This window comes from Vulpes vulpes, chromosome 12, assembly GCF_048418805.1.
Source record: "Vulpes vulpes isolate BD-2025 chromosome 12, VulVul3, whole genome shotgun sequence".
Classification (NCBI taxonomy): domain Eukaryota; kingdom Metazoa; phylum Chordata; class Mammalia; order Carnivora; family Canidae; genus Vulpes; species Vulpes vulpes.
The window spans coordinates 73,479,453-73,757,500 of NC_132791.1; the positions used below are offsets into that span (position 1 = coordinate 73,479,453).

General features: G+C 43.0%; 5 protein-coding genes across 29 annotated transcripts; 3 read left to right on the plus strand and 2 right to left on the minus strand.

Annotated features, from left to right (window-relative positions):
- Positions 1-7,660: 7,660 nt before the first annotated feature.
- BTNL9 (butyrophilin like 9) lies at positions 7,661-87,558 on the minus strand. Of its 14 annotated transcripts, XM_072728869.1 has the most exons (14): positions 87,417-87,558; positions 67,315-67,401; positions 48,599-48,656; positions 48,291-48,379; positions 44,066-44,200; positions 42,168-42,515; positions 40,595-40,876; positions 33,477-33,605; positions 33,245-33,277; positions 32,924-32,944; positions 15,322-15,342; positions 15,063-15,089; positions 12,342-12,368; positions 7,661-11,322 (listed from the first exon to the last, which is right to left on the minus strand). In XM_072728869.1, exons 5-14 carry the CDS (start codon positions 44,175-44,177, stop codon positions 10,697-10,699), a joined length of 1,626 nt encoding a protein of 541 aa, XP_072584970.1. In that variant the 5' UTR covers positions 44,178-44,200; positions 48,291-48,379; positions 48,599-48,656; positions 67,315-67,401; positions 87,417-87,558; the 3' UTR covers positions 7,661-10,696. The 14 variants fall into 14 exon arrangements, with proteins under 14 accessions (XP_072584970.1, XP_072584967.1, XP_072584971.1 ...); XM_072728866.1 differs by lacking the exons at positions 67,315-67,401; positions 87,417-87,558 and adding an exon at positions 25,167-25,331 and having other exon boundaries at positions 48,599-48,791; XM_072728870.1 differs by lacking the exons at positions 48,291-48,379; positions 67,315-67,401; positions 87,417-87,558 and adding an exon at positions 48,777-48,812.
- On the minus strand, positions 59,278-75,876 carry LOC112912213 (uncharacterized). Its single transcript, XM_072731924.1, has 2 exons — positions 75,733-75,876; positions 59,278-59,993 (listed from the first exon to the last, which is right to left on the minus strand). Exons 1-2 carry the CDS (start codon positions 75,874-75,876, stop codon positions 59,397-59,399), a joined length of 741 nt encoding a protein of 246 aa, XP_072588025.1. The 3' UTR covers positions 59,278-59,396.
- On the plus strand, positions 87,441-108,504 carry ZFP62 (ZFP62 zinc finger protein). Of its 6 annotated transcripts, XM_072728864.1 has the most exons (4): positions 87,441-87,576; positions 98,011-98,168; positions 100,677-100,748; positions 104,661-108,504. In XM_072728864.1, exon 4 carries the CDS (start codon positions 104,855-104,857, stop codon positions 107,438-107,440), a length of 2,586 nt encoding a protein of 861 aa, XP_072584965.1. In that variant the 5' UTR covers positions 87,441-87,576; positions 98,011-98,168; positions 100,677-100,748; positions 104,661-104,854; the 3' UTR covers positions 107,441-108,504. The 6 variants fall into 6 exon arrangements, with proteins under 6 accessions (XP_072584965.1, XP_025844745.1, XP_025844743.1 ...); XM_025988960.2 differs by lacking the exon at positions 100,677-100,748; XM_025988958.2 differs by lacking the exons at positions 98,011-98,168; positions 100,677-100,748 and having other exon boundaries at positions 87,478-87,576.
- A 35,474-nt stretch (positions 108,505-143,978) lies between these two features.
- Positions 143,979-147,923, plus strand: LOC112912225 (small nuclear ribonucleoprotein G). The gene is made up of 2 exons (XM_025988974.2): positions 143,979-144,119; positions 147,526-147,923. The coding sequence occupies exon 2, from the start codon at positions 147,561-147,563 to the stop codon at positions 147,789-147,791; it is 231 nt and encodes a 76-aa protein (XP_025844759.1). The 5' UTR covers positions 143,979-144,119; positions 147,526-147,560; the 3' UTR covers positions 147,792-147,923.
- Positions 147,924-149,972: 2,049 nt separating this feature from the next.
- On the plus strand, positions 149,973-164,474 carry MGAT1 (alpha-1,3-mannosyl-glycoprotein 2-beta-N-acetylglucosaminyltransferase). Of its 7 annotated transcripts, none has more exons than XM_025988955.2 (3): positions 149,973-150,291; positions 151,257-151,684; positions 161,875-164,474. In XM_025988955.2, exon 3 carries the CDS (start codon positions 161,998-162,000, stop codon positions 163,339-163,341), a length of 1,344 nt encoding a protein of 447 aa, XP_025844740.1. In that variant the 5' UTR covers positions 149,973-150,291; positions 151,257-151,684; positions 161,875-161,997; the 3' UTR covers positions 163,342-164,474. The 7 variants fall into 7 exon arrangements, with proteins under 7 accessions (XP_025844740.1, XP_025844739.1, XP_072584980.1 ...); XM_025988954.2 differs by having other exon boundaries at positions 149,990-150,237; XM_072728879.1 differs by having other exon boundaries at positions 150,007-150,189.
- The last annotated feature ends 113,574 nt before the right edge of the window (positions 164,475-278,048 follow it).

Consider the following 278,048-nt stretch of genomic DNA (forward strand, 5'->3'; position numbering starts at 1 on the left):
TGTTTATCAATTGATATCCTTGGCAGCTCCCACATTTAGTGCATAAATATTCATGATTGTTAGATCCTTTAAGTATGGTATAGTGTCCCTCTTCATCTCTTACCACAGTCTTTGGGATAAACATAAATTTATCAGATATGAAGATTGCTACCCCTCCTTTCTTTTGAGGAGCAGTTGAATGGTAAATGGTTCTCCAACCTTTCATTTTCAGCCTTGAGGTGTCCGTAGGTCTAAAATGGGTCTCGAAAGATGGAGGAAGAGTAGGGTCGCCAAGTCACCTGTCCCCACCAAATTACGTAGATAACCTTCAAATCATCCTGAAAATCTATGAATTCGGCCTGAGATTTAAAGAGAGAACAGCTGGAATGCTACAGTGAGAAGAGTTCGCGCTTCTACCAGGTAGGAAGACGGGGAAAACGAAATAAAGAAACAAAAGGCATCCAAGGGGAGGGGCCCCGCGAGGAGCCAGGCTAAGGCCGGGGCGAGTGCCCCCAGGACAGGAAAGCCCCGGCCCGGAGAAGCAGGAGCTCACCAATCTTCCGGGGCAAAAAGGCACTTGCAGGGAGTTAGAGCAGGACCCAGGAGGGCGGGGATGCCCTCAGGCTCCCAGGGTCACTAACAGAGCACCTGTGCCACAGGGAGAGTGCGCCACACCCCGTGGCTGAGCTCCCTAAAGGGCTGCAGTGCGCTAACAGCTGGACTGGGAACAACTCGGAGGGGCTTGGGCGAAGGCTCAGTGCGGAGGGGGCTGCGCAGCCGGGAACTCGAATCCAACAGCGCCGCCGGGGAGCACAGGGCGCTGGGGACACAGGCCAGGATCCAGCCTCCCCCCGGGACAGGCAGAAGCCAAGAGGACCCAGGACAGCAAGGACGCTCCTGCCCTGAGCTGAGCAGATCAGCGGCCCCGCCCCTGGAGCATCCAGGCCCCTGAAGATGGAGAGCTCTGGAGCTACTGCAGGAGCTGAATCCAAGGCTCCAAAGCCGGCAGCCGCCACTGTGGTTGTTCCTCCTGGGGCCTCACAGTGTAAACAACCCCCACTGAGCCTCATAGTGGCCTCACCGGATAAACAGGATAAACTTCACTCACTGAGCCATGGCAGGCAGGGGGCAGAGCAGCTCCCCCAAGTGCTAACACCTGAAAATCAGCACAACAGGCCCCTCCCCCAGAAGACCAGCTGGACTGAAGTTCCAGGGGAAGTCAAGGGACTTACAGTATAATCAGTATAATCAGAGGATACATCACCTTGGTTTTTTTTGTTTTTGTTTTGTTGTTTTTTGTTTTGTTTTGTTTTTTGTTTTTTGCTTTTTGATTTCTGTTTGCGTCCCCCACCCCTTGTTCCTTTCTTTCCTTCTTTTTCCTCTTTTTTCTCTTTTTTTCTTTTCTTTCCTTCTCTCTCTTCTCTCTTTTTCTGCTTTTCCCAATACAACTTGTTTTTGGCCACTCGGCACTGAGCAAAATGACTAGAAGGAAAACCTCACCTCAGAAGAAAGAATCAGAAACAGCCCTCTCTCCCACAGAGTTACAAAATTTGGATTACAATTCAATGTCAGAAAGCCAATTCAGAAGCACTATTATAAAGCTACTGGTGGCTCTAAATAAGCATAAAGGACTCAAGAGACTTCATGACTGCAGAATTTAGATCTAATCAGGCAGAAATTAAAAGTCAATTGAATGAGGTGCAATCCAAACTAGAAGTCCTAATGATGAGGGTTAAAGAGGTGGAAGAACGAGTGAGTGACATAGAAGACAAGTTGATGGCAAAGACGGAAACTGAGGAAAAAAGAGACAAACAATTAAAAGATCATGAGGATAGATTAAGGGAAATAAACGACAGCCTGAGGAAGAAAAACCTATGTTTAATTGGGGTTCCCGAGGGCGCCGAAAGGGACAGAGGTCCAGAATATGTATTTGAACAAATCCTAGCTGAAAACTTTCCTAATCTGGGAAGGGAAACAGGTATTCAGATCCAGGAAATAGAGAGATCCCCCCCTAAAATCAACAAAAACCATTCATCACCTCGACATTTAATAGTGAAGCTTGCAAATTCCAAAGATAAGGAGAAGATCCTTAAAGCAGCAAGAGACAAGGAATCCCTGACTTTAGGGGGAGGAGTATTAGGGTAACAGCAGAACTCTCCACAGAGACCTGGCAGGCCAGAAAGGGCTGGCAAGATATATCCAGCGTCCTAAATGAGAAAAACATGCAACCAAGAATACTTTATCCAGCAAGGCTCTCATTCAGAATGGAAGGATAGATAAAGAGCTTCCAAGACAGGCAGGAACTGAAAGAATATGTGACCTCCAAACCAGCTCTGCAAGAAATTTTACGGGAGACTCTCAAAATTCCCCTTTAAGAAGAAGTCCAGTGGAATAATCCACAAAGACAAGGACTGAATAGATATCATGATGACACTAAACTCATATATTTCAATAGTAACTCTGAACGTGAACGGGCTTAATGACCGTATCGAAAGGCACAGGGTGTCAGACTGGATAAAAAAGCAGGACCCATCTATTTGCTGTCTACAAGAGACTCATTTTATTTTATTTTATTTATTTATTTATTTTTTTATGAGAGTATCTGGTTTTCTTTTCTTTTTTTTTTTTTATTCATGATAGTCATACAGAGAGAGAGAGAGAGAGGCAGAGACACAGGCAGAGGGAGAAGCAGGCTCCATACACCGGGAGCCTGACGTGGGATTCGATCCCAGGTCTCCAGGATCACGCCCTGGGCCAAAGGCAGGCGCCAAACCGCTGCGCCACCCAGGGATCCCAAGAGACTCATTTTAGACAGAAGGACACCTACAGCCTGAAAATAAAATGTTGGAGAACCATTTACCATTCAAATGTCCTAAAAAGAAAGCAGGGGTAGCCATCCTTATATCAGATAAACTAAAATTTACCCCGAAGACTGTAGTGAGAGATGAAGAGGGACACTATATCATACTCAAAGGATCTATCCAACAAGCGGACTTAACAATCCTCAATATATATGCCTCGAATGTGGGAGCTGCCAAACATATCAATCAATTATCAATCAATATCAATATCGACATATCAATCAGTTATCAATCAATAACCAAAGTTAAGACATACTTAGATAATAATACACTTTTACTTGGTGACTTCAATCTAGCGCTTCCTACCCTCGATAGGTCTTCAAAGCACAACATCTCCAAAGAGACGAGAACTTTAAATGATACACTGGACCACATGGATTTCACAGATATCTACAGAACTTTACATCCAAACTCAACTGAATACACATTCTTCTCAAGTGCACATGAGAATATACAGGGGACGATCCCGATCTTTTGGTATCAGTTCAGAACCGATTTGTGACCCAGTATGTGGCCTATTCTGGAGAAAGTTCCATGTGCACTTGAGAAGAATGTGTATTCAGTTGAGTTTGGATGTAAAGTTCTGGAGATATCTGTGAAATCCATCTGGTCCAGTGTATCATTTAAAGCTCTCGTTTCTTTGGATATGTTGTGCTTAGAAGACCTATCTAGTATAGAGAGAGCTAGATTGAAGTCACCAAGTATAAGTGTATTATTATCAAAGTATTTCTTCAGTTTGGTTATTAATTGGTTTAAATATTTGGCAGCTCCCACAATCGGGGCATATATATTGAGGATTGTTAAGTCCTCTTGTTGGATAGATCCTTTGAGTATGAGATAGTGTCCCTCTTCATCTCTCACTATAGTCTTCGGGGTAAATTTTAATTTATCTGATATAAGGATGGCTACCCCTGCTTTCTTTTGAGGACCATTTGAATGGTAAATGGTTCTCCAACCTTTTATTTTCAGGTTGTAGGTGTCCTTCTGTCTAAAATGAGTCTCTTGTAGACAGCAAATAGATGGGTCCTGCTTTTTTATCCAGTCTGAAACCCTGCGCCTTTTGATGGGGTCATTAAGCCCGTTCACGTTCAGAGTTACTATTGACAGATATGAGTTTAGTGTCATCATATCTATTCAGTCCTTGTCTTTGTGGATTGTTCCACTGAACTTCTTCTTAAAGGGGAATTTTAAGAGTCCCCCTTAAAATTTCTTGCAGAGGTGGTTTGGAGGTCACATATTCTTTCAGTTCCTGCCTGTCTTGGAAGCTCTTTATCTCTCCTTCCATTTTGAATGAGAGCCTTGCTGGATACAGTATTCTTGGTTGCATGTTGTTTTCATTTAGGACCCTGAATATATCCTGCCAGCCCTTTCTGGCCTGCCAGGTCTCTGTGAAGAGGTCTGCTGTTACCCTAATATGCCTCCCCATAAAAGTCAGGGACTTTTTTTCTCTTGCTGCTTTAAGGATCTTCTCCTTATCTTTGGAATTTGCAAGCTTCCCTATTAAATGTCGAGCTGTTGAACGGTTTTTGTTGATTTAAGGGGGGGATCTCTCTATTTCCTGGATCTGAATGCCTGTTTCCCTTCCCAGATTAGGAAAGTTTTCAGCTAGGATTTGTTCAAATACATATTCTGGACCTCTGTCCCTTTCGGCGCCCTCGGGAACCCCAATTAAAAGTAGGTTTTTCTTCCTCAGGCTGTCGTTTATTTCCCTTAATCTATCCTCATGGTCTTTTAATTGCCTGTCTCTTTTTTCCTCAGTTTCCCTCTTTGCCATCAACTTGTCTTCTACGTCACTCACTCGTTCTTCCACCTCGTTAAGCCTTGTCGTTAGGACTTCCAGCTTGGATTGCATCTCATTTAATTGATTTTTAATTTCTGCCTGATTGGATCTAAATTCTGCAGTCATGAAGTCTCTTGAGTCCTTTATGGTTTTTTCTAGAGCCACCAGTAGCTGTATAATAGTGCTTCTGCATTGGCTTCCTGACATTGAATTGTAATCCAGATTTTGTAACTCTGTGGGAGAGAGGGCTGTTTCTGATTCTTTTTTTTGAGGTGAGGTTTTCCTTCTAGTCATTTTGCTCAGTGCAGAGTGGCCAAAAACAAGTTGTATTGGGAAAAGGAGAAAAAGAGAGAAGGAAAGAAAAGAGAAAAAGAAAAAAGAGAAAGGAGAAAAAAAAGGGGGGGGGAAGAGAAGAAAAAGAGAAAGAAAAAGAAAGGAGAAAAAAGAAAAAAAGAGGGTGGGGTGGGGTGGGGGAAGCAATCAGAAATCAAGAAGAAAGAAAGAAAAAAAAGCACAAAACAAAACAAAAACAAAAACAAAAAAACTACGGGGGAGTATCTTCCGATTCTGTATACTTTAAGCCCCTTGACCTCCCCTGGAACTGGTCCGTCTCGCTGGTCTTCTGGGGGAGGGGCCTGCTGTGCTGATTCTCAGGTGTGAGCACTTGGGGGAGCTGCTCTGCCCCTGCCTGGTGCAGGGCTCAGTGGGGGGTGTTTACCCCGTGAGGCCCCGGGAGGAAGCCACAGTGGCGGGGGCAGCTCTGGGACCCTGGAGTCAGCTCCCGCAGTAGCTCCGGGGCTCTCCGTCTGCAGGGCCTGGAGGCTCCGGGGCGGGGCCGCTGATCTGCTCAGCTCAGGGCAGGAGCGTCCTTGCTGTCCTGGGTCCTCCTGGCCTCTGCCTGTCCCGGGGGAGGCCGGATCCTGGGCTGTGTCCCGGCGCCCTGTGCTCCGGGGCCTGCGCTGTTGGATTCGCGCTCCCGCCCCGCAGCCCCCTCCACGGAGCCGCCGCCCGAGCCCCTCCGAGCTGTTCCCGGAGCCGCGCCGCCCCCTCCGCGTGGAGCTTCTTCCTCCGCCCGAGCCCCCCCTCCCGAGCTGCTCCCGCCCCGCAGCCCCGTCCGCGGAGCCGCCGCCCGAGCCCCTCCGAGCTGCTCCGGGTCCCGCCGAGCGCTGCAGCCCTTACAGAGCTCGGCACATCTCCCGGGGCGCAGTTCCTCTGTTACTGTCCCAGGGAGCCCGAGGGCATCCCCGCCTTTCTGGGGATCCTGCTCCAATTCCCCGGGAGGCCTTTCCGCGGGGAAGGTTGGTGCAGCTCCTGCTCCTCCGGGACGGGGCTCTCCTGTCCTGGGGACACTCGCCCCGGCCTCAGCCCGGCTCCTCACGGGGCCCCTCCCCCTTGGAGGCCTTTTGTGTCTTTATTTCTTTTCCCCGTCTTCCTACCTTGATGGAAGCGCGAACTCTTCTCACTGGAGCGTTCCAGCTGGTCTCTCTTTAAATCTCAGGCCGAATTCATAGATTTTCAGGATGATTGGATGGTTTTCTAGGTAATTTGTTGAGGACAGGTGACTTGGGGACCCTACTCTTCCGTCATCTTCTGCTGTTGAGTTTAAAAAGTTCTTTATAGATCTTGGAAACTAGCCCTTTATCTGATACGTCATTTGCAAATATCTTCTCCCATTCTGTAGGTTGTCTCTTAGTTTTGTTGACTGTTTCTTTTGCTTTGCAGAAGCTTCTTATCTTGATGAAGTCCCAATAATTCATTTTGCTTTTGTTTCTCTTACCTTCGTCGATGTATCTTGCAAGAAGTTGCTGTGGCCAAGTTCAAAAAGGGTGTTGCCTGTGTTCTTCTCTAGGATTTTGATGGAATCTTGTCTCACATTTAGATCTTTCATCCATTTTGAGTTTGTCTTTGTGTATGGTATAAGAGAATGGTCTAGTTTCATTCTTCTGCATGTGGCTGTCCAATTTTCCAGAACAATTTATTAAAGAGACTGTCCTTTTGGCTTCCTTTTTTTGCTTCCTTTTTAAATTACAAAAGCAATAACACACATTCTGTGTAAAAATTTTTGGTGCCACAGTAGCCATAGTATAAATGGACTATATTTTATTTATTCTCCTAATAGCAAGTGGATGGTATTCCACCCTTGCTTTCACTGCTTAATGAATATCTTCTTATATCTTCAGGTGTTGGTATGAATATTTCTATATATCAGATTCCTGAATTTGGAACTACTGGGTCAGAGGATGCTCACATTTAGAAATTGGCAGACATTAGCAAAACTGACCTCAAAATGTGCCAATTTATAAGCTCACCAAAGATGTATGGAAGTACTCAATCCATGGAAACATTTGTCTCCCCATGTAAGATTCCCATGGGGCCCATAATAACTTGATTCCCACCCACTGTTGTAGTTAAGGTCCTCTCTCAGCTCTGCCTATCCCTGTGAGTAAGCCACCCTAAGCTGCCTCAAGCAAGCGCATCCTCACTTCACCTTGTATTTTGTACACTGGATTGGGATACACACATATGTGCCATGTTCACCGTTTCCAAGTTTTGAAGAATAGCTCTATGGAAAATGTAAACAGTGGGGAGAAATGAACATATGGTGTCCTATTTTTAGAAACTTTCAAGAGAGTAATGAGGTTTGGATTGAGGCTTGGGTTTCTACTCTGAATATTCTGGCCCTTTGAGTGGCCTCCAGCATGGCCATTATGGTTCACAAAACATGTAACTGAAAGTCTAAGATCCTTCCAGCATTAAAGCTGGGCTTCCCCATTATTTAAAATGCACAAGTAGAGCTATCAGCTATTTAAAAAGAATTTAACTTGCTTTTTGTATCAGCTATATGTTTGTTTTTCTTATTTAATGCATAAAACAATATTAAAGGAATATATAATCATTGTATACAGTCAAGGAATGTATTTTTAATGTTATCATATCATATTTGGGAGTAGGACCCCAAAATGTTTGCACATCAATGCAAATGATTATAGAAAACTAGCTTTCTCTGAATACCATGCATAGTATGTTAACAAGGCTATAATTTTTTTTTTTAGTTTTTGTTTTAATTCCAGTTGTAACATAGTGTTGAGTTAGTTTAAGGTGTACAATACAGTGATTCAACAATTTATACATCAACAGGTACTCATTATGACATGTTTCCTCCATAATCCCCATCACCTTTTTCACCCATCCCACCAACCCTTTCCACTCTGGTAACCATCAGTTTTTTCCTCTATAATTAAGGTCTCTCTTTTTGCTTGTATCTCTTTATTCCCCTTTTGCTCATCTGTTTCTTAAATTCCACATATGAGTGAAATCATATATGTTTTTCTCTGATGTATTTCACTTAGCATTTGTAAAGTTATTTTATTATTTTTAAAAATTTTTTAAAGTTTTTATTTACATTCTAGTTAACATAAAGGATAATATTAGTTTCAGGTGTACAACATAGTGATTCAATACTTCCATACAATAGCAGTACTCATTACAGCAAATGCCCTTCTTAATCCCCATCACCTGTTTAACACATTTTCCCATCGTCTGGTAACCATCAGTTTGTTCTCTATAATTAAGAGTCTCTTCCTTGGTTTGTCTCTCTTTTTTCCCTTTGCTCATTAAAACAAATGAAATTCCTCATAAGGATGGAATTGTATGGTATTTTTCTTTCTCTGACTGACTTATTTCCCTTAGCATTATACTCTCTAGCTCTATCCATGTCATTGCAAATGGCAAGATTTCATTTTTTCATGGCTTAGTAATATTCCTTGTACATATATACACCCTCTGATTTATCCATTCATCAATTGGTGGACATTTGGGCTGCTTCCATATCTTGGCTATTGTAAATAATGCTGCAATAAACATGAAGATGCATGTAACCCTTTGAATTAGTGTTCTTGTATTATTTGGGTAAATACCCAGTAGTGCCATTGCTGGATCATAAGATAGTTCTATTTTTAACTTTTTGAGGAAACTTCATACTGTTTTTCAGGGTGGCTGCATCAGTTTGCATTCCCCCCAAGAGTGTAAAAGGATTCCTTTTTCTCAACATCCTCACCAACACCTGTTGTTTCCTGTGCAGTTCATTTTAGTCATTCTGTTAGGTGTGAAGTGATATCTCACTGTAGTTTTGACTTGCATTTCCCTGATGATGATTGATGTTGAGCATCTTTTCATTTGTCTGTTGGCCATCTGTATGTCTCCTTTGGAAAAATGTCTCTTCCTGTCTTCTGCCCATTTCCTAACTAGATTATTCGTTTCTTGGGTGTTGAGTTTGATAAGTTCTTTCTAGATTTTTGTATACTAACCCCTTTATCAGGTATGTCGTCTGCGAATATCTTCTCCCATTCCATAGGTTTCCTTTTTAGTTTAGTTCACTGTATTCCTTGCTATGCAGAAGCTTTTTATCTTGAAGTCCCAGTAGTTTCTTTTTGCTTGTTTCCCTTGCCTCCAGACAAATGTCTAGTAAGAAGTTGCCATGGCCAATGTCAAAGAGGTTACTGCCTGTGTTCTTCTCTAGGATTTTGATGGTTTCCTGTCTCAAATTTAGGTCTCTCATTCATTTTGAGTTTATTTTTGTGTATGGTTTAAGAAAATCATTCAGTTTCATTTTTTAGTGTTGTCCAGTTTTCTCAACCCCATATGTTGAAGGGACTGTCTTTTTTCCATTAGATATTCTTTATTGCTTTATGGAAGAATAACTGACCACATATGTGTGGGTCCAGCCTCTCTTCTCTCCCTGAGTTTAGGGATGGATGAGAGGTAGGGGAAGACTAAATTTCAACCTTTTTAATCATGTACTTGGTTCTCCTGAAAACCAGCTCCACCCTTAGAGGGCTTTCCAGAAGTCATCTTATTAACACAAACGAGATGTGGTTGAAAAGTCCTTGTTATGACTATCAAGAGACATCTTGATAGCTCTTATCACTTAGGAAATTCTAAGAGTTTTAGGAGTTTTGTGCCAGAATCTAGGTGGAAGACTATATATTTCTTATTAATCATAATATCACACCTATCTTGTATTCTCCCTGCCTTAGCCCTGAAGTTTACCCCTTATCTAAGGAGCCTTGGTTCTTTTTATTGGAACATAGTACTAAAAACTAAGTTCTGGATGCTAGGTGTGTTCACTGGTACTGGAATGTTATTGTTCCAAAGCTGTCAAAACTGACAGAGCTAGGAACCATATGCATGCACACACAAATCTATTTACCTATTTATTGTGTGGGTATGTGTGCTCCATCTATCTGTACATTATAAAAACCATGAGTTCACAGATCTACTCTTCCATTTTCTTCTTTCCTCTTTCATATCTCTGTATTTCATCTCTGACTGAAAAACATCTCAGCACACATAGGGCATTTTCTTATTTGTGCAATACTTTGTTGAGCAATTCTTGTCATTATTCATCCTTGTCATGATTCATTTGAAAGTTCAAATCATCCCATAACTGATCAGTGGAGCCTCTTCACCCTGGTTCTTATGGCTTCATCACTTTCTGAGCACATTTGAATACAAGATATTCCAGATTCACCTGTACCTTCTCTGTTCCAACCCTGGAATCAGCCGTTTCTCCAAGTTCATTTCAGTGGGAAATGTCATTTAAAACTGGGATCTAAGCCCCAGGTAAGATCACTGTTTATGAGGTATCATTGCTTCTAGACATTTTAGAGCTAGAAAACTCATAAAAAAAGTATTTTTAAAAAATATGTTAATTGATACCTCTTATCCAATCCAGTAAAGTTTCCCTCTACCTTTCCCCCAGTCTTGTTTCTTTCTGATCTTCAGTGCACACCGTGGCTCCCAACAACGTAAATTTATTATTCCTCCTTTGCTTAGTCCTACCATATACACAAAGGAGCTTTGGAATTCACTCTTTTCATTAAAGAAAATCACATACATATATGCATACATCTATGGACAAAGGTTCCTCTTTTTGTTCCCCTTCTCCGTGGTGAGTCGTTAGCCTTTGGCAACATTTTGGTGATGTTTCCTCCACTCTAGAGGAAGTGGGAGAGCAAATCCCAGCCAGGTATCTAGGAAGCTGCCAAGGACTCAAACCTGTAGGCAACAGAGTGCCTCACCACAGGCCCAAGGTGGGATCCGAGGGCCCATAGGGCTGTAACCAGGCATCTCTCTCATCCTCTTCAAGGATGAATGTTCTTCTAACAGGCAATGGGCAGATGGTGAGGGGATCTGGGTGTTCACCACCGTCATGAGCTCTGGGCCTGAAATACGCAGAGAGTGTCCCTGAGAAGGTGTCGGTGAAGGTGAAGATATGGGAGCCATCTGACACATTGAAGAAGGACAGTTTTCCTGCCTCCCAGTCCAGGAAGATACCCACACGCCGTGGTGGCACACGCAGGGTGAGCGCGATGCGGTGTGGGTCCAGGACAAAATACTCACAGTGGTTCCACAGCCCCATCACCCAGTAGCCACTGGCTGGGCTTAGTTGTGCTGGACCCATGCGTGGCACTGTGGCCAAACACACACCCAGGAACCAGCGGCTGCGCCTGCCAACATGCACTTCCCAGTAGTGGCGGCCACCAGAAAAATGCTGACAGCTCAGCACACATGTCTGCTCAGAGAACCGCTGGGGGTCTCCCATCACAGGGCCAGGCACTGCTGTGCAGGAGGACACACTCTTGCCATCCTCGGAGACTTCCAGGCTGTGGTGGGCGGAGGCTGGATCAAGGGTTACATCCACTGTGCAAAGGCACATGGTTAGTACCTGTGAAGGGTGGTTCTGGGCCTTGCCTGTCCCCTTTCCTGACAGGTAAACCTCCTAGTGCTCCTGGTGGTCACTCCCACCCCTGAAACCACTCCTGTGTACTGAAGCAGCTTGCAAGGCACTTCTGAGCACCTGAAAGCCATAATAAGAATCATATTTCTTTCCTAAACTGGAAGTTTCCTGAATGCCATACCAGGTGCCATGGAGATCGGGAGATAGAAAACTTTCTAGTTTCTCCAAATTCCTCAAGGGAAAGGGACTCTGGGCTGGTTCAATTCCTCACTGACACACCATTCTGTGTGACCTTGAGATCATCACGTGAGCTCTGAGCCTCAGTTTTTAAAGAAGACTTTATGTATTTATTCATAAGAGACACACAGAGAGAGAGGCAGGCAGAGATATAGGCAGAGGGAGAAGTAGGCTCCGTGTAGGGAGCCTGATGTGGGACTCGATCCCAGAACCATGGGATCATGCCCTGAGCCAAAGGCAGATGCTCAACTGCTGAGCCACCCAGGCATCCCTGAGCCTCAGTTTTATAGCAATGTTAGGATTTTAAAACTGAAAGGGGCCTTTGAGATCATCCAGTCCAGTGCCTTCCACTCAAATACTCCATCCCTCAAAGCACACCCATTTGATAGACGGGAGCCCTAAGGATCTCTTCTATCTAATGAGGGGTTCCTACAAACTGGCACTAGCAGCCTTCCTGCCAGATGGAAACAAATCTAGTAAAACCCAGAAAGTAATGTGCTTTTAGGACAATATATGTGCACATAAAAAAGTGCATGTGTGAATGTAATCAGATGTATGCATGCAAGCATGCAGGCACATGTGTCATGTTGTGTATGTGCAAAAGTAGGCTTAGGTGTTTGTGTGTGTAGGCTCCATACTTGGCTCCTGGACACAGCCTTCCTCCAATCTCAGTTGTCTCCTCTTCCCTTCTGTTTAAGATCCAACCAACCCAAGTCACAAGTCACAGTCCCTTGGCTTCAGTTACCTGCATATTGTTGGGCTGCTCTCCACTCTGAAAGCAAACAGAAAGGGAAAAGACTCAAAGATCTGATTCAGCAACTCTGGAACCTTGAGGGAGGCTCAAAATGCATGAGGGGGTGCCACAAACCTAATGATCTCATTCCCACCATGACAGCTAATTGGAGTCCAGACTGGTCTGGGTTCACAATAGCATTTCTCTAGGAATTTAGGATTAAGTAGGTGGCAGATGTCAGTGCTGGGTTATGCCAGATCTGCAGGCAGTCTAATCTTGTACTGAAAAAAGGCAAGAAAACAAAGCATGTGGACAAAGAGAACCAATACAGGTGGCTAGGATGCCCTGAAGGTTACACAAGATGTTTTAATCTCTGATCAGAAGAATAAGTCCAAGGAAGTCTGGCTGAACATGGCTTCTGTCCTGAAATGTCCTTTAGATATCCTGATTTTCCTCCTTTCATAACATGAACCATCCTGAGTGGATTTCTGTTTTATTTTATCTTCTTCTTTACAACAGAGAGATCAACAAGTCACAAAATAGCAAAAGTTTATTGCTTCTATTAAGTTTTCAGAGCTCCATAAATTTACAGCAGGGGCTTTAAATCCTGGTTTTACATCAGAATCATTAGTAGACTTTTCAAAACATATAGCTCTTGCATAGTATAACTCAATTCTATAAAGATGTTTATTCTTTCTAAATTTATCTAAAAAGGGGGTGAATGGGTGACAGGCACTGAGGGGGGCACTTGACGGAATGAGCACTGAGTGTTATTCTGTATGTTGGCAAATTGAACACCAATAAAAATAAGTTTATTATTAAAAAATAAAATAAAAGTTAAAGCAATCCCATATAAAACTGCTTTGGGATTTTTAAAGGAATTTTGTAAATTAATCCTAAAATTTGAAATGGACCTAAAAAGGTCCATTCATTTTCAAAAGGAAGCATAAAGGAGGAAAACTTGTACTTTTGGGTATTATAACAGTAAAAACAATGAAGTAATAGGTGGTAAAGAGATAGACTCATCTACACATGGGAACCAAATATGAACTAAAGGCAGTACCTACATCAATAGGAAAATCATGGATGGTGTGGTAGATGTCACTAGGAAAACTCACTCACCATGTAAAGAAAAATAGCTATATCAGCTATATCCTCACATAGCACCAAATAAAATGGCAAATTTCAGGTGGATTAAAGACATACATATAACACATGTAAAGTGAATAGAAGAAAGTGGAAGAGAGTATCTTTATGACCTAAGTGTGAGGAAGGCTTTCTTCCACAAAACTTCAAAAAAGACATGCCATAAGGTACAAATTTGATGAATATATATCTGTATAAAGATATATGTGTGTACACACACACGCATATATGTCTTATTGATTCAATAAAAGAAAAATAGCAACCTCATACACATACATATATACACATCAACAAAGTTCCAAAACCAAAAGTCATTAGGTAAAAATTTGATGACTTAGATTTTATCAAAATTAATGGTTTCTTTTCAATGGAAAACCATGGACATACCTAATAGAACATACACACACACACACATAAACATATACATATATGTATGTGTGTGTGCTAGTGTATGTGTGATATATGTGATATACATAAGTATCAGGTTCCCTTGAATCAATAAAAGATAGCAAACTCATACTAAAAACAGCCAAAGGGGACACTGAGTGGCTCAGTTAAACTTCTGATCCTTGATTTCAGCTCAGGTCTTCATTTCAGAGTCATGAGTTTGAGCCCCACGTTGGGGTCCACATTGGGCATAGAGTGTACTTTTAAAAAAATGGCCAAAGGACAGGAACTGTCAACATTCAAAAGAGGAAGCCCCAAAAGTCAAATAGCATATGAAGGGATGCCCAAACTTCTTAGAATTCAGAAGAGTGCAGACTGAAAGAACAATGAGCAATCACTCATCCCCATTGACTGGCTAACTAAGAAATCTGGCTTATATGGGATGTGGACACATGGAGCCTCCATGCACTACCAATGGCAATTCAGGGGATCCCTCTATTCCACTTAGTGACATATTTCCCATGGGCCAGCAATTGCCTTCCTGGGTATACATCCCAGAGAAATCGCCACATAAGGCCAGAAGGTGACAAATTTGAGCATTGTGTGCAGTGATGTGGAGTTGGAGGCAGGTTGGATATCTATTCCAAGAAGGTAGCTGACTAAAATGGAGTATACTGCAGCAAGAAGACACAGACCAGATATGGTAACAGGGGTGTATATTAAAACAGGGATGAGTGAGAAAAGCAAGGACTAGCACAAGACGGTAAACATCATTTAAAAAACTGAAATGCTTGTGCATGAAGCAGAAATTCATCCTTTGCAAGCATACAAAATAAAGATGTGCATGAGACTATTTGCTTTATGTGGGGAATGGAGGAAAGGACAGGGGAAAATATTTACAGATAGAATAACATGCCCACTCTAGCCCCACAGGTCAGAGTCTTTGAGGGTGGGCACCAAGATCTAGGTGATTCTGATGTGCAACCAGAATTGGCAACAATGGTTTTAATATGCTTACATCTCAGGACGAATGTAAAGTAAATAGAAAAGTAAAACTTGAATATAGCCTCTACTAAGTGACATATTTTGATACATGCCATGTGCCTGTGGAAGAAACTAGAATGAAGTTGGTTAGTCAGAGTGAGTGACTGGGATGCTGGATGTAAAGTGGACAGTGGGAAGGAGATGGACTTCACTCACCAGCCTGGCCTTCAGCCCTTCTCCAGTCTGAAGCAGCCATGGAAAAACAGAATTAAAAACACCAGGTCAATGCTGCTTCCCTGCTCACACATTGCATTTTGCACTCCCCCCACCCTTCTCCCCTTTCTCCTGCCACCCATATGGCTAGCAGTGTTCCAACCTGGCTATCATACCTGGTTAGGAAATGAGATGGATATATATGGAAAATCAGATGCTAAAAGGTAGACAGGAAGAAATAATCTGAAGAGGGGTCACTTACCAAGCTCTGTCTGAAGCCTCTCTGTAAGCAAAATACACAGAGAAAATGTCAGTCTTTGGGTGAGGGAAACCACCTTCCCAGGGCAGTTAGGCCACTAGGAGGAGATTTCTTATTCTTAAACCACTGCTCATCTCAATCCCATCTTAGTCTCTGTACCACCCATCTGCATGATTCTTATGACTCATCCTATTCTTTGTTCTAAGGCAGAAATCTGCCTGGGGCTAGAAAAGGAAAACAGATCCTGGTACTGAGGGGTCTCTTCCCAGGGGTAATGTCTAGTTTGAGAGGCTACAGTTCATTTACCCTGGATTCAGAAACTTTTCCTGGGGAGGAGGTCCTTCATTAATTCAGGCACTGAGCACAGCCTCTGTGATCCTCAGGGTCACTTACTCTGTCCATTACTTAAAGGACTGGGAAAATTAGAAAGGGAAACAAACCATGAGGCTCCTAACCCTGGGAAACAAACAAAGCGTTGTGGAAGGGGAGGTGGGAGGGTGGGGTAACTGGGTGACAAGCACTGAGGAGGGCCTTGATGGGATGAGCACTGAGTGTGATAATATATGTCGGAAAATTGAATTTAAATAAAAACAGTAAAGGACTGAGAAGATATCATAGTCAATTATCTCCCCTGGCCAGATATTAAGACTTGGATATTTTGTCACTAGGAATGCATTGCTTTGACTTCTCCACTCAATGCCTTGTTTTAAAAGTAAATCATTCTGTCTAGGAGCTTGGGAAGTTAGTGAAATAGGAGGATCCTGAGCTCACTCCTTCCCATGTTTTCAACTAGATATCATCCATATACAAAGACTGGCAAAGAGATCTGAAGACTGGTAGAAAAAAAATTCACAACTAAATATAGAGACAAAGCTTTATCTGAAAGATTAGGATGGTCAGAAAGATGGAGGGATGCTCCCTGCACACGTGGAGAAAGCAGGTAAATGGGTCCTCACACAAGGAGGACTGATCCTCATAACATTTGGTTTTAAAAACCAGAGGGGCTGAATTCTGTGAGTTTAGAACCTGGAGCATTTTTTTGTTATTGTTTGTTTGGGTTTTGTTTTTGCTTATCACAAGTGAAAAAACAGGACAAGGACAAGGCAGAGAACTAAGCAAAACAGATAGAAGTAACATGTCTGATAGACAATTTAAAGCAATGATCCTAAGGAACTCACTGGACTTGAGAAAAGACTGGAAGACATGACTGAGTTCCTTAGCACAGAAATAAGAAAAAACAGCAGAGGGCACAATAAATGAAATGAAAACATGCTTGATGGAGCAAACAGCAGGCTGGAAAAAGCAAAGGAATGAATTAGTGACCAGAAGACAGAGTAACAGAGAACCAACAAGCTGAACAAAAGAGAGAGAGAATTATGCAAAACAAGAATAGACCTAGGGAACTCAGTAACTGCATCAAACATAATAACGTTTGTATTATAGGAGTCCCAGAACAAGAGAGAGAGAGAGAGAGAAGGGGGGACAGAAAATTTATCTGAAGAAATAATAGCTCAAAACCTCCCTAAACTGGAGGAGGGAACAAATATCCAGTCTAGGAAGCACAGAGAATTCCCATCAAAACCAGCAAGAGCAGATCGAACTAAGACTTACAATAATTAAATTCACAAAATATAGTCATAGAGGAGGTAAGATGGGGGAAGAGTAGGGGAACTCATGTCATCTGGTCCCCTGAATTTAGCTAGATAACTATCAAGTCAGTATGAATACCCATGAATTCAACCTGAGATGTAAGAAATGAATTGCTGGAACTTGACAAGTAGAAAAGCGACCACTTTCTGCACGATAGGAGGTGCAGAGAAATGAATCCAAAGCAATATATTGGAAGATTAATGGTGGGGGGAGGGAGCCTCCATAAGCCAACTACTGGAAAGTAATACAGCCCCAGAGCACAAAATCAGAACCCTTAGAAGTCTGCTCTAGTGAGAGACTTCCCTGCCTGAAAGGTGCTCTGGTGGTGAAATAGGGCAGAATCTTGGTTGAGACAGTGTGGTCTCAGGACCCTTGGAGTCACAGAAAGAACAGGGGTTCCTGAGCTGGTGAGTTCCCAAGCATTGGACTGGGGAAACTGGTTATCATCAGCGAGCCAGGGAAGGGGCTCTCAGCTCAGTTTACCATAAACCACAAGCCATGGGCTGACTGGGTGACCACTCTCCATGTGAGGATTCTGCAAAGGACAGGAATACAGGAACCCTCCACCTTCCCCTGGGAAGGGTGGACTGGGTGGGCACATGACTAGGCAATAGCTCTCAGTGTGGGGACCCTGTAAAGGACAGTAATGGGGCAAACCCCCCACCTTCCCCTAGGTGGGGTGAAGTGGGTATGCAAATGATCAGGCAACTGTTCTCAGGACCAAGTCACTACAAAGTGCAGAAACAGGGGACCTTCTGCCTTCCCCAGGAGGATCAGTGTGGGTGCGCACCACAGGAGTCTGCAGGATTTGGCATGCACAAAAGTGAAAGCAAATGATTTACTGAAGAGAGGGGACTGTGATCTTTCTGCTCTGGGGCTAGAGATCAGGGCACAGCCATTTTTGTTTTGGTCCTCTAAAGGGGTGTATAAAGCCTTCAGGGAACAAAAAGCCACACAGATCAACCAAAAAGAGCTTACACTGAGCCCAGTCATCCAACAAAAGGGAGTGTGCAACTCTGCCCAGAAAAATCACCATAGCAGGCACATATCAGGAGGTTAGCTGGAACAACAGGCCTGAATAGCAGGTTTATGGACCTCGAAGGAGTGCAAAACTCCAGCACTAGGGGAAAACAGTATAAGGAATTTGTGGTATTTTCTCATAATTCATTTATCTTTCAGTTTAAAATTTTCCTTTTTTATCCTTTTTCAACTAGTTTCTTGTTTTATCAACTCTTATTTTAAGTCTTTTTAAAACTTCTATGTTTTACATTTACATTTTCTAGATATATTCTTCACTTTTGGCTTCCTTTCACTCTAGTCAATTGAATTTTGTATATATGTGTGACTTTTGCTTTCTTTAAAATTTTGGGACTTAGAGTCTTCTAACACATAGACCAAACTATATTCAGGACCAAGTGAATCACTGTTTTGTCCACCTGTGAGATTACATTCACTCTCCCTCCCCCAATGTTTTCTCTTTTTTTTTTAACCCCTTTTCCCTTTTCTTTGTCTTTTTTCTTTCTTTCTTTTTTGTTTGTTTCTGATCTCTTTGGATTTGTCTAGTGTGTATTTCACTTGGGTCATGATTGATATTTTTGACTTTGTTCACTCATTCATCTATTCTTCTTTGGGCAAAATGACTAGAAGGAGGAATTCAAAACAAAGAAAGAACCATCACATCATGTGATGTTATGAGCACTGGGCATTATACACAACTAATGAGTTATTGTAAACTACATTTGAAACTAATGATGTATGATGTTAGCTAATTGAATTTAAATTTGAAAAAGGATGCTAAAAAAAGAAACAGAGCCAATACTCTCTATCACAGACCTAATAGATATGGATATAAGTAAAATGTCAGAGCTGGAATTCAGGATAACGGTTATAAAGTTACTGGCTGAACTTAAAGAAAGCATAAAAGACTCTAGAGAATCTTAGTACAGAAATGAACAAATCAGGCCCAAATTTAAAATGCTCCAAATGAGATACAGTCTAATTTGGATGCTCTACCAGCTAGGGTAAATGAGGCAGAAGAGAGAGTCAGTGACATAGTAGATAAATTGATGGAAAGGAAGGAAGTTGAGGAAAAGAGATAAAAACAACTAATGGATCATGAGGGGGAATTTTCAGAAATCAACGATTTCAAAATATGAAAAAATATTAGAATTACTGGTGTCCCTGAAGAGGTATAAATACCCACCATTTGCTTCAATGTGGATGGAAATGGAGGGTATTATGCTGAGTGAAGTGAGTCAATCGGAGAAGGACAAACATATGTTCTCATTCATTTGGGGAATATAAATAATAGTGAAAGGGAATATAAGGGAAGGGAGAAGAAATGTGTGGGAAAAATCAGAAAGGGAGACAGAACATAAAGACTCCTGACTCTGGGAAGAGAACTGGGGGTGGTGGAAGGGGAGGAGGGGTGGGGGGTGGGGGTGAATGAGTGGTGGGCACTGAGGGGGGCAGTTGACGGGATGAGCACTGGGTGTTATTCTGTATGATGGTAAATTGAACACCAATAAAAAATAAACTTATTTAAAAAGTCCACAATAACCAAACTGTGGAAGGAGCCTCGGTGTCCATCGAAAGATGAATGGATAAAGAAGATGTGGTTTATGTATACAATGGAATATTACTCAGCCATTAGAAATGACAAATACCCACCATTCACTTCCACGTGGATGGAACTGGAGGGTATTATGCTGAGTGAAGTAAGTCAATCGGAGAAGGACAAACATTATATGGTCTCATTCATTTGAGGAATATAAAAAATAGTGAGAGGGAATAAAGGGGAAAGGAGAAAAAATAAGTGGGAAATATCAGAAAGGGAGACAGAACATAGAGACTCCTAACTCTGGGAAACAAACTAGGGGTGGTGGAAGTGGAGGAGGGCGGGGGGTGGGGGTGACTGGGTGATGGGCACTGAGGGGGGCACTTGAGGGGATGAGCACTGGGTGTTATTCTGTATGTTGGCAAAGTGAACTCCAATAAAAAATAAATTTATTATAAAAAAAATAAAAAAATAAATTTATTTAAAAAAAAAAAAACGACCCAGGGGGAGAGGAGGGCAGAGTATATTTGAGCAAATCAGAGCTGAGAACTTCCCTAATCTGGGGAAAGAAACAGGCATTCAAGTCCAAGTGGTAGAGAGGACCCCCTCCCAAACTCAATAAAAATAGATCGACACTCTGGCATATCTCTGAAGCTTGAAAATTTCAGAGATAAAGAGAAATCAGATAAGAGAAAATATGAAAGCAGGTTGAGACAAGAGGTTCTTAACCTATAAGGGCAGGAACAGTAGACTGGCATTAGACCTATTCACAGAGACCTGGCAGGCCAGAAAGGGCTGGCATAACATATTCAAGGTACTACATGAGGAAAAATGACATCAAAAATACTTTATCCAACAAGGCCATCATTCAGAATGGAAGGCGAGATAAAGAGCTTCCAGGACAGACAGAAGCTGAAAGAATATGTGACCACCAAGCCATCCCTCCAAGAAATACTAAAGAGGATCCTGTAAGCAAAGAGGGATCCCAAGAGCAACATAGGCCAGAAATAAACAGAGACAACTTGCAGAAACAGAGACTGTACAATGACACTAAATTCATATCTTGCATTATTTACTCTGAATGTGAGTGGGCTAAATACTCCACTCAAAAGACACAGGGTATCATATTGAATAAAAGAGCAAGACCCATCCATATGCTGTCTATAAGAGACTCTTTAAACCTAAAGATACCTTAAAACTGAAAATGAGGGTGTGGAGAATGATTTACCATGCAAATAGACCTCAGAAGAAAGCTGGAATAGCAATTCTCATATCAGATAAATTAGATTTTAAACCAAAGACTGTAGTAGGAGATGAAGAGAGACACTATACCATACTTAAAGGGTCTATCCAACAGTAAGATATTAAAAATATAAATAATATAAGTATTAAAAATATTTATAATTGTTAGATCTCCCAATCTAGGAGCAGCCAATTATATAAACCAATTAATAACCAAATAAAAAAAAACACATAGATGATAAGACATTGGTAGTAAGCGACTTCAACATCCCACTCAGAGCAATGGACATATAATCTACTAAACAGAAGATCACCAAAGAAACAAGGACTTTGAATTACATACTGGACCAGATGGACTTCACAGATACATAGAGAACATTCCATCCTAAAGCAACAGAATAGACATTCTTCTCAACTGCACATGGAATATTCTCCAGAATAGACAACATACTGGGTCATAAATCAAGTCTCAACCAATACCAAAAGACTGGGATTATTCCCTGCATATTTTCAACCACAGTGCTTTGAAACTTGCACTCATTTATTAATTTTTTTTAATTAATTTTTATTTATTTATGATAGTCATCACAGAGAGTCATCACAGAGAGAGAGGCAGAGACACAGGCAGAGGGAGAAGCAGGCTCCATGCCCTGGGAGCCCGACGTGGGATTCGATCCCGGGTCTCCAGGATCGCGCCCTGGGCCAAAGGCAGGTGCTAAACCGCTGCGCCACCCAGGGATCCCCTTGCACTCATTTAGAAGAGGAAAACTGGAAGGAATTCAAACACTTGAAGGTTAAAGAGAATCCTACTAAAAAATGAATGAGTCAATCAGGAAATTAAATAACTAAAAAGATTTATGCAAGTATTGAAAATTAAAGTACAACTGTTCAAAACCTGTAGGATATAATAAAGGTGGTCTTAAGAGAGAAGTACATTTCAATAGAAGTCTCTCTCAAAAAAAACTAGAAAAATCTCAAAAACACAAGCTAAACTTCCAACTAAAGGAATTAGAGAAGAATAGCAAATAAAGCCTAAATCAAGCAGGAGAATAGAAATATTGAAGATTAGAGCAGAAATCAATGAAATAGAAACCAAAATAACAGTAGAACAGATCAACTAAAGTAGGAGGTGGTTCTTTGAAAAAATTAATAAGATCAATAAACCCTTGGCCAGACTTATTAAAAATGAAAGAGAAAGGACTCAAATTAGGAAATCGTGAATGAAAAGGGAAAGATCACAAACACCACCAAGTAAATGTAAATGATTTTAAGAACATATTATGAGCAACTATATGCCAATGAATTAGGCAATCTGGGAGAAATGGATGCATTCCTAGAAACTTATAAACTACTAAAACAGAAACAAGAAAAAATAGAAAACCTGAACAAACCCATAACCAGCAAGGAAATTGGAGCAGTCATCAAAAACCTCCCAAGAAACAAGAGTTCAAGACCAGATGACTTCCCAGGGGAATTTTGCCAAACATTTAAAGAAATAATACCTATTCTACTGAAGCTGTTTCAAAAGATAGAAATAGAAAATATCTACAGTCATTCTATGAAGCCAGCATTATCTTGTCCCCAAACCAAAGACCCCATCAAAAAGGAGAGTTACAGACAAATATTCCTGATGAACTTACCAAGATATGAGCTAATAGGATCCAAAAGTACATTAAAAGGTTTATTAACCACAACCAAGTGTGATATATTCCTGGGACGGAGGGTGGTTCAACATCCCCAAATCAATTGTGACAGATCACATTAATAAAAGAAAAGATAAGAAACATAAGACCCTCTCAATTGATGTAGAAAAAGCACTTGAGGGATGCCTGGGTGGCTCAGTGGTTTAGGGCCTGCCTTCAGCCCAGGGTGTGATCCTGGAGTCCTTGCCTGAGTCCCACATTGCCTTCCTGCATGGAGCCTGCTTCTCTCTCTGCCTATGTCTCTGTCTCTCTTTCCCCCTGTGTCTCTCATGAATAAATGAATAAAATCTTAAAAAAATAAAAAGCAGTTGACAAAATACAGTATCTTTTCTTGCCAAAAACTCTCCACAGTGTAGGGAAAGAGGGAACATACCTCAATATCATAAAATCCATCTACAAAAAGCCCACAGTGAATATCATTCTCAAAGGGGAAAAACTGAGAACTTTCAGCCCTATAGTCAGAAACACAGCAGGGATGCCCACTCTCACTCTCACTGCTGTTGTTCAACATAGTACTGGAATTCCTAGCCTCAGCAATAAGAGAGCAAAAAGAAACAAAAGGCATTTAAATTGGCAAAGAAAAACTCTCTTCACAGATGATATGATACTATATATGTAGAACCCAAAAGACTCTGCCCCCAAATTGCGAGAACTCATAAAGCAATTCAGCAACATGGCAAGATTTAAAATAAATGCACAGAAATCAGTTGCATTTCTATACACCAAAAAATGAGACAGAAGAAAGAGAATTAAGGAATTTATCCTATTTACTATGTGGGATCAAATCCCACATCAAGATCCTCATTGGGAGCCTGCCTCTCCCTCTGCCTATGTCTCTGCCTTTCTCTGTGTGTCATAAACAAACAAACAAACAAACAAACAAACAAACAAACCTGGAGGGTATTATGCTGAATGAAATAAGTCAATCGGAAAAGGACAAACATTATATGGTCTCATTCATTTGGGGAACATAAAAATTAGTGAAAAGGAATAAAGGGAAAGGAGAGAAAATGAGTGAAAATATCAGTGAGGGTGACAAAACATGAGAGACACCTAACTCTGGGAAATGAACAAGAGATAGTGGAAGGGGAGGTGGGCGGGGGCTGGGGTGACTGGGTGATGGGCACTGGGAGTGCACGTGGCAGGAGAGCACTGGGTGTTATGCTATATGTTGGCAAATTGAACTCCAATAAAAATTTTTTAAAAAAAGAAAATAGAATTTCAACATCAAAAAAAAAAAAAAAGTCCCACACCAGGCTCCTCATGGGGAGCCTACCTCTCCCTCTGCCTATTTCTCTGCCTCTCTCTGTGTGTTTTAAACAAACAAACAAACAAACAAACAAACAAACAAATAAAATCTTTTTTAAAAACCTAACAGGAAAAAAGAAAAAAAATTCCAAAAATATATGGAGGAAAAATTTTAAAAGGAGCAAAACAAAAGAAATCAATAACTTATAAGTGAAAATAAATACGAGTCTCAGAACACTTTCAACAGAAGCTTTGCAAGCCAAAAGAAAGTAGCCTTTTTTTTTTTTTTGAAGTGCTGAGTGGGTAAGATATATAACCAAGATACTCTATCCAGAACTATGAACTCTGACTATTGTTCAGACTAGAAGGAGAGACAAAGACTTACCCAACAACAATTAAAGGACCTCATGACCACTAAACAGATGCTTCAAGAATTGTTAAAATAGAGGAGGGGCAAGATGGTGGAAGAGCAGGGTCCCCAAATCACCTGTCCCCACCAAATTACCTAGATAACCTTCAAATCATCCTGAAAATCTAAGAAATCGGCCTGAGATTTAAAGAGAGACCAGCTGGAATGCTACAGTGAGAAGAGTTCGTGCTTCTATCAAGGTAGGAGGATGGGAAAAAGAAATAAAGAAACAAAAGGCCTCCAAGGGGGAGGGGCCCCGCGAGGAGCCGGGCTGAGGCCGGGGCGAGTGTCCCCAGGACAGGAGAGCCCCGTCCCGGAGAAGCAGGAGCTGCACCAACCTTCCCGGGCGGAAAGGGGCCCGCAGGGAAGTAGAGCAGGACCCAGGAGGCGGGGATGCCCTCGGGCTCCCGGGGACACTAACAGGCACCTGCGCCCCGGGAGAGTGCGCCGAGCTCCCTAAGGGCTGCAGCGCTCGGCGGGACCCGGAGCAGCTCGGAGGGGACCGGGCGGCGGCTCCGCGGAGGGGGCTGCGGGGCGGGAGCGCGAATCCAACAGCGCAGGCTCCGGAGCACAGGGCGCCGGGACACAGCCCAGGATCCGGCCTCCCCCCGGGACAGGCAGAGGCTGGGAGGGCCCAGGACAGCGAGGATGCTCCTGCCCCGAGCTGAGCAGAGCAGCGGCCCCGCCCGGGAGCCCCCAGGCCCGGCAGACGGAGAGCCCTGGAGCTACTGCGGCGGCTGACTCCAGGGCTGCAGAGCTGGCCCCGCCACTGGGGCTGTTCTTCCTGGGGTCTCACGGGGTAAACAACCCCCACTGAGCCCTGCACCAGGCAGGGGCAGAGCAGCTCCCCCAAGTGCTAACACCTGAAAATCAGCACAACAGGCCCCTCCCCCAGAAGACCAGCTGGACGGTCGAGTTCCAGGGGAAGTCAAGGGACTTAAAGTATACAGAATCAGAAGATACTCCCCCGTGTTTTTTTGTTTTTTGTTTTTTTCTTTCTTTTTGATTTCTGATTGCTTCCCCCAGCCCCTTTTTTCACCTTTCTTTCTTCTTCTTTCTCTTTTTCCTCTCTTTTTCCCTTTTTTCTTCTTTTTTTCTTTTTCTCTTTTCATTCCTTTTTTTCTCTCTCTTCTTCTCCTTTTCCCAACACAACTTGTTTTTGGCCACTCTGCACTGAGCAAAATGACTAGAAGGAAAACCTCATCTCAAGAGAAAAAATCAGAAAGTCTTCTCTCCCACAAAATTCCAAAATATGAATTACAATTCAATGTCAGAAAGCCAATTCAGAAGTACTATTATACAGCTACTGGTAGCTCTATAAAAAAGCATAAAGGACTCAAGAGACTTCATGACTGCAGAATTTAGATCCAATCAGGCAGAAATTAAAAATCGATGGGATGAGATGCAATCCAAACTAGAAGTCCTAATGATGAGGGTTAACGAGGTGGAAGAACAAGTGAGTGACATAGAAGACAAGTTGATGGCAAAGGGGGAAACTGAGGAAAAAAGACACAAACAATCAAAAGACCATGAGGATAGATTAAGGGAAATAAACGACAACCTGAGGAAGAAAAACCTCCGTTTAATTCGGGTTCCCGAGGGCGCCTAAAGGGAAGGCCAGAGGGCCAGAAATGTATTTGAGGGCCAGAATATGTATTTGAACAAATCAAAGCTGAAAACTTTCCTAATCTGGGAAGGGAAACAGGCATTCAGATCCAGGAAATAGAGAGATCCCCCCAAATTCCAAAGATAAAGAGAAGATCCTTAAAGCAGCAAGAGACAAGAAATCCCTGACTTTTATGGGGAGGAATATTAGGGTAACAGAAGACCTCTCCACAGAGACCTGGAGGGCCAGAAAGGGCTGGCAGGATATATTCAGGGTCCTAAATGAGAAGAACATGCAACCAAGAATACTTTATCCAGCAAGGCTCTCATTCAAAATAGAAGGAGAGATAAAGAGCTTCCAAGACAGGCAGGAACTGAAAGAATATGTGACCTCCAAACCAGCTCTGCAAGAAATTTTAAGGGAGACTCTTAAAATTCCCCTTTAAGAAGAAGTTCAGTGGAACAATCCACAAAAACAAGGACTGAATAGATATCATGATGACATTAAGCTCATATCTGTCAATAGTAACTCTGAACGTGAATGGGCTTAATGACCCCATCAAAAGGCACAGGGTTTCAGACTGGATAAAAAAGCAGGATCCATCTATTTGCTGTCTACGAGAGACTCATTTTAGACAGAAGGACACCTACAGCCTGAAAATGAAAGGTTGGAGAACCATTTACCATTCAAATGGTCCTCAAAAGAAAGCAGGGGTTGCCATCCTCATATCAGATAAACTAAAATTTACCCCGAAGACTGTAGTAAGAGACAAAGAGGGACACTATCTCATACTCAAAGGATCTATCCAAAAAGAGGACTTAACAATCCTCAATATATATGCCCCGAACGTGGGAGCTGCCAAATATTTAAACCAATTAATAACCAAACTGAAGAAATACTTAGATAATAATACACTTATACTTGGTGACTTCAATCTAGCTCTTTCTATACTCGATAGGTCTTCTAAGCACAACATCTCCAAAGAAACAAGAGCTTTAAGTGATACACTGGACCAGATGGATTTCACAGATATCTACAGAACTTTACATCCCAACTCAACTGAATACACATTCTTCTCAAGTGCACATGGAACTTTCTCCAGAATGGACCACATACTGGGTCACAAATTGGGTCTGAACCGATACCAAAAGATAGGGATCGTCCCCTGTATATTCTCAGACCATAATGCCTTGAAATTAGAACTAAATCACTACTAGAAGTTTGGAAGGACCTCAAACACGTGGAGGTTAAGGACCATCCTGCTAAAAGATGAAAGGGTCAACCAGGAAATTAAGGAAGAATTCCAAAGATTCATGGAAACTAATGAGAATGAAGATACAACCGTTCAAAATCTTTGGGATGCAGCAGAAGCAGTCCTGAGGGGGAAATACATCGCAATACAAGAATCCATTCAAAAAGTGGAAAGAACTCAAATACAAAAGCTAACCTTACACATAAAGGAGCTAGAGAAAAACAGCACATAGATCCTACACCCAGGAGAAGAAGAGAGTTAATTAAGATTCGAGCAGAACTCAATGAAATCGAGACCAGAAGGACTGTGAAACAGATCAACAAAGCCAGGAGTTGGTTCTTTGAAAGAATAATAAGATACATAAACCATTAGCCAACCTTATTAAAAAGAAGAGAGAGAAGACTGAAATTAATAAAATCATGAATGAGAAAGGAGAGATCACTACCAACACCAAGGAAATACAAACGATTTTAAAAACCTATTATGAACAGCTCTACACCAATAAATTAGGCAATCTAGAAAAAATGGACGCATTCCTGGAAAGCCACAAACTACCAAAACTGGAACAGGAAGAAATAGAAAACCTGAACAGGCCAATAACCAGGGAGGATAGTGAAGCAGTCATCAAAAACCTCCCAAGACACAAGAGTCCAGGGCCAGATGGCTTCCCAGGGGAATTCTATCAAACGTTTAAAGAAGAAATCATACCTATTCTACTAAAGCTGTTTGGAAAGATAGAAAGAGATGGAGTACTTCCAAACTCGTTCTATGAGGCCAGCATCACCTTAATTCCAAAACCAGACAAAGACCCCACCAAAAAGGAGAATTACAGACCAATATCCCTGATGAACATGGATGCAAAAAATTCTCAACAAGATACCAGCCAATTGGATCCAACAGTACATTAAGAAAATTATTCACCATGACCAAGTAGGATTTATCCCCGGGACACAAGGCTGGTTCAACACTCGTAAAACCATCAATATGATTCATCATATCAGCAAGGGAAAAACCAAGAACCATATGATACTCTCATTAGATGCAGAGAAAGCATTTGACAAAATACAGCATCCATTCCTGATCAAAACCCTTCAGAGTGTTGGGATAGAGGGAACTTTCCTCGACATCTTAAAAGCCATTTACGAAAAGCCCACAGCAAATATCATTCTCAATGGGGAAGCACTGGGAGCCTTTCCCGTAAGATAGGGAACAAGACAGGGATGTCCACTCTCACCACTGCTGTTCAACATAGTTCTGGAAGTCCTCGCCTCAGCAATCAGACAACAAAAAGACATTAAAGGCATTCAAATTGGCAAAGAAGAAGTCAAACTCTCCCTCTTCGCCAATGACATGATACTCTACATAGAAAACCCAAAAGCCTCCACCCCAAGATTGCTAGAACTCATACAGCAATTTGGTAGCGTGGCAGGATACAAAATCAATGCCCAGAAATCAATGGCATTTCTATACACTGACAATGAGACTGAAGAAAGGGAAATTAAGGAGTCAATCCCATTTACAATTGCACCCAAAAGCAGAAGATACCTAGGAATAAACCTAACCAAAGAGGTAAAGGACCTATACCCTAAAAACTACAGAACACTTCTGAAAGAAATTGAGGAAGACACAAAGAGATGGAAAAATATTCCATGCTCATGGATTGGCAGAATTAATATTATGAAAATGTCAATGTTACCCAGGGCAATTTACACGTTTAATGCAATCCCTATCAAAATACCATGGACTTTCTTCAGAGAGTTAGAACAAATTATTTTAAGATTTGTGTGGAATCAGAAAAGACCCCGAATAGCCAGGGGAATTTTAAAAAAAGAAAACCATATCTGGGGGCATCACAATGCCAGATTTCAGGTTGTACTACAAAGCTGTGGTCATCAAGACAGTGTGGTACTGGCACAAAAACAGACACATAGATCAATGGAACAGAATAGAGAACCCAGAAGTGGACCCTCAACTTTATGGCCAACTAATATTCGATAAAGGAGGAAAGACTATCCACTGGAAGAAAGTCTCTTCAATAGATGGTGCTGGGAAAATTGGACATCCACATGCAGAAGAATGAAACTAGACCACTCTCTTTCACCAGACACAAAGATAAACTCAAAATGGATGAAAGACCTAAATGTGAGACAAGATTCCATCAAAATCCTAGAGAAGAACACAAGCAACACCCTTTTTGATCTTGGCCACAGTAATTTCTTGCAAGATACATCCAAGAAGGCAAAAGAAACAAAAGCAAAAATGAACTATTGGGACTTCATCAAGATAAGAAGCTTTTGCACAGCAAAGGATACAGTCAACAAAACCAAAAGACAACCTACAGAATGGGAGAAGATATTTGCAAATGACGTATCAGATAAAGGGCTAGTTTCCAAGATCTATAAAGAACTTCTTAAACTCAACACCAAAGAAACAATCCAATCATGAAATGGGCAAAAGACATGAAGAGAAATCTCACAGAGGAATACATAGACATGGCCAACATGCACATGAGAAAATGCTCTGCATCACTTGCCATCAGGGAAATACAAATCAAAACCACAATGAGATACCACCTGACACCAGTGAGAATGGGGAAAATTAACAAGGCAGGAAACCACAAATGTTGGAGAGTATGTGGAGAAAGGAGAAACCTATTACACTGTTGGTACTAATGTGAACTGGTAAAGCCACTCTGGCAAACTGTGTGGAGGTTCCTCAAAGAGTTAAAAATAGACCTGCCCTATGACCCAGCAATTGCACTGTTGGGGATTTACCCCAAAGATTCAGATGCAATGAAATGCCGGGACACCTGCACCCCGATGTTTCTAGCGGCAATGTCCACAATAGCCAAACAGTGGAAGGAGCCTCGGTGTCCATTGAAAGATGAATGGATAAAGAAGATGTCGTTTGTGTATACAATGGAATATTGCTCAGCCATTAGAAACGACAAATACCCACCATTTGCTTCAACGTGGATGGAACTGGAGGGTATTATGCTGAGTGAAGTAAGTCAATTGGAGAGGGACAGTGTATGTTCTCATTCATTTGGGGAATATAAATAACAGTGAAAGGGAATATCAGGGAAGGGAGAAGAAATGTGTGGGGAATATCAGAAAGGGAGACAGAACATAAAGACTCCTAACTCTGGGATACAAACTAGGGGTGTGGGAAGGGGAGGAGGGCGGGTGGTAGGGGTGAGTCGGTGATGGGCACTGAGGGGGGCACTTGACGGGATGAGCACTGGGTGTTATTCTGTATATTGGTAAATTGAACACCAATAAAAAATTAATTTATTAAATAAAAATAAAAATAAAAATAAAAATAAAACACAACCTCATACATTTGAATTAAAAAAACCTATTAGAAAATGTATGATTCCCAGTTTATAGATAAAGAAATTCAGATATTGAAAGTTAAAAAAAAAAAAACACAAAAGACCGTGAATAGCCAATGCTATGTTGGAACTGAAAAGCAAACCTGGAGTAATCAAGACAGTTTGGTTCTGGCACAGAAATCAATAGAGAGCCTAGAAATGAACCCACAGCTAATGGTCTATTAATTTTTGACAAAGCCGGAAAAAATATCCAATGGGAAAAAAGATAATATTTTCAACAAATAGTGTTGCAAAAACTGGACAGTAACATGCAAAAGAATGAAACTGGACCACTTTATTAAGTCATACACAAAAGTAAATTCAAAATGGATGAGAGACTAAAAGTGAGTCAGGAAACCATAGAAACATTTGAGGAGAACACACCAATAACTTCTTTGACATTGGCCGTAGCAACTTCTTCTAGATACGTCTCCTGAGTCTAAGTAAACAAAAGCAAAAACAAACTATTGGGACTTCATCAAATTAAAAGCATCTGCACAGCAAAGGAGACAATAAAAAAAACTAAAAGATGACAGAATGGGAGAAGATATTTGCAAGTGACATATCTGATAAAGGGTTAGTATCCAAAATCCAGAAAGTACTTAAAAAAATTCAACACCCAGGGGATCCCTGGGTGGCTCAGCTGTTTAGCGCCGCCTTCGGTCCAGGGTGTGGTCCTGGAGACCCGGGATCAAGTCCCACATCGGGCTCCCTGCATGGAGCCTGCTTCTCCCTCTGCCTGTGTCTCTGTCTCTCTCTCTCTCAGTCTGTGTCTCTCATGAATAAATAAATAAAATATTTTTAAAAAATTCAACACCCAAAAAACGAATAATTCAATTTAAAAATGGGCAGAAGAAAAAAAATCCCCCATTTTTCCAAAGAAGACATACAAATGGCCAACAGACACATGAAAATATGCTCATCATCACTTATCATCCAGGAAGTGCAAATCTACAATGAGATATCTCAAATCTACAATGAGATACCTCATACCTCATAATGGCTAAAATCGACAACACAAGAAGCAACATCAGTCAGAGAAAGACAAATATCATATGATTTCACTCATATGTGGAATTTAAGAAACAAAACAAGCGAAGGGAAATAGAAAGACAAACCAAGGTTATTATGCTGAGTGAAATAAGGACAAGGAGAAGGACAAACATTATATGGTCTTATTCATTTGGGGAATATAAAAAATAGTGAAAGGGAATAAAGGGGAAAGGAGAGAAAATGAGTGAAAATATCAGTGAGGATGACAAAACATGAGAGACTCCTAACTCTGGGAAATGAACAAGGGGTAGTGGAAGGGGAGGTGGGCCGGGGGTTGGGGAGGCTGGGTGGCGGGCACTGAGTGGGGCGCTTGACAGGATGAGCACTGGGTGATATGCTATATGTTGGCAAATTGAATTCCAATAAAAATTTTAATTAAAAATAAATAAATAAAAATAAAATCTAGGTTTGCACAGAAAAAAAAAAAAAAAACGACAAACCAAGAAAAATGCTTAATTATCAAGAACAAAGTGATGGTTACCAGTGGGTGTGTGGGTTAAAGATGTGATGGGGATTAAGGAGAGCACTTGTCTGTATGAGCATAGGGTGATATATGGAAGTGTTGAATCACTGTATTGTACACCTGAAACTAAAATAACACTGTATGTCAACTAACTGGAATTAAACACTTTTTAAAAAGGTACTGTCTCCTGGGAAAGGCAACGCTGTACAATAATTCAGACTATGGTGTTAATTACTTATTATAGTTGACCTTCCACAAGATTAAGTGGACTACAAGCCAAGCTTCTCTAATCTCATAATTTCTTCTGGACGTTTACTGGGACATACGAAGTGGTTCTTGAGGTCTTCCCCACCCCACCTGCCCCCTTGGTAGCCTTTTCCTCCATGCTACTCTTCCTTTGGATTTACTGTCCCCTCCTCTGTACAGACACACACAGCCCATGGTTTCAAGGTCTTGAGTCCCCCTGGGAGAAAAGTGAACCTGAAAAATTAGTCATACTTTGGTGCAAGTTAAAGGTACCTTCCTTCGCAGTGGCATTTGAATTAAAAAGGGAAAGACGGGGGCTCTTGGGTGGCTCAGTGGGTTAAGTGCCTGCCTTAGGCTCAAGTCATGCTCCCAGGGTCCTGGGATGGAGCCCTGGGACAGTGGGCTTCCTGCTCAGTGGGGAGCCTGCTTCTCCCTCTCCCTCTGCCACTATCCCCGCTTGTGCTCTCTCTCTCTCAAATAAAATCGTTTTAGAAAGAGAGAAAGATACCTAGGAAGACGAACCAGTGGGAGTAAAACGTATAATGGTGGAACCGTAAACAAATTGTATAATTTGCAGGAAAGGGGCAGGCAGGGTTTGTCTGAGGGTCTGAAGTCAGTCCTCAGCTGCAGATGAGTCATGTGGGAGTGGAGAGATGGGAAGTGCACACGGATGGATCTAGAATTAGATTGTTGCCATCCTCTCCACTGGGAGCCTAAACCTACTGAACACCTTCCACAGCTCACTCATTGGGTTACCCCGCTAGTCCGCAGCCAGAACTGTGGGCGTGGCACCCAGAACTTACCCAAGTTCGCTGTGAGTATCTCTGGAAAAGAAACGAAGAAAAAAGGAAAAATCTCATTTGATGAACGCTGAGGCCTCACTTCCTCCAAAGTGCACAGACTGGGCCCTCGTGCGCTCTGGAGAACCTGGACAGACCGCGTGCGCTGGTGCTTACCGAGAGCGCTCGGTGGCAGGGGAAGCTGCAAAGCAAATCTCCAGCACACGGAGTTTCTGTCCCCCTTCCAAGCGCCCGGGTCTGAAGTACCCAGCAAAGTTCTCCTCCCCGCACCACTTTCTGCTACTTGGGGAAGCGGGCAAAGAGTGGGCCTTTTCCCCTGCTTACCTTTGTCCTTGTCAGCCTGCTCCTTCAGTTTTTCTGGAAGAACCAAGGGAGGAGAGCGTGCGTGACGGTAAGCGATCGCCTCTCCTCCCGGTGTCCCACCCAGCTCCGCGTTCCCGCAGGAGGTCGCCTCGGAGCTACCCCCGCGCCCGCCTCCAGCGCCTTCCTCCAAGCAAAGCCGGCGCCAGGCGGGAGACCACCTGCCCCCCCCCCCCCCCACCAGCTGGCCCTGTACCTTGGGACCTCCGTTGCTTCTGAAAGAAGTACAGCGCCAGAGTCACGAGGAGAGCCAGGAGGAGCGACAGGCCCACCAGAATCCCGAGGAAAGCCCTCTTCCAAGGGGAGTTTCCGGGTAAAAATACGTCTGGAAAATACCTCACAGGGAGTTGCTTCACTTTAGGCGCCACTAAACACTAAGTGATAAGCCTATTCTGGACCCAGCGTCCCGGAAATCATTCCAAGGTGGCAGGCGTTAAGCCTCCTGGGCAGCACCATAGCAATCCGTAAAATGGGCATGAGAGCGGCCGCACTGCGCGCCCTTCCCAGGTAGGAGCCTGAGGAATGGTAGCGGACTTGAACTCGCTTAGCAGAAATGGAAAATGCAAACTGAAGGACGTGGAAGGAACCCCCACCCTCTCCCCCAGCTTTTGACCATGGCCCTGCCCGCCCTAAACTTCTCTCTATAATTGCCCTATTTCTGAAGAACAGGAGGTCCAAGGTGTTGGTATCCAAAAGCCGGTGAATTATTGCTATCTCCACGGTCAAACCCACAAGTCATTGTTCTTGCAGACATTTGCTTATACTTCTCATCACCCTTTGGAAGAATTGTTAGCAGAAACCACCCATACCCTAACTGCCAGTTCCCTCTTGTCCTCTCCAGACTCACTGGGGAGACTTTGCCCTCAGGCAGGCAGTGGCCCAGGCCACCTCTGCCAGGGGTAGTAGGCAAAGAGATACATGCAAGATGGAAAGTAACCCTGTAGAAATACAAATCAAAACCACTTTACACCGGTGAGAATGGCTAAAATTAACAAGACAGGGATCCCTGGGTAGCGCAGCGGTTTGGCGCCTGCCTTTGGCCCAGGGCACGATCCTGGAAACCCGGGATCGAATCCCACGTCGGGCTCCTGGTGCATGGAGCCTGCTTCTCCCTCTGCCTGTGTCTCTGCCTCTCTCTCTCTCTCTGTGTGACTATCATAAATAATAAATAAAAATTAAAAAAAAAATAAAATTAAATTAACAAGACAGGAAGTAACAAATGTGGTGAGGATGTGGAGAAAGGGGAACACTTTTACCCTGGTGGAAATGCAAGCTGGTGTAGCCACTCTGGAAAATAGTATGGCAGCTCCTCAAGAAGTTAAAAATAGAGCTACCCTATGACCCAGCAATTGCACTACTGGGTATTTACCTCAAAGATACAGATGCAGTGAAACCCCAGGACACCTGCACCCCAATGTTTATAGCAGCAATGTCCACAATAGCCAAACTGTGGAAGGAGCCTCGATGTCCTTCAACAGATGGATGGATAAAGAAGATATGATCTATATGTACAATGGATATATACAATGGAATATTATTCAGCCATCGGAAAGGACGAATACCCACCATTTGCTTCGATGTAGATAGAACTGGAGAGTATTATGCTAAGTTTTGAAATAAGTCCATCAGAGAAAGACAATTATCATATGGTTTCACTCATATGTGGAATATAAGAAATAGTGAAAGGGACCATAAAGGAAAGGAGGGAAACTGAGTAGGGGAAAAATTAGAGAGGAAAACCGTGAGAGACCTGGGACTCTGGGAAACAAACACAGGGTTGTGGAAGGGTGGAGAATGAGTAGCTGGGTGCCAGTCATTAAGGAGGGTACATGATGTGAGGAGCACTGGATGTTATACTATATGTTGGCAAATTGAACTTAAATAAAAAAAATAAAATAAGTTATAAAAAAAGAGACAGTAACCCTTTATAAAATCTTGTGGAAATTTAACAATAATTTGGTGTCTGTTGGAGATAATTATTTTAAAAATAATTTTTATCTCAGCTTTATCTCACTGGTCTTTTTAGAAATACATTTTTCTTCTTTAACTGCAGTAAAATATTTGACAAAATTCACCATCTTAACCATTTTTAAAGGTACAATTCAGTGGCATTAAGTTACTTTCACATTGTTGTGGATTATCATCACCATCCATATCCAGAACTCTTTTGGTCTTCCCAAACTGAAATTAACACTAACTCCTCATTTCCTGCCCACCCCCTCCACTCTCTGGCAACTGGCAACTTCCATTCTACTTTCCATCTTCATGAATTTGAATACTCTAGGTACCTCCCTGTAAGTGAATCAAACAATATTTGCCCTTTGGTGTATGGCTAATTTCAGTTAGCTTTATATGTTTTTGTGGTTTGCAAATTAGTTTTTCTAGTAGTGCATTTTTATTGTCTTGTACAAAAGTATTGGGCCACAGAGATTGGTCCCTCACTACACATGATTTGCAGAGCTCAGACCTATAAGTCAAGCACATGAGAAAATGCTCTGCATCACTTGCCATCAGGGAAATACAAGTCAAAACCACAATGAGATACCACCTCACACCAGTGAGAATGGTGAAAATTAACAAGACAAGAAACAACAAATGTTGGAGAGGATGCGGAGAAAGGGGAACCTTCTTGCACTGTTGGTGGGAATGAAAACTGATGCAGCCACTTTGGAAAACTGCGTGGAGATTCCTCAAGAAGTTATAGCTTCCCTATAAACCAGTAATTGCACTGCTGGGGATTTACCCCAAAGATACAGATGTAGTGAAATGCCGGGACACCTGCACCCCAATGTTTATAGCAGCAATGTCCACAATAGCCAAGCTGTGGAAGGAGCCTCGGAATCCATCGAAAAATGAATAGATAAAGAAGATGTGGTTTATATATACAATGGAATATTATTCAGCCATCAGAAAGGATGAATACCCACCATTTGCTTCAACGTGGATGGAACTGGAGGGTATTACGCTGAGTGAAATAAGTCAATTGGGGAAGGACAATAATCATATAGCTTCACTCATAGGAGGGATATAAAAAATAGTGAAAGGGATTATAGGGGAAAAGAGGGAAAATGAGTGGGAAAAATCAGAGAGGGTGACAAAGCATGAGGGACTGCTAACTCTGGGAAATGAACAAAGGGTAGTGGAAAGGGAGGTAGGCGGGCAGATGGGGTGACTGGGTGACTGGCACTGAGGAGGGCACTTGACGGGATGAGCACTGGGTGTTATACTATATGGTGGCAAATCAAACTGCAATAAAAATAAATGAATAAATAAAAGTAAGGAAAAGAAAAAATTTCACATTTTTTTGTAAGTTTCCTTATAGATTATTTTTGCTGCATTTCCCCCCATCTTTGTACTGTGACTTTTGGTCTCTTCTTTCCATGTAAAGACCCTTTTAATATTTCTTGCAAAGCCAGTTTAATGGTCCTGAACTCCTCTAGTTTTTGTTTGCCTGGGAAACTCCTTATCTCTCCTATTCTGAATGTAGCTTTGCTAGATAGTGTATTCTTTCCTGAAGATTTTTCCCGTTCAGCACTTTGAATATATCATGTCATTCCATTCTGGCTTATAAAGTTTCTGTTGAAAAATCTCTTGCTAACCTAATGGCTCCTTTGTAAGTTACTGACTTCTTTTATCTTGTTGCCTTAAAGATTTTTTTCTTTATCAGTATATTTGGGAATTTAATTACAGTATTTTGGGGATCCCTGGGTGGCTCAGCGGTTTAGCGCCTGCCTTTGGCCCAGGGCGCGATCCTGGAGTCCTGGGATTGGGTCCCATGTCGGGCTCCCAGCATGGAGCCTGCTTCTACCTCCTCCTGTGTCTCTGCCTCTCTCTCTCTCTCTCTCTCTCTCTCTCTCTCTTTCTCTGTCTATCATGAATAAATAAATTTAAAAAAATAATTACAATATTTCTTAATGTGGGTCTCCTTTTGTTGATTTTGATGGAGTCCTCTGTACCTCCTGGGTCTGGATATCTGTTTATTTTCCCAGCTTAGGGACGTTTTTAGGAATTATTTCTTCAAATAAATTTTGTGCCACCTTTTTTCTCTCTCTTCTTCTGAGACTCATATAATATGAAGTTACTAAGTTTGATGGAGTCATTGAGTTCCGTAAGTCTATTCTCATTTTTTTTCTTTTTTTTTCTCATTCATTTTTCTTCTCTCGTGTTCACCTTGTTGCTTTCCATTACTCTTATCTTCTAGGTCACTACTTCATTCCTCTGCTTCTTCATGCTTGCTGTTCTCATCAAGCATGTTTTGGTTTCATTTATTGTGCCCTCTGCTATGTTTTTCCTTATCTCTGTGTTAAGTGCTTCATTCATGTCCTCCAGTCTTTTCTGAAGTCCAGTAAGTCTCCTTATGATCATTGCTTTAAATTCTGCATCATGCATGTTACTTTTATCTGTTTCACTTAGATCTCTTCCCTGGCCTTATCTCATTCTTTCATTGTGATAAATTTCTGTCTCTTCGTTTTATCTCCCTCTCTGTGTCTATTTCTGTCTGTTAAGAAATTTTTCTGCTATTGAAAGTACTGCTTTTTTGTGCAATGTTTCTTCTTTCTTACACAAAAGTTTACATATTATACAACCTCTTTTGCATCTTGCTTTTATCTCTTACTTCCAGAAAGTTTTCTGCTATTGAAAGTAGTGCTTTATGAAGAGTAGGTCCTAGAGTGCCCTGCAATAGAGTGTCCCCCATTTCCCAGGAACTGGCACTTCAGGGAAACATACTACGTGTTTCACTTATGCCTTGCTGTTGTGTTTGAATCACTATCTTTTCAATGTAGTTCTCTACCCTCACTCTCTTCCTGTTGTGGTTGTGCTTGCTCTCTGTGATGTTAGTGGAACCCAGGCATGCTAGTTCTGAGCGGATGTACCCACTGGGGAACATGGGAGTGGTGGTGGTATTAGCAATATTTGCATTGGGCCACTAGTCCAATGCCAGATCCCCTAAAGCACTATGGTGGCTGGGGGCTCTTGCCAGACTGGTTGGGGGTACAAGGCTGGTGACAATGCTCAATGATGGCTGGGTGCAGCTGGGCCTGGCATGTGATGATGGCTGGTGATGCATGGCTGGGCACTGCACTGCAGCCTGGCATGGTGTCTTGTGGCAGTTATGCATCTGTTGGCTGGGCAGGGTGCATGTTAAGCTTTAACAAAATTTGCCTTGAGCTCTGGGTTGAGACTGTGTGTCTGTGCAGTCCTACTCCAGCACCTGGCTCTGTGTTCATGCTGGGATTGGGGGTGGGAAATAGTGCCTGCCAGCTCCCTTATTTTTAGAGAAGTCCCCCAACACTCTCTGAAATCAGTATAAATAGATATGACTCCCATTTACCCCAGCTTTGTTAAACTGCCTTTTCTTTCTTTTTTTAAATAATAAATGTATTTTTTATTGGTGTTCAATTTGGAAACATACAGAATAACACCCAGTGCTCATCCCGTCAAGTGCCCCCCTCAGTGCCTTTTCTATGTTGCCTCTCTGTGCAGGCTGCCGTCTCTTTAAAGGCAGTGACCCACCTGTCACTTGCACTGCCAACTTACCCAGTGCTGAGTCAGCTGACTTTTAAAGCTCTAGGCTCCAGGGGCATCTACCTTTGGCTCAGGACATGATCCTGGAGTCCTGGGATCGAGTCCCTCACTGGGCTTCCTGTGAGGACCTTGCTTCTCTCTCTGCCTGTGTCTCTGCCTCTTTCTCTGTGTCTCTCATGAATAAATAAATAAAATCTTTTTAAAAATAAAAGATAAAAAAATAAAGCTCCAGGCTCCAAATCCTATTATTTTTACAAACTCACAGAATGCACTCTATTTAGTTTTTAATGACAAACATTATGGGAAATAGTCTTCCCGGTGGAAACTCCTTGGTGTGAGGGCCCATTTTTCTGCCTTCTCCATGCATGCATCGTCCCTCTGCCTTTCTGGATGTGGATGATATCTAGCTGTGAACATGGGACAAAGTGAGCTTAGGATCTTCCTACTTCACCATTTCCTCAAGCTCCTTATGTTTTTTCTTTTTTAAAGATTTTTATTTACTTATTCATGAGAGAGAGAGAGAGAGAGAGAGAGAGAGAGAGAGAGAGAGAGGCAGAGACACAGGCAGAGAGAGAAGCAGGCTCCATGCAGGGAGCCTGATGTGGGACTCAATCCTGGGACTCCAGGATCATGCCCTGGGCAGATGGGCAGAAGGAAGGCGCTTAACCGCTGAGCCACCCAGGCATCCCTGTTTTTTTCTTTTTAATAACATTCTCTTATCTCTAGTTTACCTGATTGTAAGAATACAGCATGTAATACATATAACATACAAAAATCTGTGTTAAGCTTCTACTTATATTAACAGTCAACATATATTATTTATTAGTAGTTAAATTTTGGGGAGTCAAAAGTTATATGTGGATTTTCAAACATGCAGGGCTGAGGTTGGTCAGCACCCTTAACCCCCTGAATTGTTCAAAGGTCAACTGTAATAAAGTTATAGATTTTTACCAATATGAAGTATGGCCCATAGGTTGGGTTTTTCCTCAAGACTTAAAACAACTGGTTTTATTTTTTATTTATTCATTTATGATAGTCACAGAGAGAGAGAGAGAGAGGCAGAGACACAGGCAGAGGGAGAAGCAGGCTCCATGCACCAGGAGCCCGACGTGGGACTCAATCCCGGGTCTCCAGGATCACGCCCTGGGCCAAAGGCAGGCGCCAAACCGCTGCGCCACCCAGGGATCCCAAAACAACTGGTTTTAAATCATTAAACCCTCATAATAAGACTTTGGTCCTAGATAATGGCTTCACCCTTCAATTCACTGCCTATCTTCTTCCCTAACCTACTACTTTTAAAGCTACATGTGCACCGCACAACACCTTAGCACCCTTCCCTGCTTTATTTTTCTGTACAGCACCTAATGTCTTCTAACCTTATAATTCACTCTTTTGTTTGTATTTTCACCACAGGAATGTGAACCTTAAGGCAAGAGTTTGGGGCACATTGTAGATATTTACACCTATCATTTGAGGGATGAAATTAGGAGCATATGAGCTCTCATTATGATCTCTAATGAGTAGTTTCTGGGTTTTTAGGGCAAAAACTTTGGTGCATAATGATGATTCCCTGGGGCTTCCCCAGCATACTGTTTGGGTGAGAGGTAAGCTGTTGTACTCTTAGTAGTTTCCTGATATCCAAAGCGCTGACTTTTCAAGTATCAAGGTCAGTCCACCCCAGAGACAACCGGGCCCCAGTACCATTGTGCTCCTTTAGATGGCCTTTGGAACAATGCACATGGAGCACATGGTGAGCAGGAAAATTAGAGTTAGTCAGCATCCACTAACCTGCTATCTGGATGGTGAACTCTTTCTTCTGGATCAGGAAGGAGTTCTGGATGGAGCAAGACACATTGTTGTGGGCATCCCCTTGGACAACCACGGATGTTTCCAGATTGAACAGGCTCTGGGTATCCTGGACAATGGCTTCCATCTCTGGAGACAGGCACTGTCCTTTATGATCTTTCCACTGTGCCTGGGGTTTTGGGTACCAGCCACTGGAGCTGCACCTCAGCTGAATGCCTCCCTCCTTGAAGCCCTCAAGGGAGATGTGAGGGTCTGAGCCAAGTCCTGAGAGAGGCAGGAAGAGTGGGAAAGATCAGGCTCCCTCCCAGAAGTTGTACATGAAGTTCATGCCACTGTGCAATGTCTGCAGTCATTATAAGGTATCATAAACTGTGACTGCTTTTAACACCCATGTGGGTTCACAGCCCTCAACTGTGGACAATAAATGGCAGTCTAAATTGGTGGTGGCATGTGGGACATGTGGACAGCAGTACCCCAAGGGACATTTGGAAATACTGTGGGGGGCCATTTGGCCAGAAGGGCTACTGGCATTTAGTCATATTATGCAAGAGACAGTCCCCTGAAGTAAAGAAAAATCCCACTCCAAATTTCCATAGATTGTCCTCTGTCTCTCTTGAATCCCACCATAGTTTAGGTGCCTGTATCATACACACTCCTGCATCTTCCCATCCTGTGGAGCTAACTTCACATTTTGAATATGCAAAACATTGATATGTTTAAACAGCCATAATGAAACCTTTGTCCATCCAATGCTCCCTCCTCTCCCTTAAGTAACCAATTTAATTAGTTCCTAGTGTATCCCTTCCTGTGTTCTTTTTGTGCAATGTTTCTTCTTTCTTACACAAAAGTTTACATACTATACAACCTATTTTGCATCTTGCTTTTATCTCTTACCAATATCCTAGAAATCACTCTACATCACTTCCTAGAGCTCCTCTTCATTTTTTTCAGGTTCATAGAGTGGATCAGTCCATTGTGTGATGGACCATACTCAACACTTTTGCTTAGATAAAGCACTGTTGTATAATTACAAATGATGCTGTGATGATTAAACTTATATGTACACTTTTTTCATATTGGAGCTATAGGAGGCTTATCTTCAGGTAAACTCCTAGAAGTGGGGTTGCAGTTCAAAGAGCAGATGTACAGGCAGTGCTGTTAGCTGCTGCCAAATTCCCATGCACTGGAGTTTTGCTTTGAGTTCCAGGGTACAGATTTCTTCTTCCCCACGGCTCTACCAAGTGTGTATGCTCAACCTGTTGAATTTTTGCCAGTCTCAGAGGTAAAAGAAAATCCATCCCAGTGTAGCTTTAATTTGCTTTTCTTTCATGATGGGTAAGGATAATCATCTTTTTATATGTTTAAAAAGGTAGTATGTGTCATTTGTGTATCTTTTTTGGAACATTTATTTTATTCATTTTGTAACAAATTTTCCTAAAAAGGAAAATAGTTTTTTTTTTAATTATATGTGTTTTCCCTTTCTCTGTCTACTATTGAGCAAAGCAGCTGTGTCCAAATGGGCACTTTTCTCTATCACTTTCGCCAAGTCACTTACCTGCTACCTCTAGCTCCCAGATCGCTTCCCTGGAGAAGTTGGTGGAGAGGAAACGGCACCCATACAGGCCCTCATCAGCAGGAATGATACCATGGAGCTTTAGGTTTACCATACCATCCATGATAAAATCCTTGATGAGTTTGGTCCTGTTATGGAACTGCACCATTTGCTGGCTGTGGAGCTCCTGCCTACCACGGTACAGGTGCACCACATCAGAGGTCTGACTCCGGAACCAGCGGATCTCCATATCCTCGGCATCCAAGTATGGTGACAGGTAGCATGAGAACTCCACCTCTTCCCCTACAAGTGCCAGGATGGGTTCCCCAGGGCCTATGACCTTGACCTCCTCTAGGATGAGAAACCAGAATGACAGCCAACATCAGCTCTCTTCAAAAGTACATTTTTATCACATACCTTTACTGCTCAGGAATCTACAGTAAACCATTCAAATGATGAAAGACACTTTACAGGACAACTGTCTCAAGTAGTTGTCATGAATATGCCAGATTTAAATATACACAAAGGATATTACAACCAGATACAATGTGTGGTGCTGGACTAGTAATTAGTTTGAACCAACCAGCTGCAAATGTCCTTTTGGAGACAGTTATGTAAATATAGCCAGGACATTAAGTGAAAAGGAGTCTTTGACCAAAAAACCAAGTTAAAAAATATGTATACTATTATTCTCTTATTTGATTAAAAAATGACATATTTGCATAAAAACATATGTAGGAAAAAAGATCCAAAATGAGATGTACTGAATGGTTGATGGAGGTAATTTCTGCATGATGGGAATAAATATTTTCTTGTTTTTTCCTTGTCTGATTTTCTAATTTTTTATAATGCACATGTATAGCTTCTGTAATAACAAAGGGTATTAATATAATCTGTGGGGGCTCCTTGCTTCATGTGTTTTCCTATCTGAAGGCTAAATCTTTTCTTCAAGATTTTGATTAAGATTTTCTATTTGATAATCCTCTTAAATGGTGCCTCTTAAAACATGGCTCCATGGCTCCTCTACTCCCTGTTTTCTTCAATTCCCATGAGTTACTATTCCTGTTGCAGTCCCTTTGCATGTGTTGTTTATTCATGCCATTCAAGTTGCCCTCACTTTAATTTATGGCTTCGTCTTTTCTTGTACCTCCTTTTCTTCCTTTGAAGCTCAACTAAAACTTACTCCCAAAGCTCCCTCTTCATGGATCCCTCCTATACTTCACTTTGCTTATAGAACATAGTGGTTCTTTTGCTTTTGTTCACTCCATTTGAAATACCTTATTGCCCACTGGGTATAGCCCCAATACCCTCCTTACTAGCTTCTGTTTTCAGGTTGTCTCAAGCTGCTTCTTCCCTTATACTTGATGCCTGGCCCTCTTCCTGGGGTATGGCCTGCCTCAGTTTACCCTCCATCTGTCATCTTCTTGGAAATTAAATATCCTTCAGGGGCCTACTCAAGCAGTACTTCCTCTCTAGGGTTCTTGGCTTTTTGGAAAAAAAATAAATTTCTCTCTTAGTTGCAATCACACATCTCTGATTAATGTTTATCTTGCAGTCATATAGCTGAAAAGCTTTTATGTCATTACATAAAAGCTCTCTTGACCTTTTTGAGGACCTGGGATGTACCTGGTCATTTTGGTTTCCCTAGTTTCCAGCACAGGGAATCAGAGAATTGCATCTGCCTAATTAGTTTATACTCTCTGTTGGTTGCTTCTTTCATGAGAGAAGTTAAGCCTGAGATCCTTCCTGCACTTCAGAAGCTGAAGCTTATATGTGGGAGTGGAGCATCTGATATAGCCTGGTAGACTGTGGATCTCAGCTTGGGAGCACCTGAGAGGCAGGCGGGCAGAAGCTGAGGTGCTCATGGACTGGCTGGCTGGGCCACAGGTTTGACATACTACCTGAGTTCAGCTCTACAGGCTGGAGGAGAAGAATCAGATGGGTGAGGAAAAAGACACCACTTAGCACAGGAACTTGCTGGGAGAGGTCCAGGAAGACTGGGAAATACATCATTTCTTCTCAGTGGTGGAGGCCACCTAGAAAGGAACAGAGAGATGCTGGAATGGATGCAGGAGAGCTGGAACACAGCCCAGCAGGCCCAATGTCTGTGCTGCTTCAATTTTTTAAAATAATAGTTCTTGCCAATCCCAGGGCTTGGCTTCTTTTAAACTATAGCCAGATGTGAGAGCTGCATCTAATTTTATCAGGTGTCACTGCTAGCGGTGTGTCTGACCTTGCTTGGACTCATGGAGCTCCAAGGGTACAAGGCCAAAGGGTCCCAGAGGAAGCAGCTTCTTAACTTTGCATTGTTTAGAGCCAGGAATAGATCCACACATTGTGTGTGAGCTCAGCTGAGATTAAGTGACTTTTCCCAAACAAAAGGAAATCTATAAGGACTCTCAGAGGCATTTTTGTTCTCCCTGCTCCACTTCCCTTTGGCCTAGAACATGAAGTTCACAAACAGAGGAATGCACACAGAGATCTGATCTTTCAGAAGGAGGATGCTTGCCTGGCAGCAAGCAGCTTGCCAGCTCCAACCACAGCTGAAACACCTTCCTCTAGGCCTGAAACCTCAGGTGGAGCCTCCAAGAGGTCATCTAGGGTCTGTCCCTCTCCCTGCAAGACTGTTTCTTCTAGGCCACATTAACAGAGTTGTCCCATCTAGCTATATCCCCATTCGTGGTCCATTTGACCCAGCCCTGGCATAGGCAAGGACCGTCCCCTTTCAATCCTGAAACCCCCTTGGGACCTGTGGTAACATCTCACAGACTGATAGCCGGTGAGCATGGGCAGTGCATATGTCTTGAGGTACATTCAAGCCTCTCCACATTTCTCCTCTGTTTGGTACTGGGACTTTAGACAGATTCTATAACTGACTGAACCTCGATTTCTTTGCCCAAGCAATGGAAGAAACTGGTGCCAATTCAGGAGGTCATTAAGCCTTCCATAGGTTGGCTAGGTGCTCTTTAATCAATAAAAAACAGTACCTTCTGCCTCTGCCTCCACCTTCCAAACATGCTTTCCATCTTCTTTTAGAGACTGCACACTTCCCCTTTCTCTCCATCATAGCACCCACAGGGGGGAAGGCAGATTTCTTCAACCCCCAGTCTCCTCTTCTCCCTTCTTCTGCCACCTCACCCTTTTCCTTCATTCTCCTCTTCCTAAAAACATGTTCTTGGTGTCCTGTGGCTGCAAAGTCCTATCCACACAGCAACAGCATCGCCAGGGTGTAGACGAAAGACTTTTTTTTTCAGGTTAATCTATTTTATTCAGTGAAGATGAGCAAGCTCTCTATTACCTCAAAAATGTATATAATTCTATTTTTTTAATTTATTTTTTATTGGTGTTCAATTTGCCAACATATAGAATAACACCCAGTGTTCATCCCGTCAGTGCCCACCTCAGTGCCATCACCCAGTCACCCCAACCGCCCGCCCTCCTCCCCTTCCACCACCCCTAGTTCGTTTCCCAGAGTTAGGAGTCTTTCATGTTCTGTCTCCCTTTCTGATATTTCTCATGATGAAAGACTTTAAAAGTTGCTGGGATGCCCCCAGCTATGGTTTTCTTTTTTAATATTACCCTGGCTATTCGGGGTCTTTTCTGATTCCAGACAAATCTTAAAAACAGACGTGGATGGAACTGGAGGGTATTATGCTGAGTGAAATAAGTCAATTGGAGAAGGACAAACATTATATGGTCTCATTCATTTGGGAAATATAAAAAATAGTGAAAGGGAATAAAGTGAAAAGGAGAAAAACTGAGTGGGATGCAGGGGTAGCGCCCTGACGGGATGAGCACTGGGTGTTATTCTATATGTTGGCAAATTGAACACCAATAAAAAATAAATTTATAAATAAAAAAAACAGACACATAGATCAATGGAACAGAATAGACAACCCAGAAGTGGGCCCTCAACCCTATGGTCAACGAATCTTTGACAAAGCAGGAAAGACTATCCACTGGGAAAAGGACAGTCTCTTCAATAAATTGTTCTGGGAAAATTGGACAGCCATGTGCAGAAGAATGAAACTAGACCATTCTCTTATACCATACACAAAGATCAACTCAAAATGGATGAAGGATCTAAATGTGAGACAAGAATCCATCAAAATCCTAGAGGAGAGCACAGGCAACACCCTTTTTGAACTTGGCCACAGCAACTTCTTGCAAAATACATCTATGAAGGCAAGGGAAACAAAAGCAAAAATGAATTATTGGGACTTCATCAAGAGCAAAAGCTTCTGCAAAAGAAACAGTCAACAAAACTAAAAGACAACCAACAGAATCGGAGAAGATATTTGCAAATGACATATCATCAAGTTCCAGGCTCTGAGAAGACAGTCCAGCCTCTCTTGCCTGATGACAAGAAACTGGCAGCAAAGGACTCCAGAGCAGGAAGACCACCTGGCTCTGCATTTTCTCTCCTTCTCCCTGTTTCCTTCTCTTCTCTTTTATGTCTCGGCATTTTCTTCTGGACTTTCAAGATAGAGCCCCATGAAGGCAAAAGCCGTGATGGTATATCAGCACCAGTTAGTACTTTTCAACACAAGAGGGGCTCAGAGGGCATTTATGAATCTATTTAGATAAGTCAGATTTTGAAGATTTAGTCAAGACTTGTGTTAGATGGTAAGTTGGGTTCTCCTACCACACAGTGACAGAACATTAGACAGGCTCACAGGTGGTGGCAGGTGTGTCTCACAGGAGGAGCACACACCACACTTCCCTGGGCTAAGAGGCTCCTGGGGGACAATCCGTGTATTTCAGACCCTGGAATTACTAGTGGGACCTCAGTTTTCTATTGTGATACAGCTATGTGAATTCTATCACTGAGGAGGTTGCAGGGGAAGGAGGTCATAAATACATATACACACAGGCCTACATGTGCTTATGCCCAGAGTAATAAAGACTAATATGTATTGAGCACTTACTATATGCCAAGCACTTACTTATACTAGAAGTATTTATTATTATTATTATCATGAACAGGTCCAAATTACAGACAAGGAAACTGAGGCACAGGAGGCTAGGCAATTTGCCCACACATACAGCTAGGAGGTGGTGGAGAGGGGTTTCTCCTAAGCTCTGCACTGTGCGGATACAGATTCCTCACCAGCTGTGCTGTGTGTCAGAGCTGGATTCACCTCCTGTTTTCCTATCATCCAGAACAAGACTCGAGTTAGGGAACACCTGACCACAGATGACAGCACTCACCCCGACAGCATCTCACATGCACTGAAGAAGCAGACTGAGTGCTTGGGTCTCAGCCACAAGAACAAACAAGCAAGCATGAGCAACCAGCCTGCAAAAGAATAAAAATTCCAAACTCCTACTGCTGATAAAACAACTTAAAACTGAAGTCTCCCTAAGACCTTACCAACAGCATCTTCTTGGATAGGAGGTACATGTGCTATGGTCCCCTTGCTTCCAATGCAGAGGTATTGAAAAGCTTTTAACTTGGAAGGAGACTGATGATTTCCTGAAGTGATTTCAGAGGGGTTGAGTGCTCCTTTGTACCCTAAAGGGACCCCTCCTGCCCACCTGCTGCGGAGGTTTTGCTGGGGACAGAGTCTGGACCCACTGGATACTGGGGGAAGATGGAGACCCAGGGAGGAGAAGGACAGCCAGAAAGAGGTCTCAGGCTGGAGCTAGCCTTTCCAGGGCGGCGGGGGGGGGGGGGGGGGGGGACACATATTCTCTATACTCTTCTGGGAGCCTCTGGAATGTCCCTTGAAGACACAGAGCAATAAAGGTCATACACACTGATGAAGAAAAGCCGCCACCCTCCACTCAGGGGAATCCCGTTCCTTTACATTTTCTCCTTGGCATCTCTCTAACCCCATTCCACTCTTCTCTTTTCGCAACTCCAATTCTTGAACTACACTCTCTTAATTTGCAGTCCCTGAGCTCTTGGGTATCTCTTTAAAGCCTTTTTGTTTTTTTTTGTTTTTTTTTTTGCTTTTGCCACTTCTGTGACCTTGAGCTGTGTAACAGCAGATCTTTTGTGCTTCTCCCATTCCTGCTTCCTAAGCTGTACACCTGCAGAGGACTCTCCCACTCTCTCCCCCTCCAGTATCCACTGCAATGTTTTGCCCTCCACAAGCTTTCAGTTAATGCTCACTGGCTTACTCTGGTTTGATTTCTATTGGTCCAGAAGAGGATTTCCACTGTTAGTCTCCAAGGTAGATGAACTGCCCCAAGAAGGAACCTCAGGGAGGCTGGAAGGAAAATGGGGTATGTCAGAATCCTACCTTCTCGGGTGAACCGGCCTGAATGAATATCTCCCCTTAGCCACACTTGAAACAACCCATCCTGCAGCCAGGTTCAGCCTATGAGGTGATGCCAACCCATCTTGTCCTCTCTCCATAGCCATCACTTTCTGCTTCCCATTCCTGAAAGGTGGAGGTTTAGACAGGTGTTGAGAGTGAGCCACATACCTGGCAGGTAGCAGCAAGGGGTCTGAAATGGCAGATGGTTCCTGGTGAGCTCAACTCCCTGCAAAGGCAAGGCTGTAGTAAAACGTCTTGGTCCCAGGTATTAAGGTCCCCTGGACATGAGCTGGCAACTGAATTCAGGGAGCCAACTCATCTGTGGCAGAATTATTCACCCCCCTACCTTAAGACACACACTGCTTGCTCTGCCTTTTGCTATAAAAACCAAAGTGGTCAGAACAAAACAAGGAAGTCTCTGTCACATCCTGTCTCTGTGAGAGAAATCATGAATTAAATTTCCATGGACAATATATCCCTAAGGTATTAGAAGGAGAGGAAAGGTAGCTGGAAGCTTTGCAGACACTGAATTGCAGAGACTCTGAGCAGGGAGAAAATGCTCCAATTGGCTTCCTAGGATCTTTGGGACCCCAGGGAGACAGAATGGCCATCCCCAGCTAGCCCCTCTCTCCTCAGTGTCACAGTGAAAGATGTGGAGACTAGACTGGACTATGCATGAAGGATTGGTGCCCAACTCCTAACCAGCTATGCCCTTCTCAGCATGGTAAGGGAAGTAAGGAAGATCGCCTTGGAGTATTGCCATAAGTAAAACCTGCAAGAGCTAGTCACATACAACTTGGAAATAGGGTGGGGGCACTGTAGTGGGATTTCTCTAATGGAATGGAGCTCAGCAAAGAAGCAAGCACTACCTCACACCACCACAGTGCCACAGGCCACAGTGCAGCCACCTGGCTGAACCCCAGACTTATATCTCTCCTAGGGGACAGGTCGGAGCTGCGGCACAGTGTAGTTCATTCACATGCAGGACACCCTCAAAGACTCCCAGAATTGCCTGATTTTTCCAAAAAGAGAATGACGTCTGAATTCCCGGGGGGCTATCATTGGGAAGGGAAGGATTTCTGTCTGCCCTTGGACAGTAGAGAACCTACTTTTTCCAACCCTCTCCATCGTGTCATTTACAGCAACTCTCCTTGGCTTACACTAGCCCTCTCAAGGGGGTTGTCTAAAGGAGCTTGGGAGTGGGGCAGTGAGAGAACCCCCTCTGCAGCATGAGGATCATCCTCAAACACAGCATGGGGCCCAGAGGAGAGGGAGCAAAAAGTCATGCTTAACTAATAAGTGGATGAGTTGCTGTGGTCATCAAGACAGTGTGGTACTGGCACAAAAACAGACACATAGATCAATGGAACAGAATAGAGAACCCAGAAGTGGACCCTCAACTTTATGGTCAACTAATATTCGATAAAGGAGGAAAGACTATCCATTGGAAGAAAGACAGTCTCTTCAATAAATGGTGCTGGGAAAATTGGACATCCACATGCAGAAGAATGAAACTAGACCACTCTCTTGCACCATACACAAAGATAAACTCAAAATGGATGAAAGATCTAAATGTGAGACAAGATTCCATCAAAATCCTAGAGGAGAACACAGGCAACACCCTTTTTGAATTTGGCCACAGTAACTTCTTGCAAGATACATCCACAAAGGCAAAAGAAACAAAAGCAAAAATGAACTATTGGGACTTCATCAAGATAAGAAGCTTTTGCACAGCAAAGGATACAGTCAACAAAACTCAAAGACACCCTACAGAATGGGAGAAGATATTTGCAAATGACATATCAGATAAAGGGCTAGTTTCCAAGATCTATAAAGAACTTATTAAACTCAACACCAAAGAAACAAAGAATCCAATCATGAAATGGGCAAAAGACATGAACAGAAATCTCACAGGGGAAGACATAGACATGGCCAACACGCACATGAGAAAATGTTCTGCATCACTTGCCATCAGGGAAATACAAATCAAAACCACAATGAGATACCAACTCACACCAGTGAGGATGGGGAAAATTAACAAGGCAGGAAACCACAAATGTTGGAGAGGATGTGGAGAAAAGGGAACCCTCCTGCACTGTTGGTGGGAATGTGAACTGGTGCAGCCACTCTGGAAAACTGTGTGGAGGTTCCTCAAAGAGTTAAAAATAGACCTGGCCTACGACCCAGCAATTGCACTGCTGGGGATTTACCCCAAAGATTCAGATGCAATGAAACGTCGGGACACCTGCACCCCGATGTTTCTATCAGCAATGGCCACAATAGCCAAACTGTGGAAGGAGCCTCGGTGTCCATCGAAAGATGAATGGATAAAGAAGATGTGGTTTATGTATACAATGGAATATTACTCAGCCATTAGAAACGACAAATACCCACCATTTACTTCAACGTGGATGGAACTGGAGGGTATTATGCTGAGTGAAGTAAGTCATCGGAGAAGGACAAACAGTGTGTGTTCTCATTCATTTGGGGAATATAAATAATAGTGAAAGGGAATATAAGGGAAGGGAGAAGAAATGTGTGGGAAATATCAGAAAGGGAGACAGAACATAAAGACTCCTGACTCTGGGAAATGAACTAGGGGTGGTGGAAGGGGAGGAGGGTGGGGGGTGGGGGTGAATGGGTGACGGGCACTGAGGGGGACACTTGACGGGATGAGCACTGGGTATTATTCTGTATGTTGGTAAATTGAACACCAATAAAAATTAACTTATTAAAAAAATAAGTGGACGAGTTAATCCTTCCCTGCCCAGGAAAGATGGCAGAAGAAATGTTAGTAAGAGGGGCTTAGCATGAACTTGTGAGTACAGAGGCAGGCTTGGGAAGGCTGAGGAGTCATCTCCTCTCCTGAGTTTGAAAAAACCTGTTTTCCCTAATTTTCATGGAGAAATGTGTGTCATCCCTATCTCCACCTCTCTTCTCAGTGCTTCTCTCTCTATTCCCACTCCTGATCTTCACCAGGCAGCACCTGCAGCCATCATGCTCTTTCATATGGCATTCTACCCATCTCTTCTTTCTGCTAATCCATACTCTTTTCCCAAGATCCTTCTCTAAACTGCTTCTTCCAGTGTCTGCATGGGTGAACTCCACCTTTCTTTGTGTACACATCTCTTCTTTCTCATTCTTCAAGTTGGCCCTAGAGTTTGAACTTGTGTACCTAATAGGGGCATAGTTGGCAAATGTCTTTGTGTGGTGGTATTTTCATCTACAATTTTGGAATTTAGGGATCAAGTTTCCTTAGCCTTTAGCATTTCTCATACACCAGCAAATTACTGCTTACAAAGGAGACTAGTTAGTTACATGGATTGACATACAAAAGAGGAGACAGTTATCACAGAGATGCACTTTGCTCTGTAGTGTTCACGGTCAGAAAGAACAGATTTTCTAATTTCTCATCACCCACTCTCCCCATCCCTCTCAGCCCAAAGCATGAGCTTTGAGGAGCTCTGAGCTTCCTCATTACATAACTTCCTTTGTTGTTCTCCAACAAGCTCAGACTGAAACTCCTGTGCCTGTTAACTGGCACACACCCACCATTGTACTTTTGTCCCACTAACAGTAAATATTGCATACACACGCATTGAGAAAGTGAAGGAAGTACACTGTCTGCCCACGGAGCTGCAGGTGCACATCTTTAGCTGGGTTCTGGGGTGAGGTGTGGGGCAACAAGGGCTGCACACACTGCCCAACCAGCAAAGTGTCCAAGGTTAATGGGAATTTCTGGGATGATTTGGAGTGTGCTGCCCAAAGGCATCAGCATTGAACACTCCCACCTCAGAAGACTTCCTTTGTGGTAGAGCTAGCCAGCACCCTATCATAATATGCAGAATGGTGTAGAACGAGACTTGATTGTAAAGAAGCCCCCAGCTGAATGTAGGCCCTGTGAGAACAGTGTTCACATGAGTTCTTTCTATTTGGAGGAGGGAAGTGGATGAACTCTGGTTAGTATACCTTGATTATGCTTTTTGAGAGGGCCAGCTCAAGCTTACAGTTGGACAGAGATTGAATTATATAAAGAGATTGTAATGAAAAAAAAAAAAGATTAGGCTGTTCTTAAAGATGGTGCTTCACACCATGGGCACCAAACCTGTGCTTCCTACCCCAGCTCCAAATGGGCTTCATTATGTCATCTACACCATTGCTGAGCCATTCTCGTATTCCTAGAATAAATTCTACTTAGTCATAGTGCAGTACTTTTACAATATTCTCTATTTGCATACTAATATTTAAGATCATCTTTTCTTTTATATTCATCAATGAGGTAGGATATAATTTCCTTTCATTTGTCTTTCTCACCACTCCCCACCCCCAGCGTTTTTCTCATTCAGTTTGGAATAAAGATTGTGTGACTGGGGCACCTGGCTGGCTCAAATGATGGAGGATCCAACTCTTGACTTCAGTGCCATGTGTTTGAGCCCTATGTCAGGTGTGGACGTTACTTAAAAATAAAATCCTAAAAAAAGTAAAAGGAATGTGTAGCTGTCTTAGAACAAGTAAGGAAACTTTCCATCTTCTCTGCTAAGAATTTTTTTTTATGTGCCACAGAACTGTTGTTTAGAATTAACTCAGAGCCATCTGGACATGGGCTTTGGGGACAATAGATGTGTAACTATTGTAAAACTATATACTGATAGTGTCTATTCAGATACAGAATACAAAAACAAATCATATTGGATCTTTTATATTCTCCTGGAAAATTATTCATTTTGCCAGTGTTTTCACATTTATTGGTTTAAACTATGTGTGGTAATCTCATGATGAGTAAACCTCTATACCTATTGTTTCTGATGTTAATGTGTTCCTTTTTAAATTCCTTCTTTCTTTTGAAGTTCTGCTTAAAAGTTTGCTTTATTCACTTTTTGAATAAAAAGCTATTGTTTTCATTGAGCCTATTTCATTATTTCTCTGATAGCTATTTTCATCTTAGATTTTTTCTTTTCTTTCTTTTGGAGGAAGTAATTTTATTATCCTTATTCTGACATTTTGGTTGATATGACCATGATCTCATTTATTTTGTATCAGAGCTTTCTAATAAGCACACATAAGACAAGTCATTATTCTCTGTGTATCTCTTAGACCACATCCCATATATAGTTTACTCATTGTTGTTTATTATCAAGTAGCCTGTAATTTTAGTTTTGTTTTCCTCTTTTTAAAAAAGAGGAAAATAAAAAAAGGATTTTATTTATTTATTTGAGAGAGAGCAGGAGGAGGGAGAGAAACAAGCAGACTCCTTTCTGAGTGAGGAGCCTGACATAGGGCTTGACCTCAGGACCCTATGATCATGACCTGAGCTGAAACTAAGAGTCGGAGGCTTAATTGACTGAGCCACCCAGGCACCCCTCTTTTCCTCTTTAATGCAAGAATTACTTAGAAGAATACTTTTTGAATGTCCACTACTTTTTTTTTTAAATAAACTTTCTCTGTGATCTTGTTTTAGATATTACTCTAAATAAGTTACATACATTTATGTAGAATAATGTCTGGCACATAATAAGTGTTTACTCTTTTTTTTTTTTTTAAGATTTTACTTATTTATTCATGAGAGACACACAGAGAGAGGCAGAGACACAGGCAGAGGGAGAAACAGACTCCCTGTGGGAAGCCTGATATGGGATTTGATCCCAGGACCCTGAGACCAGGGCCTGAGCTGAAGGCAGACACTCAACCACTAAGCCACCCAGGCATCCCAGTGTTTGTTCTTTTCATCATTATTATGATCTATTATAAGAAACATGGGATTTTTTTCTTCCAGAAAATAAAGCCTATCTTTTAGTAGGGTGCCTTAATTTGTCACATTTGTTGTGGTTACTGATTTTCTTGGACTTATTCTACCTTATTTTATGTTCCTATGAAACATGTTTTTTTTTGTGTACTCTTTCCTGACTAGATGGGTCATGGAGTTCTTTCTTCCTGCCCCTTCTAGTGGTTTGAAAGTTCTATAATCTATTTTTATCTATACTTATCCTTAATAATTTATACATTTATATATTTTTTCTCAATGTCTAGAAGTATGGTAACTTCTGAATGAGACAAAATATTGAGCTTGCCTTTCTTTCTCTTCTTTTATTTTCTGCTTTTCTTCCTCCAAACTTCTAGGTTTGTGGAAACCATCTGAAAATTTCATTTCAGGTGCTCTTACGTATAATTTACCTTCTACTTTAGGAACTACTTTCTAAAAATTCCATTAAAAATCACAGCCACATTAACAGCAGTTATGGTAACAATCACCACTTTGGGAAATGTTGTTGTTCGTCTTGGTTTCCTGTTACATGACTTGTCCATCTTTCCTTGGGTTTATTTTGTTTCAAAAAATCTGCCATTATTTTATTTCTTTTTTTTAAATTTTATTTATTTATGTATGTATGTATTTATTTATTTATTTATTTATTTATGATAGTCACAGAGAGAGAGAGAGAGGCAGAGACACAGGCAGAGGGAGAAGCCGGCTCCATGCACCGGGAGCCCGATGTGGGATTTGATCCCGGGTCTCCAGGATCGCGCCCAGGGATCCCCCATTATTTTATTTCTATAAATTTCTTTTGGAAATATAATTTCTCCGATTCTCTTCATTTCTGAAGATTTTCTTTCACTCTCTTAATTGGAAGATGATTGTTTAAAAATGTAGATGTGACCATGGGAGGAAAGAGATCATAACAGAGTCAAGTGGGAAGAGGAGTGGGAAGGTACAGGGTAGGATAAAGGAGATGATCCTCATCCCTCAGAGCAGAGAGTCAACAGACAGGGAGTGGTTATGTAAACACATACTTGAGACATGTGAGAGAGGTAAGTGAAATGGAGTCACTTAGGTTAAGGAGTTTTTTAAAAGACCTGAGAGGCCACTAGAGGTCACCAAGGAGCTGGGCTTTATGCACATTCTTACCAGATGAAACCATAAACTTTGAAATGAGCTAAACTGTAAATATTCCAAGGACTCTGCCCAAACACCTGCAACTTGCTACAGTAAGAGACTTTGCTTAGTGATAGCCTTACCAACCAATTATATACAACCAAAATGAGTTTTCTGCTGCCAACAGAAACCAAGAGTCTTTGGAAACAACCCATACAAACATTTCACTTTGTCTTTTGAAAATCGCTGACTTTTGTTCATTAGGGGGGCACAATTTGTATTGCTTCCCAAATCTGTGCTTCCCAAAATGTAATTCTGAGACCTCAAATAAATGCTTTTGTTTTATTTCAGCTCTTCCTTTTTTCTCATTCAACACACATAAGGAAGTAACTACAGAAAAATCAAAATTAAAAGCCACAAAGTTCTCCCTCTGGGCGAAAAGAATGAGATGGGTAGAAGAGAGAAGGAGAGAAAGAGGTTAGGGGACTGTTGCTTTTTATCACAGTGCTTTTTCCCAGTTTCATTCTTCAGAAATGAGCCTGCCTTACTTTCATTAGAATAAGTTTTTTAAAATACAAAGAAAAATACAAAAGAGCTTCCTGCTTCCAACCAGATCTGGGATGTGAAGTTAGATTTTGTGTGTAAGTGACTTAGCTAGTGACCCCAGCTGCATAACTTTGAAGGCTTTGTCTTCATTCCTGATTTACTGATTGGGAATATATTGGTGAGTCTGACTTCTGATCCAGTGCTCTGAAAAATAGGTCTATTGAAGTCAGTAAGAGAACATTTTTTTTATGCATAAGATTCTGAGTGTATTCTAGAAGCTGAATTAGAATCTGGGTTAGAGTCCCAGACTTCTCTGTTCAGAAGACATAAAGCCTGTGTTAAAGGCAAGCTTCTTTGTTTGCTAGATACCATTAAGAATATGGCAGCTTTTCAGTCAACTGAAATTCCTCCTTCCCAAACCCTCACTAACTATATGCTTCATCAGTATGGCAATTCATTCTATTTACTTCCTTTTCTGTTGGCAGTACTTTACTAAGGGTAATTTGCCATTTCAATGGCTCCTTTGGGAAACTTAGTATCTCCCCAAACTGTCTCATCTAAGATGTATCCTCTCTCTCTCTCTCTCTCTCTCTCTCTCTCTCTCTCTAAAAGATTTATTTATTTATTCATGAGGGACACACAGAGAGAGAGAGAGAGAGAGTGGCAGAGGGAGAAGCAGGCTCCTCGAAGGGAGCCTGATGTGGGACCTGATCCCGGATCTCGGGATCACCACCCGAGCAGAGGGCAGGCGCCCAACCGCTGAGCCAGCCAGGCGTCTCAAGATGTATCCTCTCTCATCCCTTCATGCCTTCATCCTTTTATCACCTCCAATCTTCTCTTCAGCTCCCTTAGATCTTTTGATATGTCACCCTTCATACCGCTAACTCCTGCATCCCTCTGCTCACAGACCTTCCCTTCCCATTCTAGCCCCTCAACTCCTTGTAATCACTCAAACTCTATGCTCCCCCATCAGGGGTCTCAAAGACCCAGGGATCCCAAAAGTAATCACTTATTGCTGAAAAGGAAAAAAACTAATTGAAGGTAGACTGGCTATTTTACCCACTCATATGGGATTTGGATACACCCAAATGTCTAGTGTCTCCTCAGTCCCTTAGTCCAGATTAGCTCCACAGCTTCTGTAAGATTACATATTGGGGCAATGACAATCTTAAAAATCTCCTCCCACAAATACAGTGAAGAGTTTTAGCCCCCATATTGAGCCTGTAACTGTCACTTCCTCCATCTATCAGAAACACAATTTAGATAAAAATATAAAGAAGGGAAGGGGCAAGGACAAACACTTATACACAGTAGGGAGTTTTGTATTCTGTATTTATGCCTGACTCCTGGTTAAAATTTTAGAATGAAAACCACAGAATCTCTACTTATGTCTATCTGTATGTATATGTGATATTTTCCCACCTCCAGATGGTGTTACCAAATTAATTTATAAAATTCCTTAAAGAAACTCTATCTTCATTGGTTTAGATAAAAGTAAGTGCTTATATAAATTAAATATTCCTAAAATTCCTGGGAATATAGAACTATTTTTCAAATTCACTTGATTTGAGTAAATCTTTGATAAAGATTATTTTGATATTGTAGGTTTCATTAGAAAACAACCATGTCTTCCTAATTGTTAGCATTACATAAAATACAGGCATACATTCTTATTTTACTTGTACTTACTAAGCAGATAAGCAAATATTGTATCTGTTAAGTGTATAAGACTATAAAATTATAAATTTGACTTTAATTAAATAAAGTCATTCTATCAAACCTTATTTCAACAAAAACTTATGTCTACTTAAAAGTAGTTTCCAAAATCATTTTGTATCATTATTGAGATATAATTGACATACGGTGTTATATTAGTTTCAGGTCTACAATATAGTGACTTGACAATTTTATACGCTGAATTTAGTGTAATAACTTCTAGGTCTATCCATGTTGTCACAAGTGGCAAGACTGCATTTTTTATGGCTGAGTAATATTCCTGTATGTGTGTATATGCCCACGTGTGTGTGTTACACCTTCTTTATTCATCTATTGATGGACATTTAGGTTGCCTCCATATCTTGGCTACTGTAAATAATGCTGTGATGAACATAGGGGTGCATAAATATTTTTGATTTAGTGTTTTCATTTTCTTTAGGTAAATACCCAGTAGTAAAAGTATTGGATCATATGTAGTTCTATTTTTAATTTGGGGGGGGGAATTTCTATACTCTTCTCCACAGTGACTGTGCCAATTTACATTCCCATCAATGCATGAGTGTTTCCTTTTCTCCACATCCTCACCAACACTTGCTATTTCTTGGCTTTTTGATACTAATCATTCTGACTTGTGTAAGGTAATATTTCATTGTGATTATGATTTGTGTTTCCCCAGTGATGAGTGATATCGAGTGTTTTCATGTGTCTGTTGACCATCTGTACTTCCTCTTTGGAAAGATATCTACTCAGGTCCTCTGCCCATTTTAAAATCAGGTTATTTATGTATTTATTTTTTGGTGTGGAGTTGTATAATTCTTTATATATTTGGGGTATTACCCCTCATCAGATATATGATTTGCAAATATTTTCTCCCATTCAAGAGGTTACTTTTTTGTTTTGCCAATGGTTTCCTTCACTGTACAAAAGCTTTTTATTTTGGTGTAGTCCAATAGTCTGTTTTTGCTTTTGTTTTGTTGCTTGAAGAAACATATCTAGAAAAGTATTGCTAAGGTTTATGTCCAAGAAATTATGTCTTGTTTTAGGAGTTTTTATGGCTGCAGGTCTCATATTTAGGTCTTTAATCCATTTTTTAGTTTATTTTTGTGTATCATGTAAGAAAGTAACCCAGTTTTTAAAAAAAGAAAAGTGGCCTAGTTTTATCCTTTTCTATGTAGTTGTCCAGTTTTAGCAACACCATTTATTGAAGAGACTGTTGTATATTCTTGCGTCCTTTCTTATAGATTAACAAAGGAACAAAGGAACAAAAATTCTTGCCTCCTTGGCTATAGATTAGTTGGCCATATAAGCATGGGTTTACTTTTGGGATCTCAATTCTGTTCTATGATCTATGTTCTATTTTATGCCAGTACCATAATGTTTTGACTACTATAGCTTTGTAGTATATCTTGAAATCTGGGATTGTAGTAATCTATAGTCTTGTTCTTCTTTCTCAAGATTTCTTAGGCTATGTCTCAATAAGCATGTAGGCACTGAAATTTAAAATACAGTACCACTTACAACTGCTCAAGAAAAGAGAAATACCGTGATATAAATCTCCCAAAATATGTACAGGACTTATCTTCTATATACAATGGACATAACTGAATTGTTTTTGTATTCTTGGAATATCAATACTATAGTGATGCATAACATTTTGGTGTTTGCAAGTTGTCAGGAATGTGAGGGTCAGGGAGGGAGGTGGTCACTTTTTTTATCATTAGTTTGGATACCATTAGTTTATTATAAAAGAGAGACATGAAAATTATTTACATGATGCAAGATTTCACAACTTCACTGGAATGGGCAGCTTCACTTCATGCCGTTTTAAGAATGATTTTAGTCCACATACTTTCCGAGAATGTCACCATCTCTAAATAAGAAATAATCTTTGTCATCTAGGACTACTTTGGTGCCTCCATATTCTGGGAGAAGAACTTTATTTCCAACTTTCACACTAACTGGTTGAATCTCTCCACCCTTTCCTTTGGAACCCGATCCAACAGCCACTACTGTTGCTTGCAACACTTTCCCTTGAGATTTTTCTGGTAGCATGATACCTCCTTTGGTTACAGTTTCAGCTGCACTCCTTTCGACTAAAACCCAGTCAAAGAGGGGAAGAAACTTCCTAAATGCCTGCCCTGCCGTGCCTCCGGCCGCGGCTGTCCCAGCCGCTCTGGAGCCGCCGCTGCCGCCAGGAGACCCGCAGTCCCTTTTTTTGGTTTTCAGTTCAGACACCTCACAGCCCCAGGCAGGGATAGAATAGGGTAGCCTGCATTTTCCTTCCAGCCTCTGATGCTCAGGTGTCAGCCAAGTATAGCAGAACCGGAAGGGAAGGGGAAAGGGGATTGGGCCTGTGACAGCAGGAGCAGCGAGGCTTAGCTCTTCAGCTTCAAGTGCAGGGGAGAGATGACCCAGAAATGCCCAGCATGGATGCTAGCAGAAGGTCATTGGCCATCCTGCACGATGGAGACCCCTCTGCTTCTCTCATCGTTGTCAGAGCGCTGAACCAGGGGATTCAGGACAGCTTAAACCTGTGAACTTTGAACACAATAAGTTTATTTAAACCTAGCTGTAGAATCTGAGACCATAACCATTAGCCTCATCTAGAAGTTGGCAATTATAATAGTCCCTGCCTCAGAGTTAATGTGAGGATTAAGTAACAAATATAGCTGATCTTGAATATTTCCACATATTATAATCCTTTGTCTGCTACCCTGGGGAACTACCGATGTTTGTATGCACATAATGGCATCATCTGTACCCTGAGAAAATGACTTATTCCCAGAAACTAGCCCACAGCTTATCATGCCATAGCTCTCAGGATATTCCTAAAAGTTCCTTAATGCCTACAGTTTCAGCTGTACTACACAGCCTCTCAGACTTTGCTGTTCATGCAAATCATGTGGGTATTTTGTTAAAATGTCCTCACTATTCAAAGTATGGTCCATGGACCAGGAGTACTGGCATCACATGGGAATTTGTTAGAAATGTAGAATCTCAGGATCCAGCTTGACCTGTTGAAGCAGAATCCGTCTCTACCTAGCTCCACAGGTGATTTGTATGCATGTTAAAGCCTGAGAAGCCCTGGCTCAGAGAGGACTGCTAGGAAACATGCTCTGGTCAGGGTTTTAGAGGCTACAGCTATGAAAGGGCAACAAGAGGAATCCTTATTAATGATAGAACTGTTCTGTGTTTTGTCTGTATCAATATTAACAATCCAGTTATGATATTGTACTATAGATTTGCAAGATGTTACCATTGGGTTAAGCACATAAAGTGTATATGAGATATTGCTGTATTATTTTTATAACTATACATGAATACACAATTACCTCAAAATAAAGATTGTTTAATACAAATTTTAAAAATACATACATGTGTAAACCTCATGTTCCCACCTTTAGTTCTAGCATGACCTTGAATGTCTTCAGAATGCCTGGGGATTACAGAAACATGCTGTTTCAGAAACTGGTATCAGTGCACTTCACAGAAATGGAATGGGAGCTTTGACCTAGGCTGCAAGTTTATTCTCACACTTTTTACAGGATGTTTTGATGGATTGTGCTTGGGGTATGAGAGAAAGAAAGCAGTTCATGTTTGGTACCTGAGCAACTGGTTCAACAGTAGGGCTGTTTCCTGAAGACTAGGGAAAAGCAAAAAGACAAATATCTAATGTGATGTCAGGTGTTGATATGTGTTAAGGAGAAACTAAAGGAGAGTCCCAAGCTGGATTGTGGCAAAGTGGGATTGGGGAGGTGAATTCAGATAAGATGCCCGTAGGGGTAAAGAGGTATTAATGGATGCTCTATGTAAAAGAGGTTTCTATGAGAAAAAAATTGGAAAACAGTCAAATATCCATTCATCTTTTGATGGACACAATTTTTTAATAAATTTATTTTTTATTGGTGTTCAATTTGCCAACATATGGAATAACACCCAGTGCTCATCCCATCAAGTGCCCCCCTCAGTGCCCGTCACCCAGTCACCCCCACCCCCGCCCTCCTCCCCTTCCACCACCCCTAGTTAGTTTCCCAGAGTTAGGAGTCTCTCATGTTCTATCTCCCTTTCTGATATTTCCCACTCATTTTTTCTCCTTTCCCCTTTATTCCCTTTCTCTATTTTTTATATTCCCCAAATGAATGAGACCATAAAATGTTTGTCCTTCTCTGATTGACTTATTTCACTCAGCATAATACCCTCCAGTTCCATCCACGTTGAAGCAAATGGTGGGTATTTGTCACTTCTAATGGCTGAGTAATATTCCATTGTATACATAAACCACATCTTCTTTATCCATTCATCTTTCGATGGACACCGAGGCTCCTTCCACAGTTTGGCTGTTGTGGACATTGCTGCTATATACATTGGGGTACAGGTGTCCTGCCATTTCACTGCATTTGTATCTTTGGGGTAAATCCCCAGCAGTGCAATTGCTGGGTCATAGGGCAGATCTATTTTTAACTCTTTGAGGAACCTCCACACAGTTTCCAGAGTGGCTGCACCAGTTCACAGTCCCACCATCAGTGCAAGAGAGTTCCCCTTTCTCCACATCCTCTCCAACATTTGTTGTTTCCTGTCTTATTTTTCACCATTCTCGCTAGTGTGAGGTTGTATCTCATTGTGGTTTTGATTTGTATTTCCCTGATGGCAAGTGATGCAGAACATTTTCTCATGTGCTTGTTAGCAATAGCCAAACTTTGGAAGGGGCCTCAGTGTCCATCAAAAGATAAATGTATAAAGAAGATGTGGTATATATATACAATAGAATATTACTCAGCCATTAGAAATGACGAATACCCACCATTTGCTTCAATGTGGATGGAACTGGAGGGTATTATGCTGAGTGAAGTAAGTCAATTGGAGAAGGACAAACATTATATGGTTTCATTCATATGGAGAATATAAAAAATAGAAGAGATTAAAGGGGAAAGGAGAGAAAATGAGTGGGAAATACCAGAGAGGGTGATGGAACATGAGAGACTCCTAACTCTGAGAACAAAGGGTAATGGAGGGGGAGGTAGGCAGGGGGATGGGGTGACTGGGTGACAGGCACTGAGGAGGGCACTTGAAGGGATGAACACTGGGTATTATACTATATGTTGGCAAACTGAACTCCAACAAAAAAATATATACAAAAAAAAAAAAAAGAGGAAACTAATAAAATTAGTTACTGCAGGATTTTCAGATCCATGACTAGACTAATGGCACCATGAATCCAAGAGGGGGCACATAATCTGAATGAAAAGGCCATGCTCCTGTGGTTGTGTGTCCCTTCTGGGAACAGGAAGGCTGCCATAGATTGAAGAATGCTGTTGCTGTGCGGTAGGGAAACTGAAGGAACTCCATTTTTAGAAAGGCTCTCTCTCTGTCGTTTCTACGCTAGGCCCCACTCGTGTTCTATATTTCACCTTGCATCTGAATAAACCAAAGAAACTATGTTCCTACTTCAAAAGCAAAGCAAGAAAGCTAAATCATTTTCTAAGTTTCTTGGAGGACCCCAAACACCTGGTAACATCTAAAAACTAGATCCCAAACATGTTCCAGGACATTCAAAGAAATTTCAGCTGGAAATGTCATCAATACCCACTTCCTTCAATGATTTATAAAATAACACCTGTTGTTTACCTGTCACTTGCCCTTGATCAGAACCTACCCTGGATTCCTGAATGAACATGTATCCTGGACCCCTTTCCAATATAAATTCCTAGCCCTAAGCAACAAAGAGACTTACACTCTCTTCCTTTCCAAGTCTCCCAATCACCTGCTATACTGTATCACTTACACGATTTAATAAACCCTACTTTCACTTCTTCCTGGCTCAAGTTTGATTTCTATCCTGAGTGAAGTCAAGGACCCTCTTTGCTGGTCCTGTGTGTCCCCTTTGGGTCCTTGGATCAGATCTGCCTATGTCACTTGTTCTAAGGTCTCTGAACCAGGGCACGGGAACCCCTGTATGATCCTTCATGGCCTTCATCGTCTCTTTGGTCTTTTCCTTTCCTGCACAGATGTGGCACCATCTGCCAGCTGGAATCCTGAAAGTAATAAAGGAAATTTTCAAGTTTTAATGTTTGTGGGCCCTGCCCCTGGGCTCCCAGGGAAGCTAAACTTTTACTAAGGTCAGGATGTCTTCACCAAACTTCAAAGTATGAGCTCTTTTCCGCTCTGAGCACACATCCTACATCTCATACATCTCTTCATTAGCCAATAACCTAAAAGAAATGTTCCAAGCTAAAGATAAGAGTAAAAATCTCCCTAAATTCTGTTCCCACACTTCCAAAGCTTGCAACCTTGCACATACTAAAAACAAAAGATAAAGTTTGTAATTGTCTGAAAGGTCCTTCATCATGATGATTTGTAACTCTTGATGTAACAAAAAAAAAAAAACACAAAAAAACCCAACCCCATATATAAACGGGATTAAACATCCCTTCTCTGGAGCATTCTCTGTGAAATTTGTGTATTTCTGGCCACTGTCCTCACTTGAGCTTGTGATCTTATAAAACTATCTTCCTTTATTTTTAGAAATCTAAATGGAGTGTTCATTTTGCATGGACAAGAGCACTCCTTGCTGTGGATTTGAAAGGGGCTGTGAGAGCAGAGGCCCAGAGGCCCACCCTGGAGGGTGAAGCTGCAGAGCCTAGGTATCCACCAAATACGTTCATTTCTGTTTTCCTCTTTCCAAAATGTGATTGAGAACATTCTCATTTAACACACCCTCTGATGCTCTTGAACTTAGGAAAAGCCTTCACTTTCATCATCCCCTGCTGAGAATGACCTGAACTGTGTGCTTCCCTTGGCTGCTGAGCAGTGAGGGCAAAGGCTAGTGCCTTCCCCTAACTACACCTTCCCTCTGCTGCTTTTTAACTTTTAATTTTGAAATGTTTGAACATACAAAGTAAAATACAATGAACCCTAGTATTCCTATCCACCACTGGCTTCAAAAATCACCAATTCCTGGTCATCTACTGTCACCTAAATTCCCATCTATTCCTCTCAACTTCCCACATAATTTTGAAGCCAATTGCAGACATAATTTCACCCACAAATATTTAAGTTTTTTTTCTTTTAATTTTTATTTATGATAGTCACAGAGAGAGAGAGAGAGAGAGAGAGGGAGGCAGAGACACAGGCAGAGGGAGAAGCAGGCTCCATGCACCGGGAGCCTGACGTGGGATTCGATCCCGGGTCTCCAGGATTGCGCCCTGGGCCAAAGGCAGGCGCTAAACCGCTGCGCCACCCAGGGATCCCCTATTTAAGTTTTTATCTCTAAAAGTATTATCTCTAAAGATATGATATAATGTGATAGTAACCATAAATGTCTCTTTAAAAAAATTAGTAATACCTACTTTCTAGCTTCAGATATCCAGTTATTATTCTGATTTCTACAACTGTCTTTGGTCTGTGTGCATAATCAGCATGCAAATAATTTCCAAATTTATAATAAATTGTAATTAGTTGATTTATCTCTTAAGTATCTCTTACTCTGTTAGTTTTCTCTCCTTTTATTTTTCCTTGCAATTTTTTTGTGAAAGAAAATGACATTTTTTCTGGTAGTTTCTCAGGCTGTATGTTGCTGGCTAAATCACTTTCAACATGTTTCTCTGTCCCTATACTTCCTGAAAATTGGTAACTTGGTCTAGAGCCTTGATAAGACTCAGGGTTTTTGTTGTTGTTGTTGTTGTTTGGTTGTTTTTTGTTGGTTTATTTTGTGTTTTGTTTTTGTTGGGCCTACATCCGTCCATTTATTAGCAATGGCAAAGACATCCTATTAGCTAGGAAGCAATGGAAGGTTATTCAGATCAGAAGGCTATCTGCAGAAGGGAGGAGGGAGAAGGGACAAAAGCAGGGAAAGAATGTATCTGTTTTGCAGAATAAGAAGCTCCCATCAAGGAGACATATAACCAGGTGTTCCAACTGATACACCCTTACTTGAGCCAGTTTGGAGCTGAGAACCTGGGCAGAAGGCTCCTTTAGGAACCTATCATACTAAGATCTTCTATGGGTAGGGTTTTCTGCTATTTTTTGAACATACAGTGTATATATTAGCATGCTGACATGCTAAGTTTGCACAGTGAATCAAAGTGCCTAAGTAACAAAATACTTAAAATAATGTATCAAAAGGCAGGAAACAACAAATGTTGGAGAGGATGCGGAGAAAAGGGAACCCTCTTACACTGTTGGTGGGAATGTGAACTGGTGCAGCCACTCTGGAAAACTGTGTGGAGGTTCCTCAAAGAGTTAAAAATAGACCTGCCCTACGACCCAGCAATTGCACTGTTGGGGATTTACCCCAAAGATTCAGATGCAATGAAACGTCGGGACACCTGCACCCCGATGTTTCTATCAGCAATGGCCACAATAGCCAAACTGTGGAAGGAGCCTCGGTGTCCATCGAAAGATGAATGGATAAAGAAGATGTGGTTTATGTATACAATGGAATATTACTCAGCAATTAGAAACGACAAATACCCACCATTTGCTTCAACGTGGATGGAACTGGAGGGTATTATGCTGAGTGAAATAAGTCAGTCGGAGAAGGACAAACAGTGTATGTTCTCATTCATCTGGGGAATATGAATAATAGTGAAAGGGAATATAAAGGAAGGGAGAAGAAATGTTGGGAAATATCAGGAAGGGAGACAGAACATAAAGACTCCTAACTCGGGGAAACGAACTAGGGGTGGTGGAGGGGGAGGAGGGTGGGTGTTGGAGGGGAATGGGTGACGGGCACTGAGGTGGACACTTGACGGGATGAGCACTGGGTGTTTTTCTGTATGTTGGTAAATTGAACACCAATAAAAATTAATTAAAAAAAAAATAATGTATCAAGCACCATGCTCCCCCCCCCCCCCCGCCCCAGCACATTGAATAAAAGCTCCCTGCCCTAACCCCAAAGGGAAACAGTGCTTTCAGAACCATCTCCCTGTTTCCTTACTTGTGGCAAGCAATAAAAGTTTTTGCTCAAACTAAGAACTGTGGGCTGGTCTACTGGCTGAAGCACCCCAAGCAGCAGACACTGTTTAGTGACAATCCTAACCTCATCCTGACCCCACTGATCATTAGGAAAACATTTCTAAAAGAAACTTCTGGTTAAGTATCTGGTTATACTAATGTACAGGATAAATGCTTGATTTTTTTCTCCCTTTACTTACTGGTTTTCTAAAGAATGACATGGCACCAAAATGAGGTGTCAGGTATTTTTTTTAGTGCCATTATAAATTGGTGAATTTAAACATATTAGATGTGTTTTAGTCCACTGCACTTATAATTCTTGCTAAAGCACAAATCAGTTGGCCCAAAGGGAGCCGCTTCCGGCAGATCCTCATTCCTCTCGCCTGTACCAGGCACTCATGTTTCTGGGAGACCCCTGGTTTCTTTGTGCACAGAATGGAATTTATATAGTCATTCTCATGTACAACCCTTTCACTTCTCCATTCCTGTTTATGATTTCCTTTTTTTACTTTTTAAAAGATTTAATTTATTTATTCATGAGAGACAGAGAGAGAGAGAGAGAGAGAGAGAGAGAAGCAGAGACACAGGCAGAGGGAGAAGCAGGCTCCATGCAGGGAGCCTGACATGGGACTCGATCCTGGGTCTCCAGGATCAGGCCCTGGGCTAAAGGTGGCATCAGTAAACCGCTGAGCCACCCAGGCTGCCCCTCTTTTTTTATTTTTTAAAGATTTTATTTATTTGAGGGAGAGAGAGAACATGAGTGGGGTTGGGTGGGGTGGGGGAGAAGGAAAAGCAGACTTACCACTGATCAGGGAGCCCAACTTGCCGCTGGGATCATGACCAAGCAGAAGGCAGCTGCTTTTTAACCAAATGAGCCATCCAGGTGCCCCTAAAGAACATTTTAAACATTACTGGAATAAGTACAGGACCTTACAAGTTATTTACTTTGAAAGGAAATGTACATTTGGATAGAGGAGTTGGGTAACTTTTTTTAAAGACGATAAAAACATAACTACTATAAACCAACCATAATCAAAAGCCACAGTAAAAAGCAAAAATGACTTACAGGTATTTCATTACCCTCACACCTTGCATTAGTTGCCTATGTTAAGGGACATCTAACATTATTTTAACGTCACGATCTAACATCTTAATCTCTTGGCTTAATTTCACTTTTCTAGCCGACATAGAAAAATGTACAACTCATATCAATGCCAGAAGGCATCCTATTTTCCTGGTAGCCTAAATTATTAATAAATAGGTCAAGGAAATAAAACTAGCATCAACCCTTTCCTGTAGCTTGACTACTTCTTACGTCAATGCATGCATACTATTGACCCTAAAGTCAGTTTCCTACAGGGTGTAGTGTTTTGAAAGCTAATTTGCCCCTATCTGTAGGGAAGCAGATGGTGCAGTGACTATAAACATTGTCTGGGAGACAAGGGACAGGGTTTTCAGTCCTAATACTGCCACAAGGCACCTTTCCTTATCTCTCCCTGACTTTGCAAGCAAAGGAAGGGCTAGAATTAGGACTTGCAATATCCCTTCCATTTCAGGATTCAGTGCTAAAGTGCTCCTTTCAATGTGAGAGGCAGGGGTCTGTAATTAGAAATCTAGACAAACATTTTCCACCAGGGTTTGTAGGACTCTTGAGCAATCTCCTTTTCATCTGTCTTGATGGCTACACTGGACAAGTTGCTAGGAGAAGACCCAGTATAAGTATGAGGCCAGAGCTTCCACTGTCTCTTCAGATTCATTGTTAAACCCTCCCTGGGTCATTCTTTGAGAAAGATGAAAAGAAGATACTGAGTACTGAGAGAGTCCTTGCTCAATTCAGGTGTAAGAGAACCAATCCAAAGATCAAACAGAATTTCCTTGGCATGTCCTCTGCGATGATAAAATCCCATTTAAGGTAAGCATTGTCACTCCCCTTGCAACGGATGAGGTAAACCAGGCTTTCAAATGTTAGGGAACTTGAGTAGGGCCCTGGCGTCTCTTCAAGCATGGTGCCCTTTCTGATGTTGTGCAACTGTCTCCCATAGGTGGGGTCTTTCTTGTGGAATCATACCTCCTGCAGTCAGTTTCTTCGCAAGGTCAAGATTCTCAGAGCCTTCAGTGTCACCACAGATAGGGAGCTACTCCAATATACCAAAGAGTCAATGTCTCTTGAGTGTGTTCAAGTGTGTCTAGGTCCTTGTCCACATGACAGATTCCTATCCCACAGGTGTGCCCCAGCCTGCAGGACATAATCTGGTCACCCTCTTCTTCATTCCAAACACTGTTCTCTGAGAATGAAGCCTGAAATCTTATGCAGCTCTCTTTGTGGTCAATTCATATCTTCAATTTATTAAATGATAAGATACTTGATGCTTTTTTTTTTATCCTGTGCTGCAGATCCACAGCCTGTTTTCTTTGAAAGTTCTATCTGAGCCACCTGAAGGAAGGCTGGGCTATTCACACCATCAGCATTCATCTCTGAAAAGTAGACTCAGTTCTGGTCTGTTGGTATCTTTTGCAGGAGTTGGTATCTTTCTGATGAGTTGATGGTAGACGAGTTCGGAAATGTTCAAGCACAGCTTTTATCAGACAGCTACGAGTAAACATGAAATTCTCGGCAGGAAGGGAGTCCACTAAGAGGTCACAGACTGATGGGTCTCCTGATGGGTCTTCCTGCAGGTGTTCAAGTGTTGGTCATCCACTGAGTCATCCAAAAAAGGCTCCACAGCTCCCAGGTACTTAGTGCTGTTCTAGATACTTGCTCTGTGCTTCTGACCAAAGGGTCCCACGCCAGCTTCCAGGGTTTCCATTAATCGGCTTGAGCGCTCACCGACTTCAGAGACACACGTTCTTTGCTAGATCTCCGCCTTACTCCTAAAGGATACAACTCAGGAACAGCCAGCTGGACAAGACCCGCAGGACCAAGTGTGGGGGAAAGGGCAGGGGCTTCCACGGTCTCTCCAGGTGCTCCTCTCTCCCCACGTGGTCACCATCTACGTTACCATTCCTGACAGTATTACAGCCGTCCTCCGTTTTAGGTTTAGCTGTAAGACATCTTAAGCTAGAGCTCGCCGCAGGAACCTAGGCTCTCTGGGTCAAAGGGCAGCGGGGCGGCCAGAACCAGTGAGACAGGGTCCGCCTGGCCTCCTAGAGCGGAATCGGAACCGCACTGGGGGGCCTCACGAGCGCTGCTCCGCCGCAGCCCCCCTGCCTCAGTTCCGCGTGCGCCAAACCCGGGCCAAGGACCACCGCGCAGGGGCGGGAACATGCCTCCAGGTTGGGCGAGCCAGACGCAGGGCGGTGGAGGGCCGCGGGGGCGTGGCCGGAAGGCGTGCTCTGCCCGGGGGGCGGGGCGGTGGAGGGCCGCGGGGCGTGGCCGGAAGGCGTGCTCTGCCCCGCCCTCTCCGCGCCTCTGCTCAGCGTCCTGAAGGTCACAGCTGTGGTCTCCTCGGCGCCCAAGTCGGAGGAAACTTCACACGTGGCGCGATGAAATGTTGGTTTATTTTACCATCTGGAAAGTGGAAGAGTCGTTTGAAGGGGGCCGGGGAGGGGGCTCCTGGGTGGCTTGGTGGTTGAGCGTCTGCCTTCCCTCAGGTCCCGATCCAGGGATCCCGGGATCCTGGGATCAAGTCCCCCATCGGGCTCCCCACAAGGAGCCTGCTTCCCCCTCTGCCTCTCCTGTGTGTCTATCATGAATAAATAAAACCTTTAAAAATAAATAAGGGAAGGGGATCCCTGGGTGGCGCAGCGGTTTGGCACCTGCCTTTGGCCCAGGGCGCGATCCTGGAGACCCGGGATCGAATCCCACGTCGGGCTCCCGGTGCATGGAGCCTGCTTCTCCCTCTGCCATGTCTCTGCCTCTCTCTCTGTGACTATCATAAATGAATAAAAATTAAAAAAATAAAAAATAAAAATAAATAAATAAGGGAGGGAGGTACAAGGCAGAAGAGATGATTGAACTCTCCCTTGGGTGGCGCTTGCAGCCCCCGACCGCCCCTGCATTCGCGGGACAGAGCGTTCAAGCCGCTGTCTGCCGAGGTCACTCCGCCGCGCACCTCCGCCTAGGGCCTGAGTCTCCCCCCCTGAAGGTGTGCTTCTACGCGACGGAAGCCGACTGAGTCCCCTCGTATAGAAGTTCCGGAGGCTCAGTTGACGCGATTAAGCTTTTCTGTGTATTCCACTGTGTAAGATTTGAATAAAATTTCATGCCGTTTTCTCCTAGGAGTCTGTCCTTTGTGAGTTAACTTCACATGCTCCCAGGCGCTAAATCTTAAGAGCACAAAGGGAAAGGTTTTTCCTCCTTCACACGTGTGGTTCATAGTTACCAACTCAAAGTGAGTCCTAAATTCCTTTTAAGCTCACAGGCCAAATCCATATCCCATTAGAATGCTAGAGCGCTCCCTACTCTCTGCAAAGTCTGTGGTTGTGTTTCCATGGAAAACGGGTCTGTTCTCCCAAACTTATTTCTTTGGCTTTCACATTTCCACCTACATTTTTATCTTTGCGTCAATGAGGAATCAGGCTTACCTGATGTATTAGAGTTCTCCAGAGAACCAGAACCAATAGGGGGAGAAAGAGTTAAGAAACTGGTTCATGCCTTCCCCTAAGATCAGGAACAAGACAGGGATGTCCACTCTCACCACTGCTATTCAACATAGTACTGGAAGTCCTAGCCTCAGCAATCAGACAACAAAAAGACATTAAAGGCATCCAGATTGGCAAAGAAGAAGTCACACTCTCCCCCTTCGCTGATGACATGATACTCTACATAGAAAACCCAAAAGCCTCCACCCCAAGATTGCTAGAACTCATACAGCAATTTGGTAGTGTGGCAGGATACAAAATCAATGCCCAGAAATCAATGGCATTTCTATACACTAACAATGAGACTGAAGAAAGAGAAATTAAGGAGTCAATCCCATTTACAATTGCACCCAAAAGCATTAGACACCTAGGAATAAACCTAACCAAAGAGGTAAAGGACCTATACCCTAAAAACTATAGAACACTTCTGAAAGAAATTGAGGAAGACACAAAGAGATGGAAAAATATTCCATGCTCATGGATTGACAGAATTAATATTATGAAAATGTCAATGTTACCCAGGGCAATTTACACGTTTAATGCAATCCCTATCAAAATACCATGGACTTTCTTCAGAGAGTGAGAACAAATTATTTTAAGATTTGTGTGGAATCAGAAAAGACCCCGAATAGCCAGGGGAATTTTAAAAAAGAAAACCATAGCTGGGGGCATCACAATGCCAGATTTCAGGTTGTACTACAAAGCTGTGGTCATCAAGACACTGTGGTACTGGCACAAAAACAGACACATAGATCAATGGAACAGAATAGAGAACCCAGAAGTGGACCCTCAACTTTATGGTCAACTAATATTCGATAAAGGAGGAAAGACTATCCATTGGAAGAAAGACAGTCTCTTCAATAAATGGTGCTGGGAAAATTGGACATCCACATGCAGAAGAATGAAACTGGACCACTCTCTTGCACCATACACAAAGATAAACTCAAAATGGATGAGACATCTAAATGTGAGACAAGATTCCATCAAAATCCTAGAGGAGAACACAGGCAACACCCTTTTTGAACTCAGCCACAGTAACTTCTTGCAAGATACATCCACAAAGGCAAAAGAAACAAAAGCAAAAATGAACTATTGGGACTTCATCAAGATAAGAAGCTTTTGCACAGCAAAGGACACAGTCAACAAAACTCAAAGACAACCTACAGAATGGGAGAAGATATTTGCAAATGACGTATCAGATAAAGGGCTAGTTTCCAAGATCTATAAAGAACTTATTAAACTCAACACCAAAGAAACAAACAATCCCATCATGAAATGGGCAAAAGACATGAACAGAAATCTCACAGAGGAAGACATGGACATGGACAACATGCACATGAGAAAATGCTCTGCATCACTTGCCATCAGGGAAATACAAATCAAAACCACAATGAGATACCACCTGACACCAGTGAGAATGGGGAAAATTAACAAGGCAGGAAACCACAAATGTTGGAGAGGATGCGGAGAAAAGGGAACCCTCTTACACTGTTGGTGGGAATGTGAACTGGTGCAGCCACTCTGGCAAACTGTGTGGAGGTTCCTCAAAGAGTTAAAAATAGACCTGCCCTATGACCCAGCAATTGCACTGTTGGGGATTTACCCCAAAGATTCAGATGCAATGAAATGCCGGGACACCTGCACCCCGATGTTTCTAGCAGCAATGGCCACAATAGCCAAACTGTGGAAGGAGCCTCGGTGTCCATCGAAAGATGAATGGATAAAGAAGATGTGGTTTATGTATACAATGGAATATTACTCAGCCATTAGAAACGACAAATACCCACCATTTGTTTCAATGTGGATGGAACTGGAGGGTATTATGCTGATTGAAATGAGTCAATCGGAGAAGGACAAACATTGTATGTTCTCATTCATTTGGGGAATATAAATAATAGTAAAAGGGAATATAAGGGAAGGGAGAAGAAATGTGTGGGAAATATCAGAAAGAGAGACAGAACATAGAGACTCCTAACTCTGGGAAACGAACTAGGGGTGATGGAAGGGGAGGAGGGAGGGGGTGGGGGTGAATGGGTGACGGGCACTGAGGGGGGCACTTGACGGGATGAGCAGTGGGTGTTATTCTGTATGTTGGCAAATTGAACACCAATAAAAAATAAATTTATTATTATTAAAAAAAGAAAGAAAGAAACTGGCTCATGCAATTATGGAAGCCAGGAAGTTCCAAGACCTATAGCACAAATCACCCTTGAGACCCAGAAAAACTACACTTTCAGTTCAATCCAAAATAGGGGAAAAGGCTAATGTCTTAATTTGAAGGCCATCAGGCATGAAGATTCTCTTTTTTATAGAGGGGTCCACCTTTTTGTTCGATTCAGACCTCAACTAATTGGATGAGTCCCACCCAAATCAGGAAGGATAATCTGCTTTACTCAGTCTACTAATTCAAATGTGAATCTCATCAATAAACACACGTTCATGTGATTAATGTTTGACCAAATATCTGGGCACACTGTGGCCTAGACAAATTTGATACAAAATTAACCATTACACCACACCCATCACCAGCAAGTTGTCTTTAGATCCTCCTGTTCACTGCTTTATGGTACAGGAAGACAGGAGGAGCTTTAGGCATCAAATGGATCTTGAGGCAGGAAAAAGAGAGAACAGGCAATATTAGCCAGCTCTCTAATGTGCTGGTTTTCTTTTTTTCTTTTTCTTTTTCTTTTTTTTTTTTTTTTTAATTTAAGAAAAACCATCCCTCACTACATCTGAAACGAATGATGGACTATAGGTTCAATCAATTCAATCAATTCAATCACATTTTATAGATAATTTCTTGGCCTATTTCTAAAACTTGATTCTCTTTATAATGCTTGAACTTTAATATTTTAATTCCCAGATAGCAGCCTTCTTTCTCCTGTTTCTGTGTCTCTTGGGGTTGGGTGAGGGTGTCTTGCTGTGGACCCTTTGCATGGTTGAATCAAAACTTCTCAAAGTGGAAGATGGGGGTCCTGGCACTGACCATCTGTCTTGGTGGCTCTGCGGATCCTCCCAGATCCCAGGGCAAATCACTCATTTCCAGAGCAGGTCCCTGCTTTGTTGCAGTCAGAAGACTCTCACCTCACCTACCATCTGGTTCTGGCAAATGGCCTGGATGTGCTTGCAGGTGATGCCTTTGCCACCTCTCTCCCCCTACCAGCCCATCTTTTGACCCAGTGCCCTGTCTTAGACTGGACCAGGGGCCATTTCTGTGGGATACAGATGAGACATTGCTGCTTTCATGATTCGGATATTTTATGGTGCTCCACACCTGCAGAATGAAATCCCAGGACCTGAAGTTTAGGACTTCCAACGAAAGATGGAGTCCAGCTGCAGTTCTTCCCGCCACCTTCTGCACAGTCTGTCTGATCTATCACCAAGGCCTGTATGTGGAGCTCTTCCTTCAAAACACAGACACACACAAACACACACATACACACGTCTAGTTCACCCCACCCTAGGTATGATCACTGCCTGGGCTGCTTTAGTTGTTGCTCCATCAAGGATAGTTGGTGTTAACTTTCTCCCTTGGGGAGGCTTTACTATTCACTTCTCTCAATTCCCCATGCTACCACTTCATTGTTGCACTTAGTAGTGTATATTGCAATCACTTATATGTCTAAAGCCTAGAATACTAGGAATTTTTGGTCTGTGTTAGTTTTAGGACTGCTGCAATAATTAATACTACTTAAACATGAAAATGGCAGACAGGTAAATGTCCATAACAGACTCTTCTCTAAATAATAATTTTTTTAAAGGGGAGGGGCAGAGGAAGAGACAGAATCTCTAGCAGACTCTTCACTGAGTATGAGGCCTAATACAGGGCTCAATCTCATGACCCTGAGATCATGACTGAGCTGAAACCAAGAGTCAGATGCTTAACCAACTAGACCACCCAGGTGCCCCTCTCAATAATAATTTATATGATAAAAAAAGTATTTCAAATCAATAGGGGATATAAACAATATGGCAATCAGCTCTTTGAAAGGGAGAGAAATTCATATTATAAAATGAATTCTATGAAGACCATTGTGGTTTTGAAATATGCTCATTAATTCTTTTATATTCTTCCTTTCAAGAGATTGAGCTTAAATCCCCTTTTCTTCAGGGTGGGCTGGACTTAGTGATTTGCTTATAACAAATAACATAGTGCAACTTCCAAGACTAGAACATAAAAAGCACCATGGCATCTGCCTGTTCTCTCTCTGATCACTTGCTGCCATGCCAGGAGGACACTCAAGAAGGTCCATAGAGAAATCCATGGTGAGGAACTGAGGCTGCCTGCAAACAGCCATGTGAGGAGCCATCTTGGTAGCAGATTCTCCATCCACAGCAGATCTCCATCCACACCTTCAAATGGATGCAGCCCCAGCCAACATCTTGACTGCAGTCTCATGAGAGAACTTGAGTCAGAACCACTCAGTTAAGACGCTTTCAAATCCTGACTCAAAGAAACTGTGAGATAATAAATGTTTGTGGTTTTAAGCCATCAAGTTTTGAGAAGTAGTATGTTAGACACCAACACAACTAATACAAAGATTAAACAGCAAAGTATTAAAAAAAATAAAATACAACATAAGTGGGCCTTGTGGGGGGGAAAGAACCCTCTAAAGACTAATGAAAGATTCCTGAGTACCTGAATGTAAGTGTCACCAGCCTGTGTAATAGATGGGGCCTCACTGACCACCGTGTTGGATGATGCCAGCTCAGGGTGCAAGAGTTCAGTATGGCGATAGGGCCTCTCTCTTTCTTCCTTGTTGATATTTCCTGACTGTGGCATGATTACTAGTGTCCACCAAATATCCACAAGCTCCTCCACTTCCCAAACACCTTTGTAGTTAGAATGGAGCTTTGTGACTTGGTTCTGGACCAAGAGACATGGGCCTTAGTGATATAAGGCAATTCTAGGCCTTCCCCTTGAAAATATCCCATAGGATCTTCTAGCTTTCTGTCCCCCTACAGTAACAACATTGAAGTCCACATGTTCCAGATGTTATAGCTGCAAGGTGGAGGAGGACAGTCTGGTTTGTGTAGAACTTTATGTGAGCAACAAAAATAGACCTTGCATTCAGCCCCTGAGATAAAGGGTTTGTTTGTTACTGCCACCTAGTCTAGCCCATCCTGATGAAACCATTGCCTCTTTCTAGTATCTGTAGTAGTACTTAGAGTACCTCTAGTTCTGTGCCTTTTTAGTATCTGTTTCTGGGTCATGGGGATATATTCCATATACTCCCCAGGGCCAGTCCAGGTTGTGTGTGTCTACACTGCTGTCCCCTCCAGCTTAGTTACAGTTCTTTGTATATATAGATTATCACCAGAGTTGTAGGGACTGTAGTGCTCACCACACAGGTACAGATATGGACCTGAGGCTTGCCCATGATTTTCTATAGCCAAGACCAGGCTACCATGTTTCATAAGACTTCAGTATTGGGAGAACAACCTGGCTATACTCAACACCCACAGACTCTGGGCAGTCCTAAGGGGTCCCAACAGGGTACCCCCTGATAGCTCCGGGCCTCCTCTGGACTCCAAGAAAACCAGATCCAGGGAGAAGAAGTCAACCTATGTCCCAGTATTAAGTCTCTCTTCCAAGTCTTTGGGTCTTGTCTCTTCCCCAGTGGATATAGGGGGATGATCCACTCTCCTCAGGACCCAATGTCTGCAGGAGTGTGACCACAGTAACAATGGTAGTTAATACTGAGATAGTGTTTATTGTATGACAGGCCTTGTCCTTTATATATAATACTTTATAGTATATATATATATATTATATATATATAGTGCTTTATATATACTACTCTAATTTTCACAATAACCCTATAAAGTAGGTACTGTTATTACCTGTTTTCCTCAAAAGGAAGCTGACATCCAGGGAAGTTAAGTACCAATTTTAAGGTTTACACAGCTACCTAGCCACATGAGAAACCCAGAGACCTACATTGATTTAAGAGAAATATCTTAGAGCAGATACCATTTTCCAAGAATTCACTCTCCAAATTAGGGAAATGAAGTACAGTTCCCTTGATTTTCAGCTTCCCCAAGGTCTTATATAACTGTGAATTAGTCCATGTATACTACAGGGAGTTCCTCTTTTTAAAAAACACTTCCCTCCCCCTGGAAAGTTGTCAGAGGCCTGCATGGCATCTCAGTGGCCTCCTCCTTGGTCTTGGTGCCCTGTGGACTGTGAATGAAAACCAGAGGAGAATGGCATCTCCAAGAGACCAGGCAGCTGGGCTTGGACCAGCAGTTGCCAAAAATGTTAAAGATTTATTTATTTACTTATTTTTTTTTAATTTTTATTTATTTATGATAGTCACATAGAGAGAGAGAGAGAGGCAGAGACATAGGCAGAGGGAGAACCAGGCTCCATGCACCAGGAGCCCGATGTGGGATTCGATCCTGGGTCTCCAGGATCGCGCCCTGGGCCAAAGACAAGCGCTAAACCGCTGCGCCACCCGGGGATCCCTATTTATTTACTTATTTACTTGCTTGTTTATTTGTCTGTTTGTTTTAGAGAGACAGAGGAGGGGTGTTGGAGGGGCAGAGGGAGAAGGAGAGAATCTCAAGCAGACTCTGAGCTGAGACTCCATCTTTCCACACTGAGATCATTACTGAACTGATAGCAAGAGTCAGCCACTTAACTGACTGAGCCACCCAGGCACCTTGAAAGATGTTTAAGATTCCAACTTAAGAACTTCCCGACTGTGTGTCCTTGGGCAATTGCCTACCTTCTCTGTTTCCTCAGTTTAGAATGGGGTTATATATACAGTGCCTTCATCATAGGGTTGTTAAGAAGCAATGTATCAATATATGGCAACCACTTCAAATAGAATCTGGCAGAAAGTAAGCACCATAACAATGCTCAGTATTGGGGCACCTGGGTGGTTCAGTTGGTTAAGCATCTGTCTTCAGCTCAGGTCATGATTCCAGGGTCCTGGGATCAAGCCCCATGTTGGGCTTCCTGCTGAGTGGAGAGCCTGTTTCTCCCTCTCCCTTTACTGCTCTCCCTGCTTGTGTGCTGTCAAATAAATAAATATTTTTTTTAAATTGCTCACTATTGTTAAGTATCATCATAGATGCCAGTTTCAGTCAGGACTTCAGGGAAAAAGATACATCCCCTTTTGCACAGGACCCAAAAATTAGAATGGTAGTTGGGCTGCTATTCCCTCTAGATCTTTTTCCAGGGATTGTGAGTGATCCTTATGAACCACTGATAATTCAAATATCTCCCAGTGCATTCCTGTCTTCTGGCAGCTCAACAGTGTACCGGTCACACACAGATTTTACATATCCCTTTAAATCTTCATGTGTGGGGGCACCTGGGTGGCTCAAGGGTTGAACATCTGCCTTCGGCTCAGGGTGTGACCCCGGGGTCCTGGGATTGAGTCCTGCTTCCGGCTCCCTACAGGGACCCCGCTTCTCCCTCTGCCTGTGTTCCTGCCTCTGTGTCTCTCATGAATAAATAAATAACACCTTAAAAAAATCTTCCATGTGTGAAAGGAACTCACTGACATTAAAAACATGAGCAACATTTAATGCAAATTCAAAAGATGAATTTCTTTGATACAGAATGTGTTCCTATGACAGACAAAAATTCCACAGAAGATGTTAAGACTGTGCTTGATCTAAGAAGGGAAGGTGGCTCCTGGGGATATCACTGTAATGGTAAGCAAATTAAACAATCAAATATGATTTTTTTCATTTGTATGCAAATTCAGGAAAAAATAAACCTGCTAAAACCCAATCCTGGGGACATGAGCGGGTAAAGCACTGTGTACTCATGGTTGGGGGCCTCATAAATTGGTATAATTCTTGTTGAGAGTAGTTAGCAGTCTGATTCGATTTGTTTTATTATGCTTAAATATATTTTTTTGAATAAATAGTACATTCTCATGGTTCAAAATGCAAGGAGTATAAAAAAAGGTAAGCACTAAAAATTCTCCTTCCCAACCTCCTCCAGCAACTCAGGTACCTCCCCACAGACATCCATGTTAGTGATTTCTGGTGTAAACTTGCAGGGATATTTTTATGAATGTATACAAATTGTATATGTCCTTTTCATCCTTTCTTACACAAAGTATAGCATATTATAATTTGGAATATTGATTTCTTTGCATCTTAGAGATTTTCCCACACCATTTCATAGAGACTCCTCCTTCTTTTTATGGCCAAATATTAGTCTATTGCATGGTGTTACAGGTTGCATCATTCCCCTCAAAATTTCATATTTGACCTTAGTGGGAAATAGTGTCACTGCAGTCACCATTATTTAAGATGAGGTCATTTTGGAGTGGGTTGGAATCCTAATCCAATATGACTGGTTTCCTTATAAAGGGGGAAAATTTGGACACAGACATGCAAACAGGGAGAATGCTCCATGGAGACGAAGGTGGAGATGGGACATTACATACCCAAGCCAAGGAACACCAAAGATTGCCAGCAAACCACTGTGAGCTGGGTGAGAAGCATGGAAGAGATTCTTCCTTGCAGCCCTGGGAGAAACCAGACCTCTTGACTCTGGTATTAGTCTTCTAGCCTCCAAAACTTTGAGACAATACATTTCCATTGGTTAAGCCACCAGTCAGTGGTGCTTTGTTTTGGCAGCCCTGGAAAACTGATACACATGGAATTATAATCATTTCTTTTTATCACTTCTTTAGTTCAGACTTTTAGAGATTTTTTCAATTGTTACTTCAAAAAATGTTGCAGTAAATAACATTTTCATACACCATATCATGGGTGTGTAAATACACCAGTGTGGTGAATTTCTAGAAAAGAATTAATGCAGCAAAGGCTGTGTGTGTGGTGATCCATATGGCCAAGTACCTCCTTGGAGGTTGAGAAAGTCTGCAGTCCCACCAGGGGCAAGGAGAGAGTCTTCCCCCTGCTCTTATGATGCAATTTGTTATCAAACTTTTGGATATTTGCCATCCTGATAAGAGAAAAATGGTATCTCTGTGCTTTGAGGTTTGCATTTTTTTATTATAAGTCATTTGAATATCTTTCTGTGAGCCTATTTTTCTATTGTGTTGTGGGTCTTCCTCATCAGTTTTGGAAGAGTTTTTTTGTGTATCAGGGGCATTCACTCTTTTTAAAAAGTTTATATTTTAATTCCAATTAGTTAACATATAGTGTTATATTATTTTCAGGTGTATAATTTAGTGACAACAATTCCATACACAGCTGGTGCTCATCATGAGACATGCACTCTTTAATCCCCATCATCCTCCCACCTCCATCCCTCTCCCCTCTGGTAACGATCAGTTTGTTTTCTTTAATTAATAGTCTGTTTCTTGATTTCTCTCTCTCTCTCTTTAATGTTTCCCACTTTGCTTGTTTGCTTTGTGCCTTAAATTCCACATATGAGTGAAATTATATGGTATTTGTCTTTCTCTGACTGACTTATTTTGCTTAGTATAATACTCTAGCTCCATCTGTGTCATTGCAAATGGCAAGCTTTCATTCTTTTTTTTATGGCTGAATTGCATTCCATATAAATGTATACACACACACACACACACACACACACACCATATCTTCTTTATGTACTCCTCAATTGATGGACACTTGAGCTGCTTCCATACCATGGCTATCATAAATAATGCTGCTATAAACTCAGGAGTGCATGTATCCCTTTGAATTAGTGTTCTCATATTCTTTGGGTAGTCAGTAGTACAATTGTTGGATCATAAGGTAGTTCTTTTTTTTTTTAAGATAGGGAGGGAGAGAATGAAAAGGGGAAGGGGAGAAGGAGAGGGAGAATCCCAAGCAGGCTCCATGCTTGCATCAGCAAGGAGCCCAATGCGGGATTTGATCTCATGACCCTAAGACCATGACCTAGGCTGAAAATAAGAGTCAGACACCCAACTGACTGAGCCACCCAAGTGCCCCAAGATCACTCTATTTTTAACTTTTTGAGGAACCTCCATCCTGTTTTCCACAATGGCTGCACCAGTTTCCATTCCCACCAACAGTGCAAGAGTGTTCCTTTTTCTTGACATGCTCACCAACACCTGTTGTTTCTTGTGTTGTTAATTTTTGCTATTTTGACAAGTGTAAGATGATATCTCATTGTAGTTTTTTGAATTTAAATTCAATTAGCCAACATATAGTACATAATTAGTTTCCAATATAGTGTTCAATAATTTATCAGTTGTGTATAATACCTAGTGCTCACCACATCACCTGCCCTACTTACTCATAATTTTGATTTACATTTACCTGATAAGGAGTGATGTTGAGCATCTTTTCATGTGGGTGTTGGTCATTTGTAGGTCTTCTCTGGAAAAATACATATTTATGTTTTCTGCTCATTTAAAAAATATATTTACTTAGAGAGAGAGAGAGAGAGAGAGAGCAGGGAGGGGCAGAGGAAGAGAGAGAATCCCCGCTGAGCATAAAGCCTGATGTAGGGCTCAATCTCATGACCCTAAGATCATGACTGGATGCTTAACAGACTTAGCCACGCAGGACCTCTCTTTCTTCTTTTTCTGGGACTCCCATAATATATGTTATAGCACTGATGCAGTCACTGAGGTCCCTAAGTCTATTCTCATATTGCATAATTCTTTTTTCTCACTTTTGTTCAACTTCATTTCTTTTCATTACTCTTTTCTACATCATTAATTCATTCCTCTGCTTCTTCCTGCCTGCTGTTCCTTCCAACAAGTGTGTTTTCACTTTGTTTATTGTGCCCTTTTATCTCTGCTTTGTTATTACTTATCTCTCTGTCTTGCACTTTCTTCTCAAGTCCAGTGAGTTCCTTATAATCATTGTTTTAAATTCTCCATCAGGCATGTTACTTATATTTGTTTCATTTAGATTTCTAGCTGTGGCCTTGTTCTGTTCTTTCATTTGGAAAAAATTTCTGTCTCCTCATTTTTGTTTCCTTGTCTGTCTGTTTATGTAGGCTAAGAAAGTCAGTTTGTCTTCTGCTCTTGAAAGTAATAACATTATGAAGAAGAGGTCCTGGAATGCAATGTCCTCTGTTCACCAGAACTTGGCACTTCATCAGAGTATCCTATGTGTGTTACTTACACCCTGTTGTTATGTGTGAATCACTTTTTCTTTCAGTACTATTGTCTGTGCTGTCTTCCTCTTGTGGGATGCGCTTACTTTCTATGGTATTAGTAGGACCAGGGTCTAACACACTGATTGAGACTAGCTCTGAGGAGGCCAGAGTTTTAGGGAGTATTTGGAGTGGGGCCAGAGTTTTAGCAAAATTTGAGTTGGGCTACTAGTTCTATGCCAGATCCCCCAAAGCACTACAGTGGGTGGGAACTGTGTGCCAAGGCAGCCATGTGCATGAAACTGGTTGTGGTGCACATCAATAGCTGGGCACAGTGCATGATGGTGGCTGGGGAGGCTCTGCTGGGTGTGGCACGGAGGCTGGGCAGAGTGTGCTGTGGCAGCTGGGCACTAGGTGACTGTTTGGATGCTGGCACAGCTTTTAAAACAATGTATCCCAAGCCTAGGGCTGAGGCTAGTGGGCTTGGAGTGGGTGAATCTTTAGAACTGGTGGGCTTGGTGCACTGATAGCAAGTCATGTAGCAAGTGTCTGGGCAGCCCCACCTCCCTTAGATGGCTCTGTTTATGCTGGGGACTGAGGGAGGAGAATGGCACCTGCCAGCTCCCCCCTTTTTTTGGAGAAGTCTCCCAACACTTTCTGAAATTTGTATAAACAGATCTGTCTCCTGCTTGCCCCTACCATTCTGCAAACTCCACTTTTATGTTGCTCCTCCACACAGTCTGCTGTCTCTGTAAGGGCGGTGACCCAGCTGTCACTCACCCTCCCAGCTGACCAGTCCTGAGTGAGCTTTTAAAAATCCACACTCAGCTCCAAGTTCCACTGTTTTTACAAACTCATGGAATTCAGCCCCTCTGGTTTTTGCAGCCAGACATCATAGGGATTAGTTTAACCCATGTGAGCTCCCTGGTGCCAGCCATTTCTCTGTCTCCTCCACGCACACAGTTCCATCTCTCATGTTGGCAGCCTCCCTCTACGTTACTGAACTTCCTAACCTTGCAGCTTCTCCTTTATATTTAGTTGTGGAGTTTGTTCTACTAGTCAGATTGCTTTCTGGTTTATTGACTTGGATGTGGATAATATCTAGTTGTAAATGTGGGATGGGGTGAGCTCAGGGTCCTCCTAATCTGACATCTTCCCAAGCCCCTTCAATTTACCCTTTTTGATACAAGATCTAAATATTTTTTCCCAGTTTTTTTTTTTTGCTTATGGTGATTTTGCCATACAAAAAATTTTATTTTTATGTTTATGAATTACTTTTATGATTTCTGTATTTTGTGTTATAGCGGAGAAGACAAAACAGAAACCTCCCCACTCCAAAATGATCAAAGATACCTCCTGTGTATGTGTGTGGGGTTTTTTTTTTCCCCTAATACTTTTATGGAGGTAGTAGAAACAGCAGTATTTTTTTTATGTTTATGGATCATTAATGTGGATACATTTTATGTCTTTGATACATCTGGAATTTATCCTGATAAAGACTCAGGTTTAAATTCAACCTTATTTTTCCTTAATACTTCATAGTTGCTCTTACACCATCTATTCTCCCCAACTTGTATGCTACCTTTATCAAATACAAAATATCTGACTAGGTTTATTTTTAGACTTTGTGTCTCAGAATTACACTAGCTGGTTAATATGCTATAATAGTGCCCCCTCATCACTTGTATTTCTTTATTTTTAGACATTTTCTAGCTAGAAACAAATGATCTTTATTTTTCCATGAGAACTTTGGAATCAATTGTGTGTTGTTGAAGATTTTGTTGCTATTGTTTATTGGGATCATTACAGTTATAGATTAATTTTGAAAGATATAACATTGTTCTTCATACCAAGTCTTTCATTGATGCAAATAGTGCATCCAAGAATCTTTCCATAAGTTTAGTCCATCTTTTGTGACGCCTAGAGCATTAACTGTTCTTCACATAGGTCTTGGATGTGTCATCTTCATTCCTGGCATTTGGTCTTTTGCTTCTATTCTAAGTGTATTCTTTCCTCTCATTATTTTAGTTATAGTTTGTACAAAAGGAAAATATTGATTTATGATAATTTTGAAACCAACACCTCTTACAGAATTTTTTTATTGTTTATTCCAGAGTTTTTTTTGTTTGTTTGTTTTTGTTTTTTTTGTGAGTGTCACGGGCTTTCCATAAATAAAATCCTTTTACCTACAAATAGGTTATATTCTTGCTTTTCATTATTTATAGTCTGCTTTTTTTTTCCTTTATCCAGCTGCAGTAGGAAATAATGATAGTGATGGGTTACATCCTTGTCTGATTCTCTATTCTTCTTGCCAACTGTTCCAAGGAAAGCATGGAAAAAGCCTTTATACCCTATTTATTATAGTATTTATTTATACAGCATATAAAAATTGCAGATATAGTGCTATAACAACCATCTGAAAAGCATCTGCAAATTGGTAATAGAAAAGGAAGTTTATTTAGATGTTAACAGTAGCTGTCACTAGGTAACAGGATTAAAAGTGGTTAGTTTTCTTAATTTTTCTTTCTTTTCCAAATTTTACATATTGAGCTTGATATATATGCTATAGTGGGAGGGAGACTTTTATTTTAATAATTCATGACCAAATTCAATGACTAAAAGTGGAATTGGAGTTAAGCCCTTTTGGGGCTTTACATTAATCTGTATTTGAACTAATTTAGAGGAAGTAGATGAACTCCAAAACAAGAGCAAATTCAGGACAATGTTATTGCTGTACCTGTGGACTCTTACAGCTGCACTAATAGAATGTAATGTGAACCTTATAAATGATTTCTGATTTTTTGGTAAATGAAATAAAAAGAAACAGGTGAAATTCATTTTAATGATATTTTATTTCGGGATCCCTGGGTGGCTCAGCTGTTTGGCGCCTGCCTTTGGCCCAGGGCATGATCCTGGAGACTCAGGATCGAGTCCCACATCAGGCTCCCAGCATGGAGCCTGCTTCTCCCTCTGCCTGTGTCCCTGCGCCCCCCCCTCTATGTCTCATGAATAAATAAATAAAATCTTTTTAAAATTATATTTAACCCTATAAAACCAAAATATTATTCAACATGTAATCAACATTTTAAAATATTATTTTACATTCTCTTTTCCTACCAAGTCTTAGATATCAGATGTAGATTTTATATTCACAGCACATCTCAATTTAGACCAGGCACATTTCACGTGCTTAACACCCATATATAAATAATGGCTTTCATACTGATCAGTGTGGCAGGCTAGCTGCTCTGCGCTTATTTGTAGATATCCAGTAAAGACAGGTATTGGAAAACCTAGCATGTGTATGTAGACACAGGCCAAACAAAAGGTGCCTGAAGTATGACCAACCTCATGGAGGAAAAACTACCACCTAAAATAAAAATCACTTTAGTTATTTTATGTGGCTTCCCAATGATTTCTCCTACATGCATACAACCTTTCATTGAGTGAAAAACCATCTTCTCTGCCCCCCATGGCCAACACCACAACTTTTAATCACGTGAATTTTTCTGGCAGCATGGCGAGGACTACCTGAAGCAACATGTGCTATCCAATATGGAGGGCAGTAGCTATATGTGCTTATTTATTTAAGATTTATTTATTGAGAGAGAGAGAGGATGCACCAGTGTCAGGGAGGAACACAGGTGAGAGGGGGAGTGGAAGCATCACTCAGGGCTCCAGCTCAGAACCCTGAGATCATGACCCCAGCAAAAACCAAGAGTCCCATGCTTAAGGGACTGAGACACTCAAGCGCTCTTACATGTGCCTCTTTAAATAAAATGTAATTAAAAACTTAGATCCTCAGCTGCACTAGTCACATCTCAAGTGCTCCATACAACTACATGTTGGCCAAGGTACCTGTTGGGGTAGCTCTACAGGGATCCACTCCCAGCCTCCCTACATGTGCTTTTGCCTAAAACAGCAGGGCTTGAGAAGGGCTTGGGTCTCTGCTCCTTTCTGGTGTCTCCTAATTGTCCCGGGTCTCCTCCAACACAGAACACATACACTTCACAAGGGCTCAGACTCACACTGAGACGCACGCAGTTCTGACATGGAGCTGAATGTAATCAATAATCCATTGCTGCAAGGAAAGCCCTTCTATTCCCTGTATTTACCTTGCATCTACACATATAAAATATAAAAATTAGACATAGAGTTGACGAACATGGGTCCACTCCAGTCAGAAGTGAAATTCATCCAAACACTTTGATAACTTGAACTGTTTTTAAAAAATTCATCTTATTAAGAGTTTACTTCCAAACATTTCACCTCTTAAAAACTGATATGAAAATTTAGCAATATACATAATTCTATTAATAATTGAGAAAAGAACATTTGAGTGAGGAAAAACTGTAAACTTTGAATTCCACTAGAGATGTATGCTACAGTAAACAACAAAACTTACAGAATTAAACTATTTTCCGTTGGGTAAACATTCAGTGAGAATGAAAATATTTCAGGTTAAGATACAAATCTTGTGAGAGACATAAAATAAAAAGATTCAAGGAAAAAACCGAAATGATGTAAAATTAGTTAAAAGTTAACGATAATATTAAATTATCGTGGGTTTGGAGTCCGTTGTAGACATCTGAAATAAGCGATTTTGTTTTTTAAGTGCCAGCACTCACAATGTGCCAAATTATGTTCTTTGCAATTACTTAAACTTAAGAGGAAAAACATTTAGATGTTACTTCAAAAAGAGGGGTCACTTTTTCAAGTCCTTTCAGGCCGGGCTCGGGGCCAGGTCCGGGGGGTGCGGCCCGGCCCCGCCCCGCGCCCCGCCCCGCGCCCCGCCGCGTCCCAGCCCCGCGCCCCGCCCCGCCGCGCCCCCGCCCCGCCCCCCCGCCCCGCGCCCCCGCCCCGCGCCCCGCCCCGCCGCGTCCCGGCCCCGCGTCCCGGCCCCGCGCCCCGCCCCGCGCCCCCGCAGCCCTGCGCTCCGCCCCCGCCCCGCGCCCCCGCAGCCCTGCGCTCCGCCCCCGCCCCCCGGGCTGGGGCTCCCCGGCCGCCGCGCTCGCCCAGGGCGGGGGCGGGCCAGGCCTGCAGGCCCAAGCTCCGCTTCGCCTCCGCCCGCCGGCTTCCCCGCAGGCTCAGGCCGAAAAGTGCTTCGTGTTTAGGTACAGAGGTCGTCCGGGGTTCATCCTTCCTCGCGACCCACTTGCCTCACTGTATGCCCCACTCAGGAGAACAACGTCCAGGGAAACTGGAAGCTTCGTCCGCACCCTCCCGCCCGTAGTCCCAAGCGCGCTCGCCGCCCGGCGCTCGGTAACCGGCCCGCACGCCAGCCGCCCCCCTCCCAAGGCCTCCGAGCGCACCTCGGGTCACGTGCCTGGACGGGAGACTATCATCGAGTCCGTCCTCCCGCCTCCCAGAGAGGACTCGGAAGTGCCCGGGAGTTGGCGCGGGCCCTTCCGGCCGGGCCGTCCGCGCTTTTGTCCCGCCGGCGGCCGCGCTTCCGCGCCAGCGCCACAGCCAGTACGTGAGTCCGCGGCTGCCCGCGCTCCCGCCCCCGGCCCCGGCCCTCGCCTGCCACGCCCTTCCCTGAGCGGCCAGGCCTCGGCTGCCCCCCGGGTCTCGGGCGGGATCTGGGGGGAAGCGTCCCCCTCTCCCCTCCGCCCTTCGGGAGGCAGGTTCCGGGGGAGCGGAGCGGGTGCGGGGCGTGCCCTGGAACCGGCTGGTGTGTGTGGGCCCCGGCTCTGGAGGCGGAGCGGCTGCGCCGGGTAGGAGCTGCACGGCGTCCAGACGAGGCCGAGGCCTGGCTCGTGGCGCTCTGGACTGTTGGCTGGTCCTCGGGCCGACGGGGAGCCGAGCCTCGAGGGCTTTCGCGTCCTCGCCCGAGCGTGCCCCAGGACCTCGGGGTGACGTGAGAGGCTCCTGCCCGGTGCCAGTGGAGCCCTGCGGAGCCCTCCCGGGCCGCGTGCGCACCTGCGGTGGGGGCGCTGACGAGGGCAGGTGGCCTCGGGAGGCGGAAGGTGGGCGCCAGGGCCCGAGACGTGCGGACTGGGGGCCGCGGGCCGCTTCCTTTTTGAGAACACGAAGGTTTGGTTTTGTTAATTTTAAGAATATGGTTAATATTCATGTGGTTCAGGTGTTTAAAATATAAGCAGGCATCAGTGACAGTTTGCTGCCGCTCAGTCCCTTCCCATGCCCAAGCCCCTAGATAATCACCTTCGTGAGAAGGTAGCCATCCAGTTTTTTTTTTTTGTTTTTTTAAGATTTTATTTATTCATTCATGAGAGAGAGGGATAGACGTAGAGGGAGAGGCCGGCTCCCCGAGGAGCAGAGAGCCTTATGTGCAGCTTGATCCTAGGACCCTGGACCCCAGGACCCCGGATCATGACCTGAGCCAAAGGCTGACTTAACTCTCAACACCCTGAATCATCCAGGCTCCCCGTCTAGTTTTTTATGCAAATACTGGTCTATTGAATACAGTCAGTTCCCCTATTTTCACACAGGTGGCAGAATACTCTCCAGAAGTCCATCTCCTCTGGTCCTTCTTCCCCTGTATTGTAAAGGATCATCACCACACAAAGAGCTTAAAAAACAAGAAGCAGGGATCCCTGGGTGGCGCAGCGGTTTAGCGCCTGCCTTTGGCCCGGGGCGCGATCCTGGAGACCGGGGATCGAGTCCCACGTCGGGCTCCCGGTGCATGGAGCCTGCTTCTCCCTCTGCCTGTGTCTCTGCCTCTCTCTCTCTCTCTCTCTCTCTCTCTCTGTGTGACTATCATAAATAAATAAAAATTAAAAAAAAAAAAAAAAAACAAGAAGCAGCACTGTGGTAGTGCACTGCATATAGTTTGGATGTTTTTAATGTTCCTTAATTTTTTCGATCTATTCAGAGCCATTCAGGTTGTTTCCAGTTTGTTGTTACTTCAGTAGTGGTGCACTCAATGATGTTCTCCTAGGACATATTTTAGCGAGAGTTTTTTTTTTTTTTTTTTGGTTTTGTTTTGTTTTAAAGATTTTATTTATTCATTCATGAGAGACACACAGAGGCAGAGACACAGGCAGAGGGAAAAGCAGGCTCCATGCAGGAAGCCTGATGTGGGACTCAGTCCCAAGATCCCAGGATCACACCCTGGGCCACCCAAGCGTCCCATCAAGACTTTTTAAAGAAGGCATCAGCCAAAATAATTTTTGTCTTACCTTAGCCACTTAATTGGCAAATTGTTAAATATGCCAATCATTATTGTAACAGCTCCTATAGAGTGTTTAAAGAACAAATAAAACTAAATAGATTTTCTCTTCTGGATCTTGTGTTTATGATGCTTGGCCAGACTAGTCTAATAAACTAATTCTATTAATGACTACCTTCCAGCCATTGTCTGCCCCTTTAGCTTCAGAAAATCTCTCAGCCTCCCTTTCAGAATGTCCTTTACTACCTATTCCCCAAGATGACTCTTCACTGCTACCAGGTATGAGAATATTCTGTTTCATTTTTTACTTTAAGGGGAAAAAAATCACCTTTAATCCTTACTTCTACTTTTAAGCAATAGAACCAACTCATGTTAATCATTTATACTTCTGGGTATAAAGAAACCAAATGCCAGTAATCACTAACGCACACACCATATTCTCTCCTTTCATCTGTATATCATTCTCACTTCCCCTTGGTTCTATATTTCATCAATCCCATCTGCAACTTCCTATGTATGCTTTATTCTGAATTGGTAAGCATTTTGTGGTCAAATGTGTTGTTTTCTTTTTCTTTCTTTGGTCTTTTAAGTTTTTGTTTGTTTGTTTGGTTTTGTTTTTTCCATTTGTTTCTATAGGTTCGACTTACCAACACATAGTATAACACCCAGTGCTAAGCCCATCAAGTGCCCCCCTCAGTGCTCCTCACCCAGTCATCCCATCCACCTGCCCGCCTGCCCTTCCACTACCTCTTGTTCGTTTCCCAGAGATAGGAGTCTCATGTTGTGTCACTTTTCTAAATTTTCCCACTCATTTTCCCACCTTTCCCTTATAATCCCTTTCACTAATTCATGTATTCCCCGCATGACTGAAACCATATAATGATTGTCCTTCTCCAATTGACTTACTTCACTTAGGATAATACCCTCCAGTTCCATCCACGTTGAAGCAGATGGTGGGTATTTGTCTTTTCTGATGGCTGAATAATATTCCATTCTGTATGTAGACCACATCTTCTGTATCCATCTTTCAATGGACATCAAGGCTCCTTCCAGAGTTTTGCTATTGTGGGAAGTGCTGCTGTGAACATTGGGGTGCAGGAGTCCCAGCGATTCACTGCATCTGTATCTTTGGGGTAAATACCCAGTAGTGCAATTGCTGGGTCATAGAGTAACTTCTTTTTTAACTTTTTGAGGAACCTCCACACGGTTTTCCAGAGTGGTGACAACACTTCACAACCCACCAACAAGGCAAGAGGGTTCCCCTTTCTCCGCATCCTCTCCAACATTTGTTGTTTCCGGTCTTGTTAATTTTCCCCATTCTCACTGGTGTGAGGGTTGTTACCTCATTGTGGTTTTGATGTGTATTTCCCTGATGGCAAGGGATGTGGAGCATTTTCTCATGTGCTTGTTGGTCATGTCTATGTCTTTAGTGAAATTTCTGTTCATGTCTTCTGCCCATTTTGTGATTGGATTGTTTGTTTCATGGGTGTTGAGTTTAATAAGTTCTTTATAGATCTTGATACTAGCCCTTTATCTGATACGTCATTTGCAAATATCTTCTCCCATTCTGTAGGTTGTCTTTGAGTTTTGTTGACTGTTTCTTTTGCTGTGCAGAAGCTTTTTATCTTGATCAAGTCCCAGTAATTCACTTTTGCTTTTGTTTCCTTTGCCTTCATAAATGTGTCTTAAAAGAAGTTGCTGTAGCCAAGTTTAAAAAGGATGTTGCCTTTGTTCTCCCCTAGGATTTTGATGGATTCTTATCTCATATTAGAGCTTTCATCCTTTTCAGTTTATCTTTCTGTATGGTGCAAGAGAGTGGTCCAGTTTCATTCTTCTGCATGTGGATGTCCAGTTTTCACAGCACCATTTATTGAAGAGACTGTCCTTTTTCCAGTGGATAGTCTTTCCTGCTTTGTCAAATATTAGTTGACCATAGATTTGAGGATCTACTTCTGGATTCTCTATTCTGTTCCATTGATCTATGTGTCTGTTTTTGTGCCAGTACCAGACTGTCTTGATGACCACAGCTTTGTAGTACAACCTAAAATCTGTCATTGTGATGCCCCCAGGTCTGGTTTTCTTTTTTAATATTCCCCTGGCTATTCGGGTTCTTTTTCTGATTCCACACAAATCTTAAGATTATTTGTTCTAACTCTCTGAAGAAAGTCCAAGGTATTTTGATAGGGATTGCATTAAACGTGTAAATTGCCCCGGGTAGCATTGACATTTTCACAATATTATTTCTTCCAATCCATGAGCATGGAATTTTTTTCCATCTCTTTGTGTCTTCCTCAATTTCTTTCAGAAGTGTTCTGTAGTTTCTGGGGTATAGATCCTTTACCTCTTTGGTTAGGTTTATTCCTAGGTATCTTATGCTTTTGGGTGCAATTGTAAATGGGATTGACTCCTTGATTTCTCTTTCTTCAGTCTCATTGTTAGTATATAGAAATGCCACTGATTTCTGGGCATTGATTTTGTATCCTGCCACATTGATGAATTGCTGTATGAGTTCTAGCAGTCTTGGGGTGGTATCTTTTGGGTTTTCTATATAGAGTAACATATCTAAGAAGAGGGAGAATTTGACTTCCCCTTTGCCAATTTGAATGCCTTTTATTTCTTTTTATTGCCTGATTGCTGAGGCTAGGACTTCCCAGTCATATGTTGAATAGCAGTGGTGAGAGTGGACATCCCTGTCTTGTTCCTGATCTTAGGGGAAAGGCTCCCAATGTTTCCCCATTGAGAGTATATTTGCTGTGGGCTTTTCGTAGATGGCTTTTAAGATGCTAAGGAATGTTAGCATCTTCTATCCCTACACCCTGAAGAGTTTTGATCAGGAACGGATGCCGTATTTTGTCAGATGCTTTCTCTGTATCTATTGAGAGGATCATATGGTTCTTGTTTTTTTCTCTTGTTGATGTGATCTATCATGTTGATTGTTTTAGGAGTGTTGAACCACTTTTGTATCCCAGGGATAAATCCCACTTGGTCGTGGTGAATAATCTTCTTAATGTATTGTTGGATCCTATTGGCTAGTACCTTGCTGAGAATTTTTGCATCCGTGTTCATCAGGGATATTGGTCTATAATTCTCCTTTTTGGTGGGGTCTTTGGTTTTGGAGATGCTGGCCTCATAAAATGAGTTTGGAAGTATCGTGTCCCTTTGTATCCTTCAGAACATCGTCAGTAGAATAGGTATTATTTCTTCTTTAAAAGTTTGATAGAGGGGATCCCTGGGTGGCACAGCGGTTTGGCGCCTGCCTTTGGCCCGGGGCGTGATCCTGGAGACCCGCGATCGAATCCCACGTCGGGCTCCCGGTGCATGGAGCCTGCTTCTCCCTCTGCCTGTGTCTGCCTCTCTCTCTCTGTGACTATCATAAAAAAAAAAAAAAAAAATTAAAAAGTTTGATAGAATTCCCTGGGAGACTTTCTGGCTCTGGACCTTTGTATCTTGTGAGATTTTTGATGACTGCTTCAATTCCTCCCTGGTTATTGTTCTGTTCAGGTTTTCTATTTCATCCTGTGCCAATTTTGGTAATTTCTGGTTTTCCATAAATGGATCCATTTTTTCTAGATTGCTCAATTTGTTGGCATGTACCTGCTAATAATGTTTTTAAAATCGTTTTTATTTCCTTGGTATTGGTTGTGATCTCTCCTCTTTTGTTTGTGATTTTATTAATTTGAATTTTTCTGTGTTCTTTTTAATAAGGCTGGCTAATGGTTTATCTATCTTATTAATTCTTTCAAAGAACCAACTCCTGGTTTTGTTGTTGTTTTTTTTTGTTTGTTTGTTTTGTAAGATTTTACTTATTTATTCATGAGAGACACTGAGAGGCAGAGACACAGAGGGAGAAGCAGGCTCCATGCAAGGAGACCTATGTGGGACTCAATCCCAGGACCCCAGGATCTCGACCTGAGCCAAAGGCAGATGCCCAACCACTGAGCCACCCAGGCCTCCCTGTTGATGTATTCTACAGTTCTTCTGGTCTCTATTTCATTGAACTCTGCTCGAATCTTTATTATATCTCTTTTGCGTGGTGTATGCTTTACTTGCCATTCTTTCTACAATTCATTTAGGTCCAAGGTTAGCTTGTGTATAAATTAATTTTTTATTGGTGTTCAATTTACCAACATACAGAATAACACCCAGTGCTCATCCCGTCAAGTGTTCCCCTCAGTGCCCGTCACCCACTCACCCCCACCACCCGCCCTCCTCCCCTTCCACCACCCCTAGTTTGTATCCCAGAGTTAGGAGTCTTTATGTTCTGTCTCCCTTTCTGATATTTCCCACACATTTCTTCTCCCTTTCCTTATATTCCCTTTCACTATTATTAAATCCAAATTCTGTTGCTCTGTGGCAGAGAGTATTGCTTCTGGTTCTTTCTTTTTGGTGAGTTTTCCTTCTAGTCATTTTGTTCTGCAGAGTGGCTATATGAAGGGGCTGAGTCAAAAATATTAACCATAACGTAAATAAAATGCACCCTAGATTATTCCAAAGAGGTCAGAGACCAGAAAATAAGAGAAAAAGAAGAACAGAACAAAGTAAAACAAAGGGACCACTAAAGTGATAAACAAATTTTAAAACAAAGTAGTAAAAATAACAAGCCAAGAACCAAAAAGAAAGAAGACGGGGAAAAAAAAAAGGTAAAGAAAAGAGAAAAAGGAAAAGAGGAGGATGGTGGTGGTGAGGAAGTGGTAGTGAAAAGAGAATGTAGTCTACCTGAGGGGTCCTAGAGGGTGATCCTCTTGGTTCTGAGTGCATTTTCTTATATATGTTAGAAGATGCTCAATTCCAAATTTATATAAACCAGTAATACTTATGTAAAGCCCCAACATTGACCACAAAAACATAAACAAGATGAAGGGGACAGAATGGGAAGGAAGAGACTATAATCTCACAGAATGAAGCAGCACTGTATTCCACTTGGTTCTAGGTGTATTTGGTCGTGTATTAGAAGGCACTAACTTCTACCATTGTAGAACAAAACAAGGCAGAAAAAACAAATCTCCATTCTCGTGTATCTATCAAAATTAAATTGAATACATTGAAGGGAATCTAGAAGTGAAACATATATCTAAAACGTATTTGTAGAAATATGAAAGTCAAAAAGGAAAAAACTTAAAAATGAAGAGCTAGTAAAATACTGTAGTTAATAAGGTAGGAAAAGAAAAAATATTGGAAATTTTTAGTCTGATATAAAAACGAGTCTTAATGGAATAAGAAAAAAAAGGACCCTCTAGTTCTATATACTATTTTCCCTCAGTCCTGGAGCTTGTCAGTGCTGCTTGTTAGGAAACTTGCTTTTCCCTTGTACTTCCAGCAATTCTTCTGGGAGTGGGGTGTGCTGTGCTGATTCTCAGGTGTCTGTCCCTGGGCAGAGATGCCCTACACCCCTGGCCAGGTTCCTGGCCCAGTATGACTTGTTTATCCTGTGAGGCCTTTGTTCCCTTGAGGCTCCGCCTCTCCCAGGCACAAGGTGAAACAAAGAGAAAAAAAAATGGTGGCAGCCAGATTTCCAGCTCTGGAGTGGAGCTCCCTAGGAGTAACTAACTGCAGTCTCCCAGTCCACACTGGCTTAGATGCTCCTGGGGTCAGGGGCAGGTGCACTGATCTGTACAGCTGTGGGGTGCACGTGGCAGGAGAGTTCTCACTTTCTTGTGCCCTCTCTGCTTCTGTCTGTCCTAGGGGGAACAGAGGATTGCTGCTTTGTCTGTTTTGGCACCCTGAGATCTTGTGGCACTGGACCCACACTCCCAGGGACCGCCTCTCCCGAAGGGAACAGAGTACAGCCACCTCTGTCTGTTGCCGGTCTCTACTGTAAAGGCCACTCTGGAGCTGTCCCACCTAACCTTGTCCCAAATGCCCTAGAAGGTTGTGGCACTCCAGCCCTTTACTGAGATTGGACCGCGGTTTGTTGTGAGCTTTCCCCCAGGTGTCCCCTGCTCTAATAGTGACTCCAGAAATCTTAAGGCTTCACTGCCCTTCTTGCGATTTTTCCCAATTTCCCTGCACACTTTTCAGTCAGGGAAAACTCTGGTGTGGATTTTTAAAGTTCCCGCTTCTCCTGGCCTTGGCTTTCCTGCCCCAGAGGCTTTTGCCCCTCCACTTTAGCCCTGCTAGTTGCAGTTCTCCTCCCCCACTTTATTCTTTTTTTATTTTTATTTTTCGCCTTCCTACCTTGTTAGAAGCAAGAACTTTTCTCTTTTGTAGCATTCCAGCTGTTCTTTCTTTAAATCTCAGGTCGAATTCATAGGTGTTCAGGATGTTTTGAAGGTTATCTAAGTAAGTTTGTAGAACCACATGAGTTGAGGACCCCACTCTTCTGCCATTTTGCCCCTCCCTCTGTAGTCATTTCCAATTCAAATATAATATCCAGGAACTTAAGGTACCAAATCCAGGTATCGTATTTGTTGATTATGTTTGGTAATCTGGACATCCAGAGTAGCTGCTGATGTGTTGCTTGTTGCAGCCTGTTCATAGGCAGAACTTTTTTGCTGGAGTGAGCCATAATTCTTTTGTGAGTTATCCAGGCTCTTGAGAAGCGGCCCCTGACTCCTGGGGCAGGGACAGTGAGAACTAGGGGCAGGGTCTTACTATGTACCCAGGCTTTTTTGGGCATTGACAGTAAAACATGAGCAGCAAGTACAGAGATGTCCAGATGTGGGACATGTGTAATTTGAAAGGAGTGGATGGCATTCTAAAGTTGGCACTTTTGACTGATGTAACCAGGCTGTTGGATCATGCTTCCTGCTGACAACTAGAGAGTTAGAGATCAGTTTCCCATCTAGCTTATAGAACTTTTAAGAAATTAAACCTTTCTAGACTGCTCTGTGCAGGAGTTGTGCTTTTGGAATGATTATTTTCTTGTGTCGTAGAGGATATATGACTTAGCTAACATCAGTCATCAGTCTTTTTTTGGTAAGTTATTTAAATTCCAGTTAGTTAACACAGAGTGTAATACTAGTTTCAGGAGCACAGTATAGTGATTCACCACATCATACAACACCCAGTGTTCATCACAACCAGTGCCCTCCTTAATCCCCATCACCTGTTTCCTCCATTCCCCCAACCACCTCTCCTCTGGTGACCATCAGTTTGTTCTCTATAGTTAAGAGGTTAGGAATCTGTTTCTTGGTTTGCCTCTCTCTCATTTCCCCCTTTGCTCATTTGTTTTGTTTCTTAAATACCACTTATGAGTGAAATCACATGGCAGTTTGTCTTTCTCTGACTTATTTCACTTTGCATAATACTCTAGCTCCATATATGTCATTGCAAATGGCAAGGTTTCATTCTTTTTTGTGGCTGAGTAATATTCTGTTTGTGTGTGTGTGTACACCACCTCTTGTTCATCAGTTGATGGACACTTAGGCTGTTTCTATATCTTAGCTATTGTAAATGATGCTACTGTAAACATCAGAGTGTATGTGCCCCTTCGAATCACTATTTTTATATTCTTTGGTTAAATACCTAGTAATGCAGTTGCTGGGTCATAGGGAAGCTCTATTTTTAACATTTTCAGGACTCTCCACACTGTTTTCCAGAGTGGCTACACCAGTTTTCATTCCCACCAACAGTGTAGGAGGGTTCCCCTTTTGCCACATCCTCACCAACACCTATTGTTTCTTGTATGGCTAATTTTAGCCATTCTGACAGGTGTGAGGTGGTGTCTCATTGTACTGTTGATTTGTATTTCCCTGATGATGAGTGATGTTGAGCCTTTTTTATGTGTCTGTTGGCCATGTGTATGTCTTCTTTGGGAAAATGTTCATGCCTTCTGCCCATTTTTCAATTGGACTATTTGTCTTTTGGGTGTTGAGTTTCATAAATTCTTTGTAGATTTTGGAAACTTACCCTTTATCAGGTATGTCATTTGCAAATATCTTCTCTCATTCTGTAGTTTGCCTGTTAGTTTTGTTGATTATTTCTGTCCCTGTGCAGAAGCTCTTTATTTTGATGAAGTCCCAATGGTTTCTTTTTGCTTTTGTTTCCTTTACCTCAGGAGACATACCTAGAAAGAAGTTGCTCTGGCGGATGTCAAAAGAAATTACTACATGTGTTCTCCTAGGATTTTTATGGTCTCAAGTCTCATATTTAGGTCTTTCATCCATTTCTTAAAAATATTTATTTATTGATTTTAGAGAGAGCATGCGCAAGTGCGGGGAGGGGCAGAGGGAGAGAAAATCTCATGCAGATTGTCCACTGAGCAGACTTAAAGGTATATTAAAAAGCTCCGGTGAACAAAACAGTATGGTACTGGAACAAAAAGACACATAGGTCAGGGGAACAGAATACATAACCCAGAATTGAACCCATAGTTATATGCTCAATTAATCTTTGACAAAGCTGGAAGGAATATTCAATGGGAAAAAGACAGTCTAGTCTCTTCAACAATGGTATTGGGAAAGCTGGCCAGCATCATGCAAAAGAATGAAACTGGACCGCTTTCTTACACCATACACAAAACTAAATTCAAAATGGATGGAGAGCCTGGGTGGCTCAGGTGGTTAAGCCTCAGACTCTTGATTTTTGTCTCAAGTCATGCTCTCAGGGTAATGAGATGGAGCCCCATGTGAGACTCTGCTCAGTGGGGAGGGCAGGGAACTAGTTCCTTTGCACCTCTTCTTCCCTCTGCTGGAAGCATTCTGTTTCTGAAGTTTTTCTAACCCTTCAAAGCAGAGTCAGTCCTCTCCCTCTCCTCTCTCATCTGTGTCCTGTGTCTGTTATTTTTATCATGTGTTGTTTTTTTTTTGTTTTGTTTTGTTTTGTTTTTTTGCCAGATTTTTATTTCCTGCAGATCTACTAGCTGCAGTCTGCCAGCTCCTTGATGACAAGATCTTACCTATCTCTCGATCCCCAGGACCAGCCCAATGCCTGGGGAAAAAAAGCAGGATATGGATCATAATCTAAATTCTTTGGGCAACATTAAACCTCAGAGGTAATAGATACTAGAATACATTTTGTTTCTTGCAAAGATAACTTAATATTTTGTTAGAAACTCTTTTATTATTATTATTTTTTTTATTTATTTATGTTAGTCACACACAGAGAGAGAGAGAGAGAGAGAGGCAGAGACATAGGCAGAGGAAGAAGCAGGCTTCATGCACCGGGAGCCCGACAGGATTGCGCCCTGGGCCAAAGGCAGGCGCTAAACTGGTGTGCCACCCAGGGATCCCCTTGTTAGAAACTTTTGATTGTCTTTATATTTTAGCAGATGTCTTGGTCTATCTGGGCTTCTATAACAAAATATACACTGGATGATGTATAAACAGCAGAAATGTATTTCTTATAGTTCCAAAGGCAATGAAGTCCAATATTAAGGCACTGAAGAGATCAAGACACCAAAGAAGGTCATCACAGAGGTGATGACTTTTTTTTTTTTTAATAAGAACACTAATTCCATTCGTGAAGATTCTGCTCTCCTGACCTAAGCATGTCTGATAGCCCCACCTCCCTCACCTCTGCCCCAGTACTGTAATCTTTGAGGATTAGGATTATAACATGAATTTGGGAGGAGGGGACACAAACATTCAGACCATAGCAGCAGCATTTATCCTATTGCTGGCTTTTTATGTCTTGGTACTTTTCTGCCTGTGTTTTGACTGATCTTTTCTTAGACTGGTGTTGATTCATATGAATCTCATTGCAAACCATCAATTTTTAGTAAAGAGGCACATTTATATTAATCTGCTTTGATTTCAGTCATTTCACCCAAGAGGTTGGGTGAACTACGTGGGGTGATAATACACTGTGCCTCCATCCAAACAAGAGGTTAATTTAAGTAAGGCTGAAATAGGGATACTCCTACACCAGGAGTTAGACATGAAATATTTGTGATTTCATGCAGACCAGACCAGTCAGCAGCCACACAGGGAATCCCAGAGAGTATGAAGTAGATGAATAATTGGCTTATCAGAGAAAGTCAGGAAAAAGGGTCCAGCTGGGCCAAGGATCAGTGAATATAGTAGCAGTGACGGGTAGGTTAGCATGGTGCATTGGTGTCCAGCAAGTCACTTGAGGTGGCCAGATGCAGAAGGCTTCAAGTGTCATACTAAAAGCCTGAGAAGACTTAATATTGGGAAATGACCAGGTGTACATCTTTCAAAACTTAAGGTAAGGAGACCATGGCAGAAGTTCAAAGTATAATTTAGGAAGGCTTAAACTAAGGCCTTTAGCAGTAGGAATAAAATTAGGAGTAGGGACTTGAGAACTATTGAGGTAGTAGAATCAGCTAGTCTTAGGGGCTCTTTTGGATGTGGAAGGATGAGAAGACAAGTGCTCACTTCTGATTTAGGTAAAGGGGAGGACAGGGATGGGCATGAGAGCCTACAATTGAAGAGAGCAGTCTGGGCCAGAGATGATCCGAGAGGTGGCTTGTAAGAGTGGTAGGAGCCACATATATAGAAATGACTGCCCAGGGAGAATATGTAGAGTCAGAAGAAGAAAGGTTTAACATGGAACAGGATGGCCAGGAACATCTAAGAGACAGCAGGTGGGGAATTTGTGCCTGGACCCAAAGAAGCTAATGCAGGGTGGTGTGGGTGAAAGAAATAAGATTTAGTAGAGGAGGTATGAGGGAAAATGAGATGTGAAGATGACTTTTTCAAGAGATAACTGAGCAGGAGGCAGGATGACAAAAGCAGTATCTGGAGGGGAAGGTATAGTTGAGGGATTTTTCTTTTTTTTAAGATTTTATTTATTTATGAGAGACGGAGAGAGAGGCAGAGACAAAGACAGAGGGAGAAGCGGGCACAGGCAGGGAGCCAGATGCAGGACTTGATCCTGGAACCCCAGGATCACACCATGAGCCAAAGACACACTGAACTACTGAGCCACCCAAGCATCCCAGTTGAGGGAATTTTTAATTTACATTTTGACCTTTTTAAAACTTTTTATTTGAAAATCATTTTAAATATATAGGAAAATGTCAAGAATAAGAATGGTAAAAGGATAGCCTTTAGCCATATTTACCTATAGTTAACATTTTACTTCATTTTGTCTTCTCTTTTGCTCTTTCATAATACATACTTTTTTTTTTTCTGAACCATTTGAAAATAATGCATGCGTCATGGCCTCCTACCCCTAAATACTGTAGTATGTATTTACTAAGGATAGGGATGTTCTCTTGCATGAGTAGAGTACAACTGTCAACTTCAGTACATTTAAAGTTGATACTATGTGATCTATATACCAATTTTGTCAGTTGACACAATTACTTTTTTTATAATTTTCCTTCCAGTACGACCCACTACAGGTCAGGTATTAAGTATAGTGTTCACGTCTCTTTAGCCCTTTTTAATCTGGAACATTTCTATAGCCTCTCTTGTCTTTCATGAAAATGCTATTTTTGAAGAATACAAATAGTACTTGGAGTAGAACAGTCTTCATTTTGGATTTACCTGATATTTGCTTGTGATTCTGAAGCTCAGGTGATGAATTTTCACAGGATGTCACTTCTGGAAGCATATGATGTCCCACTGCCACCATTGATGATATTAATTTAGAACACTAATATGAGGTACTAATTTCTCCACTGTGTAGTTATTGTTTTTTCCCTTTCATTCTGGGGGGAATATTTTAAGATCATGCATATATACTGCCCCTTCTCAAAATTTTCCCCACATTTAGAATTCAGTGATAATTCTCCCCTAATCCAGTCTGCTCAGATAGTAACAAAATGCTGATTTTTTTTTTTCAACTCTACTACTTCCCCCACATTTACCAACCGGCCCTGGCATTCTGCTGTAAGTAAGCAGCCTCTCTTTCTCCCATTTATATATGTATGGACTCACGAAATCCTATTTGCAATGCTTTATAATTCATATTATAAATAATTATTATGGAACCTAAATTGAGTGGTCAAGCTGGCTCATGGTCTTGTGGTCTTGTGACATGCCCCTGTTGTTTTTACTTGTTGGTGTAACAAGATGCCCCAGCTCATCTTGTGTGTATTCTGCCCCTGCCTAGAGTCTGCCATTTCTCTGAGGAGCTCTGGTTCCTTTTAGTAGGCATGGAGGTAGAGACCAAGACCAGGGTGCTGGATGTGCTTATTACCACTAAGTTTTTTTTCCTTCTTAGCTTTTCAGGAAAGAGGTTGGAAATATTTATACATTCACAAACACAAATATGTGCACACACATAATTTAGAAACCATGAATTCACACCAATGCTTCTGATTCCTCACAGGGTTTTTCTTGCCTTCCTCACAGGGTTTTTTTTGCCTTCCCCTTATTCCATATTTTTGTTTCTTCCTTCAGGAGAGCCCTGGCTTGCAACTAATTGAACACATTTACCTAGTCCCCTAATACATATAAAATTGTTTCAAAATCACCTTGCCCATACCTCTGCAAAAAACAAACCTGCTTAAAAAGAGTACAGTTGTTTTTAGGACTTCACCATCCTCTTCCAGCCTCCCCAAGACTGAGAGTATATAGTATATGACTACGTATTCTGTGATACATGCCTAAATTATGGGTTGTACTTTTTTTAAATTTTTGTTTCTTTCTGTGGTTATAGAATCCATGTGAAACACAAATGAACTCTTTTTTGCCATTTTTTTTCTGGCTTAGCTGCTTTTCCTTTTTCCAATTCCCATTTATCTTTGAATATGTAGAAAATTATCATGCTTCCATAAGTAAAAAAACTGTGCAAAAAGCTGTACTTAGAGTGTCTCTCTTCCCTATCCCTTTGCTCTGTTCTCCCCACTTCACCACTTAGAGATAATGGGACTTTACTGATTTCTGATTTCTCTCATTACTGTAAAGATAAGTAGTTACATGCTTGTTTTCTTATATGTGCCTTTTTTATATAAAGATATATATATGTATATTTACCTATATCTATATATACTCTATATAAAGAGTATATACATACTTTTTTAATATAAGATATATCTTACATATATGTACTCTGTATAAGGCATATCATGTATCTTATGATATGTGTGTATGTATAGTGTCTGTGTATATATATACATACATATATACACACATATATACATATATATATATATATACACACACACACACACACAATTTTTTCTTTTCATGTATCCTGGAAATTGTTTCTTCTCAATCAATAGAGTTGTTCCTCATTCTTGCTTAGTACTCCATTGTATATATGTGTCATTGTTTATTTAACCAGTCTTCTATGCTTAGACACTCAGTTTTCCAGATTCTCTACTTACAAATAATGCCCCTGTGAATAGCTTTGTGTACATAACTTTTTTTGTATTGTTGGAATTTCTATAGAAATTTTAGTCTTTTTATTCTCAACTCCTGAAAAATTTTTATATGAGGGATTATTAGCCCTTATACATGATGCACGTTGCAAATATTTTCTTTCATTTTGTCATTTCTCAATTTTGCTTATAGCATTTTTGCCATGTAATTTATACAGTCAAATTTATCCATCTGCTCTTACTGCGTGTGAGTCATAGTTTGAAAACTTTTTCTTTTCTTTTTTTTTTTAAGAATTTATTTTTTCATGAGAGAGGCAGGCAGAGGGAAAAGCAGGCTTCCTGCAAGGAGCCTGTTGTGGGACTCGATCTCAGACCCCAGTGTCATGTGCTGAGCCAAAGGCAGACGCTCAACTGCTGAGCCACCCAAGCATCCCTGAAAACTTTTTCTATACTTAGGTTATGGAAGTATTCACTTGTATTTTCTTCTAATATTTGTATAGTGTCACATTTTTTATATTTAAAACTCTGCACCATTTGGAGTTTATTCTTGAATATGGTATAAAGACTGATCTATTTTTATATTTTTCCAAATGGCTTTATAGTTGTTCCAACACTATTCTCAAGACCATCTTTGCACCAATAATTTGATATGTCATCTTTATCATATGCTTGATTTCTGTGTGTAATCAGGACTATTTCTGGGCTTCCTATTCTATTCCATTTGTCTGTCTGTACATTGGTGCCATCCTGCTGTAGTTATCAGAGGCTTTGTGGTATATTTTAATACCTAATGTGACTAGTCTCCACATTCCTTTTCTGTTTCTCTCTAGCAATTTTTGTGTGTTTATTTTTTAAATTTTAATTAGGCTCCATGCCCAGCATGGGGCTTGAACTCATGACCCCAAGACCGAGAGTTGCATGCTGTACTGGCTAAACCAGCCAGGTCGTATGTTTACTTTAGAAGATTTGCTGTTATGGCTGTAGGAATATGAACATCTTTCTCTCCTGAGGGCTGAGGATGAATAGATGTGGAGGGACCGAGGTGAAAGAGAATGAATAGAGCATGGTCCCTGATGTGTATGGGAGCAGGATTCAGAGCACAGATAAAAGCCATGTTACTCTTGATGGTTATGGAATTCCACTGCCTGTCCAGTAGCCCTCACATTTAAGCAACATGGACTGCTCCACCCAAAGTAGTAGAGACCAGAGGAGTGCTTTCAGAGGAAACGAAGAATCCCTGCCTGAGCCCTAAAATCTGTTTTAGGAAGAAGTTTACCTTTCCTGAGTCCTGTGCTTTATACCCAGGTTCCAACTTTGATCAAATAACCAGACCTCAAATAATAAATAGTAATAATTATGCATATAGCACTCACCAAGTAGTAGGCAACACTTATATTATCTCATTTTATATTCATGTCAACCCTACTGACCTCATTTCAGATGAGAAAACTGGCACAAAGAAGTTAAATAATTTTCTCAAGATCATGCAGCTAGGTATTTGAACCCAAATAGTATTTCCTTTGCTTGTGGTTTCTAATCTTTGATATGCTCTGATTGCAGTTAGCCTGTTTATAAAGTGGGAATAGAAAGTCTTTTTGCCTGGCATGCTGGAGCATGTTCTTCCATATAGAATTCCTCCCTCACTACTCACTTTCCAGGATCCGGTTTTCTTTGGAGGGGACGTCCAGGAAGCCAAACCAACTCCAGGAAGCAGCAGTTTGCTTTATTTCTCATGTCTGTCGTGACTGTCTTTATGCTTTCATTACCATCACCCCAATAGTACAACTTGGGTATTGACTTCTTCCCTTTTTTAGTTTTGCCTATTTAGTTCTGCTGACTCTCTCTTAATTTTTGCCTTACTTATTAATTTTTCTGTTTCTTTTATTCAGAGATTTCTTCTACTCTTTTTTCATGACTAAATGATTGTTTCTAAAAACTGATCAGTGTTGTCCTTGATTCTGTGCATCTTTTCAACCCATTTCAACTTGCCCTCATGCTAAATTGTTATGTAAGAATAGAAAAACTCTTTGTTCTATTGGAAATCCAGGGCTCTAACATTTTAACTTTAGCTCCACAGGGGCAGAAATTTTGGCATGCCCCCTGTTGTGTCCCCTTCAGTTAAAAATGGTACTTAATCACACACCATGCAGTCAATAAACACTTGTCAAGTGTATGAGTAAATTTGGATGTAATTCTTGCAGTTTCCTCTAAATAAAGTGAACAGGTATCATTTTCATTTTCTTGGTTTAGTGTCACATTTGAAGACGAGGGGCACTGAGGATGAGAAATCAACTGAAAAGTATGAAAATGTTGGAAATGCAGAATCTGTGTGGCCAAAAGTGGAAGGTCTTCACAAGGATAATATATTGGAATCTAAGGTTGGTGAAACTTGTGATTGGAATAGCGAGGTAGAGAATCAACTGGAAAATCCTGAGGGAAAAAGAATGAAGGAAGACCAAAGTGGCATGAGGGAAAAGATTGGCAAAGCCAAGAACACAGCAAATATAAAGACAGAACAGGAAGACGAGGCATCTGAGGAAAGCCTACATCCAAGCTCAAAACATGTTATACACCAAACTGTCTCTGTAGAACAGATAAGTAGTGAACAAGACAAATGTATGGAGAACATTAATGGAACCTCTCACCCTGGTCTACAGCAGAAAACCAGTATTGTTAAGAAGTCACACAAATGTGATGAGTGTGGGAAATCATTTAAATATAATTCCCGGCTTGTTCAACATAAAATTATGCACACTGGGGAAAAACGCTACGAGTGTGAGGACTGTGGAGGGACTTTCCGGAGCAGCTCGAGCCTTCGAGTCCACAAACGGATCCATACTGGGGAGAAGCCGTATAAGTGTGAAGAATGTGGGAAAGCCTACATGTCCTACTCCAGCCTTATAAACCACAAAAGCACCCATTCTGGGGAGAAGAACTGTAAATGTGATGAGTGTGGGAAATCCTTCAATTATAGCTCTGTTTTGGACCAGCATAAGAGGATCCACACAGGAGAGAAGCCCTATGAATGTGGTGAGTGTGGGAAGGCCTTCAGGAACAGCTCTGGTCTCAGAGTCCACAAAAGGATTCACACAGGGGAGAAGCCCTACGAATGTGACATCTGTGGGAAAACTTTCAGTAATAGCTCTGGCCTTAGGGTGCACAAGAGGATCCATACAGGCGAGAAACCTTATGAATGCGATGAATGTGGGAAAGCCTTCATTACTTGCAGAACACTTCTAAACCATAAAAGCATCCACTTTGGAGATAAACCTTATAAGTGTGATGAGTGTGAGAAATCGTTTAATTATAGCTCTCTCCTCACTCAACATAAAGTGATCCACACTGGAGAGAAACCTTATGAATGTGATGAATGTGGGAAGGCCTTCAGGAACAGCTCAGGCCTTATAGTACACAAAAGGATCCACACAGGAGAGAAACCTTACAAGTGTGATGTATGTGGCAAAGCATTCAGCTATAGCTCAGGCCTCGCAGTTCATAAAAGTATTCACCCTGGGAAGAAAGCTCATGAATGTAAGGAGTGTGGAAAATCCTTCAGCTATAACTCCCTTCTTCTTCAACATAAAACCATTCATACTGGAGAGAGACCTTATGTATGTGATTTGTGTGGGAAAACTTTCAGGAACAATTCAGGCCTCAAAGTCCACAGGAGGCTCCATACTGGGGAAAAACCATATAAGTGTGATGTGTGTGGGAAAGCCTATATCTCACGCTCTAGCCTTAAAAACCACAAAGGGATCCATCTCGGGGAGAAGCCCTATAAATGTACCTATTGTGAGAAATCTTTCAATTACAGCTCTGCCCTTGAACAACATAAAAGGATTCATACAAGGGAGAAACCTTTTGGGTGTGATGAGTGTGGAAAAGCCTTCAGAAATAATTCAGGCCTTAAAGTACATAAACGGATCCACACTGGGGAGAGACCTTACAAATGTGAAGAATGTGGGAAAGCCTACATCTCACTCTCAAGCCTTATAAATCATAAAAGTGTACACCCTGGGGAAAAGCCCTATAAGTGTGATGAGTGTGAAAAAGCCTTCATCACATATCGAACCCTTATAAACCACAAAAAAATTCATCTTGGGGAGAAGCCCTATAAATGTGATGTATGTGAGAAATCTTTTAATTACACCTCACTCCTTTCTCAACACAAAAGGGTCCACACTAGAGAGAAACCTTATGAATGCGACAGGTGTGAGAAGGTCTTCAGAAACAACTCAAGCCTTAAAGTGCATAAAAGAATCCATACTGGGGAGAAGCCCTATGAATGTGATGTGTGTGGAAAAGCCTACATCTCACACTCAAGCCTTATTAACCATAAAAGTACCCATCCTGGCAAGACACCCTACACCTGTGATGAATGTGGAAAAGCTTTTTTCTCAAGCAGAACTCTTATAAGCCATAAAAGAGTCCATCTTGGGGAGAAACCCTTCAAATGTGTTGAGTGTGGGAAATCTTTCAATTACAGTTCACTTCTTTCTCAACACAAGAGGATCCACACAGGGGAAAAACCTTACATATGTGATAGATGTGGAAAGGCATTCAGGAACAGTTCAGGTCTCACAGTACATAAAAGGATTCACACAGGCGAGAAACCCTATGAATGTGATGAGTGTGGGAAGGCATACATCTCACACTCAAGTCTTATTAACCATAAAAGCATCCACCGTGGACAGCAGCCCTATAATTGTGAGTGTGGGAAATCCTTCAATTATAGATCAGTTCTTGACCAACACAAAAGGATCCACACTGGAAAGAAGCCATACCGGTGTAATGAGTGTGGGAAGGCTTTTAATATCAGATCAAATCTCACCAAGCATAAAAGAACCCATACTGGAGAGGAATCTTTAAATGTGGCAAGTGTGGGAAGTCACAGTGACACATCACAGAAGAGAACTCATGAGGGAGGCAATGCTCTGGATGGGACCAAAATGAGCATATCTGTACAAGGCAGAGCTTACGAAGTCTCGACTCAAATGGAAGAAAAACCTTATGAGTGTATGAATATCTGAGCTCTTTGTTCATGGCTTGTAATTTACATATGTAACTATGAGTACTCTTTGGTGTGAACTTCATCATAGCCAGCAAGGAAGCCTCCAGTGTCAAGGTAGTTGAACCTTTATGAAACACAAAATAGTTTATACTGGGGTTAAAACCTATGAAAGTGACAGAGTGGTTTAAAAACCTTCAAAATAAGCAGACATTTCTGGACATAAAACACATGGATGAGGAAAGGACTTAGAAGTCATATAGTTACCATCAGAAAGTTCATATTTGAGTAAATTCTATGAATAGAAATGGGGGAAATTCAGGCATAGCTTTGAATCCTAATTATACATTGGTTAGTGGAGAAAATACAAGAAGGGCTTCCCAACAGGCAAATTCAGGGAGAGATAGGCTTCAGGGAATATAAATTTAATAGTAGTGCTCATGGAGTATAAATTTGATATAATTGAATTATTTGTGAGGGGTGATGATAAAATTTGAAACAATTGGATTTTGTTGTAGGAAGACTAAAGAGTATAGACATGAATCTAGCAGGAAATAGTCATTTAAAAAACGTAAGTTGATTGGACTATGGTTGTAATGTGATACACTGGTAGAATGGGCAAAACTTTTAAAAAATTTCAAGTGAACCCCTTCAGTGAATGATGAAGTGTGATGAGTGAAAACCCTACCTATGCTACAATTATGAGGTTCTACAGAAATTCAGCACATTAAATAACTAATGGAACATGTCTTCAATGTGAATTTGCACTTATACAAAAATAATTGATTCAGGGATTCCTATGAATAGGAATGCTGAGAAGGTCATTTTACTAGAAGAGCTAGAAAGCTAAGTAGCTATTGACAATTGAGGGATTGGAAGAAATTCATGCTCCTTAATAATCCTGTTAAATGTTTGATTGTTTTGGAATGTGTTACTGTAAAGATTTCATGTACTACATGTGTGTATTGTCTGTTATAAAATGTTATGAATACTTTGTTCAGGGCTCACTCTGTCTTGGCCATGAAAAGGAAGATAGTTGTGGTGAGGTAAGGTGCAACTCCAATAAAAAAATTACTTAAAAGTAAACAGGCTCTGACTGACTTTAGATGGAGCAGTATGCATACAAAACAGTTTGTGTGTCCCATCTTTTGTAGAGTAAGTGAGACCAGATGCAAAACAGTAAGGGGGCTTATCCCACAGGGCTAGTAGCTCAGGTTTCACAAGAAATTAGGTGATGTCTCCACCAGAAGAAGTGAAGAATGGATTGATCCTCATACTGGACCTACATCATAGTTCCTGGGAGTGGGCATGCTGTGGGACTGATCTGTCACCTCACAGAAATAGTTCTCTTGGGAACAGAATTTAACAAATGTTTATGTGTAAAGCTGTTAACTAGGTGGCTCAAAGGGTAAAAGGAGAGTCTTCTGAGAGTTAAGTAAGCTGTCCAAGAATACTCCAGGTGGGGCTTGTTTTTAGAGGCTGAATTCTAGTCCTGTCTTTTGGCTCCAAAATCCACTCTCTTTACCAGAGAGAGCTAGATAGCTTCCTGGCCTCCTAGGGTTTGTCTCTTGCCTTGCTGTGGCCCTACATAGTTTCCATGCCTCCTCTTTAGGTGTATAATTCTTTTTTTAAAAAATAAATTTATTTTGTATTGGTGTTCAATTTTCCAACATATAGAATAACACCCAGTGCTCATCCTATCAAGTGCCCCCCTCAGTGCCTGTCACCCAGTCACCCCTGCCCACCTCCTTTTCCCCACCCCTAGATTGTTTCCCAGAGTTAGGAGTCTCATGTTCTGTCTCCCTTTCTGATATTTCCCACTCATCTTTTCTCCTTTCTAGGGGTATAATTCTTTCACTTTGTCTTCCACCAGTAAGTTTTGATGGAAGGAGAGGGACAGAAATAGGAAAGGGAGAGGGAAAGAGTACTTTTGCCATTCAGCTCCACTTAAGAACACCACAACAGCACTTCCTTCTCTACATAGAACACTGACTCTCTCCACAGACTTGGATTAATGGATTCAGCAAATACTCTGTTGATGATCTGCCAGGCACAATCCCCTGTCCTAGCAACTAGGCAGCAGGAGTAAATAAAGAATAGGTAATGGAGAAAGTCCACAAGCAAAACCACACTAATGGAGGCTGAAGTGAGTGTAGAGAGGAAAGTGACCACCATCAATGGGGAAGGAGGAGGCAGTGATGGTACAGTTGCTTTTTAAAAAGGGAGGAGTGGGAAGTAGGATGGCCTGATTAAAGGCATTCGAAAAGCTCACATATCCTCAAAAGGGGCTGGTTGTTTCAGGGTTGGTGCATCACAAGCAGAAAGGAAGGCTGTAGAATACCAATTTCAAGGAGTAGCCAGGTATCCATCTTTCATTTACTTGAGGGCACCATTGGCTTGAACACCCCTCCATGCACACACCCCCATGTACTTGAGCTCCACCTGAACCTAATGTACCACCTGCAATTGGGAGAGAAATGGGAAATAACAAGGGAGAAAATGGCAACCACTCAAATGGGGATTCTGAGTGCCCCAGTCTGCTGAGTACTGGGACATGCTCCCACTGAGACCTCCACTGACTCTGACCCACAGGAAATGGGCCTCCAGCCCACCTAGGGCTAAATAGCATATGGCTCAAGCAGATCTCAGATAAATTTCCAGTTGTGCCAGGTGGACTTTGTGGTACAGATCCAATGAGCTGATGCAGCTGCACCTGTTCAGGTTCACTTGTGCTTGTTTAGTGAACACCATCCCCCACCACTATAGAGAAAATGCCTGATGTGCAAGAAGAGAATTAAACTTGCAACATATAGGTAAATCAAAACACTATTATTTTATTTTATTTTATTTTATTTTTAAACACTTTTTTTAAAGCAGTGTCTAATACAGAGGACTTAAAGATAGAATTGAAATATTAGATAATAGTAGGTAAATTGGAAGCTGGAAGATCTGCATGAAAGTGGCCTAAAGTGCTTGTATTATTTCTGAGGAGGTCAGGATGCTCTTAGCTCTTTATTTTGTTAACTATATATGTTAAGTGGCATGAGCAAACCAGAAGGATGGAAGTCAAGTATCTAAAGATCTGGACTGGAAAACCTCAAAGTCTGGAAAAGAGAAAAACCAATATTGAAAAGACAGGACAGTATCTTCTGGTAAAGGCTCAATTTCATACCAAAAACAATGAAAAGCTGCATTTAAAAAAATCTAGATGGCATGCTGCCCCTTCCCCTCAAGAAAGCATTGAGGATTAAAAAAATCGCTTAAACAAGACAGTTTAAAAATGAGATCCTGGGGATCCCTGGGTGGTGCAGCGGTTTGGCGCCTGCCTTTGGCCCAGGGCGCGATCCTGGAGACCAGGGATCGAATCCCATGTCGGGCTCCCGGTGCATGGAGCCTGCTTCTCCCTCTGCCTGTGTCTCTGCCTCTCTCTCTGTGTGTGTGTGACTATCATAAATAAATAAAAATTTAAAAAAAAATGAGATCCTGTCATCAGAGAAGGGAACACCAAAGCAACTTATGTCCTACACTGTTAGCTGATTTTGCACAGCTGGGTCCCACTTAACCAGCCATAGGTAATGAGGACTACAAGGTCAGGGCCAGCCCCACCTGAGGTGAATCTTACATGAGAACTTTCCGAAGTTAAGCTGGCTTCCCAAAGTGCTACATCCTCAAGATAAACCATCCTTCAGACCCAAGGGAATGTAGAGACAGTGGCCTTGTAACCGAGCAGAGCAATAGAAAGGGAAAAGAGGGATGCCTGGGTAGCTCAGCAGATAATTGGCTGCCTTTGGCTCAGGGTGTGATCCTGGGGTCCTAGGGATTGGTCTGCATCAGACCCTGCGGGGAGCCTGCTTCTCCCTCTGCCTGTGTCTGCCTCTGTGTGTGTGTCTCTCAAGAATAAATAAAATCTTTTTAAAAAGGGGGGAAAGAAAATACCCCTAACACCTTGTAGGTTACTGACCAACCCTTATGATCCAGGTAAACACAACCTGAGCCATGGCTAAAGCAAACACAAGGCATCTTTGGAAGAGGACTTCTTCAATCTAGACCTCAGGAAAACTTTAAAGGTAATTTTTCAGGAGCAGTTAATAAGCAAGCAAAGATAATCAGGCACGAGGGGAAAAGGCAATATGACACAATCAGCAGAAAAGAACAGATTCACATAGGCTTTGCATGTTATCAGATACATGTTTTTGTATTGGGTTTTTGTAAAAATATCTTGGTAAAATATTTAAAGATGTATTTGGCTACAGATTGTGACAAAGTTAGAAGTAGAATTGGTGAGCTGAAAGATGAAGGTGAAGAAATTATCCAGAACACAGACAACATGGGGTTAGAAAAATGACTGGGTGATGGACACTGAGGGGGGCACTTGATGGGATGAGCACTGGGTGTTATATGTTGGCAAATCGAACTTCAATAAAATATATTTTAAAATATGGTAAAATAGAGAAGGTAGGATTTCACTGGGAAGTTTTACATATATGTAAAGTCACAGTCTCAGAAGGCAAGGACAGAGAAAAGGGCCAAAGGAACTGGGGCTGTGAATTTTCCAGAGCTGATGAAAAACAAGTCTACAGATTAAAAAGCCTAAAGAGTGCATTTACAGAAATCACATCTAGACACATCATAGTGTAACTGTAGAAAAAGGGGAAAAAATTTAACAGCTAAGGACAAATTACTTCAAAGAACAACAGACTTCCCAGCAACAATAGAAGATGAAAGAGTGGAATGAAAACCTGAGTATAAAGACAGAAAATAAACTGTCAGCCTAGATGTTTACACCCAGTGGAAATATACATCAAGAGTGAGGACAAAGGGAACCCTGGGTGGCGTGGTGGTTTGGTGCCTGCCTTTGGCCCAGGGCGCGATCCTAGAGACCCAGGGTCGAATCCCACGTCGGGCTCCCGGTGCATGGAGCCTGCTTCTCCCTCTGCCTATGTCTCTGCCTCTCTCTCTCTCTCTGTGTGACTATCATAAATAAATTTTAAAAAATTAAAAAAAAAGAGTGAGGACAAAATAAACACATTTTAGGACAGAACTTGTTTCTTTTTCCCCTGCTGACCCTAACTAAAGGCAATTCTAAGGAATGCATTTTAATACCGAAAGAAAGTGATCCTAGATGATGTTCTGTGATGCAAAAAGGAAGAGCAAAGAGTAAGAGATATGTAGGCAAATGTAAATGAACATTTTTATACAAAACAATAAAGATTTAGAGTTGTTAAGATAGACTCAATATACCAGACAACAATAATATCTGTCAGGAGAGAGTCAAAAGAATTTATTATATAAAGTGAGATTTTGGTTAATCTCCTACATATTGTAAAATCTAGGGTAATCATAAAATACAATGTATATTTTTAATACTAGTAGAGGAAAAAATGAATTTTTAAAAAAGTAAAAGAAGGAGTGGCAGAAGGAAAAAAGTGTTAGATCTTAATCCAAAAATAATATTTCCATTTAATTTAAATGACAAAGATTGTCAAACAATGACTTTGTTTATTCAAGCCACTATAACAAATACCGCAGACTGGGTGGCTTATTAACAGCTGAACTATTTCTCATAGTTCTGGAGGCTGGAAGTTTAAGATCAGAGTGGTTGGAGATCAGCATGGTTGGGTGAAGGCTCTCTTTTCTAGATTGCAGATTTCTAATTGTACCCTAATGTGGTGGAAAGGGCTGGGGAGTTCTTTGGGGTCTCATTTTTTTTAAGATTTTATTTATTTATTCATAATAGACATAGAGAGGCAGAGACACAGGAGGAGGGAGAAGCAGGCTCCATGCCGGAGCCGGACAGGGACTCGATCCCGGGTCTCCAGGATCATGCCCTGGGCCAAAGGCAGACGCTGAACCACTGAGCCACCCAGGGATCCCCTGGGGTCTCATTTAATAGCATTGATTTCATTCATCAGAGCTCCACTCTCATGACTTCACTTCCCAAAGCCCAACCCCCTAATACTACCACACTGGGCATTCAGATTCCAACATGTGAATTTAGGGGAAATATAAACATTGACACTGTAGGAGACGGGACAGAAGTATAAAACTCCACTGTATACTGTATACAGGAGACTCACCTCAAATATGAGGATACTCAACATTTGAAAGTGAAAGAATGTGAAAGTTATTTGAAGCAAACAGTAACCAATAGAAACTATTGTAGTTCTAATATTAGATGAAATAGATACTTTAAGTCATAAAGAGATGTACTCCTACAGATAAAGGGAATCATTCATTACATTAAGACAAAAGGTCAGGAAAGAAAATACGAGGAAGACATAACAGTTTTAAGTTAGTATGTACCTAATAACATAGCTCGAGTTGGCAAATATATGCAGAACTCAAAGGAGAAATATAAAATCCACAATCATGATGGGAGATTTTTGGTACATCCCTCAGTAATTAAAAGGACAAAAATATTAAAAAGTAGTACAGTTACAAATTTGAGCATTATGACTTAACAAGTAACCTAATACATGGAACCCTGCACCAGTGTATTAAGTATACATTTTTTTTCCTCAACACACATGAAACATTTTCAAATATTGATCTACACAATGTTACATGTCAGTTATATCTCAGTGAAGTTGGGAGGACAAAACTGACCAAATGCTGGATCATAAAGCAACCTTCAACAAATTTTAAAGAATTGAAATGATACAGAGTATGTCCTCTTGACTATGCAGTTAAATTAGAAATTAATAATAAGATATTAAGCCATCCTCATTATATTCAGAAATTTACAAATTTTTTTCTTAGTCATGGTTCAAGGAAGAAAATATTTTGAACTGAATACTGTAATCAAGACTAGTGGGAGGGGATCCCTGGGTGGCGCAGCGGTTTGGCGCCTGCCTTTGGCCCGGGGCTCGATCCTGGAGACCCGGGATCGAATCCCGCGTTGGGCTCCCAGTGCATGGAGCCTGCTTCTCCCTCTGCCTGTGTCTCTGCCTCTCTCTCTCTCTGTGTGACTATCATGAATAAATAAAAATTAAAAAAAAAAAGACCAGTGGGATATTGATTAAGCAGTGCTTAGACATTTATGGCCTAAAAAGATATTTTTAAAGATCAGAAAACCTAGTAATTTATCACATAAGAACCATGTCAGAGTTAGAACAATCAAATAAATCCCCAAAAAGCTAAAATAAGAAAGTAATAAGAGGTAGACATTTATGAAATAGGAAAACAGAGGATCAACAAAACCAAATGTGTGTATGTGTGTGTGTGTGTGTGTGTGTGTGTGTGTGTGTTTTGGAAAAGACTAATAAAACTGACAAACCTCTGGTGAGATCAAAGAAAAAAATAACCAACGTCAGGAATAAAAAGGGGGAATAAGAACTGTGAAATCTTCTATTCTCTGAGAGTAGAAACCTCTTCACTCCCTGATACTCAGAGAATAACCTATTCCCTCTAAATTCCTTGAGTCAACAATTCTGAGAACAGGACGTAACATAAGATGAGCCAAATGACAAAGAAACACAACCCATATTAAAAAAAAAAAAAAAGGAAACACAACCCATTTATGAGAGATTGTGATACCTACATGATCAAAGCCCACCCAAACTGCAATGAACTCTGTTGATTTGTTTATTTCCCTATAAAACTCATCTCCTACCTCCTTTTGCAGAAACAGTTCTTTGAGAACTTTTCCTGTTGCAACCATTTGAACAAAGCACCCAGTACCTTGAAGTCTCAGTGAATTTCTGAAGTTTGGTATTACAAACGCTACAAGTATTAAAAGAATATTATTATATTCCAATTTTATTATAATAAATTAGAAATGTTACATGAAAAAAAAACATCCTAGAAAACTGTAACTTACCAAAACTTTCTAAAGGTCTCACATCTTATGATATGGACTGGTAAAGACTATGAGGGGAGTTCAATCCCTAGGGGATGGAGGAGGACAGGGGAGGGAGGGAAAAGAGCAGAAAGGGGAAACAACAGTGAATATGGAAAAGCCTTCCCTAGGCATACACTCTATTTTGGTGAAAGCCTGAAAATTTTCATCAGTGTTTATGTATGGAGACTCTAGGGGTGAAGTGGTACTGAATACCAGTCATGCAACGCAAGGGAAGTTTTCCATCATGGGATTCAAAAATGAGAGAGGATCACAAAGATACAGATGCAATGAAACGCCAGGACACCTGCACCCCGATGTTTCTAGCAGCAATTTCCACAATAGCCAAACTGTGGAAGGAGCCTCGGTGTCCATCGAAAGATGAATGGATAAAGAAGATGTGGTCTATGTATACAATGGAATATTCCTCAGCCATTAGAAATGACAAATACCCACCATTTGCTTCAACGTGGATGGAACTGGAGGGTATTATGCTGAGTGAAGTAAGTCAATGGGAAAAGGACAAACATTATATGGTCTCATTCATTTGGCGAATATAAAAAACAGTGACAGGGAATAAAGGAGAAAGGAGAAAAAAATGTGTGGGAAATATCAGAAAGGGAGACAGAACATGAGAGACTCCTAACTCTGGGAAACGAACTAGGGGTGGTGGAAGGGAAGGTGGGCGGGGGGTGGGGGCGACTGGGTGACGGGCACTGAGGGGGGCACTTGATGGGATGAGCACTGGGTGTTATTCTGTATGTTGGCAAATTGAACACCAATAAAAAATAAATTTACAAAAAAAAAAATGAGAGAGGATCAGCTGAGGACCAGTTTGCTGAAGATGACAGTGGGGACCTGAAGTCTGTCTTCATCAAGACCTTGAAAAATTGGTAACAACCACTTCCAGGGTATTACTTGGGCCGGGAGGTTTCTCCATACCTCTTCTCCAGCCTCAGCTGCATGCCTCAGCCTGGAGACATGAAGAAAGACGTTTTAATGCAATTATTTCTATAGAATGTTCCCATTTAGGGATCCCTGGGTGGCGCAGCGGTTTGGCGCCTGCCTTTGGCCCAGGGCGCGATCCTGGAGACCCGGGATCGAATCCCACATCAGGCTCCCAGTGCATGGAGCCTGCTTCTCCCTCTGCCTGTGTCTCTGCCTCTCTCTCTCTCTCTCTCTCTCTCTCTCTCTCTGTGACTATCATAAATAAATAAAAATTAAAAAAAAAAAAAAAGAATGTTCCCATTTAGACCTGGCTGTTCTTCTCAGGCTATGGAGGGTATCAGTTATGCTCAGGAGGGAGTTTTTGTGAATCTTATGTAGAGAAACTACAAAGTAGAGCAGCCAAACATGTTTTTTCCACCAGGAACCCGAGATGCAAATTAGGGCTCTTTCACTTAATGTCCCGATGACTTTAGGCAAGTAATTAAGTCTTGTTTTATGCTGTGTGTCCTCAGCTGTCCCTTATTGGAATAATAATAGTAGGGACCTCATATGTTGTAATGAGGGTTGGAGAAGTTAGTGTTATTAGAGTCCTCAGAAGTGTGCCTAGAATGAGAAATTTTAGCATAAAAGTGCATGAAGGAAGTCTCGCCATGTGATGGCCTCTGTCCCAGGACTCTAGCAACAGGATAGTCAGGTAGTGGAAGGCAGGCCCATCTGAAAGCCAAGAAAATATCTCAAAGACCACCCCATACACAGGTACAACCTAAGATGAGATTTGAGAAAAATGATTGGATCTGGTTACCCAGCAGTATCTTGCAAGCAATCCATTATTTCTAAGCAAACATGCTTTGCTTTTTCAGGCTGGAAAAGGAGTCAGCAGAAGTCTCCAGCTCTACTCCAGTGACCAAGAGTGTTGGGTGCAACAGGATTACTTCACACTTGCTTCTCCAGCTTAGGCAGCCTGCCCACTCATACTATATACATTTTGCTTCTCCCCACTCTTCCCTTTGTTTTCTTGGCAATAGATGGGCTGGAGATTAATACAGAAAGGATTGGTGGGAACCAAACCTCTACCATCTTAACTAGGGCTGTTTGGAGGTGAGTGTCCCTTAAGATCTCAAAGGATAAGAGGAGGTCCTGGGGTTGGCAGGGCAAAGCCCTGGAGGACAGAAGTTCCTTTGGTCTTGGATGCAAACGTTAGGGCCAGCATCCCAGTGAATGCAATAACCATGAATTTATTTGTTTTCCCATCTATAATTTCACGGGGAATGGTCCAACTCACAAGGTTGCTCTAAGGATTCATGAAAAAGCATTTTATCTTTTGCAAGTCTTTTTTTTTTTAATATTTTTATTTATTTATGATAGTCACAGAGAGAGAGAGAGAGAGACAGAGAGAGAGAGAGAGGCAGAGACATGGGCAGAGGGAGAAGCAGGCTCCATGCACTGGGAACCCGACGTGGGATTCGATCCCAGGTCTCCAGGATCGCGCCCTGGGCCAAAGGCAGGCACCAAACCGCTGCACCACCCAGGGATCCCCCATCTTTTGCAAGTCTTAATACGAAGATCATTGTTAAATTGACTAGTGATCTGTCTTGTTTTTTAAAGTTAAAGAAGGAGATAAAAGTAAGAGCAAAACATAATGAAAGAAAATGACAATAGAAAGGATCAAAAGTCAAGGTTAATATTAATACTCTTTAGAAAGGGGCAGTCTGGGTGGCTCAGCAGTTTAGCACCGTCTGCAACCCAGGGCGTGACCCCGGGTTCCTGGGATCGAGTACCGCATTGGGCTCCTTACCTGGAGCCTGCTGCTCCCTCTGCCTGTGTCTCTGCCTCTCTTTCTCTGTGTCTCTCATGAATAAATAAATCTTAAAAAAAAAGTTAAATACTCTGGAAAGAGTATTAAAATTGATAAACCTTTGGTGTAATAAAGAAAGAACAAAAGTCACAAATAATCACAATAGACCCCATAAATTATTTAGAAGTGTACTTTTAAATATTTAAATGTACAGGGATTTCCTAGTTATATTTTATTATCACATTGTGGTCAGAAAACATGCTCTTCTTGATTGCAACCCTTTGACATTTGTTTGGATCTGCTTATGGCCCAGCATGTGTTTGATCTCAGTGAAGTTTCCATGGGCACTAGAAAAGAATGTATTGGGTTGTTTTTTTTTTTTTTTTAAGATTTTACTTATTTATTTGAGAGAGAGCACAAGTGAAGGTGGGGGGAGAGGCAGAGGAAGAGGGAAAAGCAGGCTCCCCACTGAGCAGGGAGCCTGATTTGGGGCTCAATCCCAGGACTCTGGGATCATGATCTGACCCTTAGGCAGATGCTTAACTGATTGAGCCATTCAGCCACCCCAAGATTATGTGTTTTGCAGATGCGGGTGCACTCATCTAGTTGAAGCTTTACATCAAGGTTGTAGTGTATTGTTCAGATCTTCTCTGCTCTTAATGGAGTTTTGTCTGCTTGTTCTGTCGGTTAATGAGATAATTGTAGTTACCCATTTCTACTTACAGATCTATAAAGTGTGCTTTATATATCTGATGCCATTTTAATAAAATGCATGCAAATGTAGAATTATTATATCTTCCTGGTGAATTGAAATTGTAAGAAGGAAGCCTCTATCTGTAGGAATGCTTTTTGCTTATTTTTTTTCTGAAACTAATAACATCAGCTTCCTTTTTTTTTAGATTTATTTATTTATTCACGAAAGACACAGAGAGAGAGAGACAGACAGAGGCAGAGACATAGGCAGAGGGAGAAGCAGGCTCCAGGCAGGAAGCCCAATGTGGGACTTGATCCTGGGGACTCCAGGATCATGCCTTGGGCCAAAGGCAGATGCTCAACCACTGAGCCACCCAGGCATCCCCATCAGCTTCTTTTTAATTACTGTTATGTGGCATATCTATTTCCATTCTTTGGCTCAATTTAAAGACCCAAAGATGTGCTTAGTATGTGTTTCTTGGAGGTGTCTTTTGGAAATAGCATGTCGTGGTTTTAATATATATATATTTTATTGGAGTTTGATTAGCCAACATTTAGTATAACACCCAGCATTCATCCTGTCAAGTGCCCCCCTCAGTGCCCGTCACCCAGTCACCCCATCCCCCCCTCCCACCTCCCCTTCCACTACCCCTTGTTCATTTCCCAGAGTTAGGAGTCTCTCATTTGTCATCCTCTCTGATTTTTCCCACTCATTTTCTCTCCTTTCCCCTATAATCCCTTTCACTATTTTTTCTATTCCCCATATGAGTGAAACCATATAATGATTGTCCTTCTCGGATTGACTTACTTCACTCAGCATAATACCCTCCAGTTCCATCCACGTTAAGGCAAATGGTGGGTATTCATCGTTTCAATGGCTGAGTAATGTTGTAGTTTTAATCTAATCTGATAACTTCTTTTGATGGGAACATTAGGCCTTCCATATATACTTTTCAGTACATGTGAGCTTAAATCTTCTTCACTGCTTTCTATTTACCCACCTCACCTAGAGTTATGTAATCTTTTCTTGACTTCTTTCATATTGGGTTAGAATTCTTCTGTTAGGATTCTATTACAATTAGTCTATTATTCTACTTTTCCCTATATTGGTTTGGAAGTTATACACTTTTTCTCTTCTTTTACTGGCCAAGGACTTAAAAGATCCATTCTTGATTCATCAAAGCCTAATGTTAATTGGCACTTTTATCTTCATACTAGACAATGAAAGGATCTCAGAATACTTTAACTTCATTTACCTGTCATTTTATATGCCGTTGTTTTTGTGAAATTTAATTATGTATATATAAAGGTATTTGGATATGTATTGTAATATAGTATTATTGTTTTCTATGCCAAATGTTTATTGAGATTTATCTTCATATTAACTATTTACTTCTCTACCTCCTCAACTTTCCATGTGAGGTCATTTTCCTTCTGTATGAAAAACATCCAGTAGGACATTCTATCCTGTTAGAGGTAACTCCTTCCAATTTTTGTTTACCTAAAAGTAGCTCTGTTCCCACCTAATTCTTAAAAGATATTTTCCCTAGGAATAGAATTCTAGGTTTAGCATCTTTTGTTACAGTGGAAGCATCAAGCTAACAAGTTCTGACTTCCATACTGGCTGGTGAGCTGTTCATCTTCTTGTTTAATACATTCTTTGAAGTTTTTTTCTGTGTCATTGGGTTATTCCAGTTTTACTATGATATGTATAGGTGTGGATTTTTTTAAATAGTAATGCTGCTTCAGATTCTTTGTGCTTTTAAGTTTGTGGATTCATATCTTCAGTTTTGGTAAATTCTCAGCTGTTAGGTACCCTCATTCTGTGACTCCAGTAAAGGTATATTAGACCTTATCGCCATAACCCCTATACCTCTTAATATCTCATTTTCATCCCTTTGTCCCCGCTACTCCCTCCTCAGGCTTCATTCTGGATATACCTTATATTTCAGTTCACTGAGTCAGTTCATTAGCTGTGTAATCTGCCATTAAATTGATATTCTGTTTTTCAGTTAGAGACTTTCCATTTGTTCCTTTTTTTATAGTATGTCAAATATTCAAATTTGACTTTATCTTGCTTAAACATTATTTGATAAGCTGTATGTGTTGACATCTGGCAGGGGCTTTCTCTGATGCTGATCTCTGAGTCTGTCACAGATTTCCTGCATTAGATTCCCTCTGCCCAAATACTTAGAGTATTTTCTGTTTTCCTAGTTGGAACCTGATACACTGCAATCTGCCAAGTTCTCAACCGTGGGCCTTAAAACTTTCCACACATTTTTTTTTTCACTGCTCTCCTTTATATTTTGTTAACTTTCAGCGAAAGGGAACTTGGTTCAGGAGCCATATAATTTGTGGTTTAAAGCCAGGAGTCTAATACACACTAGAAGAAAGAATCCCTTCTCAAAGAGTCCTAACCTTTGTAAATAATTTTTGGATAATATTTTTTTGGGGGGGGCACACTGCCATCCTTTCAATTTGTTTCAGTTGGCCTGTCATCAAGCAAATTCATCCTCTCCTTCCACAAAACAATATCTGAGATACAGATGTTAGTTATTAACTAAAAGTTAAATCATCTTGAAGCTATTTCAATTACATATTTAAAATTTATCATTCAGAAGTTACTTATTCCAAAAAAAAAGTTATTTCTTAGACCTTGTCCTCTGAAGATACAATTAAAACAAAACAACACACTTCAATTAGCACAAACCTTGAACTCCTAGGTCCCAGCTTCTTTATCAGAAGGCTTTTTTTCCCTCTAAAAATAAAGATAAAAGCATGTTACAAATAATACTAGAATAGCAATACTCTATAATTTTTTTCTTCCTGTGATCTTACTACCCTCTTTCTCATCAAAAAAAATTTTTTTTTTTGCTACTTTTATAGGAAGTTACATCATTTCCCAGTTCTGCTCTCACTTCCCCCCACATCTAGAATCTTTGATGTTACCTAGTTCATCTGCAGATATTCTGACTAGTGGGGCTTGGAGCAACCTCAGAACCTTCCTCCTCCCTTGGCTCCTTAGTTCTCTCTGAAGTTGACTGACCCTGTCATGGCCTGTGTGGGGATCTGCCCTTCTGCAAAGTAGTCCTTGACTTAGACTACTCTCTAAGTAGTGTGCCTAATCAGTCAGGGGGGAAAACAGCAGACAAACACCATAGTAGAACTTCTGCACAAACATAGTCTTGATGACTCAGTGACCCCATGCTAATTGCTGTGGGGCTTACACCTGCGGATCCCCACTTACTTCTTCCACCATCCTGACACCCTTTTTTAGCCAGTCCCAAACTGCAGTATTTCTGGTGGGCTGCCAACTAGTGTAAAGGTACCACAGACATACACCCCTTGTAGGGTTAGAATAAGCTCCTCATTTAAAATTAACAAACTTCAAAATCTTATGAGAAGCAAGATGGCATCTGGGCAGAGAAGAAGCAGATTAAGCACATCACAGTCATGTTCACCTCAGTGCCCAGGGTCCCTAAGTAGCTAGGATCTGACCAGATCTGGAACATATTTTTCTTGTCAGGACACAACCATTTTAAACTTAAAGATAACATAACTGTTTTTGGAATCTAAGCCAATAATCTGTGCATTTACACTTTTAAGAATTTATACAGATAAGAGGTTCTCACTGATCCTGAACCAGATCCAGCAACACCAGGGAGCAGATGAAGGGAAGTATATTTGAGGTAGCACCATGCCCTGTTCAAAGAGACACTTTTGCTTCCAAACATTTGCTTTCGATTTTTCACAGAAACGAACCTTACTAAACTTGCATTTATGTGGTTGTTCTCCTTTCTTTGTAAGGACATAGCCATCTTTTGCGTTCTCTCGAAGCATTTCCTAATAACTTATGGCATAGTTATACCATAACTTAACCAGTCCTCAGTGATAAACATTTGGGTTGTTTCCAGTTTTTTTTTTTTTTTTGCTAGTATAAGCAGTTTTGCAATAAAATATATTTTCTCACCCTTACAGATATTTATCTGAAAGATACATTTCTTTTGTTTCTTTTTTTAGAATCATAAAAATTAATCTCTTTTTTTGGTTTAAGAAATTCTTTTATCTGAGTATAGCTGACAATGTTATATTAGTTTGAGGAGTACAACATAATGATTTGATAAGCTTATACCTTATGATATGCAAGTACAACACTATATAATATCATTGGCTATATTTGAAGGTTACATTTCTTTTTTTTTTCTTTTGAAGATTTTTATTTATTTATTCATGAGAGAGAGAGAGATGCAGAGACATAGGGAGAGAGAGAAGCTGGCTCCCTGCAGGGAGCCCAATGCAGGACTCCATCCCCATACCTGGGATCACGTCCTGAGCCAAAGGCAGACGCTCAATGGCTCAGCCACCCAGGCATCCCTGAAGGTTACATTTCTAAAGGCAGAATTGTTGAGTCAAAATTTGCCTTATATTTTTGATTGTGTGAACTTGCTATCCAAAAATACTGTAACAACTTACACTTCCAACAATAGTGTATAGAACTTCCATGGGATCCCTGGGTGGCGCAGCGGTTTGGTGCCTGCCTTTAGCCTGGGGCGCGATCCTGGAGACCCAGGATCGAATCCCACGTCGGGCTCCCGGTGCATGGAGCCTGCTTCTCCCTCTGCCTGTGTCTCTGCCTCTCTCTCTCTCTGTGACTATCATAAATAAAAAAAAATAAAAATTAAAAAAAATTTAAAAAAAAAGAACTTCCAATTTCCCCATATCTTCACCAACACTAGGTATTATCAACATTTTTTATCTTTGACAAGCTAATATTTGAAAAATGGAATCTACTGGGTTTTTTTAAATCTTGAAACTAGGGCAGCCCCGGTGGCTCAGTGGTTTAGTGCCGCCTTCAGCCCAGGGTGTGATCCTGGAGACCCTGGATTGAGTCCCATGTCGGGCTCCCTGAATGGAACCTGCTTCTCCCTTTGCCTGTGTCTCTGCCTCTCTTTCTCTGTGTCTCTCATGAATAAATAAATAAAGTCTTTAAAAAAAAAAAAGTAAATCTTGAAACTGTCTCAAAGAAAAATGGGAAGTACAATATAAAACTTCATTTCTTCCTGAACCATTTGAAAACTAAATTGCTGACAAGACATCCTATAACCTTTGAATACTTTTGGTATATATTTTCTACAAGCAAGTATCTTCTACATAACAACCATAAAATCATAAAATCGTCAAAATCAGATTAACATTGACTCAGTACTACCACCCAATGTTCTGAACCCTTCCAAGTTTCTTTAATTGTCCCAGTAATGTCCTTTGTAATAAAAATATTCAGTTCATAATCATGCATTGCTAATTTAGTTTCTGCATCTTTTTGGTCTTCTTCAATCTAGAATAACGCTCCCATCTTAGAACAAGGGGCTCTCAAGCCTGTACAAGTATCAGAATCATGTGGTGAGCTTATTAAAACACAGACTACTGGGCCCCAGGGCTCTTGACTTAGGGATTGATTGGCTAAGAATTTGCAGAAATTCTCAGGTGATGTAGATTCTGTTGGTCCAGGGACAGAGCCTCTCCACATTAAGTCCACCAGCATGACTGGTCCCTGATTACTCATTACTCATGAGGCTTGTGCACAAAATGGAAGGTGAAGATGTAGTTGTATCTTCTTAGAATTTAAAATAATGCTTCATACTACCAATAAGTAATGTTTTTAAAAAAGAATTATTAAATGTGGTTATATTAGTTTTCCATTGCCACAATTTGGTGGCTTAAAACAACATAAACTTGTTATGTTAGAGTTCTGGAGACCAGAAGTCCCAAATAGATGTCTTTGGCCTAAAAATCAGGGTGTCAGCTGAAGTTGCATTCTTTCAGGAGGTTATAGAGGAGAATCCATTCCTTGTCTTTTCCAGATTCTACAGGCTCTCTGTATCCTGCTCCTATGGCCTACTTCCATCTTTTTTTTTTTTTTTTTTTAAGATTTTATTTATTTATTCATTCCTGAGAGAGAGAGAGAGAGAGAAAGAGAGAGAGAGAGGCAGAGACACAGAGGGAGAAGCAGGCTCCATATAGGGAACCTGATGTGGAACTTGATCCCGGGTCTCCAGGATTACACCCTGGGCCGAAGGCAGGCGCTAAACTGCTGAGCCACCTAGGGATCCCCTCTACTTCCATCTTCTAAGCCAACAATGGCCAGATGAGAATTTCCCATGCTGTATTAATTCTGACTCCCTCTTACAAGTATAAGAACTTCTCCCTCTGCCTATGTCTCTGCCTTTTCTCTGTGTCTAAATAAATATTTATTTATTTATTCATGAGAGACACAGACTGAGAGAGAGAGGCAGAGACAGGCAGAGGGAGAAGCAGGCTCCTCGCAGGGAGCCCAATGTGGGACTCGATCCCGGATCCTTGGATCATGCCCTGAGCCAAAGACAGGTGCACCCAACCGCTGAGCCACACAGGGATCCCTAAATAGATAAAATCTTTTTTTTAAAAAAAGAACATTGAGCCACCGGGATAATATAGAATAACATCTTTATTTCAAGATCCTAAACATCTGCAAAGTCTGTTTCGCCGTGTGAGGCAATGTATTCACAGATTTTGAGGATTAGGACATTTTTGGGGTCCATTACTCTACCTATCAGAGAAGACCACTGGCTGTTTACCAAACTGTTATTCCCTTCTATGGGCACACAGCTAGACTACATTTTCCATACTTATTTGCAGATGGGTGAGGTCTCTCAAAAGGAATGTGAGAGGCACCTGGGGGGCTCAGTGGTTAAGCATCTGCCTTTGCCTTTGGCTCAGGTCGCCATCCCGGGGTCCTGGACAGAATCCCTCATCAAGCTCCCCAGTAGGGGGCCTGCTTCTCCCTCTGCCTGTCTCTGCCTCTCTCTGCGTCTCTCATGAATAGCTAAATAAAATCTAAAAAAAAAAAAAGGAATGTGAGTGGAACTGTGTGTTCTTTCCACATCAGGCCTACAAGAACCTCTTTTGCAGGTTCTTCCTGTTCTTTCTGCTTTCTCAGGACCTTAGAGGATGTGCCATCAAAGTACTTCCCTACTTCTCTGCCTCTTTCCACTATCAGATTTCATGAGCTGGGGCCTCACTTTGGTAGAAATCTGGAGATGGGAAGGAGTGGGGACTGACCTGGCCTGGGAGGTCAGGGAAAGACACAATGAAGAGGTAGTATTCTAGCTGAGGGCTGAGCACTGAGGCTGAGGAGGCATTAGCCAAGAAAAGAAGGAAGAAGAAAGTCAACAGGCAGACACACTGCTAGAAAGAGGCTGAACTTAAAAGGCACCAGCAAATACATGTAGTAACTGGATAGGATGTATGTGAAAGAGAGAGGGAAAGTACTCTGGGGACAGGGCAGGGGTTGAAGGTGGGGTGTGAAGAAGAGCTGGCGAATAAGGTGCACTAGAGATGGGGCTAGAGCTCCAAAGTCAGCCTGGATTGTTGACTCTGCAGAGCTGCAGTTGGAGCTCAAACCCTCAACCCAGCCAAAGCTGTCAGGCACCACCAGAAATGTGACCTGGTGCCTGGTGCCCTGCTCAGGTGCTCTAGGAAGCTTAGGTATCTGGGCTGTGACTATGGGCCCATTCTAATATGTAAAAACATGAGGACAACCAAGAAGATGGGTGGAAGCAACTAAGGCTCCTTTTCTCCTGGCTTGTGTCCAGAAAGATTTCCATCCCAGCAGAGGTGCTTAGAAGGCAGGTATGTGTGGACCTCTGAGCAGGGAAACCTTGGGTCTGTTTCACTGTCCCTATTCTTAGAGCCATGCTGTTCTAAGGCTGATTCAAAAAGATCCCAGATATGGAAGGGTAGGCTGTGAGCACTGCGGAAGAACTCTTTGCACATAACCACTTAGTCCAAACCCTGCATTAAGAGACCAGAAAAAATAGTAGCATAGTTTCTAACAGGTCAAATCCATGTCCCTGGGATGTCTACCACAGCCCCCTGAAGTTCCTGCATGAGAAAGCTTACAGCTGCCAGAAGAATTCAGTTTATTCCAGCCAACACATAAGGATAAGGTCCTTGTCTCCCAGTCTCTGCAAGAGAGTGGGAGCCTAACTTTCATAAGCACTAGTTAGCAAATCCAGATGGCCCTCATCCTGCACCTATATATTTCTACTTTCCTGATTCTGCTCACCACCCCCACTGCATTTCCCCCAGTGACCACACTCAAAGCAAGATGGGATTTTTCAATGTTGAGATTATTATTTTCTCCTGAGATTGAGAACTGTTTGAGTGTGGAAGAGGGATTGGGTGGGAAAGCAAATGAGCTTCCGTGTGAGGAGGTGCAGCCAGGCTCTGGACAGTTACCTCAGGTTCTGCTTGTCAGGATGGTGGTGACCAGGGAGTAGAGGTCCAGCTCCACGGTATAACAAAGTGCCTCTAGCTAAGTCATTTCATTGATTTGAGATTCTCTTTCCACCTTGGCACACTGATCTGTAAAATGGTCTTCAAACTTTTTTATGTGTAGCAACTTTTCAGATGGAAATTTAGATAATTCTCTCAAATAGATGACAATAGAGCTTCTTTAGTAGAGTGGAGAATTGAGGGGTTGCCCACTGGGTCTAACAGACTCTCCTAAGGGAACTGAATTACCTCCAAAGAACCTGCTACCACATAAACTACTGTTCCAAGGCACCCAATCTCACCTTCTTCCACTTAGCAGTCAGACCCCACCCAGCAGAGTTTTGTCAGGGCACATGTCCAGCTTCCCTCAAGCTTCTAACCAAGTAAAAGGGCAGCTCTCAGGTAATTCCCTGAAAAGAAAGCTTAGTCCTCTGCTTCCTCTGCCTTTTTCTACCTGGCTGGGAGAGGGGATAATGGAGTGGCATCTTGAACCCACAGGTAGATACCATGTATTGATCGTATAAAGTCAGTGTGTCAGCATCATTGCACAGTGACCTTGTGGAGCACAGCAACATTGTTCTGAACCACCCCCCTACCTACCACTATACTATTACTGGCTTGTCTTGTTAAAGGCAGTGTGTTTGGGTCTTTCTGGAAAGTGGATCAGCCAGTTGCTTAACCAGGAGAGCAAGGCTCAAAGGAGGAGTTTGATAACTTCTACATTACCTACTCTCAGCCTTCAGCCATGCTCAACTTATGGAAGGCCATTTCACTTATTATGACACATGTTCCCATGTGGCTTTGGCTCACTTTTAAAACTTCCTCAACTCTACCCCAATAAAGAAATCTGCAAGTTTGTTGAATGAGAGGATCAGAAGAGGGTTGGTTCATCCAATCAGTCATAAATGTAGACGCTAATTTCTAAAATGGTGTGAGAACACAAAGGAAATTAGTAGAAGAGCTGATTTTTTTAAAGATTTTATTCATTTATTCATGAGAGACAGAGAGAGAGGCAGAGACACAGGCAGAGGGAGAAGCAGGCACCATGCAAGGAGCCCAATGCAGGACTCGATCCCGGGACTCCAGGATCACACCCTGGGCTGAAGGTAGGTGCCAAACCACTGAGCCACCCAGGGATCCCTGAAGATCTGATTTCTATTTCCTGCTCTTCTTGCATCAGTTCCTGCCAACTCCCACCTTTTATTTATGCTTACAATTCTTCCTCCCTCCTCTTTCCCCTTGGATTTTTTCTGGAGTGCCTACATATGTTGTTCAAACATGTGACATCACATGGGTCCTGGCAGTAGGACACAGCTGACTCCTGGTAACTTGAGTACCAGGAAATGGTGATACCAAAGGAGAGCAGAGGCCGGGAGGGGCGGGGGGGCGGTGCGCTTCCTGCTGAGACACTGCCAAACCTCAGAGGGAAAACAAAAAAGGTCACGGGTCACCTACAAGAAAAAAAAGACAGCTGTAAAAAGAAATGTGACTTTAGCGGACTTTATTTTCAGTTTGAAATCTTAGTAATTGCCATGATTTATGAGTCAGCCTAGGGTCTAGGTGTCTCACTACACTATTTCTTTTTTTTTTTTTTTAACTTTTTTAAATTTATTTTTTATTTATTCATGAGAGACACACACACAGAGAGAGGCAGAGACACAGGCAGAGGGAGAAGCAGGCTCCATGCAGGGAACTTGATGTGGGACTCCATCCGGGTCTTCAGGATCACACCCTGGGCTGAAGGCGGCACTAAACCGCCGAGCCCCTCGGGCTGCCCACATACACTATTTCTAATTTTTACAGAATTACTCAAGGTAAACATTCTTACTCTCATTTTATAAATGAAACAAGTTCAGAGGAAGATAAGGGATCTAAACCCAGCCTTGACCCTTTCCCCCCTCATGCCACCCTGCCTTCCACTTTAGACAAGAAATATAAAGTATTAAAAACTGACCTTGGAGAATGTGATTAATATTATGTGCCAATTTAGCTGACCATGGTGCCCAGTTATGTGATCAACTACCATTCTGGATGTTTCTGTGAGAGTGTTTCTGGTTGAGAGATTAACATTTAAATTGATATACCAAAGCAGATTGCCCTCCATCATATGGGTGGGGCTCATCTAATTGAAGACATGCATAGACCAGACAGACTGACCTCCCCTGAGCCAGGAGATATTCCACCAGGATTGGGCATTCAGACTTCAACTGCAGCGTCAGAGCTACTCCTTGGGTCTTCTTTCTGCAGGCCCACGCTGCAGATTTTGGAGAAAACTGTTCTCAGAGATGAATGCTGGTAGATTACAAACCAAAGGAACCAGAGAGAAAGTTGATACACCGCTATAGGCTGTTCTGAACTGCTTTCCTGCAGCTTCTGGGGTTTCTCTGTGAATGGCACAGGGGTAAGTGAGCCATGCAAAGATGCCGAGGTCAGACTAGTGGACTCTCTTCTTCCCAGTTTGTAATTATGCACCTGTGTCAGAGTTCCTCTTCCTGGGCTTACAAGAGGACTACATTTCCCAGTTTCCCTTGTAATTAGGGGTGATGATGGGACTGGGTTCTGTTCAATGAAATATGGGTGGTGTGATGTAACTACATCCTGGCTTGGCCCACAAAAATTGTAATCCTCCAGCTCTCTCTTCCACTATTCCAGCAACCTGGGAGTTCATATTCAAAATGAGTTGACTAGAAGATGGAGAAGGGCCACCAGCACTATATTAGGCTTTGTATGAGCAAGAAATAAACCTTAAACACATTAATTCACTGAGATTTGGGTTTCCTGGTTTCCTCCCCCTAGGCTATTCTGTGCTGACAAAAGCAGCATCCAGTTAGTCTCTGTATTGTTCAGAAGGAGCTAGGCTGCTGTAACAAAGAGAGTCAATGATACAATGTTTTTAAAATACAACAAGCAACTGATCTGTTTTTTTTATATGTATATTTTCAATTGAAGTTCAGTTTGCCAACATATAACACCCAGTGCTCATCCCGTCAAGTGCCCTCCTCAGTGCCCATCACCCAATCACTCCATCCCCCTGCCCACCTCCCCTTCCACTACCCCTTGTTCTTTTCCCAGAGTTAGGAGTCTCTCATGTTTTGTCACCCTCTCTAATTTTTCCCACTCAGTTTCCCTCCTTTCCCCTATAATCCCTTTCACTATTTCTTATATTCCCTGTATGAGTGAAACCATATAATGATTTTCCTCCAATTGACTTACTTCACTCAGCATAATACCCTCCAGTTCCATCCACATCAAAGCAAATGGTGGGTATTCATCCTTTCTGATGGCTGAGTAATATTTCATTGTATATAGAGACCACATATTTATCCATTCATCTGTTGATGGACATCGAGGCTCCTTCCACAATTTGGCTATTGTGGACATTGCTGCTATAAACATTGGGGTGCAGTTGTCCCGGTGAAGCAACTGATCTGTTTACACAAGTTGTGCCATGTGATTATTTTCACAGGTATCTCAGTTTGGATGATAAATTATATGGATATCCTACTTAAGGAAAAAAGAACTGTATATTTCTCTCATTTCACAGTCCAAAGTAAGCACTCCTGCCTGACAGCTCTGTCCTGAGTTCCTTTTATGTAATTGCTCTGCAAATTTCAGGGAATTGTTGTCATCTGGATGGTTAGAGCTGGGCTACTGCCATGTGAGGTTGTCATCAGTGACTTTTTGAATTTTTTTTTTTTTTTTTTTTTTTTTTTTTGAGAAAGAGAAAGAACATGCACACAAGTCAGTGTGCTCGAGCGAGGGGGAGGGGCAGAGGGAGAGGGAGACAATCTCAAGGAAACCTTATGTTCAGTGCAAAGCCTGAGTGGGGCTCAATCTCATCACCCTGAGGTCATGACCTGAGCTGAAATCAAGAGTCAGATGCTTAACCAAGTGAGCCAACCAGTGCCCTGACTATCTGATGTTTTAATCTTCTGATTCCCATGGTTAATGAAAGACCAAAGTGGAGGCTACAGTTTGAATATACACCTAAGCCCAAACATTCTTAGTCACATAATCAAAACATAAAACTGTTCTGATTTTTCCAAAATGGTGATTCTGACCTTAACCAAAGTTAAGCTTTCTTCATGTTAGCATAACCTATAGCTTTCCTACTCACCTACACACAAATAAGCTTATGTTGTGCTTCTACTCTAAAAAGAATATAAGTTTCTTCTAACCAATCACAATAGTAAACAATGTATTTCCTCATGCTCTATAAATTGAGCTGTAATAGCTGAGAGCCAGCTATAACCACTTTTGGTTTGAAGTCTTCCTGTTCATGAATAGTTTGTTTCTATCTCAAAATATTCATATCAAATAAGTTTCTCTGGATTTTCTCTTTACATCATTCTAAACTATAAGCACAAAGAGACCAGAGTCCAATCTTTTTGTTTCTAACTTATTTTGAGATCATTAGATTCACAAGCAGCTGTAAGAACACAGAGATCTTTTACCTAGTTCCTCTAAAATAGTAACATCTTACAAAAGTATTATATAATATCACAACTAGGATGTCTATATTGGTACAAGCAAAAGATCTTGTACAGATTTCCTCAGTTTTACTTGTACTTGTATGTGCATGTGCATGTGTTATTTGGTTCTATGCAATTTTATCACATTTGTTTTTTTTTTTTTTCCAGCATCTAGGAAGTAGGGAGCTTGCCCCCCCCCCCTTTTTTTTCTTATTTATTTATGATAGTCACAGAGAGAGAGAGAGAGGCAGAGATACAGGCAGAGGGAGAAGCAGGCTCCATGCACCGGGAGCCTGACGTGGGATTCGATCCTGGGTCTCCAGGATCGCGCCCTGGGCCAAAGGCAGGCGCCAAACCGCTGCGCCACCCAGGGATCCCAATTTTATCACATTTGTGACCACCACCACAGACAAGAGGCAGAAAGGCCAAATCACTTCCTCCCAGGCCTGGAGCAATGCCTGTCGCCAAGAAGTTGAATTAATTAATTAATTAATTAATTAATACTGTCCTAGCTAGGGTTCTCAGAAGTGGTAACAGAGATGCAAAAATCCTCCAATGTAAATAACATACATACAACAGTGCAGAGGTAGGACTGGTAGGGACAGTGGTGCCATATGCCTCTGGGCCAGGTGACTGCTGCAGCCCACCATGTCCTCCGCTGGTGGGCAGGGCAAAGTTAGGGCATGCCCAGTCCTTACAAGTGCAAGGCCTAGAGGTTGCACACATTGCTTCCCTCCCATCCCTTTGGCCAGAATGCAGTTGAAAGGACACAGCAAGCTACAAGGGAGGCTGAGGTTGATGGTGCTATATGCTTGCTACTCCTCCTTCCTTCCTGCCCTTGGTAAGGTTCCCCAAGATGAAGAGTACTTTCCTACCCCACTGATGTTCGGCTTTGGCCAGGGGAATGTGGGCAAAAGTGACAATGTATTGGTTCTAAGCCAAGGCCTGAAGGGGCCTGTCACATTTCTCCTCATCCCACTGGCACAATTGCCACCCTCTGTGAGAAGAGTCTGCTCAAATTAATATTGTGAAAATGTCAATGTTACCCAGGGCAATTTACACGTTTAATGCAATCCCTATCAAAATACCATGGACTTTCTTCAGAGAGTGAGAAAAATTATTTTAAGATTTGTGTGGAATCAGAAAAGACCCCGAATAGCCAGGGGAATTTTAAAAAAGAAAACCATAGCTGGGGGCATCACAATGCCAGATTTCAGGTTGTACTACAAAGCTGTGGTCATCAAGACAGTGTGGTACTGGCACAAAAACAGACACATAGATCAATGGAACAGAATAGAGAACCCAGAAGTGGACCCTCAACTTTATGGGCAACTAATATTCGATAAAGGAGGAAAGACTATCCATTGGAAGAAAGACAGTCTCTTCAATAAATGGTGCTGGGAAACTTGGACATCCACATGCAGAAGAATGAAACTGGACCACTCTCTTGCACCAGACACAAAGATAAACTCAAAATGGATGAAAGATCTAAATGTGAGACAAGATTCCATCAAAATCCTAGAGGAGAACACAAGCAACATCCTTTTTGAACTCGGTCACAGTAACTTCTTGCAAGATACATCCACGAAAGCAAAAGAAACAAAAGCAAAAATGAACTATTGGGACTTCATCAAGATAAGAAGCTTTTGCACAGCAAAGGATACAGTCAACAAAACTCAAAGACAACCTACAGAATGGGAGAAGATATTTGCAAAGGACGTATCAGATAAAGGGCTAGTTTCCAAGATCTATAAAGAACTTCTTAAACTCAACACCAAAGAAACAGACAATCCAATCATGAAATGGGCAAAAGACATGAAGAAAAATCTCACAGAGGAAGACATAGACACGGCCAACAAGCACATGAGAAAATGCTCTGCATCACTTGCCATCAGGGAAATACAAATCAAAACCACAATGAGATACCACCTCACACAGTGAGAATGGGGAAAATTAACAAGGCAGGAAACCACAAATGTTGGAGAGGATGCGGAGAAAAGGGAACCCTCTTGCACTGTTGGTGGGAATGTGAACTGGTGCAGCCACTCTGGAAAACCGTGTGGAGGTTCCTCAAAGAGTTAAAAATAGACCTGCCTGTTGGACCCTGGCTCACGGGTGCCATCGTGTCCCGGTGGACGCCCCAGAGACTCAGACCCCAGACAGGCAGATGCAACAAGCAAGAGGGTTTATTGGACGTTTGCGCAAACGGGCTCTCCGCCTCAGAGGTGGCAGAGCCCCCTGATTAGCAATTACAGGCATCTTTTAAAGGCAAAAAAAGCACTTAAAGGCAAAGAAACCGGGGGAGTAGCATAGCATCCAGGTTATTGATTTCTCAGAAGGTCAACATGAACCTGTTCAGGGACATTTCAGTCAGGGTGTGGGGGGGAATGGTTTTCTTATCTGGGACAAACAGAATGTTTTTTGTTGCTTAAATTCCAGGAAGGGGCAGGGATGGGCTGCCTCTGGATTAGGGCTGGTCCTACTCACGGGGGGGGGGGGGGGGGGGGGGGGGTGTTCTTCATGCCCTACGAACCAGCAATTGCACTGCTGGGGGATTTACCCCAAAGATCAGATGCAATGAAACGCCAGGACACCTGCACCCCGATGTTTCTAGCAGCAATTTCCACAATAGCCAAACTGTGGAAGGAGCCTCGGTGTCCATCGAAAGATGAATGGATAAAGAAGATGTGGTCTATGTATACAATGGAATATTACTCAGCCATTAGAAATGACAAATACTTGAGAAGTAAGCAGGGCCAAAAGCCAAGAATTTGGGTGTATAGAATTGGCATCCAATTTTTTCCACCTGGGATACTGCTAGAAATATGCAAGAGGTAAAAAGCTTTTGAAAGCACAGCAATTTAGGAGTGAATATCCATTTTGAGGTAGATTAATTAGTCCCTGATAAAGTACTGGCTGCTTATTTGAAACTGAGGAAAACGAAACATAGCTTAAAACATTTCTTCAAATACAAATGCTTCGACGTGGATGGAACTGGAGGGTATTATGCTGAGTGAAATGAGTCAATCGGAGAAGGACAAACATTATATGGTCTCATTCATTTGGGGAATATAAATAATAGTGAAAGGGAATAGAGGGGAAGGGAGAAGAAATGGGTAGGAAATATCAGAAAGGGAGACAGAACATGAGAGACTCCTAACTCTGGGAAAGGAACTAGGGGTGGTGGAAGGGGAGGTGGGAGGGGTATGGGGGTGACTGGGTGGTGGGCACTGAGGGGGGCACTTGACGGAATGAGCGCTGGGTGTTATTCTGTTGAAGAAACCACACACACACACACACACACACACACACACACACACACACACACCCGTGAGTGGGACCAGGCCTAACCCTGAGGCAGCCCATCCAGGTGCCTCCCATAAATTCAAGCAACAAAAACATTCTGTTTTTCGGAGATAGGAAAACTATCCCCCCCTCGTCCTGACTGGAAAAGTCCCTGAACATGGTCGTGTTGACCTTCAAAGAAATCAATCATGTCATAACCCGAATGCTATGCTACTCCCGCGGTTTTTTGCCTTTAACAAATGCCTGTAATTGCTAATCAGGGGGCTCTGCCACCTCTGAGGCGGAGAGCCCGTTTGCGCAAATGTCCAAAAAACCCTCTTGCTTGTTGCATCTGCCTGTCTGGGGTCTGAGTCTCTGGGGCGTCCACCGGGACACGTTGGCACCCGTGAGCCAGGGTCCAACACTGTATGTTGGCAAATTGAATACCAATAAAAAATAAATTTATTATTAAAAAAAAGAGAGAGAGAGAGAGAGAGAAGGGCTTGACCAGGAAGCTAGGAGGATAAGACAAATGGAGATACCCTAAATCTGTTCATGGCCTGAGCAGAGCAGCCTCTGCTGAACTGCAAGAAAAACAAATGGCTTTTTTTTTTTTTTTCCAGCGGAGGAGCGGGGAGCCACTGAGATTTGGGTTGTTCATTTGCAGCATTAATGCAGCAGAAACTTCACATATTAGCCATGAGTTCAGCCTTCACTGAGGAGCTCTGTGAGAAGAGAAGAACACATATTAGTGTACCATAAGAATTTAGTGGGTATGAGAGGGGTCCTTCCTGGACAGAATGAAGGCAACCCAACCTGGGGGAGTGGTACTTTAGGAGTCCAAGGCATTGCCTAGTTGGCTTTTAGTTCCCATGAATATAACGTGAGGGGACCAAATTGTGAATGGAAGCCCTGGATATGGGCAGACCTGGGCCACTGAAATGGAGAGAGCAGCCTGGAAGCTCCTCTGTATGGAGGCATCTTAAAAATGAAGTGCAGGTTCTTTGTGGGAGAATGATGATAATGGAAAATTGTGTCTGTCTTAAGACACAAATAAAACTGTCACATTCACTAAAATGTTTGAAAGAGTTTTCTCTTTGAGTCAGGAGGTAGTGCTAATTAAAAAAAAGCCTGAATTAAATGTATTTCACCATATTAAATAGTTAATTAGTGTCTGTCTGTTGCTAGTATAGCTGTAGAGAAAGCTGCCATTCCAGTCGGCCTCCTATACAAGATTTGGAATGCATGGAAAGGCAACTGATGCATCTACCAGATCAATCAAACTTTGCATCTAAAGGATCATTTCTCCATGGTGCCTGGGCACCTCAGCACTTAAAATCTGCATGATAAAAGCAGCCTTTCAAAGGAAGCTTAGCTGTCTGTACTACTTGCTGACTATCCTGCCAAGAATTTGGGTGTATAGAATTGGCATCCAATTTTTTCTACCTGGGATACTGCTAGAAATATGCAAGAGGTAAAAAGCTTTTGAAAAAAAAAAAAAAAAAAAAGCTTTTGAAAGCACAGCAATTTAGGAGTGAATATCCATTTTGAGGTAGATGAATTAGTCCCTGATAAAGTACTGGCTGCTTATTTGAAACTGAGGAAAACGAAACATAGCTTAAAACATTTCTTCAAATACAAATACATCCTAAATTTTACCTAGGTTGTTTTTGTTTGTTGTTTTTGTTTTTTGGTATTTATCATCAAACTTTTTGTTGTGAAATAAAAATGCTGAAAGACTAGAACCACAAAGTCCTTCTATCTAGATTCATTGGTTGTCAACGTTTTAGCATATTTGCTTTTCCTCCTTCTCTCCCCTCTCCTCACACACCAAAATACACTAGTTTTGAAAATAAGAAGATTCATGATCTCTAATACTTCAGCATGATTCTCCTAAAAACAAGGGCAATCTCCTATATAACACAATGCCAGTATTACACTTAAGAAAATTAACAATCATTCTACAATCACAACTAATATCCCAGCCATATTTAAATTTTCCCACTTGTCTCCTAAAGATTTCTATTCATTTCCCCAATGATCTAATTAAAGGTTTACAGATTCCATCTGGAGGTTAATCTGGAAACTCTCCTCCATCTTCGGTTTGGTTTTGACTTATGCTGATTTTTCAAGAATCCAGACCAAGTAACTAATAGAAAGTCACACATTCGTCTGATTGTATTTGGATGGTGTTCTCTTTTACTTTTAAACCTGTATTATCCTTAAAATGAAGTTAAGTCTGGAGACTTGATTAGGTTTAGGTTAAACTTTTCTTTTCTTTTTTTCTTTTTTTGGAATACCTCAGAGGCATCTCATAAGAATGTTCATACATTGGGTTTTTTCCACTAGTGGTTATGCTGAAAGTGATGGCTTGGGTAAGACGGTGACTGCCAAACCTCCACAAGGAAGTGTCTGCCTGGAAATGGAGACTGAGGCAAAGTTCACAGGCTAAAGTTTTATGACAAGTGCAATCCTATGAATGCAAAAAAGGTGAAAAAACAGAATTGAAGCAGAAAAAGAGAGAAAATGAATACCATGTGGCTTGTTGCCAAGCTGGCTCTGGTTTCATAAGCAGCTCCACTCGGTCATGTGGGACATCTTTGGAGGTGCTCTGTGGCACCACTGCTTTTTTTTTTTTTTTTTTTTGGCACCACTGCTTCTGGGTGGAGTCCTTCTCTGGCACAAAGTGTGCAGTGTGTTAATGCCCCTGTACTTCTGGGTGTTACCAGTGCTTGTGGGCAGCTGCTGGGAAAGCCAGGGCTTCTGTAGGTCCCGTGTTGGACTTGGGCATGGGAGCTTCTGTATGTAATGACATACATTTCTGGTGTAATGACAGCCTTGCCAAAGACAGAGATGTCTTGTAGGAGGTGAGATGACAAGATGGAGGCTGGAACTTTACAACCATCACTGGGGCCAGGAATCTGGACAAGTGGGTCTTGAGAAGTAAGCAGGGCCAAAAGCATCTGTGTGAATGGGCACATATTGGATCCAATACCAAAAGAAACATCTTTCTCTTTGAAATTAGTAATGATCTGTGGAGTGCTATTTTGCCCCTGTAGGAATATTCTATGGCCCAACTACTTTTTATGTAATGGTTTTAGTACCCATTGATTATTCTTGTCTGAACCAGTTATGACATCAGGAGTTGCATGGTATGGGGGCTAGTTGTGCTCACTGCTATACTAAGGTGTCATTTCTTCTAGACTCTTCAGGGACACAAGTAGGAATATATTTGTGTGTGTGTGTGTGTGTGTGTGTGTAACGTAGCATGAGTTCATATTTTTGTTGTTGTTGTTGTTGTTGTTTTTATTCATGAGAGAAACAGAGAGAGAGAGAGAGAGAGGCAGAGAGACACAGGCAGAGGGAGAAGCAGGCTCCATGCAGGTAGCCCAACGTGGGACTCAATCCTGGGACTCCAGGATCATACCCTGGGCTGAAGGCAGCGCTAAACCTCTGAGCCACCCAGGCTGCCGGAGTTCATATTGTTATTGGCATTATTAAACAGTATTTTTCTTAAAATTCTTTTTAGGGATCCCTGGGTGGCGCTGCGGTTTGGCGCCTGCCTTTGGCCCGGGGCGCGATCCTGGAGACCCGGGATCGAATCCCGCGTCGGGCTCCCAGTGCATGGAGCCTGCTTCTCCCTCTGCCTGTGTCTCTGCCTCTCTCTCTCTCTGTGTGACTATCATGAATAAATAAATAAAATCTTTAAAAAAAAAATTCTTTTTATATTTTCTTTTTCCTTTGATGTTGGAAATTCTTGGTTACCAATAATATTAATGTAGGGTATAGTCAGAATAGTATGTTAAGTTACCCAAAATAACTTTCTCTTTCCTTGTTGGTTCAGTAACTAGTTTTATATAGAGTTAGGTTATTTGTTTCTTGTAAGCTCCAGGTTTAATGGATTTTCTTTATGATTAACTTTTGTTTTTGAGGTTGTTTTTTTAAGATTTTATTAATTTATTCATTACACACACACACACACACACACACATACACACAGACACACACACAGAGGTAGAGACACAGGCAGAGGGAGAAGAAGGCTCCATGCAGGGAACCTGATGTGGAACTTGATCCTGGGTCTCCAGGATCACACCCTGGGCCAAAGGCAGGTGCTAAACTGCTGAGCCACCCAGGGATCCCCTGTTTTTGAGTTAAAAAAAATATATGGTTCAAAAATCAATCAACACATTTAGAGAAGCCTCACTCCCATGCGCATCCTCTTCACTCTGTTTTATTTTCATTCATTTCTGATTTCTCCTTTCCTGCATTTCTTTTTGCAAAAATCAGCAAATATGGAGTTACAGTTGACCCTGGAACAACACAAGGATTAAGGATATGGTCTCCCTCAAAACTTAACTACTACTATCTCACTATAGTATTATATACTGTATCCTTGTGATAAAATAAGCTCGAGAAAAGGTTATTAAGGAAATCTAAGGAAGAGAAAATACATTTACACTATTGTATTGTACTATACTGTACTTATTTAAGTGAACCCATTCAATGCAAATTGTATTATTTAAGGGTTAATACACATTTTAATTTCCCCTTTTTTCTTAGCAAAATGGAGAACACTATATACTCTGTTCTTTGTCTAGACTTTTTTTCTTTTAATAACATATATGCAAGGAATTGTTCCATATTGGTTCATAGATACCTTAAATGCTAAAATTCACTGTTTACTATATACATATGTCAAGTGTATTAGGGTAGGCCAGGCAATGTTGCAATAACAGAGAAATCCCCAATTCTTCACAAATAAAGGTTGGTTTCTTGCTCACATAAAGTCCTATATGGGGGAGCACTGGGTGGCTCAGTGGTTGAGCTTCTGCCTTTGGCTCAGGGTGTGATCCTGGAGTTCTGGGATAGAGTCCTGCATGGGGGGCTCCCCACAGGAAGCCTGCTTCTCTCTCTGCCTATGTCTGTGTCTGTCTCTCTCTCTGTGCCTCTCATGAATAAATAAAATCTTTAAAAGAAAGTCCTATGTGGGGTAGGACACCCTCCTATGCCTTACAGCCACATGACTTGGAGCATATGTCCCCCATGATAGCCAGGCTGGGAAACTAAGCCTGGAAACAGCCCATGCCAGAGCCCCATCACATGGCCCCAAAGCAATACAAGGGAGGTTGAAAATGTGTCTCATTCGTCATGAAGGGGAAACAGAAACAGGATTTTGTGAATTATATAGCATCATCTCTGCCACAACAGACTCACATTCATCCTCTTATATAAACCCCACAACAGTTCTACAAGTTAGGTACTTTTATTATGCCCATCTTACAGCAGAGGACATTGAAGCTTCAAGCTTTTTTTAAATTTTATTTATTAATTCATGAGAGGCACACAGAGAGAGGCAGAGACACAGGCAGGGAGAAAAACAGGCTTTCTGTGGGGAGCCTGATGTGGGATTCAATCCCAGGATCCTGGGATCATGACCTGAGCCAAAGGCAGATGCTCAACCACTGAGCCACCCAGGTGTCCCGAGGCATCAAGCTTCTATATTCCTTTCAAAATTAGAGTGTTCCTGTGTGTCAAGATTAATTTCAGATCCAGGTGTATCTGGTATGGCCCACTAAGAAACCACAGCAAACCCATTTCATCCATGCATAAAAGCAAAATTTGCAGAAACGGAGATCAGAGCAATTGGTGTAGGAAACAAATATTTAGACTTAGGATTCATAAGCTATTTCTTACAAAAAAGTGCAAAATAAAAATTAAACCCCTGGAACCATAAAGACTAAAGCATCACAGGACTCGGTGTTTCAGTAACATTGGATGATAAAACAGCTTTATTTATCATTTCTGAATCACGAGCTAAATGTTATAGATTTTTTTGAAGTACAAAGTGACATTGTAAACACTTTTTCTTCCTCTTCCTAAGTAAAAGCATCATATGTTTACTGCATGTTAGAAATAATGACACTTTCAAACCATTTGGGATAGTTCTGAGGAATTAAACCAGGTAATCTCCATAGAATTTTAAGTTGAAAAACCTTGTTTTAGAGGAGGAAATAAACAAAATTTAAAGGCCATTTGGACAGTGCTTTTAGTATCACATTTATTATATTTATATTTTTAAGAATTTTATTTATTTATTCATGAGAGACACAGAGACAGAGGCTGAGACATAAGCAGAGGGAGAAGAAGGCTCCCTGCAGGGAGCCCGATGTGGGGCTCAACTGCTGAGCCACCCAGGCATCCCCTTCCTTAACGTTTTTAATGGGGAAACAATGTATTATTCTTGGAATGCCTATGCTATTTTCCATTACCCTACAAACTTGGTCCTCTGGGCTCAAATTTGTACAATTTACAACTTCGTTTCTAACATTTTACTATATATCTATGAGACTATGGCCGGATCTGTTTTTAGGGATTTGGCTTACTGGAATCTGTAAATTTCACTCAGGTTTTAGCCCAAAGTCCTTCCTCATTCACTGTGTCATGTCTCTGTTCTCATTTTCTCAAAATGATTAGGTTAAGTCTTCAGCATTCTGTATCTCTCTCCCACTCCTCTTAGTTTTGATTCCACACCTTCCCAGGCAGGATTTTCATATAGTGCTTCATTAAAACTTTGGTTTCCTCTGTGGCTGCTCCCATCTAGTGACACCTTACAGCTGTTCACTCTCCACTCCAGTCCCCCAAGATATTGCTGGGGGTTGGATGGTACTAAAGAAGACGGAAAGGAGTAAGACTAGGGACAGCTGCACCACAATAAATTCCAAATCAAGGCAAAGAAGAATCAGTGCTGACAATTATGGTGGTCTCAAAGAGGGAGTAGCATTTGAGATGGTAATAAAAGACTTCCAAAGATTTTGTGGGAGAAGAGAAGAATGAAGTAGAACCCAGCCTAAGGGAGGGGAGATGAATTCGGAGTCTCCATGTCTCTCAGACCAAAGATCCCTGGTCTCTTCCCTGGAATGAAGTGCCTGTGGTATTCTAGGTATTGTCAAAGTCCAGAAAAAAGTAAGTTTTTTTTTTTTATACACAAACACACACATATACACACAAACATACACATCCCATTCTCTACTGAAATTCTATTGTTTTTTGCCCACTCAAGAAAGTATGTTAGAATTAAAGCATGTGGAATGCCTGGATGGCTTAGTAGGTCAAGCATCCAACTCCTGGTTTCAGCTCAGGTCATCTCATGGTCATGGGATCCAGCCCCTTGTTGAGCCCTGCATTGGGCTTTCTGCTCAGTAGAGAGTCTGCTTGAGATTCTTCTTCTTTTTTAATATTTTATTTAAATTCAATTTGCCAACACATAGTGTAACACCCAGTGCTCATCTCATCAAGTGCTCTCCTTAGTGCCCCTCTGCTTGGGATTCTTTCTCCCCTTTCCCTCTGCCCCTCCTCCTTGCGCACATGCTCTCTTTCAAATACATAAATAAATCTCTTTTTTAAAGATTTTATTTATTTATTCATGAGAGACGAGAGAGAGAGAGAGAGAGAGAGAGAGAGAGGCAGAGACACAGGCAGAGGGAGAAGCAGGCTTCATGCAGGGAGCCTGACATGGGACTCGATCCCAGATCCCCAGGATCAGGCCCTGGACTGAAGGCGACGCTAAACCGCTGAGCCACCAGGGCTGCCCCTACATAAATAAATCTTAAAAAAACAAACAAAAAAACAAAAACCTGCAAGCATGCAAGCTTGATATTTCCATAGACAAGATCTCAAACGGGTCTGATTATTTAGCTGGGCCAGCCTGCTAACAGGTACTAGGACTGAATCAGTGCGTGACACAGCACACAGGTGACTGCCGCACTGCAGTGAGACAGCTGGGAGTTGCTAGGCACAGGAAAGGATTATTAACTCCCAGAATCCTGTGGCTTCTTTTTTTCTTTTCCCCCTTAAACAGTTTCCAGATGATTCCTAATGAGTGTTTGCTGGGGTGTTGGGTTGCCTTTAACTTAGATTCCTCCATTATTCTGAAGTAGCCAATTGCGGGGGTGGGGTGGAGTTGGGGGGATGGGAGACAGTTGTGGACCACACCCTTGTCCCAGAGTAAGACAGAAAACAGCATATCACACATCTAGCAAAAGATCAGAGATGGTACTTTGAAAGATTTATGTTATGTCCTTTACTATTTATGACTAATCAATATTACTAAAAGTTATTTAAAATGTTTCTAATAATTAGAATGACCATTCTGGTTTAAAACTCATTTCAAAAAAGATAAAGAAATTATGATGAAATTCTAATGATAGTTTGGGGGTAATAGTTGTAACTTTTCTCCCAATTACTTTCAAGTGCTCCTGTATGAGGAGAAGCTTTGAAGGATTTGGTTGCGGTATGTGAGAGCTGGTCACTGCAGTCAGGACCTTTAGGATCCAAGCACCCCGACACCCAAACCAGCTTAGATTATAAGGAGTAGGAATATTCCTGTTTGAGCTTGATTCTGCTTGAAGTAAAGCATTCCTGACCCCAAACTAGGAGCTACTCTCTCCTTCCCATTAAGACCTTGCTGGTGACCCACGTAACACCTGGAGATACTCTGAATTGACTTTTTGTCCTTCTAAACACTTTACTTCAATACTTCTGAAATGTCTTCAGTTTTATACTTGTAAATTTATTTTTTCTTTCTTGAGAGTAAGTCTCTTCTTTCCCTTTGACATTCAGTATGAGGGAAATACTGAATATTTATCAGTATTCAGATAAATACTGAAGGCAAAAGGCACTTCTGTTCTGGACTGTGCTCCCTTGACTTCTCCCTTCTCCTTTTCCTCTTTCTCTCTCCCAGTTACCCCCACCATCTTTGGAGGCTTAGGAGGGAAGCCTCAGCCTCTTGGCATCTGGAGCCAAGGTTTTTTTATACTCACTAGGTAACTGGACAACTTCAATAATGGAGCTGGTTTAAGGAAGTACTAATCCGAGCAAAATGCTCTTTGTTTAAATGCAAATTCACAGATTTAAAAACAAACCAACACAGTGATAGAATTTATCATTGTTAAAGAAAGGTGTTTAAAAACAGATCAGCTTTCACTATGACCTAGTCATACTTTGAGAGCCCTGAGAAAGGGACAGGCCAGGGGAGAAATAGGAGTAGCTTCCTAAGGGGGAAGGTGGGCCTCAGGGCTTTCTCTTTCCTTGGATGGAGAGGGCATTAAGTGATTGCTCATGAAAACTCAATGTGACCACCACTGTGGCATTTTCTGATTGCTATCTGTAAACCTCTAAACCCCATAGATATTTACATTTCTGTTTGCAGTTTTAAGAGTTCCCACAGCCCTGGTTCTATTTGATCCTCACGAATACCTTGGCAGGGGTGAAGGACAGATTTCATTATCTGCACCTCGGAAAAGAAAACCTAATCTTCCACCACAGAAATCAGAGGAGCCAGGATCTGAGCTGGCAGGTAAATAAATGTTCACTGAATTAAACCAATACAGAAATATGTGAGTGTTTTAAGGTACCAGGTCTCTGTCCTAAAGAAACTCATAATCTATTTGGGGAGAAATGCTCAAAATTAAAATAAATTAAAATAATAATGCCATTTATTAAAGAAAGACCAGATACAAAATGGTCTTTCATTGTGAAATTAAAGTGCTGTAACTCTAAGTGTACTTAAGTAGATTTCATCCCATGACTGAATTGAAATCCCCAGTATCTTCCACCTGCCACTCATCTCAAGTTGCTTCTTAATATTCTGGGATTTACTAGGATTCCTTACAGTGTCTTTAAGAAGTCCAGCTTTACACTTAACTGTGGTGATGTCTGAGCTTGTTACATCCTCCTCAGTCCTATATTCGAAGTGCAACTCTGGCTCTCCCCACTCTCCTTTTTTTAATTTTAAATTTTTAAAGCCAAAAGGAACATGAAAAAGGGAGTAGGTGTTATCTGTCTTCAGTGTTCCAGAAAAGGCCAACCTCACCTCCTGGATTTGCTGCAGGAAGTAGAGTTTAGAAAATGGTCTGATTCTAGTCAATCAGATTTTATGGAAGGCATTTAGAAGGAGGGCGTTTTAGGAAAGAACACTCAGCAGGCCAAAGAGCATGAGAGAAGACAAAGTCAGAACATGATCACGGTCAGGACTATGTCCACCTGACAGAAGAATAATGGTGTGATAATTATGTGTGTATGGATAGGGATAATTAATAGGGATAACATATTTAAAATTGTTATCTCCAAAAATCTAGGATGGCACTAGCTGTCAATGCTCTCCAGAAAATGCAAATTATCCCCAAACATCTTCATCTGGGGATTCGTGGCCTTTTATGTGGAGACTATGGTTCCATCCCCTTATTTGCTCCTTGTATCACATTGGCAAAAACAGATACAAACGTTTCTAGTGTACTCCTAAATATTTATTCTGAAGGCAGAGCATGAGCAGCAAGACCAGACTTCTGGCCTAACTGCTGCTGACACCTGCAATGTCAAATTAGCACAAAGATAGACTTGAAAGGCAAGTAACAAGCTGGGAAAGTATTTGCAATATAAGTAACAATATTTTATTTTATATTCTATAAAGAGTTCTTACAAATGAGTGACACAAAGATAAGTCCAAATGGGCAAAACTGAAAGTAGGCAATTGAAAAAAGTGATATAAAAACAGGTTCCACTTTACCAGTAATGAAGAAAACACACCTTATAAACAATACAAAACCACTCTTCTATCAGATTGGCAGGGATGACAAAGAACGGTAAGACAGTGCTGGTAGGAAGGCAGAGAAAAGGAGTCTCCCACCTGCTGGTGTTAAAGCAGTCTCACTTTTATGTAGGTCTCTTGAGAACATGAATCAAAAGCCTTCAATAATGAGTGCACCTCCTGACAACAGTTCCAGGATTTTATCCTGAGGAAATAATTAGGGATGTGCACAGAGATGTAGCTACAAGTAATTTTGTGAAATGCTGGAAACAACCTAAATGTAAAAAAGACAGGGACTAGAATTACGGTACATTTGTATAATGGGATATGAAGCAGTCTTTAAAAATGACACAGAAGTATTTTTTTGACATGGAAAAATGTTAATAATATATTAAGCTAATTATAATATGATCATAGGCTTGATTATTTCTAGATGTTTTTATTTTTCATTTTGCTTATTTACAGTTTACTGTTTTTCTGTAATGAATGTCCATTTCTTTTATAATAATTTTAAAGATAATTATGTGAAGATAAAAGGATAGAAAAAAAGGCATTAATAAATTCTGAATTCAATGGAAGTAAACTGTAACTAATCATTAATAAACATTTACTTCTAGCATTTACCTTGAATTAACTAGATTGTTTTCCTGCCATCAGAGCTAAGAAGGCCTAGAATAAAAAATAACTTGAGTTATAAAAAATAAAGGTAGAATTTAGGCATTACCTGTCTTTGAACTGTGAAATCTGTACTGTGTCTGTATGTGTGTCTAGAAAATATTTGGAGGGATATCCACTAAATTTAAAAGTAGTGCCCTTCAGCAGGGTGGGATTAGAGGGGGAAGGAAGCTAATTTTTTCTTGACACTACTCTGTATTGTTTGACTTTTTAGAACAAGCATGCAAAAATCTATCTTTAAAAAGCATATTATGAATATTCAGAAATGTGAACAGTATCCATGGTATGGTGAGAAAAAAATCATAATGCAAAGTATACTGTACTTATAGTTTCTCTCTACATGTGAGAATACTCATGAAAATAGCTGTTCAAGTTCATTTATTTGTTCATTTATTCCACAAATATCTGTTGAGCACCTACTAAGGGCTCTGCATTGGGATAAAGCAAGGAATCAAAAGCCAAATATGGCTTTTAGAAAGCCATAAATTCCAAATATGGAATTTATATTCTAGCTGGGATAGACAGACAAGAAGTAGTAATCATAATGCATGTTCGTTGATAAGTGAGTGCTATGGAAAAATTGGACCTGATTAAGATAGACTGGCACTGCTGTGAGGAGGTTACATGGGTTGGTTAGGGAAGGCCTCACTGAGGTGACATTTAAGAAAAAGTTTAAAAGAGGTGAGGGCGTATATTAGGCAAATATCTGGAAGAGCTTTATAAGCAGAGGGAACAGCCACAAGGAAAAGCAATGAAGGCAGTGTGGCTGAGTCAGAATCAGCAAAGGGAGAGCAGGTCAGAGATAACCAGGGCAGTTAGTTGGTGTTGGGCTCTTTAAGGACTTTGGCTTTTTTTTCCAAGTGAACTGGGAAGCCACTGTGTGGTTTTGAGTGGAGAAATGCCAGGATCCATTTGGCTGTTGTATGGTGATCAGGCTTTTGGGGGTAGGGGAATACAGCAGAGACCTGGTTGTTTGGGTGAGGCATGGAGGTTGCTGTGGGGATGCTGAGGTGTTAGATACCAGATAAAGTTTGAAAGTAGGGTCACGTGGCCTTAGCCTGGCTCCTCGCTGGGCCCCTCCCCCTTGGATGCTTTTTATTTCTTTATCCCCCACGCCTTCCTACCTTGATAGAAGCGCGAACTCTTCTCGCTGTGGCATTCTAGCTGTTCTCTCTTTAAATCTCAAGCCAAATTCGTAGGTTTTCAGGATGATTTGAAAGTTATCTAGGTAATTTGGTGGGGACAGGGGACTTGGGGACCCTACTCTTCCGCCACCTTGCCCCCTCGTGAATGTAGGGTCAACAAACTTTCCCATGTGGGTACAGGATGTAAGAGAAGTGTATGAGGATGGCTCTAAAGGTTTGGGCCTGAGTAAATCAAGTGGAGTTGCCATTGAGTCAGAAGAGAAAGACAGCTGGATTGAATATGTCTGAGTCGGGAAAGAACTTATTTGTGGATCTGTTATGTTTGACTGTAATAGCAATATAAATTCTGTTTTAAGAATGTTTCCAGCTGCGAGCTCGCCGAGTCGGCGCCATGAGCAAGGCTCACCCTCCAGAGTTGAAAAAATTTATGGACAAGAAATTATCATTGAAATTAAATGGTGGCAGACATGTCCAAGGAATATTGCGAGGGTTCGATCCGTTCATGAATCTTGTGATAGATGAATGTGTGGAGATGGCAACTAGCGGGCAACAGAACAATATTGGAATGGTGGTAATACGAGGAAATAGCATCATCATGTTAGAAGCCTTGGAACGAGTATAAACAATGGATGTGTTCATCAGAAGAAGAAAACTGCTTCCACATGTCCCCTGTCCATAGTACCTGTTTTACTACAATATAAAAATCAAAAAAAAAAAAAAATCAGGTCACCCGCATTTTCATATTGAACTTTTTTGTTAAATAAACTTTTATAATAGTCAAAAAAAAAGAATGTTTCCAATACTGTGATGACATCTTCCCAAATAAATCATTTCAAGACTCTTGACATTCCCAGTACATTTCTGGTACTAAAAATATACCTTAGTCAGTGCTAGTGATCTGGAGAAATCACGGGAATAGAATATATGCTAGAAGACTGGGGCCTAGGCTTCAATTTTCAAGAATGGGGAAAAAACCAAGGGTTGCAAGGGCTGCAAATCCATCTACAGAACATGTGAACTCCAAAAATTACTTATAGGTCCTCTTGGATTCAGCTTGGAGTTGAGCAAGTCAGACTAATACATGTACTAGAAAAATCCAGACTTTCCTTCCATATGTCTTTTCTACTCTATACAACTCTTCACTTCTGATGCCCTCTAACACCAAATGTGTGGGGTTTTTTTCCTCCCACAAAGCAATTTTCTGTGATGCCAGCTGGTTGTCCTACAATTTAACTCAATTCTGACACTATCTACCTGGAGGTAGCTAGTGCGTTAGGTCCCACAGTCCCATGAGACTGACCACACTTCAGATAACCAATCATAAGGATCAGGTGCCCAAGTTACCCACAGTTTCTGTCTGACTTGGCTACAAATTGGCGGATCCCAGGATCTCCTCCCTTTGGATTTGATTATTTGCTAGAGCAGCTCACAGAACTCAGGAAAACACTTATTTACATTCACCAATTTATTAAAGGATACAGATGAACAGCCAGATGAAGAGATACATAGGGTGGGGTGTGGGAGGGTGTAAAGTAGAGAAGCTTCTGTACCCAAGGAACCACAGTCAATGACCAAATATTGGAACAAATGATGCTCCTAGTGCTCTTATTACTTAAGAAATTCCAAGGTTTTTTAGGAACTTTGAGCCAGGAATGAAATGAAGACCAAATCTATATATTCCTTCTCGTAAATAATAAAAAGATATGCCAGAAGTCTGAAGCTCAGGGTAGCATTTTCAGAAAGGAGGAAAAAACAGAGGCTGCCAATCCGTTCCTAGTCTTGGCAAGGTTCTAAGATATGTCATTAAAGGAATGAGATATGAACTCCAAAAATTAGCAGTGGCTCCTTCCGGGATTCAAGCTGAATTTAAGAGTAAGTCAGGCCAATATATTTAGGAAAAAACAAACAACAATCAGGGCCATTTTGGGTCTTGGAAGTCCCCCTGCAGGAATGGAAATGTTCTTCCGGGAGAGGTCTCAGATGGAACATGATAGCGGCAGCACCCGGTAGTGTTACAGACTGGGAGGCTGGAGGCCATCTCTACTGCTTTCTAGTCCTGAAATTGCAGGCTGGCTCTCTGCTGTTCAGGGATGGTAACCAAGTATTAATACTACGAGTATGAATATTATCGATACTTTGCAAGTATTAATACTTAAAAGTATTATTACTTTAAGCCAAGTCAGACAGAAGTTGTGGGTAACTTGGGCACCTGCTACTTATGATTTAAAGTAATAAAGGGGATCCCTGGGTGGCTCAGCGGCTCGGCGCCTGCCTTCGGCCCAGGGCGTGATCCTGGAGTCCCGGGATCGAGTCCCGCATCAGGCTCCCTGCAGGGAGCCTGCTTCTCCCTCTGCCTGTGTCTCTGCCTCTCCCTCTCTCTAGGTCTATCATGAATCAGTAAAACCTTCAAATAAATAAAGTATTAATACTTTACTCTTGAGTATTAATGCTTGTAAAGTGCTTCGCACAGCGTGTACGTTACTGGCGCGGGGCAGGGGGCATTCATTTTAGAGTACTCTTACCCTTTTCTTTCTCTTTTCTGACCAAGGAACCGTCTTGCCTGAGCGAGAGAGGCAGCGAGAAAAAGTGAGCGATGAAGAAAATAAAACTTTCCTTTGGTCCTGCTGCAGGGCTGTCAGCACGGGAGCGGCTAACACGGCCCTCGGGGCTTCCTGAGTTGTTCCTCGCCGGGAGCACCCGCAGCCGGAGCCCTCGGCAGCATCCGGTCCGCGGGCGGTTGCTAGGCGACCCCGGGCCTACCAGCGGCCAAGCTGCCCACCCCTCCCGCCCCAGTCCCACCCGCAGACCCGCCGAGGCGCCAGGACGCATGCGCACTTGTTCCTGCGCGGGGCGAAGCGACGCGAGCTCCCGCCCTCCGCCGTGCTCTCTGCCCCGCCCCTTCTCGTGCTGGAGCCCCGAGCTCCGTTCCGTTTCAGACCTGGCCCTGCCCACGCCTCGTCTTCGGTCTTGGGAACAGTGCAGACCCGCGTCCCGCGCTCTCGTGGTGGCGGTGGTGACGGGTGGGATGGAGAAGGGCGTGGTGGAAGAATGAGCCCGGAGCAGGGGAGGTGGCGTTTGCGGACTCACTTCCGGGCCACGGGCGGAAGCGGAAGCGGCGGAGGGTGGGAGGGGGACCCGAGCGCGAGGGGAGGGTCCGGCCGCCGGGGTCCGGGGGGTGGGGTCTGGGCCGCCTGTCCGGACCCAGCTTGGGGCCTGGCCTCGGACCGGGGAGGGCCTCAGCTTCGGGCTGACCCCCGGCCGGCGGGACCCAGGTAACGAGGCAGACGGGGCGAGGGTCGTCCGGGCTGTAGAGCGTCCGGGTGGGGGGGCCCAGGGAGGGTCGCAGTGTCCCTGCCTTCGGCGGCGAACACAGAGCGCTGGGTTCGGAGGAGGAGGGTAGGAGGAGTTAAACTCGTGGCGGGGGGCGGGGGGCGGGGGTCATGTGAACGCCACGCCCCTACAGGAAGGAAGGGTGTGCGTGTGTGCGCGCGCGCGCCTTTAGGCATGAACTTAGAAGGGAGGGGCGACTGGCAGGGGTCTTCCCAGCTGTGCAGCTATTGCTGGCAGGACTCAGGCCTCTATTCCAGGACGGTTCTCCCAGTGGCCCCGGGAAGAGTTTGAGATGAGGAATCACATCCCTGGCACAGTTTTGGAGGCAGAGGGGGAGGTGAGGGTGAAGGGAAAGGAGCGAAGAATGTATGTGCAAGGTGCCAGCATCTAGGTCTGGGATGGATTTAGTTCATTCAGGGAGAGCTGATTAAAAAACTGAACACTCTAAGAAGCTTGGGAGATGCAGGAGATTAGTGTGTGGCAAGAACAAGAGAGCGGGGAGAAGGATGTTCTTTCTCTGTGTTTTACAAGACAGTCGATTGATGATAGAGCAAAGGAACTAATTTAGGTAAGGGAAGGGGAGGTGGGCGGGGGGGATGGGGTGACTGGGGGATGGGCACTGGGTGTTACACTATGTGTTGGCAAATCGAACTCCAATAAAAAAATGTGCAAAAAAATAATTTAGTTAAGGGGTCTTAGGAATCCATTTGGGCAAATAATAGATTAGAAAATGTCATAATGTTTAAATATTCCACAGGTTAACACTGATATCAGCCTCTGGCCATGCCGGTTCAATGGCTTGTTTCTTCTCATGAACCCCAGCAGAAGACAGTCGGGCCGGCCCTCACAGTGGATGGCTTCCCTTCCCTGAGCAAGAGATGGGATAGAACCTGGGATCTGCCAGACACCACACTCTGGGCTAAATAAACCAGCTGAATGAAGGAATGTAACAGACCCCTGAGAGGGACACTGAACCCTGCAGTGGGGGGGGAGGGGCCTGGACATACCCCTTCCCCCCCCAGACTCCTCCCCTTCAGAGTCCACTCAGCCATGGACTTTGGACCTGGATAAGAGGAGAGAAACTGCACTTTGGTGTATCTGATTTGGGATTCCAAGTTTTGGAAATGGAGTGCTGGAAGGGGGTTTGGTGATCTCCAGGGTAGCAGCTAAGAGAAGAGAAGAAAGGTAAGTCTCCTGTCTCACTTCCCACTTGGTGCCTTTTTGCTTGCTGCTCTTGTGCAGAAAATGTTCAGTGGGGCAAATCTGGGGACACTGCCATTTAGGAAGTGCCTGATGAGAACCCTTACCACATGGGTACAAAGGAAGCTTCAATCTGTTTCACTCTCTTAGAATGCAGACTTGTTTCCAGCCTCTCTTTACCCAGGCAGAAGGAGCACCTTCTAAGGGGTTGTGTGCAATGGCAGTTGTGAAATCAGGCCTAGGAGAACATGAAAAGAATTTAGGCTTCTGAAGAAAGGTTGAATTAGATTATAAGGGCCAACGCCGATTCAACACATTTGGGCTAAGTAAGACTCTAGATTACCCAGGCAGATGCAGGCTGCTGTGTTTTGGGGAACTAACTGAATAGAGCTGCCTTGGCGGGGAGGATTGAAGATGGTCTAGATAACTTCCTAAATTATCTTTCTCCTCCGTCTATAAGGGGGTTTAGGCCATGAAACCTCAGGTGACAGCAGAGGAACAGAATACAGATTTGAGATCAGTTGAATTTTTATTCTAGCTCTGACTTTCTTAGTGTGCACCCTAGACATGTCAGTTTATTTCTGTCACGTTTTGTTCACCCAAAAGACGGGGATAACTAACTTTATACGTCCCTCACACGTTGTTACTGGAAGCAAATGAAAGGATAGATTTTGAAAAGTATCCAGGGCCATGTACATGTAAAACAGTACCATTGACATTGCTTGATGATGCTTGTATAATTGTTACATACAAAAACTGAATTAGGGGTTCTGTTCTTTTCTTGAATTAGTGTTCTGGCAAAAACCTTTGATGTCTTCAATTAAAAGCCTGCCCTGAATTTATCTCATTTTGTTGCTGTTAAACAGTACTTGAGATCATCAAGTGATGGTGCAAAAGGTGCATAAGTCCAGGAGAACTTAGGTTGAGGGATTCTGGTCCTTAGGGCTCTCCACACTTGGGACAAGTGTGCTTCTTGGGGGTAGCAGATTAAAGAGGGGTGGAGGAAAGTGTAAGTCTCAAGGGCCAAGTGTGTGGTTAGGAGACAGAGCCCCATTTCTTGGAGTAATTGCTGAGCTTTTTCTTCTGGTGGCATACCCTGGTATTTTCTCCTGCTCTTTAAGATGACAGTTTTTTTGGACTGCCATCTTTTTAGCCCTTTATATTTTTTGCAGGTTCTTTTTCCATTTAAGCAGGGAACTGCTTCTTGTCACTCCTTCTTGCTCCTTCCTTGAACTCCGGTTCAAGATAGGCGTAGTGACGACAAACAGGAGATGTGTTGAGAATTTTGATAGAGGGCTGTGGTGACCTGGTGCCGGGGCAGGAAGCCTGGCTTCTAGCATCTTTTTGCCTCTCACTGGATGTGTAACATCTCATATTCACTGGGGGCTGGCAGCAAGAACTAAGGTCCTTTGCAAGCTGAAAATGATATGTATTTATGACTTAGTTTCTTTTTTCCCTCCTCCTCCTTTTCTTGCCTGCCTTCCCCCAGTAGTGAGCTGTTTCTTCTCTGGTGTGAGGCTTACTTGGGGCTATACCTTTCAGGCCAAGCTTCTACTTTAGAAGGTCTGGATTTCAGGGTGGCATGTTACCTACCCCAGCTGGGCCCAGCAAATTCCTGGTGCCAGTCCTTGCAAGGCATACCTGGTTCAGGATACGTCTGCAATTCTCATCTTACCTGGAAAGCCTGTGAGCACTTAGAAGCATTTAAAGTACCACAGAGTTGTGCTGTATTTACATGGTATTCATGTTACATGAAGCGTCCACGCTGTTGTGTCACTTTTCTGTCACCATGTTGTTGTAAGGAAGAGAACGGGGATTATTTCCCCAGTTTGAAGGAAGGAAGCTACAGAAGCCCTGAGCATAAAGGGCTTTTCTAAGTGTGGAGAAGCAGACCCTGTAATTGCCTGCCCAGTGTGGTGCTGTGTCTACAGCATCTGACCTGATAAGGGCCATCTGGATTCTGCTGCAAACCTTCAGGGAGGGGAATTCAGTGCCCTATCAGACAGCATCTCTGGTAAGACATTTCCTTCCTAGCTCTCCTCTGTCATTTTTACTGAAAGCTCTAGTCCTGACCCTTTGACAAGACAGCCTTCTCAAGACCGTCATCTGCCTTCTCACAGGGATATACTAGGATCTCAGACCACTTAAGCCAGGACCAGTGATAGACCTAACCAAAAGTTATGTATGTGTTTGTTTTTTTTTTTTAATGTATGTGTTTTAACTGAATTTATTTATACCATTCTGTCATATAAAAGGAATTATATGTGGCTAACCAAAAGTTTCATTTTACAGGTAATGCTCACTGGTCATTGTATTCATCTCTTTTTTCTTTGATCTTGATGGGCTGTTTCTCCGGGTATCCACGGGGAATAGGGATGTTGGGAGAGTGGGAGAGGGAAAAATAGACACAACACAGATCTAAACCTTTGATTTTACTTCTTCTGATAGTTTCCAGCCAAAATCTGCCTTAAGTTCAGAGCATGAATTCTTTCCAAATTGTAAACAATTTCAGGGTATCTTAGGTATGGTTTATGGGAAGGCAGTTGGAACAATTTTCACTTCCTTCTCCTCATCTCTCCAGTCTTCTCTTGGAGGTAGTGGGGGTGAGCAGGATACACTATTTTTGCTTCTAATTCTCTCTTATCTCATGAGCAGATCTTCTTGTTTCTTCCATTTTCACATACTCCAATTCCAGTTTCATTCCCAGAATCCAGGCACCTAGCTCCTTGTTTCTGCCCTTCTTCCCTGTGCCCCCACCTCCCACCCCAAAAACACCTCCTCATGAAATTTCCATCAAAAGCCCAGGGCCTCTTTTTCCAGGTCAATGTGGCACTTACCACTCTGGCTTCTTGCCTCTCAGACCAAATGTTTTCTCTTGTTTCCATCTAGAATTCAGCACAAACCACTTCTCTAACCAGGTTCTTTCTGCTTGGGATAGTCCTTTTGCAGCTGGGGAATTTCTACCCTTAGATCTTCCTGGGAGCCTTGGAATTTCAACAAAGGATTGTAGTCATTGGATGTGAGTTATGGTGCACAAACAGTTCCCCATTCTTGTCCTCTTTGAACTGCCTTCAATAGAGAAGGATTATTGTTAGAGATGGGCACGTTACATCTCATGGGCTGGTTGGTCCTCCCTACCTTTCAGCATCTCACTACGTCCTTTGTCCTGGAGGGTGATTTTAGCTCCTGATATCTTGGGTCTACAAACCAGTATTTCTCAACTTGTTACACTTTTAGGAATGATCATTTTCCTTCTTACCTTGACATGGAGTGTGAGTGTGTAGGTCTCCCATATCTCACAATTCCCTTCATAAAGAAAGCATAAAGAGAGGGAAAAGGTGCAGAGACAGTGGCTACTGGCTGACATATGAGCGTGGGCTTGCATTTCTTACCATAGTCCATGAAGTCAGCTCAGCTGGAAACCTTGGACACACACACACACACACACACACACACACACACACAGTCCAGCCTCAGTGATGTGTCAGCTCTTTCCTCTGCTCCTTCAGGGCTAGCTCCAGTTGTTTCTACCAGGACTTCCCTGCTGCCCCACTGTGCACCTGTCATTCTGGACACATGGCCATCTCAGAGCATTTGCACTCAAGAATATGTAAGAGGAAGGAATGAGTGCATGAATGCCTGGGTCTAAACCTGGCCATGCCCTTCATCATGTTCTGTGACCTTCAGCCAGTTGGCACTTACTCTGAGATTCACACTCCTGATCTGTAGAATGGGATGATAATTAATGCACACTCTGCAGACTGCTGGGAGGGTTCCACAAGTGGAGGCCTCTGTGCAACTGGTTTATTTCCTTAGCTCCAGCCTGGGGAGGAGGCCCTGCCATTTTGTTTCTCTAAAACCGTTCGTGATTCCTGGTTTCCTGTAGAAACAAGTTAGTAAGCGAAATCAGTAACCACACACTGCTAAGTTCCTGCCTGCTGTGTGGAACACAGAGGGAAGTGGATTCGGGGAAGGCCCGGTGCCTGTAGAATGTGTCCTGGTCACATGGTAGGGCTGGCCCTAGCCTGAGTGTGCATGAGTAGCCAGTAGATTCTCACTTCCCAGGATTAGATGAAGACATCAAGGCTTTTCCAGGGTGCTGCCTCACCCCCTTTCACAAAATTCTAAGATTAAGTCCTTTACTCCTTAGGATTCATGGTTCTTATCCCAGAACAAGTCTGTCTCTGCTCTTATACTCAGAGCGAACAGCTCTCATTCCCCACATCGAAAGGAAAAAACAAAGTATTTAAAAAAAAAAAAAAGAAAAATGGAAAACAGCTGGCCCCTTCGGCTTTTGGCAGCAGGTGTTTCCTCTTTGGCTTCCTTTTTTGGTACCGTGGTTCTTGTCCTCACAGCCCTGCTGCACCCTTTGGCCCCTCCGTTGTCCCAACTCCTCCCTCTAGGAAGCTCGAGTTTAGCAGGTTGATGAGAGCTGAGCTGTGGGGCTGGCCGGCCCACCTCACGTTGGGATCCCCATCAATTCCTTGAGGCTGTAGGGCTTGGGAGCGCAAAACTCCGGAAGTCTCCACCGGGTCGGGTTCAGGATTGTGAGCAGGGAAGGGCCCAGGGTAACAACTGTCAACACAGCGCCTCCCGAAGTTGGGAACCCTGAAAAACTTGGGATCCTGACGGCGGCTACTGCCAAGCCCCGCGGAGGCCGGCCAGGAGGAAGGGGCCCCGCGAGTCCTGGCAGCGGGACCCGCCCCTCGGCCCTTCCCCGTCCCGCCCTTCCCGGGGAAGGGCCACGTTGCTCGCCTGGCGGGCGGGCCGGGCGAATGTAGGAAGGGGCGGGCCGGGAGGTAGGCACCGGCATCCCCGCGAGTGGTTGGAACGCGCCGGGCCCCCGGGCTCGTTCTTCGCGCCCCGGGGCGCTCCAAGGTCAGGGCCAGGGAGTGCGGAGGACCCGGTGAGTAAGGGCCCGAAACGTCGGCGTCCGTCAGTTCCGAGGCTTGTCTCGGGGAGGGGATGGAGGTCCCCGCGGGAATGGAGAGGGCGCCCCAGGGGCTGGGTCCCGGCTGGAGAAGCGGCTCTTCTCCGAGCGCTTCGGGTGCCCGGAAGCCGCGGGCTTCGGCCGCGCACCGCTCCCGACCCGGGAAGTGGAACTCAGAGTTGGGCTCTTGAAGTCCCGGGCCTCCAGCTGCGGGGGGGAGGGCGGGCTCCGCGGGGTGGGAGGCTGTTGTGAAACTTGGTGGTTGGGCGTGCGTGGGTGCGGGGCCGCGGGAGGTGTGGTTGTTGGAGAGGTTTGGGGAGTGGGAAGGGGAGGTCGCTTTCCCTAAACCCCACCCCAGGGTACTTTCCACTGGTACTAACTAGGGTTCTTTCCCCTCAGCCGCAAAGAAGAATTGACTCAATGTAAAAATAGTAAATTGGAGAGAAAACATTTTCCTACTTGTTAGGGTGTGGGGTGTTGGGGGCTCCTCAGATGTACAGTGCTCCCATCTTACAAATCGGAGCAGAAAGGCTGTGTGGCCAGCTGATCGGCGTTTGTACTTAGTTGGCAGCTCCCGGGTGAGGCTTCCACCTTGGTTAACCCTTGCCCCTATGGCCTGTTTAATTACTCTTTGCTTTAGATCATCACTGGCTGAGAGATCCAGCTTTATTCTCTGTCGTTTGTAGCAGTTTTCAGACCATGGAGTCTTTTAGATGCTTACATACCTTCAGTCTGCCTCCCACGTGAGTCACCCCTGTCTGACCCGGTTACTGGAGACCCATGAGATCTGGATTCCTGCTTCCGTGTCCTTTTCGTAGAGTTAGGAAGCATTGAAGTTATGTTTAGCCTCAGTGGCATATGTGACACCTTAAACTCACTTCCTCTTTGGGACTTTGGGAAAGTTGTCGCTATCCTTTCCATCATCAGAAACCAGGGAACCTGAGGAAGATCCAAATCAACTCTTTCCCTGTTCAAATAAGGGAACTAAGATACAAGTGGGTCCAGCAACTTGCCCAAAGTTACCTGGTTTCTCAGGCCTTCATGCTTTTTTGGTGCACTAACACCGTACTTCCTTTTAGTCTTTCCTTTTTCAGGATGAGTAACCTGCATCCCTTCCTCATAGGTCTTATTCTCTAAGCTCTTGAATTATTTAGTGTATCTTCTCGACTTCTTTTCATTTCTTCCGTCCTTGTGAAAGTATGGAGCCTGATACATGATGTGGGAGTCTAGCAGAAGTCTAATAATGAACAAGAAAGTAAATCAGTTAGGTCTCCATTAACTGTAGTGTATTTCATACTGTGAATTTTTTAGGCAGTGCTTTTTAACATACTTAGCAAGACAAAGGTAGAAAGGAAAGCCTGTCAATATTACTTAACTCCCATACTTTTTTGAAGCTAAGTATGACTTCTTCATTATTGCTTATGGGGATCCCTGGGTGGCGCAGCGGTTTAGCGCCTGCCTTTGGCCCAGGGCGCGATCCTGGAGACCCGGGATCGAATCCCACGTCGGGCTCCCGGTGCATGGAGCCTGCTTCTTCCTCTGCTTGTGTCTCTGCCTCTCTCTCTCTGTGTGACTATCATAAATAAATAAAAAATTCATTAGGAATTTTTTTCAAAATTCCTTGCTTATGAAAGGAAGTTGACAATCTGGTATCTTGCTGTTTAAAAAGTATTTTTACCAGGGCCAGGAAGGGGTATGAGGAGGCACTGGCTGCAGAATACCATGGAATCAGTGTTAGAAAGGATCTCACAGCTTCTAGACAGTCCTTCAGAGAAGAAATTGAGACCTACAGGGCTTAGTGGGACCCGCTCAGAGCCTCCTGGGATTTGGCTGAGGGTTTTACACATTAAAAATACTCTTCATCTCCTACCACAGTGCAGATGTCTTTGTACTTGGTGGTGTGGATCAGCTGTGTCACTTACCGGAAAGAGTGTGAAAACTAGCAAATCAATTGAACTAGTTTTGAATCTGTTCCTTGCAGGCAAATGTCATTAATAACAGAACATAGAAACTCAGTTCAGGGTTAAGGACTATTCCATTTTAGAAAAGGAAGATGTGGCACATTGTATTTTCCCAAATTGGTCATCCCATAAATATCCCATTCCTCTAGTTGTTAGAATTGGACATTGTTCTCCACTTACAAGTGGTGGGATCTTTGGTTTTCTCCCTTTGAGTGTGGTTAGGGACTCATGATTCCTCTGACCTACAAGTAAAAGGCAGAAGTGATCCAAGGCTAGATCATGAAAAGGATACAGTTTCACCTGGTTTACTCTCTTTCTTGGGACACTCATCTTTGGAACCCAGCCATCAAGTTCAGAGGAAACCCAGGCCAAGTGAAGAGACTACATGGAGGTGTTGCAGCTAGCACTCCAGCTAACCATGCTAACATCAACCTGCAGATGTGTGACAGAATATGCCTTTGAGGGAGAATCTACCCCTCAGCTTTTGAGTCTTCTAGCTGAGGTCCCACACATCATGGAGCAGAGACATGTCATCCCCTCTGCACCTCACTGTCCAAATTTCTGACCTGTTGAAACTGAGAGGAAATAAATGATTGCTATTGATTTAAGCCATTAAGTGTTTTTTTTATTTTTCAATAATGGTTACTGATAAGGAAGGTAATATGAATGGAAGCAGGCCCTCAGATTTTGAACTTGGGGCCTGAGCACAGAGGACAGAAGGAACACTTTGCTGTGCTTATCAAGGGTACATAGATTCTGTTTTACTCATTATATCAGGTACTTATTGTTGTATCACACATCACCCCAGAACTTAATGGTTTAAAACAGCAGAATCATTTTATTTCTATCTTAGCTATGTGGTTCTTGCTCGTGGTCTTTCATGCAGTTGCAGTCTGATGTGGCCAGAGCTGGGATCATCTGAAAGGCTTCCTCCCATGTCTAGTGGTTGATGCTTGCTGTTGGCTAGAACCTTAGCTTGGATTGTGAGCTGGAATACCTGTAGGTGTTCTATCCGTGTGGCTTGGGTTTCCTCCAACCTTTGTGGCCATATTCAAAGAGCATGCATCTCAGCAGCAACAGGTGGAAACTGTTGCCTTTCTTTCTTTTATTTTCTTTTTTAAATATTTTATTTATTTATTCATGAGAGACCCAGAGAGAGGCAGAGACATAGGCCGAATGAGAAGCAGGCTCCCTGCAGGGAGCCCAATGTGGAACTCCATCCCAGGACCCTAGGATCATGACCTGAACCAAAGGCAGACGCTCAACCTCTGAGCCACCCAGGTGCCCGTGTATTGCCTTTCGTGGACTAGTTTTGCAAATCTTGCATGATCACTTCCTTGATAGTCACAGATCAAAGAGAGGGAACAGAGACCCCACATCCCTCACCTCTACTGAGAGGAATGGCCTTACATCTTTGTTAAGAAGAGCATGTGAGATGAATATGTGGTGATCATCTTTGGATGATCAGAACTTGTTTTCCACTTGAAACTTTTAAAAGAAGGACAACTGTTTGAATTTTTGCATCTGATGAGTAAGAAATTTTATCTTAGTATAATTTGCATTTTTCTTACTATAAGTAAAATTGAGTATTTTTTCATGTATCTAAGGACCAGTTCAGTATCTTTTTGTGAATTTCCCTTGTCTAACTAAAGACAAGGAGTTTTGGCTTTTTACCCCCTCAGTTTAAAAGTTTTTTTGTCAGACTATTGGCTTTTATTTGTGATATATATTGCAAATATTTTCTCCCAGTTTGTCTTTCAACTTGGCTAATTGTGTTTATATCATGCAAATGTTTTACTTATTACTGCATCTAGATTTTGAATCAAACTTAGCCTTTTTTTGTATGCAGGTTATAGAGGAATTGATGTGTATTTTCTTCTAGCACTTGTATAGTTAGATTTTTTATATTTAGAACTCTAATCCACTTGGGAGTTATTCTTCTGTACAGTTATGTAATTTTTTTTTTTCCAAATAGCTGTATAGTTGTTATAACAACTAATAGACCTTTTTTTTTTTTTTGCCTTAGTAATTTTAAATATCACCTGTATCTTCTATTGGGTTTGTACACATATTTGGGTCTGTTTTTGTAGTTTAAATTGTATTCCTTTGGATGATCTATTTATTTACCTACTAGCATCACATCGTTTTAATTATAGAAGCTTTGTAATGTGTAGTATTTTAATGGCTGGTAGGGCTAATGAGCAAAACCTTGCTCGTGTAGGTTTTGAATATTCCTTAAGTTTATTCTTACATAGTTTATAATTTTTATGGCTGTTGTAAATAGGGTTTTCTCAGGCATTGTGACTTCTAATGAGTTATTTTTTGTGTATAGGAAGGCTAATGATTTGTGCCTGTTAGTTTTATATCCTGCTACTATGCTCAATTCTTCAGTTGTTTGGGTTTATCATTGATTCTATCAGTTTCCCAGGCATATTCTTACAGTATCAACAAATAGATAGTCATGCTTCTTTTTCCACTTCTGTAGTCCACTCACATTGGCTGATCCCTCCAAGAGAATGTTAAATTGTCATATAGATGGTGGGCAGCTTGGCTTTGCCCCTGACTTTTGTGGGAATGCCGCTAGTGCTTCCTTATTAGATAAGGTCTGACTTTAGCCTAGAGGTATGATATTAAGAGTTTTTATTTTTATTTTTTTAAAGATTTTATTTATTTATTTGAGAGAGCGAAAGCGTGGGCCTGTGAGCTAGGGGCAGGGGCAGAGGAGAGAAACTGGAGCAGGCTCCCTGCTGAGCCTGGAGCCCCTCTGGCGCTCAATCTCACCACCCGGAGATCAAGACCTGAGCTGGTACCAAGAGTCCTGTGCTTAACTGACTGAGCTTCCCAGGCACCCCTAATATTAGGGTTTTAAAATCAGTAATCTGTGAGCAATTTGATTTGAGGAATGGGAGGCAGAATGTCTCACCTCCATCCTTGCCCCTAAAACTCTGCAGAGAAGTTGGAACTGAAGTCTTTCACGTATGGGAGGAAAAGTAGGGTTCTGTTGCTTCCTCCTTAACAACATCACGCTCTATTTCTCACTCAAACCATATTGCTTTTCTGAGGCTCATGGACTCATTTTGGAGTGGGGGGAAGTCCTATCCTCTTTATCCCAGATTAAGAGATGGGCAGCTCATTTCTAAGAGAACTCTGGAGTCAACCTCTTGGCCTCCCACTTCCCCTACTGTTTCTCCTATTCTTGGATGCCCCTTCAGGCCCCATTCCTCCACCCCAGGACAGCTTCATGCCTTTGTGATGAAGGTTGGTTTTGTTTGTCTTCTCCTCAGGTGCATGGCTGCTTCCTGTTTCCAAAGGCCAGAGAAAGCATCCCTAGGGCTGTGGAAGTAAACTAGGCAAGCAAAGGGCAGCCTCGAGCCCCACCCTTGCTGCCCTCCCCTGTGGGGGCCAGGATGCTGAAGAAGCAATCTGCTGGGCTTGTGCTGTGGGGCGCCATCCTCTTTGTGGCCTGGAATGCCCTGCTGCTCCTTTTCTTCTGGACGCGCCCGTCACCCAGCAGGCTGTCCTCAGACAGTGCTCTCGATGATGATCCCGCCAGCCTCACCAGGGAGGTGATCCGTCTAGCCGAGGATGCAGAGGTGGAATTGGAGCGCCAGAGAGGGCTGTTGCAGCAGATCAGGGAGCATCATGCTCGGTGGAGCCAGCGGTGGAGGGTGCCCACTGCTGCTCCACCTGCCCCACCGCGTGTGCCTGTGTCCTCCCCACCAGCTGTGATCCCCATCCTGGTCATTGCCTGTGACCGCAGCACTGTCCGGCGCTGCCTGGACAAGCTGCTCCATTACCGACCCTCAGCCGAACACTTCCCCATAATTGTCAGCCAGGACTGCGGGCATGAGGAAACGGCCCAGGTCATCGCCTCCTACGGCAGTGCCATCACGCACATCCGGCAGCCAGACCTGAGTAGCATCACGGTGCCCCCAGACCACCGCAAGTTCCAGGGCTACTACAAGATTGCGCGGCACTACCGCTGGGCACTGGGCCAGGTCTTCCACAAGTTTAAGTTCCCAGCAGCGGTGGTGGTGGAGGACGACCTGGAGGTGGCTCCAGACTTCTTTGAGTACTTTCAGGCCACATACCCGCTGCTGAGGGCCGACCCCTCCCTGTGGTGTGTGTCTGCCTGGAATGACAACGGCAAGGAGCAGATGGTGGACTCCAGCAAGCCAGAGCTGCTGTACCGCACCGACTTCTTCCCTGGCCTGGGCTGGCTGCTGCTGGCCGAGCTCTGGGCCGAACTGGAGCCCAAGTGGCCCAGGGCCTTTTGGGATGACTGGATGCGTAGGCCTGAGCAGCGGCAGGGCAGGGCCTGTGTGCGGCCTGAGATCTCCAGAACGATGACCTTTGGCCGCAAGGGTGTGAGCCATGGGCAGTTCTTTGACCAGCACCTCAAATTCATTAAGCTGAACCAGCACTTTGTGCCCTTCACCCAGCTGGATCTGTCATACTTACGGCAGGAGACCTATGACCGAGATTTCCTTGCCCGCGTCTATGGGGCTCCCCTGCTGCAGGTGGAAAAAGTGAGGACCAGTGAGCGCAGCGAGCTGGGGGAGGTGCGGGTCCAGTACACCGGCAGGGACAGCTTCAAGGCCTTTGCCAAAGCTCTGGGAGTCATGGACGACCTCAAGTCCGGTGTCCCCAGGGCCGGCTACCGGGGCATTGTCAGCTTCCTGTTCCGGGGCCGCCGTGTCCACCTGGCCCCCCCACAGACGTGGGATGGCTATGATCCTAGCTGGAATTAGCAGCGCCTGCCTGTCCCTCCTGGGCACCTTCCTTATCATATCATGGGCTGAGATGGGGTGCATCGTCCTCTTTGTGTCTCTCTTGGGTATATTTCTCTTTATCTTTAGTTTTCTTTTTTCGAGTGGCATTCAAGAGCACAGAGGATAGGGTGAGGGTTATTCTCCTGTTCTCAAGGGGGTCAAGTCAGGGGAAACTTTCTGGGGTACGTTGGGTGGTATTAAGCAAGAAACCACTGTGTGGTAGGGAGAGACTTGGGCATGTGGGAACCACAGACTTCCATGTTCCAGGTTTTCTCCTAGAGCATCTGTAGAGAGGTTGGCAGCATTAGCTCTCTTGACCAGCTCTCTTTTTCCTTGTCCTTGCTCTTCCAACCAGGGTATGAGCTCATCCCCTTATATTTGCTCCCCATTCCCACCTTCCCCCAGTTTGAGGGGTTGTTGGCTTATTTGAAAAGGGGACTTACCTATGGCCAAAATGAGACTAACCAAAGGGGTTTCATCAGAGTCTGGGCGGAGCTGTTAGGTATTCAGGGTTTATTGCCACCCACCCTTATTTCTCTTTACCTGTCTCCTTATCCCTGACTTCCTTTCTGCTCTTCTTTCCTTGCCGCTTAGCAGTTTGTGATTCTAAGATGAAAAGTTGAAGAGAGAAACAAGACCTCTCCTCAGCTTATCTGAGGAATGGAGGGAAAGGTGGTAGGGGAAAGCCTTTGTGTAATAGGACATGCCTCCCTCATCCTGCCTCAAAGAAACAGACTCTGTTCCTGGATCCTGGCCTTTCTAAAAATGGATCCCTTCTCCATTACTGTAGGAGGTTTCATGCTGGCTTTTTGGAAGAGAGATTATTAGCTCCTTGTGTCCCCTTGCCCCTGGTGTTTGGTGCACAGGCTCCTCCATGAAGGTTGAGGCTTCTGGTGGCCCTCTCAGGGTGAGGTAGAGCAGCCAAGACAGGATGGCTCCTGCCTTCCTCTTCTAGCAGACCCTGGGCATTCCCTTGTCTGCTCAGATTAGGATGAGGATGGCAGATTGGAGAGCAATGTGTGTGTTTTTGCTTCTGGCCTGACCTCAATTCCTGGAAGAAAGTTGAAGCTACAGAATTATTTTCAAAAATAAAGGCTGAATTGTCTGAAAAACTGTGTGTTTGTATGTGTGTGTATTTATATGTCCTGGGACAGGAGGAGGAGTAGAGAAGTTGGTGAAGAGTCAAGAAGAAGGAAAAAGAAGGAAGAACAAGGACTGAAGGAAAGGCCTGGATGGCAGGAGGAAGTGGATCAGCTAAAGGAAGAAAGCAGATGACCAGAAGATGGGAGCTGGGAGGGGTTGAGTGTGAAAGAAAGGCCAGGCTTGGAGGTGGAAGGGGTCCCAGGCTATAGTCACCTGCTGCTAATCTCTGGAGTTGGGCTGTGAACCCTTAGTGGATTTGAGCTTGCTGTAAGCCTGAAGGCCTGGTCTGAGAGAACCCAGGCAGTCCTTGACAAAGCAAGTCTATGTGCTGGGTGCTCCCCAGTGGCACAGACTCCATTTCCTGGGCCTCCTGGGGTGCTTCCTGAGCTCCCGGATGCAGAACTGATGCTAGGGTAAGCTCTGTCAGTGACACTCAGAGACCTGACCATGATCCCAGTGAGGATGCCTTTTGTGCTGCCACCTAGAATACGCACATGGAGCTGGCAAACTTACTGAAACTTAGATCATATAAAACACATTCTGAGAGTTTCGGTTCTCTCTCTTTTTTTTTTTTTTTTATGTTTTATTAGTGGATTTGAAAACTCTGGGTAGGTGACTTTGTTCACAGATACCATTCTGGAGATTAACATGTATGAACTGCGGAGGGAGTGAGGTCACCGGGTCAGAAAGGGAGTAGCTCTGGCTTCCCTTTTCCTGGGCTTAAGAATGCTGAGTGTGCTGAGGGAACCGTGGTCAGACATTAATTTTAACCTTTTAGATTTTTGTAGAGCTAGTTTTGTCTTCCCATGTGCTCCTAGGTGGATTAATTTAACCCTGTTTTGGGGTAGGGAGATGGTCATTATCCATGATTTGTGGATAGTGACAGGCCCAGTGAGGCACTGAATCTGGCCCGACACACTGGCGCCAGGAGCACTTTGGCTACCAAATTCCATGTTCTTAGCATTAAATGTACCAAACAATTGCTCACCAAGTGCATTGTCCTGTGTGCTTCGTAGTTAACATTAACTCATTTAATCCTCAAAGCAATTGGTGATAAGAACTCCTGTTTCAGAGATGAGGAAATGGGCACATAGAGGTTTCATTGCCCAAGGTCACACATATGGTTGGGTGGAGTGGTGGATCTGAATGGGGCCCATGCTTTTAACTACCACCTAACACTGGACTATTCCCTTTCTACCCTTTACTACCCTCCTTCAGGATGCCTCCTCAGCCTCCTTTGTGCTTTGGTCTCCTGACCTTCAAGCCCTAGCGTAGTGGATGGGACCGGACTTCCTGGTTTGCCTGAGATGGTGGGCTGGCAGGGGCAGCCCTCCAGGAGAGATTTCAGAGGAAATGCCACTCTTAGAAGATTCCTCAGGTTTCTCCTGAAGCAAGGAGAACTTTACATGTCTCTGTGTCCTGTTTCTTTTCCTTTTGATTTAGGTCCTCAGGCCACATTTACCCTGTTGAATCATTTTCAGGGGTGATTCATACATACATGGCTGCCATCCATTCAGAACCATGAGCCTCCTGCAGATGCAAAATGTGTAGAAATACCAAATGCAAAAGTACCATGCATTAAATATTTCAGGATTAACCTTCAGTTCAGAGATGTAAAGGTAATTCCAAAGAGTTCACCTAGCTCACTTCAGCACCCCTGCCAGGTGGGCCCTCACTGAAATAGCTGGTGACCAACTAGCATGGCTGGTGCAGGCTGCAAGTTCTTGCAGGTGGAAGTTCTCAATGGTATGCAGGGTCTCAGCTGCCTACAAAAGACTTGGCCCAGCAGCTCTGAGCCAGACCAATACCCTGGCTTGGCCTTTGCACTTCTACCTCTGCCTGTAATCCACAGCCCTTCCTCCACTTACTGCCATCCTCCTGCCCCTGGTTCCTGAGAACAGTGATTCTGCATTCCCACCATGAATCTTCCTTACACCAGTCTCTTGGCCTTTGCCATTGTTAAATAGCAAATATTTAATCAAGTAAATTTCAAAGATCTAATTGGCCTTATTGAACAATTCATGATTGGGTAGAATCCCATCTAGCAAGTAGAGACAAGCTTTAAAGGGCTAAGAAAGGCAGGACAAGGTAGTCAGACAAAAACTGTTATTTTGGGTAAGGTCACCTCCCTTTGGTGGATTTCTTCATCAGTGCTGACCAGGAAATTCCAAACTAGTTAAAATTACATTCCTGGGGAAGATTGAAACTGCAGTCAGTTAGGAATTAGGCCCTGTTTAGTGACAGGTTTAACACAAGTGACTCCACTTTGGATCTATTGTTTCTTTTTTAGTTTTCTCCCTTTACTGGGTCATCTTAGTGGGATCTCATTTGTGAGGTGGATCACATTCAGTGTGGACAAATGAGTCTTTGTGCTCTCCCTGAGCTGACCCACCTGAGTATGTTCAGAATCCTGCCAGGGCTGAGAGACCAGGGCTAGGAGTGGGACCTGGGCACCAGGGCAGAGTAAGGACCACGGGTGGGAGCAGGGGCTGAGGCTGGGGCCCTGGCTGGGCTGGAGGAGTCTGTGTTTAATGTCAGATACAATGACCTTTTAAAATGAAAGGTATAATTTCCTTTTTTCTTATTACAAAAGCAATACCTGTTCATTTTAGAAAACCAGAAAGCAGATAGTAATAGAAACATTCACACTTCCACATTCCTCCTCATCTCTCTTTATTCTTTCTTGCAAAATGTATGAATGAATGAGTGAATGAATGAATGAATGAATGAATAAAACATTTATTTATCAATAACATCCATAAAGTTACAGAAATACTTATTTAGCCTTATCTGAGTTGAACATTTATATACCCCCTATACATTGTCTCATAACCATGTCAAATATTTCCCTTCACCATAATTTTCCTCATTTACCTCATTTATTTCCCCTCTTTCTTAATACTCTTTAACAAATGCTGGATATCAGGCTTCCTGACAGGATTTCTGTAGACATCAGTGGTTTGCCTTCAGTGGGGCCCTTGAATCTCCATCTATTGTCCCATTTGCTTTCTGGGTGACAATCACAGAGAGTTTATACTTGGAGCAGAGGTGAGAGGATGACCACCACCTCTTGTTCTGAGGCACAGAGACCAGGTCTGGCATGTGAAGGACTTATGCTGGACCCAGCTCTGGCTCACTGCCTTTACATCTGATTCTGTACCAGCTACTTGTCCTGCCAGAGCCTCTTCCTGTGAGGCAGGGACAATAGTGCCTCCCTTTGGGGTGGTTGTGGAGATTAATATGTATGAAAACAACTGTCCAGATCCTAGAGAAATCTCTGTCTCTGGTGCTCTCTTTTCCTTGGTTTCATTTTTGATCCTGCCTTTTGGTGGGAGGAAGCAGACATTGCTTTTGAGAGAAAAGGGCCTGGGTGGTCCCAAGGCTGTTCCTCTCTCTCCCACTGTCCCTTCAGCTTACTTGAAATATGGCTCTTTATACTAAAACGATGAGACAGTATATTAAATTAGATTCAGCTACATACAGCAGAAAACTTTAATCACAGTGCCTTATGTGAAAGCTAGGTAGTGTAGGGCAGCATGACAATTCCTGTGTCATCAGGGGCCCAGCTGTCTTGTCTCTCTGTCTCCTTAGCATGAAGCTTCCATCCTAGAGGTTACTCTTTGACTGCAGGAGCTCTAATCATTGTGCTCACATTTGAGGAGGAAAAAAGAAGAAGGAAGAAGGACAAAAGGTGAATTCCTGCTGCCAGTGCTCCTTTCTTGGAAGCCAGCAAATACCCTGATTATACAACTCCCTAGCTGGAACTGGATCACACAGACATACCAGTCTACTGCAAAAAGTAACTATTCAGGAGAATCAAATTATGATTCCTTTTACTAAGGAAGAAGGCAGTGATTGTGTGGGAAGTTTGGGACCTCTGGCACACACCAGGCCTGGGAGGTTGAACTTGTGAGTGATGGAGAGGATTTGAGAGGAGAGGATGATAGGGAGATTTTGAGGACTGCATTAGGAAACTTGACCTGGAGAGGGGCAGAGTTTAAGCCTCCTATGGCCCTAATCCTAGTGGACTGCGTGAGAATCATAACCAATGTGCTTAAGGGGGCTAGGCTTTCCCAGGGTCATACATGACAACTGAAAATCTTAAAGGCCACTTAGCCCCAGAAATGCCTATTGACAAGGGAGCAGGTTAGTTCTCCTTAAGTGTTTTTTTTTTTTTTTAAGCTGGGTGCTCTAGTAAATCATCTTTAAATCGATGACCATAAACCTCAAATGAGCATCAGTGCATTCATATGATATCACATTTATTATCCCACTCTCCTAGAAAACTATTTCATACATTCTCTTTTCTCAAATCTCCCAGACTGCTTCTCTATCTGCACTTTCACCCAACTTCTAATTCACTGGAAAAAAAAATTGAAGCAATTGAGAAATTCCACAGATTCTCAACCCCAAATCTTCCACCCCCCTGTGTCTGTGTCCATATATTCTGCTTCCCTGTAGGTTACCATAGAGGATGCATTCCTACGATAAACTCAACTTAATTATGACGCACAGTCTTTCTTATATTTGGATTCGGTTGGCAAATATTTTGTTTAGGATTTTTCCGTTGCTGTTCATGAAAGACACTGGCTTGCAATCTTCCCTTTCTCATACTATTCTTTTCAAATGTTGGCATCAATATTTATTCTAGCTCTATAAAATAAGATGAAGTGCACTCTCCCTTTTTCTATTCTCTGGAAGAATTTAAGACTGAAATTGTTTGTCTCTTGAATACTTGGCAAAACTTGCTGGTAGAACCATTTGATGTTTGTCAAAAAAAAAAGGCTGTTGGTTTATTTGTTTTTTAAATGAGCTGTCTTTCTTGAGTCTGTTTCGGTGAGATCTATTTTTCTAGGAATTTGACTATTGCAACTAAGTTTTCAAATATATTGTCATAAAGTTATTTATAATACTCATTATCTTTTGAATATCTGCAGTATTTTTAGTTATATCTACATTTCCATTCCTAATATTAGTTATTAGTGACTTTCTTTTTTGTATTCAATCTTGGTGGAGACTATTTTGCTCAAAAAAGCCCCCCCCCTCAAAAAAAAAACAACTTTGGACCTCTCTTTTATAACTTTACTTATATTGCATTAATTTCTGCTATAATTATTTCCTTTTTCAACTTTTCTTAAATGAGTGCTTACCACCATATTAAGGTTCATCCCTTCTTCCCCCTCATACATGAACTTAAGACTATAAATTTTTCTTTAAGTGCTGTTTTGACTGCATCCAACATGTTTTGGAGGGTAGTATTATATTTACATTTAGTTCTGTATTTTATAACTTAAATTATGATATCTACTTTGGCTTATGCATGATGACTCTTCTCATTTACTCAGGTCTTTTATTTATTTTTTTTAAATAAATTAATTTTTTATTGGTGTTCAATTTACCAACATACAGAATAACACCCAGTGCTCATCCCGTCAATTGTTCCCCTCAGTGCCCGTCACCCATTCACCCCCACCACCCGCCCTCCTCCCCTTCCACCACCCCTAGTTCATTTCCCAGAGTTAGGAGTCTTTATGTTCTGTCTCCCTTTCTGATATTTCCCACACATTTCTTCTCCCTTCCCTTATATTCCCTTTCACTATTATTTATATTCCCCAAATGAATGAGAACATATACTGTTTGTCCTTAAGTGTTTTTTAAAGAAAGATTTACTTATTTATTTTAGAGAGAGATTGGGCACAAAAGCATAGAAGAAGAGCAGACAGAGAAGGAGAGAGAGAATCCACAAGCAGACCCCCTGCTGAATTCTACATTCAGGATTTGAGCAGGATCTGAGTGATTGCCTCTATACTAAGTGTCTTCTGGGAGTTTCCCTTCATGGCATTGTGGCTATTTCATCCTGGCCCACTCCTTGCTCACTGTGTGACCATGAACTAGACCTCAGGATTCCGTCCCAGACCTCAGGATTCTCAAACAGACAATGGATCTCAGCCTTTATTCCAAGACCTTTGAACTCTCATTGTCGCTGACTGGTTAGTAAGAAAGTAAGAAAAGAAGAGGCACATGAAAAGCTGTGGATGGGCCCAGAGTGCTTTTCATTCAGCAGAAGAAACTGGAAAATCGTGAGGGAGAGGGGGACAGGTCAGCTGTGTCTTAATTGTTAAGCTCCTGGAATATCTAGGCGTCTTGTTTTCTTGTCATCCTGTTATTTGCTCATTAACCCTGTGGCCCAGGAATTGAGTGCTGGAGGGACAAAGGGATAAAATTAAAACCAGTGAGGGAAAGGAAGTCAAAAGGCACAAACTTCCAATTGGAAGATAAATAAGTTCCTGGATGTGATATACAACATGATAACTATAAAAAATAAAATAAATTTTAAAAAATCCAATCCAATCCAATCCAATCCAATCCAATCCAATCCAATCCAATCCAATGTGGGACTTGGTCCCAGGCCCTGAGATCATGACCTGAGCTGAAACCAAGAGTCAGCTGTCTGACCCACTGAGCCACCCAGGTGCCCCTCCTTGCCTGTGTTTGACAGTGTGTACCCCACATTCTCCCTGGATCCTCTGCCTGCTGGTTTCACTGTTGTAGGAGAGCCTCCAGGAAAAGTTGGCCTGGCACATTCTGACTAATCCCCATTTGATGTTATTATTCTTTTTTTTTTTTTTTGGTGGTATTCTTCCTACCATTATTTCTTTCCAAGAGAAGGAGGAGGGATTTACATTCTTGTGACCACTGCCTATGCATGTGTGGAAGAAGTATTGGAACTCTCTGTGGCTTCCTCTCAGTTTTTATGTGAATAAATACTAATTTACAAATATAAGGTCTTTAAAAATGAAAGATTTGTTACATAAGCAGAGTGAAGAAGGGTCTCTCCAGCTGCAACACCAGCCACCTGAGCATGTACCAGGCCATCAACAAGAGTGCCAGAATTTTCCTTTTTTTTAAAAAAATAATTTATTTTTCATTGGTGTTCAATTTGCCAACATACAGAATAACACCCAGTGCTCATCCCATCAAGTGCCCCCTCAGTGCCTGTCACCCAGTCACGCCCACCCCCCCTCCCACCTCCCCTTCCACCACCCCGAGTTCTTTACCCAGTTAGGAGTCTCTGATGTTCTGTCTCCCTTTCTGATATTTCCCACTCATTTTTTTTCTCCTTTCCCCTTTATTCCGTTTCACTATTTTTTATACTCCCCAAATGAATGAGAACATACAATGTTTGTCATTTCTGATGGACTTATTTCACTCAGTATAATACCCTCCAGTTCTATCCACGTCGAAGCAAATGGTGGGTATTTGTCATTTCTAATGGCTGAGTAATATTCCATTGTATACATAAACCACATCTTCTTTATCCATTCATCTTTTGATGGCGCCTTCCACAGTTTGGCTATTGTGGACATTGCTGCTATAAACATCGGGGTGCAGGTGTCCTGGCATTTCATTGCATCTGAATCTTTGTGGTAAATCCCCAACAGTGCAATTGCTGGGTCGTAGGCCAGGTCTATTTTTAACTCTTTGAGGAACCTCCACACAGTTTTCCAGAGTGGCTGCACCAGTTCACATTCCCACCAACAGTGCAAGAGGGTTCCCTTTTCTCCGCATCCTCTCCAACATTTGTGGTTTCCTGCCTTGTTAATTTTCCCCATTCTCACTGGTGTGAGGTGTATCTAATTGTGGTTTTGATATGTATTTCCCTGATGGCCAATGATGCAGAGCATTTTCTCATGTGCGTGTTGGCCATGTCTATGTCTTCCTCTGTGAGATTTCTGTTCATGTCTTTTGCCCATTTCATGATTGGATTGTTTGTTTCTTTGGTGTTGAGTTTAATAAGTTTTTTATAGATCTTGGAAACTAGCCCTTTATCTGATATGTCATTTGCAAATATCTTCTCCCATTCTGTAGGTTGTCTTTGAGTTTTGTTGACTGTATCCTTTGCTGTGCAAAAGCTTCTTATCTTGATGAAGTCCCAATAGTTCATTTTTGCCTTTGTTTCTCTTGCCTTCACGGATGAATCTTGCAAGAAGTTACTGTGGCCAAGTTCAAAAAGGGTGTTTCCTGTGTTCTCCTCTAGGATTTTGATGGAATCTTGTCTCACATTAAGATCTTTCATCCATTTTAAGTTTATCTCTGTGTATGGTGAAAGAGAGTGGTCCAGTTTCATTCTTCTGCATGTGGATGTCCAATTTTCCCAGCACCATTTATTGAAGAGACTGTCTTTCTTCCAGTGGATAGTATTTCCTCCTTTGTCAAATATTAGTTGCCCATAAAGTTGAGGATCCACTTCCGGATTCTCTGTTCTGTTCTATTGATCTATGTGTCGTTTTTTGCCAGTACTACACTGACTTGATGACCACAGCTTTGTAGTACAACCTGAAATCTGGCATTGTGATGCCCCCAGATATGATTTTCTTTTTTAAAATTCCCCTGGCTATTCGGGGTCTCTTCTGATTCCATACTAATCTTAAGATGATTTGTTCCAACTCTCTGAAGAAAGTCCATGGTATTTTTATAGGGATTACATTAAACGTGTAAATTGCCCTGGGTAGCATTGACATTTTCACAATATTAATTCTGCCAATCCATGAGCATGGAATTTTTTTTCCATCTCTTTGTGTCTTCCTCAATTTCTTTCAGAAGTGTTCTATAGTTTTTAGGGTATAGATCCTTTACCTCTTTGGTTAGGTTTATTCCTAGGTACCTTTTGCTTTTGGGTGCAATTTATGAGATTGACTGCTTAATTTCTCTTTCTTCAGTCTCATTGTTAGTGTATAGAAATGCCATTGATTTCTGGGCATTGATTTTGTATCCTGCCACGCTGCCAAAATGCTGTATGAGTTCTAGCAATCTTGGGGTGGAGGCTTTTGGGTTTTCTATGTAGAGTATCATGTCATCGGTGAAGAGGGAGAGTTGGACTTCTTCTTTGCCAATTTGAAAGCCTTTAATGTCTTTTTGTTGTCTGATTGCTGAGGCTAGGACTTCCAGTACTATGTTGAATAGCAGTGGTGGGAGTGGACATCCGTGTCTTGTTCCTGATCTTAGGGGAAAGGCTCCCAGTGCTTCCCCCTTGAGAATGATATTTGTTGTGGGCTTTTCGTAGATGGCTTTTAAGATGTTGAGGAATGCTCCCTATATCCCTATAATCTAAAGAGTTTTGATCAGGAATGGATGCTGTATTTTGTCAAATGCTTCCTCTGCATCTACTGAGAGGATCATATGGTTCTTGGTTTTTCTCTTGCTGATACGATGAATCACATTGATTGTTTTACGAGTGTTGAACCAGCCTTGCATCCTGGGGAAAAATCCTACTTGGCCATGGTGAATAATTTTCTTAATGTGTTGTTGGATCCTATTGGCTGGTATCTTGTTGAGAATTTTTGCATCCATGTTCATCAGGGATATTGGTCTGTAATTCTCCTTTTTGGTGGGGTCTTTGTCTGGTTTTAGAATTAAGGTGATGCTGGCCTCATAGAACGAGTTTGGAAGTACTCCATCTCTTTCTATCTTTCCACACAGCTTTAGTAGAATAGTTATGGTTTCTTCTTTAAACGTTTGATAGAATTCCCCAGAGAAGCCATCTGGCCCTGGACTTTTGTGTCTTGGGAGTTTTTTGATGACTGCTTCAATTTCCTCCCTGTATAGGCCTGTTCAGGTTTTCTATTTCTTCCAGTTCCAGTTTTGGTCGTTTGTGGTTTTCCAGAAATGCGTCCATTTCTTCTAGATTGCCTAATTTATTGGCGTATAGCTGTTCATAATATGTGTTTAGATTCGTTTGTATTTCCTTGGTGTTGGTAGTGATCTCTCCTTTCTCATTCATGATATTATTAATTTGAGTCTTCTCTCTCTTCTTTTTAATAAGCCTGTGCCAGCAGCACTTTCTATTTGTGATGTTTAAACAAAATACACCAACTAAAAATGTAAATTAACAACAACAACAGTGAAACCAAAGGCTGTTTCTTTGAAAAGATAACGTCAAAAAAAGAAAACTTTAGACACACTTATAAAAATAAGAGGACTCAAATAAATAAAATATGAAAGAAAGAAGGCTGGGGTGGTCTGGGTGGCTCAGCTGTTAAGCCCTGCCTTTAGTCCAGGGCGTGATCCTGGAGACCCGGGCTCAAGTTTGACATTGAGCTCCCTGCATGGAGCCTACTTCTCCCTCTGCTTGTGTCTCTGCCTCTCTCTCTCTGTGTCTCTCATGAATAAATAAATAAAATCTTAACGAAAAAAGAAATAAAGGAGCCTAAGTAACCTCAAAAACACAGAAAAGCGTAGGTTTATAAAATAATATTGAGAAAAATTATATTCCAGCAGACTGGAAAATCTAGAAGAAATAAATTCCTAGAAGTATACCATCTTTCAAAATGCAATAAAAAGTAAATAGAAAAAAAAAAAAAAAAAGTAAATAGAAAATCTGAACAGATCATTAATAATTAAATTGAATTAATAATCAAAAAGCATCTGACAAACCAAACTGCAGGACCCAATGGCTTCACAGGTGATTTCTACCGAACATTTATTCATTTTATTTATTTTTTAAAAAGATTTTATTTATTCATGAGAGATACACAGAGAGAGGCAGAGACATAGGCAGAGGAAGAAGCAGGCCCCATGCAGGGAGACCAAGGCGGGACTGGATCCCAGGACCCTTGGATCATACTCTGAGCTAAAGGCACTCAACTGCTGAGCCACCCAGGGATCCCAAATATTTTTTGTTTGTTTCATGTATTTACTTAAATTTCTAGTTGGTTAACATCTACCAAATGTTTAAAGAATACTTAATGCTTATTCTCAAACTATTGGGGGAAAAATAGAAGAGGAAGAACTTTCTAAATTATTTTACAGGGCCAACATTATATAAATACAAAAACCAAATAAAGACACAAACACTATATGGTTTCACGCATATGAGGAATATAAAAAATAGTGAAAGGGATTATAGGGGAAAAGAAGGAAAATAAGTGGGAAAAATCAGAGAGGGTGACAGAGCATAAGAGACTCCTACCTCTGGGAAATGAACAAGGGCTAGTGGAAAGGGAGGTGGGCAGGAGGTTGGGGTGACAGGCACTGAGAGGGAAACTTGACAGGATGAGCACGGGGTGTTACACTCTATGTTGGCAAATCGAACTCCAAAAAATATATACAAAAAATGAAAACAAAAATCTACAGGCCAATATCTCTGATGAATATAGTTACAAAAATTCCACAACAAAATTTTACCAAATGAAATTCAATATTAAACTTAGAAAATCAAGGGCACCTCGGTGACTCAGTCAGTTAAGTGTCCTGCTTCAGCTCAGGTCATGATTCCAGGATCCTGGATTGAGCCCCACATCAGTATCCCTGCTTCTCCATCTCCCTCTGCCTGCCACTCCCCCAGCTTATGCTTGCTCTCTTGCTCTCTCTAAAATAAAATCTTTTTTTAAAAAGGTTAACCACTATAAAGTGAGATTTATTTAATGGATGCATGGGTGGTTCAAAATTTAATCAATGTGATGCATCATATTAACAAGATAAAAGATTAAAACTATGTGATCCATCTCAATAGATGCAGAAAATGCATTTGAGAAAATATGACATACATTCATAATAATAATTCACAACAAAGCAGGGTTAGAGGGAACATAGTTCAATAATAAAGGCCATATATGAAACCCATGCTAATATCATATTCAGTGGTGAAAAAATGAAAGCCTTTCCTGGAAGATCAGGAAGGTGACAATGATATCCACTTTCACAACTTTTATTCATCATAGTGCTGAAAGAAGTAGTCACAGCAATAGGACAAGAAAAAGGGTAAGAGGTATCCCAATTGGTAAGGAAGAAGTAACACTTTCACAGTTTGCAGATGAGATAACATTATACATGCAAAACTGTAAAGACTCAACAACAACAACAACAAAAAAAACTATTGGAACTGAAAAGTGAATTCAATAAAGACATGAGACTCAAAATGAATATACAGGAAACTGTTGGATTTCTATACACCGATAATGAAGTACCAGAAGGAGAAAACTAAGTTTTAAAAATCCCACTTCACTTGCATGAAAAAGAATAAAATATCCAGGAATAAATTTAGCCAATATGGTGACAGGTATACTGTGAAAACTATTATACACTGATGAAATAAATAAGATACAAAACAAATAGAAAAATATACCATGTTCATGCACTGGGAGAATTAATATTATTAAAATGTCCATACTACCCAAGGCAATCTACAGATTCCATGCAATCCCTACCAAAATACCAAACACTTATTACAGAACTAGAAGAAATAATTATATAGTATGGAACAACAAAAGACCATGACTAGCCAAAGCATTTTGAAAAAGAAGGAAAAAGCTTGAGGTATCACAATTCCAGATTTCAAGATACACTACAGAGCTATAGAATACCAAACAGCATAGTAATAGAAAAAATCAACACATAGATTGATGGAACAGGAGAGAGAGATTCCAGAAATAAACCATCTACATCGGCAATTAAAGTATAATAAAGAGGGAGTTAAGATGGTGGAGAAGTAGGAGGACCTTATCCGTGCATCATCCCTCAAACAAAGCTAAAATGAGTATCAAATCATTCTGAACACCCAAGAAATTGATCTGAGTACTGAAAGAACAAACTACACTAGAAGGAGAAAAGATATTGTGGAAGGTAGGAGGTGCAGCTACATGATTTGGTGTAGAAAAGAATCACTGTACTGTGGAGGGGAGGGAGCCTTGATCAGAGAGAGTGGAGAGAGAGAGAGAGATTGGGAAAGGGAGAGAGAGCAGGACATAGGGGATTACACAAGAAAAACAGTTCGCCAAAATCATTGGGAAAATAAGAGGGACTGATAATTGTAAGTTTTCACAAGCAGTAAAACTGAAAGTCTAAATTTTTAGAAGCCCACGCTATTGGCAGGGTGGAGCCTGGCCAATGTACAGGTGCTTCTATGGAGAAGGAGGGCAGAGGCCCAGGAGCACACAGCATGGCCTGAGGATCCCCTCTATCACAGTAAGAGACACAGTTCCTCTTCTTGCATTTGGGAGAGATAGCATTGCATTTCCAGGGAGAAAAGAGCCAGTGGGCACCATTAATCTGCCCCATTCGTTATCATAGGAGCAGAGACACCTGCTCAAGTCATCTAACCTGAACACCAGCTTTTTGCTGCACTTACCATAAATTCCAAGCCCCTGCACTGTGGGCTGCCTCTCTGGGAAAAACCAGCACCAGCATTTATGTGGTGAGACCCTTCCCTAGAGGATCAGCAAGTGTCTGTGCCATGCTGGGTCCCTAAAATTTGGAGTTTTGAACCCCTCCAGCATTCCTGAGATAAAATATAGGAACATAGTACTGCTGGGTGGACAGATGGCTTAGAAACAGACAGAGTGAAGGCAGGGATCTGATGGAAGTCTGGAATAAATGAGAGATTTTTGCTCTTCTATGAGGCGTTCCTAAACAGCAGTGGGGGTGAACTCTCTTCTCATGAGATGAGAGAGCCAGCTGATGACATTTCCCCCCACCTACCAATAAGTACGGACAGACTTCAGTGAGCAACATAGTGCATACAGTAGAGGCCTGAGCCACTTACACCAAGCTCTACCCCTGTACTCTGGAGTGCTTCTGAACTAGGGCAAATGTGCCTGAGAGACAGAGCAGAAGCATATCCCTCCCCTAGAAGATCAAGACAAAGCTTCCTACATGAATCAAGTCCACTGACCATAGTGAACTGGTCACTCACACACTCACTACTAAAACTTCAACTTTAGCAGAAATAGGATCTAGCCTATTTTAACAAGCAGACCAAAATGCACCGAGTTAAAACTTGCTACACAGTGGAAAAGATCCAAATATTCCTCACTTGCAGGCAAGGAGTAACTGCAGAGGACTGACCTGAAAGATGCCAAAACACAATAGCAGAGTGCACAGAGCATACACCAAAAACATTTCTGAAGATCCAGATCCTGGACAGTATAGGACCTTTTCTTAATACAGCCATTACTCTCAGAAGCAGGAAATATAACAGATTTTCATAAAACACAGAGACAGAGACCTAAACAAAATGCCAAGACCATAGAATTCATCCACAACAAGAAAAATAAGAGGTCACAGGCAGGGATTCTTTTTTTTTAATATAAATTTATTTTTTATTGGTGTTCAATTTGCCAACATATAGAATAACACACAGTGCTCATCCCATCAAGTGCCCCCCTCAGTGCCTGCCACCCAGTCACCCCCACCCCCCGCCCTCCTCTCCTTCCACCACCCCTAGTTCGTTTCCCAGAGTTAGGAGTCTCTCACGTTCTGTCTCCCTTTCTGATATTTCCCACTCATTTTTCTCCTTTCCCCTTTATTCCCTTTCACTATTTTTTATATTCCCCAAATGAATGAGACCATATAAGGTTTGTCCTTCTCCAATTGACTTATTTCACTCAGCATAATACCCTCCAGTTCCATCCATGTCGAAGCAAATGGCGGGTATTTGTCATTTCTAATGGCTGAGTAATATTCCATTGTATACATAGACCACATCTTCTTTATCCATTCATATTTCGATGGACACCGAGGCTCCTTCCACAGTTTGGCTATTGTGGACATTGCTGCTAGAAACATCGGGGTGCAGGTGTCCCGGCATTTCATTGTGTCTGTATATTTGGGATAAACCCCCAGCAGTGCAATTGCTGGGTCATGGGGCAGGTCTGTATTTAACCCTTTGAGGAACCTCCACATAGTTTTCCAGAGTGGCTGCACCAGTTCACATTCCCACCAACAGTGCAGGAGGGTTCCCCTTTCTCCACATCCTCTCCAACATTTGTGGTTTCCTGCCTTGTTAATTTTCCCCATTCTCACTGGTGTGAGGTTTCGATTTGTGGTTTTGATATGTGTTTCCCTGATGGTAAGTGATGCAGGGCATTTTCTCATGTGCGTGTTGGCCATGTCCATGTCTTCCTCTGTGAGATTTCCGTTCATGTCTTTTGCCCATTTCATGATTGGATTGTCTGTTTCTTTGCTGTTGAGTTTAATAAGTTCTTTATAGATCTTGGATACTAGCCCTTTATCTGATATGTCATTTGCAAATATCTTCTCCCATTCTGTAGGTTGTCTTTGAGTTTTGTTGACTGTATCCTTTGCTGTGCAAAAGCTTCTTATCTTGATGAAGTCTCAATAGTTCATTTTTGCTTTTGTTTCTCTTGCCTTCATGGATGAATCTTGCAAGAAGTTACTGTGGCCGAGTTCAAAAAGGGTGTTGCCTGTGTTCTCCTCTAGGATTTTGATGGAATCTTGTCTCACATTAAGATCTTTCATCAATTTTGAGTTTATCTTTGTGTATGGTGCAAGGGAGTGGTCTAGTTTCATTCTTCTGCATGTGGATGTCCAATTTTCCCAGCATCATTTATTGAAGAGACTGTCTTTTTTTCCAGTGGATAGTCTTTCCTTCTTTGTCAAATATTAGTTGACCATAAAGTTGAGGATCCACTTCCGGATCCTCTATTCTGTTCCACTGATCTATGTGTCTGTTTTTGTGCCAGTGCCACACTGACTTGATGACCACAGCTTTGTAGTACAACCTGAAATCTGGCATTGTGATGCCCCTAGCTATGGTTTTCTTTTTTAAAATTCCCCTGGCTATTCGGGGTCTTTTCTGATTCCACACAAATCTTAAAATAATTTGTTTCAACTTTGTGAAGAAAGTCCATGGTATTTTGATAGGGATACAGGCAGGGATTCTAATCAAAACAGATATGCCTGAACCAGAATTTAAAATGACGATCATAAGGATACTGTCAGTATCATAAGGATACTGTCTGGGCCTCAGAAAAACATAGAAGACACCAAGAAGTCCCTTACCACAGACTAAAAGACCTAAAAACTAGTCAAGCTAAAATTTTAAAATGCTATAACAGAGATGTGAAACCAACTGATGTATTGACAAGAGTGGAAGAAGCAGAGAAATGAATCATTGATAAACAAGATAAAATTGTGGAAAATAACAAAGCTGAGAGGAAAAGGGAAAGATAAATATTGGATCACAAATGTAGAGTTAGGGAGCTCAGTGACTCCATAAAGCATAACATTCACTTCACAGAAATCCCAAAAGAAGAGAGGGGAAAGGGGGTAAAAGATTTATTTGAGAAAATTATAACTGAAAACTTTACTAATCTAGGAAAGGAGACAGACATCCAAATCCAGGAGGCACAGAGAACTCCACTCAAATTCAACAAAAGCTGGCCAACACCAAGACATATCACAGTAAAATTTAGAAAATACACAGAAAAGGAAAGAATCCTGAAAGCAGCAAGGGGAGAAAAGTTCTTAACCTACAAGGGAAGACAAGTAACGTTCACAACAGATCTATCCACAGAAATTTGGCCAGCCAGAAGAGTGGCACAATCTATTCAATGTGATGAATGGAAAAAATATGAAGCCAAGAATAATTTATCCAGTAAGTCTTTCATTCTGAATAGAAGGTGAGATAAAGAGTTTCCCAGATAAACAAAAACTAAGATTTTATGACTACTAAACCAGCCCCACAAGAGATATTAAAGGGGACTCTTTGAGGGGGAAAACAAGTAACAAAGACTAGAAAAGAACAGAGAAATTAACCAGAAGCACTAACTTTACAGGTAATACATGTCACTAAATTCTTATCTATTAATAATTACTCTAAATGTAAATGGACTAAATGCTCCAATCCAAAGACATAATGTATCAGAATGGATAAGGGACACCAGGGTGGCTCAGTGGTTGAGCGTCTGGCTTCAGTTCAGGGCATGATCCTAGTCCAAGGATCGAGTTCTGCACTGGGCTTCCTGCAGGGAGCCTTCTTCTCTCTCTGTGTCTCTCATGAATAAATGAATAGAATCTTTAAAAAAAAGAATAGATAAAAACAAGACCCATCTATGTGCTGCCTACAAGAGACTTACTTAAGACCTAAAAACACATTGAGAGTAAGGAGATGGAGAATGACCTATCATGCTAATGGACATCAAAAGAAAGCCAGAGTAGCCAGACATACTAGATTTAAAAAAAAATTTTTTTTAATTTTTGTTTATTTATGATAGTCACACACACACACACACACAGAGAGAGAGAGAGAGGCAGAGACAGAAGCAGGCTCCATGCACCGGGAGCCCGACGTGGGATTTGATCCCGGGTCTCCAGGATCGTGCCCTGGGCCAAAGGTAGGCGCCAAACCGCTGCACCACCCAGGGATCCCCGACATACTAGATTTTAAACCAAAGACAGTAGCAAAGAGATGGAGAAAAATAGTATATAATAAAAAAGGGGTCTATCCAACAAGAAAATCTAACAATTGTAAATATTTATGCCCCCAACCTGGGAACACCTAAATATATAAATAAATTAATAACAAACCTAAAGAAATTCACTGATAACAATACAATAATTGTAGGGGATTTTAATACCTCTGTTGCAGAAATGGACAGATCATCTAAGCATAAAATCAACAAGCAAACAATAGCTTTGAATGACACACTAAACCAGATGGATTTAACAGATATATTCAGAATATTTCATCCTAAATCAGAATACACATTCTTTTTGAGTGCACATGGGATATTTTCCAAAATATTTCACACACTGGGTCACAAGTCAGGCCTCAATAAGTACAGGACTGAGATTATCATATGATGCTCCACAATGTTATGAAACTTGAAGTCAACCATAAGAAAAAATTTTGAAAGAATACAAATACATGGAGGTTAAAGAGCATCCTACTAAAGAATGAATAGGTTAACCAGGAAATTAAAGAAGAAATTTTTAAGTCAGGAAAGAACAAACGTTGGTGAGGATGCAAAGAAAGGGGAACCCTCTTACATTGTTGGTGGGAATTGAAGCTGGTAGAGCTACTCTGGAAAACAGTATGGAGGTTCCTCAAGAAGTTAAAAATGGAGGTACCCTATGACCTAGCAAATGTACTATTATGTATTTACCCAAAGGATACAAACAATGATCTGAAGGGGTACCAGCACTCCAATATTGATAGCAAAGTCCACAGTAGCCAACTTATGGAAAGAGCCCAGATGTCCTTTGACAGATATATAGATAAGGAAGCTGTGGTAAGGAGGTCAGGGCAGGATGGCAGAAGACTAGGGGTCCTTGACACACCTGGTCCCACTAACTTACCTAGATAACTTTCAAAACATCCTGAATACCTATGAATTCGACCAGAGACTTAAAGAGAGAACAACCAGAATGCTACAGAGAGAAGGGTTTTCACTTCTAGCAAGGTAGGAAGGTGGAAAAAAATAAAATAAAAAAGAATCAAGTGGGGAAGGGGAACCGCAAGAAGCTGCGTCCTGGATAGTAAAGCCCAGCCCTACAGAAGCCAGAACTTTAAAAATCCACACAGGAGTCTCCCCGGATGGAAAAAGTGCTCAGCAGGGAAATTGGGTAGAATCCCAGGAGGGGCAGTGAAGCCTCCAGTTTCCTGGAGTCACTATTAGTGGAAGTGTGCCTGGGGGAAAGTGCCCCACAAAGTGTGGACCCATCTTGGTAAAGGGCTGGAGCCTGCAGCCTAGGGCATTTGGGAGAAGTCAGTTGGTTAGGCAGGCCAGCCCCAGATGGAGGTGGTAGTGCATCTGCTGCCTTCGGGAGCTGCATCCCCCGGGAGCTCTATTCAAGCAGCACAAGGCCCTGGATCCCCAGGGAGCCAAGGTGACAAAACCCATGATCCTGCATTCCCCCTGGGACAGCAGGAAGCAGGGAGGGCACAGGACAGTGAGAACTCTCCTGCCACTGGGTGACCTGCAAGCTGTGCAGATCAGTGGACTTGCACCTGCCCTGGGAGCATCTAGGCCAGTGCAGACTGGGAGACTGCATTAGTTACTATCAGGGAGCTGACTCCAGTGCTGGAGATCTAGTGGCTGCAATTGTTGTTCTTCCTTGTTTCACCTTGCACCTGGGAGAGGCCGGCTGCCAGGGAATAGAGGCATAACAGGATTAAACAGCTCCCACTGAGCTGTGCACACACTTGAGAATCAGCACAGCAGACCCCTCCCCCAGAAGACAAGCTGGATGAACAGGGGAAGAGCAAGGTCTTGACCAAGAAGCGCTGGAAAGCTCCAAGGGAAGTCAAGGGATTTTAGTATATAGAACTAGAGGGTACTCCCACCCACCCCCCTTTTCCGTTGCAACTCATTTTTATATCAAACTAAAAATTTTCAATATTTTTCTCTTTTCCCACCTTAACTACAATATTATACACTTCTTCATTTTTAGGTTTCTTTCTTTTTGACTTTCATATTTCTACAATTACATGTCTTACATATATTAACTTTTTTAAAATTTATTTTTATTGGAGTTCAATTTGCCAAGATACAGCATAACACCCAGTGCTCATCCCATCAAGTGCCCCCCTCAGTGCCTATCACTCAGTCACCCCAACCCCCTGCCACCTCCCTTTCCACCACCCTTTGTTCATTTCCCAGAGTTAGTAGTCTCTCATGTTTTGTCACCTTCTCTGATATTTCCCACTCATTTTGTCTCCTTTCCCCTTTCTTCCTTTTCACTATTTTTTATATTCCCCAAATGAATGAGACCATATAATGTTTGTCCTTTTCTGATTGACTTATTTCACTCAGCATAATACCCTCCAGTTCCATCCACGTCAAAGCAAATGGTGGGTATTTGTCGTTTTTAATGGCTGAGTAATATTCCATTGTATACAGAGACCACATCTTTACTATTTAAAAGTTTAATTTAAAAATGAAAATTTAAGAAGTTTGTTGGTGGCTGTCTGAGCTGGTTAAAAATACATATTGCATCTATATGCACAAAAAATAATGTGTAGGCTAATTCTCTTTTTAGTTCTTATTACAGGGAAAATTCTAGAAATGAGCACAGAACAGGCAGGAAGTGAATCAGGAGCCAGGATTCTGGTGCTGGCTTGTTCACCAAACATCTGATGGTTGACTAGTCAACTCTCCTCACTCAAAAATGTTCACCTTTAAAATGGTTGAGTTGGATTAGATTGAGGTTCCTTCCAGAACATCGATTGTGTTCAGACCCCAGGTCATAGCAGGCAAGATGAGAAGGCGAGTGCTGGTGACCAAGCTCAACTACGAATATGTTAGTCATGAGCCCAATAGTTTCTTTAATCTGGCTTCCTCCTTGCCAGATGTCTTTTCAGTTCCCTCTCTTGGCCTGAACTGGAGAACACGATTTCTAATGGGGGTGTCCCCTTGTGGTGATGTCCAGGGAGGACCCTAATGTCTCTTGGCCCTGTGTATACAAGGCACTGTATTTACAGAGCTGCACCCAGGAGATCTTGGAGCAGATGGTCTGTGGCTTCAAATATTCCAACTCCCTAGATAATTATCAGGTGCACCAGGCCACCAAGGATCAGTGCTGTTCTGAGCTGAGTATGGGAAGAAGGTTCTCCACCCAAATATGGCCCCCACACAAACATGGAGAGAAACCTGGGGCCGTCTCATAGTGTTTCCACATGAGTGTCCCATGGCCTCAACCGCAAAGTGACCTGAACCTCCACACCTAGCCACCAGCTATATGATGAAGTGGGAAGACACTCTTCACCTATGTTGGAATGGTGCAGAATATATTTAATGTTTTTGAGGGTTTGGGGAGGGGTTGTTTTGTTTTGTTTTTCATGACCTGATGAGTATCTTTGCGTTTTATTACTGTTTTTTATTATTTTACCGACTCATCCCAGATAGCCTGTGTAGAACCCAGATCCACTGTCCCTGCAGAACTTCTCCAAGCCCTTACAAATCATCACACTAAAGAGGGTGATTTAATGCAAAAGGAAAGGGTGGGATGAAGCCATTCTATATGTTTCTCTGTAACCTGTTCTCTCTCAGAACACACCAAATCATTGTAGGCCCAACAGGTCTATAACCAACAGGTTATAGATATTTGCAGTACTCTGTAAATGAGGCTGTCTGCCACAGTGATTCAGCCTTTTAAGGCCCTTGGCACTTGACCTGATGCCATTCTTTTGCCATTTCTGCAGTGGCCTTACGTGTCCTCACAGACTGTTTTAGTTGCTAGATCTGCCATAACATGGAACCCCAGATTAGGGGGGAAGACCTCTGATTCCTCCTGGCCCCAGTAGCTGGCTCTGTATTTTTTTAGAGATCCACCCAGGAAATATTTAATGAGCTGCTCCAAGGGTTCAACTACTCCATCTCTCTTGAGAAGTACAGGTACATTAGGCCACCAACTACATCAAGTGTCGGTCTGGGGTGAGAACAGGTCCACATTCATGCCCATTGTCAAGACCCAAAGATGAGAAGGACAATCCCAGAACCCAGACTAGAAACAGCTTGCTTCCCTGAGGCCTGCTGAGGAACGTGGTTTTCCCCTGACCCTCTTGCCCCATGTCAGGAACAGACCAAGTCACATCAGCTTAGGAGAAATGCCATGCAGCCCATGCTGTGGAGAATTCTCAGGCCTAACATATGTGATCTTGAACAGCATTTGAGATTCTAACCCTCTGAGTTCTATCGGCAGTGGGGATGTTTACTGATGACTCAATGGCATACTGGTCTTCATAAAAGCTATTAGCTGAGAGAAACGCTGTTGTTGCTCAGGTAACATAATGTGTTGAAGTTACCAACGGTTTACCATGTCTCCCCTAAAAACAATGGTACTTTGAAGCCTGTAACCTTTTTCTGTGTGGGCACTCAAGTCCCTTGTCCCGTACAAGGTCCCAAAGGGATGGGAGTCTTTAGTCTGAGTGCCAGACCCTGATCTTCCCAGTGGTTCATGGTTTGGAAGCTGACTATGGTGCCCCTCCTTGTCTCTCTGGTGTGAAAAGGAATCAACCCTGTCCCTGAGTGAGGCCTGCACCATGCTGATGCTCAAGGAAGACACGATGGAGAATTTTATACAGTCCCTCTATATTCCATATTCCAGTATAGAAACCTCTCAAACATCTCAATAATTTCCTGCATATACCAGGTGTTCATCACAGCCCAACAGGTTCTGGGCCAGCAGTTCAACAGGTAAGTGACTACACCATGCACAGCACAGGGGGTGAGGCTTGCCTCTACTACTGGTATGTTTGGGAATGTCATTGCACCTCTCTAAGTTTCCTTTTCCTCTCCTGAAATGTGATGTAGTAAGAGGATGAACTTCATGGGGCTACTGTGGGAAATCATGGGAGAAAAACATGGCATAGACTTACCTGGTGCCTGGCTCAGTAGAAAGGGCTTCTGGACATGCTGGGCATCTTCATGTGTAGTAGTTCTCTCTCCCCAGTGAAGAGGCTCTGACATCAACCCTCATGGCCTGTGGCCCTTCCGCCTTTACAGAAGTGCATGGAGGGGATCCCTGGGTGGCGCAGCGGTTTGGCGCCTGCCTTTGGCCCAGGGCGCGATCCTGGAGACCCGGGATCGAATCCCACATCAGGCTCCCGGGGCATGGAGCCTGCTTCTCCCTCTGCCTGTGTCTCTGCCTCTCTCTCTTTCTCTCTGTATGACTATCATAAAAAAAAAAAAAGAAGTGCATGGAAAGGAGGCAGTTTTCCTGTTTGTAAAGTACTTCTGGGATTCCATCTAACTGGTCCTGCTACTTGCCCTTTATGTGACCAGATTAGAGGTCACTGGGGGCAGGCAGAAGAGCTCAAAGTCCACTCAGTATATGGAAAGTACTGGTTGGAATTCCTTCATCCAATAATATATATTATGCATCTAGTATTGAAGACACATTTCTAGTCACTAAGATAATTGAAGGAATAAAGTAGATACAATGTCTGGGTCTCAATTCTAATCAGAGGGTCAGACGGTCAATCACTCTACACGCCGTAAGCACCCATGTCCATAGTTTGTTAGATGTGACATCTTCATGGCCATCTCGAGTGAGTAATGGATCCACCTGTATTTGGACCATTATAATGGACGATAAGATCAAGTAAGGGCACTGGGTGTCTCAGTCAGTTAGGACTCTGCCTTCAGGTCAATTCATGATCCTGGGTCCTGGGTTTGAGCCCTACATTGGGCTCTCTGCTCAGTAGGGAGTCTGCTTTTCCCACCCCCTTTGCTGCTTACCCTGCTTGTGTTCCCTCTCTCTCTCCAAATAAATAAATATACTTAAATTTTTTTTAAAGATCAAGTAAAACTTTGATTGATCTTTAGGTCCAGAAGGAGGGCCTTGCTGCCTCCACAGAGCACATTGGGAGACTACAGGGGTTGTGGCTGGGGAGGGACTTTCAGAGCCATGGAACTCCCAGATCTCTTGATTTCCATTTGGGAAGCCTTCATTTTGGGGACTTCCTGTGAAGAGGCAAATGAATCAAAGGGAGCTGCAAATGGGGTTCCAAGCCCTCTGGGAAGCAGAGAACAGTCTGGGCTGATTTGGTGCCCCAAACACCCATCCCTTCAACTGTCCTATTTTGCTCTACCTGCCCCTCTCCATACCACCTCTGCTGACCACCACACCTGGGGCTAAGAACAGAAGCTGTGGTCAGCAGACCACTCACCAATCTGCCACAAACCTAAGCCCTGGGACTGTTCTGCATGGAGTGTGGAGTAGACGAGGCCCTTGGCCATGGCGAGAAAAGGATAAGTAGAAAAACAAGACTCATATAGGTTTTCTGGATGACCAGACCTTCCACTGCAAGGACAGCTATAGAAAGGTTGGAAGTCAGGCTGGGGCCATTCTTTGGAACCCATACAGAAAGAATGGTGCTATGGGAGTACTGTGTGGAAGGAAAGACCAGGCCTCTGATGCTGCTCCACATATGACTCTCCCCAGCACCTTCTCTCCCATCTTGGATACCTGGCCTGATGAGAAATTGCAGGATACCTGCACTATGCCTGTTTCAAAGTAAAGGAGGCCCATGTGCATGCGAAGTTGCATGACTGGGACCTGAAATACCATGCCCTCCTTATCCTGATGCTGTGGGAACTTCTGGAGCTCACTGAGGCAGAGGTAGAGGGTAAGAAGGATTGCAAGCTGGGAAGACTATCTGGGATGGGGTTCAGGGGTGGTTGTTCCTTTAACAGACATGGGATCTGTCCTGTTTTTGGAAGGGCACAGGGCAAGTCAGTCATGTGGACTAACGTTTCTCTTTATCCTGTGCCAGTGCCAGCTCCATGGCTCCTACCAGCTGCAGAACCAGAGAAAGGGTCTCCGATGGAGCTAGAGACACCCCTAGCTCTGTTTCAACCATCACCTCAAACGTCGGAGCCAACATCACCTCCATCAGTTGTTCCCGATCTGGAACAACGGATTACATAATTCTTTTGCATGTGTGCCTGGTCCTGAGCTGAAGTCAGTTTGACCACCAGATTTCCTGAGAATTGTGACTCCAACCCTAAAACTAGAGAGAGGCAACTCCAGCCACAGAGGCTACCTGTCACTGGTGGGTAACTCCCAAGAACCAGTTGCATGAGGAGAAGCCCGGCCTCATGGACTTCCCTCCCAAGTTGGTGGCAGAGAAATTTACATCCATAGATGCAATGAGCAGCTGGGTTCTCAGGGCAGGGCTAGGGCAGGCTTTTCTTCTGCTATCCTCTGCCCCAGATCTGCCTTTCCCTGATGTGGGCTTGTATGGCCTGGGTCCAAATCTCAGTTCCATCACTTACCAACCACATCAACCTGTCCAACTCCTCAAACCCAAGCTTTCACCGTTCAGCTGCAGACTGTGTCCTAGGGTGGGGGAGGGAAATTCATGGTGTGTGTCCAAGTCCATAGGTCAGACATCCATCTGCCTTGGAGGCCGAGCACCCTCTGCACTTATTAGGCAACTGATGTGTGCTTAAGTACAGGACAGGCAGACAAACCTGTGGTTATAGCTATCCTGTGAGAATGTGCAGCTGAAAGGGAAGTAGGACCAGAGGGATGAACAGTTGGAGGGGAAGATGCCCCCTTGTGAGGAGCCACCTTGAACTGCTACCTGGAGCTTGAAGTTAGGGAGAATGATCAGGATACAAATGCCCTCCTTCCATCCCCTGCCAGTATCTTCTTCTGGCTCATCCTGTACTGGGTTCCCTCAGTGAAGAGGAATGGAATGCAATCCAGGGACTCCAACTGGGCTCAGGCTACATTCTCAGCTTGCAGAGCTCCAGCTCTGACCTGAGGCCCTTATGTAGGACATTATGTAGTCTTGCATGTGAAATGGCTGTGTGAGTGAACATCCCCCTATTCTCTAGGATCTGTTCAGGAAGGTGCTGCCCCATCAGTGCCTGGGCTCCATCTTGTCCAAGCAGAATAAGCCTGGCAATGAGTATCTGGCACACACAGTCTGTGCCACCATCACCAAGTTCAGTGGTCTGGCTGACTGCATCATCACCACCTGCCTTGACAACCCAAGCATGACATCCCAGGACAGGTCCATGGTGGTGAAGCACTGAATCAAGGTGGCCAAAGCATGCTATGGGAGGCCTAGCTAACATGCTCTCCTGAGCCTGGGGAACTGCTCTTCCCTTTATCAGTTCTCAAGGTTGAAGTCTCTGGTCTAAGCTCTTCCTTCCAGGGACATGCTGACCTTTACTTGCATGGCCCAATGTTGGGATGCTCAGTTCCTACCTGGCTCCTTCCTTGAGTGAGGTAAAATGCCCACTTTCCCTAGCAGTGCTACTCCTTGGGTCTTCAGTGTGCCCTTCTGCAGGTCCCTGGACACCTGTCTCATCCAGGAGGGGAGACTGACACTGAGGGATACTGTAGCTCTTGGGCAAATAGGGCTCTTGCTACCCACCTGACAGCTCATTCTCTTCCCTTCCCAGGACTGTCAAATCCTGTGGAACTACTCACTGCATGCCATCCTCTCTGCTCTGCAGAGTGCCTCAATTCACTGCCTAAAGAAGGCATGGGCCAAAGTTTCCCGGTGAGTGGGCCTCTTTCCAGAAGGACCAGGACAGATGAAGGATCTCCCATATGCCTGTCCTTTCTGCACCCCCTCAGTCAGCCTGGACTTCCTGAGAGGCAGCAAACCTTGACTACAGGACATGGGCAGGCAGGCAGGCAAGCAGGTGATTTTCTCAGCCTTCGTGGGGGCCACCATGCCTCCTGCTTTAGAAATCATTTTTCCCATATGTGGGATGCCTGGGTGGCTCAGCAGTTAAGCTTCTGCCTTCAGCCCAGGGTGTGATCCTGGAGACCTGGGAATCAAGTCCTGCTTCGGGCTCCTTGCATGGAGCCTGCTTCTGCCTGTGTCTCTGCCTCTGTCTCTCTCAGTCTGTATGTATCTCTCACGAATGAGGAAATAAAATCTTATAAAAATCATTTTTCCCAAATGTCCCTATTTGGGATGACTGGGCTGAGCTGAATTAAAAGTTTTCAGATGGGTACTTTATAGCAACTAAAGTCTCTGCCCAATTGAAACCGAAATCAACCAAAGCAGAACTGTTCAATTAATATGGGAATGGAGGCACTGGATGACCCTCATGAGAGCTCTCTCCCATGTCTTCCAACCACCTGAGTGCTCAGAGAAACTTAAAGAAAGCCCTCATCCAGCAGTTTGACCTTTTGGGTTCTCAAATCAAAGGGACTTGCACTCAATCCTGTCACATTATTCCTACTATGATCATGCCTTCTTTCCCTCTATTCAGGAAGAGCTTTCAAAATTTTATTTTATTTTTTTTAATAATAAATTTATTTTTTATTGGTGTTCAATTTGCCAATATACAGAATAAACCCAGTGCTCATCCCGTCAAGTGCCCCCCTCAGTCCCCGCCACCCAGTCACTCCCATCCCCCGCCCACCTCCCCTTCCACCACCCCTAGTTCATTTCCCAGAGTTAGGAGTCTCTCATGTTCTGTCTCCCTTTCTGATATTTCCTACCCATTTCTTCTCCCTTCCCCTCTATTCCCTTTCACTATTATTTATATTCCCCAAATGAATGAGACCATATAATGTTTGTCCTTCTCCGATTGACTCATTTCACTCAGCATAATACCCTCCAGTTCCATCCACGTTGAAGCAAATGGTGGGTATTTGTCGTTTCTAATGGCTGAGTAATATTCCATTGTATACATAGACCACATCTTCTTTATCCATTCATCTTTCGATGGACACCGAGGCTCCTTCCACAGTTTGGCTATTGTGAACATTGCTGCTATAAACATCGGGGTGCAGGTGTCCTGGCATTTCATTGCATCTGAATCTTTGTGGTAAATCCCCAACAGTGCAATTGCTGGGTCATAGGGCAGGTCTATTTTTAACTCTTTGAGGAACCTCCACACAGTTTTCCAGAGTGGCTGCACCAGTTCACATTCCCACCAACAGTGCAAGAGGGTTCCCTTTTCTCCGCATCCTCTCCAACATTTGTGGTTTCCTGCCTTGTTAATTTTCCCCATTCTCACTGGTGTGAGGTGATATCTCATTGTGGTTTTGATTTGTATTTCCCTGATGGCCAGTGATGCAGAGCATTTTCTCATGTGCATGTTGGCCGTGTCTATGTCTTCCTCTGTGAGATTTCTCTTCATGTCTTTTGCCCATTTCATGTTGGGATTGTTTGTTTCTTTGCTGTTGAGTTTAAGAAGTTCTTTATAGATCTTGGATACTAGCCCTTTATCTGATACGTCATTTGCAAATATCTTCTCCCATTCTGTAGGTTGTCTTTGAGTTTTGTTGACTGTATCCTTTGCTGTGCAAAAGCTTCTTATCTTGATGAAGTCCCAATAGTTCATTTTTGCTTTTGTTTCTTTTGCCTTTGTGGATGTATCTTGCAAGAAGTTACTGTGGCCAAGTTCAAAAAGGGTGTTTCCTGTGTTCTCCTCTAGCATTTTGATGGACTCTTGTCTCACATTTAGATCTTTCATCCATTTTGAGTTTATCTTTGTGTCTGGTGCAAGAGAGTGGTCTAGTTTCATTCTTCTGCATGTGGATGTCCAATTTTCCCAGCACCATTTACTGAAGAGACTTTCTTCCAGTGGATAGTCTTTCCTCCTTTATCGAATACTAGTTGACCATAAAGTTCTCAATGGGAAAGCACTGGGAGCCTTTCCCCTAAGATCAGGAACAAGACAGGGATGTCCGCTCCCACCACTGCTATTCAACATAGTACTAGAAGTCCTGGCCTCAGCAATCATACAACAAAAAGACATTAAAGGCATTCAAATTGGCAAAGAAGAAGTCCAACTCTCCCTCTTCGCCGATGACATGATACTGTACATAGAAAACCCAAAAGACTCCACCCCGAGATTGCTAGAACTCATACAGCAATTTGGCAGTGTGGCAGGATACAAAATCAATGCCCAGAAGTCTGGCATTTCTATACACTAACAATTAGACTGAAGAAGGAGAAATTAAGGAGTCAATCCCATTTACAATTGCACCCAAAAGCATAAGATACCTAGGAATAAACCTATCCAAAGAGGTAAAGGATCTATACCCTAAAAACTGTAGAACATTTCTGAAAGAAATTGAGGAAGACACAAAGAGATGGAAAAATATTCCACGCTCATGGATTGGCAGAATTAAAATTGTGAAAATGTCAATGTTACCCAGGGCAATTTACACATTTAATGCAATCCCTATCAAAATACAATGGACTTTCTTCAAAGAGTTGGAACAAATTATTTTAAGATTTGTGTGGAATCAGAAAAGACCCTGAATCGCCAGGGGAATTTTAAAAAAGAAAACCATATCTGGGGGCATCACAATGCCAGATTTCAGGTTGTACTACAAAGCTGTGGTCATCAAGACAGTGGGGTACTGGCACAAAAACAGACACATAGATCAACGGAACAGAATAGAGAACTCAGACGAGCTTTCAAAATTTTCAAAAGGGCCAGCCCCGGTGGCTCAGCAGTTTAGCACCGCCTTCAGCCCAGGGCGTGATCCTGGAGACCCGGGATCAAGTTCGACGTCGAGCTCCCTGCATGGAGCCTACTTCTCCCTCTGCTGTGTCTCTGCCTCTCTGCCTCCCGCTGTCTGTCTCTCATAAATAAATAAATAAAATCTTAAAAAAACAAAAATTTAGTCTTCTGTGCTCTTTTCCAGCCCAACTTTTATCCTTATGATCATTGTTTAGCATTCTAATTCAGACATCTTACTTATAGCTATATTGATTCACTCCCTAGTTGTGAGTGCTACCTCGTGTTATTTTTTGGGAGTGATTTTCTCCATGTCATTATTTTGTCCAGAAAGAAAGAATAAAGAAAAAGAAACTATAAGAAAAACAACAATAACAACACCTTTCCCCTAACTAGACCCTGGGTGTGTTAAAAGATCCTGCTTGTTAAAAGAATCTAGATCCCAAAATAAAAAAGATAAACGTAAAGTACAATGAAATAATATATATATAGTGTATACATAAAAATTTTTTAAATGAATAAAAAAGAATTGAAGAAAATAAATGAAAAAATAATAAAGAAATAAAGAACAAAGTACAAAGGAAGCTAGATCCTACTTTCCCCCTAGAGCTGAAGTTTTGCAGCCCTCTGTGGTCAGTAAACTTGGGTGGGAGTGAGTTGTCTGTGTGGGTTTTCTGGGAGAGGGGCCCATTGTGCTGATTGTGAGGTGCACACTTGCCTTCATGAAGATGTACCTGCAGTGCTCAGAGGCGGGGCTTGGTGTAAGCGCCTCTGGCCTCCACCAAGCAGCAGTGTTTTGTTCCCTGAAGACTTTCAGTGCTGATGGGCAAGATGTATAAGGGGGCACTGGGTTCTCTGGCTCTGGAGCTGAACATCCCGCCCCTCAGTCTGCAGTGAGCCTTCACAGAAGAGCCATGAAACCCTCTTGTCTCCACAGTTTCTGTCAGAACCCTGCCTTCACCCTGCATGTGTCTGAGGTTTTTTGTTTTGTTTTGTTTTGTTTTTTGTTTTTGTTTTTTTTTTAAATCTCAGACAAGTGACTGAGTTTCAAAATTCTAAAATTTAGGGACTCCCTTGGTGGAGACCTGTGCATTTCCTGATGAGGAGGGTCTTCTCCCACTTTTGCCCATTGCTGGCCCATCCCAGGAAAGCGGTGCCATGACTGTGCAGGAGTTTGCAGTTTGGCCACACAGCAGAAACCTGGCCCCTAGACCAGCTGCTCTCAGCTTGTTTCCTCGCTCCTGTGTCTGGGAACAGTTGGCGCCACTGTCCTTGTGACCCTCCAGGATCCTAGGCACACCCTATTGCTCCAGTGGCTCCACCCCCCATTTTGCCACCTTAGCACCATTAAGCCTGGCATGTCCCCTAATCTAGCAGACTTCTAAAAGTTCGAATTTTGTGTTCTGCTGCTTATTTTTTAAAATAAATTTATTTTTTATTGGTGTTCAATTTGTGAACATACAGAATAACACCCAGTGCTCATCCCGTCAAGTGCCCACCTCAGTGCCTGCCACTCTGTCACCCCCACCCCCCACCCACCTCCCCTTCCACCGCCCCTAGATCGTTTCCCAGAGTTAGGAGTCTTTCATGTTCTGCTGCTTATGATACTGTACATAGACTTGAAAGCTGGCTCTCTGCCTCTGTGGGATCCAGGGCTGTGTCTCCCCCAAATAAACTGATTGATTTTTTAAGACTTTGTTTTACTGTAATCTCTACACCCAACCTGGGACTTGAACTCACTACCACAAGATCAAGAGTCTCATGCTCTTACCAACCACACAGAGCCGGCCAGGCTCCCTTTGGTTGATTGATATTAATTGAACCAGACATGCAAGATGTGTTTAGGGCAGAAATTAAGCCCAGACTTTGAAGTTTTGTGGAGCCATTTGGACCTTGATCAATGTTAAAGAAAGCATAGCTTCCCTGGGAAGGAGCAGGACCTACACACGTTAAAAGTTGACAATTTCCTTTACCAGTAGTCATTTAACTGATGATTTATTTAAAGTGCTATTCAATGGCAAATGTCGTTCTAGGATTGGGATATAGCAAGAACATTCTAGGATTCAGAAGTAGCTAAAGTTCCCCCCTTGTGGATTTAATGTTCCAATTGCATACAGAGATAGGCAAGCAAGCAAAGATATAAAACATGGCACTGAGGTGCCTGGCTGGCTCGGTCAGTGGAGCGTGCAACTCTTCATCTCAGGTTGTGAGTTTGAACTCCACATTTGGTATAGAGATTACATAAAAGTAAAATATTTAAAAAATAATAAATGGATGAATAAAACATGACATCAAAGGTAAGTGCTTGCTTCAGGAAAAAACTCAAACTATGTCTAACCTGCAACCTATTCTTTATCAACCCTGCTTTCACTGCTTTGCCCAGATGATGTCCTCCACAACTGATGGTCCTGCCTGAGTGGGAGTGGGCTTCTTTCATTGTGAGACCTGTGTTTCTCCTCGTCTCCAAGAAGAGAAGAGCTGTGAAGTCATGAGTTACAAGGATCAACATACATCTAGGCAATAATCATTTCTGAAACCAGTAGCCAGAGCTCTACCTCCTTTTAGCACCTAATGTCTTTAAAAATCCTGTATGGTCATTGGCTTGGATGAAGGGTGGAGGCTGAAATAGAATTATGAAGAACTAGTAGGAGTTAAAACAGAAGTTGAAAGAGAGGACAGATTTCACCATCTGTAGCCTTCAAAGGGATCTGGGGTCCTTTTCTAAGAGGGAGCCCACCCTCTGGAAAATGTTTCCTACTCGTCCTCATTTGTTGTCCAAACCCAGCAAGCACATCTCCATGCCTCCAACATCTCTCTGCAGTCGTGATTTGTAGTATCTTCAATCTATTCTATCATGTGACTAGAGCATCATGTATGTAACCATTCTACTGCTGTTTGACAACATTGAGGGGGATTCCGAACTTTTGTTCAATATATCTATCTCCATGCAGCTATTCGATCCTCGGGCTGTGTCATCCTAACACCGAAATGACTTGAAAACATTTCTTTATAATTTCTGGTGCTAGTGTTGGGTGGCTAGTTGGTTCTCCTGGTTGACCCTGGGCTTGCTTGTGCAGTGACTTTCTGCTGGAGGGTCAGCTGAGTTTGAAGGTCCAGCTTGGCCATATTCACGTGTGTGGCAGTTGGTCCCAGCTGAGCGTCGGCTGCTTTTCTTGTCCTCGATGCCTCTCAAGGTGGGAGCCAGACCACAGGGCCGCCCTGTGTGGGGGAGCTAATGAGGAGCAAGCTGCTCATGGGGGGAGCCCTGCTGCCTGTGTGTGGGAGTCAGGGTAGGGAGAGGAGGCTGGGGTCCCTCGGTCCCCTGCGCTACTTGGCCACCAGGCCAAGTCCCACCTTCACCCAGCCCCAACTTGCTAGGGTATGAAGGATGCCTTCCACACACTGGTGTGAGACGCAGCAGCACAGGTGAGGGTGGCCCAGGTGCGTGAGCTGCAAGTACCTGCTGTCCTGACATCCCTTTCAGGGCCACACTAACAGCCCCACTGCCCTCTGTGCCCCAGGAGCACAAGCTCAGGGCAAGGAAGGGAGGACGTGCCCCCGGATCCTGGCTAGCCCAGGCCCCTAGACAGAGGGAGCACAGACCTCCCAGGGCACTTTGCACAGACCATCGTGACCTGAGGCCATCAGCAACCCACCGCTATCACTCTCCCAGCCCCATCCTGGCCTGTAGGGCACAGGCTGAGTCGCAGTAAGGGCTGTGATGGTCCTGACCCTCGTGTCTGGCCGACATTGGAAGGCATGTGGGAATGTCAGCTTTGTGTGCCTGCTGGCCCCTCTGCACGGGCTGGACAGGGGCCTGGGTGGTACCCTCTCTTCCTTTCTGGGGTCTGTCCATGCTGTTTTCACAGAGCTCTGGGAGTCATAAAAAAAAGCTAGCCATGCGTTCTATCACAACAACACTTTATTGAACTTTCAACAGCAAACAGGCTCAGAGCTGAGGGTGCGTGCCTTCTGGGGAGGGAGACTTTACTGTCCTTTACGGGAAAGCCAAAATCACACAGGGGTGTGGGTGCTAGAGTCCCCCACCTTGGAGCCTGTGTGGACTCTGGGGGAATGGGGCACATCTTCTGAGATTGGGACTTGAGAGGCAGTTCTGAGGACAGCAGACGTGACCTGGACCTGCAGCTTATGGGTTCCTGCACTGGGTCCCAGCAGGTCAGCTGGACCCTGGCCTCTGGCCCACTGGTGCCAGGTGGGTGACTTCTGGAGACCCAGCATGAGGAGGAGTCTGCCTCCTAGTGTGGGTGGGGGTGGGGCCCACAGGCCTTCCCCTGCTGCCCTTGCCCTGGGGTGTCCTGTTATTCTCAGTGCTGCCCTAGGTCAACGACCTGGGTCTGTGGGGCATGCCCAAGTCCCAAGAGGCCACGTATTGCTCTGAGAGGGCTCACTCAGTCCTGGGGAAGAATCCAGGACTGGTCAGGGCTATGGGGGACTCGATCCCATCAGTCTTCATTCTGGCCCTTGGGGGGCTCATGTTGACCCTGCCTCCACAGAACCAGAGGAACCCAGGCCAGCCCAGGTCCCTCTGGGTCAGGGGCTTATGTCCTATGTGAGGGGTCCTGCCCTCTAGGAAGGACAGTGAGATGAAGCAGGGCATGGTCCTGACTGGCCAGAGCCTCAGGAACCCACACTCACCATCACACTCTGCTCCAGAGGCCGGTGAGGATTGAACTTCCCTGTGGATGTGGAGGTCAGAGGGTTCTGGGCCTGTGTGGGGCCTTGGGGCAGCTGGTTCAGTACTGCCCTGGCTCTGCCATGGCTATGCCAGTCACTGCCCAGCGAGGGGCATGAGCTGCAGTGGCCACAGGGCAGGAAGGGTGTCCTGGGCCCTACATCATCATCTTTAGTGGGCAGGGTGCACCCCGTCACGGGAGTCCGGGGGGTGGGCTCCAGGGCCTGGTCTGTTGTGTGGCCTCTGGGGTGGGCCAGGCAGGTGCCAAAGGGAAGAGGACACAGTGTTCTGGCTTCAAGCCCATGTCTGGGGCCACCTGCCTGCACCCTCCTAGTTCACTGGGAGGATGAGGAGAAAGTTCCATCACTGTGGGGGCACCCGGGCCAGCAAGGGGTCCTGGCCTGGGGGACCTGGGCCAGAAGCAGAGCTCCCAGTGTTCCTGGACACAGGTGTGCAGCTGTGGGCTCTGGGGAGCTTCCCTCCTGCAACGGCCCCTTGGCCTTGAGGACGACCTGGCTGGAAGCGGGTCCAGGCTGCTCAGGCTGGGTGGCTGGGCCTGAGGAAGCCAGCTTGTCCACTCTGGGCAGCGTCTCAGCAGTAGGAGAAAGGAGGAGAGGCCCAGGCACCAGGGACATTCACTCCAGGCCCAAGGGCCTCGTGGGGAACTCTTCATGTCTCTCTGGAAAGAGGCAGACTGCGTTAGCATCTCCAGCAGGCTGTGTGTCCCCAGCTAGGGGGCCCCAGCCATCCTCACAGCTCCCACGTGGCCCCTGGCCTGACCCTGTCCACAGCCCTCCATACTGCTGGTGCACAGGCCCTGCAGTGAGTGCCCACAAGCCAGCCCTGGCCTGGTTTCCCCAAGGCTGGAGCAGAAGAGGAGAGGCTCAGAGATGTGGAGGAAGGTCCCAGGGGCTCTGTCCACTGGGCAGCCCCAGCAGGCTGAATCAGGAGGGGACAGGGCCCTGAGCCGACCTGGGGGGGGCAGGTCACACTTCATCCTTTGGAGCTGGGTCATGGAGGCCTGAAGGTGTCTGAGCACCACCTCATCCTCCAGGGCCCATGCCGGGGCCAGTGGGTCCTGCAGAAACTCCTGAAGACCTTCCAGGGACAGCCTGCTCATCCCAGGACATCTCAGGGGCTTCCAGGTTTGAACCATCATGAAGAGAACAGGGAATGTTCGTGCAGGTTTGACACAGATACAAGGATGCCAACCACTGGGGTCACTATCTCTGGGCATGTTGGGGTGTATGGGGGTGAGGCCCCCTTAAGCTCTGCCAGAAGCTGCCCATCTGCCTGCTTGTTTGGCTGCCTGAGTCTGCACCCCCAGCTCCCGCAGCCCCCATGCCAGGGCTGGTGGAGGCTGGCTCACCCTGGGCCAGGGGTCACAAGTCAGCCTGACCCAGCTGTACTCTGAGGGCCAAGGGAGACATGGGGGTCACCAGGTTCCTTGCATGAAGGAGTATCAACCTCTCATGGTGAGATGGTCCGAGCGGCCCCCTAGGAAGTCCCAGTGCACCTGTCTGGTGGATCTTCAATCCCATCCCTGGAGCCCCTGCAGGTCAGCCTCTGTGGGTCCTGGGCTCTGACACACACTGCCGGCCACCACACGCTGCAGAGCTCCATCCTTTGCTCTGTCCACCTGCATCCACCCTGTCTGGGGGCACACTGCCTTCCCCCCCTCCTGTGCGGTCCCTGGCGACTGTACAGGACACCTGAGCTTCTGATGGGAGAGCTTCTGATGGGAGAGCGTCTACCATCCAGAGAACCCCAAGGTTGCTGAGGAGGCATGAACATGTCCCACACTAAGCAGCCGCATCACATCCTTGCAGGAGGGCGATGGTGTGTGTGTGGGGGTGATGGTGTAGGGGTGGTGGTCAGGGACAGTGTGAGGGGATAGTGTGCTGGGTGATCGTGTAAGGTGATGGTGTGGGAGGATGGTATGGGGGTTGATGGTGTGGGAGCGATGGCGTGGGGGGATGGCATGGGGCGATGGTGTGGGGGATGGTATGGGTGATTGTTGTGGTGGACGTGGGGGGCATGCAGACACAGGGCATTGCCATTTTCTAAGACACATACGGAGACGCCTACAGATAAATTCAACCATATTCATCTGGGGTTTGCTGTGACACACTTGCTGCTGGGGGCCAGGGGCAGCATCTGGGCAGTTATCATACTATGTATGTTTACAAACAGTGCAAATTGTCTAAAATAAAATGCACAAAATTCAGAAATGCATAAAAACACGGAGGATGGGTGTCACCCTGATCCGTCTGACCCTCATTCGGTCCATGTGTGTCCTGGTCAAGCCGCGGCCATGCTACCTGGCCCCCAGGTCCCCTTACTGCCCCCCCACAGCCCCCACCCCTTGTCCCCTGCTCTTAATGGGGCAGCTCAACACCCCCTTGGGGTTCATCTCACACCGTGACACCTGGAGGCCCCATCCTGGTGGCCTCCCCATCACCGAGACCCCAGGGATAGGGGGCACATGAGTCATCCTGAGCATTTTATCATACAGCAGTGTTTTGTTTGCTGCCATCATTACCCCTGGCCTCAGAGACCCTGTGTTCCCAACCCAGAAGCCCCCTGGGCCTTCTCTGGGGCCCCAGAATCCCTCTTGCCCAGCAGCCTCACCTGACCCCATAGCAGTCCCAGAACATGATGTGGTTGCAGAAGGTTCTGTTGATGTCTAGATCTATCTGTTTAATGTCTCTGGAGGAGACCTGGGCCTCCTCCTTCATTTCCTGTGGGGACAATCAGGGAGGAGGAGCCAGCATCAGGGACACAGAACTCTGTCACCAACTGCTGTCCTAAGCAGGAAGCACTGCTGGCCACCATGTGTGTTCCTTCAGAAACCTCCTTCCTTCCCCTGTGAAACCAGAGATGGCACAAGTGCCCACCGTGCCTGTGGGGCCTGCATGAGGGCCTGTGCTCAGCAGCCCTGGGAAGGGAGAGGACTCCTGGATATCAGCCAGGTGGGGAGGAGACACAGGGAGTCAGCTCCAGGTGGGGAAGGGACACGGGGGGTCAGCCCTGGGCAGGTAGGGGCTCCCAGGAGTCAGCCCGAGGCTCCTCCCCTTCCCCAGTACAAGGGCCTGTCCAGGACTGAGCACCAGGCTGGACCTTGAGCTTGCCCCCGGGGAGGCTGCTCCCTGAAACCTACTTCCAGGGCACTGTCCCCTCCCAGAGCACCTGGGGAGACTGGGAAAGTCTGGGGCCTTCTGCTCCTGGTGCTCTCCTGAGTGAGGTGTGGCATGGGCTGACTGTCCTCCCCTTCTCATCCCCACCCAAGAGCTCATTCTGCTTCATCCAGCAGGAACCTACGTGGCCCCAGCCCAACTGCTCAGCCCTACTCTGGGCTCCAGGGTCAGGAGGGCTGCTGTGACTCCAGGCCTTTTCAGGGGGCCAGCTCCCATTACCCTGATGTTAACCCTGCCCAGGAGGAGCTCAGAGCCCTGCAGCCCTGTTCTTCTCTGGACCCCGGGCTACCCTGCTCCAGGGACGGTGGGACTGAGGTGGGGGCAGCAGGGAGGTGGGAGGGACTCTTGGGTCTGAGAGGCACCAGGAGATGCTGGGGCCACCCTGGGTCCCCAGGCAGCTGACCTCTCCTCTCCCCCCAGGGTTCCCCTCAGCTCCTGCCCAGGCCTCCCCTGAGGGCCATGTGTCTGCCAGGAGTGGAAGGGCCCTATCTGTCCAGCAAATGCAACCACACCTATCCCCACACGTGGGGAGGGACCTCCTTATAGACCCAACAATGCAGCTGCAGGAAAGAAGGCAGTGCTGTGAGATGGGCCCAGGGTAGCACCATTGAGCCCAAGGAACCAGAGGCATCTAGAAGGTTCCAGCTTCAGCTCCATGGTGTCTCTGGAGAGCCTGGGTCTCCCTAGAGCAGGGCTGCATTCCCCACAAGGAGCAGGGGATCGTGGCTCTGACATGATGCTCCCCCACCGCCGTCCTTGGGCCTGGGGAGGCTTCAGCTCCAGCAGCAGACTCTCCCCAGGCAGGGGACTCTCCCAGGGACGGGGCAGGAGGAGACTGTGGGTGCCTCCCAGCTCTGTCAGGACAGAGTTCCCTCAGGGGGGACACAGTGCCCAAACTTCTCGCTGTGATACTAGTGGCCCCATTTTCTGAGCATTGTTAGCTACTTGTCGGCACACCGTGTTTCCTGGCAATGTTTCTGGAAAAGGGCAAGTGGGGGCAGCAGATGAGCCTTCAGCTGTCGGAGGTGGGTGCTCTGTGCCGCATCCTGTCACCCTGCGGGGACTCAGAGGAGCCAAGAAGGCACAGGGCTGCTCCTGCTGACTGTGACTCTGGGTCTGGGGTGTGTTCCCGGCAGTCCGTGCAGTACTGGGATAGGGGATTTGGAGAGACACCCCTGGGGACATCCTGGGGGACGGGGTCTGTGGACAGCTGGCTCTCAGCCCACTGCCCAATCCTGCCCAGTGCCCAGGATGGGTTCTCAACTTGGCCTCATGGGGGCTGGGGCCGAGGCAGCTCCTTCTCCCTGGAAGGCAAGAGATGCAGAGCCCTGAGACCCAGGCCCCGACCCCACGGCCCCCACGTCTGGGCCCAGGGCACTTGGGAGGGGAGGGTTCCCACAAGCGAGGGCAGGGACTGCCAGCTGCCTGTGGTCGGGCGGGGGCAGCTTTCTGGAGAGTCTGAGAAGGGTTGTTGATGGTGGTGTGCTGGGCAGGGGCCCTTTGGCACCCCTAGAAGGTGACTTGCCCCCGGCCTGGAATGGACCAGCCTGAGAGCTGTCAGCGTGGCTCGGGCACCCCTGTGACCATCCGACTGAGGTCCCCCCAGCTTCCCAGGGCCCGACTACCCAGCATCCAGCCGGCCTCCCCCTGCATCCTGGCTGTCCCCCCTGCTGTAACCTGATTCCGTCCCTCTTGCTGTCACCTCTGCCACTCTAGGCCATTTAACCTCTTGTCTTGTAAGAGCCCCTGATCACTACCTACCCCAAGCAGCCACTGGGTAGTGAGCAGGGCTGAGCTGGCCAGGAGCAGCCTTGTGGGTCCCACATGGAGTCTTCAGCTTCCACCAAGTTCTTGTGGGGCACCCAGCAGCCTCCTCTCCTCTGAACAAAGCCACTGGGCTGTCCCCCTTCCCTTGTTTCTGCCCCAGGGCAGCCTCCTCCTCCCCAAGCTGGTCACCCCTCCTTTTGCTGCCTCCGCTCTCTTCCCTGACTTGCCTTGTCCCTGGCATCTACCTGCCGCCCAGCAGAAGCCTTTGGAACTGTGGAGGCCCTGGCCTGGGGGGTGTGGTGAGAAGCCTTCTGACCTTGCCCCAGACCAGACCATCCTTCTACAGAAACCACGCCACCATCCCAGAGCCCTTCACCCTCAGGAGCCCCTGCTGAAACGACTGGACACCCCCTACCCCAGATGCAGTAGGCAGACACCTGGCCCTGCTCGAAGAAGGCATGGAAGCCACTCCTCTGAGTCCCTAGGGGCCTGTCCCCAGGTCCACCTCCCTTCCTGCCCACTTCCTGGGTTTGCTTCCTGGGTCTCTCAGGAAAGTGCAGCCAAGTGCAGACATGGCCCTCAGTGGGCTCCAGGGGACGAGATCCTGACCTGGGGGGATAGGTCAGCCTCCAGAGAGGCATTCCTGCAATAGCAAACCACCCGTGAGATGGATGAAGGGGTGTCCACGGGACTCACTGCAGAAAGCCCTGATGGTCCGTGAGCTTCCACAGTGACAGGTCCCATGGAGACCCTGCTTGGCATGCCTGAAACAGAAGGGGCCCCGTGGTGGGGACCGCTCAGAGCCAGGGACATGGGGACAGGAGGGAGCAGAATAGCCTCTCCCTCCCCTGAATCCTGAGCGAGGCTGGAACCTCTGAGATTGGCCGGGCACGAGAGAAAGGGCCTGTCTGCCCAATGGGAGCAGCCTGACAGCCTCACCTGCTTCTACCAGCAACAATCCCCACCTGGGCCTTACCTGACTTGGTGACTCTGGTCCCCACACCTGAGCCTCACCTGGACCTGGTGACTCTGGTCCCCACCTGGGCTCATCAGCTACTGATGACTATGATTCTGGATGGACCCTCACTTGATACTGAAGCCCGGGACTGTCCCCAGGGTCTCACTTGTTCCTGGTGACTATGGTCCTTGTCTGGGCTGACCTGGCTCATCCTTGGCTCTGATCCCCACCTGCACTTCACCTGGTTCTGATGCCTCCAGTCTTTTCCTGAGGCTCTGCTCCTCTTGTTTTCATTTCTGCCTGGGCGCTACCTGCTTGGCTTAGGTTCAGATCCCTGATTGGGTCTCACCTCTACTTGTTGGCTAAAACACCCATCTGGACATCTGGTGCTCCTGAGTCCTATGATCCCCACCTGGGCTTTACCTGCTCCTACTGACAACAACACAGTAGTTGCAGTGCTCAGTAACGAGGCCGCATGGTGCTGGTGCTTGAGCTGGTCTGGATGGCCCTGCACCCTGCTCTTCTGGCCCTCTGGGGGCACCCTCCAGGAGCTTGGGCTGTGAGGGGGCCATGGGAGCCTGATGACCAAGCGAGGAGTGCTCAGAGGGGGCTTTAGGGGTGGACACCCTACATGGGGCTCTGGCTCACGCAGAAGATGGGCTACTGCCAGGGAATGAGCCAGATCGTGGCCATCCTGCTTATGTTCCTGACTGAGAAGGATGCCTTCTGGGTGCTGGCTCAGCTGATGACCGACGAGAGGCATGCCATGCATGGTAGGAGCTGGACTGGCTGCTGGACAGGATTGGAACTCAGGAGAGTCTCCCTGCAGGGCTATAGCAGATGTGGGGCAGGCGGGGACCCCCACACAGCTCACCTCACCACCGGCAAGGGTAACACCTCTCTAGGTCATCTTCAGGGTCCTGGAGCCAGGGCCACTGGCCTCACCATTCAGGACCAGTCTTACACTCCTTATTCTCCTTCAGGACTCCTGTCTGGCTGCCTGTTCACTCCCCAGGCCACCCTGGCAGCCCACAACCAGATGAGGCCCAGGTGGCAGTGTCCCCCCACCCCCCACTGTGTGCCCCAGCCTGATTCCCAAGCCCTAGAGATGGCCATCCCCACCCATCACCCTCCCTGTGGCCTGCACCTTCTTCCGCTCGGTGCTGGGGACCTACCTGCCCCTGCGGCAGCCACTGCAGGAAAGAGGGTGCTGGGTCATATGGACCTCATCTTCAGCCCTGGGCACCCACCCCGCAGGGTCTCTGTGAGGACAAGGGTTCCCGGGCCCTGCCACCCCTGGCCTGGAAGGCAGTCCTGCTCTCTGGGAAGAGCAGGTCCAGTCAGGGCTCAGAGGGCTGTGGGTACATTGGGGTCAGGGTGTGGGGGACAAGGCCCCTGCCAGGACACACCCCCACCCTGCCTGTTACGGGAGGAGGCTCTGATCATTGGGGGCCTAGAGCCTTCTCTAGCTTCTTCATTCCAGGGTTCCCCAAACTGCTGAGATTCCAGGCCCATCACGAGCACATTCTAGACAGAGCTCTCCCCAAGCTGAAGAAGCACATGGTGAGTAGAAACTCCCCAGAGGCTCCATCCCCATGGCCAGGGGCAGGTGTGGAGGTGGCACAGCCCTTCTGAGCTGCCCAGAGTTTGAGCTCATGTTCCTCCTCCTGGGGGCCCGGGGGCACCCTTGGGGCTGGGCGGGGCTGTGGGGAGTGTGTCCACCTGGCTCCGTGGGGCTGTGGAGTGGGGCCTGAGCACCTCCTGCCCTTCCACCAGGACGAGGAACAGATGTGCACTGGCATTTACACCCTCAAGTGGTTCCTTCAGTGTTTCATCGACCAGGTAAGGCCACCTAAGGACCCCTGCTCCCTGACCTGCCCCCTGACCATGGGAGAGGGCCAAGCTGAGTCCCACCCTCTAGACAAGCCAGGATCAACCTTGGGGCCCTAAGGCTGAGGTTTGCAGCCCAGACCCATCCTGGAGAAGCCTAGAGGGTCCCTTGAGGTGGTTCTGGGGGATGGGCTGTCTGCCTCAGCTCTCCCAGGGAATGCCAGGTCAGCCTGGGATGTGGACAAGCACTTGGCCCATTATGCAGCCAGCCTGGGGTCCTCTGGAGGCATGTTGTCATCAAGTGGAGGCAGAGTATGTGCCCCACCCCGGTTGCGGATGGTGCTGACCAGGATCAGAACCCAGAGTGGCTGGGAGCCCTGATCTCTCTGAGAGGAGTGCATGCACAGGAGGGGCTATGGGGCCTCATAGGATGCACCAGGAAGGTGAAAGGGGCTGTGGGAGTTTGGGAGCTCGAGTTGAGACCCCCAGGGGCCCTGCTCAGGCCACTTCTCCCACCCTGCTGTCCCCTAGACCACCTTCCTGCTCACCTTGAAGCCCTGGGACACCTACATCCTAGAGAGGGAACATGTGCTCACAGCCATTGCTTATATGATCCTCAAGGTGCACAGAAGTAAGTGAGCCCCTGGGATCCCTGATGTGTCAGGGGTGGGGTGGCAGGGGCACTGACCCTCTGCTCGAGCAGCACTCAGGCCTGGGGGTGGGGGTGGTGGCCCCGCAGGTGGGTGGAGCAGGGCTCCCTGAGAGGATCAGCAGGCAGGGGCCTCTCCCAGCCATCGCACACTGCCCACGGTGCTCCTGGGCACAGCTGGACCCCCAGCTGCTGCCCCTGGGAGGCACCCAGGGACCACAGGGTCAAGCCCCTCTGGGTCTGACTCACACCTGCTGTCCAGAACACCTCCTGAAGCTGCCCCTGGAAGGTTTTCGGGAGTTCCTGCAGGACTCGCTGGCCCAGCCATGGGCCCTGGAGGATGAGGTGGTGCTCAGACATCTTCAGGCCTCCATGACCCAGCTCCAAAGGATGAAGGACCTCTCCCCCCAGGTGGGCTTGGGGCTCTGTCCCTTCCCAATTCAGCCTCCTGGGGCTGCCCACAGTAGACAGTCCCCAGGGCCTTTTTCCCTCATCTCTAGGCCTCTTCTCCTTTGCTCCAGCCTCAGGGAAAGAAGGCCAGAGCTGGGCATGCAGGCACTTACTGCAGGGGCTGGGCACCAGCAGTATGGAGGGCTATGGACAGGGTCAGACTGGGGGGGGGGACCATGTGGGAGTCATGAGGACCCCTGGGGTCCCCCCAGCTGGGGACACCTAGCCTGCTGGAGATGCTAACCCAGTCTGCCTCTTTCCAGCAGGACCTGGGGTTGAGTTCCCCACAAGGGAACTCAGGCCTCTCCTCCCTTCTTCTACTATTGAGATGCTGCCCAGAGTGAATAAACAGGCCTCCCCAGACCCAGCCACCAAGCCTGAGCCACCTGGATCCCCTCCTGGCCAGGCCATCCTCAAGGCTGAGGAGCCACTGCAGGAGGGAAGCTTTCCAGAACCCACGGCTGCACACCTGTGTCCAGGAACCCTGGGGTCTCTGGCTCTGGCCTAACTGCCCCCAGCCCAGGACCCCTCACTGGCTCAGCTGCCCCCACAGCAATGGAATTCCCTCCCCATCCTCCGAGTGAACCAGGAGAGTGCAGGCAGATGGCCCATGGACATGGGCTTGAAACCTGAATACTGGGTCCCCTTCCCTTTGGCACCTGCCTGGGCCACCCCAGAGGCCACGTGACAGACCAGGCCCTGGAACCCCCTCAGGACTCCCATCACAGGGTCTGCCAAGCCCACTAAAGATGATGCTATAGGGCCCAGGACACCCTTCCTGCCCTGTGGCCACTGAAGATGAAGCCACTCACTGGGCAGTGACTGGCACAGACAGGGCAGACCCAGGACAGCACTGAGCCAGCTGCCCCAAGGCCCTGCACAGGCCTGGGACCCTCTGACTACTGCATCCACAGAGAAGCCCAATGCTCACTGGCCTCTGGAGCAGAGCATGATGGTGAGTGTGGGGACCCTGAGACTGGCCAGCTGGCATCATGCCCTGCCTCATCTCACTGTCCTTCCTGGATGGTGACCCCTCACAAAGGACATAAGCCCCTGGCCCAGAGGGACCTGGGCTCGCCTCTCCCTGGGCTCTGTGGGGGCAGGGTCGACATGAGTTCCTCCAGGGCCAGAAGGAAGACAGCCCTCTGTGGCCCTGGTCAGTCCTGGATTCTGCCCCAAGGCTGAGCGAGCCCTCTCAGAGTAGTATGTGGCCTCCTGGGACCTGGGCATGCCCCACAGAATGGGTCGCTGACCTAGGGCAGTGTTGGGAATAACAGGATACCCCAGGGCAGGGGCAGCAGTGGTAGACCAGTAGGCCCCACCCTCACCCACACTACAAGGCAGGCTTCTCCACATGCTGGGTCTCCAGCAGTCTGTCACCTGGCACCAGTGGGACAGAGGCCGGGGTCCAGCTGACATGCTGGGACCCAGTGTAGGAACCCATAATCTACAGGTCCATGTCAGATCTGCTGTCTTCAGAACTGCCTCTCAGGTTCCAACCTCAAGGAAATTTGCCCCCACCCAGAGTCCGCACAGGCTCCAAGGTGGGGGACTCTAGCACCTGCGCCCCTGTGTGATTTCTGCTTTCCCCTAAAGGACAGGAAGGTCTACCTCCCCAGGGGAAGGCATGCACCCTTAGCTCTGAGCCCCTGTTTGCTGTTGAAAGTGTTGTGTTAAAATGCATGGCCAGTGTATTTCTGCATCTCCCAGATCTCTGTGCAAGCAGTGTGGACAGACCCCCAGAAAGGAGGAGGGGGAACAGGGCATGCCCGTGACCAGCCCCTTGCAGAGGGGCTGCCAGGCACACAAAGCTGAAGTTCCCATGTGCCTTCCAAGGCTGGCCAGATGCCAGGATCAGGACCATCACAGACTTTACTGTGACTCAGCCTGTGCCCTGCAGGCCAGGATGGGGCTGGGAGAGAGTGACAGCCAGGGACAGGGAAGGGCTGGTGGCCTCAGTTCACAATGGTGTGTGCAAAGTGCCCTGAGAGGTCTGTGCTTCCTATGTCCAGGGATCCTGGGCTGGCCAGGCTCTGGGGGGCTTCCTGCCTTCCTTGCCCTGTGCCTGTGCTACTGGGGCACAGAGGGCTAGCAGGGCTGTCAGCATGACCCTAGAAGGGACACCAGGACTGCAGACACTTGCAGCTCACACAGCCTGGGCCACCCTCACTGGCTGGGCCCAGCTTGCACACCCTGCCAGATCTCTCACACCAGTGTGTGGAAGGCATCCTCCACACCCTAGCAAGTAGGAGCTGGGTGAGAGTGGGGCTCAGCCTGGGGACCAGGCAGTGGAGGGGACTGAAGGACCCCAGCTCCTTCCTCACCCCGAATCTCACACAATCAGACTCAGGGCTTCCCCCATGGGAGCTCACTCCTCAGGAGGTCCCCCATAGGGCAGCCGCATGGTCTGACTTCCAGCTGGAGAGGCATCTAGGACAAGAGAACCAACTGGCGCTCAGCTGGGACCAACTGCCACACACATGAATATGGCCAAGCTGGACCTTCAAACTCAGCTGACCCTCCAGCAGAAAGTCACTGCACAAGCAAGCCCAGGGTCGACCAGGAGAACCCAACAAGCCACACAATGCCAGCACCAGAAATGAAAAATAAATGTTGTTTCAAGCCATTTTGGTGTTAGGATGACACAGCCTGAGGACCAGATAGCTGTATGGCGATAGATACACACACACCCCAAAATGAACAAAAGTTGAAATACCCATAAATGTTGTCAAACAGCAGTAGAATGGTTACATACGTGATGCTCTAGTCACATGATAGAATAGATTGAAGATGCTACAAATCACGACTACAGAGAGGTGTTGGAGGCATGGAGATGTGCTTGCTGGGTTTGGACAATGAGCAAAGAATGGTAGGAAACATCTTACAGAGGGTGGGCTCCCTATTAGGAAAGGACACCGTATCCCTTCAAAGACGACACATGGTGAAATCTGTCCTTCTCTCTCTCTATTTCTGGTTTTCCCCCTATTTTGTTCTTCATAATTCTATTTCAGCCTCCACTCTTCAACCAAGCCAATGACCATACAGGCTTTTTTATGACATTTGGTCCTAAAAGGAGGCAGAGCTCTGGCTACCAGTTCAGGAATGATTATTGCCTAGGTTTATGCTGTTACACCTAACTCGTGCCTTTATAGCTCTTCTCTCCTTGCAGAATGAGGGGGAACACAGGTCTTACAATGAAAGAAGCACACTCCCACTCAGGTGGGACCATCACTTGTAGAGGATGTCATCTGGGCAAAGCAGTGAAAGCAGGGTTGATAAAGAATAGGTCACAGGGGGGATCTCTGGGTGGCTCAGCAGTTTAGCACCTGCCTTTCGCCCAGGGTGTGGTCCTGGAGTCCTGGGATCGAGTCCCGAGTCCTGCGTCTGGCTCCTGGCATGGAGCCTGCTTCTCCATCCTCCTGTGTCTCTGCCTCTCTCTCTCTCTCTATCATAAATAAATAAATAAATCTTTAAAAAAAAGAATAGGTTGCAGGTTAGACATAGTCTGGTTTGAGTTTTTTCCTGAAGCAAGCACTTACCTTTGATGTCATGTTTTATTCATCCATTTATTATTTTTAAAATATTTTATTTTTATGTCCTCTCTATACCCAACATAGAGTTCAAACTCATAATCCTGAGATCAAGATCCACTGACCAAGCCAGCCAGGCACCCCAGTGCCATGTTTTATATCTTTGCTTGCTTGCCTATCTCTGCATCCAACTAGAACATTAAGTCCATGACAGGGGAGCTTTAGCTACCTCCGAATCCTAGAACTTTCTTGCTATATCCCAGTCCTAGAGTGACATTTGCCACTAAATAGCACTTTAAATAAATCATCAGTTAAATGACTACTGGTAAAGGAAATTGTCAGCTTTTAACGTGTGTAGGTCCTGCTCCCTGGACTCCTAGGGAAGCTATGCTTTCTTTAACATTTATCAAGGTCCTAACGAATCCACCAAACCTCAAAGTGTGGGCTCAATTTCTGCCCTGACACATGCTGCATGTCTGCTTCAATTAATAGGTATCAATCAATCAAAGGGAGTCTGGCCATCTCAGTGTGGTTGGTAAGAGCATGTGACTCTTGATCTTCGGGTAGTGAGTTCAAGCCCCATGTTGGGTGTAGAGATTACAGAAAAACAAAATTCTTAAAAATAAATCAATCAGTTGATCTCCCACAGGGGCAGGGAGCTAGCTTACAGCTCTATGCACAGTATTATAAGCCGCAGAGCACAAATCAGAACTTCCAGAAGTCTGCTAGAGTGGGGGATACACCAGCCTTAATGGTGCTCAGGTAGTGAAGTGGGGGGCAGTCCCTGGAGTGACATGGTATGATCAAGATCCCCGGGGTCACAAGGATGGTGGCTCCACCTGTTCCCAGGCACAGGAGCGGGGAAACCAGCTGAGACCAGTGGGTAGAGGCCAGCTTTCTGCCCTGTGTGGCCATAAACTGCAAACCCCTGTGCAGTCATGGGATCGCTTTCTTGGGATGGGCCAGCAAAGAGCAGAAGTGGGGAGAGGAGACCCTCAAGGGCAGGAAGAGCACAGGTCTCCCCCAGGAGAGTCCCTAAAATTTGGAGTTTTGAAACTCAGTCACTTGTCTGAGATTTTAAAGAAGAAGAAGAAGAAGAAGAAGAAGAAGAAGAAGAAGAAGAAGAAGAAGAAGGAGAAGGAGAAGGAGAAGGAGAAGGAGAAGGAGAAGGAGAAGGAGAAGGAGAAGGAGAAGGAGAAGGAGAAGGAGAAGGAGAAGGAGAAGGAAGGAGAAGGAGAAGAAGAAGAAGCAGCTCAGACACAGGCAAGGCGAACGCAGCGTTTTGACAGAGACTGCGGAGACAAGAGGGCTTCATGGCTCTTCTGTGAAGGCTCTCTGCAGATGAGGGGGTGGGATGAGAACTCAGTGCCTTCAGACTCATCCCGCCCATCAGCGCTGTCTTCAGGGAGCAGAACTGAGCCGTCTGGTGGAGGTCAGAGGCGTTTACACTGAGCTCCACCTCTGAGCATGGCAGGTGCATCTCCACTAAGGCAAGTGCACACCTGACAATCTCCCCCAGAAGACCGGGACAAACAATTCGCTCCCACCAAGTTTACTGATCACAGAGGGCTGCAAAGCTTCAGCTCTACAGGGAAAGTAAGAACTAGTAAGAACTAGTTTCCTTTGTACTTTGTTCTTTATTTCTTTATTGTCTAATCATTTATTTTCCTCAATCCTTTTTATTGTTTATTAATTTAAAAATTTTTTATTGGAGTTCAATTTGCCAACATATAGCATAACACCCAGTGCTCATCCCACCAAGTGCCCCCCTCATTGCCCATCACCCAGTCACCCCAAACCCCCGCCAACCTCCCCTTCCACTACCCCTTGTTTGTTTCCCAGAGTTAGGTGTCTCATGTTTTGTCACCCTCACTGATATTTTCACTCATTTTCCCTCCTTTCCCTTTATTCCCTTTCACTAATTTTTATATTCCCCAAATTAATGAGACCATATAATGTCTGTCCTTTTCTGATTGACTTATTTCACTCAGCATAATACCCTCCAGGTCCCTCCACGTTGAAGCAAATAGTGGGTATTTGTCATTTCTAATGGCTGAGTAATATTCCATTGTATACATAGACCACATCTTCTTTATCCATCATCTTTTGATGGACACCGAGGCTCATTCCACAGTTTGGCTATTGTGGACATTGCTGCTAGAAACATTGGGGTGCAGGTGTCCCGGCATTTCACTGCATCTGTATCTTTGGGGTAAATCCCCAACAGTGCAATTGCTGGGTGGTAGGGCAGGTCTATTTTTAACTCTTTGGGGAACCTCCACACAGTTTTCCAGAGTGGCTGCACCAGTTCACATTCCCACCAACAGTGCCAGAGTGTTCCCCTTTCTCCGCATCCTCTCCAACATTTGTTGTTTCCTGCCTTGTTAATTTTCCCCATTCTCACTGGTGTGAGGTGGTATCTCATTGTGGTTTTGATTTCTATTTTTCTGATGGCCAGTGATGGAGAGCATTTCCTCATGTGCTTGTTGGCCATGTGTATGTCTTCTTTGGTGAAATTTCTTTTCATGTCTTTTGCCCATTTCATGATTGGATTGTCTGTTTCTTTGGTGTTGAGTTTAAGAAGTTCTTTATAGATCTTGGAAACTAGCCCTTTATCTGATACGTCCTTTGCAAATATCTTCTCCCATTCTGTAGGTTGTCTTTGAGTTTTGTTGACTGTATACTTTGCTGTGCAAAAGCTTCTTATCTTGATGAAGTCCCAATAGTTCATTTTTGCTTTTGTTTCTTTTGCCTTCGTGGATGTATCTTGCAAGAAGTTACTGTGGCTGAGTTCAAAAAGGACGTTGCCTGTGTTCTCCTCTAGGATTTTGATGGAATCTTGTCTCACATTTAGATCTCTCATCCATTTTGAGTTTATCTTTGTGTCTGGTGCAAGAGAGTGGTCTAGTTTCATTCTTCTGCATGTGGATGTCCAATTTTCCCAGCACCATCTATTGAAGAGATTTTCTTCCAATGGATAGTCTTTACTCCTTTATCGAATATTATTTGACCATAAAGTTGAGGGTCCACTTCTGGGTTCTCTATTCTGTTCCATTGATCTATGTCTGTTTTTGTGCCAGTACCAGACTGTCTTGATGACCACAGCTTTGTAGTACAACCTGAAATCTGGCATTGTGATGCCCTCAGCTATGGTTTTCTTTTTTAAAATTCCCCTGGCTATTCGGGGTCTCTTCTGATTCCACACAAATCTTAAAATAATTTGTTCTAACTCTCTGAAGAAAGTCCATTGTATTTTGATAGGGATTGCATTAAACGTGTAAATTGCCCTGGGTAACATTGACATTTTCACAAAATTAATTCTGCCAATCCATGAGCGTGGAATATTTTTCCATCTCTTTGTGTCTTCCTCAATTTCTTTCAGAAGTGTTCTATAGTTTTTAGGGTATAGATCCTTTACCTCTTTGGTTAGGTTTATTCCTAGGTATCTTATGCTTTTGGGTGCAATTGTAAATGGGATTGACTCCTTAATTTCTCTTTCTTCAGTCTCATTGTTAGTGTATAGAAATGCCACTGACTTCTGGGCATTGATTTTGTATCCTGCCACGCTGCCAAATTGCTGTATGAGTTCTAGCAATCTTGGGGTGGAGGCTTTTGGGTTTTCTATGTAGAGTATCATGTCATCAGCGAAGGGGGAGAGTGTGACTTCTTTGCCAATTTGAAAGCCTTTAATGTCTTTTTGTTGTCTGATTGCTGAGGCGAGGACTTCCAGAACTATGTTGAATAGCAGTGGTGAGAGTGGACATCCCTGTCTTGTTCCTGATCTTAGGGGAAAGGCTCCCAGTGCTTCCCCATTGAGAATGATATTGCTGTGGGCTTTGCGTAGATGGCTTTTAAGATGCTGAGTAATGTTCCCTCTATCCCTACACTCTGAAGAGTTTTGATTAGGAATGGATGCTGTATTTTGTCAAATGCTTTCTCTGCATCTAATGAGTGGATCATATGGTTCTTGGTTTTTCTCTTGCTGATATGATGAATCACATTGATTGTTTTACGAGTGTTGAACCAGCCTTGTGTCCCGGGGATAAATCCTACTTGGTCATGGTGAATAATTTTCTTAATGTACTCTTGGATCCTATTGGCTAGTATCTTGTTGGGAATTTTTGCATCCATGTTCATCAGGGATATTGGTCTGTAATTCTCCTTTTTGGTGGGGTCTTTATCTGGTTTCGGAATTAAGGTGATGCTGGCCTCATAGAACGAATTTGGAAGTACTCCATCTCTTTCTATCTTTCCAAACAGCTTTAGTAGAATAGGTATGATTTCTTCTTTAAACGTTTGATAGAATTCCCCAGGGAAGCCATCTGGCCCTGGACTTTTGTGTCTTGGGAGGTTTTTGATGACTGCTTCAATTTCCTCCCTGGCTATTGGCCTGTTCAGGTTTTCTATTTCTTCCTGTTCCAGTTTTGGTAGTTTGTGGCTTTCCAGGAATGCTGGAAATGTTTCTATTTCTTCTAGATTGCCTAACTTATTGGCTTAGAGCTGTAATAATATGTTTTTAAAATCATTTGTATTTCCTTGGTGTTGGTAGTGATCTCTCCTTTCTCATTCACAATTTTATTAATTTGAGTCTTCTCTCTCTTCTTTTTAATAAGGCTGGCTAATGGTTTATCTATCTTATTAATTCTTTCAAAGAACCAACTCCTGGTTTTGTTGATCTGTTCCACAGTTCTACTGGTCCCGAGTTCTGCTCGAATCTTAATTAACTCTCTTCTTCTGCTGGGTGTAGGGTCCATCTGCTGTTTTTTCTCTAGCTCCTTTATGTGTAAGGTTAGCTTTTGTATTTGAGTTCTTTCCAGTTTTTGAATGGATGCTTGTATTGCGATGTATTTCCCCCTCAGGACTGCTTTTGCTGCATCCCAAAGATTTTGAACGGTTGTATCTTCATTCTCATTAGTTTCCATGAATCTTTTTAATTCTTCCTTAATTTCCTGGTTGACCCTTTCATCTTTTAGCAGGATGGTCCTTAACCTCCACTTGTTTGAGGTCCTTCCAAACTTATAGTTGTGATTTAGTTCTAATTTCAAGGCATTATGGTCTGAGAATATGCAGGGGACGATCCCAGTCTTTTGGCATTGGTTCAGACCCGATTTGTGACCCAGTATGTGGTGTATTCTGGAGAAAGTTCCATGTGCACTTGAGAAGAATGTGTATTCAGTTGAGTTTGGATGTAGATATCTGTGAGAGTTCTGTAGATATTTGTGAAACTTGATTTGATTCAATTCAATTAGAGTATTTTCGATTCGATTTGAGATTTTTCGATTCGATTTGATTATTCTCGATTCAACTCGATTCGATTCGATTATTTTCGATTCAATTCGATTATTTTCGATTCGATTCTAGTATTTTCGATTTGATTCGAGTATTTTCGATTCGATTTGTTATTTTCGAATTGATTCGATTCGATTCGGTTATTTTCAAATCAATTCGATTCGAGTATTTTCAATTCGATTCGAGTATTTTTCGTTCGATTGGAGTATTTTCGATTCGATTCTATTATTTTTGATTCGATTCCATTCGATGATTTTCAATCCTATTCGATGCCATTCCATTATTTTCGATTATTTTCCATTCGATTCTAGTATTTTCGATTTGTTTTGAGTATTTTCGATTCGATTTGATTATTTTCGATTCGATTCTACTATTTTCAATTCGATACAATTTTTTTCGATTCGATTCGAGTATTTCGATTCGTTTCGAGTATTTTTCAATTCGATTCTATTATTTTCGATTCGATTTGAATTGATTATATTTGATTCGATTCGATTATTTTTTATTCGATTCGAGTATTTTCGATTCAATTTGAGTATTTTCGATTCAATTCGAGTATTTTCTATTCGAATCGATTCGAGTACTTTCGATTCGATTCGACGATTTTTGATTCGATTCGATTATTTTCTATACGATTCGATTATTTTCGATTCAATTCGATTATTCTCGATTTGATGCAATTCGATTCGAGTATTTTCGATTTGATTCGATTCGAGTATTTTCTATTCTATTTGATTATATCTATTCAATTCGATTCGAGTATTTTCGATTCTAATCGAGTATTTTCTATTCTATTCGATTATTTTCAATTCAATTCGATTCGATTCGATTCGACTATTTTCGATTCAATTGATTATTTTCGATTCGATTAGATTATTTTCGATTTGGTTCTATTATTTTCGTATCGATTCAAATCGATTATTTTGATTCAGTCTGATTATTTCTATTCGAGTTGAGTATTTTCGATGCAATTCATGTACTTTCGATTCAAAATGTGAATTTACTATTCGGTTCAATTCGATTATTTTCGATTCGTTTTGATTATTTTCGATTCGATTAGAATATTTTCTATTCGACAATTCGATTATTTTCGATTCGATTCTAGTATTTTCTATTCGATTCGAGTATTTTCGATTCGATTCGAGTATTTTCAATTCGATTCTATTATTTTCTATTCGATTCTATTATTTTCAATTCGATTATTCTCGATTCGATTCAGGTATTTTCGATTCGACTACATCCGATTCGATTATTTTCGATTCGATACGATATTTTCGATTTGATTCGAGTATTTTGATTTGATTTGATTATTTTCGATTCGATTCGATTACTTTCGATTCGATTCGAGTACTTTCGATTCGATTTGACTATTTTCGATTCGATTTGATTATTTTCTATATGATTCTATTATTTTCCATTCGATTCATGTATTTTCGATTCGATTCGATTATTTTTGATTCGATACGATTATTTTCGATTCGATTCGATTTGATTTGATGATTTTTGATTTGATTCGATTCAATTCCATTATTTTCGATTCGATTCGAGTATTTTCCATTGCATTCGCGTATTTTCGATTCGATTCGATTACTTTCTATTCGATTCGGTTCGAGTATTCTCTATTCGATTTGATTAGAGCATTTTCTATTTGAATCGATTATTTTCGATTCGATTAGATTATTTTCGATTCAATTCGAGCATTTTCGATTGATTCGCTTATTTCCTTTGGATTTGATTATTTTTGAATTGATTCGAGTATTTTCGATTTGATTATTCTCGATTCGATTCGATTTGATTATTTTTGATTCGATTCGAGTGTTTTAGATTCGATTCGAGTATTTCCGATTCAATTCGATTATTTTCTATTCGATTCGTTTTGATTATTTTCGATTTGATTTGATTCGATTAGATTGTTTTCGATTCGATTCAAGTATGTTCGAATATATTCGATTATTTTCGATTTGATTTGATTATCTTTGATTCGAATCCAGTATTTTCAATTCAATTCGATTCTTTTCGATTCGATTCTATTCGATTCGATTATTTTCAATTCGATTTGTGTATTTTTGATACGATTCGACTATTTTCGATTCGATTCGAGTATTTTCAATTCGATTCGATTATTTTTGATTCGATTTGATTCGATTCGATGATTTTCAATTTTATTCGATTCCGTTCCATGATTTTCGATTCTATTCGATTATTTTCCATTCGATTCGAGTATTTTCAATTCGTTTCGAGTATTTCTGATTCGATTCGATCATTTTCGATTTGATTCGATCATTTTCCATGCGATTCTATTATTTTCGATGCTATTCAATTATATTCGATTAGATTCGAGTATTTTTATTCGATTCGAGTATTTTTCGATTCGATTCCATTATTTTCGATTCTATTTGATTATTTTCAATTCGATTCGAGTATTTTCGATTCGTTTCGAGTATTTTCGATTCAATTCGATTATTTTTGAGTCGATTTGGTTGTATTATTTTCGATTTGATTCGAATCGATTATTTTGATTCGGTTCGATTATTTCTATTCGAATTGAGTATTTTCGATTCAATTCAATTACTTTCTATTCAAATTGTGAATTTAGTATTTGATTCGATTCGATTATTTTCTATTTGATTCGATCATTTTCGATTCGGTTCGAATATTTTCTATTCTACATTTGATTATTTTCTAATCGATTCGATTTTTTTCGATTCTATTCCATTTGATTCGACTATTTTGATTCGATTCGTTTCAATTATTTTCGATTTGATTCGAGTATTTTCTATACGACAATTCGATTTTCTTCGATTCGATTCAATTTTTTCGATTCTATTCGATTCGATTCGAGTACTTTCGATTCAATTCGAGTATTTTCGATTTGATTCGAGTATTTTCGAGTCGATTTGATTTGATTATTTTTGATTCGATTCCAGTATTTTCTATTCGATTCCTTTATTTTCGACTCGATTCGATTCGAGTATTGTTGATTCGATATGATTATTTTCTATTCGAGTCTATTCGATTTATTTTCAATTTGATTCGAGTATTTTCGATTCGACTCGAGGATATTCGATTCGATTCGAGTATATTTGATTCGATTCGAATGTTTTCGATTCATTTCGATTCAATTATTTTCGATTTTATTGGAGTATTTCTATTCGATTCGATTATTTTCGATTTGATTCGAGTACACTTGATTCGATTCGACCTTTTTCGATTTGAATTGATTATTTTCTTTACGATTCGATTATTTTCCATTCGATTCGAGTATTTTCGATTCGATTCGATTATTTTCGATTAGATTCGATTATTTTCAATTCGATTCAAATCGATTCGATGATTTGCAATCCTATCGATTCCATTCCATTATTTTTGATTCTATTCGATTATTTTCCATTCGATTCGAGTATTTTCGATTCGTTTCGAGTATTTTCGATTCGATTCTATTATTTTCGATTCGATTCGATTATTCTCGATTAGATTCGAGTATTTTCGATTTGACTCCATCCGATTCGACTATTTTCGATTCAATTTGATTATTTTCGATTCGATTCGATTTTTTTCGATTCTATTCGATTCGATTCCATGATTTTCGATTCGATTCCTTTATTTTCGACTCGATTTGATTCGAGTATTTTTGATTCGATATGACTATTTTCGATTTGAGTCTATTCCATTCGATTATTTTCAATTCGATTCGAGTATTTTCGATTCGACTCCAGTATTCGATTTTATTCGAGTATATTCAATTTGATTCTTTTATTTTCTATTCGATTCGATTCAATTATTTTCAATTTGATTCGAGTATTTCTATTTGATTCGATTATTTTCGATTCGATTCGAGTACTTTCGATTTGATTCGACTATTTTCAATTCGATTCGATTATTGTTGTTTCGTCAAGTATTTTCGATTTGATTTCTTTACGATTATTGTTGATTCGATTCGAGTATTTTCGATTCTATTCGAGTATTTTCTATTCAATTCGATTATTTTCAATTCGATTCTCTTATTTTCAATTCGATTCGAGTATTTTTGATTCGATATGATTATTTTCGATTCAATTCGATTATTTTCAATTCGATTCAAATCCATTATTTTCGATTCAAGTATTTTCGATTCGTTTCGAGTATTTTCTATTCAATTCGATTATTTTCGATTTGGTTCTATTATTTTCGATTCAATTCGAATCGATTATTTTGATTCGGTTCGTTTATTTCTATTCGATTCGAGTGTTTTCGAATCAATTCAAGTACTTTCGATTCAAAATGTGAATTTTCTATTCGATTCGATTCGACTATTTTCAATTCCATTCGATTATTTTCGATTCGATTCGAGTATTTTCTATTCGACAATTCGATTATTTTTTATTTGATTCGATTTTTGATTCTATTCTATTCTATTCGATTCGATTATTTTCAATTTGATTTGAGTATTTTTGATTCCACAATTCGATTATTTTCGATTCGACTCGATTTTTTCAATTCTATTAGATTGTATTCGACTATTTTTGATTAGATTCGAGAATTTTCTATTGGATTTGATTATTTTTTATTCGATTTGATTCGATTCTATTATGTTCGATTCTATTCGAGTATTTTCGAATCGATTCGATTATTTTCGATTCGATTTGATTATTTCGATTCTATTCGAGTATTTTCGATGCGATTCGAGTACTTTCGATTTGATTCGATTTTTTTCGATTCGATTCCAGTATTTTCGATTCGATTCGAATATTTCCTATTAGATTCAATTCGATTATTTTCGATTTGATTCTATTTGAATTGGTTATTTTCAATTCGATTCTATTATGTTCGAATGATTCGATTATTTTCGATTCGATTCGATTATCTTCGATTCGAATCCAGTATTTTCGATTCGATTTGATTCTTTTTGATTTGATTCTATTCGATTCAATTTTTCAATTCGACTCGAGTATTTTCGATTTTATTAGATTATTTTCGGTTCGATTCATGTATTTTCGACTCGATTTGTGTATTTTCAATTCGATTCGATTATTTTCGATTCGATTCGATTATTTTCTATTCGATTCGATTATTTTCGATAGATTCAATTCTATTATTTTCAATTTGATTCTATTCGAATCAGTTATTTTCAATTCGATTCGATTATTTTTTATTCGATTCGTGTATTTTCGATTCGATTCCAATATTTTCCATTCGATATAAGTATTTTCGATTTGATTCCTTTATTTTTGACTCGATTCGATTCGAGTATTTTTGATTTGATATGATTATTTTCGATTCAAGTCTATTCGATTCGATTATTTTCAATTCATTTCGATTATTTTCGATTCGAGTATTTTTGATTCGATTCGAGAATTTTCTATTCGATTGAATTCGATTATTTTCGATTTGATTCGATTCGATTATTTTCGATTTGATTTGAGTATTTTGAGCCTAGTCGATTTGATTATTTTCTATTCGATTCCATTATTTTTGATTCGTTTTGAGTGTTTTTGATTTGATTTGATTATTTTCTATTGAATTCGATTCTTTTCCATTCTATTCGATTCGATTATTTTCAATTTTTTCGATTATCTGTGATTCGATTTGAGTATTTTCATTTCGATTTGAGTATTTTTGATTCGATTCAATAATTTTAGATTTGCATCGATTATTTTCGATTCGAAACGAGTATTTTCCATTCGATTCGAGTATTTTCGATTCGATTCGATTCGAGTATCTTCGATTTGATTTCATTATTTTCGATTCGATTCTATTCGATTTGATTATTTTCCGTTTAATTCGATTATTTTCGAATCGATTCAAATATATTCGATTCGACTGGAGTATTATTGATTCGATTCGCCTATTTTTGATTCAATTTGATTATTTTCGATTCTATTCGAGTATTTTCGAGTCGATTCGATTATTTTCGATTCGATTCGAGTGTTTTAGAATCGATTCGAGTATTTCCGATTCAATTGGATTATTTTCTGTTCCATTTGTTTCAATTATTTTCGATTTGATTTGATTCGATTCGTTTATTTTCGATTCGATTCAAGTATATTCTCATCGATTCAATTATTTTTGATTCGATTCGATTATCTTCGAGTCAAATCCAGTATTTTCGGTTCAATTTGATTCTTTTCGAATCGATTCTATTCGATTCGATTATTTAAAATATGACTCCAGTATTTTCGATTCGATTTGATTATTTTTTGATTCGATTCGTGTATTTTTGATTCGATTCGATTCGATTCAATTATTTTCGATTCCATTCGATTCGTGTATTTTTGATTCGATTCGATTATTTTCGATTCGATTACAGTATATTCCATTCGATTCAAGTATTTTCGATTCGATTCCTTTATTTTCGAATGGATTCGATTCGAGTATTTTTGATTCGATATGATTATTTTCGATTCGGGTCTACTCGATTCGATTATTTTCAATTCAATTCGAGTATTTTCGATTCGACTCGAATATATTCGATTCGATTAGAGTATATTCGATTCGATTCTAGTGTTTTTGATTCGATTCGATTCAATTATTTTCGATTTGAGTATTTCGATTCAATTTGATTATTTTCTATTTGATTCGAGTACATTCGATTCAATTCGAACTTTTTCAATTTGAATCGATTATTTTCTTTACGATTTGATTACTTTCCATTCGATTCGAGTATTTTCGATTCGTTTTGAATATTTTCTATTCAATTCAATTATTTTCGATTTGATTCTATTATTTTTGATTTGGTTCTATTATTTTCGATTTGGTTCTAATATTTTCGATTCAATTCGAATTGATTATTTTGATTCGGTTCGTTTATTTCTATTCGAGTCGAGTGTTTTTGATTCAATTCAAGTACTTTTGATTCAAAATGTGAATTTTCTATTCGATTCGATTCGATTATTTTCGATTCTATTCGATTATTTTCAATTCGATTCGAGTATTTTCTATTCGACAATTCAATTATTTTCGATTTGATTTGATTTTTTATTCTATTCTATTCGATTCAATTCTTTTCGATTCGATTCGAGTATTTTCGATTCGACAATTCGATTATTTTCAATTCGACTCGATTTTTTTCGATTCTATTAGATTGTATTCGACCATTTTCGATTCGATTCGAGAATTTTCTATTGGATTCAATTATTTTCGATTCGATTTGATTCGATTCTATTATGTTCGATTCGAATAAGTATTTTCGAATCAATTCAATTATTTTTGATTCGATTCGATTATTTCGATTCTATGCGAGTATTTTCGATGCGATTCGAGTACTTTCGATTTGATTCAAATTTTTTTGATTCGATTCCAGTATTTTCGATTCGATTCGAATATTTTCGATTAGATTCAATTCGATTATTTTTGATTTGATTCTATTTGAATCGGTTATTTTCAATTCGATTCTATTATGTTCGAATGATTCGATTATTTTCGATTTGATTCGATTATCTTCGATTCGAATCCAGTATTTTCGATTCGATTCGATTCTTTTCGATTCGATTCTATTCGATTCAATTATTTTCAATTCGACTTGAGTATTTTCGATTTAATTAGATTATTTTCGTTTCGATTCATGGTTTTTTGACTCGATTTGATTCGAGTATTTTCGAGTCAATTCGATTCGATTATTTTCGATTCAATTCCATTATTTTTGATTTGATTACTTTCGATTTGATTTGAGTACTTTCGATTCGATTCGACTATTTTCGATTTGATTTGATTATTTTCTATACGATTCTATTATTTTCCATTCAATTCATGTATTTTATATTCGATTCGATTCTTTTCAATTCGATTCGATTCTTTTTGAATCGATTCGATTTGATTTGATGATTTTCGATTCGATTCGATTCGATTCCATTATTTTCAATTCGATTCGAGTATTTTCCATTGCATTCAAGTATTTTCGATTCAATTCGATTACTTTCTATTCGATTCGATTCGAGTATTTTCGATTCGTTTTGAGTATTTTTGATTCGATTCAATTATTTTCGATTCGATTCTATTATTTTCGATTCGAATCAATAATTTTGATTCGTTTTGGTTATTTTTGATTCAATTCGAGTATTTTCGATTCGTTTTGAGTATTTTCTATTCGAATCGTTTCGAGTACTTTCGATTTGTTTCTACGATTTTTGATTCAATTAGATTATTTTCTATACGATTCGATTATTTTCGATTCGATTCGATTATTTTCGATTCGATTCGAGCATTTTCGATTTGATTCCATTATTTTCGATTTGATTCAATTATTTTCAAATTGATTCGAGTATTTTCCATTTGATTATTCTCGATTCCATTTGATTATTTTCGATTCGATTCGAGTGTTTTACATTCGATTCGAGTATTTCCGATTCAATTCGATTATTTACTGTTGGATTCATTTCGATTATTTTCGATTCGATTTCATTCGATTATTTTCGATTCCATTCAAGTATTTTCGAATAAATTCGATTATTTTTTATTTGATTCGATTATCTTTGATTCGAATCCAGTATTTTCAATTAGATTCGATTCTTTTCGATTCGATTCTATTCGATTCAATTATTTTCGATTTGACTCGTGTATTTTCGATTCGAGTCGAGTATTTTCGATTCGATTTGATTCGATTTGATGATTTTCAATTCTATTCGATTCCATTCCATTATTATCCATTCTAATCGATTATTTTCCATTCATTTCAAGTATTTTCTGTTCGTTTCAAGTATTTTCTATTCGATTCGATTATTTTCTATTCGATTCTATTATTTTCGATTCAATTCGAGTATTTCGATTCTATTTGAGCATTTTCAATTCAATTCTAGTACTTTTGATTTGATTCGATTATTTTCTATTCGATTCGAGTATTTTCGATTCGTTTGATTATTTTCACTTCGATTCTATTCGATTTGATTATTTTCAATTCGATTCGAGTATTTTAGATTCGATTCGAGTATTTTCATTCGATTCTATAATTTTCGATTCGATTCGATTCTTCTCGATTCTCGATTATTTTCCATTTGATATGAGTATTTTTGATTCAATTCGAGTATTTCCGATTCGTTTCAAGTATTTTCTCTTTGTATCGATTCGAGTACTTTCGATTCATTTCGACGATTTTTGATTCGATTCGTTTATTTTCTATACGATTTGATTCTATTATTTTCGATTTGGTTCTATTATTTTTGATTCGATTCGAATCGATTATTTTGATTTGGTTCGATTATTTCTACTTGAGTTGATTATTTTTGATAAAATTCCAGTAGTTTCTTTTCAAAATGTGAATTTACTATTAGATTCAATTCAATTATTTTCTATTAGATTCGATTATTTTTTATTCGATTCCAGTATTTTCTATTTGAAAATTCGATTATTTTCGATTCAATTCGATTTGATTTGACTATTTTCAATTCAATTCAATTAGATTATTTTTGATTCGATGCGAGTTTTTCAATACAATTCGAGTATTTTCTATTCTATTCAATTTTTATCTATTCAATTTGATTCGATATTTTTCAATTTGATTCGATTACTTTCGATTCGATTTGAGTATTTTCGATTCAATTCGACTATTTTCGATTCGATTTGATTATTTTCTATACGATTCTATTATTTTCCATTAAATTCATGTATTTTATATTCGATTCGATTCGATTATTTTCAATTCGATTCGAGTATTTTCATTCGATTCTATTATTTTTGATTCGAGTCGATTCTTCTCGATTTGATTTGAGTATTTTCGATTCAACTCCATCTGATTCGATTATTTTCGATTTGATTCGATTATTTTCCATTCGATTCGAGTATTTTGATTCGATTCGATTACTTTCTATTCAATTCGAATAGAGTATTCTCGATTCGATTTGATTATTGTCAATTTGATTCGAGCATTTTCTATATGGTTCGATTATTTTTGATTCGATTCGAGCATTTTTTATTTGATTCGATTATTTTCGATTGCATTCGATTATCTTTTAATTGATTCGAGTATTTTAGATTTGATTATTCTCGATTCCATTCGATTATTTTCGATTCGATTCGAGTGTGTTAGATTCGATTCGAGTATTTCTGATTCAATTCAATTGTTTTCTCTTCATTTCGTTTCGATTATTTTTGATTCGATTTGATTCGATTCGATTATTTTCGATTCGATTCAAGTTTGTTCGAATATATTCGATTATTTTCGATTCGATTCGATTATCTTCAATTCGAATCCAGTATTTTCAATTCAATTCAATTCTTTTCAATTCGATTCTTTTCGATTCAATTTTTTTAATTCGACTCGAGTATTTTCATTTTGATTCGATTATTTAGATTTGAATCGATTATTTTCTTTACGATTCGATTATTTTCCATTTGATTTGAGTATTTTCGATTTGATTCAAGTATGTTCAATTCGATTCGATTATTTTCCATTCGATTAGAGTATTTTCGATTCAATTCGAGTATTTTCGATTCGATTTGAGTATTTTCTATTCGAATAGATTCGATTATTTTCGATTCGATTCGAGTATTTTCGAGTCTATTCAATTTGATTATTTTCGATTCAATTCCATTATTTTTGATTCGTTTTGAGTGTTTTCGATTTGATTTGAGTATTTTCCATTCAATTCGATTATTTTCCATTCTATTTGATTTGATTATTTTCCATTTGTTTCGATTATTTGTGATTCGATTCGAATATTTTCTTTTCGATTCACGTATTTTCGATTTGATTCGATTATTTTCGATTTGCATCAATTATTTTTGATTCGTTTTGAGTATTTTCCATTCGATTTGAGTATTTTCGATTCAATTTGATTATTTTCGATTCGATTCGATTCGAGTATCTTCAATTCGATTTCATTATTTTCGATTCGATTCTATTCGATTTGATTATTTTCCGTTTAATTCGAGTATTTTTTATTCGATTTGAATATATTCGATTCAACTGGAGTATTATCGATTCGATTAGAGTATTATTGATTCAATTCGATTATTTTCGATTCTATTCGAGTATTTTCGAGTCGATTCGATTCGATTTTTTTCGATTCGATTCGATTATTTTGGATTCGATTCAAGTGTTTTAGATACGATTCGATTATTTCCGATTCAATTGGGTTATTTTCTGTTCGCTTTGTTTCGATTATTTTCAATTCGATTTGATTCGATTCGTTTATTTTCGATTCAATTCAAGCATGTTCGAATTGATTCGATTATTTTCGATTCAATTCGATTATCTTCGATTTGAATCCAGTATTTTCGATTCGATTCGATTCTATTCGATTCGATTATTTAAAATTTGACTCCAGTATTTTCTATTCGATTCGATTATTTTCGATTCGATTCTTGTATTTTCGATTTGATTTGATTCGATTCGATTATTTTCGATTCGATTTGTGTATTTTTGATTCGATTCGATTATTTTCGATTCGATTCCAGTATATTCCATTCGATTCAAGTATTTTCGATTTGATTCCTTTATTTTCAAATTGATTTGATTCGAGTATTTTTGATTCGATATGATTATTTTCGATTCGGGTCTATTCAATTAGATTATTTTCAATACAATTCGAGTATTTTAGATTAGACTCAAGTATATTCGATTCGATTCGAGTATATTTGATTCGATTCGAGTGTTTTCGATTCGATTCGATTCAATTATTTTCGATTCAATTCAAGTAATTTCTATTCTATTTGACTATTTTCGATTTGAATCGATTATTTTCTTTACGATTCGATTATTTTCCATTCGATTCGATTATTTTTGGTTCGATTCGAGTATTTTCGATACGATTCGAGTATGTTCGATTTGATAATTTTCGATTCGAATCGAGTATTTTCAATTCATTTTGATTATTTTCCCATCATTTCTGTTCAATTCGATTATTTTCAATACGATTTGAGTATTTTTGATTCAATCATGTATTTTCGATTCGATTCTATTATTCTCGATTTGATTCGAGTATTTTCGATTCGACTCCATCCGATTCAATTATTTTCCATTCAATTCGATTATTTTCGATTCGATTCGAATATTTTCTATTCGACAATTCTATTATTTTCGTTTCGATTTGATTTTTTTCGATTCTATTCGATTCGATTCGATGATTTTCGATTCAATTCGTTTCGACTTTTTTCGTTTCGATTCGAGTATTTTCTATTCGACAATTCGATTATTTTCGTTTCGATTCAATTTTTTTCGATTCTATTTCATTCGATTCGATGATTTTCGATTCGATTTGTTTCGACAATTTTTGATTCAAATAGATTATTTTCTTTACGATTAGATTATTTTCCATTCAATTCGATTATTTTTTATTCGATTCGAGTATTTTTGATTCGATTCCTTTATTTTCGACTCGATTAGATTCGAGTATTTTTGATTCTATATGATTATTTTCTATTCGAGTCTATTCGATTCGATTATTTTCAATTCGATTCGAGTATTTTCGATTCAATTCCATTATTTTCTATTCGATTCGTGTATTCTTTATTCAATTAGATTATTTTCCATTCGATTCCAGTATTTTCCATTGATTCAAGTATTTTCGTCAATTCCTTTATTTTCGACTCGATTCGATTCGAGGATTTTTGATTTGATATGATTATTTTCGATTCAAGTCTATTTGATTCGATTATTTTCAATTTGATTTGAGTATATTCGATTCGATTCGAGTAATTCGATTCGATTCGATTCGAGGGTTTTCAATTCAAATTGAGTATTTCAGATTCAATCGATTATTTTCTGTTCGATTTGTTTCGATTATTTTCAATTCGATTTGATTCGATTCGTTTATTTTCAATTTGATTCAAGCATGTTTGAATCGATTCGATTATTTTCGATTCGATTCGATTATCTTCGATTTGAATCCAGTATTTTCGATTCGATTCTTTTCGATTTGATTCTAATCGATTCGATTATTTTCAATTCGACTCGAGTATATTCGATGCGATTCGAGTAATTCGATTCGATTCGAGGGTTTTCAATTCAAATCAAGTATTTCCGATTCAATCGATGATTTTCTGTTCGATTTGTTTCGAATATTTTCAATTCGATTTGATTTGATTCATTTATTTTCGATTCGATTCAAGCATGTTCGAATCGATTCAATTATTTTCGATTTGATTCGATTATCTTCGATTCGAATCCAGTATTTTCGATTCGATTCGATTCTTTTCGATTCAATTCTAATCGATTTGATTATTTTCAATTCGACTCTAGTATTTTTGATTCATTTCAATTATTTCGATTCGATTCGTGTCTTTTCGTTTCCATTCGATTCAATTATTTTCGATCGATTCGATTCGTGTTTTTTGATTTGATTCGATGATTTTCGATTCGATTCCAGTATATTCCATTCGTTTGAAGTATTTTCAATTCGATTCCTTTATTTTCGACTCGATTCGATTCGAGTATTTTTGATTCGATATGATTATTTTCTATTCGAGTCTATTCGATTCAAGTATTTTCAATTCGATCCAGTTTTTTCGATTCGACTCGAAGATATTCGATTCGATTCGAGTATATTCAATTCGATTCGAATGTTTTTGATTCGATTCGATTCAATTATTTTCGATTTGATTGGAATATTTCGATTCGATTCGATTATTTTTTATTCGATTCGAGTACATTCGATTCAATTCAACCATTTTCTATTCGAATCGATTATTTTCTTTACGATTCGATTATTTTCCATTTGATTCGTGTATTTTCGATTCGATTCGATTATTTTTGATTCGATTCGATTATTTTCAATTCAATTCGAATCGATTCGATGATTTTCAATCCTATTCGATTCCATTCCATTATTTTCGATTCTATTCGATTATTTTCCATTCGATTCGAGTATTTTCGATTCGTTTCGAGTATTTTCGATTCAATTAGATTATTTTCGATTCGATTCTATTATTTTCGATTTGATTCAATTATTTTCCATTCGATTCAAGTATTTTCGATTCAATTAATGTATTTTCGATTCGATTCAAGTATGTTCGATTGGATTCGAGTATTTTCGATTCAATTTGATTATTTTCACATCGATTCTATTCAATTCGATTATTTTCAATTTGATTCGAGTATTTTCGATTCGATTCGAGTACTTTTAATTCGATTCCTTTATTTTCGAATCGATTTGATTCGAGGATTTTTGATTCGATATGAATATTTTCGATTCGAGTCTATTCGATTCGATTTGAGTATTTTCGATTCAACTCAAGTATATTCGATTCTATTCGAGTATATTCGATTCGATTCTTTTATTTTCTATTCTATTCGATTCAATTATTTTCGATTTGATTCGAGTATTTCGATTCGATTTGATTATTTTCGATTCAATTTGAGTACTTTCTATTCGACTCGACTCTTTTTAATTTGATTCTATTATTGATGATTCGATTTGAGTATTTTTGATTCTATTCGAGTATGTTCTATTCAATTTGATTATTTTCGATTCGATTCTCTTATTTTCGATTCGATTTGATTATTCTCGATTCGATATGATAATTTTCGATTCGAGTCTATTCGATTCTATCATTTTCAATTGGATTCGAGTATTTTTGATTCGACTCGAGTATATTCGATTCTATTCGAGTATGTTCGATTCGATTCTTTTATTTTCTATTCGATTAAATTCAATTATTTTCGATTTGATTCGAATATTTCGATTCGATTCGATATTTCTTTATGATTATTTTCGATTTGATTCCATTATTTTCGATTTGGTTCTATTATTTTCAATTTGATTAGATTCGATTATTTTGATTCGGTTTGATTATTTCTACTTGAGTCAATTATTTTCGATTCAATTCCAGTACTTTCGATTCAAAATTGAATTTACTATTAGATTCGATTCCTTTATTTTCTATTAGATTCGATTATTTTCGATTCGATTCCAGTATTTTCTATTGGACAATTCGATTATTTTCGATTCGATTCTATTCGATTCAGTTCGACTATTTTCGATTCGATTCGATTCGATTACTTTTGATTCGATGTGAGTTTTTCAATATGATTTGAGTATTTTCTATTCTATTCCATTTTCTCTATTCAATTCGATTTGATATTTTTCTATTTGATTTGATTACTTTCTTTTTTAAAAAATTTTTTTTATTTATTCATGATAGTCACAGAGAGAGAGAGAGGCAGAGACACAGGCAGAGGGAGAAGCAGGCTCCATGCACCGGATGCCCAATGTGGGATTCGATCCCGGGTCTCCAGAATTGCGCCCTGGGCCAGAGGCAGGCGCTAAACCGTTGCGCCACCCAGGGATCCCATGATTCGATTACTTTCGATTCGATTTGAGTACTTTCGATTCGATTAGACTATTTTCGATTCGATTTGATTATTTTCTATACGATTCTATTATTTTCCATTCAATTCATGTATTTTATATTTGATTTGATTTGATTCGATTCGATTCTTTTCGATTCGATTCGATTTGATTTGATGATTTTCAATTTGATTCGATTCGATTCCATTATTTTCTATTCGATTCGAGTATTTTCCATTGCATTCGAGTATTTTCGATTCGTTTTGAGTATTTTCGATTCGATTCTATTATTTTCGATTCGATTCGAATCGATTATGTTTGATTCGTTTTGGTTATTTTTGATTCGTTTTGAGTATTTTCTATTCGAATCGTTTCGAGTACTTTCGATTTGTTTCTACGATTTTTGATTCGATTAGATTATTTTCTATACGATTCGATTATTTTCGATTCGATTCGATTATTTTCGATTTGATTCGAGCATTTTCGATTTGATTCCATTATTTTCGATTTGATTCGATTATTTTCAAATTGATTTGAGTATTTTCCATTTGATTATTCTCGATTCCATTTGATTATTTTCGATTCGATTCGAGTGTTTTACATTCGATTCGAGTATTTCCGATTCAATTCGATTATTTACTGTTGGATTCATTTCGATTATTTTCGATTCGATTTCATTCGATTATTTTAGATTCCATTCAAGTATTTTCGAATAAATTCGATTATTTTCGATTTGATTCGATTATCTTTGATTCGAATCCAGTATTTTCAATTAGATTCGATTCTTTTCGATTCGATTCTATTCGATTCAATTATTTTCGATTTGACTCGTGTATTTTCGATTCGAGTCGAGTATTTTCGATTCGATTTGATTCGATTTGATGATTTTCAATTCTATTCGATTCCATTCCATTATTATCCATTCTAATCGATTATTTTCCATTCATTTCAAGTATTTTCTGTTCGTTTCAAGTATTTTCTATTCGATTCGATTATTTTCTATTCGATTCTATTATTTTCGATTGATTCAAGTATTTCGATTCGATTCGATTATTTTCGATTTGAATCGAGTATTTTCGATTCGTTTGATTATTTTCACTTCGATTCGATTCGATTCGATTATTTTCAATTCGATTCGAGTATTTTAGATTCGATTCAAGTATTTTCATTCGATTCTATTATTTTCGATTCGATTCGATTCTTCTCGATTCGATTCGATTATTTTCGATTCAACTCCATCCGATTCGATTATTTTCGATTTGATTCGATTATTTTCCATTCGATTCAAGTATTTCGATTCGATTCTATTACTTTCTATTCGATTCGAATAGAGTATTCTCAATTCGATTTGATTATTGTCGATTTGATTCGAGCATTTTCTATATGATTCGATTATTTTTCATTCGATTCGAGTATTTTTGATTTGATTTGATTATTTTCGATTGGATTCGATTATTTTTTAATTGATTCGAGTATTTTCAATTTGATTATTCTCGATTCTATTCGATTATTTTCCATTAGATTCGAGTATTTCCGATTCAATTCGGTTGTTTTCTTTTCGTTTCGTTTCGATTATTTTCGATTCGATTTGATTTGATTTGATTATTTTCGATTCGATTCAAGTTTGTTCGAATATATTCGATTATTTTCGATTCAATTTGATTATCTTCGATTCGAATCCAGTATTTTCAATTCAATTCGATTCTTTCAATTCGATTCTTTTCGATTTGATTTTTTTAATTCGACTCGAGTATTTTTGTTTCGATTTGATTATTTAGATTCGAATCGATTATTTTCTTTACGATTCGATTATTTTCCATTCGATTTGAGTATTTTCAATTCGATTCTATTATTTTCGATTTGATTCGAATTGATTATTTTTGATTCATTTTGGTTATTTTTGATTCGATTCGAGTATTTTCAATTCGTTTCGAGTATTTTCTCTTCGTATCGATTCGAGTACTTTTGATTCATTTCGATGATTTTTGATTCAATTTGATTATTTTCTATATGATTCGATTATTTTCAATTCGATTCGAGTGTGTTAGATTTGATTCGAGTATTTCTGATTCAATTCGATTGTTTTCTCATTTCGTTTCGATTATTTTCGATTCGATTTGATTCGATTCGATTATTTTCGATTCGATTCAAGTTTGTTCGAATATATTCGATTATTTTTGATTTGATTCGATTATCTTCGATTCAAATCCAGTATTTTCAATTCAATTTGATTCTTTTCGATTCGATTTTTTTAATTCGACTCGAGTATTTTCGTTTTGATTCGATGATTTAGATTTGAATCGATTTTCTTTAGGATTCGATTATTTTCCATTCGATTTGAGTATTTTCGATTCAAGTATGTTCAATTCGATTTGATTATTTTCGATTCGATTCAAGTATTTGCGATTCGATTAGATTATTTTCGATTCGATTCGATAACTTTTGATGCGATTCGAGTACTTTGATTCGATTCGACTATATTGTATTCAATTTGATTATTTTCTATACGATTCTATTATTTTGCCTTCGATTCATGTATTTTCGAGTGGATTTGATTATTTTCAATTCGATTCGATTATTTTTGATTCGATTCGTGTATTTCCGATTCAATTAGAGTATTTTGTATTCAATTTGTTTAGATTATTTTTTATTCGATTTGATTCAATTCGATTATGTTCGATTCGACGAGTATTTTTGAATCGATTTGATTATTTTCAATTTGATTTGATAATTTTCGATTATATTCGAGTTTTTTCGATTCGATTTGAGTACTTTCAATTCGATTTGATTATTTTCGATTTGATTCAAGTATGTTCAATTCAATTCGATTATTTTCGATTCGATTTGATTATTTTTTATTCCATTTGATTCATTTCGATTATGTTCGATTCAAGCGAGTATTTTCGAATCGATGCGATTATTTTCGATTCGATTATTTTCGATTCGATTAAATTATTATTTTTGATTCGATTTGATTCGATTCGATTATTTTCTATTCCAATGAGTATTTGCCAATCGATTCGATTAATTTCTATTCTATTCAATGATTTTCGATTCGATTCGAGTATTTTCGATTTGACTCCATCCGATTCGATTATTTTCGATTCGATTCGATTATTTTTTATTTGATTCGAGTATTTCGATTTGATTCGATTATTTTCGATTTGATTACTTTCGATGTGTTTCGAGTACTTTCGATTCGAGTCTACTATTTTCCATTCAATTCGATTATTTTCCATTCGAATCATGTATTTTCAATTCGATTCGATTGTTTTCGATTCGAATCGATTATTTTCTATTAGATTTGATTCGATTTGATGATTGTTGATTCGATTCCATTATTTTCGATTCGATTCGAGTATTTTCCATTGCATTCGAGTATTGTCGATTCGAATCGATTACTTTCTATTCGATTCGATTCGAGTATTCTCGATTTGATTTGATATTGTCCATTTGATTCGAGCATTTTCTATTTGATTCGATTATTTTTGATTCGATTCAATTATTTTCGAATTTATTCAATTCCATTCGATTATATTCGATTTGATTCGATTGTTTTCGTTTCGATTCAATTATTTTCAATTCGATTAAATTTGATGCGATTATTTTAGATTTGATTCGATTCCATTATTTTCGATTCTATTCGATTATTTTCAATTCGATCGAGTATTTTTTAATCTTTTCGAGTATTTTCGATTCAATTTGATTATTTTCGATTTGATTCTATTATTTTTGATTTGGTTCTATTATTTTTGATTCGATTCAAGTCGATTATTTTGATTCGGTTCGATTTTTTCTATTCGAGTCGAGTTTTTTTTATTCCATTCTTGTACTTTCGATTCGAAATGTGAATTTACTATTCGATTTGATTCGATTATTTTCAATTCGATTCGATTATTTTTGATTCGAAGTATTTCCCATTCAATTCGATTATTTTGTATTCGATTTGTTTCAATTTGATTTGATTCGAGTAAGTTCGATTCGAAAGAGTATTTTCGAATCAATTCGATTATTTTCAATTCGATTCGATAATTTTCTATCCTATTCGATTGTTTGATTCGAGCGAGCATTTTCAAATTGATTAGATTATTTTCAATTCGATTCAAGTATGTTCGATTCGATTCGAATATTTTCGATTCGATTTGATTCGATTAGATTATGTTCGATTCGAATGAGTATTTTCGAATCGATTTGATTAATTTCAATTCGATTCGATTATTTTCGATTCTATTGGAGTATTTTCCATTCGATCGAGTACTTTTGATTCGATTCAATTATTTTCGATTCGACTCCGTCTGATTCGATTATTTTCGATTCAATTCGAATATTTTTGATTCGATTCGAGTATTTAGATTCGATTATTTTCGATTCGATTCGATTAGATTTGATGATTTTCCATTTGATTCGACTCAATTCAGTTATTTTCGATTCGATTAGAGTATTTTCCATTGCATTCAAGCATTTTCGATTTGATTAGATTATTTTCGGATGCATTTGATTATTTTTGGTTCGATTCGAGTATTTTTGATTTGATTATTCTTGATTCCATTCGATCATTTTTGATTCGATTCGAGTGTTTTAGATTCGATTTGATATTTCCGATTCAATTCGATTATTTTCTATTTGATTCATTTCGATTATTTTCGATTCGATTTGATTTGATTATGTTCGATTCGAACGAGGATTTTCGAATCTATTCGATTATTTTCAATTCGATTGGATAATTTTCGATTCTATTCGAGTATTTTCGTTTCAGTTCGAGTACTTTTGATTCAATTCGATGATTTTCGATTGATTTGATTCGATTCAATTATGTTCGATTCGAACGAGTATTTTCGAATCAATTCGATTAATTTCGATTCGATTCGATTATTTTCGATACTATTCGAGTATTTTCGATTCGATTTGAGTATATTCTATTTTATTCTATTATTTTTTATTTTATTCGATACAATTATTTTCGATTTGATTTGAGTATTTCGATTCAAATGGATTATTTTCGATTCAATTCGATTACTTTCCATTCAATTCAATTATTTTCGATTCGATTCAAGTATGTTCGATTCGATTAGATTATTTTCGATTCAATTCGAATATTTCGATTCGATTTGACTCGATTCGATTATGTTCGATTTGAACAAGTATTTTCGATTCGATGCAAGTATGTTTGATTCGATTCGATTATTTTCGATTGGATTCCATCCGATTCTATTATTTTAGATTCGATTCTATTATTTTAGATTCGATTCAAGTATTTGCGATTCGATTCGATTATTTTCGATTCAATTCGATTACTTTCGATGCTATTTGAGTACTTTCGATTTGATTTGACTATAGTCGATTCGATTTGATTATTTTCTATACGATTCTATTATTTTCCATTCGATTCATGTATTTTTGATTCGATTATTTTCCATTCGATTTGATTTTTTTCGATTCGTTTGGACTCGATTTGATGATCGATTCGATTCGATTCCATTATTTTCGATTCGATTGAGTATTTTCCATTGCATTCGAGTATTTTTGATTGGATTTGATTACTTTCTATTCGATTCGATTCGAGTATTCTCAATTTGATTTGATTATTTTCTATTCGATTCGAGCATTTTCAATTTGATTCGATTATTTCTGATTGGATTCGATTATTTTCGATTCAACTCAAGTATTTTTGATTTGATTATTCTCGATTCCATTCGATTATTTTCAATTCGATTCGAGTGTTTTATATTCGATTCGAGTATTTCTGATTCAATTCGATTATTTTCTATTTGATTCATTTCGATTATTTTTGATCAATTTGATTCGATTCAATCGTTTGATTCGAACGAGTATTTTCGAATCGATTCGATTATTTTCAATTCAATTCGATAATTTTCGATTCTATTCGAGTATTTTCGATCGATTCAAGTATATTCGATTCGATTCGATTATTTTCAATTCGATTCGATAATTTTCTATTCGAATCGATGATTTTCGATTTGATTTCATTATTTTCACATAAATTCTATTCTATCCGATTATTTTCTATTTGATTCGAGTATTTTCGATTCTATTCGATTATTTTCGATTCGATTTGATTTTTCTCAATTTGATTCGAGTATTTTCGATTCGACTCCATCCGATTTGATTATTTTTGATTCAATTCGAATATTTTCTATTCGATTCGTGTATTTCGATTCGATTATTTTCGATTCAATTCGATTATTCTCAATTCGATTTGAGTATTTTGTTTTGATTATTTTTGATTCGATTCCATTAGATTTGATGATTTTCGATTTGATTCTATTCGATTCCATTATTTTCGATTCGATTCGAGTATTTTCCATTGCATTCGAGTATTTTCAATTTGATTCAATTACTTTCTATTCGATTCGATTCAAGTATTTTCAATTCGATTCTATTCGATTATTTTCAATTCGATTCGAGTATTTTCGATTCGACTCGAGTGTATTCGTTTCGATTCAAGTATATTCGATTCGATTGTATTATTTTCTATTTGATTCGATTCAATTATTTTCTATTTGATTCGAATATTTCGATTCAATTGGATTATTTTCGATTCGATTCAAGTAGTTTCGATTCAATTCGATTATTTTCGATTTGATTCAAGTATGTTCGATTCGATTCGATTATTTTCGATTCGATTCGATTATTTCGATTCGATTATGTTCGATTCGAACAAGCATTTTCGATTCAATGCAAGTATGTTTGATTCGATTATTTTTGATTCGATTCTAGTATTTTCGATTCGATTCCATCCGATTCTATTATTTTCGATTCGATTCGATTATTTTCAATTTGATTCAAGTATTTGCGATTCGATTCGATTATTTTCGAATCAATTCGATTACTTTTGATGCGATTTGTGTACTTTCGATTCGATTTGATTATTTTCTATACGATTCTATTATTTTCCATTCGATTCATGTTTTTTCGATTCAATTCGGGTATTTTCGATTCAGTCTGATGATTCTCAATTCGATTCCAGGATTTTCTATTCTATTTGAGTATTTTAGCTTCGATTGTATTCAATTAGAATATTTTCAATTCGATTCCATTCGATTCGATTATTTCCGATTCAATTCCAGTCCTTTTGATTCAATTCGATTATTTTCAATTCGATTCGATAATTTTCGAATCGATTCCATTCGATTCGATTATTAACTATTCAATTCGATTCAATTCAAGTATTTTCGATTCGATTCGAGTATTTTCCTTTCAATTCCAGGATTTTTGAATCGATTTGAGTATTTTCAATTCGATTCCATTATTTTCATTTCGATTCGAGTATTTCGAATCCGATTCAATTCGATTCGAGTATTTTCAAATCGATTCGATTTGATTCGAGTATTTTTGATCCTATTCGAGTATTTTCTTTTTGATTCGAGTATTCTCATTTCGTTTTGATTCGATTGAAGTATTTTCGATTTGATTCGAGTATTTTCGATTCGATTCGAGTATCTTCAGTTCAATTCGAGTATTTTCGAATTGATTCTTGTATTTTCAATTCAATTTGATTTGATTAGAGTATTTTCGATTCGATTCGAGTGTTTTGAGTCCTATTCGATTCAATTTGATTATTTTCGATTTGATTCGAGACTCTTCAGTTCGATTCGAGTATTTTCGAATCCATTCGAGCATTTTCAATTCGATTCGATATGATTCTAGTATTTTCGATTCGATTTGGGTATTTTTGATTTGATTCGAGTATTCTCGATTCGATTCCAGTATTTTCAATTCTATTTGAGTATTTTCGATTCGATTTTATTTGATTCGAATATTTTTTTTCGATTCCATTCGACTCGATTATTTTTGATTCAATTCGAGTATTTTCGATTCAATTTGATTAATTTCTATTCGATTCGATTATTTTCAATTCGATTCAAGTGTTTTGATTCGATTAGTGTTTTTGATTCATTTGAGTATTTTTTATTTGTTTCGAGTATTTTTGATTCTTTCGATTATTCTCGATTTGATTTGAGTATTTTCGTTTCGATTCCAGCATTTTCGATTCGATTCGATTCTTCTCGATTCAATTCGAGTGTTTTCGATTCGCTTCTAGTGTTTTGAATCCGATTCGATTCGATTCGAGTATTTTCAATTTGATTCGAGTATCTTCAGTTCGATTTGAGTATTTTCGAATCGATTTAAGCATTTTCGATTTGATTCGAGTATTTTTTATTCGATTTGGGTATTTTCGATTCAATTCGATTCGATTCAAGTGTTTTCGATTCGATTCGAGTGTTTTCTCTTCGATTTGAAGATTTTTTGATTCGATTGGAGCATTTTCAATTCAATTCTATTAGATTCGAGTATTTTCGATTCGATTTGAGTATTTTCAATTCGATTCAAGTATTTTGGAATGGAATCGAGTATTTTCGATTGATTTGAGGATTTTCAATTCTATTCGAGTATTTTCAATTCGAACCGATTATTTTCAATTCAATTCGATTCGATTAGAGGATTTTCGATTCGTTTCGAGTATTTTGGAACACATTCAAGTATTTTCGATTCGATTTGAGAATTCTCTATTGAAGTATTCAATATTCCATTGGAGTATTTTTGATTCTTTTCAAGAATTTTCATTTCTATTCGATTATTTTCGATTCGATTCGAGTATTTTTGTTTGGTTTTAAGTATTTTTGATTCGAATCAAGTTCTTTTCAATCGAATAGAATATTTCCGATTCGTTTCGAGTTTTTTCGATTCGATTCAACTATTTTCAATTCGATTCCATTTAATTCGGGTATTTTCTATTTGATTCGAGTGTTGTGGATGCAATTCGAGTGCGTTTAATTCGATTCGATTCTTTTCGAGAATTTTCATTTCTATTCGATTATTTTCGATTCGATTCGAGTATTTCCGAATCATTTCGACTATTTTCGATTCAATTCAAGTATTTTCAATTCGATTCTTTTGAAATCGGGTATTTTCTATTCGATTCGAGAATTTTTGATTCTATTCGTTTCGAGTATTTTCTATTCGAATCAAGTTTTTTCGATTCGTTTCGAGTATTTTGGAATATATTCAAGTATTTTCGTTTCGATTTGAGGATTTTCGATTCCATTTGTGTATTTTCGATTCGATTCGAATATTTTCAATTCGATTCGAGTATTTTGGAAGGGATTCGAGTATTTTCGATTCGATTTGAGGATTTGAGATTCCATTCGAGTATTCTCGATTCGATTCGAGTATTTTCAATTCAATTCAATTCAATTCAAGTATTTTCGATTCGATTCGAGTATTTTCTATTCGATTCGAGGTTTTTCATTTCAATTCGAGTATTTTCAATTCAATTCAAATCGAATCGAGTATTTTCGTTTCAATTCGCGTATTTTCGATTCGATTCGAGTATTTTGGAATGGATTCGAGTATTGTGATTCAATTTGAGGATTTTCGATTACATTCTAGTATTTTGATTCGTTTCGAGTATTTTCTGTTGGATTTGAGTATTTTTTATTTGATTCGAGTACTTTGCTATGGATTCGAGTATTTTCGATTCGATTTGATGATTTTCGATTCCATTCGAATATTTTTTATTCGATTCGTGTATTTTTGATTGGATTTGATTATTTTCAATTCGAATCAAGGTTTTTCTATTCGATTTGAGTATTTTTGATTCGTTTCCAGTATTTTCGATTCAATTCACGTATTTTCAATTCAATTCTATTGAATTCGGGTATTTTCTATTCGATTCGATTATTTTCGATTCAATTTAAATATTTTCAATTCTATTCATTCTATTCGAGAATTTTCTATTCGATTCGACTATATTCGATTCGATTCGTGCATTATCGATTCGATTCCAATATTTTGGAATGGATTCGAGTATTTTCGATTTGATTTGAGGATTTTCGATTCTATTCGAGTATTTTCGATTCGATTCAAGTATTTTCGATTGAATTTGAGTATTTTCGATTAGATTCGAGTATTTTGGATTGGATTCGAGTATTTTCGATTCGATTTGAGGTTTTTCTATTCCATTCGAGTATTTTCGATTCGATACGAGTATTTTCAAATCGATTTGATTATTTTGGATTAGATTCGAGTGTTTTCGATTCGATTTATGCATTTTCTATTCCATTCGAGTATTTTCAATTCGAATGAAGGTTTTTTGATTTGATTCGAGTTTTTTCAATTCGTTTCGAGTATTTTCGATTCGATTCATGTATTTTCAATTTGATTCTATTGAATTCGATTATTTTTTATTCGATTAGATTATTTTTGATTCGCTTTGAGTGTTTTCTATTCAATTTGAGTTTTTTCGATTCGTTTCGAGCATTTTGGAATATATTCGAGTATTTTCTTTTCGATTTGAGGAGTTTCGATTCCATTCGAATATTTTCGATTCGATTCGAATATTTTCGATTCGATTCGAGTATTTTGGAAGGGATCCAATATTTTCGATTCGATTTGAAGATTTTCGATTCCATTGGAGTATTTTGATTCGTTTCGAGTATTTTCTATTGGATTTGAGTATATTCTATTGGAATCAAGATTTTTCGATTCGATTCCAGTATTTTGATTCATTTCGAGTATTTTCAAATCAATTCAAATTGTTGCGAATATTTTCCATTCGATTCGAGGATTTTCAATTCCATTCGAGTATTTTGGAATAGATTCGAGTATTTGCGATTCGATTTGAGGATACTCGATTCCATTCGAGTATTTTCGATTCGTTTCGAGTATTTGCGAATGGATTTGATTATTATCGATTCGAATCTAGTTTTTTCGATTCTATTCGAGTATTTTTGATTCGTTTCGAGAATTTTAAATTCGATTCTTTTCAATTCGGGTATTTTCTATTTGATTCGAGTATTTTCAATTCAATTCGAGTATTTTCATTCCATTCCAGTATTTTCAATTCAATTCGATTCGATTTGAGTATTTTCAATCCGATTCAAGGATTTTCTTTTCGATTAGAGGATTTTTGATTCGATTTGAGTATTTTCGATTCTATTTGATTCGACTCGAGTATTTTCCTTTTGATTCGATTATTTTCGATTCGATTCGAGTATTTTCGATTCAATTTGAGTATTTTCGATTCGATTCGAGCATTTTCGGTTCGATTCGAGAATTTTCGATTCGATTCGAGTATTTTCGATTCGTTTGGATTCGATTCGAGTATTTTTTATTCGATTCGATTATTTTCTATTGGATTTGAGTATTTTCGATTCAATTCATGTATTTTGGAATATATTTCTTTATTTTCGATTCGATTTGAGGATTTTCGATTCAATCCGAGTATTTTCGATTCGATTCGAATATTTTGGAATGGATTCGAGTATTTTCGATTCGATTTAAGGATTTTCTATTCCATTCTAATATTTTCGATTCGTTATGAGTATTTTTTATTGGATAACCAGAATCCTAACCATAACCCTAATCCGAACCCTAACCCTAAGCATAAACCGAACCCGAACCCGAACCCTAACCCTAACCCTAATCCGAACACTAACCTGACCCTAACCCTAACCATAATCCTAACCCTAACCCTAACCCTAACCCTAACCCTAACCCTAACTCTAAAGGAACCCTAACTCTAACCCCAACCCCAACCCCCACCCTAACCTGAACTTTAACCCTAAACCTAACCTTAACCCTATTCCAAAACCTAACCCTAACCCGTAGAAGGAAATCCTGCAGAATCGGACCGTACAGGCAGTCAGGATGTGGGACACACAGGCCATAAGCTCACCTCTCAGACGCGTGTGTCCCTGGCAGGCAGATGTCTGCTTCCCACTGAAACATGGGAGTTACAACCTGGCGACACTCTAATTGAAGAAGACCATTAGAAATCGCTGTATCCAACTCGATACACATGAGGACAGGCCTGTCGCTTCCACATGCTTTTGACACCAACCTCTTCCAGCACCTAACATAAGAATGTTAGGACCTGCGTCTCCAGGCAGTCAGGATCCAGGAGGGTCATCCCCTCAGCTCAGCTCTCACAAGGAAGCAGACTTGGAAGCCAGCGTTCAAGTAGCTGCGTTCTTAGGGCCGCGAGAAGGTAGCAGTACGCTATGTTAGGAGGCTGCAGGAACACCGCTCTACTGCAACTGGAGACACACTCCAGGCCTGCCTTATTCCACTTGCGTCTCAAAAGCCTCAAGCCACAAATGTCTCTGGTGAAGATGTTCAATATTCATTCTGCAGGCAGTGTGGAACCGTGAGGGACTGAGTGTGAGCTCAAATCTCACAAGGAAGTTGCCTTTGGACAAGGCGATCTGCCAGCTTCGCACGTTTGGAACTTAGTAGGCAGCACCAGTCTGACAGGAATTACTTGGACATCGCTGGATTGAGCTTGGAGACACTAGTCTTGTGGGCCGGCACCTTCCGCTTACCTCTCACACTTCTGTCACGCATCGAGCCTAGGCCTGTTAGCAGCGAAGTGTACCTGCACACAGGATGTGGGAGGTACAGGCCATAAGCTCAACTCTCAGGAGTGTGTATGTCTGGGAGGCCGATGTCTGCTACCCACTCATACATGGGAGTTAGAACCTAGCCACACTGTAATTGACGAAGGCCGTCGTACAACGCTGCATTCAACTCAGGACACGAGAGTAGAGGCCAGCTGCTTTCACAACCTTGCCTTTCTCACAACCTATCCCAGCACCTCACGTAAGGATGTCAGCCGCTATATCTACGGGCAAGCAGGATGCGAGGGGGTCTTGCCCTCAGGTGAGCTCTCAAAAGGAAGCAGGCGTCGAAGCCAGCTTTCTACTAGCTGTGTTCTTATGGCCGTGAGAACGTAGCAGCATTGTGAATCAGGTCGTTCCGTGAATACCGCTCTACTGCACCTGGAGACACAACCATTGAAGCCTGCAGCTTACCCCTTGCGTCCCATGAGCTTCTGACAAACATGTCTTGGGAGGATGTTCATAACTCCATCTGCAGGCAGTGTAGGACCACAGGTCAGCTCATCTCGCAGAACGAAGTTCCTCAGAGAGACGGCATTCAACGTGGTACTCAGCTTTGGAAGTTAGTATGTAGCTCCCATCTGAGGGAGGAATTCCTCAGAAGTCACTGGATTCAGCTAAGAGAAACTTGCCTCTCACCAAACTTGCGTCTCGTATCGAATGAAGTACTTTGGATGCGAAGCATTCAAGGGGTCAGCATGTGGGAGGTACAAGCAACAAGCTCAATCCATTGAAGGCCTTGGCAGCAGCTGTCCGCAACGCTCAACACTGACAAGGTAGAAGCTTGGTTCTCCCTCCACAACTGCCACGCATAGAAGGAAATACTGCGGAATCGGACCATACAGGCAGCGAGGATGTGGGACACACAGGCCATAAGCTCACCTCTCAGACGTGCGTATCCCTGGCAGGCAGGTGTCTGCTTCCCACTGAAACATGGGAGTTACATCCTGGCGACAATCTAAGTGAAGAAGACCATTAAAATCGATGTATTCAACTTGATACAAGTGAGGACAAGCCAGTCGCTTCCACATGCTTTTCACACCAACCTCTTCCAGCACCTAACATAAGGATGTTATGACCTACGTCTCCAGGCACTCAGGATGCAGGAGGGTCCTCCCCTCAGCTCAGCTCTCACAAGGAAGCATACTCGGAAGCCAGCGTTCAAGTAGCTGCGAACCCTAACACGAACCCTAACCCTAACACAAACCCTAACACGAACCCTAACCCTAAACCTAACCCGAAACCGAACCCGAACCCGAACCCTAACCCAAACCCTAACCCTGACCCCACTCCTAACCCTAAACCGAAACCAAACCCTAACCCTAACCCTGTCCCTAACCCCAATCCCAGCCCTAAACTTATACCCAACCCCAACCACAACCACAACCCCAAAACTAACCCTAACCCTAACCCTAACCCTAACCTGAAACCTAACCCTAACCCTCAACCTAACCTTAGCCCTAATCTGAAAACTAACCCAACACCAACCTTAACCCGAAGCCGAACACAAAACTCAACTGGAAGCCTAAACCCAACACTGTCCTGAACCATAACCCTTACGAAGACCTAAAACGAAACCTAACACAAACCCAAACGCAAACCCTAACACGAACCCTAAACTGAACCCTAACCAAAACCCTAACCTGAACCCGAACCCTAAGCCAAACCCTAACCCTATCCCTAACATGAACACTAATCCTAACCATAACCATAACCCGAAACCTAACTCTAACCCTTATCCTAACCCTAACCCTAACCCGAACATAATCCTAACCCGAAACCTAACCCTAACTCTAACCCTAACTAAAACACTAACCCCAACCCCAACCATAACCCAACCCCAACCCTGCCCCTAAACCTACCCCGACCCAACTCTATCCAGTACCCCAACCCTAACCCTAACCCCAACCCCACCCCAACCCCAACCCCAACCCGAAATATAAACCGAAACCTAACCCCACCCGAACCCTAACCCTAATCCGAACCCGAACCCTAAACCCAACTAACCCTAAACCAAACCCGAAACCAAAACCCAACCCTAACCCTACTCCTAACCCGAACCCTAACCCGTACCCTAAACATAACCCTAACCCTAACCCTGACCCTAAACCGAACCCTAACCCTAACCCTAACCCTTACCCTAAACCTAACCCTAACCCTAACCCTAACCCTAACCCTAACCCTAACACGAACCCTAACCCTAACCCCAACCCCAACCCCAACTCCAACCCCCACCATAACCTGAACCCTAACCCTAACCCTACACCTAACCTTAGCCCTAATTCGAAACCTAACCCCAACACCAACCCTAACCTGACCCGAACCCGAAACCCAACCGGAAGCCTAAACCCAACACTAACCCGAATCCTAACCCTTACCTGAGACCTAAAATGAAACCTAACCCAAACCCTAACACGAACACTAAACCGAACCCTAACCCTAACCCTAACCCAAACCCGAACCCTCAGCCGAACCCTAACCCTAACCCTACCACGAACACTAATCCTAACACTAACCATAACCCGAATCCTAACTCTAAACCTAACCCTAACCCTAACCATAAACATAACCCAAAACCTAACACGAACCTTAAACCGAACCCTAACCCTAACCCGAACCCGAACCCGAACCCGAACCCTAACCAGAACCCGAAACCTAACTCTAACCCCTAACCCTTAACCCTAAACCCAACCAAAACTCCAACCCCAACCCAATCCATAACCGAACCCTAACCCTAACCCTAACCCTAAACCTACCCTAATTCGAACCAAAACCCCAACCCCAACCCCAACCCCAAACCAATCCTACCCCAGACCCTAAGCCTAACCCTAACCCAAAACCTAACCCCAACCCCAACCCTAACTCCAACTCGAACCCTAAACCGAATCCTAACCTCAACCCCAACCCGAACCATAAACCGAACCCTAACACTAAAACTAACCCGAAACCGAACCAGAACCCTAAACGCCAAACTAACACGAACCCGAACCCAAACCCGAAACCCAACACGAACCCAAAACCCAACCCTAAACCTAACCCTAACCCAAACCTTAACCCGAACCCTAACCCGAACCTAACCTTACCCTAACCCTAACCCTACCCCTAAACCTAACCCTAACACGAATCAGAACCCTAACCCTAACCCAAACCCTAACCCTAAACCTAAACCTAAACCTAACCCTAAACTGAACCCCAACACGAACCCTAACCCTAAACCTAACCCTAACCCGAAACCTAACCCTAAACCTAACCCGAACCCTAACCCTAACCGTAACCCGAACCCTAACCCTAACACTAACCCCAACCCCAAAACCAACCCCAAACCTAACCCTAACCAGACCCTAACCCTACCCCGTCCCTAACCCTAACACAAACCCTAACACTAACCCCAAAGCCAACCCCAACCCGAACCCTAAACCGAACCCTAACCGTAATCCTAACCCGAAACCAAAACCCAACACAAACCCTAACCCTAACCCTAAACCGAACCCGAACCCTAATCCGAAACCTAACCCTAACCTAACCCTAACCCTAACGCTAACCCGAACACTACCCCTAAACCTAACCCTCAACCTAACCCTAACCCTAAACCTAAACCGAATGCTAACCCTAACCCTAACCCAAACCCTAAACCTAAACCAATCCCAAACCCAAAACCTAACCCTAACCCTAATCCGAACACAAACTTGAACCCGAAACTGAACCCCTAACCCTAACCCTAACGTTAACCCAAAACCTAATCCTCTCCGGCGCTAATCCTAACCCTATCCTAACGCTAATCCCTAACCCTAACACGAACCCTAACCCTAACCCTAACACGAACCCTAACCCTAACCCTAACATGAACCATAACCCTACCAGAATCCTAACCCTAACCCTAACACTAACCCTAACCCTAACCCTACCCGAACCGAACCCTAACCCTAAACCTAACACGACCCCGAAACCGAACCCTAACCCGACCCTAACCCTAACCCTAATCCTAACCCTAAACCGAACCCTAACCCTATCCCTAACCGTAACCCTAACATGAACCGTAATCCGAACCCGAAAACGAACCCTAACACGAACCCGAACCCTAACCCGAACCCTAACCCTCACCCGAACTTATCCTAACCCGAAACCTAACCCTAACCCTAACCCTAAGCCTAACTCGAACCCTAACCTCAACCCCAACCCCAGACCTATACCTACCCCGACCCTAACACTAACCCGTACCCTAACCCTAACCCTAAGCCTAAACCTACCCCTAACCCTAACCACAACCTCAACTCCGACCCCAAACCCAACCCGAACCATAAACCGAACCCTAACCCTACACTAACCCTAACCCTAATCCGAACCCGAACCCTAACCCAACACTAACCCTGACCCGAAACCTAAACCGAACCCGAACCCTAATCCAAAACCTAACCCTACCCTAACCCTAAACCTAACGCTAACCTGAACCCTACCCCTAACCCTAACCCTAACACGAACCCGAACCCTAACCCTATCCCAAACCCTAACCCTAAACCTGAACCTACTCCTAACCCTATCCCTAACCCGAACTCTAAACATAACCCTAACCTGAACTCTAACCCTAAGCTAAACTGAACCCGAACCCTCAACCTAACCCGAACCCTACCCTAAACCTAACCCGAACCCTAAGCCGAACCCTAACCCTAACACTAACCCGATCCTAATCCGAACCGGAACCCTAAACCCAACACTAACCCTAACCCGAACCCGAACCCGAAACCCAACCCGAACTCTAACACCAACCCTAACCCTACCCTAACATTAACTGAACCCGAACCCTAATCCGAAACCTAACCCTACCCTAACCCTATCCCTAACCCGAACCCTAACCCTAACCCGAACCCGAACCCTAAACCTAACCCTAACCCGAACTCTAACCCTAAGCTAACCTGAACCCGGACCCTCAACTTAACCCGAACCCTAACCCTAACCCTAACCCTAAACCTAACCCGAACCCTAACCCGAACACTAACCCTAACACTAATCCGAATCCTACCCCGAACCCGAACCCTACACCAAACCCTAACACTAACCTGAACCCTAAACCCAACCCCAACCCTAAACCCAAACCCAACCCTAACCCTAACCCTAACCCTGACCCTAAAACTAACCTGAACACTAACCACTAAACCTACCCCTAAACCTAACCCTAACCATAACCCAACCCTAACCCCAAACCAACCCTAACCCTAAACCCAAACCAAATCCCAACACCAACCTCAACCCTAACCCTAACACTAAGCCGAACCCCAACCCTAACCCTAACCCTAACCCAAACCCCTACCAAACCCCAAACCAACAGCAACACTAAATCTAAACAGAACCAGAACACTAAACATAACCCTAAACCAAACCCTAACCCTAACCTGAAACCGACCCTAACCCGAATCCTAACCCGAACCCGAACCCGAACCCCAACCCCCACCCGAAAACTAAACCAAACCCTAACCCGAAACCTAACCCGAACCCGAACCCTAACCCGAACCATAAGCCTATCCCTAACCCGAACCCTAACCCAAACCCTAACCCTGACCCCACTCCTAAACCGTAACCTAACCCTAACACTAACCCTGTCCCTAACCCCAAACCCAACCCTAAACCTATACCCAACCCCAACCAAAACCCCAACCCCAAACCTAACCATAACCCTAACCCCACCCCACATCTAACACTAACCCTTACCCTAACCCTAACCCTAACTCCAACCTCAACCCCAAACTCAACCCCCACCCTAACCTGAACCCTAAACCTAACCCTCAACCTAACCTTAGCCCTAATCCGAAACCTAACCCCAACACCAAACCTAACCCGAATCCGAACCCGAAACCCTACCGGAAGCCTAACCCCAACAATATCCAGAACCCGAATCCTTACTGAGACCTAAAACGAAACCTAACACAAACCCAAACGCAAACCCTAACACGAACCCTAAACCGAACCCTAACCCTAACCCTAACCCGAACCCGAACCCTAAGCCAAACCCTAACCCTATCCCTAACATGAACACTAATCCTAACCATAACCATAAACAGAAACCTAACTCTAACCCTAACCCTAACCCAAACCCTAACCCTAACCCTAACCCTAACCCTAACCCAAACCCTAACCCTAACCCTAACCCCAACCCTAACCCTAACCCTATTCCTAACCCTAACCCTAACCTGAACCGTAACCCGAACCCTAAAGTGAACCCTAACTCGAACTCTGAACCTAACCCGAACCCTAACCCGAACACGAACCCTAACCCGAACATAATCCTAACCTGAAACCTGACCCTAACCCTAACTAGAACCCTAACCCCAACCCCAACCATAACCCAACCCCAACTCTGCCCCTAAACCTACCCCGACCCAACCCTAACCAGTACCCTAACCCAAACCTAACCCTAACCCCAACCCCAACCCCAACCCCAACCCGAAACCGAAAATAAACCGAACCCCAACCCCACCCTAACCCTAACCCTAATCCGAACCCGAACCCTAAACCCAACACTAATCCTAAACCGAACCCGAAACCAAAACCCAACCCGAACCCTAACCCCAACCCTAACCCTAACCCTAATGCTACCCCGTACCCTAAACATAACCCTAACCCTAAACCTACCCCTAACGCTAACCCTAACATGAACCCGAACCCTAACCCTAACCAGAACCCTAACCCTAACCCTGACCCTAAACCGAACCCTAACCCTAACCCGTACCCTAAACCTAACCCTAACTCTAACCCTAACCCTAACACGAACCCTAACCCTAACCCCAACGCCAACCCCAACTCCAACCCCCACCCTAACCTGAACCCTAACCCTAACCCTACACCTAACCTTAGTCCTAATTCGAAACCTAACTCCAACACCAACCCTAACCTGAACCCGAACCGTAAACCCAACCGGAAGCCTAAACCCAACACTAACCCGAATCCTAACCCTTACCTGAGACCTAAAATGAAACCTAACCCAAACCCTAACACGAACCACAAACCGAACCCTAAACCTAACCCGAACCCGAACCCTAAGCCGAACCCTAACCCTAACTCTACCACAAACACTAATCCTAACCCTAACCCTAACCCTAAACCTAACCCGAAACCTAACTCTAACCTCTAACCCTTAACCCTAAACCCAACCAAAACCCCGACCCCAACCCGATCCATAACCGAACCCTAACCCTAACCCTAACCCTAAACCTACCCTAACTCGAACCCAAACCCCAACCCCAACCCCAACCCCAAACCTAATCCTACCCCGGACCCTAACCCTAACCCTAACCCAAAACCTAACCCCAACCCCAACCCTAACTCCAACCCGAACCATAACCGAATCCTAACCTCAACCCCAACCCGAACCATAAACCGACCCTAACCATAAACCGAACCCTAACACTAACCCTAACCCAAACCCGAACCCTAAACCTAAACCTAACCCAAAACCTAAACCTAACCCGAACCCGAACCGTAACCCTAAACCTAATCCTAACCCTAACCCTAACCCTGAACCTTACCCAAATCCTAACCCTAAACCTAACTGTAACTCTAATCCCTAACCCTAACACGAAGCCTAACCCTAACCCTAACACGAACCCTAACCCTAACCAGAATCCTAAACCTACCCCTAACCCTACCCAAACCCTAACCCTAACCCTAAACCTAACCCGAACCCGTAACCGAAACCTAACCCTAAACAGAACCCTAATCCTAAACCGAACACTAACCTGACCCTAACCCTAACCCTAACCCTAACCTGAACTCTAACCCTAAGCTAACCTGAACCCGAACCCTCACCCTAACCAGAAGCCTAACCCTAAACCTAACCCAAACCCGAACCCTAACCCTAACCCGAACCCTAACCCTAACCCTAACTTGAACCCTAAAACTAACCCTAACCCGAACCCTAACCCTACCTAGAACGCTAACCATAACCCTAATCGGAACCCGAACCCTAACCCTAATCCTAATCTGAACACTAACCCGACCCTATCCATAACCCTAATCCTAACCCTAAACCGAACCCTAACCTTACCCCTAACCCTAACCCTAAACTGAACAGAAACCCTAACCCTAAAGCAAACCCTAAACCGAACCCTAACCCGAACATAATCCTAACCAGAAACCGAACCCTAACCCTAACCCTAACTCGAACCCTAACCCCAAACCCAAACCCAACCCCAACCCCAGCCCTAAACCTACCCCGACCCTAACCCTAAACCGTACCCTATCCCTAACCCTAACACTAACCCCAAACCCAACCCCAACCCCAAACCCAACCCGAACCATTAACCGAACCCTAACCCTACCCTAACCCGAAACATAATCCGACCCGAACCCTAAACCCAACACTAACCTTAACCCGAACCCGAACGCGAACCCGAAACCCAACCTGAACCCTAAACCCAACTCTAACCCAAACCCTAACCCTAAACCGAACCCGAAACCTAATCCAAAAACTAACCCTACCCTAACACTAAACCTAATGCTAACATGAACCCTACCCCTAACCCTAACCCTAACAGGAACCCGAACACTCACCCTAACCCGAACGCTGACCCTAAACCTCAACCTAACCCTAACCCTATCGCTAACCCGAACCGTAACCCTACCCTAACCCGAAACCTAACACTAACCCTAACCCTAAACCGAACCCTAAACCTAACCCTAACCCGAACTCTAACCCTAAGCTAACCTGAACCCGAACCCTCAACCTAACTGGAACCCTAACCCTAACCCTAACCCTAACCCTAAACCTAACCCGAACCCTAAGCCGAACCCTATCCCTAACCCTAACTCGAATCCTAATCCGAACCCGAACCCTAAAACCAACACTAACCCTAACCCGAAAGCAAACCCCAACCCCAACCCTAACCCTAACCGCAACCCTAATCCTAATCCTAACCCTAAACCGACCCGAACCCTAATCCGATACCTAACCCTACCCTAACACTAACCCTACGCTAACCCGAACCCTACCCCTACCCCTAACCCTAACACGAACCCGAACCCTAACACTAACCAGAACACTAACCCTAAACCTCAACCTAACCCTAACCCTATCCCTAACCCGAACCCTAACTCTAACCCTAACCCGAAACCTAACACTAACCCTAACCCTAGACCGAACCCTAAACCTGACCCTAACCCGAACTCTAACCCTAAGCTAACCTGAACCCGAACCCTCAACCCAAACCGAACCCTAACCCCAACCCTAAACCTAACCCTAAACCTAAACCTAACCTGAACCCTAATCCGAAACCTAACCCTACCCTAACCCTAACCCTAACGCTAACCCGAACCCTACCCCTAACCCGAACCCTAACACGAACTCAAACCATAATCCTAACCCTAACCCTAACCCTAAATCTTAACCTAACCCTAACCCTAAACCTATCCCTAACCCAAACCCTAACCCTTACCCCAACCCGAAACCGAACACAAACCCTAATTCTAAACCGAACCCTAAACCGAACCCTAACCCGAACTCTAACCCTAAGCTAACCTGAACCCGAACCCTCTCCTAACCCGAACCCTAACACTAACACTAACTTTAACCCTAAACCTAACCCGAACCCTAACCCGAACCCTAACCCTAACCCTATCCCGAATCCCAACACGAACCCGAACCCTAAACCGAACCCTAACCCATACCCGAACCCTAAACCCAACCCCAACCCCAAACCCCACCCAACCCTAACCCTAAACCTAACCCTGACCCTAAAACTAACCCGAACACGAACCACTAAACCTACCCTTAACACTAAACCTAACCCTAAACCTAACCCTAACCCCAAACCCAACCCTAACCCTAACCCCAACCCAAACCCCAACCCCAACCCCAACCCTAACCCTAACCCTAAGCCGAACCCCAACCCTAACCCTAACCCAAACCCCTACCAAACCCCAACCCCAACAGCAACACTAACCCTAAACCGAACGAGAACACTAACCCTAAACCTAAACCAAACCCTAACCCTAACCCGAACCCGACCCTAACCTGAACCCTAAACCTAACCCGAACCCGAACCCCAACCCCAACCTGAACACTAAACCAAACCCTAACCCGAAACCTAACCCAAACCCGAAACCGAACCCTAACCGTAAACCGAACCCTAACCCTGACCCCACTCGTAACCCTAAACGGAAACCTAACCCTAACCCTAACCCTATCCCTAACCCCAAACCCAAACCTAACCCTATCCCCAACCCCAATCCCAAACCTAACCCTAAGCCTAACCCCAACACCAAATCTAACACTAACCCTTACCCTAACCCTAACCCTAAACCTAACTCCAACCCCAACCCCAACTCCGACCCTAACCTGAACCCTAACCCTAACCCTAACCCTAAACCTAACCTTAACCCTATTCCGAAACCTAACCCCAACACCAACCCTAACCCGAACGTGAACGCGAAACCCAACCGGAAGCCTAACCCCAACACTAACCTGAACCCTAACCCTTACCTGAGACCTAAAACGAAACCTAACCCAAACCCGAACCCTAACACGAACCCTAAACCGAACCCTAACCCTAACCCTATCCTGAACCCGAACCCTAAGCCAAACCCTAACCCAAAGCGTAACAGTAACACTAATCCTAACCCTAACCATAACCCAAACCCTAACCCAAACCATAACCCGAAAACTAACCCTAACCCTAACCTTAACCCTAACCCTAACCCTAACCCGAATACTAACCCTAAACCTAACCTGAACCCGAACCATAACCCTAACCCGAACCCTAACCCTAACCCTAAACCTAACCTTAACTGAACCCCAACACGAACCCTAATCCTAACCCTAACAAGACCCGAACCCTAACCCTAACCAGAATCTTACCCATAACCCTAATCCGAACCCTAACCCTAAACCTAACCCGAACCCGAACCCTAACCCTAACCCTAAAACTAATCCGAACATTAACCCGACCCTAACCCTAACCCTATCCCTAACCCTAACCCTAAAGGAACCCTAACTCCAACCCCAACCCCAACCCCCACCCTAACCTGAACCCTAACCCTAAACCTATCCTTAACCCGATTCTGAAACCTAACCCTAACCCGTAGAAGGAAATCCTGCGGAATCGGACCTTACAGGCAGTCAGGATGTGGGACACACAGGCAATAAGCTCACCTCTCAGACGCGCGTATCCCTGGCAGGCAGATGTCTGCTTCCCACTGAAACATGGGAGTTACAACCTGGCGACACTCTAATTGAAGAAGACCATTAGAAATTGCTGTATCCAACTCGATACATGTGAGGACAGACCTGTCGCTTCCACATGCTTTTCACACCAACCTCTTCTAGCACCCAACATAAGGATGTTAGGACCTGCGTCTCCAGGCAGTCAGGATCCAGGAGGGTCATCCCCTCAGCTCAGCTCTCAGAAGGATGCCGACTTGGAAGCCAGCGTTCAAGTAGCTGCGTTCTTAGGGCCGTGAGAAGGTAGCAGTACGCTATGTTAGGAGGCTGCAGGAAGACCACTCTACTGCACCTGGAGACACACTCCAGGCCTGCCTTATTCCACTTGCGTCTCAAAAGCCTCAAGCCACAAATGTCTCTGGTGAAAATGTTCAATACTCATTCTGCAGGCAGTGTGGAACCGTGAGGGACTGAGTGTGAGCTCAAATCTCACAAGGAAGTTGCCTTTGGACAAGGCGATCTGCCAGCTTCTCATGTTGGGAACTTAGTAGGTAGCACCAGCACCAGTCTGACAGGAATTACTCGGACATCGCTGGATTGAGCTTGGAGACACTAGTCTTCTGGGCCGGCACCTTCCGCTTACCTCTCACAACACTTCTGTCACGCATCGAGCCTAGGCCTGTTAGCAGCGAAGTGTACCTGCACACAGGATGTGGGAGATACAGGCCGTAAGCTCAACTCTCAGGAGTGTGTATGTCTGGGAGGCCGATGTCTGCTACCCACTCATATATGGGAGTGAGAACCTAGCCACACTGTAATTGACGAAGGCCGTCGTACATCGCTGCATTCAACTCAGGACAGGAGAGTAGAGGACAGCCTATTTCACAACCTTGCCTTTCTCACAACCTCTCCCAGCACCTCACATAAGGATGTCAACAGCTATATCTACGGGCAAGCAGGATGTGAGGGGGTCCTGCCCGCAGTTCAGGTCTCAAAAGGAAGCAGGCGTCGAAGCCAGCTTTCTACTAGCTGCGTTCTTATGGCCATGAGAACGTAGCAGCATTGTGAGTCAGGTCGTTCCGTGAATACCGCTCTACTGCACCTGGAGACACAACCATTGAAGCCTGCAGCTTACCCCTTGGGTCCCATGAGCTTCTGACAAACATGTCTTGGGAGGATGTTTGTAACTCCATCTGCAGGCAGTGCAGGACCACGGGTCAGTTCATCTCGCAAAAGGAAGTTCCGCAGAGAGACAGCATTCCACGTGGTACTCAGCTTTGGAAGTTTGTATGTAGCTCCCATCTGAGGGAGGAATTCCTCAGAAGTCACTGGATTCAGCTAAGAGAAACTTGCCTCTCACCAAACTTGCGTCTCGTATCGAATCAAGTACTTTGGAAGCGAAGCGTACAGGAAGTAGGCATGTGGGATGTACAAGCAACAAGCTCAATCCACTGGAGGCCTTCGCGGCAGCTGTCCACGAGACTGGACACTGACAAGGTGGAAGCTTGGTTCTCCCTCCGCAACTACACGCATAGAAGGAAATACTGCGGAATCGGACCGTACAGGCAGTCAGGATGTGAGACATACAGGCCATAAGCCCACCTCTCAGACGTGCGTATCCCTGGCAGGCAGATGTCTGCTTCCCACTGAAACATGGGAGTTACATCCTGGCGACACTCTAACTGAAGAAGACCATTAAAAATCGATGTATTCAACTCGATACAAGTGAGGACAGGCCAGTCGCTTCCACATGCTTTTCACACCAACCTCTTCCAGCACCTAACATAAGGATGTTAGGACCTACGTCTCCAGGCAGTCAGGATGCAGGAGGGTCCTGCCCTAAGGTCACCTCTCAAAAGGAAGCAGATTGGAAGCCAGTGTTCAAATAGCTGCGTTCTTAGGGCCATGAGAAGGTAGCAGTACTCTATGTTAGAAGGCTGCAGGAACACCGCTCTACTGCACCTGGAGACACACTCCAGGCCTGCCTTATTCCACTTGCGTCTCACAAGCCTCAAGCCAAAAATGTCCCTGGTGAAGATGTTCGAAACTCATTCTGCAGGCAGTGTGGAACCGTGAATGACTGAGTGTGAGCTCAAATCTCACAAGGAAGTTGCCTTTGGACAAGGCGTTCAGCCAGCTTCTCACGTTGGGAACTTAGGTAGCACCAGTCTGACAGGAATTACTCGGACATCGCTGGATTGAGCTTGGAGACACTAGTCTTCTGGGCCGGCACCTTCCACTTACCTCTCACAACACTTCTGTCACGCATCGAGCCTAGGCCTGTAAACAGCGAAGTGTACCTGCTCACAGGATGTGGGAGATACAGGCCGTAAGCTCAACTCTCAGGAGTGTGTGTGTCTGGGAGGCCGATGTCTGCTACCCACTCATACATGGGAGTTAGAACCTAGCAACAGTGTAATTGATGAAGGCCGTCATACAACGCTGCATTCAACTCAGGACACGTGAGTAGTGGATAGTCGCTTACACAACCTGGCCTATCTCACCACTTCTCCCAGCACCTCACATAAGGATGTCAGCCGCTATATCTACGGGCAGGCAGGATGCGAGGGGGTCCTGCCCTCAGGTCACCTCTCAAAAGGAAGCAGGCGTCTTACTACTAGCTGCGTTATTATGGCCGTGAGAACGAAGCAGCATTGTGAGTCAGGTTGTTCCGTGAATACCGCTCTACTGCACCTGGAGACACAACCATTGAAGCCTGCAGCTTACCCCTTGCGTCCCATGAGTTTCTGACAAACATGTCTTGGGAGGATGTTTGTAACTCCATCTGCAGGCAGTGCAGGACTGCGGGTAAGCTCATCTCGCAGAACGAAGTTCCTCAGAGAGACGGCATTCAACGTGGTACTCAGCTTTGGAAGTTAGTATGAAGCTCCCATCTGAGGGAGGAATTCCTCAGAAGTCGCTGGATTCAGCTAAGACACTTGCCTCTCACCAAACTTGAGTCTCGTATCGATTGAAGTACTTTGAAGGCGAAGTGTACAAGGGTCAGCATGTGGCAGGTACAAGCAACAAGCTCAATCCACTGGAGGCCTTGGAGGCAACTGTCCGCTAGGTGCGACACTGACAAGGTAGACACTTGGTTCTCACTCAGCAACTGCCACGGATAGAAGGAAATGCTGTGGTAGCAGACCGTACAGGCAGTCAGGATGTGAGACATACAGGCGATAAGCTCCCCACTCAGACGTGCGTATCACTGGCAGGCAGATGTCTGCTTCTCACTGAAATATGGGAGTTACACCTGGCGACACTCTAATTGAAGAACATTAGAAATCGCTGTGTTCAACTCAGATACACGTGAGGACAAGCCTGTCGCTTCCACATGCTTTTCACACCAACCTCTTCCAGCAGCTAACATAAGGATGTTACGACCTACGTCTCCAGGCAGTCAGGATGCAGGAGGGTCCTCCCCTCAGCTCAGCTCTCACAAGGAAGCATACTTGGAAGCCAGCGTTAAAGTAGCTGCGAACCCTAATACTAACCCTAACCTGATCCCGAACCCGAACCCTAACCTGAACCCTAACCCTAAACCTAACCCTAACCCTAACCCAAACTCTAACCCGAAGCTAACCTGAAACCGAACCCTCACCCTAACCCGAACGCTAACACTAACCCTAACCCTAACCCGAACCCGAACCCTAACCCGAACATGAACCCTAAACGGAACCCTAACACTAAACCGAAACCTAAACCTAAACCAACCCCAAACCCAAACCCAACCCTAACCCTAACCCTAAATGGAACCCTAACCCTAACCCGAACCCCAACCCTAATCATAAACCTAACTCTAACAATAAGCTAACCTGAAATGGAAACCTCACCCTAAAACGAACCCTAACCCTAAACCTAACCCGAACCCGAACCCTAACCCAAACCCTAACCCTGACCCCACTCCTAACCCTAAACCGAAACCTAACCCTAACCCTAACCCTGTCCCTAACCCCAAACCCAACCCTAAACCAATACCCAACCCCAACCACAACCCCAAACCCAAACCTACCCCTAACCCTAACCCCACCCCAATCTGACACTAACCCTTACCCTAACCCTAACACTAAACCCAACCTCACCCCAAACCCAACCCCCACCCTAACCTGAACCCTAACCCTAACCCTCAACCTAACCTTAACCCTAATCCGAAATCTAACCCCAACACCAACCCTAACACGAACCCGAACCCGACGCCAACCGGAAGCCTAACCCCAACACTATCCTGAACCCTAACCCTTACTGAGGCGAAACCTAACACAAACCCTAACACGAACCCTAAACCGAACCCTAACTCTAACCTGAACCCAAACCCTAAGCCGAACCCTAACCCTAACCCTAACACGAACACTAATCCAAACCCTAACCATTACCCGAAACCTAACTCTAACCCTAACCCTAACCCTACCCCTAACCCTAACCCGAATCCTAACCCTAAACCTAACCCGAACCCGAACCCTAACTCTAACCCAAACGCTAATCCTAACCCTAAACCTAACCCTAAACTGAACCCCAACACGAACCCTAATCCTAACCCTAAACCTAACACGACCCGAACCCTAACCCTAACCCTAAAACAAACCCTAACCCTAACCCTACCCAAGCAATAACCCAAACCCGAACCCCTAACAGTAACCTTTACCCACAACCTAACCCTAACCCTAACCCTAACCACTAACCCTAACCCGAACCCTAACACTAACCCTAACCAGAACCCTAACCCTAATCCGAACCCTAACCCTATCCCTAAACCTATCCCTAACCTGATTCGTAACCCGAACCCTAAAGCGAACCCTAACGTGAACCCTAACCCTAACCCAAACCCGAACCCTAACCCGAATGTAATCCTAACCCAAAACCTAACCCTAACCCTAACCCTAACTCGAAACCTAACCCCAACCCCAACTCCCACCACATCCCCAACCATAAACCTACCCCGAACCCTAACTCTAACCCGTACCCTAACCCTAACCCTAACCCTAACCCTAACCCAACCCCAACCTGAACCATAAACCGAACCCTAACCCTATCCTAACCCTAACCCTAATCCAAAACCGAACCCTAAACCCAACACTAACCCTAACCCGCACCCGAAACCAAAACCCAACCCGAACCCTAACCCCAATCCTAACCCTAACCCGAACCCTAAACCGAACATGAAACCTAATCTGAAAACTAACCCTATTCTAACCCTAACCCTAACGCTAACCCGAACCCTACCCCAACCCAAACCCAAACACGAACCCGAAACCTAACCCTAACCCGAAGCCTAAAGCTAAACCTCAACCTAACCCTAACCCTATACATAACCCGAACCCTAAACTTAACCCTAACCCGAAACCTAACACTAACCCTAACCCGAACCCTAAACCTAACCCTAACCCGTCTCTAACCCTAATCTAACCTGCACCCGAACCCTCAACCTAACCCGAACCCTAACCCTAATCCGAACCCGAACCCTAACCCTAACACTAACCCGAACCCTAACCCTAAACCTAACCCTAACCACAAACCAAACCCTAAACCTATCCCTAACCCGAACCCCAACCCCAACCAGAAACCTAACCCTACCCTAAACCTAACCCTAAACCGAAACCGAACCCCAACTAGAAAACTAACCCCAACACTAAACCGAACCCTAACACTTACCCGAGCCCGAACCCTAACAATAACCCTAACCCAAACCTTAACCCGAACCCTAACCCGAACCCTAAACTGAACCCAAACCCTAACCCTAAACCGAACCCAAACCCTAAACAGAACCCTAACCCTAAACCTAACACAAACCCTAACCCTAACCCTAACCATAACCCGAAACCTAAAACTAAAGCTAACCCTAAACCTAACCCGAAACCTAACCCGAACCCCAATCCTAACCCTACCGCGAACACAAACCCTAACCGAAACCCGAACCCTAAACCTAACCCTAAACCTAACCCTAACCCTAACCCTAACCCTAATCCGAACACTAACCCGACCCTAACCCTAACCCTAATCCTAACCCTAACACGAACCCTAACCCTATCCCTAACCCTAACCCTAACCTGAACTGTAACCCGTACCCTAAAGCCAACCCTAACCCGAAGCCTAACACTAACCCGAACCCTAAACCGAACCCGACCCCTAACCCGAACATAATCCTAACCCGAAACCTAAACCTAACCCTAACCCTAACCCTAACTCGAACCCTAAACCCAACACCAACAGCAACCCAAACCCCAACCCTAAACCTACCCCGAACCTAACCTTAACCCGTACCAAAACCCTAACCCTACCCCTAACCTTAACCCTAACCCCAACCCGAACCGCAACCCCAACCCGAACCATAAACCGAACCCTAACCCTACCATAACCCTTACCCTAATCCGAACCCGAACCCTAAACCCAACACTAACCCTAACACAAACCCGAACACGAAACCCAACCCGAACCCTAACCCCAACCCTAACCCTAAATCGAACCCGAACCCTAATCCGAAACCTAACCCTACCCAAACCCTAACCCTAACGCTAACCCGAATCCTACACCTAACCCTAACCCTAACACGAACCCGAACCCTAACCCTAACCCGAACCCTAACCCTAAACCTAAACCTAACCCTAACCCGAACTCTAACCCTAAGCTAACCTGAACCCGAACCCTCAACCTAACCCGAACCCTAACCCTAATGCTAACCTTAAACCTAACCCGAACCCTAACCCGAACCCTAACCCTAACCCTTCCTGAACCCTAACCCGAACCCTAACCCTAAACCCAACCCTATCCCAACCAAACCAAACCCTAAAACTAACCCTAACCCTGACACTAAAACTAACCCGAACCCTAACCACTAAACCTACCCCTAACCCTAACCCTAACCATAACCCTAACCCTACCCCCAAACCGAACCCTAACACTAACCCCAACCCAAACCCCAACTCCAAACCCAACCCTAAACCTAAACCTAACCCTAAGCCAAACCCCAACCATAACCCTAACCCTAACCCAAACCACAACCACAACCACAACCTGAACACTAAACCAAACCCTAACCCGAAACCTAACGCGAACCCGAACCCGAACCATAACCCTATTCCGAACCCGAACCTGAACCCGAAACCTATCCCAAACCCTACCTCGAAACTGAAACCGAACCCTAACCCGAACCCAATACCGAACTCTAACCCAAACCCTAACCCTAACCCTAAGCCTAACCCTACCCATGACCCTAACCCTAACTATAAACCGAACCCTAACCCTACCCTTAACCTGAACCCTAACACTCACCCTAACCCGAACCCGAACCCTAACCCTTACCCTAAACCAAAACCTAACCCTAACCCTTACCGAAAACCTAACCCTAACCCTAACACGAACCCGAACCCAAAACCTAACCCGAATCCTAACCCTAACACAAACCCGAACCCGAACCCTAATCCTAACCCTAACTCTAACCCGAACCCTAACCCTAATCCGAACACTAACCCTAACACTAACACTAACCTTAACCCTAACTCTAACCTTAACCCTAACCACAAACCCAACGCTAATCCTATCCCTAACCATAACCCAAACCCTAACCTGAAATATAACCTTACCCAAACCCTAAACCTACCCCAAACTCTAACCCTAACCTGAACCCTAACCAGTACCCTAACCCTAAACCATACCCTAACCCTAACACGAACCCTAACCCTAACCCTAACCCGAACCCTACCCCTAACCGTAACCCGTTCCCTAACCCTAACCCTAAACTTAACCTTAACTCGAAACCTAACCCCAACCCCAACCCCAACCCCAAACCTAACCCTACCCCAACCCTAACCCTAACCCGTCCCTAACCCTAACACAAACCCTAACACCAACCCCAACCCCAACCCAACCCTAAACCGAACCCTAAACCTAATCCTAACCCGAACCCGAACCCTAAACCCAACACTAACCCTAACCCGAACCTGAACCCCTAACCCTAACCCTAGCCTTAACCCCTAACGCTAACCCTAACCCTAAGCCTAACCCTCAACCCAACCCTAACCCTAATCCTAACACGAATCCTAACCCTAACCCTAACCCGAACCCTAACACTAACCCTCACCCGAACCCTAACACTAACCAAAACCCTAACCCTAACCCTAACACCTAACCCTAACCATAACCCTAACCCAAACCCCTAACCCTAACCCAAAACCTAACCCTAACCCTAACCCTAACACTAACCCTAAACCGAACCCAAACCCTAACCCGAACATAATCCTAACCCGAAACCTAACCCTAAACCTAACCCTAACTCGAACCCTAACACCAACCCTAACCCCAACCCTAAACCTACCCCGAACCTAACACTAACCCGTACCAAACCCTAACCTTAAACTTAACCCCAACCCCAACCCCACCCCAACACCAACCTGAACCATAAACCGAACCCTAATCCTACCCTAAACCTAACCCTAATCCGAACCCGAACCCTAAACCCACCATTAACCCTAACCCGAACCCGAACCCGAAACCCAACCCGAACCCTAACCCCAACACTAACCCTAACCCTAACCCTAACCCTAAACCAAACCCGAACCCTAACCCGAAACCTAACCCTAACCTAACCCTAACCCTAACGCTAACCTGAACACTACCCCTAACCCTAACCCTAACACGAACCCGAACCCTAACCCTACCTCAACCTAACCCTAACCCTATCCCTAACCCTAACCCTAAACCAAAACCTAAAACTAACCCTAACCCTAACCCGAACCCTAACCCTAACCCTAACCCGAAATCTAACCCTAAGCTAACCTGAACCCGAACACTAACCTAACCCGAACCCTAACCCTAACACTAACCCTAAACCTAACCCGAACCCTAACCTGAACCCTAACCCTAACCCTAACCCGAATCCTAACCTGAACCCGAACCCTAAAATGAACCCTAACCCTAATTCGAACTCTAAACCCAAACCCAAACCCAAACCCAACACTAACCCTAACCCTAACCCTGACCCTGACCCTAAAACTAACCTGAACCCTAACCACTAAACCTACCCCTAACCCTACACTAAACATAACCCTAACCCTAACACCAAACCCAACCCTAACCCTAACTCCAACCAAAACCCCAACCCCAGCCCTAACACTAACCCTAACCCTAAGCCGAACCCCAACCCTAATCCTACACCTAACTCAAACCACAACCACAACCCCAACCCCAAAAGCAACACTAACCCTAAACCGAACCAGAACACTAACCCTAACCCTAAACCAAACGCTAACCCTAACCCGATCCTGACCCTAACCCGAACCCTAACCCTAACCCGAACCCAAACACCAACCCCAACCGGAACACTAAACCAAACACTAACCCGAAACCTAACCCGAACCCAAACCCTCCCCTAACCCTATCCTTAACCGGAACGCTGACTATAACCCGAACCCTAACCCTAACCTGAACCCGAACCCTAACACTAACCCTAACCCGAACCCGAACCCTAACCCTAAACCTAAACCAAAACCTAACCCTAACCCTAACCTAAAACCTAACAATTACCCTAACCTGAAACCAAACCCGAACCCTAACCCGAACCCTAACCCTAAGCCTAACCGTAACCCAAACCCGAACCCGAACCCTAATCCTAACCCTAACTCCAACCCGAACACTAACCCTAATCCGAACCCTCACCCTAACCCTAACACTAACCCTAACCCTAACCCTAACCACAAACCCAACCCTAAAACTAACCCTAACCCCAACCCCAACCCCAACCCCAAACCTAACCCTAACCCTAACTGTAACCCGAATCTGAACCCCAACCCGAAAGCTAACCCGAACACTAAACTGAACCCGAACACTTACCCGAGCCCTAACCCGTACCCTAACCCTATCCCGAACCCTAACAATAACCCTAACCCGAACCTTAACCCGAACCCTAACACGAACCCTAAACCGAACCCTAACACTAACCCTAACCCGAACCCTAATCCTAACCCTACCCCGAACCCGAACCCTAACCAAAACCCGAACCCTAAACCTAACCCTAAACCTAACCCTAACCCAAAACCTATTCCTAAATCTAACCCTAACCCTAACCCGAAACCTATTCCTAAATCTAACCCTAACCTTAACCCGAACCCTAACCCGAACCCAAACCCGAACCGTTAACCCTCCCCTAAACCTAACCCTAATCCTAAACCTAACCCTAACTCGAACCCTAACCCCAACTCCAACACCAACCCCAAACCTAACCCTACCCCGACCCTAACCCTACTCCGAACGCTAACCCTAACCCTAACCCTAACCAAACCCTAACCCCAACACCAACCCCAACCCCAACCCAAACCCTAAACCGAAACCTAACCCCAACCCCAACCCGAACCCTAAACCGAACCCTAACCCTAACCCGAACCCGAACCCTAAACCGAAACCTAACACTAACCCTAAAACGAACCTTAACCGTAACCATAACCATAACCCGAAACCTAAACCTAACGCTAACCCTAACCCTAACACTACACCTAACCCCAACCCAAAACCTAACCCTAACCAAAACCCGAACCCTAATCCTAACCCTAAACCCATTCCTAATTCTAACCCTAACCCTAACCCGAAACCTAACCCGAACCCGAACCCCTAACCCTAACCCGAACACTAAACCGAACCCTAACCCGAACCCGAACCTGAACCCTAAACCCAAAACTAACCCTAACCCGAACCCGAACCCGAAACCCAACCCGAACCCTAAACCCAACTTAACCCAAACCCTAACCCTAACCCTAAACCTAACCCTAACCCTAACCCTAACCTTAACCTTAAATGGAACCCTAACACGAAACCTAACATTACCCTAAATCCAACCCTACCCCTAACCCTAACCCTAACACGAACCCGAACCCTAATCCTAAACCGAACCCTAAACCTATCCCTCAACCTAAACCTAACCCTAACCCTAAACCGAACCCTAACACTAACCCTAACACGAACCCTAAGCCTAAACCTAACCCGAACCCTAATCCTAACCCTAAAGCTAACCCTAACCCTAAAACTAACCAAAACCCTAACACCCTAACCCTAACGCTAATCCCTAACCCTATCACGAACCCTAACCCTAACCCTAACACGAACCCTAACCCTAACCAGAATCCTAAACCTAACCCTAACCCTACCCGAACCCTAACCCTAACCCTAAACCTAACCCAATCCTGAAACCGAAACCTAACCTTAAACCTAACACTAACCCTAAACCAAACACTAACCCGACACTAACCCTAACCCTATCCCTAACCCGAACTCTAACCCTAAGCTAACATGAACCCGAACCCTCAGCCTAACCCGAACCCTAATCCTAGCACTAACCTGAACCAGAACCCTAACCCTAAAACGAACCCTAACCCTGACCCCACACCTAACCCTAAACCGAAACCTAACCCTAACCCTAACCCTATCCCTAACCCCAAACCGAACACTAACCCTATCCCCAACCCCCACCCCAACCCCAAACCCAAACCTAACCCTAACCCTAACCCCAACACCAAATCTAACACTAACCCTTACCCTAACCCTAACCCTAAACCTAACCAAAACCCCAACCCCAACCCCAACCCCCACCCTAACCTGAACCCTAACCCTAACCCTAAACCTAACCTTAACCCTAATCCGAAACCTATCCCCAACACCAACCCTAACCCGAACCCGAACCCGAAACCCAACCGGAATCTTAACCCCGACACTAACCGAACCCTAACCCTTAACTGAGACCTAAAACGAAACCTAACCCAAACCCTAACCGTACCCTAACACGAGCCCTAAACCGAACCCTAACCCCAACCCTAACCCGAACCCTTAGCTGAACCCTAACCCTTACGCTAACACGAACACTAATCCTAACCCTAACCATAACCCGAACCCTAACCCTAACCCTAACCCTAAACCTAAACCTAACCCGAATCCTAAACCTAAACCTAACCCAAACCCGAACCCTTACCCTAACCCGAACCCGAACCCGTACCCCTAAACCTAACCCTAACCCACAACCTAACACTAAACCTAACCCTAACACTAACCCCTAACCCTAACCTGAACACTAACCCTAACCCTAACCCGAACGCTAACCCTAACCAGAACCCTAACCCTAACCCTAATCCGAACCCTAACCCTAACCCTAACCCGAACCGGAACCTTAACCCTATCCCTAACCCTAATCTGAACACTAACCCGACCCTAACCCGAACCCTAATCCTAATCCTAACCCGAAACCTAACCCTTTCCCTAACCCTAATCCGAACCTGAACCGTAACCCGAACCCTAAAGCCAAACCTAACCCGAAGCCTAACCCGAACCCGAACCCTAACCCTAAGATAAATCTAACCCAAAACCTAACCCTAACCCTAACTCGAACCCTAACCCCAACCCCAACCCCAACCCCAACCCGAAACATAAACCGAAACCTAACCCTACCCTAACCCTAACCCTAATCCGAACCCAAACCCTAAACCCAGCACTAACCCTAACCCGAACCCGAACCCGAACCCAAAACCCAACCCAAACCCTAACCCCAACCCTAACCCTAACCCTAACCCTAAACAGAACCTGAAATCTAATCCGAAACTTAACCCTACCCTAACCCTAAACCTAACGCTAACCCGAACCCTACCCCTAAACCTTACTCTACACGAACCCGAACCCTAACCCAAACCCAAACCCTAACCTTAAACCTCAACCTAACCCTAACCCTATCCCTAACCCGAACACTAACCCTAACCCTAACCTGAAACCTATCACTAACCCTAACCCTAACCCAAACCCTAAACCTAACCCTAACCCGAACTCTAACCCTACGCTAACCTGAACCGCAACCCTCAACCTAACCCGAACCCTAACACTAACCCTAACCCTAAACCTAACCCGAACCCTAACCTGAACCCTAACACTAACCCTAACCCGAATCCTAACCCGAACCCGAACCCTAAACCGTACCCTAACCCTAACCCGAACCCTAAACCCAACCCCAACCCCAAACCCAAAACCAACCCTAACCCTAACCCTAAACCTGACCCTAAAACTAACCCGAACCCTAACGACTAAACCTACCCCTACCCGTAACCCTAACCATAACACTAACCCTAACCCTAACCCTAACCCCAAACCCAATCCTAACGCTAACCCCAACCCAAACCCCAACCCCAACCCTAACCCTAACCCTAAGCCGAACCCCAACCCTAACCTTAACCCTAACCCAAACCCCTACCAAACCCCAACCCCAACAGCAACACTAAACCTAAACCGAACCAGAACTCTAACCCTAACCCTAAACCAAACCCTAACCCGAACCCGAACCCGACCCGAACCCGAACCCTAACCCTAACCACAACCTGAACCCCATCCCCAAACCGAACACTAAACCAAACCCTAACCCGAAACCGAACCCGAACCCGAACCCTAACCCGAACCATAAACCTATCCCGAACCCGAACCCTAACCCGAACCCTATCCCTAACCTTAACCCGAAACCTAACCTGAAACCTAAACTTACCCTAACCCTAACCCTAACCCTAACCCTAACCCTAACCATAACACGAACCCGAACCCTAACCCTAACCCGAACCCTAACCATAACCCTCAACCTAACCCAAACCCTAACCCTAACCCTAACCCTAATCCGAACCCTAACCCTAACGCTAACCCTAATCCGAACACTAACCCGACCCTAACCCGAACCCTAATCCTAACCCTAACCTTATCCCTAACACTAACCCTAACCTGAACCGTAACCCGAACCCTACAGCGAACCCTAACCTGAAGCCTAAACTACCCAAACCCTAACCCGAAACCTAACCCTAACCCTAACCCTAACTCGAACCCTACTCCTAACCCTAACTCTAACCCGAACCCTAACCCTAATCCGAACCCTCACCCTAACCCTAACACTAAACATAACCTTAACACTAACCCTACCCACAAACCCAACCGCAACCCTATCCCTAAACCCAACCCCAACCCCAACCCCAAACCTAACCCTAACCCTAACTCTACCCGAAACCGAACCCCAACCCGAAACCTAACCCCAACACTAAACCGAACCCTAACACTTACCCGAGCCCATACCCTAACTAGAACCCTAACCCGAGACATGAACCCTAACAATTACCCTAACCTAACCTAACCTAACCCTAAACCCTAACCCTAACCCTAACCCCAACGCCAACTCCAACCCCAACACTAAACCTACCCTGGCCCTAACCCTAACCCATACCCTAACCCTAACTTTAACCTAACCACAAACCCAACCCCAACCACGACCCCAACCACAGCCCCAACCCCAACTCGAACCATAAACCGAACCCTAACCCTAACCCTAACCCGAAACTGAACCCGAAACTCAAAACTAACCCTAACCCGAACCCGAACCCGAAACCCAACCCGAACCCCAACCCCAACCCTAACCCTAACCCAAACCCTAACCCGAACCCGAACCCGAACCCTAAACCGAACCCTAACCCTAACCCTAACACGAACCCTAACCCTAACCCTAACCCTAAATATGACCCGAAACGTAACCCTAACGATAACCCTAACCCCAAACCTAACTCGACCCCTAATCCTAACCCTACCCCACACCCAAACCTTAACAAAAACCCGAACCCTAAACCTAACCCTAACCTAACCCTAACCCGAAACCTATACTAACTCTAACCCTAACCCGAACCCTAACCCTAACCGTAACCTGAAACCTAACCCTAACCCTAACCCGAACCCAAACCCGAACCCTTAACCCTAACCCTATCCCTAACCCTAAACCTAATCCTAACTAAAACTCTAACCCCAACCGCACCCCAACCCCAAACCTAACCCTTCTCCGACCCTAACCCTACTCCTTACCCTAACCCGAACCTTAACCCAAACCCTAACCCCAACCACAACCCCAACCGGAACCCTATACCGAACCCTAACCCTAACCCTAACCCGAACCCGAACCCGAACCCTAAACCCAACACTAACCCTAATCCGAACCCGAACCCGAAACCCAACCCGAACCCTAAACCCAACCCTAACCCTAACCCTAATCCTAACCCTAACCTTAACCCGAACCCTAACCCAAAACCTAACCTACCCTAACCCTAACCCTACCCCTAACCCTAACCGTACAACAACCCGAACCCTAACCCTAACCCGAACCCTAACCCTAACCCTCAACCTAACCCTAACCCTAAACCTAAACCGAACGCTAACCCTAACCCTAACCCGAAGCCTAAACCTAAACCTAACCCGAACCCAAAACCTAACCCTAACCCTAACCCTAACCCAAATCCTAACCCTAACCCTAACGCTAATCCCTAACCCTAACACGAACCCTAACCCTAACCCTAACCCTAACATGAACCATAACCCTAACCAGAATCCTAACCCTAACCCTAACCCTACCCGAACCGAACCCTAACCCAAAACCTAACCCGAACCCGAAACCGAACCCTAACCCTAAACCGAACACTAACCCGACCCTAACCCTAACACGAACTCTAACCTTAAGCTAACCTGATCCCAAAACCTCACCCTAATCCGAACCCTAACCCTAACCCTAAGCCTAACCCGAAACCGAAACCTAACCCTAACCCTAACCCTAATCCGAACACTAACCCAACAATAACCCTAAACCTAATCATAACCCTAAACCGAAACCTAACCCTATCCCTAACCGTAACCCTAACATGAACCGTAACCCGAACCCTAAAACGAACCTTAACACGAACCCGAACCCTAACCCGAACTTTTTTTTTTTTTTTTTTTAATTTTTATTTATTTATGATAGTCACAGAGAGAGAGAGAGAGAGAGGCAGAGACACAGGCAGAGGGAGAAACAGGCTCCATGCACCGGGAGCCTGACGTGGGATTCGATCCCGGGTCTCCAGGATCGCGCCCTGGGTCAAAGGCAGGCGCCAAACCGCTGCGCCACCCAGGGATCCCACCCTAACCCGAACTTATCCTAACCGGAAACCTAACCCTAACCCTAACCCTAAGCCTAACTCGAACCCTAACCCCACCCCAACCCCAAATCCAACCCCGCCCTATAACTAACCCGTACCCTAACCCTAACCCTAACCCTACCCCTAACCCTAACCACAACCGCAACTCCAACCCCAACCCCAACATGAACCATAAACCGAACCCTAACCCTACCCTAACCCTAACCCTAATCTGAAACCGAACCCTAACCCAACACTAACCCTAACCCGAACCCTAACCCTAATCCAAACACGAACTCGAACCCTAGTCCTAACCCTAACTCTTACCCGAACCCTAACCCTAATCCGAAACCTCACCCTAACCCAAACACTAACCCTTACCCTAACCCTAACCCTAACCCTAACCACAAACCCAACCTTAACCCTATCCCTAAACCCAACCCTAACCCCAACCCCAAACCTAACCCTAACGCTAACCCTAACCCTAACCCGAAACATAACCCTAACCCTATCCCGAACTTTAACAATAACCTAACCCGAACCTTAACCCGAACCCTAACACGACCCTAAACCTAACCCTAACCCTAAACCTAACTTGAACCCTAAACTGAACTCTAACACTAACCCTAACCCTAACCCTAATCCTAACCCTACCCCGAACCCGAACCCTAACTAAAACTCGAGCCCTAAACCTAACCCTAAACCTAACCCTAACCCTAACCCGAAACCTATACCTAACTCTAACCCTACCCCGAACCCGAACCCTAACCCGAACCTGAACCCAAACCGCTAACCCTAACCCTAAACCTAACACTAACCCTAAACCTAACACTAACTCGAATCCAAACCCCAACCCCAACCCCAACCCCAAACCTATCCCTACCCCGACCCTGACCCTACCCCGTACCCTAACCCTAACCCTAACCCAAACCCTAACCCCAACGTCAACCCAAACCCCAACCCCAACCCAAACCCTAAACAGAACCCTAACACCAATGCCAACCCGAACCCTAAACGGAACCCAAACCCTAACCATAACCCAAAACCGAACCCGAACCCTAAACCCAAAACTAACCCTAACCCGAACCCGAACCCGAAACCCAACCCGAACCCTAAACCCAACCCTAACGCTAACCCTAACCCTAACCCTAACCCTAACCTTAACCCGAACCCTAACCCAAAACCTAACCTTACCCTAACCCTAACCCTACCCCTAACCCTAACCCTAACAGGAACCCGAACCCTAACCCTCACCCGAACCCTTACCCTAACCATCAACATAAACCAACCCTAACCCTCAACCGAACCCTAACCCTAACTCTAACCCGAACCCTAAACCTAAACCTAACCCAAACCCTAAACCTAACCCTAAGCCTAACCCAAAACCTAACCCGAACCCGAACCCGAACCCCTAACCCTAACCCTAATCCTAACCCTAACCCTAAACCGAACACTAACCGGAACCTAACTCTAACCCTAACCCTAACCCGAACTCTAACCCTAAGGTAACCTTATCCCGAACCCTCACCCAAACCCTAACCCGAACGCTCACCCTAACCCTAACAAGAACCCGAACCCTAACCCTAACCTGAACACTAACCCTGACCCCACTCCTAAACCTAAACCGAAACCTAACACAAACCCTAACCCTATCCCGAACCCCAAAACCAACACTAACCCAATCCAAACCCCAACCCCAACGCCAACCCCAAACCTAAACCTAACCCTAACCCCAACCCCAAATCTAACACTAACCCTTACCCTAACCCTAACCCTAACCCTAACCCCAACCCCAACCCCAACCCCCACCCTAACCTGAACCCTAACCCTAACCCTAAACCTAACCATAACCCTATACCGAAACTTAACCCCAACACCAACCGTAACCCAAACCCGAACCCAAAAACCAACCGGAATTCTAACCCAAACACTAACCCGAACCCTAACCCTTACCTGAGACCTAAAACGAAACCTAACCCAAACCCTAACCCGAACCCTAACACGAACCCTAAACAGAACCCTAACCCTAAACCTACCCGAACCTGAAGCCTAAACCGAACCCTAAACCTAACCCTAACACGAACACTAATCCTAACCCTAACCAAAGCCAAAACCTAACTCTAACTCTAACCCTAACCCAAACCCTAAACCTAACCCTACCCTGAATCCTAACACTAAACCTAACCCGAACCCAAACCCTAACCCTAACCCTAAACCTAACCCTAAACTGAACCCCAACACGAACCCTAATCCTAACCCTAACCCTAACACGACCCGAACCCTAACCCTAACCCTAACCCGAACCCAAACCCTAACCCTAACCCGAACCCGAACCCTAAACCTAACCCTAAACCTAACCCTAAGCCTAACCCTAACCCGAATCCGAACCCTAACCCTAACCCTAATCCTAACCCTAACCCGAACTAACCCTATCCCTAACCCTAACCCTAATCCTAACCCTAACCCGAACTAACCCTATCCCTAACCCTATCCCTAACCCTAAACCTAACCAGAACCGGAACCCGAACCCTAAAACGAACCTAACCCGAACCCTAACTCTAACCCGAACCCTAACCCAAACCCGAACCCTAACCTGAACATAATTCTAACCCGAAACCTAACCATAACCCTAACCGTAACCCTAACTCGAAACCTAACCCCAACCCCAACCCCAAACCTAAACCTAACCCGACCATAACCCTTACCTGTACCCTAACCCTAACCCTCACCCCAAACCTAAACTCAACCCTAAACCCAACCTGAACCATTAACCGAACACTAACCCTACCCTAACCCTAACCCTAATCCGAACCCGAACCCTAAAACCAACACTAACCCGAACCCGAACCCGAACCCGAAACCCAACCCGAACCTTAACCCGAACCCTAACCCTAACCCTATCCCTAACCCTAAAGGAACCCTAACTCCAACGCCAACCCCAACCCCCACCCTAACGCTAAAAATAACCTTAACCCTATTCTGAAACCTTCCCCTAACCCATAGAAGGAAATGCTGCGGAATCGGACCGTACAGGCAGTCAGGATGTGGGACATACAGCCATAAGCTCACCTCTCAGACGCGGGTATCCCTGGCAGGCAGATGTCTGCTTCCCAATGAAACATGGGAGTTACAACCTGGCGACACTCTAATTGAAGAAGGCCATTAGATATCACTGTATCCAACTCGAACACGTGAGGACAGGCCTGTCGCTTCCACATGCTTTTCACACCAACCTCTTCCAGCACCTAACATAAGGATGTTAGGACCTATGTCTCCAGGCAGTCAGGATGCAGGAGGGTCCTCCCCTCAGCTCAGCTCTCACAACGAAGCATACTTTGAAGCCAGCGTTCAAGTAGCTGCGTTCTTAGGGCAGCGAGAATGTAGCAATACTCTATGTTAGGAGGCTGCAGGAACACCACTCTACTGCACCTGGAGACACACTCCAGGCCTCCCTTTTTCCACTTGTGTCTCACAAGCCTCAAGCCACAAATGTCTCTGGTGAAGATGTTCGAAACTCATTTTGCAGGCAGTGTGGAACCGTGAGGGACTGAGTGTGAGCTCAAATCTCACAAGGAAGTTGCATTTGGACAAGGCGTTCAGCCAGCTTCTCACGTTTGGAACTTAGTAGGTAGCACCAGTCTGACAGGAATTACTCGGACATCGCTGGATTGAGCTTGGAGACACTAGTCTTGTGGGCTGGCACCTTCCGCTTACCTCTCACAACACTTCTGTCACGCATTGAGCCTAGGCCTGTTAGCAGCGAAGTGTACCTGCACACAGGATGTGGGAGGTACAGGCCGTAAGCTCAACTCTCAGGAGTGTGTATGTCTGGGAGGACGATGTCTGCTACCCACTCATACATGGGAGTTAGAACCTAGCCACACTGTAATTGACGAAGGCCGTCGTATATCGCTGCATTCAACTCAGGACAGGAGAGTAGAGGCCAGCCGATTTCACAATCTTCCTTTCCCACAACCTTTCCCAGCACCTCACATAAGGATGTCAGCCGCTATATCTACGGGCAAGCAGGATGCGAGGGGGTCCTGCCCTCAGGTCAGCTCTCATAAGAAAGCAGGCGTCAAAGCCAGCTTTCTACTAGCTGCGTTCTTATGGCCGTGAGAACGTAGCAGCATTGTGAGTCAGGTCGTTCCGTGAATACCGCTCTACTGCACCTGGAGACACAACCATTGAAGCCTGCAGCTTACCCCTTGCGTCCCAAGAGCTTCTGACAAATATGTCTTGGGAGGATGTTCGTAACTCCATCTGCAGGCAGTGCAGGACCGCGGGTCAGCTCATCTCGCAGAAGGAAGTTCCTCAGAGAGACGGCATTCAACGTGGTACTCAGCATTGGAAGTTAGTATGTAGTTCCCATCTGAGGGAGGAATTCCTCAGAAGTCACTGGATTCAGCTAAGAGAAACTTGCCTCTCACCAAACTTGCGTCTCGTATCAAATGAAGTACTTTGGAAGCGAAGCGTACAAGGGGTGAGCATGTGGGAGGTACAAGCAATAAACTCAATCCACTGGAGGCCTTGGAGGCAGCTCTCCGCTAGGCACGACACTGACAACGTAGACGCTTGGTTCTCCTTCCACAACTGCCACGCGAAGGAAATGCTGTGGAAGCGGACCGTACAGGCAGTCAGGATGTGGGACATACAGGCCATAAGCTCACCTCTGAGACGTGCGTATCCCTGGCAGGCAGATGTCTGCTTCCCAATGAAACATGGGAGTACATCCTGGCGACACTCTAACTGAAAAATACCACTAAAAATCGATGTATTCAACTCAATACACGTGAGGACAGGCCTGTCGCTTCCACATGCTTTTCACACCAACCTCTTCCAGCACCTAACATACGGATGTTAGGACCTACGTCTCCAGGCAGTCAGGATGCAGGAGGGTCCTCCCCTCAGCTCAGCTCTCACAGGGAAGCAGATTGGAAGCCAGCGTTCAAATAGCTGCGTTCCTAGGGCTGCGAGAAGGTAGCAGTACTCTATGTTAGGAGGCTGCAGGAACACCGCTCTACTGCACCTGGAGACACACTCCAGGCCTGCCTTTTTCCACTTGCGTCTCACAAGCCTCAACCACAAATGTCCCTGGTGAAGATGTTCGAAACTCATTCTGCAGGCAGTGGGGAACTGTGAGGGATTGAGTGTGAACCGTGAATGACTGAGTGTGAGCTCAAATCTCACAAGGAATTTGCCTTTGGACAAGGCGTTCAGCCAGCTTCTCACGTTTGGAACTTAGTAGGTAGCACCAGTTTGACAGAAATTACTCGGACATCGCTGGATTGAGCTTGGAGACACTAGTCTTGTGGGCCGGCACCTTCCGCTTAAGTCTCACAACACTTCTGTCACGCATCGAGCCTAGGCCTGTTAACAGCGACGTTTGAGGTACAGGCCGTAAGCTCGACTCTCAGGAGTATGTATGCCTGGGAGGCCATGTCTGCTACCCACTCATCCATGGGAGTTAAATCCTACCTACACTGTAATTGATGAAGGCCGTCGTACATCGTTGTATTCACCTCAGGACACTTGAGTAGAGGACAGTCGCTTACACTACCTGGCCTTTCTCACAACCTCTCCCAGCACCTCACATAAGGATGTCAGCAGCTATACCTACGTGCAGGCAGGATGTGAGGGGGTCCTGCCCTCAGTTCAGCTCTCAAAGGGAAGCAGGCATCGAAGCCAGCTTTCTAGTAGCTGCGTTCTTATGGCCCTGAGAACGTAGCAGCATTGTGAGTCAGGTCGTTCCGTGAATACCGCTCTACTGCACCTGGAGACACAACCATTGAAGCCTGCAGCTTATCCCTTGCGTCCCATGAGCTTCTGACAAACATGTCTTGGGAGGATGTTCGTAACTCCATCTGCAGGCAGTGCAGGACCGCGGGTAAGCTCATCTCGCAGAACGAAGTTCCTCAGAGAGACGGCATTCAATGTGGTACTCAGCTTTGGAAGTTAGTATGTAGCTCCCTTCTGAGGGAGGAATTCCTCAGAAGTCACTGGGTTCAGCTAAGAGACACTTGCCTCTCACCAATCCTGCGTCTCATATCAAATGAAGTCCTTTGGAAGCGAAGCGTACAAGGGGTCAGCATGTGGGAGGTACAAGCAACAAGCTCAATCCACTGGAGGCCTTGGAGGCAACTGTCCACTAGGCGCGACACTGACAAGGTAGACGCTTAATCCTCACTCCGCAACTGCCACGCATAGAAGGAAATGCTGTGGAAACAGAACGTTCAGGCAGTCAGGATGTGGGACATACAGGCCATAAGCTCACCTCTCAGACTTGCTTATCCCTGGCAGGCAGATGTCTGCTTCCCACTGAAACATGGGAGTTACACCTGGCGACACTCTAATTGAAGATCATTAGAAATCGCTATATTCAACTCAAATACACGTGAGGACAGGCCTGTAGCTTCCACATACTTTTCACGCCAACCTCTTCCAGCACCTAACATAAGGATGTTAGGACCTGCGTCTCCAGGCAGTCAGGATGCAGAAGGGTCCTCCCCTCAGTTCAGCTCTCACAAGGAAACATACTTGGAAGCCAGAGTTCAAGTAGCTGCCAACCCTAATCCTAACCCTAACCCGAACGCTAACCCTAAGCCTAACCCTACCCCGAACCCTACCCGGAACCTAACCCTAACCCCATCCCGAATCCTAACACAAACCCGAAACCTAAACCGAACCCTAACACTAACCCGAAAACTAAACCTAACCCCAACCGCAAACCCAAACCCTAACCCTAACCCTAAACCGAACACTATCCCTAACACGAACCCTAACCCTAACCCTAACCCGAACTCTAACAGTAAGCTAACCTGAAACCGAACCCTCACCCTAACCCAAACCCTAACCCTAACCCTAACACGAACCCTAACCCTAACTCAAACCGTAACCCTGACCCCACTCCTAACCCTAAACCGAAACCTAACCCTGAACCTAACGCTATCCCTAACCCCATACCCAACCCTAAACCTATCCCCAACCCCAAACCCAACACCAACCCCAAACCTAATCATAACCCTAACCCCAACCCCAAATGTAACACTAACCATTACCCTAAACCTAACCCTAACCCTAACCCAAACCCCAACCCCAACCCCAACCCCCAGCCTACACTGAACCCTAACCCTAACCCTAAAACTAACCTTAACCCTATTCTGAAACTTAACCCCAACACCAACCCTAACCCGAACCCGAACCTGAAACCCAACCGGAAGCCTAACCCCAACACCAACCCTAACCCTAACCTTAACCCTAATCCGAACCCTAACCCTAACCCGAACCCGAACCCGAACCCTAAACCAAACCCGAACCCTAACCCGAACATAATCCTAACCCGAAACCTAAACCTAAACCTAACCCTAACGCGAACCCTAACCCCAACCCCAACCCCAACCCCAACCCAAAACCTACCCCGAACCTAACCCTAACCCGTACCAAAACCCTAACCCTAAACCTAACCTTAACCCTAATCCCAACCCCAACCGCAACCACAACCCGAACCAGAAACCGAACCCTAACCCTACCCTAACCCTTACCCTAATCCGAACCCGAACCCTAAACCCAACATTAACCCTAACCCGAACCTGAACTCGAAACCCAACACGAACCCTAATCCCACCCCTAACCCTAACCCTAACCCTAAACCGAACCCTAACGCTAATCCGAAACCTAACCCTACCCTAACCCTAACCCTAACGCTTACCCGAACCCTACACCTAACCCTAACCCTAACACGAACACGAACCCTAACCCTAACCCGAACCCTAACCCGAACCCTAACCCTAACCCTAACCCG

Coding starts and splice junctions, on each gene's coding strand:
- BTNL9 (XM_072728867.1), bottom strand. CDS start 44,177: ATGATGTATTTCCCAGTCTTCCTGGACCTCTCCCAGCAAGTTCCTGTG. Junction 33,278..33,476: donor GAAGCAACGGAGGTCCCAAG/GTACAGGGCCAG, acceptor TGGTTCTTCCAG/AAAAACTGAAGGAGCAGGCT. Junction 32,945..33,244: donor GCAGGCTGACAAGGACAAAG/GTAAGCAGGGGA, acceptor TTTCTTTTCCAG/AGATACTCACAGCGAACTTG.
- LOC112912213 (XM_072731924.1), bottom strand. CDS start 75,876: ATGCCACAGTCAGGAAATATCAACAAGGAAGAAAGAGAGAGGCCCTAT. Junction 59,994..75,732: donor CTGGTGACACTTACATTCAG/GTACTCAGGAAT, acceptor ACCTTCTGCTAG/CATCCATGCTGGGCATTTCT.
- MGAT1 (XM_025988955.2), top strand. CDS start 161,998: ATGCTGAAGAAGCAATCTGCTGGGCTTGTGCTGTGGGGCGCCATCCTC.
- LOC112912225 (XM_025988974.2), top strand. CDS start 147,561: ATGAGCAAGGCTCACCCTCCAGAGTTGAAAAAATTTATGGACAAGAAA.